Below are 288,358 nucleotides of genomic sequence, written 5' to 3'. Positions count from 1 at the left end.
GTACAGAACATAGACTGTAAAAAATCTGGACATAGTGTCCGTGACGTCACCCATAGGTTTCTGAAGAAAATTTTTGAAGCCCAAAGTGGGTGGAGCCGGCCGTCGATTTTGTGAGATTCGCCAACTCGCATCAAAACAACAGGTGTGAAATGAGATATGGGAAATTTTAACCTTCCTCAATCTCTTAATTTAGGGGTATTTTTTTACTTAAATTTGACAAGCAAATAAATTCTGTGGTCAAATCATGCTTTTTTAATTTGAGACTTTTAGCGAAGTCGAAGCCTTTGCTTTCTTTCAGAGACCTAGAGACAGTATTCATGCTAGTATTTTTTCACGTCTGGACTACTGTAACACTCTCAGAGGTGTAAAGTTCAGATTCAGAAAGTAAAAGTCCTCCTCAGTATATTGTTCCAATCACCTGGATTTGCTAATTAGCACAGTTTTCAGCCAGGAGATTGAACTAATTAGTGAAATCAGCTGTCTGAGTTCATGGGTGGAATAAACATATGGCAGGACTTTTACTTTCTGACCCCTGGACTTTACACCTCTGAACACTCTCTATACGGGAGTTAGCCAGAAAGCCCTTGCCCGTCTACAGTTCAAAATGCGGCTGCGAGATTGCTGACAGGCACTCGAAAGCGTGATCATATTAATCTCTCAAATGGCTGCCGGTCCATTTCTGGATCGAATTTAAACATTTATTGTTTGTCTTTAAGTCTTTGAACGGGTTGGCACCAAAATACCTGGAGACATTAGTGAACTGGCACTCCTCTGTGAGGCCCCTAAGATCCTCTGATCAGTTTCTCTTTGTGGTTCCCAGATCCAGATTAAAACTTAAGGGGGATCGTGCTTTTTCAGTTGCCGCCCCCAAACTTTGGAATTCATTGCCTTTTTGTGTTATCTGCTCAGATCATTTCCAGTTTTAAATCTTTGCTAAAAGCTCATTTATTAACTACGGCTTTCAATTACCTGGGTTATTAATTCTTAGGTGTGTGGTTGTTTTATATGTTGTTTCCTTGTCGTATGTTTGTTTTTATTATTATTATTATTTATTATTATTATTATTATTATTATTATTGATGTACAGCACTTTGGGCAACCTTGGTTGTATTGAAATGTGCTTTATAAAAATAAAATAATAATTTAAAAAAATGTGCAGGATACACCCATAAAAAGAGAGAGAGAGATAAAAAAAAAAACCCAAGGCAGCTGGGTCATTTACAAGATTTACTCTAAGTAAGGGGATTTCAAAGATTGACTATGTGTCCAATACACAGAATTCAGCTGGCAGTAATGTGTCCTCTTTGTTTGCGAGAGAGACTCTATGTACTGAGCAGTAGAAACACTTTTCCCCTGCCATTTTCCCCCTGCATGGTTTCTTCAACACTTTGTCGATATAATTATTCCATTTATTCGGTCCATTCTAGTCTGAGATCCCTCATCACATACTCTGAAAAAGAATCTCCTAGTAAGGACCTGAATTACAATGCAATTGATTTTAAAGACAAACTCACTTTGACATAATGGAGAAAATCTGTTTATCACCAGCTTGCAAAGGTTCATGACATATTCTGATGTGTGTGCAAATATAGAAACCATGCTAAATTGGGTAACACTTTATTTTGATGGTCCCCTTTGAACATTCTGTAAGTGACTATACATGACTATAAGTAACTTTGCAATTACATGTCAACTAACTCTCATTGGAGTATTAGTAGACTAATATCTGCCAACTCTTTATTGTAATGGTCCTCCAACAGACATTCTGTAGTCAATAAGTAACTTTGCAACTACATGTCAACTTATTTAACCCTAACCCTACCAGTCTACTAATACTCTAATGAGAGTTAGTAGACATGTAGGTGCAAAGTTACTTATAGTTAACAGAATGTGTTAAAGGGACCATCAAAATAAAGTGAAATCCTAAATGATCAGTTAAAACCATCAGGGCTCAATATGGTGATACAAAGTTATGCTTCTTTCCTACTCCAAAATGCCTCTGTAACCCAAAATTCTATCCATTATTCACTCTCAGAAAAAAAGGTACGAAAGCTGTCACTGGGGCTGTACCGTTTTAAAAGGTACATTTTTGTACCTAAAGGGTGCATATTGGTACCTTAATAGTACATATTAGTACCTAAAAGGGACAAATTAGTACCTAAAAGGAACAAATTAGTACCTAAAAGGAACAAAAGTGTACCTTTTGAAAAGGTACAGCCCCAGTGACAGCTTTCGTACCTTTTTTTAGTGTTCACCCTCATGTTGTTTCAAACCCAAAAAATTCTAGCTACTCTTCTCAGTATAATGAAAGTGATTGAGAATCTGTGCTGTCAGCGCCAAGCTCCATAACCTACTATAAAATCATCACAGAACTATTCTACATGTCATCTGAAGCCACATGATCGCTTTGTGTGATAAATAGATCAAATTTAAGTTACTCACTGGAAACTTTGTAATTGATTAATTTTTTGGTGAACCATTCCTTTAAGGATTCTGGCTGCCAAGATGAAGGTTGCAGGTTCAAAGCTTTGTAAGGCTGAGATTTGCAAAGATCCCAGCAGCGTGCCTCTGCTGCTTTGCATGCTTTGAATAAAAATATGTAAATAAAGAATTATTGTCTCAGCTATACAACTTGAGTGTATGGTCAATTTCTCTCTATTTTCTTTGTCTTATACATTTCTCCACAAAAGTTGATCAAGATAACGTAATGCAAGAGCAGCGTCAGTCTACTGTTATTCTTGGAAATAACGTGATTTCCTGAACAGTAGCCATCTGTTGAGTGGGAGGTGCTGCGGCGATTAAACAGCTTTAATGACTGAGCTGTAGAAAACACCTAGCTGCAATGCCACTCACTAACAACAGCTTTACGCAAGAACATCCGTTCCATCCCCATGACTGTCATTCACCCTCAGTGTCAGCTGAAGACCTTCCTCTGATGAAGAGCATGCCAAAGCATACTTATCTTTCAGCAGCGCTGTCAAAACACCGTTCTTATAGCCCACCAGACAACTCTGAGAGTAAGGAAGAAATAAAGTGAACTATAGTGGGAAGTGTTTTGCATTCTTTGAGTTGATGGGTATACAGATAATGGTTATACAATGAGCCGTTGATGTGAAATTTTGCCCATTTTGAGCTAGATAAAATCATTCAGGAGTGTGATCCCAGCAGGGAGGATTAAAGCACAGAGGTAGCGCTGAGGACAGATGATTTCTGCATGGGGGGTTTTGAGTCTTTGCAAAAAAAATCTTTTGTGTTTTGCAGTGATAATTTGCCAAGGGAATCAAAAAGTCAGATTTAGCATATAAATGATTTATGCAAATAAATTGTATTACAGTGAGTTAAAAATTAATGATGTAATTTGATCATATAAAAATAATTAATTATATAATATCAATTATATATGACTTTAGCTTAATAATTAATGATAAAATGATATATAACTTTATCATAATAACAATTATGCATAATGAATTATATATCAGTTTATCTTTTATTAAGTACAAATAAAATGCTTTAATTTTATAAGTCCTCTTATTTTGGGGTTAGTATGGGGGAACAAATACTATGGAAGTAAATGGGGCCCATCAACTGTTTGGTTACCGACGATATTCTTCAAAATATCTTCTTTTGTGTTCAGCAGAAGAAAGAGATCCATACAGGTTTGGAACAACTTGAGGGTGAGTAAATGACGACAGAATTTTCATTTTTTGGGTGAACTATCCCTTTAAGGAAGAAGAAGGAAAGAACAAAATTGAGGATGAAGGTAGAATAATAAAAAGGACTTTTACAGAGAGCAAAGAGTGAGCCATGCCAATAAAACATCCCAACACTGCCTCAATATAGCCTAAATACAGAAGCAGTGCATCTCCCAGCCTGATATTTTCATTGAAAGGCCCTTTTAAGCCTGTCTCATGTGAGGTGGAAAGTACAAGGAATCTGACAGAACACAATAAAAATAGTACCATTTTCTGTAGGTAAAGCAAATATATCTTCCCTTGTTATTCCCCAAACTGTTATAACATTGCTTTACGTCACTTCTCTGCTAGATTGCCACCCTCTATCAATGCATTTAAAATGCAATTAAAATGTCTGTTGTGATCTGATAAATGTCTTTATCTGACTCGGCAAGGATAAATCTTTAATGCGTACAGTGATGACAGTAATTTTATGTACACCCAAAAGAGAAAAGCATGCAAACTAATTTGTTAAAGCCTTCTAGAATGCATTGGTGAAGCCTTCTAGATAGACTGTAATTTTTGTATAATAAGAAGGTATCATTACAAATACTTTATCTTGGGTTTTTATATCCATAGACAAGTAATTTGATTTGCTAAAAATATATAATTGGTGTGACAATCTGTTTGACTCTTACCAAAAGAATGGTGCAGGTATGACGTCAGAACCCGGAAGTCTAATTCGCTGCTGGTTCCATCGAGATTTTCCGATGGTGTTTTATAATGTTTTTTTTTTTTTTATAATGTTTTCAATACTTTGAAGTTTTGTTCTACAACATACACTGCAGTGCACACACTCACACACCAAGTTGTCTTATCTAGTTACATATTAAAAATGTACATTTTCAAAAAGTGGACATAACTGCTTCAAAATTCGTGTTTTCGGTATGGGTGTGTGTACTTAGGTTGTAGAACAAAACGTCAAAGTATATAGTTTGCCACAGGCTTTACACATAAATCGAAAAACCCTAATATTAAACCCAAAGGAAAATCTCGAAGGAACCAATGGCGAATTAGTCTTCTGGGTTCTGATGTCATACCTGCACCACTCTTTTTTTGTAGTTCCGTTTGCAATATTGAACATCAAGAAACGATGACCCCTTTTTTTAGCTGTTGTAACATTATCAATAGTTTCCTCACCCTGAACTTAATTGCTGAGATGAAAAGTTCTATATTCATTAAAATTAATGTCAGTTCCAGTCAATTCAGTTCCAATCATTAAGATTTATAGCAGTCTATAGAAATTATTAACCATTAAATAGGCTACATAAAGTGTGTGCAAATGCAATTTACTTCCTGTCGCTTGTGCTTTAAAAACTGGTGTATGGTGTTCTTGTTCCAAAAAAAGTAGTAATTATGATAAAAATGAACTCAATTAGCCACTCACCTAAAACTACCCTTTGATGGTTACTCTTCAGGTAAAAACGTTCTCCCCAAGCCCTTGGGGCATCATAAATATGTTTGAAACTATAAATAATAATATTGTATGAATACATAATCATTTCTGTGTCATATTCCAGATTTAAATATCTTTTCTAAAACGCAACAGATGGTAATTTGCCTTACATCTATGTGTGTTGAATGCTATAAGCGGACATGCTGGCGGTTGAATAATTGCCCTTTGGACAGGATATTGTGTTTTACAGGAAATGAAAAACTCAGAACAAAAGATGAAAAATGTACCCCCAAAGATTACGTTTCAGCCCTCATATTTTTTAAAACAACGCCCACGTCCATTTCTAAAAGCAATAAGGATGACCCTTGTTCCCCATGCAAACCTTTCACAGACATGATGCGTTGCTGATTATTGGCCACATTTCCGCTCTGTAATGGAATATCGTCATATCTTTATGAAGTCCCTTTTAAGTTGGCTCCCTTTCTCCAGGTAGAAATTGGGCTTTGACGGAAACTAAATGTACGGGGAATAGGCTGGCTCTGTTGCTCCTCATTACCGCCAGAGCCTGGCTGTTCTAGCCCGACCGCAGCCCTGTGACTCATTTCTACAGTGAGTGAAAGCCACCTCTCCACTCTCCTTCATTAGCATGAAAGCTTTTCTGGCAGATCGCGCGCTCTGAAGAGATCCCTCGCAACGGCATCCATTTGTCCCTTTAGTGACGGCATTATTCGAACACCTCGGGAAGGTAGAGACGTCATTATTAATAATTGACTGCTCATGCAGTGCATTTTATTTTGATTTTGTGGAGTTAGTGTAAGCTGATCAAGAATGTTGCCTCGGTAGGAGAGTGCCACTTGTGCTTCGTATATTGCATTTTTTAATGCACACTGAATTTTCATAGCTAGAGCTCTGGTAATACCCTAGATCTATGTTGTGAGACTCTAATGAACGAATCATGTCTCACTCAGGCTCATATGGCAAGGTGTAAGAAAAAGGGTATATATCTAAGATGAAAGCTGACCATAAAACACTAAACAACTCATAAACTCGTAAACAATCAAAGCAATTTCAAGTCTCAAACGTAGGCCTATGTTTGACAGCAATAGGCTACATGCAGTAGCCTACAAAACAATAATATCTATTTAGACTGAGATAATCTTATTTAAATTTATTATTAACTGATTAACAAACACAACATACAGAATATTAAAGTCAAAGTAAAACCTTTTTTCTAACATTTTATATTAAAGTCCAACTGAAATCAAAATTGACCCTATTTACTTTGTTAGCGCATATTACTAGTCTTGTGGTGAAAAATTAATTTAGGAGTAAATTAGGAGTAAAACCCTGCCCTCTGTTCAATATTCCTTTTCACTGGGAAATACGTCACAACACTGGAGAAAAAGTCGTTTGCAACTTCCGGTTCACGTGGACTTTAAAATCATCATGAAATCAAAATTGACCCTATTTACTTTGTTGGCGCAAATTACTAGTCTTATGGTGAACAATGAATCTGTGCAAGTTAATACACAGGGAAAAAAAATAGTTTGGACATGTCTCTACCTACTATCACGATCTGTTGTGTTTTCTGTTTCATTTCAAGGACTTTTAGTTTGTCATTCATCATTTCCTGTGTTTGCAAACTCAAAATGTGACAATACTATTATTTCAGGTAGATTTTTGAAGGGCGTTGCTGAGTTTGAAATCGAACATCCCTACTTTAAAGTATGCGAAAAACAGTGCACCAAAAGAGTATGTCAAAATACATACTGTAGTATTCGAAAAACAGTATAGGCAGAAAGTCCCCAGATGACCTATTACATCTGGTCTGACCGAGATCCGGAAGTGCGCATTCGATGGACACTTTACCATCCCATGAGGCCACGAGAGAGGATTTATGAATGACAGTGAAGTGACGCAACTGACACTGGTAGGTCAATTGATAACAACATGGCGGATGTAGTACATCTATGACAATGATAATCTCTGGTGCAGATTATGTGCTTTATTTAATGTAAAAATAATTGAATGTGAGTCTGAATATAATTTTTCGTGAAAGCTACAGAGCCCCTAAAGGGACATGGTGGTGGAAGAAATATGGGATGGGAGGAAAAATATTTTTCAAAGCTTTTCCGTTCTCTCGCAAAACTTTTGCATTCCCCCAAAACACTTTGCGGTCTCTCCAGCGCTATCTCACGACCAATTCATACGTATTCGTACGACTGAGTACGAGGTGACTAATTCGTACGAATTCGTACAACCTGACTTGTCTAAACCCCAGTGATGGGTAGGGCGGGGTCACCAGGGGTAGGTGATTCGTACTAATTCATACGAATTGGGCAACATGTAAAATATGTACGATTTAGCAAAAATCGTACGAATTCGTATGAGTGAAGTCGTATCAATTAGCCACGTCGTAAAATACGTATGAATTGCCGTGAGATCGGGTTGGTCTCTCACAAAAATAAATATATATGCCTCCACTCGTGCTGATTGGGTTGATTATCTGAACATGCTCTTCCTGAACTTTGTTAATAAAGCATAATTTAGTTCATGTGTAATGCCCTCAGTTTCATTTGCTCATTGTCTGGATTACTCTCTTTTTTTTAAGTACGCTGCAAACCTCATCTCATCTTCATCCCCAGCCCAGCCGTGACACCTACATTTTTGCAAAACTCCAAAAATATACCTATACATACAACTCACTGCAGTTTGATAACTTGTGATAGCAGGGGTAGATTATCATTAGTGGGTGAAACATGCAAATCAAATATTTTTATTTCTTTCATTTCTCGAGGGACTAAAATAATAAGACACTTTTCTTCTAAAATATAAATATTTAAAAGTATAATTTTCCATTTTAGATGCTCATGTCTCAGCTATTGTACCTTGAAAAGGTGACTGATGTTTGACTAATACCGCTATGCACACTAAGAATTGTTGTTCATTTATTTTTAATAGCTTTTCCAATCATGCAAGCAACAATATTCATTAGAAGTTATTGCTGATGCAATTGGACATCATGTTGAAATTTATGTTTATTGTTGAAGTTTATGCTGAAGGTGATTTTACCATCTTAGATCTGTTTTTTTCTTTGCTGCTGTACAACCAACACTAATAACCGATCCATACATGGACAGTTAAAGGACCGCAAGATACTGGCTTCATCCAAAAGCGCATACTTCCCTAATATACAGTAGACGAAAAAAAAAAGTTTGTGACAAAAAAAGTATGTCCGAATTCACAAAAGAGTTGACAAAAAGTACCTGGATGACCTATTACTTCAGACACAACTGACACTGGTTGGTCAAAGGAGAATGACAAAATGGCAAATGTACAGTATTACGTCTGAATGACACACACATACTATATAGAACATACTTTTAGCAGTCACAAAGTAATTACTTATTCAAATATACTTATTTCTTACTTAACACTATACACAGTCGGCTTGAAACAGTTTCTCGAACAAGAAAAATCGTTGGGTGGGGCTTGGATTTGTCCATCGGAAACTGATTGGATCATTGTGGTTTGCTATTGCTGTGATGTCATTTGAGTGACAGGTTGTCCCGCCTTCGTGCCGAAAACACGTCATCAGAAAAGAGAAGTCGCTGATTTCAATACGTAATTCTTCACTTAGGCTTTTTTATTGCAGCTGTATGTGTCAAGTATGAATAAGTCTGCAGAGTTGCGTGCGAGTCTTTGTATCCCCATCTGTCAATGAACGTGCATGAATGAATGTGAGCGCGTGTTTTCTGAGGAAGGTGTTAAAAATAGGGAAACATTAATCACTGACAGAAGCAGAAACAGATCAGTTTGGATGGGCCGTGGCCGGGCGTCTCTGGCAGACCTCAGTGTCTGAGAGTGAGACTGACAGGTTTTAAATCAGGGCCTGTCAGTGGTTGTCACAGCAGATGGATTCGAGACAGATTTACCACCAGGGTGGACCAGGAGGCTGCAGGGAGGTCAGTAAGCACAGACCAAAAACGCTGAGTGGGACAGAGGGAGAAATCCCAAGGGTGAAATTCTTAAAAATTGCTTTTGAAAGATCTAATTTTTTTTCTCCCATTGGAAAGCATTTGGAGCAGACTCTTAAACAAACAAGAATCAATGAGCGTCCAAATCCCCTCTAACCAGCAAATGGATGTGTGATGCAGTTCTCGTCTTCAATAGGTCAAATAGCTGAATTTCCTCTCATAAACATGATCATACTACACTGTAAAATATAAGATTATTGGAGTATGTTTCATAAGAAAATATTATTTTAGTCTTTCGACTTCAAATTTTTACATTCAATTCAACGTTTGCCATTTCTTTGTAGTTTTTTTGTGAAATTTACATGCAATTTCTGAGTTAAAGTTGTTTAAGAGTAAATCCTACACCTACATTACCTAAAATCCTACAGCTGATTTTAAATTTTTCATTTTGTAAAATAAATAGGCTATTTATGGTGTTGACGCCTGAAGTATCGCAAAACTTTTTCCACTTTGAAAGGGAACATCTTTGGTTCCCTGAGAAGGGAAAAAATACATTTATTTTACAAAATGAAAAAATTAGTCAGCCAAAGTATTATTTGGTAACAAGCCATTCTATTGAGCTATTCTATTTTTAACGGGAATGAAAGTGAGGCTGTGAGGGATAGACATATACATCTCTTCAGTGGTGTGCACTGTTTTTAATGTGTTTTTGGATTGTGCTGGTGAAGAAACTGCAAAAATATCTTTCCAAGAGATTTCAGTAGACAAAAAAAAAAAAAAAAACACCAGACACATGAGCTGTGGGAAATTATAAGTGATCTAGGAGCTTCATACAGCTTTTTACAGCTGATGCCATTGAAAACACAGCAAGTCTATTCCTTCTCCAGCTTCCTGCTTTCAAACTCTCGAAACAAATTAATTAAAATATCAGCAGTAGAAACTGCTAAAGAGCTGCATATAAATAGAGGAAGATGAAGCTGCAAGTCAATTTTGATACCTTCAGACAGCACCTATCTATTTTTAATAATGCAATTAGATCTGGCTGGTACGCTCATTTCACTAAATTGGTCTCTGAGAACCAGAACACCCCAAGGGTGCTATTCTGGACTATTGACAGGCTTCTAAACGCCTCTCTTAGAAGTCATCCTGACACAATCCCAGGCTTTAAATGTGATAAGTTGGCAATGTTCCATAGAAAAGTATCAACTGTTAGGTTGGATATAAACAGAGCATTTGAAAATAGTACATTTGAGACTTTTATTACATCATTTACCATTGCAAGAATCTAATTTAGTTTTTAATGTTGTTTAGGAAAGTGATTTAGTTTGGTCGTTTGAACATAAGCTCCTCATCAGGTTCAAACCAAATACCAAATCTTGCCTTAAAGCTGTTTAGTGCAGTAATTGCCTTCATTGTATAAATGTTGCTTGATGTTGGTCAAGTCCAGGACAATTTTTTGATATTGGTAAGAATTTTTCATGTTTTTGAAAGAAGTCTGTTATTATGCTCACCAAGGCTGCATTCATTTGAAGAAAAATAGATAGTAATATTGTGAGATATTATTACAATTTAAGTAACTGTTTTCTATTTGAATATATTTTAAAATGTAATTAATTCCTGTGATGGCAAAGCTGGATTTTCAGCATCATTACTCCAGTCTTCAGTGTCACATGATCCTTCAGAAATCATTCTAATATACTGATTTAGTGCTCAAGAAACATCTTATTTTCAATGTCGAAAACAGTTGTGCTTATTCATATTTTTGTGGAAACCGTGATCAGAACAGCATTTATTTGAAATCATTTGTAAATTATACATTTATTTACTGTCACTTTTGATCAATTTAATGCATCCTTGAATAAAATGAATAAAAGTATAATTTCTTATATTAAAAATATAAATAAATAAATAAATAAATAAATAAATAACTGACCCCAAACTTTTGAACGGCAGTGTACGTATACTTTTTTTCAGACTTTTTATAATGTTAATTATTAGACTTAAACTTATATTGTTATTTATTGATTTTTTTTTCAAATCCCTTTTGGTGTTTTTATTGAAAGGTGCAATAGAAATTTGCATAGATTTATTGACGGAGCTGCATCAGATGAGAACTAATGAGAATGACAGCAGCGAGTGCTTTCCAAGCAATGTTGTCAATTTTACCTGATGAACAAACACATATGGAGCAAAATTGCATTGCTGAAATACTGAGAGTGGTGATTTCCATATAATTCATTCCAGATTACATTTAATTAGGCCTCTTCTGACATCCCTGGAACACGTCCCTGGAATACACACATACACCTTGTAAAGCCTCAAAGAAAGTAATTAGTCTATTTAGATGTTATATTATGACTTAATGTTACTATGTGCTGAGATTTTTTTTTTTTTTTTTTTTTTTACAATTAATGGTCTGCAGCAAACTGCAAAATATTTTTTTGATTCAGTATGTTTATACACACAACCTGATTTCACCAAGTGCAACATTCCAATCAATTAATCAGATTTTTTATATCAAGTTTATATCAAGATTAGGCTTACAACAAGGGTTAGTCTCACCTATCATTTCCCTCTAATTTTAGGGATAAGCTATGGGTAAGGTTAGGTTTAGGGGTAGGGATATGGTTATGATTACATTTTCAGACAGGAATGTTTTTCCAGGATCAACAAAATACGCTGACCCAGGAACGCTCTAACTCAGCAAAATCTTGACACAGTGGGACTATACGAGGAATGTTGTCCTGCGGTGTGACATCTAAAACTATTTTATAAATGTATATTTTATAATTATAAGGCAAGTGCCTTTCATATTAATAACTGATATGGGTTTTTAAAAAATTGCCTGCCTGACTGTAGGACTGTTTAAAATAAGCTAGTGCAAAAAGTCAACCCAAATAAAGCAATGTTGCAGAAAACACTATACAGAGCACCAGAGTAAAATAATGGCAAATCTGCCGGTTAGAAATGCAGAAAAATGTCTGTCTGACTGACAGATGGATGGGTGATAAGCTGTAGTCTATTGTCAGACTTTCCAAATTGCTTCACTCCCTGCTTTTTTAAAAATGAATCCAGTCTATACATTTAGTTTGTATACATTTGAATTATAATATTTTTAATGCTGTTGGCCTATTGGATGTTTATGATAAATGTCATGGAAGCTGCAGAATTGACTAGTTTGCATGGCTGACATTTACACACACACACACACAAAAAAAAACTAAAAGATTCAAAGTATCCACCAGGCACTTCCAACTATATAACCTGAAGCTTACTTACATATAGTGCAACTCATTAGTGCTTATTTAATAAGATGGTGGAATCAAAACATTCCATAAGGTTCTGTTCAAATCAGAGGTCAAATTATCACAGCATTTGTCGGAACACACTTTCTTATGTCCCTATGAGATAAACATCCAGCAGTTTGTTCGGTCTCATCTTAACACGCTTCGTTAGCTCAGGGTGTTTAATTAGAATATGTTCTCCAGTCACCCAGCTCTTTGTAGCGTATATCTCACCAAGCTTTCCAGCTGCACAGGTTATTAAAGGTCCTTTTTTTATAGCATACACTTCTAAAAGATCTATTTAGCAGTACTGTAACTGAGCATTAAGCTTCGTGGACTTGTGTATTGGTTTAAACAGCCTGAACTTGTCATGATTAGCGCTCAAGTACATGGGAAACTTTGAAAACAGATGTCCTTATGCATTAGTGAACTGAATATAAAAAATTAACACACACTATGAGACAAAGCCAGTGGGGTTATGTTCATTTAATTATTACTTTGATGTTCCTCTGCTGTGATTTCTCCTCTCAGCTGTGTCTATGTACAGTATGTCTTTGGTTTGTTGTTTAATTTTGTTTACACGAATCATATATACAGTATACATGGAGCTTGTCTTTAAAAATAACTCTTCGTGTTCACAATTGAAATCTTACGAAACCTTGATTTTGTAATACTGAAATTTTGATAAAACTGCCTAGTGTTTGTCAAATGTTATTTTTATTATACTATTATTATACTATTTATCAGATTTTGCTTTTACCTCTACTACTGCAACCTATAACCGTTATAATATTTTCTCTCCTTCTTGTCACTTTCCTCTGTGTTATTATTTATTTACAATTTATTTCATATATAATTCATAAATATTATTTGTTGTTGTAGCAGTGGATCTATTAAAGGGCATTTTATAGATCTATTTACTATAACATTACTCTTTCCATTTTTATTGCAACCAGTGATGTATTAAAAAAAGTGTTGAGCAACTAATGCTGACATAATTAGGTTCAGGACACTGGCTGCTCTGTGCTGACATGAAATTAATGTCCTTCATTTCCAGAACGGCCACAGTTTCCCTCCCACCAGATTCCCATGACTCCAATCCTAATGCATTCTTTTAATCGAATAATAACACACATTTATCATCATCAGCATTTGCAATTAGTTAAATCTTTATCAGTGGATTTATGGGCTCCTGATTTGAAAATGCATTGCAGTGTTGTTTCAGGATTATATATTATTGTATAATTTTTTTTAATTAGCAACATTTTTTTTTATATTTGTAGTTTAAATATATATATATATATATATCTCCTTCATCTGTCTTTCTATGTAACAGTCTGTCCATCTATCTGTCGATCTATCTATCTATCTGACTTTTTATCATCTGTCTATCCATCCATCCATCCATCCGTCTTTCCGTCCATCCCTCCATCTGTCTGTCTCTCTATATAACTGTCTGTCCATCTATCTTTCTATCAGTCTATAATACTGTCTCTGTCTGTCTGTCTGTCTATCTATCTATCTATCTATCTATCTATCTATCTATCTATCTATCTATCTATCTATCTATCTCTGACTTTATATCATCTATCTATCTATATTACTGTCTATCCATCCATCCATCCATCTGTCTGTCTTTCCGTCCGTCCCTCCATCTGTCTGTCTCTCTATATAACTGTCTGTCCATCTATCTTTCTATCAGTCTATATTACTGTCTCTGTCTGTCTTTCCGTCTGTCCCTACATCTGTCGGTCTCTCTAACTGTCTGTCCATCTATCTTTCTATCAGTCTATAATACTGTCTCTGTCTGTCTATCTGTCTATCTATCTATCTATCTATCTATCTATCTATCTATCTATCTATCTATCTATCTATCTATCTATCTATCTATCTATCTATCTATCTATCTATCACTGACTTTATATCATCTATCTATATTACTGTCTATCCATCCATCCATCCATCCATCTGTCTGTCTTTCCGTCCGTCCCTCCATCTGTCTGTCTCTCTATATAACTGTCTGTCCATCTATCTTTCTATCAGTCTATATTACTGTCTCTATCTTTCTGTCGTCCCTCCATCTATCGGTCTCTCTCTCTCTCTCTATCTCTCTATCTCTCTATCTCTCTATCTCTCTATCTATCTATCTATCTATCTATCTATCTATCTATCTATCTATCTATCTATCACACAGCAGCCAGGGCAAATTCAACAAGTTTTGCAACATCAATATGACATATTTCCCTTTATTATATAGATATACTTTTTTATTAGAAATATGACACATTCATTTTGTGCTCTGAAAACTGTACAATAACAAAGAAACCCCAGTGAAATTAAAAAAGGAAGTGTGGAAAGGCAGGGAGTTCATGGAGAATTCAGGCAAGTACGTATCATCTGGAGTGACAGTCAGTGATATCGAAATACACACTGTTACATGATGTTACAGAACACTCATATAGTCCAGTAACCCGATGAGAGTTGGGTGGGGGATCTCAGAATCGCAATGATATCTATAATAATGATAACAATAGTCCCCAAGCACAGTAAGAAAGATATTTATAGGCTAAAATTCATTTTGTAGAACTCTTCTGGAAATAATTACAATGCTGTACAACAGGACTCTGAGGAGTGAGTCTTGTGCTTGCTCTGTGTGCGAACACATCTAGCCAGAGAATAACACCCCTCTGCAGTTTCATATATAAGACTATTTATAATATATATTTATATATTCGTATTCATCTCCGTTTTCTCTTTCAAACTTGATTCTGCACATATTCTGAGACACAGGAGTTTGTTTCAGGTCTCTCAGCTCCAGTGATTCTGATGAAAACATCAAGCGAATGAAAACGTGAACCCACCAACTGGACTTCGACCTGCTTCCAAACTGAATCCCACGCCGATGTCACTTCGCCATTGACCGACTTCCGAAGGATCCGCAGGTGGATGCGGTGCATGGGACAGCACAGTGGCTAAGTTGTGGCTGTACTGGCTCAGGAGGGCGTTCGAGACAGATTAACAGTCATATGCAGATGGCTTTGGGCAATCACGTCACCTCTTGTGCCCCAAGCGTACGCATGTGTCACACTGATCAACAACGATGATGATAATACTAAGAATAGTCAAGAATTTGATTTTGAATGACGTGTAGCACACCTGATTCCTGTCGGGCAGTTGTAGCGCTACGTCTCTCTCTCTTTCATAACGCTCTCAAATGTGACATGAACACTAATATGTATCCAGAGGTGTAAGAAATTGAAGGCCACTCACTAAGGCTCATCTGCTCTTAGCCTGAATTCCAGCCCTTCCTTTTAGTCAGTCATTCCCAATGTTCCCATGGTAACATCCCGGGTCACTACTTAACTTGCCCAGTTCAGCCGTTCTTGGTAGCGCCAGCTCATTACCATAGCAACAGACTCAGACCTGGATTTTCTAAAGTGTTATGATTCGCTTTGACATTGAGGAAAAGGCCATTCCAGGATTACAAAAAAAAAAAAAAAAAAAAAAACACAAATAAAAATTGCACAGCCATGTTGCTTTCACTCTCTTTCAGTGTCTTTCTTGCATACTTTTTTTGCCTGCACTCTCGCTCAATTATCTTCCCCTCTCCTTATCCCTGTTTCCCTGCGAGTAGAGTTTGTTCTGTTTCTCTGTATGTTATGTTGGTCTTTCAGACCTCCGTCTGCAGGTCCATGATCTCTTGGCCCACCAGAGGGATGGTGGCACTGGCTTTCTCCCACTCCACCGCTTGCATCTCCAGGGGAGAGGCCTGTAGGGGCTCCAGCTCTTTACGCACCCATGATGGTGGGGAGTGGGTCTTCCTGATGCCCTCCCACACCCGCTTACTGGGGGTCTGCTGCTTGTCCTACATTATCAAACATAAAAAAAAAAAAAATTTGACATTTATGTGAAATGTCAAGAACTGTTTGGGCTATACTTCAGCGTTAAAAAACAAAAACACAAAACCAAAAATGGATTATATATTCAATGCAGGATATTAATATTATTGTTAGGGCAATTATTATTATTATTGTATTTAATATACATTTAGTTGAATACAGGAAATGAATATTGTTAGGACAAGTATTATTATTATTTTATTTAATATTTATTTAATGGAATACAGAAAATTAATATTATTGTTAGGACAATTATTATTATTGTATTTAATATACATTTAATTGCATACAGGCAATTAATAAATTATCAATATTATTTAATTTAATTAATATTACTTTAAGGGAAAACAAAATGAACATTATTATTTAGTAAAATGATTTAATATTATTTGTAATAAATTTTAATTCATTGTTATATATTATATTTAGGGATGTCAAATCTATTAATCGTGATTAATTGTATCTAACATAAAAGTTTATTAATATGTGTGTGTGTGTATATATATATATATATATATATATATATATATATATATATATATATATATATATATATATATACACAGTACAAACTTTTATGTTAGATGTGATTTATCAAATTTTGACAGCACTAATTATATTATATTATATTATATTAATTGTCAAGAAATTAATGTCATTTAACTTGAATTCTGCTAAATGCAAAGTACAATTTATCTTTCCTTTTGATTTTGGGAAGAAACTACTTATTTTTTCCACAAGATCCCATTAACGACAAATACATTGAGACACGTAAGACATTGAGTGATTAATGTAAATTCGTACACTAAGGTTGGTTTTATCGCTGCCTCCTGACGACACACTCCATCTCTTCCCAGGCTTCCCATCCACTGGGGGAGAATCTCTGTCCTTCTCTGCATGCTGCAGTTTCCTGTTTAAATCCTGGAACATGTCCTGGTGGCGCTTCCGTGTATGCATGATCTTCTGCAAGACAAAACCGGACTTAGAACCACTGCAGTGATGAATGAATCTGCACCACGCAAGACTGCTGTCATTTGTGGAAAGATTTACATTACACTGACCTCAAAGTCCAGCTCTGCATAGCGTGATTTTCGTCTCTAAAGGACAAATAAGAATAAAGGTTGTTATTGTGTGTCCTTCCAGAGTGGTCTTGGGGAAAAACAGCAAATGGGTCATTCTCAAAAAACAGTGATAAACATGTCCTTAGACATTTAAGTCATTAAAAAGATTTCAGATATTTAAAAACAAATACTTTATAAAAGACATCATTAACATCATAACAAAATATTACAATACATAAATGTATTGTATTTTTCTATTTTAAACATTAGTGCATGAAGCAAAACAATTTTTAAAAATAAAATACAATTAACATTTAAATTCAATTAATATAAAATCAATTTTAATATAATATAATGTAATATAATATATTTAAGTTTAAACAGAGCAAAAAAAAGCAAAAAAAAAGTTAATATAAAATGCTTAATCAAATTAACTTATTTAAATTAACATTTAATGCAACTAACATACAATTTTTTAATAATATAAATGATTAATTTAGTTATTAGTTAAGCTATTATTCTGATTTAAAAAAAAAAAAAAAAGTTTACAAAAAAATGAATATAGGAAAAACTGAACTTCAAATGTTCAACATTTTATAATATTTTGTACGTCAGAAAGTCAATACTGTTTGAGAATGACCCAAATGCAATAAGTAGGGGGGAAAAATGAGTGTAAAATTTTGGCACTTAGGGCAGACTTTGAGAAAGCATTGTGTCGCTTGTATATTGCATGTTTCCGCCGAGCTCCTGGCAAGAGTGTGCAGTAAACAGCTTGTGACCGAATGGCCTTTCTTTAGCCTGTCGGAGAGCGTCTGAGGGCAGTCTGACATTCTGCCTGTGCTGTGCGTGGCTGCAGCTGTGTGCCCGCAATGCATTCTGGGAGCATGTTTGGCCTGAGGTGAGGAGGAATCCATGCTTGTCATCTGCTCCCTTTTAAAGCATGAGCAAAATCTGACCTTTGCAGAGACTTTCTTTTCTAAGCGGGATAATTGCAAATGCAAAGAGGCATAATTTATGTAGCCTTCTTTCATTTCTTCCTTTTTAAAACGGCAGGTCTTTCATTCCATTAAGCGTTCCAATGCAGTTTTCATTGAAACCGAGTGCGTGTGCATTGGCTGATGTCAGTTGAAATGTAATTCTGAGCCACGTAATGACAGACACTCTCCACAAACATGCTTTTTTTCACTCCGCACATAAATTAGGACACTTGCTCCCTTGTGGCAGATATGATAAACATTGATGTGAATTCACAGCATCATAGGCAGATAGGTCTACAACACATTCCTCTGAACCAAAAACCAAAGTGTCCATCAGTTTTCAGTAATAATCACGGCTGAGAAAAGAAAGTGTATAAGATGAAGATGAAAAGATGTCTTGATTTAGGACCGCGAAAACAGCATCCACAGAGTTGTAAGACGCACGCAGATTTGTGCTGTTAGCCATCAAATGTTAATGTCACTGGGATTCTGAATCATTTAAGCTGTCAATCTTTCCATACAAACTGTGAAGAGTGTTTTCATTATTTAGACAAAATTAAGTCAAACATGCTCGTCTACAATGAGGAAACAGGTACAGGATATCTATCAGACCGTCTCTATGCAAAATAATCACATTTTTCTAGAAAATTTACCAGACTGAGTATGTGCAAAGTGTGCTTGAGAAAATATTGGTGGTCCAGTGTTTCTATAAAAAAAAAAACTTATAATACATAAATATAAAATATTACTACCAATCCTACTAATTCTAACTAACTAATCAGCTGCAGGGCTCATGAATATTAAGCATGTTGTCTGAAATCAAAACATGGACGTAATAGGTGAGAGCAAGCCAATGAGATTGCAGCTTGCGCATTAGTTCCGCCCACTACCAAAGGATCTGGCAGTGACTTCTGCTTCAGTCATTTCAAACAACCTCAGTCACTTTGACAAGAAAAAAACAAGAAAGAATCCCATTGACATGCAGCACGTCAATTCTACATGGTGTGTAAGACTCTCTTGCTTTCTCTCTCTTTGAGTGCATGTGAGAAAAAAAACATTCTTAGCAAAGCGACAGAGAGTAGGCGCCCATGCACTAGAGTTTACAGTTCATCACAATACGCTGCGCATACATTTATATTCATAACAATAGGAATAGTTTGCTGTAAAGATGGCAAGAAAAAAACTCAAACACTCAGTCAGAGTGTTAAGTGTAGGAGAGAGAACATATATCTGTGCTACATTTATAGTTTAATGTTGAACAACCCTTTTATTTGGTATACCACTTGTTACACAAGCACTGGCTGAGTGAGACCCTCTCTGGCTCAGCAGCGCTAATCATACCTGATCATATGTTAGACCAGCCTATAGTGAACACAACTCTGATCTTTGGTTTTAGAAGGTAGCCAATAAAGTATTTTCAAGTCAGAGGGCTCAAGTCCAAGTCAAGTCGCAAGTCATTGTTGTCAAAGTCTAAGTCGAGTCGCAAGTCTTCTTTGATTGTGTCAAGTTGAGTCGCAAGTCAAGTCCAAGTCATGCAACTCGAGTCCACATTTTTGAACGATACCCAACTCTATACGCGAGTGATTTCCTTGTAATGTAGAGGGTTGCATTGTTTGATCTCATGATTATCGTTGTTTCTTACCTCCAAAGAGCTCATAGACAGTGTGGAGATGGTCTCGCTCTTAGACATCATGCCGGAGTTCCCAGAGTCCCCTTGCTCACAACTGTTTATCATCTGGGATTCGCTGGAGATGTTCTGCACTGTCTGCCCCGGGGAGTCCCTCTCTGAGCAGGAAATGCTGACTCTGTCGGTGGGCAAGCTCTTTAGCCCGAAGCCTGGCACGGGATCGGTGCCAGCAGGGTTGGCCAGGTGGATGAGCCTGGTCTGGGGTAACTGTTCGATGCCGATGTTGTACTTGGTGGCTTGGTCCTCTTTGCCACCCTTCGAGGGCCTAAGGGTGTTGTTGTTGTTGGGCAAGAGCACGTAACCCTGGCCCGACCCTCCTCCTCCGCCGCCTTCAAGACCGCTGCTGTCTCCCGGAGCTCCGTCCAGCTGCTTGAAGAGCTCGCCGTCACAGATGTAAATAGATTTGGCTCCGGGTAGTTCGGTGCTGACCCCCGCAATGCCGCCTTTGTCGCGGCGCATGGTGAGTGTGTGGCTGGCGTAATCGGCAACGTTTTGCAGGTGGACCTTTGCCATGCTGGCAGGAAGGGTGTTGAAGTTGGAGCCTTTCTGTACCGTGATCTGCTGTGAAGCTACCTTCTCCTCACCTTGTTGGGAGGAACGCTTAAGGGTGCCTGCAAATCAGAGAGAAAAAGCCTTAGTAAGTGAAAAGGGATCATTCTGATTTGATAGCAGTGCTACATTTTACTGCCCTTTTAGCAGCTTAAATCATCATTTCTTCAAGTTAACAAGATTTTTTATTTGTTTTGGCAATGATGGTCATGAAGACCTTTGAGTTTCTGTAGGTATTTCACATATCATGAGTGTCACATGTGCTTAAGTATATGTGTAGTAGTTGAAACTACATCACGCATTCACAACAAGAAGATTCCATATTTCAGATTCCATTTGAATAATCACTGATGCTAGTCCATATTACATTTTACAGGCCTACTTTTGATTTATTAATTCAAAATTTGACAATCGCATACTTTCCTACTACATAGTAGGCGAAAAACAGTATGTGACAAAAGAAGTATGCCAAATTCACAGTTCTCATAAAAGAGTAGGTAAAAAGCACCCGGATGACCTACTACTTCTGTCAAGATTCTGAAGTGCACATACAATGGACACTTTACTATCCCATGAGGCCACGGGAGAGGATTTGTGAATGGAAGTGAAGCGACGCAGCTGATGCAGGTCGGTCACATGATAATGACAACATGGTGCATGTAATACGTCCGGATTACATTCATACTACACACATTCATACTATATAGAACGTACCTTTTTAGCAGTCACGGTTACTTATTTAAAGTGCCCCTATTATTGATTTTTGAAAATTACCTTTCATGTAGTGTGTAATGAAAACATCCTGCAAAGTTTTAAATCTGAAAGTGCACCACATATAAAGTTATTGTCTTTCAAATGTATGAGTCGACTCTGAGTTAATGAAATTAATCGTTTTTCAAACAAGCCTTTAGCTGTTCATTGTGACGTCAAGATGAAACATTAGCATATTGCCCGCCTACTTACTGTGCGCAGACTCCAGGGAAAACTTGAACCTCAAACACTGCAGCTGATTCCTGTGGATGCTGGACAGCATCATGTCGAGAAGACGCTGTGCTGTACAATGTGAAGGTAAAGCCAGTTTTTTTTTTCACTGCCCAAGGACGAGCATGTGAAGAATCAGTGGTTAAAATTCATCTTTACCACGATATCACAGCAGTATAATCCTAAACTTTTGCTGTGTTCCCTTTATTTTACTGACGACTGCTTCTCAAATCTTGGAGTTCAATGCAGGATTTGCAAACCGCTTGCTATTGAAAGATGGTGTTCAAAATACTTAGTTTTGAGTTTTATATTGTGTTGGTCTTCTGCTAACTGGCTAACTAACGTTATCACTGTCTTACTGAAATACTTCTGCTAATCAGTTGTGGGCCACTATTAACGTTACCTAAAACTGTGTCGTTCTCACGACTTTGAAGAAACGATTAAGCATGGAGCAAGATTTGTTTTACCAACATTTATGTTACATCAGTCATTCACGCTAGAGCTTGGCTAATGTATGTACTGTTATTGATACAGTTTCCCCATGTTCACCACAATAAATTAGAAAAATACTCGGTAAATAAATAAGTACAAGTAAAATAATCGAATTGTTGATGGACATGCACTTGTTAATGCTGATGGTGAGGAATTACAGTTGCGACATCTCTGTACCTCAAACTGAGTCGCGCATCACTGAGAACCGTCCTGCTCGAGTCGTCCTTGCGATGGAGGTGCGGGTTGAATAACTAGTTCTTCAAATGTTTCATCATCACACTCGCGGTCGGGTTGATATGGTAAAATCAACGTCATTGTTCGTTACTGTGTTTAGTTTACAGTGTAGGAAGCCTCAGGACCATTTTTTTACAGTCTATGCTCAGTACACACAGAGCTGACATTGTTATGGTAATGGGCGTTTTTGTTTTCGACAAACGCGCTGTACACGGTAGACCAATCACAGCAGACTGAGCTGCCTGGCCAATCAGAGCAAAGTAGCTCTTGGAAAGGAGGGATTTAGAGAGATTGATTCATCTGACAAGTCGTTTGAGAATCATTGAAAATGTGGTGATGTGCAAATGTATATTATGAAAAAATGAAAGAGTTTTTTTACCTTTGATGCATGTAAACCTGTTGTAGGAGACTCCAAAACAACATTAGGAAACTTTAAAATAGCATAATAGGGGCACTTTAAAAGAAGTACCTACTCAAGAGAGTATGCAATTTCGGATGCAGCCTATGCAAATTTTCAGGTAATCATTGGCTACCTTACAAAAGGTCTACGGAAAACAGGAGCAAGCAAAGTTACTACTGTTTGAACTTTGAGGGTCTTGTATGTATAATTTTTGGTTTGTATAATAATGTGGCCAAAACTTTAGCTTCAGCCAGTCATGTGAAAGGGTCTTTTGAGTAACCAAGTGAAGGGGGGCTGATGGAAGGCTTAATTTTTACTCATTCACACTTCAAAAAAGCAAAAAATATCACATCACACATCTCTATTTCTAGATGCTAGTTTGATGTGTCGTCTTGACAAATAATCAGAATCCCATTTCCGATAGATATCAGAGAAGAAAGCTGCTATCTGATAATGAAATGTCGGGAGGGACTTAATTAGGACAGGCCGGCAGATCTGAGGCACGGCAAGGGAACAGACAAGTCTATTTATCTGCATTTTGCTGCTTGCCAGCAATCAGATCGTGTTCTGAATCTCCTTGTAGAAAAAGCATTATGGGGCCTGTAAAATAGCACTTGTCTTGTATAAACAGCCGGCTGCACCTCTCAGATGGACATCACAGCAAATTTAAATGACCAGAGAGTGTGTTGAGGGACTCACCTGATCGGCAAGCAATGTCTACATCCTTTTCAAAGTCAGTCTGGAGAAAACAGAGAGAATGAGAGTTTTAATTCCCAATTTTATGTTTTATGTGTAAAGGAAATACAGAAATGTAGTCGCAAGTCACCATCAGCTGAGCATGGCCGTTCTGGAAAGATCCACCAGAGTCACCGTTTCCATCTTCTTGACGATCAACAACGCGACACTTTACTGCCTCTTGGACCTAATCGATTGTAAAAATCGTGTCTAAGTATTTTAATTTGCATCTAAAATTAGAAGTCTGCCTTTAAATTTGAAAACCGATTCAGGTATGGGACAAGGTTCACGCACCTCTCTGCGTAGGATGCAATGCACCATCACGATAACGAAGCCCTCGAGAGAGTCAAAGACAGCAAAAAGAATCTGAAACAAGGCTGAGCGGCGGTCGGTGATGGCCAGGACCGCCGACATCCAAGTGAGAGCCAGCAGTGGAAGCACAACACAGGAGCTCCACAGCGACGCCCTACAGGACAGGAGCAGAATTACAGTGAGTAAAGGTTTATATCACCATTGGCATACAAAAAAGACAAAGAGGGCAAAACTAAAGGATAAGTCACTCTTTTAGTTGATATTTAGAAATTTCTTAAAAAACTAATTAATACTTATAAAGCATATTATTGATTTCGTGGATATCTGATGAGTGTTTTAAAAGACGTGTCTGGTGTTGCAGTAAAAAGCATTAATATATGACTACACAGATCGATACAGTGCTCAATATGAGCTAGAGTTGCCCTTTTTGTTGATTATACTCTAAGCAATATCAATATTCTCAAAACATGGTTCAATCACAGTTCAAAACATATGTGAACAGGTGCAACAGGTAAAAATAAGCCAAAAGAAGCAATAAAAAGGAGCAATGGACGATGAAAAAGAGGAAGACAAATGAGAGGGTGATAGATGAAGGAATGTAGACACATCAGTGGTCTTTAGAGACAAACTCTCCCCTGATCATGGATTTGGAGGAAAGGGCCAGCATGCTCAGCAAGTCCTACTTCTCACTATTTTTACTATTTTATTCCTCCCTTTTATTTTACAAATGTATTCTTGATCTGTTTCAGTCTACTGCATTTGTATCTTTTAAACTCACCAACAAACACACTGCCAATCACACACACATCAAAGAATGCTCACACTCTCTTAAAAATAAAGGTTCTTTATTGGCATCGATGGTTCCTTGAAGAACCTTCAACGTCCATTGAACCTTTCAATTCCACAAAAGTTTCTTTATAGTGGAAAAAGGTTCTTTGGATTTTTAAAATGTTCTTCACACTTCAAAACACGGTTCTTTTCAGAACTTGTTCAGTGGCTACACTAGAACACTGGTGTGGGAAATAATCACAATTCATTCATTTCATTGATATACATTAAGGTTTTAATATATAGTTATATTATGAACAGAAAAGCAGATTCCATAAGGATGTACATAATCATCTTTATGAAGTACTTTTCCCTACAAAGCTTTCACCTGACATCCTTTTCACAAGCACTGCTAAACACAAACGTAGTCAACCCCGGGCATCTATACACATATATCAACACACGCATAATGCGGTAAAACATCATCGACCTTTCACCCTGGCAATTCACCGTATTGCAGGTTGCATCATTTTAACCTCTGTTATTGTTTCTTAGCTGCCGCCACATACAAAAACATCCTACAGATTCTCATGTACATTAACAAATGGCTGGTCAACTTGATCTCATATTATAGAGTAAAACACACAGCCAGCAGAAAGCTAATGACAGAAACCAGACCAACATGGCTCATTTCAGTCTCGCAGTCAAAAAAGCCATTCTTGGCATGGCTGCTATTATTAGCCCTTTAAAAAAAAAGTCCCATGGCAACCATTGCTTCCATCAAAATACCACAGAGTCCAACCAAAATACCATTCGGTTAGTGTTACTGCGAAAACTGATAACTTGGCCACCATTTAGACCAAAAAGAAATGAAAAAATATAATGACAGAAAGATGCAGAAAGATTCCTGTACTGTTTGAAGAATAGTGGTTGACCAGTTTGAGGTTTTCAATATCCTATATCTACAGTATATGCGATATAGGTTAATTTGTTCGAATTATAACAACTGAGATGTATATAAATATGCTGAAATGTGTTTAATTTGAGCTCATCTGTGAAATTTTTATGTTTTATCAGAATGTTTTTTGTGTTTTATTTCATTTTTTTGAATTAGCTTTTATTTAATAGTTTCAGTTAATAATTTTGTTGTGCTTTTGTCATTTATATTTTTTTATGTTTCTGTTTAGCTTTATTTTATATTATTTTATTTCAGTTTTAATTTAAGTAATTTTAGTACTTCAACATATTTATTTTATTTAGTTGCCAAGGCAACATTAATAAAGCTTTTTATTTCCAAAAACAATTTTTAAAACTTTTAGTTAACAATAACAACACTGAATATTACTCAAAATGTATTAAAATATCTGAAAGTGCCAACGCATATGTCAGCCGCCTAAGCAGGCATGGCAGATTTCTCAAAATGACCAAATACTGGCAAATTGACCAATTTTAAAGCTGGATGATATATTGATCTATCGCTTATTCAAAAATTGGTAAAGCATTATGCTAGCAACACCAAGGCGATAGGTTTGAACCCAGGGTTTTGAACATACTGAATGCACTGAAAATCGTTTTGGATGAAAGCGCCTGCCAAATGCATGAACTAATTTATTATAACTAAACCTATGCTACTTTGACAGAAATTATGGTTACCATGGTACCATCTTGAGCAAGGAACTGTCTGGTCAACTGCACACTACAAACACACTTGCACACTCACACACACATACACAACAAGGCTTCAAGATGGGCTCCTATTGCAATCTGCATGATTTAGCAGTGCAACAGCATAAAAGCTCCGTCTCTGTTTATCGCTTCTGACATAACAGCTAAGGAGCAATAGCAGGGTGAGGGAAATGAATGGGGGAGAAAACCAGAAAAGGAAATAAAGAGGGGTGAGGTAAGAAATATGCAGAAAAAAAAGAAAAATAGAACCGAAGGCAGAGCATCAAAGAGTTGGTAAATAATTAGCGGGACTAACATGGCGTTACTGGTAGCTGTGGTGGAAACGTCAGCCGACGAGATAACTCCGCACTTGGCACATTTGAGCGTCATATTGTACAGTGGCACTGTCATCTGACTGCAAAGTCAAATCAACACACTGAAATACACATGTACGCTGATATATAACCACACACACGCTCTCGCACACACACACAAACACAGAGACACATACACCTACATACATGTTGATACACAGACCTAGCGGACACAGAATCCCCTTCAAGCTCCCACTCAAGGCAGATCTCTGTCAAGGCTTTGGGAAGAGTGCAGGAATGATGGAAAAGATGCTGTCACGATAGTTTTATTTCTAAATAGGCCTGATTGAACATGTGGGACAAAGAGCTAGCAAGTAAAAAAACAAATCAACTCTATATGTCATGCATGTATGTATGGATTACCATCACTTTTTTCCACTGACAGTCTACGTAAAATATTTCATGATAGGATTTTGATTCTGTCATATCAATGACATCAAAATCTTCTTTTGCATTAGTATGCCATACGGAATTTGCTTGATTTAGGCTGCGAGCAGTTTATCCGTCCCACACTGCATCTGTCTTTGGTCGCTGGAGAGAGACATGGGAACTCGAAAAAGCTGGCTGAAAAACATACACACAAACATTCATGCGTGTTGACAGCCGGAGATCGTGCATTCACAGACGCGAGCTAAATCACGGTCATTTTAGGAGACACATTATAGTCATCCACAGCCATAACTGCCAATATCCTGCATGCACGAACTCTGCATTATATCTATGTGTGGCTTGTTTCTTTTATTATTATGAAATAAACTGCAGTATACATTATTTAAGTCTGCAATGCCACTGTTGAGACAGAGACTATTTACTTTTATCCTAAAATATGCTTCTCAAATGCATTTTAATATTTGCAGACAGCTTATGAAATGTGAGCATTGTCCAACATTAGCATTGTCCAACATTTTCCAAAAACACACTACTGTTAAAAATGTTGGGGTCGGTAAGATTTTTAAAAAATGTTTTTGAAAGAAATCTCTTATACTCACCAAGGATGCATTTATTTGATAAAAAATACAGTAAAAACAGTAATATTGTGAAATGTTATTACAATTTAAAATAACAGTTTTTTTTTTATTCAAATATATTTTAAATTGTAATTTATTCCTGTGATGGCAAAGGTGAATTTTCATCAGCCATTACAAGCCACATGAACATTTCTTATTACGTCACAATTGCGCAGCTCAATATTTTTGTGGAAACTGTAATTATTTTTTATTTTTTTTCAGGATTCTTTGATGAATGGAAAGTTCAAAAGAACCGAAATCAAAAAGAAATATTATGTAACAAAAAATGTCTTTACTGGTCAATTTTGATCAATTTAATGTTTCTTTGCTAATTAGAAGTATTTATTTATTTAAAAAAAAATCTTACTGACTCCAAACTTTTGAACGGTAATGCATGTAATAAAACTGTTAAAAATAGCCACCTCCAAAAAACTAAAATAAAGATAAAGCCAAGATAAAGCATGGCTGCCCAAACGTATAGGAAGTTGATTCTGCTACTGGCAGACATATAGATTAAACCCTGAATAATATAAGAAATTCAATTCCAAGCAAAAGGCCAATGCCACCAATAAAACCTCAATAGAGGCAGTGATATTAAAAAGCAATCAGCATTTTTTTTAATATAAGACATCTTTCTAGTCCTCATGGAGGAACTTCAAAGACCTAGCTCACATGATCCTATATCAAACATTACAACGACGTTCTCATTTTTTTTACCCTCCATTTTTGAAACAGTTCATCTTTTGTTTTGTCTTGCCACAGGTAGTAAATGAATGTGAAAGCTCTTGATGTGGACCACAGCAATTTATCAAAATGCCCTTTGTTATTCTAAAACTGAAGAAAATGACATAATTTACAGGTGTACAGAGACTACCCAAAATGCTGCGGCTGCACTACGCATGATTAACAGTTGTGCTTATTAGTTAGGCTAATGAAAAATGTTTTGTTTAAGAACAAGGGTGAGGGAGGGAGAGAAAAGTGATAAAAATCCTCCCTCTAAATGTGATTCACCCTTCCCATCTATCAGCACCAAACAACGGCAGCCAGCCTTGAGTTTATCTATTTCCGCAGAGAATGCAATGCGGCTAGAAAATACTCAAACAAACATGTTGATAAGAGTTTCGGAATTGCAAAAATATTTCCCATTATTACTTAGACACAAACAGAACTCTGACTTTCCAAAAAAAAATCCAATCCGATCCAAAATGTCCAAACAATGAAATCCACATACTTTCTCATACAAGCCTACATTTGCACACTCCCAAACACACACACACACACACACACACACAAACAAACTAATTTATGGATCCAAACTGAACCTACAGCTATTCTAAATCTAAATGTCTAATCTAAAGCACTTTTAATCTAACCAGCATGCTTCCATCAGAATTAATAAGAAAGGGTTGAGTCCTAAAAGATTGCATCAGGCAAATGTAAGCGCTAAATTGTGGGATAGGCTAAATTAGAGGATGGGCGGACCTGCATCTCAGCCAATCGGTGGCGGGTGGGCGGGGCAGAGAGGAGAGCCCTGAGTGTGAGCGAGGGGATGCTGTGGTAACTCTGATACAATGTCTCAAACAGCACAAAAACAAACACAATCAAGCAGAGAGATCATAGCAGAGGCAAACACAATGTAAATGAAATGAAATAATCATAATAACAATCTAAAAACACAAAGCAAAGAGAAGGAACAAGAGAAAGAAAACGCTCGGATGCAAAAATGATGCCAGTAAGGGCACGCGTCAGCCTGCAGGCAGTGGAGCACAGCCCAGAAAAGGAAACACAGACAGTCAATCATGAGTCATAGCATGAGTAATATTCATCTTCTCTGTAATAAATCGCAGGACACATTTCTGCTGTAAAGCCTGATTGGTAAAAGACATGTGAATCTTGGAAGATTAACAAATCCAGTGTGTAATTGATGGTCAATGGCACGGAGATGGACAGCGTAGGATTGAGAAACCCTTATAATGAGGTCTATAATAACAATTCTCAGTTCATACTTCAGCTTCAATGGCATTTAACTCGCACGACTGAAAACTTGTTCAAATCAATGGATATAAATTGAGAAATTCACTCAGCTTGAGTGCTATCGATCAGACGCATGAAGCTGACGCCTTATGTGAGATTTCCTTTGCCGGCTCCTTTGCGACTGCCCCTCAAATAAACATTTCACACACAGAAACATGACATTGAATCAAGATGCACAGCAACACCTAAAAATCAAGAGAAGCTGGAGAAATGATTAAGCGACACATGGCAAATCACCAACGGAAATGTAAAAGAAATGCAATGAGTGAGCAAAGGTGTCATCTTGCTTTTGACAGCACCTATAACCAGTCCATATCAATCTCTTCCCCTCTGAAGGACAAAAAATTTCAAAGCATAAACATTTCAAGTTTGTTTGCTAATTTATATGTAAAACAAGAAGAAAAAAACGATTTGGAAATGGGGTAAGAAAAACTCAATTCAACATATATTACAGAAAAAGATCATATAAGTAAATCTACTGATATTATGTGATATTATTTTAGCGGAAAACAAGACAAAATAATTTGATTTGATGATACATTTGGTAATATGTGTCCTGTTGGAGGAGGGAGAGATGTTATGAAAGGTCTGGCCAATGAATGTCTTTCCCAGAGCTGGTTAGAGGTCAGCCAATGAGATGAATGAATACTGTGAGGCATACCCGGCCCTCTCCTTGAGTTTCATATCAGTTATGCCATCTTTGGACACCAGTTTGTTAAAAACCAGAATCCCGATTACCATGTTAACCTGGTGAAGAGAGAGGAAAAAGGTGAACACATCACAAATACAGCCACACAACAGATACACGGTTCTAGTGACTTCTCCTGTGTGCTGGTTTTTATCTGGTTTAGGAGGATTCTGTAAAGCCTCCTTTACTTAATGGTTTTGTTGTATTTTAATAAGAAAATCTTTTAGAGTAATGTTTTAAAGTCCCCCTGTGGTAAAAATCAAGCTTTTAATGTTGAATATATGTCTATGTGGTGTTTTTAATATGCTTTAAGACAAACCATGTACAAATTCAGAAGTCAACACCATTGCGAAGTATTTTCTCTTTAAAACTGCAAAGACAGTCTCAAAAACGCCACAAACTACCTTGTAACCAATCACGTCAACGTGTGATCGACAACGAGTGGAGCTCTGAGCTGGTGTGAGTGAGTGGAGGCGGGGCTAATTTGCATATTCATAGAACCACGTATACTAAATGAGGCAAGTGTGTAGAGTTACATTCAAGCTATTTTAAGGCATGACGAATTTTTGTCATTTTGGTGATCAACGATTAGTTTTAAGGGATAAAATTCCTGACTACAGGGGGACTATAACGGTACTGTAAATTTGCCTTTAATTTATGACTATTGCACTGTATCTCATATACTAGTTGCTTACTGCTAACGTGTCCAGACAAACCTAATGAAGTCAAAAATATCAATAATAGTTCTGATAATACTAATATTTTAGCAGTCAATTTCCAATTTTATGATTTTGGATACCGATATTTCACACCACAGCAAATACTAATATGCTACTAAATTTACACCTTCATTTTTCAACTGGAATATTAATATACAATTTAAAAAATGTACAGAATCCTCTGAAACAAGGTTGAAAAATGCTTTGGTTCTACACAGAAAAACTGCACTAGAATGACGTTTCAAAAATTCCACACTCAACCATATCAGTGTCTGACTAAATAAAATCTGTTGTCCAATAAAAGAGATACTGCTGTAATCCATGTTAATATTGTGTAAGCCCAGATCAGGTTTAATTAATCTGCAGTGGCTATATGACCACACTAGCATACGCTGTTTAAACAGATCCACTAAAACACGTGTTTGCTAGATATTATGTTGTGGTGTTATGAGGGTAAAATCTGGATTGTCTGCATTCTCATTCACTTCCATTCTAAGTGCTTGTCACTAAAGCTGGAAATGAAGGACAGAAGATTTTTTGTGAATAAATCAAACAGAGAGAGAAATTGTACCAAGACGACAGCAGCGGCTGGTCCCACAAATGCATACAACAGTCCACCTTCCAGAGACAGCCAGCAACTAACACAAAACACAAAAGCAGAAAAGAAAGAGTAAGAACGAGAGAGATGGAAGAAATAAAAGGATAAAGAGACTAAAAGGAAAATAGTAATCAGTGATGTCATATGTTGTGGTTGTCATTACTTATCCTCCTTGTAGGATACAAGGCAGGGAAGGACTGGCCATAGGGAACACTAGGACTATCAGAAATATATGATTAATCATGATCACTTCATCATGATCATACTTACTAGTTAACAGTGCCATATCCCTTTGCCTTGGTGAATCCAACAGAAATTGCAACAACAAGAGCAGGTAAACCTATAATAAAGGAACAGAAATGAGTGGAGAGCTGTTGAGTACTTTCTATATATCATGTATCAAGATGTTACATTCAGTTAAATTTAATCTAAGATTTTAGATCAATTATAGCATGTAGTATCAAACAATGCTGCTAAAACAAACTGAAATGTTATATCAACTACCCAGTTGGGTCATTATTTGCCGATAAGACTCTCATTAATAGAGTTAAGCACTGACATTTCATGAAATCATTATCCAGAAGTTACAATATGTTCATGTTAATTTAAATAGAAATATTTGTAGTGGATGTGCTGCTTTTGACACTTTTCCTGTGGAATGCTGTGTTTTAATGTTTTAACTACAGCGATGCCGCTTTGAATTGTGTTCTAAACAGCAGCACTTACGTTCTGAGAAAATATTTTCGTGCAAATAATGAACAATGATGAGCACTTCGTCTAAGCAGATGGCTTAGCAACATAGACAGTTGGCCTATAATGAAAGACACTGAAGGACTCGCTCGGTGATCGAACGGTCCATTGGCCGGTTTGAATAAGTCCGATGACAGTAGGGTGTAAAACCTCTGCTGCACACAGGTGCTGTTGGTGTCGTGCACAGACAGACATAGCCTTATGAAAACCATTTTTGGGGAAAACCATTTATTTCCAATATTCTGAAAAATTTGAAGGATAGAATTTAAAGGAAAACTTCGGATATGAACGTTTTATTTTTTTAAATGTTTTGTCAGTGAGCTGAGTCAGACAATTATTTATACTGCAAAAAGATATGGCCTATCCGTTTCCATTAAAAATATATAAAACATCCTTAAATACATATTTAACTTAACATTTGCTTAAAGCAATTAAAAATAGCCAACTATTTGGCCAGTGGAAAATATTGAGAAAAACAAAATGTTTTTTTTTTTTTTTTTTTTTATACAATATTGTTTTATTTATTCTAAAACAAGGCAAGGCTACTGAATGATTTTTAATAATGTAATGTGACCTTATATGTAGTCCTTATTTCATATTTTCCTAATGTTTTGTGTTAAACATGGTATCACATGGATGGGAATATGCATGGAAATGATATGCAGATGACGTTATGCATAGTAATAGTGTTATGCGTTGTAAGCTCCATATATGGTTATTTCGGGGAGGAGACGGGATATGCACAATCTTCCGCTGACTGGGTTTTATAAAGGAAATTTTGTGCAGGTACTATGTTTTGTGCGTACACACACAGCACAAGGTTTCATACACAAGGCCCCTGGTCACTTCATACATTTTCTCTGATCAGATAGCTATCCAATCATGAAGAGACAAGGTGTAAATACCCTCTAAAACACTTGTGAGAGAGTAAAATCCGATCATTCAAACCACTTCTGGAGGTGGTTTGTTATGCATTACATATGAAACTGGACAAGTGTAAATGCATCTGGTTGTGTTAAAACCACATATGTAAATTTTCCTTCCCAAAATACCATTTACAGACATCCTACCGTGCAACATCTAATTTCTGGGAGATGGCACAATACAACCACCCCCCACCACCATAATATAAAAAATTATATTAAACCAATTGTATTCATTCGCGTAAGCTGCCTAATATGGGTTTGTTCACTCAATAGAATTCCTGTGCCAAAATTGAAAGGATGTAGTTGAGTGTGACTAAAAAAAGATGAACAAATCTGAACCAAGTGGTCACAGAAGACGCATTTGAAAAGTGTGATAATACCATGTGTAACGCTAACGAGTCTTGGCTGACTACTTGTGATCGGTTTTCATCGAAAACGCATCTTAATACCAGGTGGAAACATGCTTTCTGTCTTACTCGCTCGATTTCTGCGATATTGTATATAATTTGCGGGCACCAGGGAGCCGCTATCAGTATGCGGAAGACTCCCGGACCTTCTGGAAGAGGTGGGATGTCTGCATTTACTATTTCCCGAAATGGAAAAAAATTAAACATGTGAGAGTGTGTTATACCAGCTCCTGTTAACCAGATAAGACAGTACTACAGCATCACGCGTCGCCACAGATATGGCCCGCTGCTAATGAGTAGCTGAGTATCTTTACAGCAAACCGATGTGCAAACTGCAGCAAATGAAACTGAAAGTTCGGCGTCACATCATGAAGCTTGACACACAATCACCTTCTTTAAAAGTAGTGAGGTTAAATTATCTCACCAGTTAGTATCACTTTATCATCTATTGCAGCCTTTGATCTTGAAATTAGCTGATAATAAATCAAATGCAGCTCGTATCTGTTGCTTTCCTGACGTGAACTCCACTGAATATAGCGAAGATCAGATTTATATTCGTTTTGCAGAGACACATTTATGTGGCCAAGTGTAAATGGAACAGTTTTAACAAATCGGATAGCTATTCGATCAGTAAAAATGCGTGAAGTAACTAGTTGTAAATAGGCCCATAATAGGAAGTCAAAGAGATAAGCCTCACCCCAACCAAGGCAGAGGAAACGCTTGCGTATAATGCGGTTTCTAAGACGGCCAGTCACGGCCATGTAAGACTGCCATGCCTCCGTGAGAACCCAACAGAAAGAGGACAGGAAGAAGAAGTGCAGAAATGCAGCCACAAGAGTACAAACAACCTGAGAGCAAGAAAATAGAGACAGAAAGAGAGAGTCCATCCATCAAAGATAAGGTTATGGAAAAGGAAAATAGGAAGATTATGAAACATATTTTGTTGTAGATCAAGGATTTTTATCAATTTATTTGTGTTTGTTTGGCCTTACCTTGTTCCGTGTCTGGGTTTGTCCAATAAGTATGAGTGCGTTGGAGGAGATGATGGACAGACAAAAGTTGATGAGGATGACAGAACGTTCTGAGCGGATATACCTGAAGAAAAACACACAGAAACACTGAGCCAATACTCAGTGAATGACGCCTATTGCTCACAATCATTCACTCACAATGCTTTTAATAAATAGGCACATCAATGGAACCTGAACTGCTGTATAATAGCCAGTGGTGATGACCAAGATGTCAACTGCCTCTGTACAGACTACTGAAGCACAAGATGCTTTTTGGATTACTCTCAAATCAGGCTCCAGCCTTTGGAGTTCTTGCGGCTTTAATGACATAAAGCTAACAGAGCACATAACAAAGACTAAAACACTGTGAAATTAATTTAGACTTTTTAAAAACTTTTATTTCAAATCTAATTTGTCTGACAAAAATTAAGTTTTTTAAATGTAAAACAACAGTATTTTGGATGCCTCTATATATATACACTACAACGTGTTTTTTTATGTTTTTGAAAGAAGTCTCGTATGCTCACCATGGCTGCATTCATTTGATCAAAAATCAAATAAATGCAATATTCCTGAAATATTGGAAAATATTATAACAATTTAAAATAAAACTATTTTAATATTTTAAAATGTTATTTATACCTTTGATGGCAAAGCTGAATTTTCAGCATCATTACTCCAGTCTTGTGTCACATGATCCATCAGAAATCATTCTAATATGCTGATATGATGGTCAAGCAACTTTCTTATCATCAGTGTTGAAAACATTGAAATATTGATAACAAATGTTGGGCTGATTAATATTTTTGTGGAAACCGTGATATATTTCTTTCAAGATTCAGTAATGTTCAAAATAATAGCATTTATTAGATTTTTTTTTAACCATGTAAAAGTCTATTTATTGCCACTTTTGATCAATTTAATACATTCCTTCTAAATAAAAGTATTAATTTAAACATTTTTTACTGACCCCACATTCACTTAAATTGACTATTTACTTAAAATTAATTTAGAAATAATACAAAATGTGAAATGACCATGGACAAGGCTGTTGGTAGTTTTTGGAACTGAAAGTAAACTGCCTGACCACTTAGTTAATGTGCCAATTAAGCACAATCAAGCACACTAGTCACTAATAACCACAACTGAATCATAAATAACAACCTGACTTGTTTAGGATTACATCATGTCAAATAATTGATTTGAATCTCAAACTCCAAAGCATCGCAAATCTCTTTATTCAAAAATATGCCGCTGTCCATGGTGCTGAAGCCCCTGTGGCTTCCCATTAATGTCTATGAGTTTCTTTTACTGGTGAACAGCCAAATTGTGTTTTAGCAGTGGAAGATCTTGCTTACCTCCAAACGGACACATAGATGATGATGAGGAGAAGCAGGGTGAGGGACGACACCCCGCAGCCCACGATCAGAGTCACAGATGGAAGCTGGGACTTATCCATGTTCTGTCAACACAAGAAAATAGACTCAGTTAGTGCTCACAGATGCAAACGGTGCATCAGGCTAGCCGCCTGCCGTCCTCCATGCGATTCTGTGCTGAAGAGAGCTGGGGAGAGTGGGCTGCTGTCCGTGTGGCTCCGGCTAAGGAACAAGGTGAGATGAAGGTCACTCGGCAAAGGGCTGATACTGAGATATCCAGAGGGCACAGCAGAGAGCTACAGTATAGCAACCTATGACTGCCTTTAATGCCATAAAGACCTACGGAAAAGCTAAATGCTTGATGCTGTGAATTACTCATACACAGATTGTGAACCAAAAGCTTCAAATATAACACATTTGCAGGCTTGCGCAACCATTGTCTTGGTTGCCATGGTGATGTGTTGGAGAAACAGCGGCCACTGCAGTGGTGTACGCAGCATTAACTGTACCATAGGTGTGAGTAGTGCATGCCTGCGTGTTCGTGAATATCTGCATCCCTTGCTTAAGCATTAAGCCATTATAATGCATGGCTATAACTACTTGCATTTCAACATTTTAAATACATTTATGTGGTACTGTGGAGTTAAGGATGTCCACGGGGTGTGGACTTCTCACCTTAGCTCAAAAACACACAGACTTACACTTACACCCAAAGATAATTGGTTGCGTTTATAGCCTGTCTTGTCTCCAGGTTTAATGTGCGCACAGGGCCAAGTTAATTAAATCCCTCTGATTAATCTGCACTGCAGTGTGGTCCCCACTGACAATCAAGAAAGAAATGCATCCTCTGAGACTAAGTTTGTCTTCCCCTAGCCAATCAAACACCTGACTAAGCCTAAGCTGTGGAAGACAGGCTAGTACTCAGAGCAACCTCTATCGAACCAAGGGAATTATTTAGTCCATCAGTGCAGATGGAGACCCACAGCAAGTTGGGAATAGAAACTCTAGAGTATCAAGTCCCATCACTTCTGAAATGTTTGAAGGAGGCTTGGGAAATTAAAATGATAGCACATAGACTACATCATCTGCATACAATTTGTTCAGTTTTGTAATAATTTAGGCCATTTGTAGTTAGTATCTGCTGTCATAGGTATCAGGACAATAAGAGGACATTTGCCAACACTTAAAATAGAGACTGGCCAATATTGCTTCATTGATGACCAATACAGATTATTATTATGCAAGTGTCTCATAACCAATATTCAGAACCACAATTGTTTTGTTTCAGATTGAGATGCAATAATCACTAAATGATACAATGGAAACATAATATGCATTAGGGATAAACAAACAAACAAACAAACAAACCTTACTGACAATGAATGATAAAATGTATACCTTGAATGCAACGTTAGTTCCTTTGGATAAAAGCCCCAAATGCAAAAATGTAAATAAATAAATGTAATTGTTAAGTCGGAATATACTTGAAAATGAGTGGGTGTTATATAAAAAGCTATTCTAAACAATCCATAAGTTACTTTAATACTGCAGTTAAAATACGGTCATTGGTCTAACCATTTATTGGTATTTTAAACTTGCCAAACTGTATGCAAATGAATAAAAAGAACATAAAACTCGACTTGCAAAGGCAATACTAAATCTTGTACAAGGGATGAGCAAAAAGACAACGGCCTACCTCAGAAGAATGTACTAACATGAAATACCCCAACACAGCGTGTGGTTTCTTGTTCTTGCCATCTTCACTGACCCATATTCAAGAATGATGTATTCAGAGCTTCATCCAAGTACAACTGCAGTGTAACTGTGCATTTCTACAAGCTTTAGCTCATAAATATTCAGTCTGGGCAAAACCAACTCCCATATCAAACTGCTTCTAAAGCGCAAGACAATCTGACCCATGTACACAAGAGTCTGGCTCAAAGCTGGAAACATCTGTAGAAAGACTGGCGTGTGATTAAAATAGCTGCAGTGTACTATCTCCCTTTATTGTTTTTCGTCTCTTTCCACGAACACTGCAGCTGACTGTATATTCAGACTCAGAATGTGGGAGGGAAAGAGAGGAAGAGAAGTGTTTCTCTGGCTCTTTATCATTCTGAAGCTGTAGGACGCCAGTTGCCAGCGGAGGGGCCGTTGGATGGGCCATTTTGAGGTGGCAAGTGGAGCTGCAGGAATAATTAGCAGCAGAGCAGTGGGGGTCTGGAGCGAGAAGGCTAGAGAACGAGAGAGACAGACAGGGAGTGGAGCCAAGGGGAGGAGCGGTCCTCCTTTCTGCTGGCACACGGCAATACAAATGAAATCCCCTCAATATGCTTCCCATGAGGGCACGGAAAGAGCTAACTGCGACACTCCCTTAGTCCACGTCCATCTGACCAGGTAGAGCAGGACATGGAGCCATCATAAGGCGAGAGATTAGCATACCGCTATGGCTCTCTGGTTCACCGTAAACTGAAGAGACGTGCAAATCATGCTGTCTTCACACACACATCCATGAAAGCAAATAGCAGCACATAAATGCACACAGGAGCCCTCTAAAACACAGATACAAATGTGTATAATGCAAACTGGCTTCAAGATGGGGCAATATGTCAATATGGTCAAATACATATTTTGTTGACATATTTTCAGCATTCCTGTCTGAAAATTCTGTCCTAACCATATCCCTAAACCTAACCCTACCCTACTTATAACTTATCCCTAAAATCAGAGGGAAATGATAGGCGAATTACACTGATGGAGAAGCACCTAACTTTGGTTGTAAGCCTAAACTTGATATAAACTTTAAACTTGTTGCATCAAAAATTGGTTGGGAATGTTGAACAAAAATCGTTGATCCATGAACAGGTTGTACGTTCACCATATCAATATATTCCAAAGACATTGCTTGAATGTACAACCTTTGTTTAGCAAAAAATAAAAATGTTTATTGTCAATGACCAATCAGTATGTATATTGTTGCAAATAAAAATATAGTAACTTGTTTTTCCTCTGAAACGACTCATTTTTTGCTGACATCACTTAGGCCGAGAGGGCAGTAAGATGTTAACAAATAGCCAAATTCAGCTATTCAGGCATAATTGTAGCGAATTCTGACTTCTAAAGCCCATATTTCCAATTGATTTCCAAAGCAAAGCATCACACTATACATTTTTTTACCTTAAATGTCCCCTTTCACTTGGAAAACTTCACATTAAGCAAGTAAAATGTTTTTTTTTATGGACACCATATTGCAGCTTTATGCAAAATGGCCTGTATGTAATAGTGAGATCATAATTCTGTTTTGTTATGATGTCCTTTTTTTGCTTGGTTTCCCAAATCAAAACAGTGTCACAACAGTGACTTCTGTTCTTGAAGCAGTCAATCTGAAACATCTTGGCAGGGCAAATGAGAGAAGACGTGGCCATTGTTTTGGCCAGTAGGGTGTCAAGCTTCCTCTTCCTCTTTTTTTTTTCTTTCTGGGCTCTCTGGCTCATATCTGGGCCAAGCTGCACAAAGAGAGTGTTATAGCGTGTTCTATAGCTTTAAGAACTTCCACTGCCCATGCTGTTTCCAAGGCAACTGGTGAATAAACTGCTTCAGAGGCAGTTTCCAGTCTAATAATAACTAATCACACTGAATGAAAATTCCACACAAAGACACGACCCTTCCCTGCATTAAACCATACCAAATCCCATCATTTTATAGAAATATGGCATTTTAAAGGTAGACATATTTACACAAAGACAACCCTCTAAGGCCCAAATGAACCAATGGTGTGTATTTAAGATATATACATTTTTACACTCATTAAATGACAACAAAAACACTATGAACATTTAAATGTACCAAGTAAAATGTATTTGAGGTGTCCACACAGCACAGAATAAGAATACAAATATGTGTGTTGGAGTGTTTTAAACAAAATGTATTCCATTACAAATAACAGAGATTGTCTTCTTTAACATATGTAGTTAGAGAGCTATTTTGAACCATTATATTATTAATCACATGTATTTTCTCTGTACAAAGATTTAATGTATGCAAATCCAATATGAATGGCAGCATGGTTAATGCACTGCGTTCTGGCATTAAACAAACATAGCAAAACATCATTTTGTTATAAACATATGTGCATATACTCAGAACACATGAAAGATGGAAACATGTCTTAAAATGTTTGCATTAAATCTGCTGTATGGTTCTGTCATGTCGTGAAGAGGAGGAGAGGGGGGAGTGAGAGGGAGAGGGATCTGTTGATACATAATGACAATGCCGCCTATGACCAAAAAGCGGTACATTAAAACCACAAAATATCACACAAACGCACATTTTTACATTCTTCGGCATAAAAGGAAACAAAAGAAATGGCTAGACTTACCACATCGGGATTGAGGCGTGCTAAAATGGCGAAGGTGGAGAGTCTGTCACACAAGCATTTGGTTGTGCTGGAGTCGACGGGCACGGCTCTACAGCCTCGCGCAGACCAGGAGCCCAGCAACGACGAGCTGCGGAGCGGAGACACACAAGAGCGCGGAATGAGATCAAATCCCTGCGCGATAAAACAGCTATTTTCCCTAATCCAGTGCACACAGATCCCACCGGATGAGAGCCGGAGCGCGAGAAAAGACAGTGAAAAGACAGATGAATGGACGATGTGATGCAGCGCACACCTCTGCTTTCTGCATGGCCAGGTTAGCTGATGTAAAAACAGCTACAAAATGTAAAAAATTATTAAGTGCTGAAATAAAATTAAATAAAATAACAAATACTGTTTAAATTGCACATAATGTAATAATTTACCACTGTTGAATTGTATAATTATTATTATTATTATTATTCATTATTAGGCTATGCTAAAAAAGAAGGCACATTCTTAACCCGGGGTAAACATAATCCTGGGTTATCCTTCCTGTTTCAAACTGCACACATTTTATCCAGGGTTAGGCTAATCTTGGGTAGGTTATATTTCACACGATACAGTAAATATGGGGTTAACCTTCCTATCAGCTTATTTATGAAGATTTGTATTTTTGTATTTATTTTTTTATGTCAGCATACATTCGGTGGCCGGAACGAATTTATGAGACTAAACTTAATTTTCTGTGTTCCGCTCCGTCTCGCGCACATTTGAAAGTATATTATTTTGGTCGTGAGCGAGGAAAGATGCGTTTGGCGCGTGCGCTTATCTCGTGGACTTAGTTTTCAAGCGCTCAAGTCAGTCGAACATGTGCCGTTCTACACCGTCCGCGCGGTCACAAAGACTGCGTCCGAAAACTGATAAATGCTGCCGTCGGAGGACTCATTCATTCAAGGTCGGAAGGCATCAAGGCACGTCCGAATGCAATGTTAATTTCACTTCCTGTCTCCTGAGATACCTTCATCTGATCGATTTTCGAAGGCAGCATAGATGTATCCTTCACTGCCTTCGATATCCCACAATCCTGAGCTTTCCATTCTGTGACAGCTGAGCTAGAAAAATAAAGATGGCGTCTGAAAGTTTCGGCTGGTCGGTTTGTGTGTACATTTTTTATCAACGTTTTCCACTTATGTAATTTCTAGTGATAAATTATTACTGTAGTCATTAAATATTGTCTTAGTTTTCACCAAAGCTCGCTCTATTTTGCTGTAGATCATTAAACTGTTAGGCTCCCTCAGACGTCTGTTTCGCGAGATACCTTCGTGTGCAAACGCTGCCTGCAAAGTCATTGCTTGACAGGGCAGCGAGGCAACAAGTCAGCTGCCTAAGTTTTCAGATGCAGCCGAAAATTACGTCATACGGGGACGCGGTCGGCTGAAGTATACTTTGGCATCAAAGTTCAACAGCATTTTCACTCAGACGCTAAAACACGTAAAAAAAAAAAAAAAAAAAAAAAAAAAACGCTTTTCTGGCCACTGTACAAAAAGCATGAATATTTGATGAGGGAAGCAGTTGTCTGTTGGTGAACAATTCACCATTCTAGCACCGCATCTTTTCACACTATCGTTGACACTGGAATTTGGTGTAAGTGCCTACATTTAATAATAATAATAATAATAATAATAGGCCCATTGTTGTTGTTGTTGCACTGGTTCTAGAGCTTGCTGCATTGCAAAACACCAAATACCTCCAGTCCAAACTACACAGAATCACTTTGAAATGAAAGTTCCCAAAGGACAGTTTGGGGTAGCCTTTTCACACTGTGTTTAGCCTGCAGCAAGTCGATTTTACAAGTAGAGTAAAGAACAGTCTCTTTTACCTGTCAAAACTTTGCACGTTTATAAAGTATGGAGGAAAAGTGCAATGGAGCAGAGGATTGATATTACACTGGGACATTGAGACCTTGGCCAGAGGATAACTAGCCCCCCAACTGAGCCTGGTTTCTCCCAAGGTTTTTTTCTCTCCATTCTGTCACCTGATGAAGCATGGGTTGCTTGTCACTGACGCCTCTGGCTTGCTTAGTAGGGGACACTTAATATTCAACAATATTATTGGTCTGACTGTACTGACTGAGCTGGACGATGACATCATTTTTTGCAGAATTGCTTTATAGATGAAATCAACTAATTTAATAATTGATGATCTTTACAACTGAACTGAATCAACACTGTCCTGACTTCAGCCGAACAATTGCTAAAATGTATAATTTTTCTGTTATCACAGTTTGAAACAATCTGTATGATGTTTGAAACATATTGTATAAAGCCCTATAAATAAAGGTGACTTGACTTAACTGGAGCACAACAGGAGGAAAAAATAATTACTTTATTATCTATAATTTGATAATGTTAGATTAGCATACAATGTCCCACATGTTCATATACAGAATAATAAACAAACTAATAATTTACTGGTTAAATTTTACAATAAGGTTCCATTTGTTAACATTAGTTAACATGAACTGCAATGAAAACCATGATTTTTTTAATCACATTTTTTAATGTTAATTTCAACATTTACTAATACACTGTTAAAATCAAATGTTGTATCCGTTAATAATCTTAAATGGACTAAGCTAACATGAACTAAAAATGGACAGTTGTATTTTCTATGAACTAACGTTAACAAAGATGAATAAATACTGTATCAAATGTGTAACCCATTTACTCAGTGCAGACCCGGATGAATGTTCTTTTTAAATCACTATGTGATTGACTGGAACAGGAAACTATGAATAATATTAAAATATCACATAATATTATAATATATGGAGAGATTAAGACATACGCAACAAATAAATGTTGTCAAAAAAAGCTGACATTTCATAGGACCCAAAGGAACATCAATCCACATCTTTCTATTCTTTGCAAGAAATTGTGTCAGTTTTATGCTTGCCATTAAACTTGCATCAAAGCAGATGACAGTAAAAGCATAAATATCATAAATACAACTAAAGAAACCTTTATTGCGTTGTGGGTGGTGCCCAAAGCCACTAAATAATTAGCCACCTACACAAATTTGAATCTCGTAATCTTGACGAGGAACCCTCTTGACAGCATGATTCGGCGGTGTCTGATCTAATGCTCGAATAATTATAACAAAGACCTCATATTGACATCAATGAAAGTGATATGAAAGTCATATCAAAACATACCCACTCCATGCACAACTGATCCTAATAGCAAGCCATCAATCATGTAGCATCCTCTTCATGCAGCTGCAACGGGGAGTCAATATAGTCACGCACACACACAGGCGCTTTTCCACACAGACTCAAGGCTACCGGCACCATTCCAAACCCACTGTGCGGTAGATCTCTGCAGTCTGGGATACCCACAATGCACTGGGGCTAGAGGAGCGTTGAGGGCCAAACAGTACAGAGCTGGAAGCACAGTGTGTTGCAGCCCCAGGGGAGGGCTCAGTGTTAACATTAGCACATAAACCTGAAACTCAATATATTACCACTCACTGCACAGACACTGCGTGATACGATTAAGACTTTGTGTCGACCACACAAATATAAAGATAGCGCAGCACGGCTGTGTAATTGGATCACCGGGCTTGCAGTCCAGCTGTAGTGTGCATGTTTGCGGAGAACATGCCAAGTGCAAATGCATGAGAAAAGCAAGCTTGCATCATGTAAACAATTAATTATACAACAGTATATATACATTTTTTAAATATACGAATGCACGCAAAATGCCTCAAAGTCAACGGAATATTGCAGTATTAACTATAAATTATTTATCCGTGCTAATTTAAAATTCAAGTGTCCTCGTAAACTTTAATCAAAATAGCTTCTCCCTCTTGCAGCGACATCTCTTCTCTGATGACGTGTTTACTGGCGCAAGGGCGGAACAACCTGTCTCTCACATAAGACTGCATCGATAGCAAACCACAATAAACCAAGTCCTGCCCTACATTTGTTCTTGTTTGAGAAGCTGTTTCACTCGGATATATGTCACAATAGCGAAGAGAAGACTATCCGTTTCATGCCGACTTTAAAGATGACCTATTATGCTTTTTTACATTTTCAACTTTCTTTAGTGTGTGATGTTGCTGTTTAAGGCAAGACGCCCCAGGTGAATAGGGTAAAAAAAAAAAAAAACTAATATATATCAAACCTTCACTAGTTGATTGATTACATTGATAATTGCAACAAAAAAAAATTGCATTACAAGTTTTCTGAAACGTTATGTTTAAATATGTAAACGAGCCACTATCTAATTAAATATGCACTATTTTGCATACATTTCTAGAACAAAAAACTGAACATTGAATGAAGTCAGGTTCAAAACTCTTGTTTAATATTTTTGATATTTTAGAGTCAAAGTTTGGATATCTCCATGCATCACTCCACAAATCAGAAAATACTGTCAACAGCCAAAAATAAATAAATAATAATCACTTTTTTTTTAGGAATAAAATCAGGAAAATTATATATGTTCAAACCCTGTATAGATACAATAAGAATAAAACTAAAGGTTGTGTAAGTGCTACTGAAGTGGAGATTCCTGGCTCAATGTAAGAAAAACAAATTTTGAGAAAACAGCCTTTAAAGATATATATTGTAATTGAAATCTACAGACGCAAATAGATAAACTGCTCTAAAATATACAGTTAAAAGTGTATTTTGGATGTTTTCTTTCCACTAGTCTGAAAAAAACACTTTATGAAAAGCCAAAAAGCCCAACATTTTTGCCTGTAGTGTCGCATGATAAAGGTCTACAAAGTTACAAAACACAAAGTCCACTCCAAAGTATATAAGCGAGCACTGTTTCTGAACTCCATTAAACCTTGATTGTAGTCTTGAGCTTTCTTCCAGGAACGTACATGTCACAATATTTCTAATTTAAATAATTCCTGCCCAAGGCATTCAAGCATGAAAATCTGTTCTATTAGACCCCAAAAACAAAATCAAGAATTTGTAAAAGGGCATAATATGGCTATACTTTAAATAAATGTATGAATGAGAAGGATCATGTATGAACCAGCAAGAAAAATAAAAAATAAAATCCTGGCTTGTATTGCTATGGTGTGATTGAAGTGCGAGTCAACAGAAAGCCCACACTCTTTAAAGCTGTTAAGTAAAAGACAGTCGGTGACAAGGACGCCTCCTCGCATTCCAATTTCTCTCCCAAATATGAACTCATTAATCATAGCAGCTGTCCAAGATGGATTTTAATTTTGCACCGAACACACACCAGCCCCGACTCCTCTACCTCGCTCAATGCGGGCAGATTACATTTCACTGTCCTCTTCCTGTCTCTCACCCTCTCTCTCTTTCGCTCCCTTTATCTCACTCCTTCCTCTCTGTCACCCTTCTCCTTGTCTCTCCTTTTCGTCTTCTCATTTCTCTGCACTAATGTTTTTATTTTTTTTATTCTTTTGTTACAAGTGGTGCTTGGTACGCCTTTTGCTTTTGTAAGAAATTGGATTTATGATGTTTTTGTCAGCTGAAAGTTAAAACGGGCAAACAAATTTTTCCGTAGACTTACATACTGCATACACTGTACCATTTACAAGAATAACATAAATGCTGACTTTCTAATGTTTTTGAAAGAAGTCTCTTGTGCTCACCAAGGCTGCATTTATTTGGTAAATATACAGTAAATCACAGTAACTGTTTGTAATATATTGTAGAATGTAATTTATTCCTGTGATGGAAAAGATGAATTTTCAGCACACATTACTTTTTTCAGTGTCAGATGATCCTTCAGAAATTATGGATTAAACGACTTCAGATTCAACATTTATGTGATAAAAGTCGAGTCGACATTGACAAGTCGTGATGATGTCATTACTGAACAAATAAGCCTGAACCTTGAGCTGGGACTCGAACGCGGGTTGCCTTGTGCACAGCTATGGCATATGACACATTATCAGTTCTTTTGTCTTTTGGTCATTATATTTCTCACAGGTTTGTGCTTGTTCTAAATGAGATACTGATAAAGTAGCTCAGTAAATATTACATTTATATGAATGCATTAGTGAGAGAGCGACTGAATTTGACCCTTTTCACATTTCCAGGTTTCTTAGAAGCGGTAGCCGTCAAAGTAGAATAAAATTCTATAGACCTTATGTAGCCCCAGCCCTTTCCAACGCTGCTCTTGTTGTGTTCTGTCTTCCGGTTTGTATTTGAGTAAGATCTTACGGATTTATGAATGAACCGCTCATTTTAAAATCTTCCCAGTCCCCTGACATTTGTTATGACATTTGTTATGACTTTCATTAACTCTACAATAAATAAATCCACTTCACCAGCTAAATCTTCGACCGATGCCATGGAAATATGCATAGCTATGGCAAAAAAACGCAAAAAACAAAAGCGCGCTTGTTTCTCTAGCGGTGAATGAGAGACTACATTAAATATATTTTTTTGGTGTTCCAATTTGCTCAAATAGAAAAAGAAAAACTTCACAATAGTGTTTTTACAGGAGCTAGGAGCTTAATACAGCTTTTTACAGGGAATGCCATTGAAAACACGGCAAGTCTATTCCTCACAGCCTCGCTTTCATACTGTACCTGTCATGATGTTGCTCTGAATAAGGTCTATTGGGTGTAAATTATGTGCTATCGGAATTATCGTAAATACAAGTTTCCTAGTTAAAAATTTAGCATGAATGCCCTTTAAAATTGTATTTACCACTGGGAAGCTCGGGGATAATTTTTTATTACCCAAGTTTCTGAGTTGCCATAAACTTTAAACATGGTGGAGGGGAGAACAATTGCTGCTGTGACTGCTATTCTTTAATTTTTTCCACTAAAGCTACACCACCTTGTCTTGTTGTTAAATTAGTGCATATTTACATATCTGAATAACCATTTGAAGAGTATTGTATGTTTTATACATAGCAAAAATAGCCTGTATTTCCACAATCCACAAATTCCACAATCATCAGCAAGCTATCTAGATAGCCCTGTGATTGTTTATATGGTTGTCAATGAATGGGATGTTAAATATAATTTTGGCTTTGATACGATTTTTCCAATATATAGGCAAGAATAAACCTGGTGTCCTCCACGAATCCTGTTCAAAACATTTGAATGCGACAAGCTCGTAATCGTGACTTCAGAAGTGGGAAATAGGAAATTTACAATAGCACGTGAAGGCAGCATTAATTCTACCTGGCAGCGTCTCTCTTCTAATAGAGAAGCTGTGGGTTTTAGTTACTAAGAAATATATGCTAGAACTTTTCAGTTTCTAAGCAGTTTTATTGATAAATCACAGAACAGTGTTGACAATACATTTCTGCGCTCCTGAATGTTTCTGTGTGCGTGTGATCTGCACGTGATGTGCGAGCTACTGTCTGTGTGTATGTTACAATACAGCAGACCATTAGTTTAGAACTGCGTTTAATTAACTTACATTTACAATAAGCTGTTTAAAACGTGGTGGTAGATGGTATGATCAAACATAACTTGTGGATCACTAAAAGTTGGAAACGGAGCAAAAGATTTCATATCCCGTTGTGCCCTCTATAGACCTTATTCACAGCAGCGCCATCTTTGATTTTTAATGGGAATGAAAGCGAGGCTGTGAGGGATAGACATACATCTCTTTAGTGGGTTATGCTGTTATTTAAGGTGTTTTGGGATTGTTCTGCTGATGAAACACTGCAGAAATATCTTTCCTAAGAAATTAAAATACCCAAACAATATGAGCTGTGGAAAAATAGAAGTAATCTAGGAGCTTCATACAGCTTTTTACAGCGGATGCTACTGAAAACACGGTTAAAGCGTCATGGCAGAGCAAAGTCGACTAGTGTGCAACCCCTATCTGAAATCATTATAATATTCTGATTTGGAGCTCAAGAAACATTTCTAATTTTAACAATGTTGAAAATGGTTGTGCTGCTTAATATTTTTGTGGAAACCATGATGAAAAAATGTTCCCTTTAGGATTCTTTGATGAACAAAGTACAAAAAAAACAATTATTTGAATGTATCCTTGTATCATGTATCCTTATCCTTTAATCCTTGTATAATGTATCCTTTAATGTAAAAAAATGCACTGACCCCAAAGAACACCCTGAACTGCACAGCAACACACTAAAAACCACATGAAGCACCTTAGCAATGGCACAGCAATGATAACCCTAATAACCGCTAGCAGCATCAGTATTGCACTCACACTTTCTTCAGATACAATTTTTTTTTTTTATTCTATTGTTCTCTGTCTTTTTTTCCCCCTTGAGGCAACGGCAGAAAAAAAAACTTTTTATATCTGTAACATAACTATATGTATCTATCTAAATGCAAATGTTCCACCTACACTGCATTAAGTGCTATGGGCACAGACTAGTCTTTCACAGTTTTAAAAGACAAAAGAGAGCACAAGCAGATGGATGTGTAGGGGGTGAAAGTACAAGCATGACCAGGAGGCCCACAGTTCTTTGTTAAAGTACAAAATAATTCTGGTGCTTCTCTGTCTGTCTCTTTCAATAGAACCTTGCTTCAGAGACGCAGTCTACATTTTTTTTCTGGCTCTCTCTGCAGAGAAAGAAGAAATTATTTTCTGTTCATGTTTGCAAATGAAACTGAACTTATTCTCATGGTAATACATACTGATTCTTCTATTTCAACTCTGCACTGTGTATTTTGAATGTGACAATAATAATTCAGATGTAAATTCTGCAGCTGAAGCACTTAGAGCGACGCTGTCATGATTGACCTGTTATGTTTCTCGACACTGGTAAAGACGAACCAATCATGTTGGTGATAACAGGCTAAGCATTCATTTATTCAGATGACTGAGATGATTATTGAGATGACAGGATGGATTTGCATTTGAATGTCAGGTGCCAATCCTTTTACCTAATGATATAAGCCTTTATATATAGTGAATAAAACTTCCTGAGATCTGAATGCAGCTTATTGGAGGATTGTTTTTTTAAAAAAAGAACATATAATGAAAACATTTGATTAATTCTACATCTGCGTAACTGCTATTTCTTTAACACAGTCAGGAAATACATACTTTATAATAAAAATAAAGATAACACTTTATAATAATAATAAGGTTAAATTTGTTGAAGTAAAAATATGATATAATGAATAATACAATCATTTACAGCATTTATGAATGTAGGTTCATGCTAATTTCTACATATAAAATTACTACTGTTAACAAATTGAACCTTATTGTAAAGTGTTATCATTATTTTTTATAAGTATAAAGAAGTAATAATGAATAATACAATAATTTACAGAATTTATGAATCTATAGGTTAAGGTTAATTTCTACATATAATACACTTTTAACATGTAAAGTTGTATAAATAACCATACACTACAGTTTAAAAGTTTGGGGTCTGTTTTTTTTTCATGTTAAAATTTCTTTTTCTCAACAAGGCTGCATTTATTTGATCAAAAATACATGAAAACGGTAATATTCTGAAATATGAAAATAACTGTTTTCAGTTTTATATATTTTTTATATATTTAGGCTTGCTCGCTTCAGGTTGGTGGAGAGTTCCTGCCTCAAGTGGAGGAGTTCAAGTATCTAGGGGTCTTGTTCACGAGTGAGAGAAGGATGGAACGGGAGATTGACAGAACGGGTGCAGCTTCTGCAGTAAGGCGGTCGATGTACCGGTCTGTCGTGGTGAAGAAGGAGCCGAGCTGCAAGGCGAAGCTCTCGATTTACCGGTCGATCCACGTTCCAACTCTCACCTATGGTCATGAGCTGTGGGTCATGACCGAAAGGACAAGATCCCGGATACAGATGGCCGAAATGAGCTTTCTCCGGCGCTCCCTTAGAGATAGGGTGAGGAGCTCAGAGTAGAGCCGCTGCTCCTCCACATCGAGAGGGGCCAGCTGAGGTGGCTCGGGCATCTGTTCCGGATGCCTCCTGGACGCCTTCCCGGGGAGGGGGATTATGTCTCCCGGCTGGCCTGGGAACGCCTCTACATTCCCCCGGAAGAGCTGGAGGAAGTGTCTAGGGAGAGGGAAGTCTGGGTGTCTCTGCTTAAACTGCTGCCCCAGCGACCCGGCCGAGTGATAAAAAAGTGGCTAATTCGTACGAATTCGTACGACCTCACTCGTACGAATTTGTACGATTTGTCTAAACCCACGTGATGGGTAGGTTTAGGGGCGGGGTCAGGGGTAGGTCATTCGTATGAATTCATACGAATTGGCAATTCGTAAAATATGTACGATTTAGCAAAAATCGTACGAATTCGTACGAGTGAGGTCGTATGAATTCGTACGAATTAGCCACCTCGTAGAATTCGTACGAATTGCCGTGAGATCAGGCTGGATAAGCGGAAGAAGATGAGATATTTAGGCCTAGTATATACTTCAAAAAGTAATTTATTCCCGTGGTGGCAAAGCTGAATTTTCAGCATCATTACTCCAGTCTTCAGTGTTACATGATCCTTCAGAAATCATTCTAATATGATGATTTTGTGCTTTTATTATTTTCAATGCATTTTGTAGCATTTTACATGTATTTACTGTTAGCCTACTTTTGATCAATTTAATCCTTGATAAATAAAAGTATTAATTTCTTTCATAAAAATCTTACTGACCCCAAACTTTTGAATTGTACATTATGCTAACTAATATGAACAATAGTATATCTATAAATAAACACCATTCTATATTAATAGATGCTGTAAAAAAAATGTTGTTCCTTGGTTTATAATACCTAATGCACTAACAAACTGAACAGTTTTGTAATGTGTTTCCAAGTCAATAACACGAAAACACAAGTTGGTCTTAAATTATTATTTTTAACATGGCAGTTTGATATGACAACTCGATCTTTTATGATGTTGCTAATTCGTACATATTTTACAAGTTGCCAAATTCGTATAAATTCGTACGAATGACCTACCCCTGACCCCACCCCTAAACCATCACGTGGGTTTAGACAAATCGCACGAATTCGTACGAGTGAGGTCGTACGAATTCTTAAGAATTAGCCACCTTTTAATCACTCGTACGAAGTGAGATAGCTTTGGATATGACACTGTCTGTCTAACACTTTTTTGTGATATAAACAACACTAGCTGTATCATATATAAATAAGACAACAAAAATAGAAAAATAAAATGTCTACATCCACAAAAATTCCTTTTGTTAACATGCCAACAACATTATCTTTGCGACTTAATTCCGTTCTTTTACAAAGAGCATGTGACGTCACAGGCAGAGTTCATGTCTACAGCCAGACCCTTCTTGTCTCTTTCACTATGTCTCCTCTTTCTAACTGCTTTTCACCATAGCTTGCTTTGTGTCTCTCTTCTCTGCTTAAAATGGAAGTGTGATTTCCATAATTGCTGCTGATGTTTAAAGTACAGAAGGAGCGTTGTGTGCGACAATCATCCGGTGTCAAAGTGGAGTCAAAGCCGGGTCATCTCAAGATCAGTTATCTGCAGCGTTCAGAATGCCCTGTCACCAACGTGCCATCAACGTTTTAACATTCTTTAACAGCACGTTGTCTCTAACCCCTTATCAACACACCCCTCCTAAAGGGAAATACACCTACTGTGACTGAAGACTCCTTGCAAAAGCTCAGCAGACAGCAAAACAGAATTAAATCAATAACCGGGTTCTCACCTGTCATTCTCATCCCAGGAAATGCAGGTTTGGTTTGTGGTACCCTGTGGAGAGAGTAAGAGGACGAGAGAGAGAGAAGAATGTCACCTTGTGATTTTGCCTTGCAAATATATATTGGTGATTCTTCAATTAGAGGCACTTTTGACCACCTGAAATCTTAAAGCTTCTTCAAACCATTTTTCATTTAAAACAGATTTTACATGTCCTGCAATAAAGATCTGATCATTACCATCAGCTTTCAAGTGGACCTTTTGATGCTGTGTGTGATGCTAATGATATGTGATGGTAATCTTTTTTATTTTATTTTTTGGCAAAAAAGTTGGAGCCTTGGATTTGCTAAGTCAATTAAGTTAATTGTAAAAAGAAAAAGAAAAGCTTGGCAGAATGATAATGACAGCAGTATTGAGGAGAGTGATTTAAACCATTTTTATTTAAACATAAACACAAACCTGAATAAAAATGATTAAAACATAATTAAAAAATAATCGTCTTTTCCCAAAATAGTGGAATTCTGGTAAATGGCTAAACACTATTAACAATTTGGAATAAAATTAAATAAGCTAAAGCTATTATAATCTAACCTTTAAAACTAGAATAAATGTTTATAATAAAGCATTTTTAAAATCATCCTACAGTATGTGAGGGGAAAATTCCTCTATGTGAAGAATTACACAAAAAATCATATTAAAAATGAATTCATTTTAATGCGTCAGAGTGACAGTTTTCTAGTCTAGTCTAGTTTGAATATTATTGGAAGACTATCCCATTGGGTGCAACATATGGGTTTAACCCTTTAAGGTACGCACCATGAAAAAAGCAAAGGAAAAATTATTTCTTTGCATTTTTTATTCAATTATGATAACAATAACAACAATCAATATTTTTTTTTAAATTAGATCCTACAGTATTTTAGATACAGTGCTCTACCAAACGGTTGAGATGTCTGTTCATAGTAAAAGAACAACATTCAGAACAAGTCATATTAAGTGCAATTTCTTGACCAATAAAAAATCTGATGGTTGCTATTGATGGCTCCAAACACATCAAGAGTGTGTGTGTGTGTGTGTGTGTGTGTGTGTGTGTGTGTGTGTGTGTGTGTGTGTGTGTGTGTGTGTGTGCGTGCGTGCGTGCGTGCGTGCGTGCGTGTGTGTGTGTGTGCTGGTGCAAAAGTTCAACCAAGATTTGATTAGTACGGAGCCCCCCCAAGTCCCACTTTGTCAAAAAAAAATTATTATAACTATCTTGTGGCCTCAGGATAGTAACTCGTGGCCTCAAGATTTTGTTACTATCTTGAGACCACAAGTTACTATCTTGAGGCCACGAGTTGCTATCTTGTGGCCACAAGATAGTATCTTGAGGCCACAAGTTACTATCTTGAGGCCATGAGTTACTATCTTGAGGCCATGCCCACGAAATACTATCTTGAGGGCCACGAGTTACTATCTTGAGGCCACGAGTTACTATCTTGAGGCCACGAGTTGCTATCTTGAGGCCACGAGATAGTATCTTGAGGCCACGAGTTAGTATCTTGAGGCCACGAATTAGTATCTTGAAGCCACGAGTTAGTATCTTGAGGCCACGAGTTAGTATCTTGAGGCCACGAGTTAGTATCTTGAAGCCACGAGTTAGTATCTTGAGGCCACGAGTTAGTATCTTGAGGCCACGAGTTAGTATCTTGAGGCCACGAGTTGCTACCTTGAGCCCACGAGTTAGTATCTAGAGGCCACGAGTTAGTATCTTGAGGCCACGAGTTAGTATCTTGAGGCCACGAGTTAGTATCTTGAGGCCACGAGTTACTATCTTGAGGCCACGAGTTGCTATCTTGAGGCCACGAGTTACTATCTTGAGGCCACGAGTTGCTATCTTGAGGCCACGAGTTACTATCTTGAGGCCACGAGTTGCTATCTTGAGGCCACGAGTTACTATCTTGAGGCCACGAGTTACTATCTTGAGGCCACGAGTTAGTATCTTGAGGCCACGAGTTAGTATCTTGAGGCCACGAGTTACTATCTTGAGGCCACGAGTTACTATCTTGAGGCCACGAGTTGCTATCTTGAGGCCACGAGTTGCTATCTTGAGGCCACGAGTTAGTATCTTGAGGCCACGAGTTAGTATCTTGAGGCCACGAGTTAGTATCTTGAGGCCACGAGTTACTACCTTGAGCCCACGAGTTAGTATCTTGAGGCCACGAGTTAGTATCTTGAGGCCACGAGTTAGTATCTTGAGGCCACGAGTTACTATCTTGAGGCCACAAGATAGTATCTTGAGGCCACGAGTTACTACCTTGAGCCCACGAGTTACTATCTTGAGGCCACGAGTTACTATCTTGAGACTACGAGTTAGTATCTTGAGGCCACGAGTTACTACCTTGAGGCCACGAGTTACTACCTTGAGGCCACGAGTTACTACCTTGAGGCAACGAGTTGCTATCTTGAGGCCACGAGATAGTATCTCGAGGCCACGAATTAGTATCTCGAGGCCACAAATTACTATCTCGAGGCCACAAATTACTATCTCGAGGCCACGAGTTGCTATCTTGAGGCCACGAGTTGCTATCTTGAGGCCACGAGATAGTATCTCGAGGCCACGAATTAGTATCTCGAGGCCACAAATTACTATCTCGAGGCCACAAATTACTATCTCGAGGCCACGAGTTAGTATCTTGAGGCCACGAGTTACTATCTTGAGGCCACAAGATAGTATCTTGAGGCCACGAGTTACTACCTTGAGCCCACGAGTTACTATCTTGAGGCCACGAGTTACTATCTTGAGGCCACAAGTTGCTATCTTGAGGCCACGAGTTGCTATCTTGAGGCCACGAGATAGTATCTCGAGGCCACGAATTAGTATCTCGAGGCCACGAATTAGTATCTCGAGGCCACGAATTACTATCTCGAGGCCACAAATTACTATCTCGAGGCCACGAGTTGCTATCTTGAGGCCACGAGTTGCTATCTTGAGGCCACGAGTTGCTATCTTGAGGCCACGAGATAGTATTTCGAGGCCACGAATTAGTATCTCGAGGCCACAAATTACTATCTCGAGGCCACAAATTACTATCTCGAGGCCACGAGTTAGTATCTTGAGGCCACGAGTTACTATCTTGAGGCCACAAGATAGTATCTTGAGGCCACGAGTTACTACCTTGAGCCCACGAGTTACTATCTTGAGGCCACGAGTTACTATCTTGAGACTACGAGTTAGTATCTTGAGGCCACGAGTTACTACCTTGAGGCCACGAGTTACTACCTTGAGGCCACGAGTTACTACCTTGAGGCCACGAGTTACTACCTTGAGGCCACGAGTTACTACCTTGAGCCCACGAGTTACTACCTTGAGCCCACGGGTTACTATCTTGAGGCCACGAGATACTATCTTGAGGCCATGAGTTACTACCTTGAGCCCACAAGTTACTATCTTGAGGCCACGAGTTACTTTCTTGAGCCCACGAGATAGTATCTTGAGCCCATGAGATACTATCTTGAGATACTATATTGATCAAATATTTCTCATCAAATATGTAATTTAATAATATTAAATGTATCATTTTACCAACACTAACCCTTTTGTTCATTGTAAATAGCTAATTTTACCAACATTAGCTAATTTTACCAACATTAGCTAATTTTACCAACATTAGCTAGCTTCTCTACCCTAAAAGGACTACTCAACCGTTTGGTAGAGCATTTTTTGAAAAAATTATTTGACCCTTATAAGACTTATTTTTGTTTAATTAAGTTACATAATTCTGTTTAACATCTCCTCTGAAACTATAATATGTCAACAAAATAGTTTTACCTTTAAAAGTCCCGCCGATATGCGTCATCAAAGGATGAGTAAATTTTTGCTGTGTCACATGCTGTTTGAAGGAACAATAAAAAGGCATGCTGCTCACAGACACAGCGCCATCTAGTGGATTTTTTTAGCATTGCACAACTACACCAAACAATAGAGATGACTCATTCAGGTTGAGTTAAGCTTGATGCATTTTTCAATTAAATATAGTGACTTAAAGTGGGGTCTACCAAACGGTTGAGTAGTACCTTAAAGGGTTAAAGGCCAGGCTGACTTACATTGTAAAGGTGTGAGAACTCAATCTCTAGAGGAGTTGATAGAGTATTGGGAGTGGGTTTGATTGTCACAGAGATCATCTTGGAGTTCAGCACTGTGCTATTTCTGTGAAGAAAAAAAAAGGAGGATGAGAGAAAACATGAGGAGGACTGCAAAAAACAGTGGGGGAAGAAGAGTGGAGGTCATGGCCTTCAGAGAAGCTGCCACTTTCCCATGTGACACATGAGACTCTTCACTGTGCCCTGTTTCACTTCATAATGTTGTAAAATGCCATTCGCTAATAACAACATATACACATTTATCCATATACTACAGTCATACACGTTTTGATCCATACAAAATAACAAAAAGTGTTTGTGTCACAAGATATCTCTTTCAAAATCACATTTCAAGAAATGAGGACTCCAGTCAGTTTAGATTGAAAACGAAGTATAAAAACAAAAGGAACAAAAAGTACTAACCTTTCTGCTGAATTTGAAATGCATCAGCTATTCAGAAAGGCTATATAATATTACAAGTCAAAGTGTGTGTTTTTATGAAATTTTTATGAAAAGAGACACTTTGTGTAAAGTCCCTTCAAAGGAATAATAGTTCACCCAAAAATGAAAATTGTGCATTCTATAAAATATTCAAGAAAAACATATAGTAAAGAAAAAACATTATTTAAATATCTTCTTCTGTGTTCTGTAGAATACAGAAAGTCATTGAATGTTTGGAGCGACACAAGGGTGAGTAAGATGATGTAAATGATGCTACTGTAAATCATTTTTGAAAAATTCCGTTCACTTGGTGATAGGCATACAAGTATAGCTTCTATCTGCTTGAACTGTGGTAAAAATAAAAGCTCCAACAATGTTTGTCAAGATAAATAAAACATAAAATCTGACAACAATGGTATTAAAAATGTTGCTACTTTAGCTTAAATAATGCTATAACTAGAAAAATAAAAACAACTAATAACATGGTGCAGCTAAAGCATATGCAGCCTAGAGTAAACAAACAATATCAAAAAGGCAGTCTTACTTTGTGTGCTACCAATTTATGTAAAATTAGAGAATCCAGTTTGAAATGCACAAAGTCTCACCTCTGTAGAGAGAGAATACTGCCCAAGTTTCTGTACAGTACGATGCCAGCCACAAATGCTGATGCGTCGTCTTCATCTATAGCACAAACACATACAAATAACAGATATGTTAATTCAGGTTCTGTGAAATAAGCAGTCATAAAGCATAGGGATTTGGGAAATAAATGCTATTAAAGATGAGGTCATTGAGATACATCCTTGATTTGTGTGTTATCAAACCCATACTCCTCACCGTATGAGTTGGCCAACATGACTAAGCACTTAACATATGTGTGCACACACCTAAATCACACACATAATCTGCATTTTAAATCTCTATTTAAATTGGATGAATGGATGGATGGAAACTACTTGTATTCAGCAAGGGTGCATTTAATTGATTATAGTTAACAGTAAAGTCATTTATAATTGTACAAAAGATTTCTATTCCAAACAAGTGATGTTTTTTTTTTTAACTTTCTATTCATCAAAGGAAAAAAAATCAGATTTCTGAAGGATCTCGTGACACTGAATGGCTGCTGAAAATTCGTTGTTGAAATGTCATGTTTGAGAGTTTGTATTCATTTACTTTCAGAATGTTAATTAGTTCAGTCTTCCTCCTTGCCTGTTTGTCTCCTTGGTTACTGATTGAGTTCTGTTCAGGTGTGTCTTGTTCATCGGTCTCATTAGTTCCTCTGTTTTCTGTGTATTAAGCCCTGTGTTTAGTCCTGTCTAGTTGTCTGTTATTGTCATTACTAAGTTGGTTGTTCTGTTCAAGTCCCATGTGATTCCTGAATGTTTTGTAAAGATTTGAGTTTATTTCTAATTAAAGACCTAGATCCTGCCCGCCTTCCTTTTAGCTGCAACCAGCGCCTGTGACATGAAATCACATGGATACGATACATTTTAAAATATAATAGAAAATAATGAACAGTTGTTATGAATTGCAATAATATTTCACAATATTACTGTTTTTACGATCATATAAATGCAACATTGGTGAGCATAAGAGACTTCTTTCAACTTTTGAACAGCAATTTATATATAGCAAATCATGGTTGTATCGTAATGACAAGGTGATATTCCCTGTGCTAATGAAGAGACTGATGCAAGTTAAAAAGGCAAGTGTGAGGGTAAAGGGCAGCGGTCCAGCCTCTGTCACACTCACACTGCATCACTGTCAGAGAACAGCACACAATAGAATCTCCTGAAATAATGAACACACACACACACACACGCATGCGTACACATAAAGTCCATCTGGTCTGTAGCTACTGTACACTGCTCCAGCTCATGCCAAAACATGTGGCAGGCTGGCATGCGCTGTAGGGGGGAGAAAGAGAGAGAGTCTGTGGTGCCAGGCGGCAGACAGAGGCCACAGCTCCAGGACTGCAGCTGAGGTCCCATTGGCAAGAACACAGACTGATGGAGGGGGACAGGGGCTGGGGCATGACAGTTTTGAGCACCCTCAGGGTAATTGAGTTTTTGCTTGCCCACCCCTCTTCCCCTCCGACTAATATGCCAAAGCCACAATAATGGGAACAGATGAGACCCGAGGGGGCATTTACGTATAACAGAGAGTACTAGAGGAATGTACATTGTGTAAAAACTTCATATTAAGCTAGTGATTTTCATGTTTTATGGTAAGTCCCTACTGAAGAAAAATTATGTTGTATTTACTTTGAATTTATTTTCAGAAATTGCTAGTAAATTTCACAATAATTGCAAAACGGCAAATAACGCATACAATTAAACATGACATTTTGAAGTAGAAAGACTAAAATCTTATTTTATTTTCAAATGTATTTCAATAATATTTTACAACTTAGATTTTTTTTTACATAATATTTTACGTCCACACAAGAACTTAAATTAGAGAATTTAAAATAATAAACATGACATGACTTAAATCAACAACAACAATTAACCATTTAGATGAATTAGATTTACCTGAGTTACTGAGTAACACAATTTTTAATCACTTTAAGTGATGAAATGGAAGTAGCGCCAAATCTTTTCTTCCATATTGTGGTGTACATCTGAGTGTAACAGATTATAAAAAAAAAAAAGAGAAAACAAAGAAGTGAAAATATAGGGCGGGGACTTGGTTGGTTTGGTTGATGATTGGATGTTGATGTGGGCGTTGATGTTTTCACCGAAAGCTCCATTTATGATAATTTGATTAAACATTATGAGGTTGAAACATTTTTTAAAAATGAAACATGCACGGATAAGATATAAGATATATATAAGTTAGACAATAAGATATATAACATGCATTTAGAAAATATATAGGGTGAGTTTTCATTTCATGCAGACTTACAGTAAATAGTGTTTTTTTCATTAGGTGAACGAATCATACTCATATTTATTTTTATTCACTTAGTGTCTTTTTCTGCTTTGATGCCTTTAAAGACTGACTATAGAACCGATAGCAGTCAAGTGCAGGCTGTGAAGGCACATATTATTGGTTAGACCAACTAAATGAACACACCTCTTTACTGAATGAGTGAGTGCGACATCTTGTTTGACCAACTAAATAAGAGCAGATCCTGATGAAAGTGTTTCGTTCACTCTGTGAGAATGTGTTTCATTGGATTCAGTCCGTCAAATCCCTCTCTCATTCGCCTCATTCTAAAGCAACTTTAATATAAAAGCTCATCACAGCATGTCCAAAGCTTGATGACCTGTCAATCCACCGCTGGTGGCATGGCAACAGATCTCCCAATGGGAAGGGGAATTAAACCTAATTGTGCCTGATTGGCTCCTGCCGACTCCTGATTAAGTAGCGACTCCTCTATTAGTATACTCGCGGGGGGAAGGAGCTTCTTTAATGGCCTGTAAAGTCGGACATGGCAAGGATTGATCAGCCTACAGCAATATGCTCTCAAACAAAAGAATGGAAAAAACCCTCAAACAAACACAAAGATTTGTTAATGAACGCCATTTTGTACTGTTTTACAAGCAAAAACAGCAGAGAAGAGACATGAAATTATTCAGCAAGAAAAAAAGGGAATGGGAATGACGGTATAAAAAATGGAATTTACTGTATACTGTTAAATGTCACAGAATTTGGCAAATTTTGGATTAATAAATCAAAAGTAACAATGTTAAATTAATCAAATTGTGATGTGAACTACCATCTGCAATTATTAAACAGCAAAAAGGACTGCTGTAATCTGATTGGTGTGTCTCTGAGTGAATAAGCGGCATCTACCACATACTCAAACACACTCATGGTGTTTTCAGTGTCGGCCATCTTACTATATTATGAGGACACTCCACGTGAACTTTATCTCCAGAGCTGCTTTGGGATTTGAGACAAGCATTTCACCATTTCATTTGGAAAAATGAAATAAACTTGTGGCATGTCAAAACACAAAGATCTTTATGACAATCTGCCAAAATAAAAGTTGAACTAAAAAATAATGATAGAAATATATAACTATAATATAGTAAAGTGTACTTCTGAAAGTAATAATAACAATATTGATGTTCGATTATTATTATTATAAGGAATATCATAATCAAGAGATTTTTACATTCAAGTTTTAATTTAATTTAATTTAATTTTACTTTGCACTTTTATCTGACAATTTTTTATTATTATTATAAATTAATTGTTTTATTTTCAGTTGGTTACAATAAAAGAATGATAAATTGTTTTCCGATTAAAAACGCAAAGCACAGAATTTAATCAATTTCATAATGCACAAAATGCAGGTCCATATGAGCACCACAGCTCATTGTATCTGTAGCATACATACCACTAGACCACTGTATTTACAAGCATATGTGTGTGCAGTCGTGTAAGATTGTGTGTTTCATACCTGGATTTCCAGTGACCAGGATGTTTTTAGCCACTCTGACTCTGTCCTCAGTGTTGCGAGCCCAGTCCACCATCCCCCTCCATCCTTTCATTGGGAAAGTGATATCTGCATTTCCCACGACAGGCCTCTTCTGAATACTCAACACTAGAGGGAGAATCCAGAGGGAACTGTAAGATCCATGGCAACACCAATATCCTGACTCACTGCACAACGATCACATCTCAGCTAGAGAAAGTGTCATGCTGTCAGACGACTCCGCCATACAAACTCTCTCGGCTCAAACTCTTTCATTCTCTTATGATCTAAGCCTTCTTCTGCCAGTCATATTATCTGTACCATATCGCACTGGCCACATTCCAATCACAGAAAGAATTTGCAATACCCATTTAAAAACTCATTTATTTATTTATTTATTTTTGAAACTCAAAAAGAAAAAAATCTGAAATAAATGTTTCATAAAGCCATTTGTACTTTATGGTTGAACAATTGTTTATTATACATTGAAAGTTATTACATTCAATGTAATGGAACAATTAACATACAAATGGTTTTACGATTGATTTACTCAGATATTTGCTTTGCTTGTGTTTCATGACTTCTCAACTAACCAAACAACCAAGTAACCAACTAATTAATTCTCAGCCTCAGAAATTGTGTAAACAAGATACCGGGCTGATATAATGACATGTTGAACATGACATTTTTCCAAATTTTTATTGACAAAGACATATTTTGAATGAGATCGTCTTGCAGTGCAGGTTAAACTAGAACCTATGCTGGTTCTTAGCACCAAAAACTTCTTAGAAAACCATTTTAAAAATCATATTGACCCCAAACTTTTAAATTATATTCTATCTAGAACATATCCGCTAGACTTTAGCTCTGAAAAAAAACATCAAATAGTTTTGTGTGGAGTAAAGAAGAGACATTAATTGTTTTGTGAACTTGCCCTCCCACACTAGAACCAAGCCTCAATGGGTGTGTGCACTAACTGTTACTAACTATCCCTCATGATACAGTTCTATTTCCTGTCTGTTGATGAATGTGTGCTGTTATGTATAGATGTCTTTGTGCCTTAAAGCTATGTGTGGGACTGATAGGGCATTGCTGTAGGACAGGTGTTGGCACTATGGGAGAATCAGAGCTCATAGGCAGCTCAGTGATTCAGAGGTAAACAGAACCTAATACCGCCCCTCACACCTCCTTTTAAACTCTACCAGCTGCGGCCCACGACGTATGACCATGGCGGTTCATCTTCCCTCTGTTCTTGCGAACCTGGGGGCTGAGTAAACCAGAGTCTTCCTTGTGCAGGAGAGATGTGCGTGGTTTAGAGTGTGATTTGAAAGCTACAGAAATGTCTAGATCTACACATAGTTATTGTGTAGCACTGCTTTCAGATAAGTGTGAAACTGTTCAAGGAGTATGTCAGTAATAGAGTTGGGGGATGTCAATTGGTCATCTATTTCAGTACCATCAAAAGCCTATAATGACATTATACATTTGTATACTTTTAATTAGCCTCTTGCAAATCTCCAGTTCTTTCTTGGGTTTGTAGCTGTAACTTCTAGGCTGCCAGCACAAATATTCAACCCCTAAAGTACATGACCACCATCCTCTGACATTATTGCAGGGGTGTAAACCGAGGTAAATGTCAGCGGAAACTGACCCAGATTGTCGGTGACCTCATAAGTATCCTGGAAGTCCTTCATGCGGAGACTGATGACGTCCACAAAGTCCTCCACTAGACGAAAAAGCTCCTTAACATTGGGCCCCAGCTGTCAGAAAGGAGAGAAAACAGAGCTGAATGTTAAAACGTTTGTTAGCTCTTCTTTCACTGTGAGATTCTGTAAGTTCATTTGAAATATTTTTGAAAAAATTAATTATATATTTATCTAAAAATAACCATAATCATGCAGTTTTGCCACTCTACAAGCCTAATGATATCCTTCCTTCAGAATGTAAACTGAAGCTTGCGTTAAGACATAAATTGTAAACTAACTAATGATCTAACTAAACAGCAGGAGACAAACAGCTGAAAGAAAGATGTGCAGTGAAGAGAAGAGAATTAGCCAATTAATCACCTTTAGAACCAGCTGAAACTCACATAATTACTAAGTGAAAGAGAGTGAGACAATACCAACATTAGAAAGACTAAATGAGTGCATGATGATTGAGTTAGTGAAAAAATGAATGAATGAATGAATGAATGAATAAATGAATGAATGAATGAATGAATGACAGAGACATGGAGATAGAGAGGAAAGAGAGTGAAGGCTGACTCACCAGTTGTGCTTCCTCCCACCTGTCCCTGTTTTCCTCCATCAGTAAGTTACTCACTGACTGCACAAAATTCTGTGAACAAAACCACATGAAAGAAACATTCTGGGGCAATCTGGATCAAAATGGTCCTTTATTTGGAACTAAGCAAATAACGCTCCACTAACCCTCATGTCTGTATTACTGGGGCTGTAGTGGGGCTTCCTAAATATCTCCGTCATGTTTTTCAGTACATCTATGATAGCCAGAAGGTCTCCACTGTAGCTTGTTCCATCACTGGACGTCACCCTCAGCTTTGTCATGACTTCAGAGACCCCGTCGCCCACAAGCCCTCGTTGAGCCTTGGAAAGGTGATCTCTGGTCTGGAGAAGGAACAAAACCAACCTTAGCTTTGGAGACACTTCTGGTGTTATCCTAGCTAGGGTTTAGTTTGGAGATCACCAACCAGTGTTTGGATACTTCGGTAATCATTTGAGACACACTTCATGTAAGTCGGGTTCTCCCAGTATGCAATGCCGTTATCGTCCAACGAACATCGCCGAAGAATTAGTCCTGCATCACAGAAATGGTTTGTCATTACCATATCTTGAACAAGGATTGGTTAAAAACTGCATGCTACATGTTGTTTTGCTCGTTTCCTTGTTTCCAGCCTCTGGAGCTGTCCGTGGTCCTAAAAATGTCTGTCTACAACATTAAGGGACGGTTTAGAAAGTTATTCCATTATTTGTGTTTGCATGAGTCACGTCTTACCTACAGCATTCGGAGGGCAGCGGACAGCCGCCGTGTCCCCTGAAGGTGTTTTCTTCCACACCACGTTTGAGAAATTCTCCTCATCACAAATCTCATGCGGCTCTGCACAAAACCAATCAAGTCAGAAAAGACTAAATATCCCAATCAATCCAAACTTGAGGTCTTTCAAATGTGAACAAAACAAAACATAAGTTACAGCAATGGAACACCTTTCTAAAGGAACTTTAAGTCCATAAAGAGTGAAAAAACAGGGGTGCATGGGCGATATTTTAATGGTTATATTTTTTCTTGGAATAAGGTTGTTACAATGCCACCATTTTATATGGCATTAAAATGTCACAATTTTTGATTTTAATATCACAGCAAAAACCATTACTAGTCCAACCAATATAAGTAAAATGTTCTTCATTTTGTTGAAGACACATAAACCATAAGTAATGAAATAAGATCAATGAAATTAATTATATGCAAATAAATAGGACAAATAAACACAAAAGGCAAAAATATAAATGAATGTGCTTTTAGCTTTTCATGTAGGTCAAAAGCAAGAAATGCTACAGAAATGATATCAGATGTAAAATCAAATACTGCATAGTCTTCACTGTATGAAATGAACAGTGATCCTTATTAAATCTACAAAGGAAGAGCAGTGAGTAATTTTCTCTTATTTCACAGGACACAGACAGCAGCAAGTTAATTAGGCTTCTGTCACTTTAAGACCTAATGCACCAATGTATTATATTGACACACTTCTGAATTGCTTCCAACATTTTTTAACATTCAATTAAGACACCATTTTGACATAAATGTATGTGTATTTGACCGTTTCAGTGCAATAAATCACAAAAAAGAAGTAACAGCACAATAAGATGCCGAAGAGGTCCCAAGTTGGTATTTGCATGCTGTTCTGACAGAACCTGAAGCGTGCACACAGAAAACTGAATTGAGACCTCTTTCACATCAGTTCAAAATTTAAAGTGGCAAAATGTAAAAATACAAGAAAATTATAGACTTCTGTGACGCCACAAATCTGCAAAGCCACATGAGCATAACCATGATAGACGATGATTCAAAATGTATACTTTTGTTGTCAAATTTCTACCAGTTTATTGTGTATACCAGTATATTGCCCAATGAATTTTGGCTACAACCACTTGATCGTCTCACCTGGACACCTCTTCTCATTGCAACGTTTAACTTCCTCTTTGTCCCCTGGGCATTGCTCCCCTCCAAAAAAGGGCCCATGACACACCCTCTGTCTCTGCTGGCTTCCTCCACCACACGTTTTGGTACAACCAGCCCAAGAGCTCCAGAGTTGCCATTGGCCATCCACAGGACACTCTCTGAGGAAGCAGTCACGTGTCTGACGCCACTCGCCCTGACACTCTAGGCCCCCGTACGAGGGCCCGTTACATTCCCGAGTGCGCTTCATTGTTCCATTCGAACAGGACGAGGAACAGGAACTCCAGATGGACCACTCATTCCACACTCCATCCACTACAGAGGAAAAGACATGAACTCAGAAGAAGAAACTAAAGATTATTCTGAATATAGAGGATACAAAGCAACATTAGGTAGACAAAAGTGAGGGATTGAGAGTGGAATGTGATAAAGTGACATTATTGAAATATATATTGCGGGGAAAGGAAGAAGAGCTTTGGGTTGCCAAACTCTAGTTCAATCCGTAGTGATTTAAATCATCACTTATTCACCATCATTTGCTATGAACTTCACAATGGTTCCTTTCAATCTCCTTCTCCAACAGTGCCTCACATTAGGCTTTAATTGTGCTCCTTGATGGAAGTCGTCATTAAATCTGTATGAGGCAGTATGTATTCAAAGACCCAAAGATCACCTGGGCATACAGCAATGTTGCAGAATTTGGTCTGTTTCTCCGGACCCTCACAGGGATTTCCTCCGAACTGCGGTGGCTTGCAGGAGCGAGTGCGGTCCCTGTAGCCGCGGCCGCACGTTGAAGAACACAAGCTCCATGGAGACCACTCGTCCCATGCCCCGTGCACTGCAATCAGAGCGGCTAGGGTATGATTTATAGAGAGAAAAACGCACCTCGATAACACACACACACGCACTAGAGGAAAAATAAAGAGGGGTTCGCACTGACAACGATCTGCATTTATTTTAATTGATTTATTTTCAATGGGAGTTGAAGATTTCCCGATGTCATGAGTGACCGTTTGGGATGAGATAAAGTTGAGAAACGTATAATGAGAGGCGAAGTAATGGGTTGACTACCAATAGAAGTGAAGACATTGGAGCACATTGAGCAGTATGCATTGATCGTTGTAAATCTTGTTCATGATATGATGTATTGCTGCAATTTTACGAATATTTTCCACTCCTCTTTTTAGCAGCAAGAAATCTGATTCCCTATCCAAACAGAAGAACATAATTATTATTTTTTACATCACAATTTCACAATTTCGCAATACATCACATTTGTGATCAGATATTCAGAAGCTATAGCCATTTACGTAGCCAACCAATAATGTTACGAAAGGAATGCCTACTAGAAAAGACAAAATGGTTCACTTGTATTGCTATGTACTGGAGAAACTGCAACAAACAATATGGCGGCTCTAGTAGTCCCGACTATGTTAAAATGTGTTATTTAAATGTGAGTTTGAAAAACAGTTTTTTGCATGGACGAAGGCCTTGCAAATACGGCCATCAAGTGAACTTACTTTTGTTCCAAAGGGACTTTGCTACTAGCAACCAACAATACAGCACAAAACAGCAGTCAGTGTGAACAGAGAATTACAGGGGATGTAAAACACAAATATACATGGAACTCTTAAGGCCCATTCACACCAAGGACGATAGCTATAAAGATAACGATAAAGATTTAGTTCTATAAATCGTTCTCAATATTAAAGAATAGCAAAGTTCTCACCACAGCTATAACAATAACAGCACAGAGAAACAACATCGATGGAATCACTTTCAGCACGATTTTATCCAGCTGATGAACGATAATTTTTTTTACAGACAGCCAATCAGAATCCATCCTGCTGTAACGAGCTTGAGCATATAAAGAGGCAGACAAGCATAATAAGCAGAACGATATCGTCCGCTGGTGTGGACACTAATATAGTTATCTTTATAGTTATCGTTCTTGGTGTGAATGGGCCTTTAGTGTTTAAAGACTAATATAATTTTCAGTTACAAGTTCTGAATGTTAAAGAGAAAAACATTCATTTTATTCCTGCATAAAATGATTAGGACTTATTACAACATTATGCTTGGCTATACACGTGTTTTTAACTGAATAACATGTTCATATGTCCCTCTGAGATGCTGAAATGGTGGAATGAAAAGAGACTGAGAGAGACCACCCTACATGCAGTGGGAACTACAGGGATTTAGCTGATAATGCTGCACTTAAACCCATTACCATCTTACCACGGCTCTCCAGGATCCAAGGTTTAGAGGGGGATAGCCGTACATGGAAGCCCAGTAAGAGTTAGCCTCAGATGGGCAGCGACTGGAAGGTGAGTGGCAAAGCTAATGGACCTGAGTGGAGGGAGATGGGAGATGGGAGATGGGAGGTGGATAAGGACAATGGTGGGGGTGAGGAGAGGCCTGAGGTGGGCTGTGCTTACCTGGACACACAGCAGTGTTATTGCAGGGTCTCTGTTCGCGCAGCGGCCCGCTGCACTGCGTGCTGTACGACACGGAGACGCAGAAGCGTGTGCGGCTCTGCCAGCCCTCACCGCACGTGGCCGAACACACGCTCCACGCAGACCACTCCTCACCCGACGGAGGATCCACTGAGAGGGACGGGGGGAAGTGGGGGCGGGGATGGGATGGGGTAAGGTGCGGAGGAAAGGGTAGGAAAAGGGCCAAAACTAATTAACATGCGGGATTAGCCACCTTATCTAACAGGGGAGGCTTAAATAATTTCATTGCTGATTCCATATTCTCAGCATTTCATTTTATGCTTTTAGTTTTAGGATATGTAGGTCAGCCATCTATACAAAGATTTCACAAGGCTGTCCAATCGATCAGACTTTAATATCTGAGCAACTGGGAAAGCCAAGGAATCATGTGTAATCCCAAAGAAATGGGAAGATATTAAATGTCCAATTGGAAACACTTGGCTATCCTGACATTCCAATAGATAATATGGGCTGTCATGGCAATCCAACAGGAAGAGTTAGGCTATAATTACCATCCAGTGGAAATGGAGAATCAAGAATGTCCAATAGAATGATATTGAATGTCAAAACGAAAACTGATAAGGAGGAAAAGATTTAATCTAATTCTGACAACATTAGAGGCATTAAAATGTTTAGTTTCCATATAATACCCTGCATAGGCATACTAAACAATATGCATTTACAGTAGTTGTTACCATCTCCTTCCAAAAGTAAATAAAAAATGGTAAAACCATGCACAATTTCTGATTAATTAAGCTAAGTTTTTAGAAGCATTCATAGAGGAAAATGACATTCATTTTGAACAGTTACTCATATTGGTGGTAACTGTAAATATGATAATTTGATACATTTTTATAAGATAAACATGACAAATTCATGCAGTACTCACAAAGAAAAGACAAGGGATACAAGGGATTACATCATTATTATTAGCCCAATATTTATTTTATATTAAAGCATGCAAATCAAGCTTCACCACCCCCTTGTTCTTGGTTGTTTCATAATACGGGGTTACGACCCTTTCAAAACTCTTTTATCTTCCTTGTAAGCAATGGTGTCCATGATTCATGGATATCACGATGTTCTGCCATGAACCATGCCATAATACACATGACAAAGACAAACAAAACTTAAATCACAAGGACAGGAGCATAAAAAAAAACAAGGCCAAAGCCACATACGCATCCAGTCTACTCCCCTGTATGTGAACTAGTGAGTGAAACGGTTGCAAGTGTGTGTGTATGCGTGTGACCCCAAGCTGAAGTGGAGGCTGATGCCACCTGTCTTCTTACCTGTTTGGGAAGACTGCTGTCCACTGCGGGTCTTATCAGAGTCCTCTCGTTTACGGCTGTCCACCGAGCGCAGGGATTGGCTACGAGTGCCAAGTCTGCCTTTGCCTGCAGGATGGGGTGGGGTTAGCAACTACAGTCGACTTCTGATCGGGCAGTGCTGTGCGAACTGAACATCTAGACCAGCATCAGCCATGCTTGGGATTTTGTGTGAAGTTTAAGGTTACATATCTGAGAAGTGGACCTGTGTTTGGTTTGATACTCTCCATGCGAACATGAGACTGTGTGAGAGTTTGGACACTTCTGAGTTTGCGTGACCTTGAAACGTGAGCTTTGAACATCGAAAAGTGTGCTGAAAGAGGGCAAGATGGAGCGAGCAGTGGATGGCAGATGAAAAATAAGCAGACTATGCGGAACAGAGACAGACAATCGAGGTAAAGACATCTGCAGCCGATGGCCTTGACCATGGAGTGGGGTTTACTCATGGCCTCCATCCAAACTGAGTGAAAATCTACTCACTACAGTCACATTCATACTGACTTGGTCAGTGATGCCCTTACCAAGCATGGCCTCTTGCATTCCTTTGTATTTCACTGGACTTAAACCCTTGCCTTTAGAGGAAAACTGCCTGTAGCCTATGGGTCCAATGAAAAGCACACAAAAACGCTCATTCTATCATTGGTCTATCATTGTATCATCCTTATTGCTCTATCATTACATCACACAGGAAGCAGAAACATCTTTTTTTTTTTTAAGTGAAATGTGAGGAATGTAAAAAAATGAGGTGTCAGATAGTGATAGAGAGAGAAAGCAAGAGAAGAAGTAGATGTGCGAACGGTCACATGCATTTGTGTATGAGCGTAGAACTTACCAATGCACGACTGAGAGTTGCAGGGACGACCTTCTTCAAGAACACCTTCGCACTGGTACGCCTCCTCAGGAGGTGATTGACAGGTGCGTGTGCGCGTCTGGACTCCGCCCCCACATTCACTGCTGCACTCCGCCCAGTTGCCCCAAACACTCCAGCCACCTGTATTAAACCCACACACAGACACGAACAATCCGTGTGAGTGTAATTTCCAAGAAAAAGCCATTTCTTAATAAATTTCCATGACACAAATTAAATTTCCATCCCTGCTAAGCAATAATGTTCTGATTTCGTAATCCATTATGATGGCACTAAGATGTAGAAATGGACCCATAAATACCAGTAGGATATGAGTCCCTGTGTTCTGCTCCCTCATGAATGTTTAATAGCAGACATTGCTGCCTGTCTGATCCCGGAGGCCCCGACAAATATGTATTAATCTGCATGAATAGAACATGAAGCTGGACCATGTCCAACTGCAGACATTTTTAATTACTCACAAATCAATTGTACGGGGGAGGGTATGTAATTCTACTCTCAGTGCAGCTCTACCAGGAAAATGGGAACTGAAATGAAAGTGAAAAAGAATCAGATACAGCTCATATTTAAAATGTTCATCAGAAGATTTTGGCATCTATTACACGGGGACGGTCCATACAGACAATGTAAAGATCAGTTAATGGGGTCAATGGTATATGTCGAAGATAATAAAGTAAGAAATGTAGTTAAGAAAGAAAAACAAAACCTAGTTGAAAAAAGAAAAATAATAGTTTAAAATGCTAAAAATGTATTTAAACAAAGGGCCAAGTTCATTTTGGTTTCATATTTTTGAAAAACATTTAGAGCATTTTCAAAAACTCATAATAATAAATAATACAAAATATGTTTTAAGAATTTATAGCCTTGATAGAATTTATATTTATACTGTAGACTGTTTATTGAATTTATATTTTAATAAGATTTATAGCCTTTTAATGAGACATTTTTACTACAAGAAAAAAAAAAAAAAAAAAAAAAAACAGACAACATAGAACCTACACACATTTTTATTTCAACTCCAGACAATTTTAAGTATTATTGTCCGGCCTAGGAAAAATAGCATCTTCACCCTTTAGTCAAATATTATTAAAAATGTGTTCAAGATTTTGTAAGCATAGTTGTGCTTGAGTCAAATTGTGTGGACATAATTTTTGACCGGGCTAATGAAATAATGAACGCATGCAAAAACAAGAGAGAACCGGTGAGATTTTTAGTTTTTCTTGTTTTTTAAATAAAATTAAAAAAAATCTTTTTGTAAAATAAAACCTATGTAGGCTTTTTTTTTTTTTGCCAAATTATTTTGTACAATAAATACCTAGGTGTCTTGTTCTTGTTCTTATATATATATAAATAGTTTCCCTCATATTTTGATGGTTTATTCAAACTTGTAGGGTCAGTAAAATCAAATATCCCCTCCGGGCATAGCTTTTCGCCATTACTGTATGAATAAGTTAGGAAATGCATTTTAACATATCTTTTAATACCTTAATAAAGCAAGAAAAAAAAAAAAAAAACAGAGCCACATCACTGACCCTAAATATCAATCGACCCCTTCCTATACTGTTACACTTGAAACAACCCTCATGCAAAGCCCAAGTTAATACATTATGCTACATAAAGGCCAGATATAAAAATAATTTATGCCTTTTCTGCAGCGCTGATACAAATCTGCCGGCAAGCGTGTGCTGAAAAGCAGAATCAATATCTATTTGTTTGAGCAGGATGAGCGATTAATGGCAAATTGTTTACTTGGGGTGCTGAGATTGGCTTTGTCTGCAAAAAATCCATCATGTTGTGCGAGACACATTCACCTGATAAAACATAACGGATTCTAATCTTCAGTGCCACGGCCTTGAATTTAGCATCAAATGTCCTCCTTGCACAGCAAGTGACAATCGCATGCAAAATTAACCGGGACGGCTCTCAGCCCGCTGTCCTGATTAATCCCATCCACCAATCACGCTTCAAGTCAGATGGCTTCATCAACCAATCGCACGTGGCATAAACAGCATGCTTAACCAATCCCTTCTCCAGGGGAGACTGAAAATCAGTCTTAAATAAGCTTCTCAGCCTCTGTGCTGAATAACTTCAATCTTATTTTAAACACTGAAAATGGCTGGAATTAGTATGGTGAGAATATTCGTAAGGCAAGCACTCTTTAGAAAAGCAAATAAGTCAAAAAGTCCAGATAGGGGGGGAAAATACTCTATTTAGAGATAAGATTTTCTCTCTCTGTGAAAAACGATGGGAGACTGCGACCTTTTTTTGACTCAATAATCACTGGCTGAAGGAGAAAAAGGGGGGCATAATAATGTAGTGTTTTCTTTCTCTGTCCCCAAGGACATTTTATTATGCTTTCAATAATTTAGTGCGCTTCTCTTGTTCGGTGGTAGCTTCCTTACATCCAGACTCTTTGCAGCAAACGCTATATCATCTTTAAACGCTCATATTCGTCCTCTGCACGAATGTTTCTTTCTATTCATCAGCCCTTCCTCTCATTCTGTCTTTTCCCCTGTTTTTCAAATTGCAGCTGCAGCATGCACCTGTTTTTCAAAGGATGAGTGTGTGGATATACATCATTCTGCCCATTAGTAATATCATCTTGTTGGAAGGCTAAGAAAACCCCAAAGTGACCTTCACTTTCCCTCAATGGCCGGCAGAAGGTGTAATAACATCTCAAGTGACAGTGATTTGAAATCATCAATAAGATCTAACCATAATCTCACCCACCACAGGCCCTTGCATATCTGCTACAAGCCAAGATCGGTCAGTACATCTAAATTACACCCTACATTTGACTTCATGCATTGTTTTTGTTCATGCACAGATTGTGGATCAGTGATGGATAGCGAAACATGGGAAGTGCTGACACCCAGAGGATGCTACTCGTCATTGGCATCCACACCGGCAACAAAAGAGCATGCAAGCAAAAAAAAAAAAAAGTTGATTTAAAAAATAAAGAAATAAAGAATATTTTAAATTGACATTTGGTAAAAAAAAAAATTTAAAAAAAAAACCTTATCTGATCTCTTTTAAAAAAAGTTTCTTTAAACGTCTTTTCTTATTGATGTGGAAATTAAATGGATAAAATCTGATTTCTGAAAGACTTTCAGAAAGACTTCTGAAAGTGTTTGAGCGAAAAGAAATGAGCCATCCATCATCTCACACCTTTTTTTTCTTTTTTTCTCTGCCCGTGTCTATCTGTCCCTCTGATGGCTGAAGCTCACAGGTCTAATCCACTGTTCTGTGTGTGTGCATTTCTTCTGTCAGTATCCTGCTTAGAATAAATATTTGAACAGCTGTGCTTACACATCTCATTGATCAACCCCACTCCAGGGGCAGGAAACACAACTTAGGTTTGCACCCTTGCCGCTTCACATACAGTAATCTTTCCTCTCTTGCGCCGCAGTGCCCAAAATGGTCCACGCAAACCGATACACGCATTTAGTACAAATCAGTATTATATTATTATAGGCCCCAGGCCCTACAGAGGACAAGCGAATTGGAGAATGGATGGATGGATATTATTATATTAAAATAAGTAATATTATTAATAATGTTTTTTGAATATACATTTATGAGTAAATTGTACACGCTTATATTAAAACATACATTTTATAAGTAGCATATTTCGTGCTATTATTCATTAAACACTGCTTATTAATGAGCCAATGAGAGTGTGACTGACAACATCAAAGATAATAATAAATAATTATTATGAACAATTAATTATTCACTTAGAATAGCAGTGGATAAAGTTAGTGAACCAGCCTTATTACTTATTCAACGTGATAAACAAAATATACATTTATAAGGCTTTCATAATAATAAAGCAAGGGATTTGGGTGAGGGTTACAAATAAACGAAGAGGGGTATTTTATTCATCTTAACTTTAAGTGTCTTATCTTCCCAGCATGGCCTATTTGATCTTTATGTATTTCAAAGATGGAAAGTACAGTAGCTGCAAACTGAATATTTGGTAAAAACAGAGAAATAAGGTTCTGTCTTCATAATTATAGATAATCTACCCAGAACCACCATAAAGTTAATACAAAAATTCCATTCCAATTACAATATGATGTCTAGAAAAAAAGTAAGCAGTGATTGGACCATTGTTTCCAACCAATAAGATGCATCTTCCCAAAAAATATTGGAGTGCTGCAGCACACTACGCTAGTCTAATTGTTTTCTCAAATCTGGCAACCGTCCAGATGAGATTATATGTGGTGGATTGTCTATTAATCTCAATTAAAACACAATTATTGTTTTTATTTTTTAATAATATCATTTTTTTAATAACAAAAACGAGTGATATTTACTCAAAATTCACACAGACTGACACAAAGCATGTTTAACACAATTAAACAATTTGTTCTGTTGTTTCTTCTCTGGTGACATGTGATTAATCACGTTCTCTCATTGGCTCACTAATGAGCAATGGGCCTGGGTCTTTCTGGATCTCATAGGTTCATCCTGGTGACTGTGATACATGTTTAGTGATGATGATCACCACTTCTGCTCTGTCTTTCAATGTTCACACAATGACAACAGCAGTGACTTCTCATCAGTGGAGTGTATGCGTTACAGGATTACTGACTGTGTCAGGTGGGGAGCTCAGAGTCTACACTGTTTACTGATGAGCAAGTAGATAAACAGATCAAAAGTACGACAGAGGCATGAATAGGGGTTTGGTTGAATGTTCTTTGGTTGCAGGTGCGGGTCAGAGAAGTCGACGTTTCAATTCCGAAGATGGATGCCTCTCCTCAGCAGGAACAAAAGGGGAAAAATCTAGCTCGAATCAAAAACACCTTCACTAAAAGGATCAGATGGGCCTCCCACTTTTCACAGGCCCAGATGAGTGGAAAAATAACAGGCTTTTCTTATTTTCCCTTTGCACATCAATCTTCAGCAGAGAAACATCTGCTCATAAGAGCAAAAGGATGTGGGTGCACATGTGAACACACACACAAACATACACACAAACATGCCACCTTGCCCTCACTTAATTCCACGCACTTTCAGCTCTTGGATCAGTGACCGCCAAAATGGATCATCACACTGGGGCTGAACTACCCAGAACAGCATCTAACTCTCCAAAACTCAGTGACATTTACAGAGAAATAAATGTATCTTAAATAAGTTTATTTTATTTTCTAGTTTTAAATGTTAAGGAGAAAGAACGGATGTATAGGCTGCATATGAAATTGCTATCTTGATACTGATATATACTGTATATATTAAGGTTGATTAAAGTGTCTAAATGAGTACACATAGGGAAATGCAGTTTTTAAGACCAAAAACCATTAATAGACAAATAATGAATAATAGCATAATCAGCACCAGTCAACTGTGAGAAAGTTGTTTTGCTTAAAAACAACTACTTGAATGATTTACTTATGAATGTAATGAATTTCAGTGTGTATATCTTATAATTGCAGCAAGTTAGTTTAATTGATTTCTCAAAAAAAAAAAACAAACAAAAACTGTCAACTGCTGGTAGAAAAATGCAGGTGGACGTTCAATGATACTATTCCTAGCCAGATGTGATGATATGTGGAATGCAAAGTCTACTGATTCATCTTAATTAAAACACAATATATAACATTATGGTAAATGGATTTAAGGTGTTAATCTCAAATCATAAAAGGCTTATTCATGATTTTATAAAACTAAAAGCAACTTTCGTTTCTTTCTGTGTATGTGCAATTAAAATGTCTTGCTATACTAAAGCAGACCTTAAAACGTTTTTTGTTTTGTTTTTCAACCAATGAATTTCCATAAATAAAATAATATAAAATGAACACCTGAAGCTACTAACTTGATGCATTTCAGTGGGTCAGTGTCTAGCAAACTAGCCTTTGCACTCCAACAGCAGTTACACTAAAAGAAAGAGAGATAAAAGTGCATCCCAATTTTTCCCCATGTGCCCTCGTAATCTTTAATCAAAATAACCTTCCCTCCCACGTGCAGTGACATCTCTTCTCTGATTATGTTTCCGGCGCAAGAGAGGGAAAACCTGTCAATCACATGAGATTGATTATATCAAACCACAATTCAACGATCCAATCAATTCCTGATGGCCAAAACAAGTCCTGTCCTACATTTTCTATGACGTGTAACTCTTATATGTCATATAGGGAACGAAAAACAATTGCAACGTCCATTTAAAGGCACACTATGTAACTTTTCACCACTAGAGGTCGTTTATTCAAAACAAAGGCGTAGCTTGATGACACCTTGATTTTGCGGAATCATGGGAGTTGTTGTCTTCACTTCTACAGCTGGTGGAGAATACGATGGGACTCAGGGAGAAATCATATTCATGGATGACCGGTAATATTAAAGATTTATTAACGTTATGAAAGCCATTGGAGTGGAACGAGGCCGCTGGAGCGATTGCTAATGAGAGACAAGCACGACACAAAGCTCGAGAGCAGTGGAGATTTTATTATGCTATAGACTGCTTCCGCTTCTTCCGGTCTGGAAGACACTAACTGTGTTGAGCTGTATAACAATTATTAGTTTTCTGTCGATGAAGGTATCCAAACAGTTGCTCGCCTGTCTAATAAAACACATAATATATTAAAGAGTCTTTGGTGTTTCCATGGTTTCTACAAAAATCGACAGAAAATTGAGGGTAACGCGGGTATGATGTAATTGATAGGCAACGCAAGGACATGGTCCGTGTCCTGGTTAGAACTGCTTATTTCTCTGGATTTAAACATTCTTAGAAACGTGGGATAATGTAAGTACACAAATCAACTAAATATATAGTGGGTTTTGGATATTTTGATCCAAAAATCTTACATAGTGTGCCTTTAATGTTGACAATAAGAGAGAAGGAAAAAAGATGCATTAGATAGTAAACTTGATTACTTGTCTCACTCTGAGCTAATGTTCCTATGGAAACCACTTTGGTGGCACATGCATGTTCCAGAGCCTTAGGTGCATTAGGCATTACTACATGCCCATCTGTGGTGCCTCTCAAAAGTATATGGCTTTATCAGACAAATAACCCCTAATCCCCCTAATCAAACCATTCATCTCTCCTCTCTCAATCTCCCCTGCTCGCTTTCACTGGGTCAATCTCAGCATGTTAGAAGAGATTTTCTATCTTTTATAGATTCTATTTTGTATGGACTGCAGGTTAGATGTGACTCTAGAGATGTGAGAGGGGGTAATCATACAGATAGGTCGGGGAGCTCTTAACAGCACTGTTGTCTTTCGCTCTCCATCACAGACACACACATACTCCCACACACAAACACAACAGGTCTATCTGCAGGAGCATGTGTTCACTAATAAGCAGCTCCCTTGGATTTTTTAAAGCTCATCCAGGGCCAGACATCAATCTGAGATGAGTGTATATGTTTGCGTGAGTAATTTTAAGCATTTTGATATTGAACAATAAAAAAAATTTGTCCGGCGCTTGATTTTGTCCATCGGGAATTGATTAGATCATTGTGGTTGTCCCGCACTCGCGCCAGTAAACATGTCATCCGAGAAGAGGAGAGGTGTCAAGAAAGGATGGGAAGTTATTTTTGTTTAAGATTATGAGGGCACATGAACGTTTAAAAAAATTATTGTGCACAGATAAATTATTTCTAAAAAATACTGCAAAATTCCGTAAAAAAAAAATTCGCTTTTGATTTCATGATGACGTAATGTAAATGACATAATGCATATTCATTTCAGCATTGATAGCGTTGACACAGAAACACATTTGTGTCACATTCGTGTCACATCACGGGTTGCCATGTCATAATTACTGTTACAACATGGCGTGAGCGCAGCTTAAAGCTCGTTGTTTTTGTTCAGGAGGAACTGTCCGTTCTGGCGCTCGTTAATTGCCTGTCTACAACTCTGCATAGGCTTACGAAACACGCTGATGATGTCTGATGTCTGCTTGAGCAGGGTGCGCGGAGGTATGGAAATACATGTTGACATGCATGTAGGACATCGTATCATTGTATTGGGACAGAATGCAATGATTGGACGAATATTTTTTGGTCCTGAGACTTCCACAGAAGATATATATTTGTTTTAATATAATGGACTACTTCCATTATTATATTGTTTGCTATCAGGATATAAGAGAATTTCAACCAGTATAACAAATTGTTTATAAAAACGAAATTGTCTATCCTACATTTAACAAGGCGTCCTAAAAAGCAATTGTTGTATTACATTCCTATTGCTTGTTCATCACTGGATAAAAGCATCCAATAAATGCAAACATTTAAATGTAAAAATTTGGCACTGATATGCTAGATGCTAAAGTGGACTGAAATGGATTTCAAATTGGCAGCGAATCCGTGTCCGACTAGTTCAAGTTCAGTCAGCGGTTCTGTGTTCAACTTCACAAGCACTGAAGGAGTGAACGAACACGGCACTATCCAATCCGCGCAACGCGTTGCTTCCCTTTGAAGCGTATGCAACCAATCATTTTCGAGGATCACAAATTGAAGGGGACAATCATTTTTAGCAGCGTGGGCAGACAGAACGCTAGGCAAAAAGTGCCCATAGCGACGCCCATGCGTGTCCTCACCAAATCATGTTTGTCGCAATATCAAAAGAAATACATTTTATATTTTGTATAAAGAAAATGATGCTCATACAATTAAATTGCCATCTCTCACCCTCATGTAATTCCAAAACCGTATGGCATTCGTTCGTTAATTTGTGCTACTCGAAAGCAGAAATTCCGATGGCTGAGCTGAACTTAAAAGCGAATCATTATAGCACCGGTTATGGGAACCGGATCAAAAGATTCGACCCCAAAAGATCGACTCATTCAATAGATGAGGTAATGAAATAAAAAGTAGGCAATACTCTTTACAACCAAATGTGGGAAGAAATTCAGGAGGAGAAAGGAAAGAATTTGTAATTCCAGACTCTATAGGCCATAGGGTTAAATAATAATTACTGTGCATATTAAAACACCCGACAGGTTGGTGTAATTGGTGTTGAAAATGAAATAGAGAAATATTCAAATGAAAGATATCATTTTTTGAGGAATTAATGAAGAAAGGAGAAGTGTCAATAACTCTGAAGAGTAATTTAAATTACTGTAAAAAAAAAAAAAAAAAAAAAAAAGTATTCATCATTGATAGATAAGGATTTCTAAAGATACCTACAGTAATCTGTATACAATAATTTAGGATCGGAGCTTCACTAGAGCGGCCTGGATCATGAAATGTCTTGGACGGAGAGAGTATAGAGTCTCTGATTCAGTTCCCAGTAGGTGGCGTTAATGTACATATGCAACCCACCATTTAAACCAAAAAGAAGAAGAAGATCGGCTAGTTTATAAATAGCGAACCGGACCGGTACTTTTCTCAAGACAGACAAGAGCACTCCAAGAATTTCAAGCTGTTGAAACGCTTCGGAAGACTTGAAATTTAGCACAAGTCATATGGACTCTAACTACAAAGTCCTTTTTGAAGTTTGAAGTTTCAGTCCCTGTTCAATGCAGTTGTGTGAAAAGAAAATGAAATGATGTTGTCCACAAGAAAGTTATATGGGTCAAACGAACGTCTTGAGGGTGAGTATATACTGACAGCAGTTTTTTTTTTTTTTTTTTTTTTGTTGCATTTGTGACATTCATTTCTTGACTATTTTCTCTCAAATTTATTTTAGGCTTACCATAACGTACCTGGATATTTTACACAATACAGTAATTTTACCACAGATAAAGACAGTATTAGCCTATTACTTTGACAAATATGAGGATGTGTCATTGTAAACAGAGATTATATAGCTGAAACAACTTTAGTCATAAAGTAAACAATGAAAAACTGATATTCTCCTGAACAACAATGTAACAGCTTCTTGGAACAAACACCCTCAAAAAAATCCCCTGGTGAAAGTGTGCATTAAATAGCGATGAAACCCTACAGCAAGACATATGTCTGACAAATTTCTCCCCCCCCCATCCCCATCCCCATCCCCATCCCCATCCCCATCCCCATCCCCATCCCCTGTGAGTGTTTACAATGGACTAGTCACAGTCTCATAGCTAACATACATTCCTAAAACACATATAGGCTACACCCTAATGCACACCCAACCTGGAGCGTTTTTTATTATCAAGCATTGAGGCAGTAAAACTGCTTAATTAAAACATTAATATTTCATGAGCTCTGGAGAGTGGAGGGGCCATGAGCTAGCATTAGCAACGTTAAAAGAACGAGAGCGAGAGAGTGAGAAAGATACAGAGACAGACTATCCCTCCAGTAGAGATAAGCACTGTGCTTATCCCTCTCACAGCAGTGGGAGCAGTTTTGTAAGCTGCACGTCTAAAAACGATTGTGCCCCTGGTGGCCAAACATGCTCATAACACATATAAACCCACACGCAGTGACAGAGTGCTGCCCGCAGAACCGTTTTAAGCCATCCACAATGAAATGGCTCAGCATGGAACGGCTCACTAGTGTGCAGGACTGTGTGTGTGTGTGTGTGAGATAGAGAAAAGAAACATGACAATAGTGATAAGTTAAATCTTGTTATTGCGTCTGATGAAGAACTGACGACTATGGGGGCAGTGAATTTAAATTCCTTCGTTTAGCAACATTACAGCCAAGCTATTATCAGCTTTGCTCTCGATTCAAAGCACCTCGCTGAGAAATAACAAGTATGTGCTTTCATCTTGCTTAACCAAAGCTCTGAGACGTATCGGTTTTGAATAGCGAAAAAGTGCAAGTCATGAGGACAGGATTTTCTTCTCTCTGGTGTTGTCACCTCACACTTCTTTCTCACTCGACTCCTCTTCCATTCTGTCTCTCAAATCCAGCCCGTAATCTGTCACTGCTCTGAGCTGCGAGAGATGAATCTACTCATCTCCCATGATGCCTTGCCTATGCGCAATGGGTAACATTCACACAATAGACAGGCCTTTAGCATTTTAAGATGGGATGCACACTCTCTCCCTCTTGAGTCCCTCTATTTAACTCTCTACTTTCCCTCTTAGGAATCAGAGGGAGGTGGGCCACTTACACCTATGGGGGATGTAGAGGGGGCACATCTCCAAATTGGCCTCAGATAAAATCGACAGCCTGCCATTAAAGGGATGGTTCGGAGTAATTTCAACCTAGGGTCATTTGCACCATGACCTCGAGCCAAACACCCCCCCAGAAGCTTTTTTTCCCTTGGTCGAACATTATTAAAGTTAGAGCTTATTTAGAGATATCAGCCGAATGGCTTAGTGCAGGCGCTAATGGATCCAAGGTTGTATCTCGTAAATTACCCCACTAAAAATGCTCGGAATGGTACCAAACGTATACAGTAGCACAAATAGGTTCTGTACTCATAAAATGAGGCATTGGAAAGTTTGTAAGTACATCAGGAGTTTATTTAAATAACACTTGCCTGATGGCTTATGCTACCGCTAACCCGGACGTCGAGGTCACTTCCGAAGTGTTGACAACTTAGTGTTAACTAATAATTGTTGCAAACTGGTACTACCAACAAAATATTAGTCCATTCCTGGAACTGGGCGTTGTTATACTACATCCTTATACATCGCTTTCTGCCAGGACTTTTACTGGCGTTTCCCAAATCACGGAAATGACCTCGACGTCCGGTTTAGCGGTAGCATAAGCCATCAGGCAAGTGTTAACTCCTGATGTACTTACAAACTTTCCAATGCCTCATTTTATGAGTACAGAACCTATTTGTACCACTGTAGAAGTTTGGTACCATTCCGGGCATTATTAGTGGGGTAATTTACGAGATACAACCTTGGATCCATTAGCGCCTGCACTAAGCCATTTGGCTGATATCTCTAAATAAGCTCTAACTTTAATAATGTTCGACCAAGGGGAAAAAAAAAAACTTCTGGGGGGGTGTTTGGCTCGAGGTCATTGTGCAAAGGACCCTATAGGTTGAAATTACTCCGAACCATCCCTTTAAGAATAAGCTGGGGATAACCATGGAGCGATAAATCTTAGAGAGTAGCATCGTAATGATGCACAGCCTGTCTTTCAAAAGTCATCTTTCATTTGCCTTTCTATCCTGGCTCCATCCAGTGGGCCCAGCCGGACATTCCTGGCTAGCCTCCCAAGCTCACGATCAATTTATAAGATGTTCACTCTTTATCATGCCCTGCCCTCCGTCCATCTATTCATCTGCCTTGCTTGTCTTAGGGGCCATTCACACATGATAAGTTCTTGCTATGCATCATACAGTGTATTTGACTTATGATGTTATAATATCTAATTTATTTATTGAAATGCTGCAAAGCAGTGTGCTCACACTGAAAATACCAAACAGAAAAAGTGCACTAAATACCTGGATGATGCACTTAATTAACCAAAAAATGTGGAATGTTTGTCACTTCATGCACTCAGCTGTCGCAGTTTTACATAGTGGAGGGGCAGGGGCTATCAGACTCAGATGGTAAATGACAAAATAACCTTATAAAATTCATACACTACACGGTTAAGTACGTAGTGTATAAGTGCATATTGTGTAGTGTATCATTCGGGACACAACTAATGTTATCTAGCTGGGCAACATAAATGTGGATTTGTTGAAATTACTAAAATAATCTGTGATTATTATCAAGAATGTTGGTAAAAACACATTGGAATCATCAATAATGTGTTGAAAACTGCAAACTGTTTTGCATCATTTGCCTTTTTTTTTTAGCAAAAGTGTTGTTTATGAAGTGTTGTTTATGAATTTATGGAGTTACATTTAGGCTATAGCTGTCCAATTGTGTTAAACAAAACTTCATATTTAATGAAAATATACACTCGCCTAAAGGATTATAAGGAACACCTGTTCAATTTCTCAGTAATGCAATTATCTAATCAACCAATCACATGGCAGTTGCTTCAATGCATTTAGGGGTGTGGTCCTGGTCAAGACAATCTCCTGAACTCCAAACTGAATGTCAGAATGGGAAAGAAAGGTGATTTAAGCAATTTTGAGCGTGGCACGGTTGTTGGTGCCAGACGGGCCGGTCTGAGTATTTCACAATCTGCTCAGTTACTGGGATTTTCACGCACAACCATTTCTAGGGTTTACAAAGAATGGTGTGAAAAGGGAAAAACATCCAGTATGCGGCAGCAGTCCTGTGGGCGAAAATGCCTTGTTGATGCTAGAGGTCAGAGGAGAATGGGCCGACTGATTCAAGCTGATAGAAGAGCAACTTTGACTGAAATAACCACTCGTTACAACCGAGGTATGCAGCAAAGCATTTGTGAAGCCACAACACCCACAACCTTGAGGCGGATGGGCTACAACAGCAGAAGACCCCACCGGGTACCATTCATCTCCACTAAAAATAGGAAAAAGAGGCTACAATTTGCACAAGCTCACCAAAATTGGACAGTTGAAGACTGGAAAAATGTTGCCTGGTCTGATGAGTCTCGATTTCTGTTGAGACATTCAGATGGTAGAGTCAGAATTTGGCGTAAACAGAATGAGAACATGGATCCATCATGCCTTGTTACCACTGTGCAGGCTGGTGGTGGTGGTGTAATGGTGTGGGGGATGTTTTCTTGGCACACTTTAGGCCCCTTACTGCCAATTGGGCATCGTTTAAATGCCACGGCCTACCTGAGCATTGTTTCTGACCATGTCCATCCCTTTATGACCACCATGTACCCATCCTCTGATGGCTACTTCCAGCAGGATAATGCACCATGTTACAAAGCTCGAATCATTTCAAATTGGTTTCTTGAACATGACAATGAGTTCACTGTACAAAAATGGCCCCCACAGTCACCAGATCTCAACCCAATAGAGCATCTTTGGGATGTGGTGGAACGGGAGCTTCGTGGCTTGGATGTGCATCCCACAAATCTCCATCAACTGCAAGATGCTATCCTATCAATATGGGCCAACATTTCTAAAGAATGCTTTCAGCACCTTGTTGAATCAATGCCACGTAGAATTAAGGCAGCTCTGAAGGCAAAAGGGGGTCAAACACAGTATTATTATGGTGTTCCTAATAATCCTTTAGGTGAGTGTACATATTTCTACTAAATATATACACTACTGTTAATATATATATATTTCGGTTTGAATACATTTTAAAATGTAATGAACTCCTGTAATTGCAAAGTTGAATTTTCAGTAGCCATTACTTTCAACCTTCGGTGAGAAATCATTCTAATATGCTGATTTGGCTTTCTGATTATACTCAATGTTGAAAACAGTTATGCTGCTTAATTTTTTTGTGGAAACTGTGAATGTGATATTTTTTTCTGGATTCTTTGATAAATAGAAAGTTCAAAAGAACAGCATTTGTTTTTTGTAACATTATAAATGTATTTACTGATCAATTTAATGTGTCCTGGCTGATTAAAATAATTAAGTTTTTTTATAACAAATCTTACTGACCCCAAACTTTTGAACGGTATGAGTTAATGCCAAAATGGACATTACACCCAAAATACACTTAAATTAATCTCCATTTCTGTTTTTGAATGCAAGAACATATTCTCTGAGAACGGCTTTCTGTTCAATCACTTATCCATTACATGAATTTAGTGCTTTTTTTCAGACAGTTTTGGACACTGTGAGGTGTGGAGATCCGTCACCCCATTATGTTTTTTTTTTAACTAGCAGAAAAAAGGAAGGCATATAAGAAAAGAAGTCCACAGAAAGGTCATATGGTGCAATGGGGTGAGTGATCTTCCACTCCAATGGCTGTAGCCTCTCCTAGGGGTTGAGTTTCTGTGCCACATCTACTCTTGGAAAAGAGATCAAATCATAGCTTTGAACTCAGTAACCGGCCCTATTCCCTTCCTTACAATCAATCTCCAAGCGCATCATCACTGCTATCCCATGTCACTCCCAGAGCATGTAAGCTGCATCAACTGTCCCACGGGCCGATCCGATATCCCTATCTGAACCCTCACAGGATTACACATGGTGCCAAGAAGCCAAGGTCACCCAGCTAGGAGACATCAGCTGAAACCTAAAACTCCTATTTTCCCTCTTCTTTTTTTTTAAACCTCCATCAGTTCTCTCTGAACTCCTGTTTTTTCAGCTTTAATTGTTCTGTTGTTTTGCTACTAAATATGACAAGCTACCAACTGCACAGTGGTAGAACAACATTTTTAAATTCAATAACCATTGAACCACGCTAAATAATAACTAGACAAAAACTGTTTAGCTCACCACTTGTGTCAGTGTCAGCGGTTCCTTCTTTCACAACAGGGATGCAGTTCTCCAAGTATACCCCATCTCGGTAGCATCCATTGGTTTCTTTGTCTGGCGGGGGCTGGTCCCAACATTGGCATGGTGTCTGCATGATGCCACAGGGCCGGCTGGAGGTACTGTAGGTAAGGCAGTCCTCCAACCATTGGCACAGCATTTGACAGGCAGCCATGCTGGGGTTACGCTTCCCAACCACAAGATACTCCACTTTAAATTCCCCATCCCCATTCCTGGACCCAGCACCTACTCTGGGCAGCCCTTTCCGGATCTGCAGGAATTGTTTCCCAGCTTCCAGGAAGGCAACGTGGGTAGAAGCATCACACAGCTTCACCACCTCGTCGAAGCTCTCCATTCCGAGGAAGGTTCGTGTTGTCTCCAAGAAGGAGTCAAACTGGAAGGTCCGGTGTTGTCGAGGAATGCAGTCTCTGGTTGGTTTTGTGACCTTGATGAAGATGGTGTAGCGCCGTGGGTCGGGGTTCTGCAAGGTCCAAGAGCAGGGCGTGCTGGGATATACAGAGGACGAGAGGAAGAATCCAAAGAAGCGGCTCTGGACCAATGTGGAGCAGGTGTCAGACTCCGGACCAGAGGGAGCAGCGTTGAGCATGTCCAGCCGCAGCAGTTGGAGAAGAGGTAACAGCAGCACCAATGATGAACAGTTCCGTAAGAATTTTGATATCATGGCTGTAAACGAAAGAACGGTTTGCAGAAGATATCTGAACTCCTTTTTTCTGCGTCTTTTCTTGTGAATGTAGGATCAACAGCCTTGTTTTGTTGACAAGCCAATATTCTCAGATGATTGCAGGACTATCTGAACCGACAGCTCAGGATGAGAGGGAACTTTGGCTCATTGATCCAGTTTGCTGTCCATGATGCCATACGCCCTCAGAGAGATCTGCAGGATTAGAGAAGACAGAAAAAAGACTGTATGAGCCAGATGGAAAAACAACAGCAAGTATCCATTGACCTGAGTGAAAGTGTAAGAGTGAACATAATAACTTCAAAAGTGTGTAGACACCGACATGACTGACTTTGGTACTTAGGAATTACCACGCTGGGCTATATCGATCTAGAAGTGCCACACTTGTGCTTCACATTCAAAAAGAACTCGTTGTACCCTGCAAGCAGTCACTTTCTACAAAAACGTCATCCTCAATCTTGTATTTCATCAGTGAGCTCAATAATTTGTCCAATTATGGGGCAATCAATTACAAAAATATGAACACCTGCTGTCATTCATTATTTCCAGTGCATTTGCTTCATGCCAAAATGATCAATAGCCTCAGTCCTCAGCAAATCATTAGACTAAAAGCGGCTGGATCATCTCTCAGATGGGCCTGATTGGCTTTTCCCTGACAATTGAGTGTCTTGTGCAGTTTTACAGCACATAAAGACAAGAAATATGTGAGGTCACATGCAAGAGCAGTAGACAGACATCTTGGAGACTATTCTGATGTAATCGCAAAATTTCCATGTGCCATTAGTCACTTTACAAAGTGAGCGCCCCAGCATAGGCTCACCCCGAGAGCCATATACTATACAGGAAGATACCATGCAGATTTTATTCTAGGTTAATCATCCTTATCTAAAGGCATTAGCTTTGTTCCTCATATTCAGCATCATAAGAAATGAGACGAACCCAGACAGGGGAAAAAAAGTGCAAGAGTCATATGGGTTTTAAACACGCTAAACACGGGAGGATTCTGGAAATGGATGAAGACAAATGGGAAGCTTCACATTAAGTGATGTGATATTTATAATCATCATTACTCCTTTAATATGTGTAATGAATATGTTCAGCAAACATAGTACGTTCCTTCCTCTCAGCATTATTACTAAATATGGTAGTCCTATTGCCGTATATAGCGGAGTATTGTCTGAGATTAGGAGTTTCCACAAACATGCTGGATAAAGCTCTTATGAATGTGTGTGGGTGAGATCGATGTATGTGTCTATGAGAGTGTGCATTCTTTAGCAAATGAATGAAACCGAAAGATGCATGTCTGTGTGTATTACAATCACAGAACTGAATCCAGTTTTGTGAATGTGCAAGAGAGAGTATGTGTAATTAAGTGCTAATTTGTGCACCGTATTTTGTTTTAGTCATACAATTTGTCTTCGATGAAAATGTCCTTTCAGTCAGTAATTCATCATTCTTTATTCATTCATTTTAGTTCATTTTACTTTACCTGAAATGGCATATTAATTTGAGTGAGTTAAAAAAAAAAGCATTAGCAAAGCAGTTCAGTTAACTCTGTTCAGCTCTTGCAGTTCAAGCAGGGTAATCCCAAACATATCATGACTGGATTATTTGAATTAATGCGGTATACATTTTTCTTCTCTTTAAAACTTTGTTGGTGCATTGTTCTAGCCTGGCAAGCCAGACCTACATCAAGATGTTGGGTCTGGCAACTCACCATAGACACGGCTCAATCCGAGGGGCGGGATAAACGGCTGTCTTTCAAATTCCCTCTGCACGCAATAGGACAGCGCTTCAACCAACCAGAGCGTTTTCCCAACAGCGGAGCTAACGTTAGTTGATAGATTCAACTTTTGAATCTGGCCGGCAAAACTACGAACACATCTTCCTTTTTTAAGAATGACTTAAGTGCCATTCTTTGCTCTTTTCTCAAAGAAGAACTTAACTCCAAGTCCTCCAGAGTCGCGGCCAAAGCCGATATGAAAGACCGTTCTCCAGCAGCAGCTCTTCTTTGTTTTCAAGTAACAGTTAGCAGGGAACCGTTGCAACTCTGTCGTCATTATGTTAAGCCCGCCCCGCCTACTCTATACACGACGTGATTGGCCTGACCCAATTTAGGTTTTTCCAGCACGAAAGTCAATGGAGAGTTGCTAGACTACCCTGGCTGCAAAATACATTTTGCTGCCGCTAGGGTGTGTCTAGATTTCTAGGCTAGCATTGTTCTTATCTTACAGCAATGTTCCCCATAGAACTATTATGTATATTAAAACATACAATACTGCATGTTGACCTAAGGACAACCAATAATTAATGATATTCGTTCAAGTTTCACAAACCTGTTTCATGAAAGTTTTCACTGAAGCAATGTTAACTTGCTGTTCAGTAAATGAGTCAGATTCAGTAACCACTCTAGAGTTCATTGAATGATTTGTCAGACCAGTAACTTTGTGAATCATTTTGATGGATTCTTTAAAAGAACCAAGTCATTTGCTTGTGAACTGGTTCATATAAGCCATTTGTTTATAATTCAGACTGCATGAGATCTCAACATTTTCTTGACATTATTTTATGGTATATGTTTTTTTAATTTTTTTTATTTGTCATCAGTAACTTTGTTGATGAGATTAACAGTTTAAGATATGGGTGTCCAATCCTGCTCCTGGAGGGCCACTGTCTTGCAGAGTTCAGATCCAACCCCAATTAAACACCCCTGAACCAGCGAATCAAGGTTTAACTAGGCATACTAGAAACTTCCAGGCAATGTGGTGAGGCAGGTTGGAGCTAAATTCTCAAGAACAGTGGCCCTCCAGGACCTGCTATTATTTTTATTGTATTTTTGTAAAAAAAAAAAAACTAAACCCCCAAACCTTAACCTCTTTCACCACAGATTGTATTCTGGAGTCCCAGTGGCATGGCCTTGAGTGAAAAGCAGACCAAAATACTTTGATGTGGTTGACTGCACAGGTAGTTTCATTTTTTTATGGGCTGATAATATAAAAAAAGCTCCATTTGATCTCAGCATGACCTCAAACATAGCCTTACACACACACACACAATGGCACGTATCTGTTTGGTCAAAGATAAACTGTTCAGGATGCTCAGAGCAATAGTCTTTAAATGAAAAAGTGTGTGTTTTTTGAACAGAATAAACAGTGCTTTTTATGCCAGTAGTATCCGTAATGAAGCTGGAGGGTGTAATCATATAATCCATGGCTTAACTTAGCCTTGATGTTAACCAGGACATTCTCATGGCTGAACCACATGAAACACCTGTACTGATGCAGGGATGAGCACTCATCCATTCTCCTCTTCCCCAAGAAATGTTACTATCCCAGCATGTCCTGAACGAGGTCGGCAAGTGTTGCGCAGTGGCCAGCTCATTACAGGCATGTCTTGTTTATTGATCGGCAGCAGTGACACAACGAAAACTGCTATTCGGTTTATTTGAGCCAAGATTGTACGCACTATGTCACTCTGGGAGAAAAGGTGTAAAATGTACATTCTGGATACAAAAGAGCCAGGTGAGAAAAAACAGATGACTGACTGACTAGTTGTAGCTTCAAGGCCAATTCACACTGCACCTAACAGATGCAGACCAACGGCGGCACTCACCAGATTACAGTACGTCACTTCTCAGACATTCCAAGACCGACAAATGCAGATTCAGCATGTTCAAGCGGTGAAAACAAGCTCTGACAGACGCCAACAGACTCCGACTGGGTAAACATATTTCTCAATATCCACTTTTGTGTCCACAGAAAAAGGAAAGTCATACAGATTTGTGCCGAGATGAGGATGATCAAAAAAACACATTTTCATTTTTTGATAAACTCACCTGCATTGGCGTTCATAGTCAAAATCATTTCCAAATCTGTAAATCACGTGCATGTCAAGTAGGGGTGTGCAGTGGAGCCAATATCTGTATTTTTATCTCTAATTGTCCCAAAATTATTTATGTATACTATTCAGATACAGTAAATCCGGAAGTGGGCGTTATGGAAACATACTATTGGCAGCATTGGATTCTGAATATGGAAGTGGCTCATGTACTGCCACTGGCTTCTGGGAAGATGGGTAAAAAGGAGACCGCATAGAAAATATATGTATTTTCTCATAGCAGGATTATGCCATGTTGGGGCGTGCTTTCCACATTCATTAGGCAGAAAAGAAGCGTGATGTCTCCAACCTCTCGGAAAATGCAACCACCTTCATTCAATTAGACTTCTGCCCTGTTACACTGTTGCATGCCATTTCATTATTCTTTTCACTGTCTGTCATGGACAGCATGCCATCATAGTATATCATGGAAATTGTGCTTTAAGAATCGCTGTTAGTTTGTGTAAAAACATTGGGTAGAGGGGAAAGATGCAGGAGTTAGAGGACAAATTGACGGGAAAGAGAGTGACAGATAAAGCGAAAGATAGAGGGATAGAGAAGGAAGAGAAGACAGGCTGTCATGTCTCATGGGTACTCTCGTTCATCGGCGTCTCTTTCCGCGCTCCGCCCCTTATTTATTTTTTTCTTCCTCTCAAATTAAAGAGCAACAATGACACCCCAGCGAACAAGGTTATTTGAGCAAACAGAAGGCAACAAGTATTGCAGCCTCTTTCAAGACCAACCTCATTCTCCTCTATTTGCACTCCAACGTCTGTGACAACAAGCGCTAGGCCTCACGCGGTCGTGGAATTAAAGAGATAATTATCTGTCTCTGGTGATGAATGTGTTTACCGTGCTAAATGCCAGGCCTTCTTTCATCAACTTATAAACCGTTGCTTTTCCTATCAGACAAAGTACATGATGAGGAGGGATCTTGCATCAGAAAACAGTTAATGCCAGACGGAGGTTCTTTTGTTCTTAAAAAGTCCTTTTGAGTCCCTCTTACAGGGAGAGTTCACCCAAAAAGTGATCATTTACTCAACCTTGTTCCAAACCTGTATGATTTTTTTTTTTTCTGCAGAACACAAAAGAAGATATTTTGAAGAATGCTGGGGTTCAAGCAACATTAGACTTTATGTTGTGTATTCACTATTGTGTATTGTATATTCTGTTGTGTTCGAAAAAATGTCATACAGGTTTGAATTTAAAATAGTAAGTTAATTATTATTATTATTTTAGTGAATTGTATTTTGTTAATAGTTAAGTTGACTTGCTCACAGCAATGCCATGATATGTAAAAAAAAAAAAAAAGTGCAGATGTTAAAGTGAAGTTACATTTTCAAAACTTTAGTTTAGTTTAGTTTATTTAGTCATCTAGAATCATACAAACAAAATGAGATCCCCCGCGAACAGTAGGAATTTAGAAGCACATTTTGAGTTGTATGGACTATTTTTTGAGCTTGGCTTTGCAATTATTTTTCTTCTCTTTTTTCTTTTCTTTTCATTTTTATACTTCTTGTTTGGAAAAGAGCAGTTTATTCTCCCCCCAAAAAATCTGTTTTGTTCCACTGAAGAAAAAAAAATCATGGTTTCCAAATTACGTGAGGTTGAATATTTTTCTCTGAACTAGGCTATCACATGTTCAGTGCTTCTTGGGTTAACCATAAGCCAGGTAAACAGATTTAGCAGTATTCTTGCTCTGGAAAGGGGTGCGGAGCAGACTTATCTCTGCTGTCTCATGCTCTCTGTGAACTATAGGATCAGAGCTTGCCTGGGAGATTTACTGAACAAAGCTAAAATCATCTTTAAGTTTAAAATTAGGAGAGGGGTTAAGGATAGAGATCTGCACACCCTTAAAAACACACTATATTGTTTCTCTGCTATATTTTGTAAACTTTTGTCATGAATACAGAATGTTACAGCTCTTTTTCTTCTCCGTAATTTTTCGGTTACCCATTTATTTTAGATGTGATTCTTGTGGAAGGTATTCCTAACTCTTAACCTAAACCAACGGGTCAAGATCATACTGGGTAACATGATAAATTACAATAGTTTTTCACTTGGACAATACCTTCAAAATGCACACCTCTGCACATAATAATACTTTATGGATGCATATCAGTATATAAAATTACATATGGGTACTGCTCCAGTGACAAGCTGTACACCTAACCCACCACCGTATTGTATGCATTTATGTGTATTTATTTATTTATGTATTTATTTAAGGCTCTTAAAAGCATGAAATGAACAGTTTTTCCCGGCTCCTTGCCTTTATCACAGCTCAAGATCATTGCCAGCAGCCAATCAGTGTTGTCACTACAATTTCTTTCTGGCTCCAGAGTGATTAGTCACATGGCATTTACATCTCAGGTGCTTGACTCAAAAGATTCTGTGGTAGCATTGAATTCAAATGATGTACTTGATGAACCATTGCGAATGGGAATGCTAAGGCTAAGATGGCTTTCGCCAGGTATTATAGACCTATATGACCTAAACCAAACCTGTTGTTTCTTAACGCAAAACTCAGATGGATGTATCGGACAGAGGTTGCTCAGAGACAGACAGAGGTCGACATCATGATTTGAAGAGACAAAGAGAAGGACAAACTGGCAGGGGATGGAGAGAGTGTTAGAAGGACAAATGTTGAGGGGGAAAGAGATAAAACTGAACATCTGTTTGTGTGATGATCTAACAGGCTGCGTCTGCATGCTCTCTTTCCCCTGGCACGCCTGCTCCGGCACTGTTTGTTTTCTCTGTCATCTCTGCCACAGACTAGTGCTTACCTGACGCTAATTTCAATTAGGTGTCTAACTGTCTGAAAAAATGAATAAAGCTGAAGAGCCACATCAGAGACAACAACAGAGGCAGACTGTTGGAGACAGATAAAAAATAAACAAATGGACCAATGCATGCCTAGGAAACCAACATCAAGTATTTAGTAGCGTCTTATCAAGTGTGCACTGCACTTTAAAAAAAAAAAAAAAAAAAAAAAAAAAAAAAAGGTCCTTTACAATTGTTGCGGTTCAAATTGTATGATATGAGCCCTGTGGGATCTTGTGTAAAAGCCAAGGCATAGGCATTTTTTCAGACAATTTATCTTAAGCCCTATTCGACGGGATTAGTTTTACAAGGGTAGATGGAGTAATGTAATTTTACCACAGGACGTCTGTAATAATAATGGCCAATTCACACAGGATAGGAAATCTCAGTAAAACTAGCAGAAGTGGGAGGGGTAACTCGATTTACGCACCGCCGTCACCTTCCTGATATTATGTGCGCAAACACATATAACCTATATTTATGTAAATAAAACAGTTGGGTCCGGTCAACGATGTATTAATTATATAAATTCAGATTGGATTTTGTTGGTAATAGACACTTACCCAACGCTAAAAGAAGTTTTGTGCCTCTAACAAGTGCTTTCGACCTTCTTTTTGTTCTGAATGATATGTGGAAAACACTTGAGTTTTCAAGTGCCTCCATACTTGGAAAAACCACGGAAAACTACTTTTAATCAGGAAATGACGGAATATTTACGTACATATTTACAGAGGGTCTATTCGCACGGGATTAGTATTACCTGAGGTCATTTTTCTGGACCTTTTTACAGAAATTAAAGTCGGTGTAATCTTTACTGACAATTGTCCGTAATGATTACTGAGATGGCACAATAGTACTGGACTAAAATCACTGACAAGCTCTGGTAATAATTGCTTTACCCCACCTCTCCATGTTAAACTAATCCCATCCGAATAGGGTTTTAGGATGCTTTTAAGTTAGGCAACTCAAATCACACATCTATCGTTTTAATGATTGTAACTCAATCAGCTCCTTGAGTTCAGAACTGGACTGCAACTTTTGTGTACGTGTGTAAAGTGTTTCTGACCAATGGCTAAACAGGAGCAATTGTGTGGAAAGTCCCTATATGGAGATGTTTGGGGTATGTATTATGCTAATTACTTACTGTGGACTCCCTCATATAGAATAATCCAGATTCACCAACATCAGAATGAGGATAAGAACAAACCGAAGTGCATACGCCACTGTTGTGAATCTGAAGATTCTGCATGAGAATCAGTTCTGCATGCGTAAGACTTAGTGAATGAAACCCAGAATCTCTAATGAATCTATTTTAAGCTCTTTTCATTTCTGGCTAACACGCGTGTAATTGATGCCTCTTCATTACCTTCACCGATTGATTATATGTGAACCAACAGTTCATTAAATAAATATTTCCTCTTCTTATCCAGCTTCCACATCTGTGTGCGCTTTGTCCATCCGTCCAGAAGATAACCAGAGGCATCATCCCTTCACATGAAGGAAAGCAATTATCTTCTCCCGTACACAACACCCGAGCATGGGCTTGGGAAGGATGCGGCGCTGAATACTACCCTAATTGGGTTTCATGCCAGCAGAATTTACAACATCTGTAACTCAGATTATAGTGGTGCCAAACAAAGAAAATTACAAAAGTGGTTTTACAAACCCTTTTATGGGCTGTTAATGATAAACACATTCATTGTTGCAGTGGGTCATCACAAACATTTACAATCGGGCTCAGTTAGCTTAAAAGGGGTCCTTTATTTACGGAAGCAGGGTGACAAAATGAATCAAGCCTGGCTGGGAAAAACACTGGCCTCTGTGTGTGTGAGAGAGAGCGAGTGCATTTCATCGTGCAGACAGTGTTTGGGAGAGTTCGGGAGATGAAATGGCTAATCGCTCATAATTCATACATCTCACAGTGGGGCTGTTGCAGATGGCGTCGAGACTGTCCTCTTTTCTCTCCATCAGAATCAATCCCACAGATAATGAGTGCTTTGTGCCTGAACATAATCAGATACATATGAGAGGGAATTGTAGTGAACATCAAATCCAATCAAGCCATATCACGTCCACTGCAAATGAGCCAGACTGCGGATTTGGGTTTAAGAGCAGGGATAAAGGTTTCGTACTCTGAGGTCTTATGTTGCCAGACTGAACCCACTTGTTCAGGGACAACATCACATAGGTTTGATTTCATCATCTTCTCTCATGTTTCTTATTTTTTTTATCGTAATCTTTATTGTCATGTATATGTATTTATCATCCAGGTATATTTTTTATAAGATCCACCCTTTCTAAAATTCACCATTTCTTTCTCTTTCTTTCTTTCTTTCTTTCTTTCTTTCTTTCTTTCTTTCTTTCTTTCTTTCTTTCTGCTTGACATACCTCCATCCCACCATTAGTTAATCCAATCATCCATCCACCCATCATGAATCTGTCTGTCTAATCTATCATCATTTATCTATCCATCCTAGTGCATATCTGTAGGTTTGTCTATTTATCCTTCATCCATTCATTTATCTCTCTCATCCATCCATCCATCCATCCATATCTTTCTTTCTTTCTTGGTCCGTCCGTCCATCTTTCTCTTTCTTTCTTTCTTTCTTTCTTTCTTTCTTTCTTTCTTTCTTTCTTTCTTTCTTTCTTTCTTGGTCCATCCTTTTCTTTTCACTCTTACAGTTCCTTTCTTTCGTCCCTCTACAGCGGACCATTACGCAACAGCTCATGCGACAATGTTTAGACTTAGAGGAAGACCGCAAGGGCTGAGGTTGCCATTTGGAAAATAACCTAAAAAGACACGCTCTAGCTAATTAAAAATTAAAAGCATCCATTCGTTCAGTTTTATTGTACAAAGCTCTGATAGCACATGATGCAGAACTGAGGTCTTGACTCCAGCAGCTGAGAAACTAATGACCTCACATCATCCACAGGGTGACTTTGGGGCCAAACATTGCATGCTTCTTCTAATACACACAGACACAGTATGGCTCTATCAGCTCCATAACAGAACTAACAATCGCACTCTGTTAGCATGAGTCAGTTCTCACCCAATGACAAATGGCTATAGGGGACATCTGTGGCGGGACACGAAAGGGGGGATTAGTTTGCTAAGGACAACCCTAACCAGGAGTATTGCATCATGGTACTTTGACGCACAAAATAAGATAGTTAGGTTTTTATTTTTTATTTTTTTTATTTTGTTAATCCAGAATAACAAGTCCTAAATTTGAATGGCACTCTTTTAGGGAGAAAGGGAGAGCTGTCACACATAATCAGGCTTTAATGTTTCAGATAATAGCCTTTGTTATGCATTAGTCAGAGACCTTATTATCATTTCATATTTTTTCCAGGTTCCTTCACTTCGAACACTTGTAAATGATATAGAAGACGTCCTAAGAACATTGCTCCTTTACTGGTAAATTGTAACATATATGAGTTCAGTATGTACAAATTAGTATATTAGTAGGGGAAATTAAAGGAAAACATTTGCTAATTTTGTAATTTGGTATTGCACTAAATTGACAACCATATGCCAGAATGGTGCATCTATGTAATGTAAAATGTTAAATGTAATATTCTATGTCAAATTATTCATTTTGATGATTTCTTCAATGGTTTCATAAATGTATTCTTTTCATTATCTTTTGTAAAAAAAAAACAACAACAAAAAAAACAATTAATCTAAATGAAAATACTGTTAAAATCACCCATTAATTGGCAAAAATGTATTTAATATAATAAATACACTATTATTCAATACATTATGTAAAATCAATTAACCTCAATTTTCTGGTGTAAAATCAGAATAAAAGTAAACTCTAAATATTTATATGTATAATAATGTATAATATAATATCAATTATAATATATGTATGTGTGTAAGGAATATTGTGTATCTTTCACTCACCTTGACTTGATCTCACACTCAACCACACACCACCCATCTCATACTTTGTGTCTTTCTGTCTCTCTATCTTTCTCTGTCTATAGCCTACTGACCTCACGGCTGCTCTAGAGAAACAAGCGCACGAGTGTGTTTGTAGATACGTGGACTGAGGGTGCTCTGGGCGTACAATGCCCATCCAGTGATAGAGAGCCGTGGCAGACCTCGAGAGAGAGGGCGTTTGGGTGTGGGAGTGTGTGAGCGTGAGAGAGTGTGGGAGCTGAAGGGACCCATTGAGCCAGAGTCCCTCGCCTCTGCCTTCATTAACATGCAGATGGGAACAGCTGTCGACACTTTGCTGTGACGGCTGAAATATTTACGACTCGCTGTTTGCTGAAAGACTCTCGGACTGACTTGCCCACAAGTCCGTTCCTCTCTTTTTCTCCTCCTCGGCTGTTTCTCTTACTGTCTCCGAGTTATCTGGTCTTCTCTTCTCGCATCCGTTCTGAGCGCGGCACTCTCGTTTGGTTTGATAATGGAACAAGTGAGTGACAGCCTTTAATCCAGCCTCCTCTCTAATTATATTAGCTCCCCCCCCCCCCCCCAGTACATCTCCAGCTATCAAAATGTCACAGTCAGATTTACACAATGCTGGTCTATCAAACAAAGCTTATTTCACCCCACCACTTTAGAGAGAGAGAGAGATAGAGAGAGAGAGAGAGGAAATCCATATCTACTACAAATCAATGGCAGGAAATTTACGAGTTTACCTATAGGCTAACATTTCACTACACGGGCAGGAATAAATGAATACATAAACAAGGCGGATGGGTTTCGAGAAGCTAATGGCGGATATAGAGGCTGAGAGTGAGCTCTGTCGCGGGGGTCAATGGCACTGGCACGCAGATGTCTTGCAAACAAACAAAAAGTCAATGAGTGTGTTAACATTACGCTTAGTGGCTAATTACATTAAACGCTCGCTGGGTTGATCGCAGTGCCATCGAAGCAATAAAAGTTTAAAGAATTATCCCTGCTTTGTCTTTTCTCCTTTTCTCTTTTGCTATTTGTCTCCATTCTGCCCTGCACAGCCTGAGGGGCCTGCCACTGTTGCTCATCACGAAACTAAATAAAACACAACAGACCTTCAGGGCACAATTACCCAATGTCAACAATTAGCTCTCCACGCAGGCATTTCACAGAGGGGTCTCTGAAGGCACACGCGTGTGTCCATATGGAGCCCGAAGGAACTTGTGTGTATCCTTAACCTCACTTTAAAAAGTACTGAGGTAATGTGTTTTTGCAATTATTGTTTTTTTTTTTTTTGGGACATGTAGCATAAAATTGTATGTACCATCATTCAGTACCATGATATATTATCTTTAGCTGTGAGCGATTTCGAGCCTGTCCACCTTATTTTCTAAAACAAACAACAAATTTGTACTAATCTTTTAGTGAACATTGTTCAGGATTGTATGCATTGTACATACAGGTCATGTTCCATATATATATCCCCAATTCCACTGCCCTTGTATTACAATACAGCGTATATTCTGTGTGAATGACCCATAAAACTATTAGTTTACTGTTAATGTGTTTTATTTTTTGTTTTTTTGTAAATAACATCCAGCTAGAACCCGATTTGTATAGTATCTGTGTTTTGGAACTGGTTTCAGTTGGTTTCTAGCTGGTCCAAGCTGGTAATTTGTTGGTTCGAGCTGGTATAGGTGGTTGACCAGCTGTACTACCAGCTGGTGAAGACCTGGCTGGACTGGTAAAACATATTGAACCAGAAAAGAAAAAAAGAAAAAAAGAAAAAAAAAACATTCACCATGTTCCAAAAACCAGCTTGACCACCTTATGCTAGTATGACCTGGTTTCCCAGCAGGGTTGTGAGTGAGAAGCCAAGTTACGCAGACTCCACAGGGGGATATGGATGATTACACGCATTGACTGAACCGGTGGGACACTATTTCATGCCAGCAAAGACATACAGAGTAACCCAAACCTCTTTCTGAGGTAACCCCATCCCATCTGTCCTCAGTACAGTAATGATAACACTAAAAGACAGGGGGAGGGAATGAGAGCAACTGAGTCATGTCACTATCTGAGGGCTGACACAGGCTATCACTGTCAGCGCCTGAGAGATGACCTGCTTCATCCATCAAACTGTCCCGACCTGAGAGCGAGAGAAAGACGAAGACAGATTACAGCCTGTTTAATCTCTCTCGTTCACTCTCATTAGAAAAGATATATAGTCCTATTATAAGAATCTGTATGGACAATGTAGACAGATTGACATTTTCAAGACAGAGTGAAGTGGGGAATAAGTCCTTTAGAAGCAAGTCACACAAAAACTGTAGCTATAAAACAGGTACGTTTTAGCCAACCTTGAACACCACATTAATCTGAATTCTTCAAGAACGGTGCAATCACAGACTGGTACTCAATATGTGTTACTACGTGAACTGACGTGAATTTTTGCTTACATCTCTGCTAAATCTGTCAATTATGGTGAAAGTCAGTGTTTCAGACTGCTTTGGAACTGGTAATTTGTCTTTTTGAAACTATCCATTAAAAGAATCAACTCATAAGAATAATTTGTGAATCAGGACACACTGGTCACACTGTATATTTTTGATTCATTACAAAGAAAACAGTTCATAAGAGTCATTTGATTGTGAAATAGTGCTACGCTGGTCATGCTGTTTTGATTCATAAGAGTCATTTGTTATCAGCTTCAAATTCAATGCTAACGACAAACTCACATTCACAACTCAGGTCAAATATGAGTTTCTATGACTTTGCCAGTGTTAAAAATGTTAAAGGACAAGTTCGGTATTTTACACTTAAAGCCCTGTTTACAGATCGTATCTGATGAAATAGAACGGACACATGGATTTGGACACATGCTCCTGTCCCGAGAATTTTAGGTTTATTTCGCTTTCCCCCCACCCCCACAATGGTTGTCTAGGTGCACTGGAACATTCCTTCATAAAACACATTAAACTTTCGTTTACAAAGACGTGAAACTCACCGAGTGGTCAGGGGTGTTCACTGGTATGCTCACTCAAAAATCGCTGAAAAAGATGCATTCCAACAGGTTTTATCATAGTTTTTGTCCAACTCCATTGACTTGTATTGAAAGAGCTGTGTGAGGTACGGTATTACTCCGCCGCTTCTTCTTCTGCTTCTTCTGTGTATTCAGTGAAATGCCAGTGGTTTGCTTGCAATCGGCAAATGTGCATTGTCGCCACCAACTGGGCTGGAGTGTCTATTATTCAAGCTCTCAACGGAAGAATCTACGGGTGTGAGACGTTTGGAAAAATAGGTCCACAGTTTTACAACTAATGGTAAAACACCCGTTGGAATGCATCTTTTTCAGCGATTTTTGAGTGAGCATACCAGTGGACACCCCTGACCACTCGGTGAGTTTCACGTCTTTGTAAACGAAAGTTTAATGTGTTTTATGAAGGAATGTTCCAGTGCACCTAGACAACCATTGTGGGGGTGGGGGGAAAGCGAAATAAACCTAAAATTCTCGGGACAGGAGCATGTGTCCAAATCCATGTGTCCGTTCTATTTCATCAGATACGATCTGTAAACAGGGCTTTAAGTGTAAAATACCGAACTTGTCCTTTAAATTGTTTTTAATGTGGATTTTAGAAAAGACACATGACCCCTTCAAATCTGGACCTCACACACACCACATCATATGTGCAGTAAACAGAAGTACAGCTGCAGTTTGCCTGAGGAAATCCACATTTGTGCAGAGTTTGGAAATGAATGGGATGGAAAGTAAGAGTTTTCACTGCCACAGATAAACGTTCTACTTCACCAGAGTCTACAAAAAGGCTGACATGGCCAGATTGGACAGTCTGCACTTCCAGGAGCAGATGTTGTCACTTTTCTTCTGCTTATGTCATCCTTGTTTATCGAAGGCGGAAAAAATACAAAATACTTTAAACACAGGAAAAAAAAAGCAAGTCTAATTACTCGCAGATGTGTATTTTATTCAACAGACTGATTTGGTTACAGCATGTTAGGTAGAAAAAGAATCACAGATGAGGAACACTGGGGTTCATCTGTTCTTGTTGGCCTTTCAACATATCCCGGCAGACGTCGCTTCTCTCATTGCTTTTTATGACTGTGTAGACATAAAAAGCAACGAGAGAAGCGACGTCTGCCGCGATATGTTAAAAGACCACTATGAGCTCAGAACTGAAAGACGAACGACTACAGAACAGAAGAAAAATACGAACGCTGCACCCTCAGAACACTGACGCTCAGTGACTTAAAGTCACAACCATGTCTTCAGGTAACAAACAGTTACTATGATGGAGTCAGGTATATCACAATAGCAAACACGCAGTGCTGACAGCTATTCAAGCATTACAACGATGCCGAGAGTGACACACGGCGCAGTGGGGGAGTTAACACGGCTCCGGAGACGCAGGCCTTCTGAGATTTGAGGGGGCTTTACTCCGCGACAGAGATGCAAAGTCAGATACAGAGGATTATGCATGCACTTCACATCAAAGACAGCTTTGTTCTCACAAGAGAACATAGACAGGCGGAAAAAGAGCGACTATATTCATTCATTCGCTATTACAGACCGCTTTGATTGAAGTTTGTACACAAAATGGCCTTAAACCAATGTGGCACAAAGCCCCGAAAAGTCTTTAATAGAGATGTTTTGTACAAAATTGCATAGGCACTCAACGATTTTGAGCTATTCAGTCTTGCAAGCGTTGCTGTAGACAGGGACTCCCTTTGTGTAAACTGTTTTAGCATGAATAACACTCTATTTTATCAGAAAACAAATTACTAAAGAGTAAAGGGAAAAAAGAATTATAAAAAGTGAACCAAAGATAAAAGCAAGTCGCTTTGCCGCTTTTTGTCTTTTTTATAAATGTTCTTGGTCGATGCAAATGAAGGGTCAAACTAATATTTGAAATGAAATCACAGAGATGCAGAACGCTCACCATCTGTGATATGTATCATAGCTTCACTCTGTAGTTTTCTTTCTCTCTTTTCACCTTTGTATAACTGACTCATTTTATGTGTTTAAAGGCAGCATGAAATGGAAATTGCAATCTTTTCTTCTCTATTGTTGACATATGTGAGTGAAACGGATTCTCAAAATAGAAAAAATGTATGTAGACGGGCCTTGATAATGTCCAATACTTATATACATGCGAGATGTATATACTGTATATATATATATATATATATATATATATATATATATATATATATATATATATGTGTGTGTGTGTGTGTGTGTGTGTGTGTGTGTGTGTGTGTGTCTGTTTATTTATAGGGTGAATTCAGTTTGGTTGGGACACTTTTTCCAATACATATATATTTCCCCATAAAGTATTGTGACTCAAATGTATGAATATCATTGCCTTACATAACATAATATCACACCAAGTGTTTTTTATTTTTAAATAAAGGTTTCACAAGCATACTTTCCAAGCAAAATAATTCTGTAATTTTTGACGGTTTCAATTGTAAAACAAAAATGTAATTTTGTGATTAACTTGTGAACTTGAAGAGCTGATTTCATGCATACACTAAAAAACATCTTGAGACCTGTTGGTTAAAATTTTATTGCAAAAACGGCTTGGAAAAGAGAAGCTTAGGCCTGAGGAAAAAAAAAAAAAAAAAACTTGGTTTGATATCTTCTTATCTAACTTATTACTTTAATGTGCCCACTGTAAATATGAATGGAAGATCACTATCTGACTTTTTACTGAACATGCTCAGCGACATTGGAAGTCGGTTCAATTCAATTATGTATCAAATCAACAGAAAAACATATCTGAGTGTAGTCCTGCAAATGTCTGCCAGGCTAATATTCACTTCATAAATAGTGAGAAATAGTGCTGAAAGAACACATGCTACGTTCTCTTCACGTTAGCAGAACAGTGGCCTTATTTGATGCTTTTTTTAGAGGCGAGAAGAGAATTAATATTTACATTGTGTAGGGGTGGTTTGATTGTGGCATCCATATGGATGCCATTGAAACAATGAAACGCCTCTGTGCACATAGATTTGACATTTAAAAATATGAATACGCGCATATCCAAGAAAAAGCTTTCCGTCATCATGCTCTAGTCGTACTCTGCCATCTATAATTAGCTGACAAAGGTTTCATACAGCTCCGGTGTCCTCACACATTGTGTCATCTGCCATCCTTGCACTCTTGGAGTTTCACTGCATAATTTAGGTTAAAAAACACACATACAGAGAGCTGTGTGTATGTGTGTGAGGGAAGCGCTTTCAAACAAGGTGTTTCCCTCCCTGAAGCAATCACAGCTTTATTTTGAGATCAGATCTGTGAGAAAGGAGCAACACCATCCCAGCCTCTCTGACTCTGCACTCAGTCAAGACACAGAGGCTTCATGTTCTTCACCTTTACTTGGGGAATGACCGGTGAACCAATGAGTCAATGAGGATGCTGATTATGGTATCAAGAGTTGTTCCTAGATAGATCCTAGAGCAGATTACTGACAATCACAGGAGAGGATGATGACTTGGATTTGAAAAGATGAACTGGGTGATTTTTTTATTATTATTATTATATAAAAAAAAAAAAAAAAGGTTTGCCTTTTATAATATACACTTTTCAGAAATTAAAGAATAATGACTTTAAAATAATTGATGATTTAACAAGTGATACAAATAATAATAATAATATTAATTATTATTTTATTAGAAATATAGGGAAAAAATATTATTCAAAGAAATGTTAGACTGATTTTACAACAAGCGCACGGATAAAGTGAACGATATTTTATCTATCATTACAAAGCAATGGTGAGTCTGTGAGGCCATTGATTGGAAATGTGCACGGTGTGATTTCGAGTTCAAATTGGATGGCCGTGTTTCAGTTTCCATTTTGTCTCAGAAACTTGCCAACTTAAACTTTCTTGAACTTTGTTTTTAACCTTCTGAGCAAGATATACCTGTACAATAACATGCTTCTAGCACACAAAATGTATTTTCTGAACAATAAGGGTTTTCCCTTCTTTTTTTCTTTTTTCTTAATTTTATCCAATGAATATTTGCTACATAGAACAGTTACAGCTGTAGTTGTAACAGAACAGCTAACTGTTAATGGAACAGTTATACATCTAAACATTTTTAGATTTGACGCACTTTTGGTTTAAGCCTTGCCCACATCCGGATCTATCCAAATTAGATACAGCTCATTTTGTTATTGCAACATATACATAATGGTTTCACTGCACATCCATAGTACACTCACATTTACTCTTTTACTCTTAAGCGACCAAAGTTGCATCATGCGGCATCAAAACAAACACACACAGTGGCAAAGCCATCTGTGCAGCATTTGAAAACCAGCCATTAATACACTTTCATGGCAAGGACCTAAGATGGGATGTTGGATACCTCGCCTCCATATTCCAAGCCTGGTTTCCCTTTCTCTCAGCTCTCTGTCTAAGATTCATTAGACAGGAGCACAGGCTCTGATTAAGACCCTAATTAGAGAGTGAACGGCCAAATGCGCTGTGTTCCAGCCCTGATCATTGTGCTCAACGAGGATGGCTAGGGGCCACGGGCTCCTGCACAATCATCCCACTAATCGGTTAGCACCTTGCAAACATACCGACCTCATTCGCTCAACACCTGCCTCCCTCTCTACCAACTCCATCATAAGAGGACAAAAGAGTCAACAACCTATAGTTTAACGGAAGTATGCAGCATCACTGAGTCTTAATTGGACCATGGTGCGGCTACATTGACTGTAAGTTTATCCTGTAATGTGTCTCAATCCTATCCCCTATTTCTGTACACAATCATTTCCAGTCAAAAGATTGGAATATTTACAATTATTTAATGTTTTTGAAAGTCTCTTATTTTCACAAGGCTGCGTTTATTTGATGAAAAATACAATAAAAACAGTTGTATTGTGAAATATTATTACAATTTAAAATGCTTTCTATTTTAATATATTTAAAAATATAATGTGTTCCTGTGATGTCAAAGCTGAATTTTCAGTAAAATTTCTTCAGTCTTCAGTGTCACATGATCCTTCAGAATTCATTCTAATATGCTGATTTGGTGCTCAGTTGGTAATAATGGGTATTCGTTGATGAATAGACTGTTCAATGAACAGCATTCATTTATTTGAAATAGTTAATATTTTGTAACATTATAAATCTTTATCTCTTGATGGAAATAACATCACAACATTTATTTCCATCAAGTGGTGCATACATTTTTGGTCAAGATCTTGTATTGACAATGCAAGAGTCCAGCACTCTGTAAAGTCTACTCCAGCACATCCCAAAGACTTTCAATGAATTTAAGGTCTGGAGTCACAGGTGCCAATTCATGTGTGAAAATGATTTTTTCACAACCATTCTTTCACAGTTTGAGCTTGATGAATCTTGACATTGTCATCCTGGAATATGGCCATGATGTGTCTTCCTACATGGTTGTTTAAGAAATAAAAAGCTACACAATTCATCAATTAGAGTTAGAAGAACTGTTGCCAAACATATAACATGCTAGAAAGATAATAACCACTGCAATAATGATCCAATCATTTGTCTATTTTTACTTTTTAAATTTTAATTACCTTCTTGAAGCAGCAAAAACAATATTGATAATAAGAAATGTTTCTTGAGCACAATATCAGCATGATTACCTCTAAAGATTTTCTGAAGAGTAATGGATGCTGAAAATTCAGCTTTGACATCACATGATTTTTTTTTTAATATTTAAAAATATATTAAAATCGAAAACAGTTCTTTTAAATAATAATATTTCCCAATATTACTGTTTTGCTGTTTATGTGATCAAATAATTGCAGCCTTGGTGAGCATAAGAGACTTCTTTCAAAAACCATAAATAAATCTTTTGACCGATATTCAAAATATTTATTGTGGCTTATTGAGTGAGACATCAGGAGAGCATTTTTTCATTGTTGATTGACTATCATTAAACCGTGTACTGAATTCCCTTCCAAGTTTCTCTACTACGAAAAGCCTCAAACGCTATTTTCAGAACATGAGGTGTTGTGTAAACCAAGGGAGAGAGCGTGTGAAGTGTTTCTGTGTAGGTCAGGAACAGGAACCTGCCACAAACACACCAGTCGAGAGGCGAATCTGGTGCGACTCTCTTTTGAATCTTGTTCCTGTTTGCATTTGTGGTCTACGCACCTCATTTTGGATGAGGTGTGGTGATTTCCTGGTTATTTTTTGACTGTGCTAAACGAGATGTGCTCTGAGATTTCTGATTCATATTGGCTTGACAAGGAATGGAAGATAAGAAGAGAGGAAGTGAACGACAGAATAAGGATGTACAGGAGAAAAACAAAAGCAGGACATCTAGGTTAAAAGGCATGCATGGCTGCCCTCTGAAAAAGCCAATAGTGCCATCTTGCCCAATTTCACTCCAGCTCTTGATTCAGAACTATGGTGTCAGCCTGATCTATTTTTATTCTCAATGAATCATCCCTTCTCCTTTCCTCAGATGAAGAAAACACAACCGTCCAAATATCTGTGGCCACAGGGCAAGCGCTACGTTCTATGTTTGCCTCTTAAGCTCAAAACTCCCTGGAGACTCGTGGCAGACATTTATCTCAAAACAGGCAGTCAGGCAGAACTGATATGACTGTGCCATTTAGATTTAACACAAAGATTGTGACATGCATATTTCACCAAAATCATTCAGAATGATGACGTATTTTCTGTGATGATACTGAAAGAAATGCAAAAATAATGTTTTATTAATAATAATAATAATAATGCGAGCTCAAATCATATAGCGTATTGAAGAGAGCAATCAGGCATACAAAAAGCGACTGAAATCCCACAGACTTAAATGGGATCAGAGGCATCATATCTTCAGATAATAGTGTAATAAAAACTTGGAGGTGGGCTTTTTAACTCAAGCCATTCACTAACACACTATGCTTCCAAGCCACACCCTAACAACCAGCCAGAACACCCTAGCAACCGCATAGCAATTCGCACCAGCCAAACCAGAATATCACAGACACTCTTTTGACTTGGGCCAATGCACTGAGAGCCCTCGGGGTGCCATAGAGAGGCACACACCATTTTGGTAGAGAGTTTCACGACTGCAAATCTAGCTGTTATTATTATCATAATTTACCCTTGTTGCTATTATTGGTGATGCTGATGAAATATAACTATAGTATACTATGTTTAGTAGATATTTGAAAAGTTAGGTCGAGCACCATCATAACCTGTTGTTGTGGAGCTTGGCTGTGTGCTTCAGACGTCTGCTGCAGTCAGAGGCTCTTGTGAGTCTCAAAGTGCGCAGTGAGGCATCTCCTGCTCCGTGATCGCCGTTTATTCCCCTATTCCCACGGAGGGAATTGAGCGCTGGCACAGTCCCCCCTACTGTACAAACACGGAACTTCTACACACTCACTCACCATCAGTAACTCTCCGCCAAACACCAGCAAACCACATCTATTATTACCAAACGAGAAGTTTCTATACTGTCGGTGTGTAATAGCGCATGCAGCTTGCTTTCGACACTGTAAGCAGCATGTGGTAATACAGTTTAACAGAAAGAGAAAGAGGGAGAGTCCAAAAGAGAGCCAGTAGTGTTGTTATTGTTAATTAATGCTTTGCTGTTTCCTACTTTATATTATATATTGTAAAAAATATTTTAGTAAAATTACTGCCTTCCTTTTGTGTGTGTGTGTATATATATATATATATATATATATATATATATATATATATATATATATATATATATATATATATATATGTATGTATGTATGTATGTATGTATGTATGTATAATGTATATATAGGTAGGCCTATAGTGTGTGTGTGTGTGTGTGTGTGTGTGTGTGTGTGTGTGTGTGTGTGTGTGTGTGTGTGTGTGTGTAACAACATGCAAATAAGATAATCTGCAATCGAAAAATTGAGAGATAGAGAGAGGCAAAGAGAAAAAGAGAGTTTGCCTTTTTATTCTCATTGTTAAAGAGGGACATCATCACTTAACCGGACAAAACACGAGCTCTCAACATTTTCTTTCTCTCCATGTGCTGCTGAACACTGCACTGGCTCTACATCACAGGAGTTCATTTTTTAATATCAAGTGACACAGGTTCTGTAATAATATTTAAAGAAGACTATATGTCACATAAAATGCTCCAAAACGCGAAACTGTTTGCATTAAAATAACCGAATACAAGATCTCATCTCGTTGGAATTGCGAAATATAGGCAATGTGTTTATGCAATTATAATGTTAAATCGATCTAAAAATAAAATAAAATGTGACCAATACGATTAAAAAAACGAAAAAAGTTGTGAAAAAACAACTGTCTTATGTTGTAAAGATCTTAACTAGAGGGAAACTTTGTTCCTGGTTTATGTTGGAAACAGTTTTGCAAATAGCATTAAGTATTAGACTGTTTATCCATTTATGTTGTGTAGGGAAGCGAAGGAGACACGAGACGGGAAGGTGTATTCCCATTCCACAAGGGAGATACGAGCAGCAACTATTGCGCACAATAGAAAACCAATGTAAAATACATAGCCAGCACCTGCATAAATGCTTGTAGCGAAGCTAAAATTATCAAATGCTGTTTGTTCTGAAACCATGTTCTCACGTCAAAACTGTTTTGGACACTGGACTGGTCAACAACGCAGTTTGGTACCTTGGACAGCGAACGCTTTCTGACGAGAACCGCAAGCACAGCATAATCCTTTGCAAAATGAATTATACAGATTTGTCATGTCATTCTCTGATGTAGCACTTATAAATAGTAGACAAAGATGCAACTGAGTTGATGAGAATAACCCTATATCAATGCGTGCGTAAAAGGAGATATCACTATCACTCAATTATTGTTAACAATAATTGATACAAATGCATATATTATTATGTGTAAGCAAACGCATTTCATTCAATTGCCCTGTCATGTGGGTCTCTAATCACATTATAAATATCAGCAATCATAATGAGGGTTTACCTCCAAAAAAGTTGGCATGTCCCATCTGTTTGTCTGCACATAAAAAGCCTTCGAATATTCCTCCAACTTGTTCAAAATAAGTTCGGTGTATTCATTCTTTCAACGGGCAATATCTGCTTGAACAATGACACAAAAGGAGGTCTGTTTGCTCCAGTGGAAGAGAGGTGCTCATAGGACCGAATAAAGCAACAAGCATCCATAAATTCACAGCGGATCCTGTTAATGTGTGTTTCTGTTCTGTCACTTCTGATAATGTTACTCTTTTCCCCAAATGTTTATTATTTAATCCAGACCGCAAGTCGTTATGGTTCTCCCGTTTTCCGGATAAAAAGTCCTCAAGTGGTGTGTGAAGGCTCCAGGGAAGTGTGCGGTGAGTGTAGCCCAGGCTTGGGTCGGGTGTTCTCTCCTGTCGAGGCAGTGGGAGTCTTCCTCTCCTCGCCCGCTCTGTCCACACAAACTGGATTCAGTGTTTGAAGGCAGGGAGTTGGGCACTAAAGCATATATCCAGCAGCCCCCCCTTGTGGAGCAACAGCATTGCGTGGGTCACACAAGAATGAAGGAGACACAACGATGAGAAAGTGAAAATGAAGCGCACAGAGAGAAAGAAAGGGAGAGAGAGAGAGAGAGAGAGAGAGAGAGAGAGAGAGAGAGAGAGAGAGAGAGAGAGAGAGAGAGAGAGCGTGCACGGAGGCAGTTGTTTAACCCATTCAAAGCTGATTTAAAAAAATTATATTACAAAAAAATTATTAAAATTATATTTTAAACACATAAAGATTACTGTATAATTTCATACATGCTATATATATGTTAAATAAATTATATATATATATATAACTTAAGTATGTTTTCCATCACTTCTGTGAGACTTATTGTAAATAGTGGTCATACGGATTCTACCGCATACAAAAATGCATTTTTATGGATATTTATTACGTTGTACAGGGGAAATCGTGATACACAACAATATGCATAAACTTGAATGTAAATTGTGCTTTCACAGATATTTGACCCCTAACCACCGGAGGTGCGGTTGGAAAACGCGCTTCGGCTTCTCGCGGTTTCTCCAGCGTTTGGCTCGTGGGCGGCCACCTGCTCACCGCGCGCGCTCGAGCTGGAGACTCTGGGTTCTCCAGCTCGAGGGCGGGGAGTGGGAGGATTCTGATGCTTAAGCTGTTCCTCATGGAAGCGATCGGAGTCTGACAGAAGCGGGGAGAGCAATATTACGCAAAAAAACAACAACAACATGTCGTCATGGCACCAGGCTCAACTTTCCTGTGCGCAAAGGATGCAAATCTGGATCAGCTGCTGGGCTACCTGTGGGGAAGTGTGAACTCTTTGCAACAGAATGTGTAATGATGATATATGTATAGGGTATTTAAAAGAAAAAGAAAAAAACAATTAGCGCAAATAGCCTTAAATACTGTTCCGTACTGGTTCATACATCTACATTAGGGTGTCATACCTTCATGTTCCAATAACTCTTATTTATTAGAGCTTTGCCCTGTGGTGCTCAAACAGCACAGCTGAGAAAACTCTCTGATACGAGATGTGAAAAGAAGGGCTTGGAGGAACATAAGTAAAGGTTTCCTGTTCTTTTCTCATGTATTACAATACAATAAGAGTTTTTCTCCGCTTGGAGCATTTCTCCTTTTGTGTTTCACAGAAAAAAAGGTCACTTGGGTTTGGAATGGGGTTATTAAATATTGAAAGGATTTTCATTTTGGGGTAAATAATTCCTATAAGTGCCACCCTGGGGCATACATATCTCTATTTTGGGTTTTATTGATCTATATTTTAACTTTCAGTTAATGCTATCGTCTTTTCCACCGCCTGTTCAGATGTCAGGCACAAATGTGTCGCCTTTATGTTCAAATAACTTGTATTTATTTCAGTTTTGCCCTTGGCTTGGACATCACAGCAGGAAAAACCCTCTGATGTGAGATTGAAGGAGAAAAATGTGTTTCACGAGTAACGGTTTTCCAGTTATTTTCTCACATATCCGCATGAAATACAGAGATACACTGAGATGCATATGTTTGTAATGTCAACTTCAATCCCTTACCCCAACCCACACAAATCTATATACACTCTCAGCATCTGCATTTTAAGCCATTACAAGTTATGATTTATTCACCATATTATAAATTTGTCCAAACATTAAACCAAACATAACTGCAAATACTGTCATTACAGATGGGCTTCGGATTTGTTCTTTCACATGCATATTTGATTTATATGACAGAAAAACGAATGTCCACATGTATGATAGATGCCTGAAGTAGCTCAAAGTAAGCGGCGATGCTGATGTTATGTCTCAGCAATTAAACTATCCTCTCATCTCATCCTTCAGTTATTGGAGTTATTGTTTTGCTCTTTATTTAGTCTCAGTTATAAATGGAAGTGTACTGTGAAAAACGTACACTTCAAGCTTTCACCTTAGAAGTTCCTGTAAATGGATCTAATGTTAGATGAGAGTCAATGATGTGGTGTAAGTATTCTAATTATAATCTGGGGACTTCCAGAACAATCTATGGAACAGATGAAGTGTTATATTACTTCTAGTTGCCAGGTGTGGTTGAAGCAAAGGTCCTCCCTGTTGAAAATACCAGCTTAGATTATGCTGGTTAGTGCTGGTTTGATGTAGGCATAGCCGTGCATTTATCCATCTGGTCTATAATTCACACTTTAAGGCTTTTTCACGAGTTCACATCTACATATAATTAATACAATAAGTTTATGCGTATTTGGCGTGCTGTCCAGGGGGAGGGCTCCGAGCTCGGAGTTAGGCCCGAACCCAAAGTACTCCCCCCAGTTGGTAAGTGTAGATGGAACTGGAAGTGTAGATGGAATTGAAAGTGAGGAGATGGGGTGGAGGAGGGATGCTGACAAACTTTCAATGAACAGAGATATAGGTATGCTGTGAATTTATACTCTGTCATTGAGTTGATTACTGATTAATCTCCAGCTGTGCATAATTTGGTTAATTATCTGAACCTGCTCCTCCCGAACTTTGTTAAATAAAACCTCATTTAAAAAAAAAAAAAAAAAAAAAAAAATATATATATATATATATATATATATATATATATATTTTAAAAGTTTCAAACAAAGCTTTGATTTTTAGTTAAAGTCGACATGAAACGGAAGTTGTGTTGGTCTTTCTTCCCCAATTGTGACATATATCCGGGTAAAATGTTTCTTGAACAAGAAAAAAATGTAGGGGGAGATTGTCCATCGTGAATTGATTGGATGTTGTGGTTTGCTACTGTTACGATCTCTGAGTGACAGGTTGTCCCGCTCTCGCTCCAATAAACGTCATCAGGAAAGAGAAAAGATGTAATTTCAAGGGGGAGGGGAATTTTAATTCTTTGAGAATTCTTTGTTATAATTTACTCACCCTTATATCATTCCAAACCTGTAAGACTTACGTTCATCTTCGGCACACAAATTAAGATATTTTTGATCAAATCTGAGAGATTCCTGTCCCTCCTTTGACAGTCCACGCTACCACTTTGACCCTTCAAAAAGTTCAGAGATTGTAAAACTAATCTATATGAATTGTGTGGTTTAGTCCAAATTTTCTGAAGAGATTCGATCAACTTTATATGATGAACCGATTGAATTTAGGCTTTTATTCACACATAAACATTGATCAGAGCACATAAACAGAAGCTCAACTGAACAATCCTCATTGGTTCTTGGGGAAGCTCAAAAGTGCTGCGTAACACGAGAAGGAACCTCATTGGTTCTCGCATGTCAAGTGAATATGCTTGAGCTTCCGTTTACCACAACTGATCTGTGAGTTGAATGTTTATAGTGAATAAAAGCATAAATTAAATCTGTTCATCATATAAAGCAAGCGTGTCTCTTCAGAAAATTTGGACTAAACCGTTCAATTAATTTGGATTAGTTTTACAATCTCTTTATGAACTTTTTAAAGCGTCAAAGTGGTACAGTAGTTGCGTAGACTGTCAATGGAGGGACAGAAAGCTCTCAGATTTTTGACATTTTGTTTAGAAGATGAACGAAAGTCTTATGGGTTTGTAACGACATAAGGGTGAGCAAATGATGACAGAATTTTCATTTTTGGGTGAACTATCCCTTAAAGATTCCAAGGGAACATGAATTTAAAAAAATGAGCATGGATAAATATTTTATAATAAATACTGCAATATTCTATTAAAAAGTAAGAATTGTCAATTTTGATTTAATGGTGACTTTAAAATGGATGTTTATATTAATTTCTTTGAATATTAATTTGTTTTAATAATTCTTCTTTACATTACATTTGCAATTGCATCCAGTTTGCTTCCTCAATTCAAACTAAATTCCAATTTAAATGGCTTTGATGGACAACCCTGTTGGTGAAACACCAGCATGCTAAAAACACAACATATGCAAATTCATGAGAGATTATTACTATTTTATACAACTAAGTAAATGCTTTGAAAATATAGCTCAAACCTTTTGGCAGTAAGTTGGTGGTTGATTGTTTTTGGGAGGTCATTCTCACATTGAAAAGCAACAGTGTTTCACAGCTGCACTGGAGGCCAGAAAAGCTGTCTTGAGTCTTATTCCCGCCACAAAGGCGTAGCGTGTGAAAATTTTCTGCAGATTGAATACAAGTCAGACAGCAGGCAGTGTTTTGGTTGTGCTCAAGGGGGGCTAATGACGGATGCAGGCCAACCACAAACGAGTGAGCTGCAATAATCTATTGGAGAGATAACTAAGGCCTGGGTGAGGCAGGAATGTACAAAGGGCATAAGTTTTGAATTATTTCTTATCTATGTTAGTACAATCTAACTCGTCATTTTCACAGCCCCAGCTTGTTAGAAATCCTATTACAGACATTAAAGGCACGTCTGCTGGCATACTTGCGTAAAATTTCCTCAGCCATACCCTGAGGTTTTTCAGTCATTTAAAGTCAGATTCGGGCGCATGCAAACTGTGGCAAGATGTGGGGATAAACAAATACTATTTAAAATAAGTGCAACACAAAATACTGTCGGTTAAGCACAAGCTTCATGTAAACATGGCTCGGAATCTATGGAGCATACAAAAAGTGTTTTAATCATGCCTTATTTATGAAGTAAGTGACTTTGTTGGTTTGCTGACTTGTTTGTTTATTTGTCTTAGGTGTGTTTTTTTCACCGGTGTGGCTGCTGCAAAGATGGCGAGGCTTTGGTTCTATCTAAGCGTCTCGTCTTGCTGGAATACGGGGGAGGTTTGGACGTGTGAACGCACAGCACTGTGGGCCGTGATTCTGCTGAGAAAGGAAGAAGGAGAGGGGGATGAAAATATGTGTCAGTTTTAGAGTCTCAGATGAGTAATGCAACCATCTGCCTCTGCATGTGAGTGTTTGCATGCACAATCTCGGATATGGACCTTCAAACGCACAGAAACACACGTAAACACCTTGTTAGAGAAGTAGCTAAAGAAATAGTTAAACAAACAAACAAAAAATGTTCCACGAATCACTATCTTGAAGTAGCCTTGAAGCCACACAATATTTTTTTAATCAAAATTTCATTCATACTTACAAACACAGCCAGATCACTGAATCAGTTGAATTTGAGAACCAGATGAACAAATGATCCTTGTGATTTTTTTTTTGAACAAATGATCCTTGTGATTTTTTTTTTTTAATGAACCAGTTCACAAAGTGGACTGAACAACGTTGACTGAACTCACTGGTTTGTTCAAGATTCAACAATCACCTCACTGAATCATTGATTTGGTTAACACGTTGGATAGAATGATTCAGTTGAGTGATTTGTTCAATAATCAAAGGTCAAGTCACATAGACTCACTGAACCGGTTGGCTTGGTTCACAAACTGATGTGTTCAACCGAGAGGGCACGATGTAGGTGGGGGCCGTGATGATGGTTTTGTCCAAACCCTAAGAATTGCCAACTGCAGACCTGACTTGATGTAACAAGAAAAGGAAAACAATCTCTAAAAAAAAAACCCTTCTTCTGAGTCCAGCATGTTATGGAGGGGTCAGATGTAACTTGGCAGGGTTTAGCTCTGTTCCTGTGCTGAAATGTGCTGTGCTAGTCATTCAGCTGAATGCTCGCTCTGCTCTATTTGGTTCAGCATCCCCGACTGTTTTCCCTCCAAAGGAGAGCGAGAGAAGTGATTCTCCATGTTCGGATGAGTGTCAGACAGTTTGACCTCAGGGTAGAAAGGTCATGGTTGTGGAAACAGAGTAAGCATTTCATGTGCTATTGTGAAAGCCTAGAGGTCATTACAATCCTCCCTCTCTCAGTGAAAACCTGTATAATTTACACACACACACAGATATAAACAAACAGCCGGTCCATATGCTGTCACAGCTGAAAATAACAAACACTTTCACACCATGCATATGGACGCTTCTCTCAGGGTTAAACCCACCGGACTTCCTTTTTTTTTTTAGATGGATATTATTAATCTTGCTGATCTATTATTCCCAACACGCAAGAAAACTTCAAAAGCTAGCATATTTCACATGAAAGACAGCCCGCTATTTCAACAGACTCAACGAATCAGTTCCACATGAAACAATCTGATAGCTTTGAATATGAGAATAATCCAGATGAGATGAACTTGCAGACTTGAAACAGCAACCATATGGTGGCTCTAAATTCAGGAAGGAGACACATCCACCGTTCGGCTCTGATGGGAGGAATGGTGTTTGATGTGGTGTGTTAATAACTGTTTCCTCCCTTTGCTCACTTCTTCATATACTTTCATTCTTACTACACATCTCTAATCTTCTTCATTGACTTTTTCCTCATCTACCTAAAGCCTTTGATTCTGTAAAACCGCTGATTGATTTGCCTTGAAAAAAGAGGCACTGTTCAGTTTAACTAATTTACACTGCCGTTCAAAAGTTTTGGATCGGATTTATTTTATATTTATTTATTTAAGTATCTTCTGCTCACCAAGGCTGCATTTATTTGATAAAAAAAAAATATTGTGTAATATTGTAATATTGTGAAATATTATTACAATTTAAAACAGCTGTTTTCTATGTGAATATATAGTAAAGTGTAATTTATTCCTGTGATCAAAGTTGAATTTTCAGCTTCATTACTTCTTCAGTCTTCAGTGTCACATGATCCTTCAGAAATCATTCTAATATGATGATTTGATGCTCAAGAAACATTTTTCATTATTATCAATGTTGAAAACAGTTATTTACATTTTTAATTCAGGATTCTTTGATAAATAGAAAGTTCAAAAGTACAGCATTTATCTGAAATAGTAAGTTTTTGTAACATTAAACACTAGCATTGTTTAGGGTCAGTAAGAATTTTTATTTTATTTTTTGGGGGAAATAAATAAAATAAATCAATACTTTTATTCATCAAGGATGAATTAAATTGATCAAAAGTTAGAGTAAAAACATTTATAATGTTAAGATTCTATTTCAAATAAATGCTATTATTTTGAACTTTCTATTCATCAAAGAATCCTGATTTTATTTTTGAACTGTTTTCAACATTGATAATAATAATTAATGTTTTTTGTGCATCAAATCTGCATATTAGAATGATTTCTGAAGGATCATGTGACACTGAAGACTGGAGTAATGATGCTGAAAATTCAACTTTGATCACAGGAATAAATTACATTTTAAAATATATTAAAATAGAAAACAGTTATTTTAAATTGTTAAAATATTTCACAATATTACTGTTTTTTTTTGTATTTTTAATCAAATAAATGCAGCCTTGGTGAGCAGAAGAGACTTCTTTTTAAAACATTAAAAATTGTACCTTACCGATTCAAAACCTTTGAACAGTAGTGTATACACACACACACACACACACACACACACACACACACACAAACACACCGTATAATACCGGATAAAATACAAAAACAAAAATTTGGAAAGATTTTTTTTATTTATGTTTTTGAACATTAAAGGGTGCATTTATATATATACCATAAAACAGCTCAATAAATGTGAGAACAGGGAGACTCTTTTAAAAAATCTGTTCTGTCTCTCTTTAGCCCTTCAGGGGGGATTTTCTCACCCTGTTCTTTCTATTCTTGGTGTTCAGTGAGTGATGGATGCAGTGAGAGGCTGGTATGGAACCTTTCCACACCTTTAATTAACATCTTATCTTAAACAGGATCAGTCAGTTAAAGCTAATTCACAGGATTCTGCTATTTTGCTGCATGTGAGTGATTCCTTGAAGCTGTAGCACCTCTCACATTTCCACATCCACTTCCATCTTACAAACACATGAAAAAAGAAAACTTTTCATGCTTTTCTAAATTTGATCATTTAGAAACGTCTGTGTAAGGTTATTCGACTGTGACCTACGCTTTTGGTTTACGGCGCAAGAAATGTTATCTGATGAGAAGCTAGTCTGCAATTCACAAAGCTCTTAATGGAAATTGGTCTGTTCATTGAGAGAAATTGTGAAGATGATATCAGGTTCCTCCTACTTTAATGCGGTAGTCCAAGGGAAATTAAGTAGTTGTCCAGAAGCACAGTGGAAAAAAATGAAGATTAAGGCAGAGTGCTTTTGAAATATTAAAGGAATAACCTGCTGGGGAAAAAACACAGCATAAACCAGCCTGAATTCCATGTTGGTCCAGGCTGGTTTATGCTGGTTAGATATAGTGCTGGTCAAGCTGGTAGACCAACATTGTCATGCTGTTCTCAAGCAAAATTGAGCTAGCGTAGCTGGTCCATCAGCAACTAGCATCTCATACTTGTCCCAAAACATGCCTTATGCTGGTGACCAGCAATGTGGAATTTTTCAAAAGGGTAGTTCACCCAAAAATGTAAATTCCTCAAACTGCTTCATACCCATTTGACTTCTGTGAAACACAAGAGGAGAGGTTTTGAAGAATGTTCACACTACAATAAAAAATGGATGTGGATCAGGTATTGTCAAGTTAAAAATGGCTCCATATTATCATTTTATTCAATTTGTGCCATATATTCAAAGTCTTCTGAAGCCATATGCTAATCTCTATATGAGCAACATATTTTAATTGTTATTAAAATAATAGCATAATGATTTCTGAAAGATCATGTGACTCTGAAGACTAGAGTAATGATGCTGAAAATTCAGCTTAGCCATCACAGGAATGAATTGCATAAATAATAATAAAAAAGTTAAAATAGAACAAATTTATTTAAAATAATATTTAGCAAATTTTTTTTTTTTTTTGGGGGGGGGGGGGGGGGTTTACTCAGTGAGCATGAGACACTTCTTTCAAAAACACAAATCTTACCAACCCCAAACTTTGGAACGGTCAGGTTAACTGGGTTCATGAGTGAGGAAAACAAATGCATTGCAAGTCACTCCTGACGAGGACAACTTAAAGTCAGAGGTTATGAGCAGTTGCACACAGCAGGATGAGGAAGAAGACAAGGAAGCAATGTTGTCTCATGGCAGCAGGTGGGAAAAAAATCTCCAGGAGGGTTTCTTACAACAACTGTGGCAGAATAAATCAGTTTTTAAAGGCACAGATCATTACAGAGAAGAACTGCTTGTAATGTTCTGTTTCATCATCTTCTCTGCCACTCTCTCCAGTGAATCCAGTGTGAGAACATTAAGACATTTATTTTTCTTTATCTTAGTTCAGGTATACAGTGTGGTATTGCAACACCTCCACATTCCACATTATCTCATAGAACAATCATTGTAGCAGGTGTCCAAAAGAGATCCTCTGTTTAAAATTTGTGTGGTTTTACTGTCACCATGAAATCAAAATCCATGTGCTTTCATAATCTTTAATCAAAATAACATGATCACATGAGATCGCAGCAATAGCAAACTACAACGATCCAATCAGTTCCTGATGGACAAAATCAAGTCCCGCCCTACGTTTTTTTCTTTTTTTGAGGAGCTGTTTTACTTTGATATACATCAAAATATGTGTTTGTACAGTATATATATATATATATATATATATATATATATATATATATATATATATATATATATATATATACAAATTAAAAATAAAAACTTAGTGCTGGGCAACCATTAATCGCGATTAAATGCATCTAAAATAAAAGTTTGTGTTTACATAATATATGTGTATAATATACATATATTATGTAAACACAAACTTTTATTTTAGATGCGATTAATCGCGATTAATCGTTGCCCAGCACTAATATATATATATATATATATATATAATATATTAATTGTTTAAAAATAATATTCATTTTAAAGTTAATATCCTGATCTCAGTTTTATATCTCACGGTAAAATTGGGCGTTGTTGTATAATTAACAGATAGTGTAATTTTGTCGATCTCAACTGAAATTGATTTGAATCAGCTGAGGTTTAACCATCTGTCTACAAACAACAGCTTTTGAAATAAATTTGACATGATTAAAACTGTAATGCTTTTAATGTCATTATACTGGTCTGTGATGCAAGATAAATACCACACACACGCACACACACACGCACGCACGCACGCACACACACACACACACACACACAGCTTTCTGCTTCTGATGACAAGTGGAGCCAGTTTGCGATGTCATCCATTCAGGCAAGGTGAAGCCGCCTGGGGAGAATTGGACTGCACATTGCATAATTCACCACAAGATGCTCAAAACTGATAAAAGATTAATGTTTATAGAGTCTTTGTGGAGGCAAACAAAAAGGAGTGACGTCAAAAGAACAGTGTACTCTTAGATTTGGAACACAGATAAACTAGTATGAAAAGACTCAGAAGACAATGTTAGTGCTCAAAGGTTGCTCTTTCAAAGATGAACAAAAGTATGTTAAGAGAAATAAAAATATAAACATATGAGATCATTGTTATCATAATCATACCGTAATTATGACATTTGCATATACTCCATATAATTTGGTCTTGAAAGAATTGAATGGGAAATGTTTACGTTTGTGATCTGAGAAGTAGGGCCAAAGAAAAATGAAAGATCTTCTTTGAGATGTTTTCTTTTTACAGTACTACAAAATTTGAGAGGAGGATCATGGCTTTAGAAACACAGCAAGCAGTCAATAAAAAAAACAAAACAAGAAAAAACAGAAATGCATCAATATCTTTTTAGTAGCATTCTTGCTTCTAGAACCAAAGCTGTTTTATGAGAAATAGACAGTGTATAATCCTAATAGCCAATCGAAACCTCTGCAGTGAGTCCCATTCATAGACGCATATGATTCAGCGTTGTGTCCCTGGGCATCATCAAACCAATCAGGCAACTCAGCAGACCATGTTTATAAGCTACCAATCAGACACGCCTCACCAGCAGCTCTACCCCCTCAGTCACCGTGATTTTGCCAAGTAAGTCATGTTCCTGGATCAACACCTTTTTCCTGGAATAACATTCCTGTACAAAAACAGTCCTAACCATATTCCACCCCTAAACCTAACCCTACCCATAACTTATCCCAAAAATCAGAGGGAAATGATTGGTGAATAAGTATGGTGTAGAAGCCCCTAACCCTTGTTATAAGCTTAAACTTGACATTAACTGTAAACCTGTCCTTCAAATCTGATTGGTTAATTGGAATGTTCTACTTGGTGAAATCACTTTCTGTCATGACAAATCTCGGATAGATTGGCATGTTAATGGATATGGCAATGCTAATGTATTTTGGTCATGGCGGAATAGATCTGCTAAGCTGCTGCTGATTATTGCTGCTGCTGCTGCTGCTGCTGCTGCTGCAGAGAAAGTACAGATACTTTCTATTGCCAATATATTCACAGACATGCTGCTGCTACACATATAGCATACATAAAATAAGCACTGTAGTAGATATATACAGGTGGAGCTGGGGAAGGTGGAGGGTTTCTGAAAGTGCGCTGCAGACTGCTAACAGCAAACAATACCAAGCATTTGAATGCTGAGCAGCAAGCTCATTGGCTGTTGATGCCACAGCAACCAATTAGCTGTGCTATGAAGATAATGATGTGATTGCTAAGTGAGAGACAGAGAGATATCAGGGAAAATGAAGAGACTGAACATGAACATGGAAGGGAAGTTGCAGTTCAAGAGAGAACTTTTAATTACTTTGCACTGCCTCAGCCTAAGGATTTAAAACATATTTATGTGATGGACATATAGGCAACAAAAATAGCGTTGCCTGTGGTTCCAATCTAGAGGTATTTAATAAAATAATAAACTCAGATAATCCAACACAGTATAACAGCATATCTACACACAAACAATAGTCAACAATGAACAGAGGAAACCAAGGAACTTAAGTATACAACGATAATGAACTAAAAGAATAACAGGTGTGATGATCAAATGAAATGTCATGGTAACTGATAAGAGCAGGAACAAAGGAACTTAAACAAAGGAAACAGATGATAAGCAAGCTCAAAGTCCATGAATAAGAAACTAAACAAACAAATGACTAAATATATGTGACACATACACTGTGATCGGGGTAGTGAGATTCTGAAATGACTCATTTAAGTCAGTTTGTTTTACTGAATCAAAAACATATTGCCACTGTAGTCTAATTCCTGAAGGAATCACTATTGTGAGTCTGTTCTTTTTAGTGAATCAAACACATATCTAAACTAACTTTGAGATTTGAACCTGTGTAGTAACTGAATCACTGAAAATCATGCCCATTAATGTACACTGAAATGTATTTCTTATAAAAAATCTCATCAGCATCTTCTGAGTTTCGTCTGTTAGTTGGCCAGTATTACTAATTACTACCCATACAGAAAAAAATATATATATTGAAATATATTTTAAAGTGTCAAAAATATATGTGGCATATATTCCAAATACATTGAAATATATTTGCACTGTTGTTCACTTATATTTATCATTTTGAAATATATTCTGAAATATAGCAAAAATATGATGTTAAGTGTGAAATATTTACATTTATAACATGTAATGTAAAATATATGACAAAATATATGGTCATAAAATGTTTAGCTTGCTAAAGAAAGGTCGAAAATGTATTTTGATCATAGTAATTCCTTTACCTTTTCCCCTATACACAACAGTAGGCTACCATATTTCACTACTGTATTATGACACACAGCTAATAAATACTTAACTTACATTTAAATGACTGCAATGTAAAATGACAGATAGTTGCTTTCCTAGGACTATTAGGCCATATTAGGTGGCACGTACCTAACACTAAGTGCAATTATTAGATTTATTGTTGTTTTATTGACATATTTCCTGAAGTCATTTAAATATTGAATATATGCACAATATTTATGATGCAAGTATAACAGTGACACTCCAACAGTGAAGTACACTTAAACAATAGATAGAACTCAGTGTCTAACACTGCATACACACACTATTAAATAACTGTATTCAATTCTGTAAAAATAGGGGAAAAAACTCTGCATTCTGTGTGTTATTTCCTACATAAAATTGTCATTTTAGGCCAATAAAGTCAGTAAAGGGGCAGCTGTGGCCTACTGGTTAGGGCTTCGTGCTTGTAACTGAAGGGTTGCCGGTTTGATCCCCGACCAGTAGGAAACATGTGGGTGGGGGAAGTGGTAGAGCACTGCTCTCCCGTGCCCACATCCATGGCTGAAGTGGTCTATCTAAAAAAATAAACTGAAAATGTGTTGTTTGGTTGTGAAAATGTTAACTTTTTACATTTCAAATGAAACAATTTGCAAAAGTTAAAACATATATAAACATATATGTAAACATATATGCAAATATATTTACATATATTTAACTAAAATATATTTATTGGGCCAATTTCAAATATTTGCGTATATTCCAAAAATATATTTTGAAAATATATTTCAAATATATTTCTTTTGTGTATGGGTATCCCTAACCATGTGACTAACCGACTTTAAAATATCCTTACAATACTTGTAAAGTTCTGCTTTAGCTACTGTATGTTTTTGGGATAAAGTTGGTTGCATATTGATATGTTTACTTGTTCTCATTGCCTTGCTTGTTTTTTTTTCCCACTAATGTTCTAATGTGTCTTAATAATTGCTGTGCTCATCAACACTCTGATTCAAGTCAAGTGAGGCGTGCATTAATTTAGCAACTTATTACATTATAATCTGTCCAAAGGAAACACATTATTGGCAGACATGGAACACTCTGCACACAAGAACTAACAGAATTATTATTGAATAACTACTATTCAAATTTTTATTGGACACTTTATGTGTAGGGCTGCCAATGTGTAATTTCAGCCTTTTAGTTCACTTTACTTCCTCTGCCAGTGTATGTGTGTGTGTGTTTGTGTGTGTGTGTGGGACTGATTAGATGGGTGGTTTTTTTTTGCTGTGTTTAGTGATAATAATTACAAAGGCCCATCCAGATTGATCAGGTCCACAGAGCATCTGAGCAGGCCGCCCATAGGGACGCATGGTGGTGAATGGGCACACTCTGCAATGTGAAAAAAAAAAAAAAAACCTGGACAGGATTCCCAGAGCCTCTTCATAAACCCAAGGACCGACAGGAAATCCATTTCTGTCGCATGCAATTATAGCCATGCTGATTCAGTGAAAAAAAGCTCCTTTTTTTATTTATCATCAAGGCCATGGAAGAGCTGAGGTGGTCCGTACCCTGACAGCAAGGTTCACGGGGCAATCCAATTGTTTCTCACTGAAGCACACCAACACGGTGACACATTCACACTACTGCGCTCACATGTGTACACAGAACCTACATACGCAATCTCCACACTGTCACAAGGAAGACATAAATACAAGCAGTTTCTAGACAATGATGCACACACACACACACAATCTGGTCAAGGATGCATATTAAACTGAATTCAATTATAATGAAGGACTTAAAATCTTGTGTATCTCATTGGCATACAAGACACTTCCAATTATATTGATATTGACCAATTATATTATGGTAAATTGCCTGTCTAAAGCTATTTAATCAAGTGGGAAATATCTCAAATAGGCCTACATTTATTTCAATTATTTCCACAGGAAACAATGCGTTTCAGTGACTCTTTCTGCAGATTCCGTCATTACACCAGTAGGAGACGACAGGTGACTGTCTTTATGAGAGAGTGAGTCATTGAATCACTCATTCAACCGATTCTTTCAAACACAATGATAAATTGCGGTCATTGAGACATTCACTCAACCAAAAATGCTTATTCATTGAGGAACAAGTGAGGCACACTATAAAGAAAGTCAACTGATTCATTCAAACACACTGATTCAATGAAGTAAATAAATGTGTTCGACTTGAAGTGGCGTTGCACAGCGGCGTTTTATTTTATGATGATGATGATAAATTTGAAGATTTATTTTGTGTGTGAATCCCCTGGCTGTGATTAGTCAGACAAATATATAGTTCCAAATACAGTAGTTTTGATAACATCACAGTATTTACACTTACAGGGGAATGATTATAAATAATAATAACTTAATAAATATTATTTTATATAACTTTGTGGCTGAGAATAAAACTTGTTTTGTGTGTGTCCCTTGGCTGTAATTAGACAGACATATAGTTCCAAATATAGTAGATTTGATAGCGTCACAGTGTTTACACTTTTCAGAGGAATCAACAAATTCCTTTATAAAGTTGGCATAATAGTTCTCTCTGCATATTAAACTAGAATGGGAAAAGCGTCGTAGCACCGTCAAACAGGTTTTAACCATAGCGGACAAACTGAAGACAGATTATACTCTATTGTCCAGTTAAGACTATTTATAGTTAAGCTCATGTTAAATTATCTCACCAATAGTAACACACACTGTCTAGGCTGAATCATGAAGTCATCTTCTATAACTCAAGACTGTACCCCCGGCCGGGCGGATTCCATGCCGAGGAGGAAGCAGAAAACAGCCCAGCTGACATACATTTTCCCCAGTCCCTTTGCCAACCCCCCTCCCAGTTAGTCACACACCACCACGCCAACACTGCCTCTGGCACACAGGAGCTGGAGCAGTACCAAATGATTATATACGCTTATTTTCATACAAACACACACACATCATCCCTCTCTCACGTACGTCTGTAGACAGTCAGGAAGACTGTCGCATTTAATGGATTTGTCATAAATGGATTCCACGTTGTGCACACAATAGTCTCACTTGCTGACCATGTTTTATGCGCACGGCCTCTTGTTACCGATTGCACCTGGTTTGCCAGAACAGAAGAAGGAAAAAAATCCACACAGCCTAATTAATGTACCGTGTCAGTAAAGCCTCTTTGCTTGTAGCCTGAAATCTTTCACTGCTTAATACAGGATAATTATGCTGGATTCTCCCTCTCTAATAAAGAAGAATGCTTTGAAAGCACTGGCAGGCTGAGCATCAGCCCCTCTGATGAGAGAATAAGAGATATCTGTGTAATTATTCACTTCTCTTTGTGCAAATGGCAAGATTACAGTGCGATCAGACTAATGCAACTGAACCAGTACAGACATATACATGAGTACAATACGCAAAAGATTCTCTAAAAATACACACACCTGTGTAGACACACACACCGGGGTAGTAAAATGCTAAAGTTAGTCTATAAATGAATCACCATCACTAAGTGTCTGACAACACTTTCATTTTTTTTTTTTTTTTTTTTTTATCTACAAGTTGGAATGTTTAGGGTAGAATAGTTGGTAACACTTTATTTCAATGGTCCACTTTAGACATTCTACTAACTATAAGTAACTTTGCAACTACATGTCAACTAACTCTCATTAAATTATTACTGTCTACTTAATATCTGCAATCATTTTAATGGTCCCCAAAAAGACATTCTACTGACATTCTACACAGACAAGGCTTAAGCCCCAGACTAAAATGCATGTTTGAGCTGTTTTAATTATAGGCAACTTGCACTGACATATCTTAAAATAGCCTGTGCCATTGTTTTGTCTCAAGATGCACACCAGTAATATTTTTTCCAAGGCATGTTTATAAAAAGCTACTTAAATGTCCTGGTTGAACTAATCCTGGCTTAGTCTAAGCCCTGTCTGTGAAACCGGACCAGAATGTCTAAACTGGACCATTGAAATAAAGTGTAACCAAATAGTTTACAAGAGTACAAGTTTAAACATGAAACTGTAAAAGTGGAATGAGTAGATGAGTTTACCTGTTAAAAACTTTGACGTTTAATGTACCAACAACCTCTTAGAGTGGGTTTTTACTGATGCAGTTTATGCTGTAGAATAAAATGGGAACATGAGCTTGTGTTAACCACAGACATTATTTTAGGCATTTAATCAAAAACCAATTAACTTTGCGATTGATGATGGAACCAGAAGTTCAAAAAGGATTTCCCCTCAGAGTGAGAAATGGAAAAACTGGAATGGACTCAGAGCGACCAAAAAATGGTTCTTCCATGACATTGCATGGAAATTTGGAGTGTTTAATAGCAGTTTATGAACTGCAAATTATATACAGTAGGCCCCATAAGCAACATGAATCTCATTCTGTTCATTGTCTTCAAATAACCATGGAATCGCGTGTGACTGTTTTACTAAGTGAAAGTGTCACTTCCCTGGATTTTCTCAGCACCAAACTCTCCAAACCCCGACAGGTCTATCCCCACTCCTGCTAGGTGAGAAGGAGATGACAGAGAAGCAGAAATTGAAGTTTCTCAGCAAGTGGTAGCCCACGCAGACACGCTTTGACACTTGTCTGGAGGCTAAATATAAATGCTTGTTAGCTGAGCATCATATATCGATCCTTTGCGCTCCTGGCACCTGTCAGGGTGTTTTCTTTCTTCACATGGTTGACATGTCACCCTTTGCCCAGTCACTCTTATTCTTATATATTGTGTTTACTGTATGGTCCTTCCACAGCCTCTGCTGAGGCGCTGATATAGATGTTGTCAGCTCAGTCATCTGATCATATGCTGAACGATTCAATAATACAGAGCCTGATACAGTATGTGTGGCAAGGCATCAGCATTTCTAAACGGATATGACAGACGTCTGTAAAAGGATGTCTTCACAGTCTAAGGTGTGATACACAGGTCAGCATGTCTGGCTGCTGATATTTTCATGCTTAGCTACTTTGAAACTGCTAAGCAACAAGATAATTATCGTTTAACAGTAATCAAGCTAGTAATCTTATCGACACTCTTTGGGCCCTATTTTAACGATCTGAAACGCGAAAGGCAAGTAACTTTGTGGGCGGATCTCGCCAAATTTAAAATGGGTTGGTCTGAAGTAGCTACATTACTCATGGGTGTGGTTTGGGCGTAACATGGAATAAACCAATCAGAGCATCATCTCACATTCCCTTTAAAAGCAGGCGTGTTTATTCCATGGCGGATTGCTATTATAACGGCGGATTTGACAGGCATATGCCAGGAGCGGTTCACAGCCGAGGAGACCGAGGTTCTCATCAGGGCCGTAAAAGACAGAGAAGTGACATTGTATGGGGATGGGAGAAACCCACCCAAATTAGCTTCGGTTAAACAGGCGTATAATAATTTTGGTAAATGTGTAAGCTAGATTTATCCCTATTTTTTCACATCTTCATGGACACCACAATGTTTTCCCTCATGTGGAATATTTTTCCTTGTAATTATGTATGGTTTGCAAAAATGGCAACTGCTGCGTCTGTGTGTAAATGAGAGAAGCAAAGAGAAGCAAAGCACATTATGGCCAAGCATGCGCCCTTAAAATAGCATCTGAACGCGCCACTGACTTTAGACTAGGTTTTCCCTGGTCTGTGTCGGAATTGTTTTCTGGAACTGCAAAATAGCACCAGGGAACGTTTGCGCATAACACACCTCCTCTTTTCGCTGAACCGCCCCCGGGAGCGCAAGTTCATTCCCTAATTTACCGACGTGCGTCTGTGGAGGGAAAAGTCTGCTTTGTGTCGGGTGCAAAATAGGAATGATACATGCGTCGGTGTACAAAGTCAATTGCGCTGGGTGCAAGATTGGGCCCTTTAGCTTAATTCAATCATCTAGTGACTCCATAAACTGGAAATAAATTTTCTTAAATACTTTGTGGTAAATAACTCATTTAAATAAAATAGATAAAGTTAAAAAAACTTTAGCAAAGCTCACACTTCTACATACATCTAACTTCATGCAATACAGTACATCTAACAACTACCCTTTGATAAAAACAATATACGCTAATATACAGTAAATAGACTTTATACCTTTACACATCCCTAAGATCCAAATCACCGACATAAACTGTTCTGAATACCAAAAAAACTAATGAAACATCAACAATCCAAAGGAAAAAATGCAGTCCCAACTGAAATTGATTTTACACAATGAAATCTATTTTTTCAAGAATTGTTGTATTAGACTGTTTAATTAGTTAAGCAAACAGCTAAATTATTTTTAGTTATTGAAGCCAATTAAATTAATATTTTTAATAATTCTTAAATATATTTTAATGAAAAATGTGGTACAAACAATGACAAAGTTAGACCAGAAACCACTAATAAAACACTACTTTATATTTAATAATTTAAATGATGTATACGATAATTTTTATAATATTTGTATTAGTAATCTTTCTATGTACATTTTTATTCACAATTTAAACTTTCTACACTTTGTTATGTTGAATGTGGTATAGTATATTCTTATATACTAATACAACTATAAAACAAAAACATAATAATATTTAATCCATCCATTCTCCATACTGCTTATTCTCTCTCTCTCTCTCTCTCTCTCTCTCTCTCTCTCTCTCTCTCTCTCTCTCTCTCTCTATTCCATATTCTAAGGGGACATTCCATAGACATAATGATTTTTATACTGTACAATCTGTATATTCTATTCCCTTTAAACTAACCTTACCCCTAAACCTACCCATCACAGAAATTTTACATTTTCAAAAAACATCACTTAGTATGATTTATAAGCTGTTTTCCTCAAGGAAAAAAAAAAAAAAAAAAAAAGGGGGGGGGGATAATGGGACAAGGAATTCTGATATCTTTTCTTCACCTTTGTTATTCATATTCTTCACCTGCATTAGCCAACACCTACATTAACCAACATATCCTTTAAAAATATGAATGTGTGTTGTAGCCACATCCTGTAAAACTGGAAACGCAGAGCATAACAGGGCGGAGAGATTTCCAATATGGCCCCGCTCCTCTGAAGGTCCCCTTCAGCCTGTAGCTCGCCACATGAGATCAAAGCAGCAAATCGATACGCAAAACACAGGAATACCGGCAAGACGAATGGGCTTTGAATGGGGAAGTGAAGAGGGAAATGGATTTTTAAGTTGGCCTGGAAAGCATTTGCAAGTGGCATTTAAAACAGAGGGGGACTATAAGGGAGAGGTCGCTCGGGCAGTAAAGAACCTCTCCGCCAAAGTACTGCATGTCCATTATGATCACATTCATTACACAAGCTTAAGCACCAACACATGCCCTGGCTTGTTGATTCCTAACTAAAGAGAGTAATTGTAGAACTGTGCAGTCTGTGCTTAATGTCAAGTGTCAAGCTTTTATTGAAAGTAATAAATAAGCTTGATAATTGAACCTGCACTGATGGGACTACAAGGTTGTAACTAAATCACAGTGCCAATTTCCTTATAACAAATTAGCCTCAACCTTGAGAGGGTTTGGTGTTAAAAAATGAGTCCTTTAAACTTCCAGAACAGACCTGAAGAATCTTAAAGACATATACGCTAATGAGAGCAATGCCTTCACTCACAGTTCTTTAAAATGATTGAAGTGAGCTGGAATCTAGTGGCATATAGATTTATTCTCCACTCAGGGACAAACGTTTGGTTTCATTAGAGCAGGACCCTTCACTTCAATACTGATGCTACTGATAAAAGTTGTATTGATGCTTTCCCTCGCTCATTAGCCCTCAAGGATAGAATGCTAATAGTGTGCTATCCTGTTGTTACTTTTTCATTGGTTGGTGAGAAAATTAAGTTTCTAGTTATTTCTTCAACTATGGGCCCTGTGGACTTGAAAGTAAACTCTTGTAAAATACTTTTCACAGTCATAATAGTTTATTTACGTTGCGCACTAACAATGTCCAACTTTTTCATTGGTTGGTGAGAAAATTAAGTTTCTAGTTATTTCTTCAACTATGGGCCCTGTGGACTTTAAGAAAGTAAACTCTTTTAAAATACTTTTCACAGTCGTAATAGTTTATTTATGTTGCGCACTAACAATGTCCAACATATACCACAGCGTTTATTTTTATTTATTTTATGGCGTTTAAATTTGTTTTGTTTTTTTCATTTAGATAAAATGGTTGACACCTTATCCTACTAAGGTTTTGTTTTGATATTTTCACTTTTCAGGTGGATCAGTATACCAGATTGCATTGCTAGATGTGTATGTGGATCGTTTTTTCTTTTCATATTTTAGCCAGCTTTAAATGCTTTGCCAGGAATGTGATGGACACGTAGTAAAGCACCATAATAACAAGGTGCGAATATGAGAGAGATTGAAGATGGACAGCGGGACAGCCATCACGTCCAAGTGGACATCCGAGCATGCAGTCCCGGGCCATTATTCCAAACTTCAAATTCATCCAGAGGTAATTTAACATTTCATTGTAGCTTTGAGCGCTCACGCAGAGCGAGGTCTGAATGTAGTCGATGCCGAAAAGCTGAAAATTACAAACTGTGTGTGAGTGCCAATACCCAGCCAGCGTTCCCAATGAATAAAGTCTTTTGGATTACACCAAGCTCCTGCTGTTCACATTTGCAATTCCAACTCAAATCTCTCTCCGTGCCCTTGTTTTGAAATAAACATGCTTGTAGCCGGATGAGCGCGAGTGTGTATGTGGAACGTTAAAATGCTATGGGCGCTTCTTAAGTGATATACGCACCCCTAATTTCAAAACGCAAGCGTTGGAGTCGAAAGAGCTCAGAGTGCTGACTCGGATGCAAATGTTGTTTTGGCATAAGTGGGAAAAGATGGCCTTCTTCGTAAAAAAGTGTTTTAGTAACATTCCATAAATGTGCTGAGCGTCTTCTCATAGTCTGGTCTGCATATCTGCTGAGGAGGTTTGGGGAAATGTGCCCCCGTAAGAGGTTTTCTATGCATCTGTGTCTTGGTGAGAAATGATAATGGGATATGTGGCATGTTAGCAGTTTCAGTGCAGCATCAATAGGAATAAACGCTCTGGCAAAGCGCCTCACTCTTATTATCAGACCTCTCAAAGAGCACGCGGGGTTCATTAAGTTTTCATTTTCATTCACTTAACGGAAGTTGGAAGCTAAGAACAATATTATTAAATCTTAACCATGACAAAGTCTGCCGTTTAAGAGTGAAGTCAAAAAGAAAAACAATCCACGCACACTCCTCCACACAACTCCTCCACCTCGCGTGGAATCAGAAAGTATTTTTACCGCCACCTCGAACTGCCTCGTGTCACCTCATTCATCTCTCCGCAAAATTCCCTCTTAGCCCCTTGCTGGACCTAATCCATTATCTTTCACCCACAGAAACAATATCCCAGACTGCCAAGCGGCAGACATGCTTCTCTCCGCAGGATGTGAGTGGAAGACGGGGACCTCAGCATTAACCTTTCAGCCGGCTCCTCACAGAAACGCTTAAGTCCACAATTCATGTAAATCACCGCACCACTGTTGGCAGCTCACAGAATAGACTGGTGCCGATTTCATTTCAGTCCTTTTAATTAATGTCATCTAATTCCTTCACCCCCCATTTCTTAATTGTGTCAGCATTCTTTGAAGAAAATCACAATGTGTAATAGCAGCCAGTGGGAGCGCTTGAACTGGTTGCTTATTGAAACTTTAAACCCAATAAGGAGACATTGTCCATAGGGTGCAGTTAAAGTGAGCGTGCTGCCAGAGGTGACTGGATCATAAAAGCTGCTTTAAAAACTATCTTAACAATGTTTAAGATGTTATAACACTGGAACAAAATCTCCCCGAGTCTCGCGGCTAAAACTTATTAAGGTTACCTTTATCTTTGTTTTCATCTCTCTGTGCAGACATAGCCTACAATTGTTTCTGATTTCCTGAGTTTTATCTAAACATCATTTCAGTGAAATGTATAGGCTATAGAGTGCTGCAGGGATCATTTTTCCATAGGCTTTTGGATTAAAAGCTAAAGGTAGGCTATAAACAAACTTCTCCAGGGCAGGGTCCCATCAACATCACCATAACTAAGCTTCCGACAACTCTTTCAGTTTTTATCTAAAAATCCTTTTCCCAGAAAGTTTGAGTTAGAAAATTCTACTTGATCAAACTGATCTGATTACTCTCTAGAACCCCAATGCCTGGATTCACAGATATGGTTTAGATTAAGCCAGGATTAGGCCTTAGTTCAATTAGGACATTAATCTTTTATAAATTTGCCTTATAAACAAACATTACTGGTGTGCATCTTGAGACAAAACAATGGCACTGACATATTATAAGAAATGTCCGTGCAAGTTGCTTTCAATTTAAAACAGCTCAAACATGCATTTTAGTCTGGGACTAGGCTTAACCCTTGACTGTGAAACAGTGGGTAAGTGTGTGAAATGGGTTTAGGGGGTATTCTTATATTTCAACATGCCTAGTATTGGTTTTTGTAAAAATGTGGTGCTGGCTTGTGCTGTATAATGCAAGGAAATTAAGTTTTCTGCAACTTTTAATCAATTGGCTCACAAAAACTGATTCACTCTTTCGAAGAGCTCAATTTGGCATGCATAACATACCTTTTACAAACCAATTTCAAGTGTTTTATTGAAAGTGTAATCTATTAAATACAATTAAAAATCATCTAATACCATTAAACAAGAAGTGTCTGTATAATTTGTGTTATTTTATTAAATCGTAGGGCTTGTTGTGTTTTTTTTTTTGTTTTTTTTTAATGGAGAGCTTGGTTAATCAGGCCAATGTGAGACTTCAATGCAACACTTCCTTTTTATATAATTATTTTACAAATATGCCTTTTTTTTTCTTTTCTTTTTTTTTTTTACAAATGTATAAAACTGATCCCAGATCAGATAAAAACCATATAGACACTGGTTCATGTGTTCACAGAGATGACCCTGGAAATCAAAGGTCCTTCTTGCTCTGTTCTGTACAGACCTCGAACCCGGGGCTCTAACAAGGAGGCTAAAAACTGATGTTTCTAGTATCACTCGTTAGAGCGCCTCTTGACATCAGGGAAGTGAGGTTTTACTCGCACAGCAACTGCTAGGCCTCCGTTACACTCACCCCCCTAAACCACACTCCCATCCGGGTCACGGCACCAATGTAACCCCTCACCCAGAACCTACTCGCCCCGCTCTCTGCGGGCCTCGAACCCTGGTCTCTGGCATTGTGGGAGTCGGGCATTTTATTTCTTACCTTGAATTATTCTCCCATAAGAACAGCATACATAAAGCTCTCTTTTTTTTATAATTTGGGCTTAAGTGAGTGTGTGGGTTGCATTATATCCTGCCAGACTTCTTGGCAGATTTACAGGTCAAAACCCAGGTACCCGTTGTCAGGGGTGAGTGATAATCGCTTCTGGTTTGTTCCGCTCATTTTTCAGAGCAAACTATGCATCATTACATTTCATTACCTGCACTTTATTATGTATTATTATCAGGGCCAGATAACTGTGCATGGGTAATAAAATGAAACCAGCTGCACAACCCACTCCCACCTGAGAGACCACATCTCTGTTACAAATTAAATCTCTGTTTAGTCTGGGATGGCAGAGAAGCACACTTGGCACTGTATTTGTGAAATGAAATATAATTTCTATATTATCCTTATGGAAGCTAGTGTCAGGGCACATGAGCTTGTAAGGCTAAAATTGTTGGCACACTTTTGCAGGAGAATATATTAAATATTGTAAGTGAGTGGGTTTACTGTATGTTCATGTTCAGATAGAAATAAGCCAGCTGGGTGTGTATGTTGTACTCCATGGGGACCAGCCAGGTTTGAGTCCTGAAACGGTAGATTGGTCTGATGAGTGGTAATATGAGCTCTCATTCATCAAGATAATGGAGGGTTTGGCGCATACTTGTAAATGGCTCACCAACATGTGCATACAAAAGTGCTAATTTTTACTTAAAAAATATTTACACAGTCCTCCCTAGCCAGATTTGACACAGAAGTGAGGTTTACAGATTTAGCAAGGTGCTAAGGGCTCCACACAATAGAAAGAGAAAATTACTGATAAGAAAGGCTATTTTTAAGTGTTAAAATATTATTCACATTTATCGTATTCACAAACACCCTGCTAGCACAGTGGAAATTAAACCCTGCATGTTAATGCTACTTAGCACTTATTTATTGCATGTCACAATGCATCCCTTTCCATTTCTGCCTTATTAGTCTTTTGATACCTAATGATTTTGTCAAAGGACATTGACTAAGGGCTGTTTTGCTTTTTGGTTGTGGACAGGGCTGTGTGAGTTATTCATAAATGAATGGTCAAGCAGGAGTTCGAGTCACTATTGATTGTAGAAACACAAATTATAGTTTGAGAGGGGTTTGCATTTTGTGGGAAATGTAAAATTCACCTGGGGAAAAACAAACAGGAATTCAGACATACAGCAGTTAAATGCAAAAGATTTCGCAGGGCAACCAAACTTAGCTTAAATAAAACAGACGTGACAAATGTAATATTGATATTTCCTCCATATATTTCTTTATATGTCGTATTCAAATTAAAAAACTGTTATCAGCTACACACAGGCACTTCACAGGTCTTCTGCTTTTCATCAAAATAAATGTTCGAGATTTTAACCAGACTGCCTTGCAGGTCATTTATATAAATAATGAAATGCTACAATTTTATACAAAATTACTAATACTAATATATTTAAAATATATTTGTATAATATGTAATATATTTAAATAATATATAATAATAATGATAGATAAAATAATACATTTTATAATAATAAAAATATTTATATATTGCTATAATTTATAATTTATGTAAATAGCTGAATACAAGCTGAGTGCAATGTCAAGGCAAAAAAAAAAAAAAAAAAAAAAAATTGTTTTCTTTCTTTTTTCTTCAGGTCAACTAAGCTGTGTTTGGCTCTTCTTTTAAATAAGTCAGATGTGAGTAGAATTTGCAGTCAATTTGGCATAATTTTGCATAGTCACTTTGACCCAGAAACACATTCTCTGAGTTTATGTACTAAAGCAAAAAGGAAAGTCTCAGCCAACATTTAAATGATCTTGGCAAACGGATTGGAGTAGAAACACAATAATTATATAATTAGAAAGCTTTTTACCTTGAAGCAAAATGTTTTTCTGGGTCAAAATGACACAAAATATTGAAGCATGTAAATGCATATGCCTATATAAAGAAGTTCACACTTTTGCTGTATATTTGATGCATTTGTGAATTATTTGTAAATATAATGACCATTAACTGTTAGTAATTAGTTGCTGTGATGTGTTAATTATACCATTCTCACTGCTGAAAAACCTCACTTCTCTGAGAGAGAACAGGTCAAGAGGTGATTCTCTTATTGCAGCAGGAGGTGAGAATGAATGGGCCAGGATCTCTGAGCCCCCAGAGTGGTGACACTGAGTAGGCCTGGCAGACTGCTCCTCTGTCAGCAGATGGGCGGCATCTATAATTCAGTCTGGGGACTGTTGCATGCTGGTTCATTTCATGTTCTATCACCACAGCTCTCCCACAGTCGGTGTAAGGAAACACAAGGGCCACATCTACCGCCTTAGAAGTGACCTTGGAATCTGTATCACACATGTGCACCTGTCAGACAGAAAAACCAAATGAGAAACAGTAGATAGCTGTAGAGCAGTGGTTTGTGGTAGGCATCAGAAAAAAACAAACAAAAAAAAAATTATATATATATATATATATATATATATATATATATATATATATATATATATATATATATATACAGTGCAATGCAAAAGTGAATACACCCATGCTAAAGTTGACTAAAAAGAGGAATACAAAATCATATTTTGGAAATTGAACGTAATGCCTTAATTAAAAAAATTAGGAAAAATCCAACCTTTAAGGACACCAATTTTCTTTGTGAATGAATAATGTATTGTAAATAAATAAATGTTCTTCCTTAAAATACATGGTGCATAAGTTAGTACACCCCTATGTTAAATTCCCATAGAGGCAGGCAGATTTTTATTTTTAAGTATTTAAAAAAAAAAAAAAAATTAGGATACTATGCATCCTGATAAAGTTCCCTTGGCCTTTGGAATTAAAATAGCCCCACATCATCACATAGCCTTCACCATACCTAGAGATTGGCATGGTTTTATTTCAGTTAGCCTATTTGATTTGCATTGAGAGATGATCTTATGGAAAGTACCCCATGCCAATCTCTAGGTATGGTGAAGGCTATGTGATGATGTGGGGCTATTTTAATTCCAAAGGCCAAGGGAACTTTATCAGGATGCATAGTATCCTAAAAAAAGTAAAAAAAAAAAATACTTAAAAATAAAAATCTGCCTGCCTCTATGGGAATTTAACATAGGGGTGTACTAACTTATGCACCATGTATTTTAAGGAAGAACATTTATTTATTTACGATACATTATTCATTCACAAAGAAAATCGGTGTCCTTAAAGGTTGGATTTTTCCTAATTTTTTAAATTAAGGCATTACGTTCAATTTCCTCTTCCTCTTTTTAGTCAACTTTAGCATGGGTGTATTCACTTATGCATTGCACTGTATATATATATATATATATATATATATATATATATATATATATATATATATATATATATATATATATATACATATATATATATATACATATATATATATATGTTTCAGTTCCCTCTCTGGCATAGGAAACAACACTTAAACATTTATCTTACTTTTTAAAAACTATATAAATTAAATTATTTATCAATAATAATAATATTACTGTCTTTTTAAAGATTTATATATATATATATATATATATATATATATATATATATATATATATATATATATATATATATACTATGATTAATAATATTGTAGCAAGCATATTTGTGTAGCTTTATTTGTACCTGCTAATTATCGTTATACATGTATAATAGTTAAAATCACTGTTAAAGTGATTAATATAAATTATAATACAGTATGTATATATATATATATATATATATATATATATATATATATATATATATATATATATATATATATATATATATATATATATATATATATATATATATATATATATACATATATATATATATATATATATATATATCATTAATTTCTTGGTCACACTTTAGATTAGGGTCCAATTTTACTATTAATTAACTATTAACTACCACTTTTGCCTCAAACTCCTAATTTTTGCTTATTAACAGTTAGTAAGGTAGTTGTTAAGTTTAGGCATTGGGTAGAATTAAGGGATGTAGAATATGGTCACGCAGAATAAGGCATTAATATGTGCTATATAAAAAATAATAAACAGCCAATATCTTAGTAAAATGCATGCTAATAAGCAACTAGTTAATAGTGAAAATTGGACCCTAAACTGAAGTGTTACCAATTTCTTTTACAGACATTTTTTCAAATCCCCATGTAAACACTGCAGGTGTCATGACGGTCACTGGACCTTTAATGTACAGAGCTGAGTGGTCATAAAAAACAGCTCTCTTACAGATTATTATGTCCATTTCCTTTCCATTTGGATATGACCGAAAGTAATGAAGAGTTGTTTACTATGCCTTTAGTCTGTCCATTTCCACCATTTTCTACTGATTTATTTATTTGGGTGCAAACATATTTTTTGACTTCAGCTAATGACAGTGAAGTAGAGGAGTTGCCTCTTCCTTGGCTGTATTACATGAATTACTGCCGGTTCCATTCTGTTGATGATGATTTCTCAGTGTCGCATTTGGCCGGTGGTCTTGGCACTGTCCTAGATCCGGGCTTGAGGTTGACATGCATTGCATATGCAGACGGTGTGAGAGTGTGAAGGTCAAGGGGTGGCGAGAGTGACATCCTGTTTCACTTAATTCAGTTTCTCTGTGTACAGCCCCACTCGGAGGCTTTTTAACAATTCCATCCACTTTCTAGGAGAAACATGCGTGTGTAGCAGGAGGGAATAAGAGGACAGTGGGCTGTCTTACTCCTTTATACTCCTTTATGTCTGTATACTCCTTTAACCCAGAGGCGTTTGCTGACCCACCAACCCCCCACACATTCATACACAGACACGTGCTAATGTAATATTAACAGCCCGACCCAGAAAGGTCATTTTCTCAGTTCAGCCTTTTCTGTATTTGTATTAAAATGTATTTTAATAATTTAGATTCTACTATGCAAAGTGAAAAAAAAAAATATATATAGATTTTTTAATTATTTAAATGCATTTCAAAATTCCCATAATTGTGAACAAAATATTTTTTTATTTAATTTATTTTTTATTATATAATTATTTAAAATAATTATAACAATTCCTCAAGTTTTTATTAATATATGCATTTGCTGTCACATTTTTTGGGGAAATTTGTATAAGTGATTAAATCTAAATCACAAATGACACTTTTAATGCATTCTTAAGATTAAACTACATATCCCATAATCCCTGGTTTTCATTCAGGTCACATGATTATAAGCAAGGAGCAGATGGTACAGAGTCATGTGATGTTGTTAGCTGGGGTTGAATCTGAGAGGTTCTCCTGCATCTGATTTGAGTGCTAAGGCTAAGTGCTCTCTCAAGAAAAAAAAAAGGTAAAGTATGACAATTAGCTTTGTTCAGTTTATGCTCTGGTTAAATGGATTGTTCTTTTTTGCTGAGATTGTGTCAGGCGGATGTCATTGTTTAAGGATGGAGAGGAGGTGAGAGGAAGGGGGAGGGTAGGCCTGAAAGGATGCTCTGTCGTTATCGTGTCATTCAGAAAGAACAGTGTGTTTTGGGATAATTGCATGTGATGTAATAAATATAAACATATAGTGTCCCATCTGTTATGTGGGCTGAAGACTGTATTTATGAATTTCTGTGTTAGTCCTCTGTTTTCTGGTTTATCATGGCTGCATAATGGGCTGGATTTTTTTTGGAGAGCTGTTGTGTGTGTGTGTGTGTGTGTGTGTGTGTGTGTGTGTGTGTGTGTGTGTGTGTGTGTGTGTGTCTTGTCTTCTTTTGATGGCCAGTCAAATTTGGTTGAATCATTTGTTGACTGTTCAACTGACCATTCCGTTAAGTAGATCTTGCATAATAACCCATTGTTTTCCTTTTGGGTATCTTTTGTTTTGCAGTGTTGGTCAAGTGAACTGAGCTTTGTTTGAACATGCACATGATGCTAAAATATGTCTATACATTATTTTACACAATTACAGGGTTGTGTGTCTTTCAGAAATTAATTGAGCATGCCTTTTAAATTTATTTACTGAAATTTAAATTTATAAACTTAATTACTGACTTTAAATCAAATTTGAATTGAAGTGGCAAACAAAAAGTGCAATTTGAGTGTAAGGAAGTTCAAAGTTTTACATTTAATATGTAATGTCTATCCAGAAAAGCCACATTTTTAAAGACAGACTTTGAATTGTGGCTTGATAAAGCTGCAATGTTTGTTTGAAGGTTTAAAGTTTTTACAAACCTGTTTTTTTTTTTTTGTTTTTTTTTAAATGTTGATCTTGTCTTTTCTCATTCACTCTATTATTGCTCATACTATATCATAATGTTCTCTCTGCTGAGGCAAATGGGAAACTGATCTGTTAAGAAGTTGTAATTATTATAATATGTTTTCTGCCTTTAACATAATAGGTTTTTATTTCTATAATTACATAATAGTTTATAATACGATTAAATTACAGCCCTCGATTTTATCACATTATTTATTTATTGCACACACTGATAAAAAGTTTCATAGCAATTTCCAACATTTTGGGAGATATATGTTGCTTGCCCACATGGCTAATGCTATCTACCAAAATCTGCCTATCACCAAATTATTTGGGGTGATTTTATTATCATAATTGTCAAAAAGCTTATATGTCACGACATGGTTGAAAAGGATGAAAAGCAGGATCTATGTGCAGCAGTCTAATTTAGGAACTAAATATAAATAACAAAAACTCAGGTTACTTAGAACTTCTCCAAAACCACAGACAGAACAACCACTAACATCTAAAAATGGATAAAGCCTAGGGAAACTATTCGAAATCAGCCCCATACCCCCATTCACTATTCCCTACATTACTCCTCTAGTTCACTTGAAGGAGTAAATGAAAATGAGTGAGCGAATCGGACACTGAGTGCGCCGGAAGGGCAGCCATTTTTGCATAGTTTGTGCTTTCTGTTTAATAATCATTTGAAACCAGCAGCTCCAGTAGGAAGATGAAAAGATTTATCTTGAGTTCTTTCATGGAAACTAGCATGTATAAACCTTTATTTAATAATCAATCAAAAATGAATTTATACCTGTATGATATTACGCTGTACACAGATTTGATCAGCGGTTTGGAAAATTATTGGATGGATAATTCAGCTCCGGGCGCCTACTTCTGGCAAGAGGCGGGAATTCATTTGGCACAACCCTCACAGTGCATTATGAGTATTTTCTAACCGTTGGATGTACATCAATTGGTCATTTGTTATTGCGGTGCATTATGGGATTGATTGAGTGCACTCTATAACGTCCACTATGGTTTCGGACACCACTACAAATGGCTGTCCGCTCATATGGTGTCCTATTTAAGGGTATAGGGGGCGATTTCGGATTCAGCCTGGGACTCAACAAGGTAATTAACAAGACACAGGTGAGACACATGAGGGCAAATCAAAAACCATGGCAACAGATGAGCATGAACAAAGAAAACGCAGGAAACTGAACTTGCATAAATGAACTTAAGTAATGGCTTTCAAGCAATTTTTTCAACTTAAATGAAAACAAATCTGAGTTTATTATTTTCGGCCCCAAGGAAAACTGTGTTTTTGATTTTGATCTTGGCTTTCTCACCCCATATAACACAAAGTGTGCCAGGAATCTGGGCTTCCTATTTGACTCCAGTTTAAAGTTTGACAAACAGTTTTCAGCTGTTGTCAAGTCATGCTTTTACCAACTTCGCCGCCTTAGTAAAGTCAAGCCCATTTTATCAAGGAGTAATTTGGAAACAGCTATTCATGCATTTGTTACATCTAGGCTTGATTACTGTAATTCTCTGTATTATGGCATTTGTCAGGCTTCCATCTCTTGTCTGCAGTTGGTTCAAAACGCAGCCGCTAGAGTACTTGAAGAGAAGCGAAAGTACGACCACATAACACCTATTTTAATGTCTCTGCACTGGCTTCCGGTAAAGTATAGGATTGAGTTTAAAATTGTAATGTTTGTCTACAAAACCCTGAATAATTTGGCACCTCAATACTTAACGGATCTTTTGATTCCGTACACTCCATCTAGAAACCTGAGATCCTGTGACCTTGGCCTTCTCACAGTTCCTAAAGTAAAACTTAAAAAATGTGGTGATTGAGCTTTTGCCGCTGCTGGGCCGAAGCTGTGGAACAGCCTTCCTCCTTCTATTAGACATGCCCCATCTATCTGTACTTTTAAATCTCATCTTAAGACTTATTCACCTTGGCTTTTAACACTCTATAGTTTGTCTTCCTGGATTTCTCTTTTATTCTATTGAGTGCTTTTTGGCTTGTCTGGTGCTTATGTATATATGTTATTTTTGAACAAACTCAGGGTTACAGGAAACTTTTTGAGTTGAAAAATCAATCCAATCAGGCTTTATTGGTACCATGACGCTGATCATCAACTCTCTCTGTCAACTCAGGCTTTAATCCTGAGTTCATGGAGAGCGTGCACAAGCAAGTGTGACATCAGTAGCAAACAGCCAATCACGTGTGTTAAAACATGCAAAACTGAGATTCGCTTCTCTTGAGAGAGTCGGCGCAGTTCAAATCTCTCTTCTGCTGAAGATTAAGATTTTTAAAGAAAATTAAGTATATAAATGCTTTTACACAGCAAGAAGAACATATTTTGCTATATCAGTGCAAGTAAAAGTTGTGAAGTTATATAGTTAGGTATGTAGTTGGTAATAGATTTGAATATGTAAGTTCACATGTAGTCCATTTTAAAGCTTTATCTATTTATTCTAAAACATATTTAGATTACATATTTTCTGTACATATTTATATACATTTAAACTAAATGCGTAATAATAATTGTTAAACTAAAATTGCTTATGTGTAATGGATTATAGCAAGCGAAACTGGGGAAGTGACTTTATTTCGTCAGACATGTCACTTTGCTCACAGCTGATTGGTCCAAATTCAGTTTGAGATTTCTTACCCAGAACAACATGCAGGTAAGCCTTGGAGCGCAAGTTATTATGGCGATGAACACAGCAAATAGCCAAGCCAAACTTTTATGGTGCATAAAACACAGGGTTGGCGCAAACTAAACTGAAACATAGGCCTACCTGGCTAGCCACCTAAACCGGGGCTTCATAGACCTTCGAAACCTCACAAGCTGGCTTTGATCTAATGGTCATAAGCTAATTAAATGTAGGGCTGGGTTTCGATTCAAATTTCAAGAATCGATTCGATTCCGATTCTCAAGATCTTGAATCGATTATCATTATTCGATTCGATTCGATTCGATCCGATCTGATCCGATCTTCGAGATTTAGATAATGGTTTTTGAAAAAAACATTTTTTTCCAGCTGTTAGGCCTACCTGAATTACAGGACTGTAGTTATGCAACATATTGATACTATTATTATAGACATTCAACTGCAAATTAATGGAGTATTGGTGGTTGTAAAGAACAATCCCCCTTCCAGAGTGTTGATACAACTGCTTTCACAAACTTGCACTGGTGTAGACGACCGAGGACGCAGAGGTATATCAGCAGCAGTAGACCGATTATTTAGACGCAAACCTGATGTATTATTAAAAATGACATTAAGAATTTTCCAAAAAGCTGCTATACAGTTCAGATGCAAATGCAACTTTATTTTTTATTTTAATGATCAACATTTAGAACACATTTGTTCTAAGCCAGTGCAAATGTAAACAGATTGTTGGTTACTGGCTTCACAGTAAACAGACAACGAGATGCGCGGATGGGCTATTATTTCAACCGCATCACAAAATTCATCCGTCCGCACCAACGTTTTTGACCAATTTTCAAAACAGCACCCGCCCGCCATCCGCTTAATGTATGCATATATTTTTTATTTGATTGGTTAACCGCCCGCCACCCATCCGGATTTAATTAAAATATAATTTTTCGTCACGTCATCCGCCCGATCCACGGTTTATCCGCGGAGTCCGCGGCTGTAACAGCCAACCGCGCATCTCACAGAATGTAAATAAAATTTGAACTTACAAAACCTTTAGAAAACCTTTGCTTTTGTCAAGCTCGTTCTCTGCACTGCTTCTGAACCCGAAATGGTGCCAGATCGCAGCTTTGAGCGTTTCTGGGGTTTTCAAATCAACCGCTTGCATAACGTTACTGACGTTGTTTTAATGTCCTTCCACCTCGCGCACATGCGTGAATTCAATGACGCGGCAAGTTAAAGTTCACGGGGAAAATCGATCCTCTGAGTTACGGATCGATCTTTAGAAATTAATATGAAAATCGATTCAGAATCGGTGAATCGATTTTTTCAACACAGCCCTAATTAAATGTATTTTCAAATGCAATTCTAATCAGTTCACACATACTGTATGAAACAGTTTGTAAAAAATGTAGTTTTATTTCATTCGGACAAGGAAATGAAGTGGCCGAGTAGCTGTGCAGGGTTGCAAAACTCAGACCTCTTGTTTTCTGTTGCTGTATATGTTTGTTTACAATTATACTAAATGAGAAATGATGCAAGTCCAGACAGAACCAATCCGGATCTAGAGCGTGGTCTGCTAATTGCTGACCTCTGTGCTGACGCTTCAGTAAATGTTAGTGTTTAAGCTTTTATATGGTACCTCATATGGGAGTATCTTTTGGATGTACAGTATAGTGATTAAAAACCATGCCATGAGAGGTTTGATGAGATGTATACCCCCCCCCCCCCCCCCCCCTTACTGATCGCTCCTACACCCCTTCTGATAAGACTAATTGCAAAATAAGTCAGTTTACCTCGGCATAGATCACATTTGTTCAAGTAGGATGGATATCGCACAATCACATTAATTAAAGCTAGTCTTTTTGGTTCAAGTGAAAGATAAAACTCTACAGAAGAGCAGCACATTCTGGGAAATGAAATTAATTCGTATCCCCGTCACGTTGCTCTCTTTCTCCACTTCACCTTATCAAGCAAAACTGCTCTGGTCTTGCTGTCAGGCCAAGACAGTTCACAAAGTCCTACATGGGTTTTAAAGCAAACCTTTAGGCCCCTTTTAGTTCCCGAAGCTGCCAGACATCTCTCTCTGACTTAAATTTTAAGAAACTGATGAGATAGCAAGAACCCATGTTCCCTACACCAGTGTGATTAAAATGCAATTACAACATCATGGTCCATATCTCAGGACCACTTTCATGATTACACATGCTTTTGATTAGGTTGAGAAAGCAAGTTGACACAATGGCATCATAATTAAGAAGGCAATTGTCACATCTCGAAAAATGGTGCATCATTGGACATAATTTCCCTGCCAATCTAAAGATTATGTTGTGCTTGCGACTCGGGTGAGATTGGGTTGTAATTACTTGATTGCATAAGTAAGTAACTCGAAATCTGCGTAATTGGACTGCATAGCAGCCGGTTGGGAAAGAACCAGGCCGTGATTTAATGTGTACCCCTGCAGACAAGAGGTTTCACCCAACAAGATAACAAGCCCTGTGCTTTGGAGATGTGTGAGTAATGAGTGGACAAGGGTTAGGTCTAATTAAACTAATAATTATTGTAATAAAAAGTGTTTAAAGATAATGTATGAGACACATGCGGAACTGGTCTGCTTTAAAGCAGGGTCATTTTAGCTTTAACATTTTTCACTTGTGTAGCCAGATAATTCAATGAATATAAAAACTACGGTATATCTTTTACATTTATTGTATATCTCCCTGTACTCTCAAACTTATATTTATTTATGTATATATACACTACTAATCAAAAGTTTGAGCTCGGTAAATTTATGTTTTTGAAAGAAGTTTCTTATGCTCACCAAAGCTGCATTTATTTGATTAAAAAAACAGTAAAAAACAGTAATATTGTGAAATATACATATATTTTTTTTACAATATATAGCAACTGTTTTTTTATTATTTATTTCAATATATTTTAAAATTTGATTTCTTCTTTTGATGGCAAAGCTGAGTTTTCAGCATCATTACTCCAGTCTTCATTCTAATATATGATTTGGTTCTCAATAAACATTTCATTGTTGAAAACAATGCTTCTTAATATTTTTGTGGGAACTGTGATACTTTCAAAAGAACAGCATTAATCTGAAATATACAATTTTGGAATATTATAAATGTCTTTACAGTCACATTTGATAAATTTATAATATCCTTGCCGAAAAAAAGAATTACATAAGATTTTACTGACCCCAAACACTTGTACATAGTCAACATTTGAAGTGGATCAAAAGTTATACATTAATTTTGAACAATACCCGTTCTTGTCTTAGGACAACTTTGATGAACTTTTTTGATCCAGTTCAAATGTTGATGAGTTTGGGGTCAGTAAGATTTTATTTTTTTATTTTTTATATATAAAAGTAGTTTGAGTGTGTAAGGAGATCGGCTTGATAATGACATTGGGTGGTCACTTCTGAGCACTTTTTATCCTGATTTTTTTGCAAAGACTCTCTGATTGGTGGATCTTTTTCTCTAAGATTCAGTGTATTTCTTACCTGGATTTTGGTTATTGAAGTTTGAATTTACATTGGCAAATGGCTTCAACAGAAGCATATATCATTAGTTACTAATCATATAGCTCATGGCAGGTTTGTCTTTTAAAGCTTTGTACAGAATCATGTGAAATTTATTTCTATTTGGAGAAAATGAATCAGGTATTTCCTTCTGCAAACCAACTGAAATGTTGCATATGTTTTATTGGATATTTGTTCATTCTAGATACTACAGGTTTCAGTAGATGAAATGTCATTTGAACCTTTCTTGTGATGTTGTTCTAAGTCAGTTTTAAGCTACATCCATATGTGGTTTGAAATCCTATTTCTCCTACAGTTCTGCCGCTGCCTCAGAAGGCGCAGTAGTCCAGAGCGGCGGCTACACATTGTCATGTTGTAAAAAAAAAAAAAAAGACAACATCTCTTTTGCAAACCCCTCCATGTTGCGGTTGTGGTTGTTGTTGTGGTTGTTGTTGTTTTTGGTGTATGCTTACCAACACTGTTGTCATAGAAACCAATGCAGATATTCCTAAAAATGAAAGAGCTGCATGCACACACAAATCGGCTCTGAACAGTTGCGATACACAATGTGGACATCAATAATTTTAGATCAGATTCCAATCGGATACACAAATAATCGGATTTGGACTGGCAGTGCGAACGTAGCCTTACAGACACAATGCTAGTTGCATTCATCTTGGCCTGTTATGCCTCAGCTCAGATATCCAGCGATTTGATAGTCGTCGGCTCCATTTTTGTCACCTCATGTGATTAGAGGAACCCATTGATTGTATCATATTAGTTGAGTAATTGATTGTAACTGGTTATTAACCTCTAAGAACTTTATGTCCAGTGTGCCATTGAATGAGGACAGACCTTAATCACTCACAAATGGCAGCCATTAATGAGATTAGTTCCTGGTTCTGCTCTGTAACTTTATTTGTTCCAGGAGGCATTGACAAGGGCATCCAGATGCTGAAGTTTACTTTTCTGTGAATTGATTTCACTCCCCCCCCCCCCTTCCCCTTTATGTTTAACCACATTCTTTCTCACCTTAATAAATAGGCTCTTACTGAATGTAAACTACAATTGACTTTTTAAATACAGCGAGATATCACTTTCACAATCCAGGATTTTGAGCTTGCATGTGAAGCCAGATCAGATATGATCTCAAAGAGACATTTTCTGGCTTTGATTATAGATGAAATTGCAGGAGATCTGAGATTCAATACCTGCACAGCCAATCTGTTGTATAGATAAGGCTACTGCACACTGTTTCACTGTTTATGTGGTATACATCACTGGTTATTACTTTCATAAAGCGATTCCAGAGGACGACTTTGTTATCTGGTAATGCTTGAAGTGTAGCATAATATGACAAGAGCCATAGCCCCAAATAGTTTCTGCACATTATCAGATGGTGCATTGAAATAACACACACTTTGACAGGGTATGGAAAATGGGCAAATAATGTGACTCATCGATGGCAGATTTTACCATCTGCCACATTACTTCACAGAGAATAACCAACACATGCATGCTTTAAACAACATCTCATAGCATGTACTAATGAACACCTGTATTTTTTTTTTTTTCCAAATCAAACTTTTTGAGTCATTGTGGCTTTTTTAGGTTCATCTGTCAGTGCAGACAACACTAACAAAAAAATGCTATTGAATTACTATGGCTGATGTTAAAGTAAATGCAACATTCAATAAGATGGCATGCATATCTAATTACTATTTTGGGGAACACTTGTGACATTGTTACATGTTACTACTAAACTAAATAATCTCTCTTTAATGTAACAAATAATGTATTTCAAGTAGGGCATGCCTGAAAGTGATGATAACTTCCAAATATTTTAGTCAGTCAGATGTTCTTTCAGTAACCAAACTGAGTTCATTCAGTAAAGTATTCGTCAGACTGGTTCAAACTGGCACCTTGTGAGTCTTTTTTAATTATTAATTAGAGATCCATTTGTTTATTAATTGAATTACACACTGTTGTGGATGTGTTTCTGATTTGCTAAAAAGAACTATCTCATAAGAGTCATTTAAGAATCTGATTTCACTGGTTGTGTTTCAGATTCTTTAAAAAGAACCGGCTCATGAGTCATTTTCTTTGTGAATTGTACTACACTAGTTGCGGCGTATTTGTTTTTGTGTGCAATTCATGAGGACAGCTCAGTAGAACAGCATGCTCATTTATTTACATTGTGGTCTTTGTATCCATTCATTTCAAATTGCGACTCCAAAGTGCAGGAAACACAGCGTGAATGATAATGCACATATAATTTCTCACTTGATTGACATGAATTTGTTTTTTGTTTTTTTTCACATCTGACTTATTTTGGGGACAATATCAGAGAAGTGTTTAAAAAGTATTGTGACAATTTTATCTGATAGATTCGATTTTGTATTCATTATATCTATTCTTTGCAACCCTGCACATTACCATGTAAAACCCTCACTGTACCTCTGTGACAAGTTCAAAGAAAGACTTATGAAAGACCTCTTTTTTTTTTCTACTATGATGACATTGTCGGACCCTGCCAAGGAGACGTCCTGTGTGTCCTTCCTTATCCCATTTGGGCCATAAGTATGTTGGATTGTGGGAAACCCATCACCAGGATGTACTGTAGCTGTAGGGGGAAACATATGTGGTGTGAGGAGAGAACCAGAAGGTTGGAACTTGGAGGTCCAGTGTACCATCTGTCTCACTCCCCTTCATGAGCCAGGGAGCCCTCGGAGCTCATAGTGAGATCATCTCTCCCAAAGTCCAACCCTAAAACAGCTTGTAATCCCATAGGGATGGTCATAACCATGTCCAGCAGTGGCATACAGCACTGGCAGCCAAAACAGCCTTAGGTCCAGTGTAAATGTCTACATACATCACATGCCATCATCTCTTTAAATGGCAGGATTGCCGCTATTATGAAAAAAACAAAGATGACTTGCGCCAGAAGCTCATTTTAGACCCAAATTGCTATGTTCTTATGAATGGCATGCTTACACAGTGCAGAAATCTTTAAGTATGCCAATGCATGGCCTCAAGTTTTACCTTAACATATGCGCTTCCACAAATAGAAACAAGCTAGCATTACTAATTTGTTTTATTCTGAGCTGACATTGAGTAAACACTTTTTTTTTTTTTTTTTTGACAATTTATACAGTGAAGTACTATGTAGTATTATTTTACATTTGATTATTCAATTGCTGTACCTGGATATTGTTAGACTTACCTGAAAAAAACATAAAGCACCGTTTATTTAATATGTATCTTTGTTTTATTGTATTTATCTATGCTAGTAATTTGTTTATTATTTTCTATGCAGATTCACTCCCCTACAAAACCACTCCAATAATTCTAGAATGATTCATTCTTCTCAAATAGAGCTATTCGTCTGGTGAAACTGTGACAATGACTGGTTATTTATGCAAGAGTAGGCAAATTTCATTTCGAATTCATTTGAATTTTATTTGTATAACTTTTTACCATAGACATTGTTCCAAAACAACTTTACAGAAAATAGGACAAATAAAAAAACTACCTTTTGCATAAAAAATTATTTGTATTTAAAGTCCTTTTACATTACGTTGATCAGTGTTATGCACGTTAGTAGGTACATTTTATTAATATAACGGTTCATTTGTATCACTTAACTTGTTTTGCATTTTAAATACACTTTTGAGGAGTGTCAGTCTCTCTTTCCTCCTCTGCCAATGGTTGCGTAGCCTGCTGTGTTGGAATATGCCAAATAATCTTGCATTTTTCACCCAGCTCTGCATCATTGTTTGTGCTTCAGGCTAACATTTGTCCAGACACCCAGACTCGCCATTCAATCTCTCTCCCCTCCATCTCTCTTTATAGCTCTTTTCCTAGCTCTTTTGATGTGGTGACTTGTCCTCGTACACAGTGGTACACATGTTGACTTGCTGAGACTGTTTTACGTTTCATTCCCACATTCTGAAATTGAATTGAAATGAGTAAGACTGTGTTTAGCCCCTAAGCGTCACATCAGTGGACTCCTACCACATCTCCTCTGATTGACCTCACCATGCGCTACTGCCCAAAATAAAGCTGTAAATGTAGCGTGCAATGTTGTTGTTGTTTCAGTCCGTGCAATTGCAAACTTTCTTTAGCTTCATCATTTTTTTGTATACCTTTTTGTGTGCGCGCAATATTTATGGAAGCCTATTTCTGTATCAGATTAAACAAATGTAAAACTAATTGTGGCTATTTCTTTTAATTCTTGTAATAAGACTTAATATAATAATAATTAATAAATAATAAATAATTTCAACTTATATCACAGTATTACTTTATATGTCATAATTTAGTTTTTACAATTGTGAATTTTGCATCTCATAATTCTGACTGTCAATTTCTACTTTTTATCTCATAATGACTATTTCTACTTTGTTATATAATTCACTTTAACTTATAATTTTATTTATTTAATTTTAAGAATTTAAATCATAATGATGACTGTCCATTTCTACTTGTTTATTTTATAACTATGCCTTACTATGTGATAATTTCGACTTTGTCACATAATTGATTTTAACTCATAATATTTCTCTCAAAACAAACGTTTTATCTAATAATTTTGACAGATTCTCATTATTTTGACTTTTTATATCATAATAATGACTTTTTTTGTCAATTTCTACTTTTTAATCTCACAACTATGACTTGTATCTCATAATTTCGACTTTGTCATATAATTGACTATTTCACATAGTTTTTTTATCTCAGTTACTTTAATAATTTTGACAGATTCTAATTGACTATCTCATAGTTTTTATCTCAAAAATTACTTTTTATCTAATAATTTTGACAGATTCTCATTATTTTGACTTATATCATAACTAAAACTTAGTATGTCAGAATTTTGTCTTTTTATAGTTTTGACATTCTCATAATTTCAACTTTGTGTATCATAGTTATGACTTTTTATGTAAATTTCTACTTTTTATCTGATAACTTATGGCTTATAAGATAATGTTATGACATAAAGCTTTATGACATAAAGCTATGTCATAATTTCGACTTGATTTACGACATGGCTATAAATGTGCCTTTTTAAACTGATCTCACATTACCTATTTTTAAAAAAAAGTGGAAACATGCTTCTTAAGGTGCATCTGTATGAGCCAGTGACAATTTTCATGAGCATTTATTGTTTTTTTAATAGATGGATATAAAGCTGGATGAAGTGTGCGTGGACCCATTAAAAGCATTAACTCAGCATACACAAATATGTGCCCGTTTATCTGCTGAGTGAAGCAAAACACCTAAAAGGAAAGATTGTAAAGATATAATTTGCAGCTAAGTGCATCTGCATAACAAAGTTCTGTAGCTGCATCATTTACCCTGCTGTGCCATTATAAATCTAGAAATGGTCATGAACCATTTTCATGCGTTTACAAATTTCACATTATGTGTGCAGAGTTTTCCCTATGGTTTTGAGATTGTAGTAGAATCAATTAATCTTCATAGCATATCATAAAATCATGTATAAAAGCAGCTACAAATAATAATATAAATAATAATAATTCAAAATACAAAAGCCTCACCGACTTTGCCGTTTTGATACAAAGGGTTTTGTGGGTAATTTAGGCAGTGGCCATATGCAAATGGACTGTTGCTTGTGGGCTGCACTCAGATGAGGGCAAATTGGTCTATCTCGAATTTGAAAACTTTCCAGCAGGGATGGTTTTGTGTGTTTTCCATTCACAGTGGAAAAACTGCAGAAAGGGCCTTCGGATCCCAGGTGACTCATTTTAAATAAATTATGTGGCAGAATATGTTGATAAAGCCAAATGACACATAAACAGCAGAGCCAGCCTTGCCTTAACTCATCCAAATGCACCGAGAGGTTTATTGAAAAAAAAACAAAAAACAAAAAACAAATTGTGTGGCCAGTCATCTTTGAGCTCTCTAACAAATGAAATCATTAAGGTCTCTGTGCTCCACTCCCTTTCTCACTCTCCTCCTAAATTCTCCTCTCGCCATGTGGACAGACTGTTTTAAAGTGTTATTGATACTTACCTGGCCCAGCTGTCTTCATATCTTATAAATGTGACAGTATCATCAAAAACAAGCCAGCTCACATTTTTCTAAATAGACCAGCTGGTCTTATACAGAACAAGCTGGAAAAAAAAGAAAAAGAAAGAAAAAAGAACACATCATCAAGAACACTCTGTCTGCTCAACCACTTCTGGATTTTTAGGTGCTGTAGTCCACAGACACAGATTTTTATTATATGTACGCTGTCCAAAACAGTAGGTCTCAATCACTAATAATTGCGCATAAGTTTTCTTATCTGCAGTGAATCCAATACAACATTTCCAACGGCTCCAATTTACCCTCATTCTGATGTTGATGGATCCAGATTACTTTAAATGAGAGAGAACATGGCCACAGGTGATAATTATCATGAGACACGCCCAAACTATCTCCATATACGTGCTTTCCGGACAACCTATATATAGCCATTTGTCACTCTCTGCACACATATCATTATACTCTCCAAAGATGCTGTCTCTTCTGAAAGCATGCACTGAGTAAAGCAAGTGTGCCATTCACAAAACCGGTTGAAACACAATAAACATTTTCTATGAATATGCAAATTAGCCCCACCTCCACTCGCTCACACCAGCTCAGAGATCCACTCGTTGTCAATCACATGTTGACGTGATTGGTTACAAGGTAGTTTGTGATGTCAGAAACGCCAGCGGATTCAAACTGCGTTTTTGAGACTGTCTTTGGTTCACTGCAGAAAATACTCAGTAATGGTGTTGACTTCTGAATTTTCACATGTTTTGTCTTAAAGCATATTGAAAGCACCACATAGACATATAAACAACACTAAAAGCTTGATTTTCACCACAGGGTGACTTTAACAAATACAACTTTTGATTTTAATGATATTAGTTCATTTTAATATTAAAGGGATAGTTCACTTTGAAATAAAATTTTGGTATGTTTTAGCTTACCTCAAGGGCATCCAAGATGTAGGTGTCTTTTTTCCGCAGTAGTTTCAATTTTGATATTTTTAGGTCAAACCGTTCTTGTCTGTCAGTCATATCATGCAGGTCTATGGATACTGTCTCAAAGAGCATGCACAAAGTCCAAATTAAAACAATTCCCCATCGTCCAAATTAAACAATTCCCCATCGTAAGTACACATTGATGGCCTAAGACACGAAACGAGCGGTTTGTGTGAAAAAACGAACAGTATTTATATCGTTTTTAGCTCTTATAACACAGCCACATCCAAGTGATCTGAGGGCTCGGGCGGGTATAGATATATACACTAGATGTCGCCTTGGCTACGGTTTCGTTCCAATGAACTGCAGTAGCGAAGGCGACATCTAGTGTATCTATACCTGCCCGCGGGCGGGTATAGATACACTAGATGTCGCTTGGCTACGGTTTCGTTCCAATGAACTGCAGTAGCCAAGGCGACATCTAGTGTATATATCTATACCCGCCCGAGCCCTCAGATCATTTGGACGCGGCTGTGTTAAGAGCTAAAAACGATATAAATACTGTACGTTTTTTCACACAAACCGCTCGTTTCGTGTCTTAGGCCATCAATGTGTACTTACGATGGGGAATTGTTTAATTTGGACGATGGGGAATTGTTTTAATTTGGACTTTGTGCATGCTCTTTGAGACAGTATCCATAGACCTGCATGAAATGACTGACAGACAAGAACGGTTTGACCTAAAAATATCAAAATTGAAACTACTGCGGAAAAAAAGACACCTACATCTTGGATGCCCTTGAGGTAAGCTAAAACATACCAAAATTTTATTTCAAAGTGAACTATCCCTTTAACATTAACTAAGATTAATAAATGCTGTAGAAGTAGTAGAAGTTCATTCTTAGTTCATGTTAACTGAAGTAATTAACTAACTTTGCAATTAAAATAAAAAAATAGTGTGATGAACATTTTTAACATTCACAGTGCTGTAGAATTTCCCAAAAGGCTTTCATTTTTGTTAATTGCTTAGTGTAAAATAAAAGACAAGTCCAAATTATTTTAGTAAGTTAGCTGACAGCATGTCACAAATAATGTTCGTTTACAAATATATACTCTTTTACAATATTAGAAGTATATGCTTGTACAGTAAACGGAATATGAGATCAAATGCAGACACATTATTGTCATTTTAGAGAGTCTCATAAGTGCTTTTGCCTTATGTGCCAAACAATACTGCTCTAAAGATAAGCACCTCTGGCATAAAAGAAGCAGACACAGGCTAATAATTTTCCCATTGTACTATTTTCAAAGCCATGTTTTTCCCAGACCTCTTGTTAACGGCCGATTACTTGGAAAATTGTGTTGAGCTATCCGTGGATATCTCAAAAGAATCCGGTTAGGGAATTCTCAGCAAGCTACGAGCGTGAGATAGAGGGAGAGATTACGTTTAGCTCGCATCCTCCCCCTCATCATTAACAAGCTTGTTAAAAGGCCAGTTTTAATGATGGAATTCCAAACTTGTTTGTTCGCCAGTTCCTTTTGGTGGCTGATTTGGAGACAAATCATGAATGAAAACATGACCCGGTGTGCTCTGTGAATAATTGTGAAACGGTGAGTCATCAGCTTAGCCACTGCTTCCTTATTTTATCTAAAGGGGACTTGTTAAGACTTTGAAGATTGTATAAAAGCGCTCACTAGTGAAGCAACCCTGACATCTCTCTACTTCCTTTTTGGCTGAATGTCTAAATGACGCTGGTGTGTGGTAAATGTGTGAATGCTGTGAAGTGGCCTATAGGGGTGTGGTGTAAAAAGGGTGAATCACTCGCACTAGCTCACCGACCTGACTTAGGCCGCATCCTGGTATACCTTCATCGATAATGACCATTTGCTCTGATGGAGGTTATTTTTGGTCGAAAACTTGGCAGTTTGTCTCAATAATAAGTTATCCTTACAGGGTAATTGTACTGTCTAAATTTGGGTGGGTGAGTGCATGTGTCCTTCACTCTAGTTCTATGTCAACACCATTTGAGCAAAGACTTTTTGAAGGGGCAGCTTTAGAGATTGAAGCTTTTAAAATGTAACTGTCCCACTGTTTACAAGGCCTACAAGAATACAGAGAGACAACAAGCAGTGGGACTAAATTTCGTGCACCATGTTGCCTAAATGTGAAATTCCAAACTAAAGGTTAATAACTTCCCTTCATGTTAGAGTGATCATTTCATACCAAAAATTACAATTCGGTTATCCTATTCACCCTCATGTTACTTTTTTTCTAGTGAAAAAACAGATGTTTTACAGTGTCCAGGCTGTACTTTCCATACAGGAAATATGAGGTAAAAAAAAAAAAAAATAGAGTAAGCACAGATGGAAGCATTACGGCTGATAAGATCCAAAAATGAGGGGAAGATGGTGAAAGATGTCACTAAATTGAATCTAAACACATTATTGTATGGCTATGCTCTTATTTATTTATTTATTTATTCATCTAAACATTTTTAAGATTTATTCCTGAACAGTTTTGAGGTAAAGTGATCATGTTTTGTCACTGAATAATCTTATGGTAGCACTTTATTTTACAGTCATGTACATACTATGTACTACTTATAGTAATAACTGGGTAATAACTACTAACCCTGAAGCTACCCCTAAACCTAACCTTAACCCATATAGTTACCTTATATTACCCAGTACTTTCTTAGGTAAGTACACTGTAAGTACACATGAGTGCAACCATCTTAGATATTGTTTTTATTCATTTTTGTTTGTTTGTTAATAGGGGACACAGTAATTAATTTACATATGTAGAGTAAAGCAAGAGTAAAACATTAATTTTTTTAAACGGGACCCCTTCAAAATGGCCCCCGTGGCATAATGTTGGTGTTTTTATTATTTAATACATTTGTCGTCTGATGGACCTGTCTCTGGTCTCCATTTAGGCTTAGCTTTTTTTTTTTTTTTTTTTTGGTAATATGATGGAGAGCCTAGATCACCTAGGGCCGCATCAGATCTGCTTTAACCTAGCAGCATTTATAAGCATTTAGCATGATAAAACATTAATATTAGATCATGTTGAATGGTTAGAATAAGCAATTATGTTAATGATTTAAAATTTTTTTGCTGGGGTTTCCTTATTTTTCCTGCGTCAAACAAATGACACCCTCATGCGCTTTGACGCACATTCATGGCACCATGTCAAGCTGCTGTTCCCTTTGCTGCATTGTTATATTTAACAATAGGCGATGAGCAGGCCCACACAAAATATGTGCCCACAGAAATCTGCAGAAAATCACAGAACAGGAGCAGTCGCCATTCACAAAGACATCCCTTACACCTTATTTTTTATTAAATATTCTGGCTTATTAGTTGTCTTTCAATTTTAATTCATAGTGTTGTTATTATGACATCTCTTCAATTAAATTATGGGCAGCTAAATAAGTACATATATTCATAGGCCTGTATGTAAATCAAATGTACCTTTCAGATTAATGGGATTTTGCTTTATCTCAATGGTTATTCATTTGTTCAAATAATAATAATAATGAAAAAATGTTGATTTAGTAATTTATATGAATTGCACTTAAGACATATGCCTATATATTTATATTAATAAGCCCATAGGGGGCCATCTTAAGCCCAAATCATTTTAATTTTATGACAAACTAAAGTTGTAAATGTTTTTATTTATTTCTTTTAATAACACATTGGATGCATCATCATCTGAATAGGTTACAATTTAAAAGTAAATGCACATTGTTGTAAATCTTCCCCCAGCTTCCTCTACTCTTAATGCTGGTTTATATTGCCCCAACAAACACCAACATTTTAAATATTGAAGATGGATGTTGGATTTAGAATATGGGACAAACATAATTTCCACACTGATCTAGCAATCCCACCAAATCTCCTGTTTATTGGTGTTTGTTTTGGGCAGTGTGCCATTTAATTCCATTTTAACCATATCTAAATCCATTTCAAGGAGTTCTGCAGTTTTTCTCAATGTCCATAAAATGTTGATGAGGAAGTCATGTCATACATACACAAGGATGCTTTGGAATCAAAACAGAGTTGGATGAAGATTTTATCATCTAATGTTCACACAGCAACAGAATGTGGTTGTTCAGTCCTCTTTTACATTGTTAAACATTGTTAAATTGAGTGTTTACTTGAATTCCCATTACATGCTGTTGGGGTAACAGCACAACTGTTTTCAACATTAATAATAATAATAAGAAATGTTTCTTGAGCACCAAATCAGCATATTAGACTGATTTCTGAAGGATCGTGTGACACTGAGGACTGGAGTAATGATGCTGAAAATTCAGCTTTGACATCATAAGAGTAAATTACAATTTAAAATATAATAATATTTCACAACATTACCTTTTTTTTTTTTACTGTATTTTTTTTATCAAATAAATGCAGCCTTGGTGAGCATAAAAGACTTAAAAAAAAAAAAAAAAAAAATTCTTTCAAAAAAATCGTACCCTGAAACCCTGAAACTGTAGATTATGTTAATGTACATTTAAAACATTTCACAGTGTTAGGCCATGTTTTGTGTATATATATATATATATATATATAGATATATATAGAGATATATAGATATATAGATATATAGATATATCAAACGCGTAACGCAAGTAACTTTGTGGGCCGATCTCGGGTGCTGTTGCTATTATACCGGCGGGATAAATGACTATTGCGCCCGACGTAAATCTAAAATGGGTTGGTTAGAAGTAGCTTCATTACTCATAGGTGTGGTTTGGGCGTAACGTGAAATAAACAAATCAGAGCATCATCTCACATTCCCTTTAAGAGCAGGCGCGCTTGTTCCATGGCAGATTGCTATTATAACGGCGGATTTGCCAGGCGCGCGCCAGGAGCGGTTCACAGCCGAGGAGACTGACGTTCTCGTCAGGGCCGTAAAAGACAGAGAAGAGACATTGTATGGGGATGGGAGAAACCCACCCAAATTAGCTTCGGTTAAATAGGCGTATAATAATTTGTGTAAATGTGTAAGCTAGATTTACGTCAATTTTTTCACATCTTCATGGACACCACAATGATTTCCCTCATGTGGAATATTTTTCCTTGTAATTATGTATGGTTTGCAAAAATGGCAACTGCTGCGTTTGTGTAGATGAGAGAAGCAAATTGTATGCGCGTTGTGCACACGCTACATTATGGCCAAGCATGCGCCCTTAAAATACCATATGAACGCGCCACTGAAAACGCACCACTGACTTTAGACTAGGTTTTTCCTGGTCTGTGACGGAATTGTTTTCTGAAACTGCAAAATAGCACCAGGGAACGTTTGCGCCGGAACACGCCTCCTCTTTTCGCAGAACCGCCCCCCCGGGAGCGCAAGTTCATTCCCTAATTTACCGACGTGCGTCTGTGGAGGGAAAAGTCCGCTTTGCGTCGGGTGCAAAATAGGAATGATACATGCGTCGGTGTACAAAGTCAATTGTGCTGGGTGCAAGATAGGGCCCATGCACTGTAAACATCATTGCTACATTGATAACATTTTAGGGAAGTTGTGTTTTCTATGATATTTTAAAGCAGTCGCCAATGTGCCACACCACTAGTATTATGAAAAAGTAGCTTGTTGCTTGTTTCCTGAAAAGCAAAGCTATTTTTACAACAGCTGGGCTTACATGTACTACTGAAAAATGTAGCAGTCAAACCTGTTAGAAAATGCGGTCAATCCAAAACACTGGCAGTATAGCCATATAGAGTGTTTGGCCAGATTGAGAGTGACTGGTCTGACATCCTTAATGCCTGTAAATCACGCCGTAAATATATGGATTACAGGCTTTGAGACTGTGCACCGCTGGTGTTTACGGACTCTATGAATGATATGGTACACACACACTCGCATAAAACCCTCAGGTTGGCACACTGTTGCTGTGTGTGTGTGAGTGTGAAATAAGCAGGCCATGTGACAGCAATGTCCTGAGTGTTCCGCTTTGTGACTGTGCTCTCGTGCTGTGCTAAGCCTCTCCATGGTGATAATGGAGACGGGCGGGTAGCGGAGTGAGGGGACAAATTCAGAATGAGAGGAAGTGATGAAGCATTCTGTCGGCCCCCTGTCGGCCCACAATCCTGCACGGCCTCTGATGGCTGTATTTATTGCCGGCCCACTTCCACCGCCCCCCTGATAACACGCATTGACAAACTCACTCTCCCACACTTGCTCACCACACACACGAAAAGAGACAGAAGACACCTCAATGGCAGCTGTGGGATGACACATATGCCCCCTCCTTCCTTTCTTTCCCTGCTTCTTGCTTTCTGTTTCTCACCTCAAATCACCTCTCAAGGTCTGAATACAGTGTGAGCTCCTCTTCCCTTTTGCAGATGCTTTTTTTTTGTTTGTTTCAATAAGTTGTTTTAAAGGGTAACTCTCGCTAAAATTGAACCTAGGCTCTTTTTGTTAAACTGCCCGAGTCAAACTTTCATGTAAAAGCATAATTAGAATGGAAACGCCACTTTTAAGATTGACCGTATTTTCGCTTTTGAATGGGAGTGCATGGGACACTTCTATGATAGCATAAAAATCGCTTTTTGTTTGCATTCAGAGATCGACTACTTTTGACTGACAAAATTCCAGCCACCGGAAACACTAACTGACAAAGTGAGTCATACAAAACCTTTCTTTTTAGTAAACTTTGTGTACACAAACAATGTAGTCAATGCTCAAGTTCATGTGTAGAGCCTCTGGTGATACTTCAAGCACAGTTTCATGATGTGTCGAGCCTTAGTGTTTTAAAAATAGTGATTTTGATGCTATCATAGAAGAAGTGCCTCATGCACTCCCATTCAAAAGGTATTTTGACCTAAAACGAAAATACGGTCAATCTTAAAAGTGCCGTTTCCATTCTAATTATGCTTTTACACGGAAGTTTGATTCAGGTAGATTAACAAAAAGAGCCTAGGTTCAATTTTGGCGAGAGTTACCCTTTAAGAATAATATTTTTTTATATATTCTTATATTATATTATTTGTATGTTCATTTAATAATTAAGTGCATTTATTTGATAATGACCTACAATCAATGAGTTCTATAAAACCTGAAGAAAGATCACATTTCATTGGCAGATGCTCAGCTGGCACAGTATGTGTTTTTAAATTGTAACCATTGCTCAAGGCCGCTCATTTCTGCAGGCAGATTTTTTAACCCAATCACTCAAGCTGTAAATGCCTTTAAAAAAAACATGATGTTTATTATTATTATTATTATAGTGTAAGTCATTATTACTGTTATATATTAATAGCAATAATAGTAATAATAATAAATCATATATAGTAATAGCATAGTAATAATAATTTATTACATACTTTTATTTTTTTATTTTTTTTACATAGAATATAAAATACTAACATTAACATATACAATTTATTATTGTTATTATTTACATATATAATAATATTAATAATATGAATACATTATTCATACTAATAAATGTATTATAATACTTATTATTATCATTATTATTGGATATTTTAGGGAACTAATTACATTTTTGTGTGCATTCTGTTCAATACACATCAAATTATGACCAGTCCAAAGTGTTAAAATATTCAATTTAGTTCATTAATTTAGCTGTCTATTCATTTACTTAAATGTGTTTAACTAGCACTAGGAGCTCTCTCTCTCTCTCTCTCTCTCTCTCTCTCTCTCTCTCTCTCTCTCTCTCTCTCTCTCTCTCTCTCTCTCTCTCTCTCTCTCTCTCTCTCTCTCTCTCTCTCTCTCTCTCTCTCTCTCTCTCTCTCGCTTAGCTGTCTCTCTCAGTTTCTGTCTTTGGAATTTACACACGTTTCCTGGAAAATACAGAGCAACTGTTTTGCAGTAAAGGTTTTTAACCATACATAAGGGTGATGTTTGATCCATAATTGACCTCAAATATATCTTTTGTTCAAAAACAAAGAATCAAATTATTGAGGGTCACTTGTACCGCATTCTAGCTCTAAGTTCTTTCTTTTCTTTCTTGCTTTAATGGGCCTCCTCTAAGCTGACATGCTATTTATCATTATCACTAATTGTATATCCTTAGTTATATTAAATGTATTACACATTGTACAGGTTTTATATTTTTTGTGGAATAACTGTTGAAAAAAAAAAAATCACAAGATTAATCCATTTTGCTAAATGTAAAAATAATTTAAACAAAAATCTTTACTATCGAGTATGTAACTTTATCTACATAATGACTTCATTGCAAGGTTTCATTACTAATAGTATTTGCCATATATTTATCGCATCCTGAAACACCGCCCAAGTACATTTTATAAAGACAGTTGGCCATGTCCTTCTGCCCCTTCCTGTCTAGTCACATGATTAGAAGAGGAACAGACAGCTGTCTAATTGTGAGTGACAGACTGATCTGAGACCTGAGACCCGAGTTAATCAACCGCTGTGTTTCATATATGAGTGACCTGTCAGTCAAATCTCTGCCCGGTCCATCCAGTCATGATGTGAGTCTTTGTGACATCAGACAAAGGGTGGAAAGGTTAACAGAACTAAGCTCTTGTTTTACTCAGATACCATGAACAACTTCTCTTAACATCTTGTTTTTGCCAATTTGATCACAAGCTGATCTTTAAGATACAGTAATTACAGGTTTTGTTATTCAAAAGCATAGTTAGTTGAAAACATGTCTTATTTGATGTGAAATAATCATGTTTCCAAGTTGAATTAAAGGGATAGTTCACCCAAAAATGAAAAAGTCATCATTTACTCGCCCTCAAGTTGTTTCAAAGCTACTTCCATAGTATGGGGGAAAAAAACAAAACAAAAACACAATCATGTTTGGTCCATCAACTGTTTGGTTCCTGGCATTCTTCAAACTATCTTCTTTTGTGTTCAGAAGAAAGAAATTCATACAGGTTTGGGTGAACTATCCATTTAAATGGGAAATAACCAACAACCGCAGCATTGCAATTTGACTTCATTTCTGTGAACTGTGCAAGCTAGCACAGAAGAGTTTTTTTTTTTTTTAATTAAAGAATGTAGTCAAATATAGTCAAAACAAAAATAGTCAAAGTAAACATCTCCCCGGCCCGGATCTGAGTGAGCATGAGCAAATCATTGTCTGGGCTCGAAATCAAGAAGCACAGAAATGTTTTATTGCTGCCAAAAGTAATTAATCTTCCCGCTCTATGGAAATTAATCGGATTATTTGGCCACGTGGCCCGGCAAATTTCATCTTCCATCTCATTCCTCCCGCAGGCTTGGCCACCTCGCCCACTTTCACTCTCTGCTTCAGAAACAACACAATCTTTTCAGCTGAGACATCTGTCATTATCTCCACAGGTCCTCACACATTCTTCGGCACTTTTATAGTTTTGCATGCAAATCTAGCTTGAATCTTCAGAAATGCCTAATAATAAATGTCTAATTATTCAATTATTCAATAATTCAAACTAGCGCACAACCTCAACGTCATCGTTCTCAGCCACTCCCTCTGTTTGCTGATTGGACCGGTAAAAATTTGCTCGGAGAAAACTCACGAATATACCGCAAACCCAGACGGAGTACTTAAGCAAAACGAAAATTGAGTGGAAGTACGTAGGAGGGCGGAGCCAGGCTATAAAAGGCGTAGTTCACCCCAAAATGAAAACTGTCATTTACTCACCCTCATGTCACTACAAACTGTATAATTACAAAGTTCTGTCATGAAACCCTAGACGGCTAATAGGTCCTGTTACGAGTTTAAGATGTAAACGGGATGATTGCGTAACACTTACGTGAGATACTGTTGCCATGTGTGCTAGTAGCAGAAACAACCAGGAATACCAGAGTTACGTTCAAAACGTTTAATTTGAAAAGGTATGAATGACGTTACAAAACATGAAAAATGATAAAATGTAAAAGGAAAACGTAAAGTAAGAAAACAAGAGTGTCGCCAAATCAATGAAATAATCAAAACATAATTCCCACAACTATTTTACCCAAACCTCTAAAACTACCTACCAAAAGAAAAATGCAGAAACAAAACCCGAAATCTTCAGCGTATACGTCACCTTAAATAAACTACGCTGACTAAATAAAAAACAATAAATACAATGCGTGGCGATCACTCTCCTACTAAATAACAGAAAACGATTCTAACTACCGTGGTCTTTAAAGATGGAACACGCACACGCACTACGAACTTCTAGTGTTCTAACTCTAAACAGTGCATTCCATCGGCAGCAATACTGACAAACCCCCAAAGGAATGTTAATCTCTGAACCCTTGCGAAAGCAAAAACAAAAACATAATCATAAACAATCATAAATGTGATCATGATCATGGTTTCAACAAACAACTCAAGGCATGGGAAGTTGGCGCTGATCTTCCTCGCTCTTGGTCACTGGGCCTTTTAAACCAGCAGAACGTCTGTGGATTGGTGGAACGTCATTTCTGATTTTAACGTCGTGACGTCACATCTCTTATGGGCAACCAATGATCACCATCTAGGGATAACGAATAGAAACACGAACACAAAAGAAAGAGAAAAATACACAAACACACGTGGAACGTAACAGGTCCTTTAACTCAACCTGCTCATAATCACATTGTTATCTATAGGGCACAGTTGATTGGTTCCTGCTGTATCAGTAGCCAATGAGCTCGCTGCTCAACCTTCAAATACGTGGGTAGAAATTGCCTTAGCAGTGCAGCGCACTTTCAGAAACTCTCCACCTTCCCCAGCTCCACCTGTATAGATCTACTACGGGTAATTCATGTTTGCTATATTGTAGAGCAGCAGCATGTTTTACTTGCTCACAGCAGCGTGTCATTTATGGATTGGCAGTAAGTTATTACCTGAACATTTTTAATAGCATACAATTCTGCTACAGTATGACATTATTATTCTTAATATTAATAACAAACATATTATTATTATTATTATTATTACTATTATTTGGCATTTTAGCAAACTTACACCAAGTCCATAGGTGTGCAATCTATTAAAATATATTATTTAATTGCTTTATTTGGCTGTCTATTCATTTGTTTAAAGGAGAAGTTCACTTTTAAAATGAAAATTCTGTCATCATATACTCACCCTCATGTTGTTTCAAAGCTGTATGAATTTCTTTCTTATGCTGAACAGAAAGGAAGATATTTAGAAGAATATCAGTAACCAGACAGTTTTTGGGTCCCAATGACTTCCATAGTAGGAAAAAAATATACTATGGAAGTCATTGGGACCCAAAAACTGTCTGGTTACTGATATTCTTCTAAATATCTTCCTTTCTGTTCAGCATAAGAAAGAAATTCATACAGCTTTGAAACAACATGAGGGTGAGTATATGATGACAGAATTTTCATTTTAAAAGTGAACTTCTCCTTTAACTAGCGCTCCAAAAATTGTCACTTTTAGTTTATCCTTCTATGACGTGGGTGAATAGTGACGGAATTATCCTTTTAATTCCACCTCTTGTTAAACACGCAAGAACTGTTGAAATGTCATATCTGTATTTGTCATGCATGATTCAGATGATGACATTTGATGCTGTACTGTATGTGACATAATGGTACTGTAAACAATGTCATTAAGCAGGTTTGTTATCTCACTGTACACACTGTTCTGAGGGTGAGGGGGTCGACAGACATTTTCCCAATGCATTCTTTAACCTTTTTAACCATGTTACACACCCCTCGCAAAGTTATTACGGATGCTAACGGACAATGCAGATGACTAAGCCGTTCGCGAGGACTGATTCATGTTGAGTAGTGTAACTGTGTCACAAGCGGTTTAATTCATGCTCACACTTACACACACACAGGAAGTACATGTCACTGTGGGGTGAAGTCGTGCCACAGATGCCCCATATCAGTTCACACCTTCAGCACTGTCACAGACACACAGTCCCAGTGCATGGATGAAGTAGCACATGAGCCCTTGTTAATTGCGCACTAGGCCTCATGAGTTTGACGGGTCAGAGTTACGAACGACCAAAACGCATAAAGTTTTACGTTTTTAGTTGAAAACCGTGTCGTGTAAACAGTCCCTAACTTAGTTCAAGTAACTGTCAGACATGTGGGTTTCATTTTATTGCATGTTTTTGACCTGAATTCCTTATATTATTTCGTGAATACATCTGCCCCCTGAGAGTTCTGAAAATGTTTTTATTTTATTTACAACAACAACAATTATTATTGTCAATTTTAGCCAACTCTCACCATTTTTGTTTGCAATATGCATTAAACGGTGGCCATTTCATGGGTGTGCTGCCAAAAAGGGTTAAAATATTTCGCTTAGTTGATTTGTTTATGATTTAACTGATTCTTTCTCTTTCTATTATAGTGGTTATACCAATATTCATTCTTGTTTCTTTGTTTGCCTGTGCAGATTAGTTCCATTTGACTGCTCGAGAAATTATCGGAGGACCCAGAATGTCGTACGGATCCATTGACGCAGGCTCTTTTGGAAGCAGAAATCCATTTGGTGGGCCCACAAGGCAGGGATACCAGCCAGTAGGTAAAGACACATATTTTTTCATGCTCACAGGCAGGGGTTCTCACTATCTATCATCAGGCATTGTTGAAAAAAATATTATAAATCATACGACGGAGACAAAGATTTTGGTCCCTCCTCATTTACTAAAGCACGGCATTATGCGTTTATTCCTTCTGCATAAATCATCATGGGATTAATAAGCCATATGGCTAATTTAGTGAAGTTCTGCCTCGTCGGAGTTCTGATGTGTTTAGTAACGAGTAATATGTATGTATGTTGACAATTAAACCTCGTCTTCGATAGTTATAGTACAATGTCATGGTAACAGAAGAGCTTGTTAGATCTTTCAACAAAAAATAGCTACAGGTGAAGATACTGCATCCCAAAAATAAATATGGAAATTAAATATGGATAACACTTCTTTTGTGGGCAGAGTAAAAAGCAAAGAAGCAAAAAAAGAACCTTCCTTCCTTCCTTCCTTCCTTCCTTCCTTCCTTCCTTCCTTCCTTCCTTCCTTCCTTCCTTCCTTCCTTCCTTCCTTCCTTCCTTCCTTCCTTCCTTCCTTCCTTCCTTCCTTCCTTCCTAATTTCTTTCTTTCTTTCTTTCTTTCTTTCTTTCTTTGCATCTTTCTACCTTCCCTCCATTTCTTCCCTTCCATTTTGCTTACCGGTACATTCCTTCATTTCCACCATAATTTCTTCCTTCCTATTTCAACTTTCCTTTTCTTGTGCTCCTTTCTCACTTCCTCCCTTCTTTGCTTTCTTGCTTCTTTCTTCCATTAATTCCTCCCTCTCACACTTACTTTTCCTCAATTTTTTTAATCCTTCCTTCCTTCCTTCCTTCCTTCCTTCCTTCAACCTCAAGCCTTAATGTGATCGAAAATGCCTGATTTTAATATATAAACAAGACCTTGACTTACTTACAAATGGTGTCTAGAACGTGATTAATATCGGAGCAGCAAAACCAAATACATATTGGGTGACTTTGTTTTTAGGTCACTCTGTAGTCACATAATCTGGGTTGACCTTGACCTCTTTTGACACAATTCAGCCATAGGCATAAAACTAAACATAACAAGCAAGGAAGGAAAACTAAATATAATGTATAAAGTGTTGTTTGCTTTTAATCACACTTTCCTTAAACACTGTGACTAGCTAGCAAGCTAAGTCATTTACTCAATCTCGTCATTCTAAATATTAAAGATTAATTTTCACAATAACTAAACGCATAAATATGAAAGTGTACTTTCCTTAACTAGCAAGCTAAGCTAACTTAATTATGATAGATTGATGGATGGATTGGTTGATAGTTAGGTGGATGGGTGGGTGGATGGATGGATGGATTTAAGTATGTAATCTAAGAAACCCTAACCTAACCAATGCTACTTAAAAAAAACAAGAAAAACAGTTGCACACATTGTCTTCCTGCGGTTGTGGTGTAATGCAGATAGTGCCATGCATGACGGCCCGCGTCATATGTGTGAATTTAAAAGACATATTCAGTTCACATGAATTCATTTGCATGAATAAAAGAATGTGTTGGTAAGAAAGTGATCATCTGAAATGTCAGTCTAACAGCATGTGCCTTTTGTTGGCTGTTTTCGTTAGTAGTTTATGTTTTTATCAGAGCCATGCTGGATGGAAGGGGTTGCAGCAAATGTAAGAGAACACCTTAAAATGGAAGACGACTTTTTTCCTCACACAAAGAACCTCTCACAATCAAAACATGCAAAAGCAAATAGCTTCCTCTTTCACGCAGCATGAGCGGAGTAAATCACACATTCTGAGATCTCTCTCTCTCTGTGTGTGTCTGAGCATTCGGCTGCTGCCAGTCCCACAGGACAACAGCGAGAGAGAGAGAGAGAGAGAGAGAGAGAGAGAGAGCGAGGTTAGAAGAGACAAGGCTTTGATCACTGGCAGACCTGCGTTCAGGAGTCTGTCAGCTCTCTGTGTTTGTGCGCTCCAGCATCAGGCTGGCTGAAGAGTGGCTCAGGCGATGATCAAAGCCAGGGTTAAGTCTCTAATGGAGTTGTCAGTCGAGCTAATCTTTCCCCACCTCTCCCCTGCCAAACCTTTTAACTCCCTTCCAGCAGCATATGCATTTCTCCGCCGTTCTCTCGTTCTCTCTCTCTCTCTGTCACTCCATTTACCGCTGTTGTTCTCCTTCTTCCTCCTGTTCTTCTTTACTCTGTTTTAGCTAATCATTGCCAACACTCTCTCCTGTTTTTCTCTTTTCGTCTGGTGCTTGTTTGCAAGATCTTTCTTCTGTTTTTCATTAATTTCCTCTTTTCTTCTTTCTTTCCTTGCTGGCATCTTTGTTTATTTTCTTTCTTGCTTGTATGCTTCATTCGTACTTACATTCTTTCTTTCTGTCATCACTTCTTACCTTCCCACATCATATAATAATAGTAATAATTCCTTACATTTATATAGCGCTTTTCTCTGCACTCAAAGCGCTTTACATAGAAGGGGGAATCTCCTCAACCACCACCAATGTGCAGCATCCACCTGGATGATGCGACGGCAGCCATATTGCGCCAGTACGCCCACCACACACCAGCTTACTGGTGGAGAGGAGACAGTGATGAAGCCAATCAGTATATGGGGATGATTAGGAGGCCATGATGGACAGAGGCCAAGGGGCAAATTTGGCCAGGATGCCGGGGTTACACCCCTATATCTTCCTTCCTCTGTTCTTTGTCCCTTCCTTCCTTCCTTCCTTCCTTTTCTTGCTTGTTTGCTTCCTTCCTTTTTTCTTCCTTCCTCCCTTCTTTAATTCTACTGTCACTCTCTCCCTCTTTCTTTTATTGCTTGTTTACTTCCTTTTGTCTGTTTTTCTCCAATCATTCTATCAATCCTTCTTTCCTGCTTGGAACTTTCCTTTTCTTGCTTCTTCCTTCCTTGCTTCTTTCAACCATCACTTCCTTCCTTCCTTCCTTCCTTCCTTCCTTCCTTCCTTCCTTCCTTCCTTCCTTCCTTCCTTCCTTCCTTCCTTCAACATCACTCCCTCCCATACTTTCCTTTCTTTCTTTCTTTCTTTCTTTCTTTCTTTCTTTCTTTCTTTCTTTCTTTCTTTCTTTCTTTCTTTCTTTCTTTCTTTCTCCCTTCTTTGCTTTCTTGCTTCTTTCTTCCATTAATTCCTCCCTCTCACACTTACTTTTTTATCTTGCACGTCCGTCCGTCCGTCCGTCCTTCCTTCCTTCCTTCCTTCCTTCCTTCCTTCCTTCCTTCCTTCCTTCCTTCCTTCCTTCCTTCCTTCCTTCCTTCCTTCCTTCCTTCCTTCCTTCAACATCACTCCCTCCCATACTTTCCTTTCTTTCTTTCTTTCTTTCTTTCTTTCTTTCTTTCTTTCTTTCTTTCTTTCTTTCTTTCTTTCTTTCTTTCTTTCTCCCTTCTTTGCTTTCTTGCTTCTTTCTTCCATTAATTCCTCCCTCTCACACTTACTTTTTTATCTTGCACATCCGTCCGTCCTTCCTTCCTTCCTTCCTTCCTTCCTTCCTTCCTTCCTTCCTTCCTTCCTTCCTTCCTTCCTTCCTTCCTTCCTTTCTTGTGTAATTTCTTCCTTTCCTTTGTTTTTTGCATCATTCTACATCACACTGTCATTCTGCCTTCCCTCTATTTCTTTCCTTCTTTTTTGCTTGCATTTTTTTTTCTACCACCAATTCTTTCTTTCTTCCTTCCTGATTTTAACCTTCCTTTTCTTTTGTTCCTTTCTCACTTCCATCCTTTTTGCTTTCTTGCTTCTTTCTTCAATTAATTCCTCCCTCCCGCACTTTCTTTTCCTCCTTCCTTTTTACTTTTTATCTTGCATTTTCTTTCTTTCTTTCTTTCTTTCTTTCTTTCTTTCTTTCTTTCTTTCTTTCTTTCTTTCTTTCTTTCTTTCTTTCTTTCTTTCTTTCTTTCTTTCTTTCTTTCTTTTCATTTTCCTTCCTTCCTTCAATCTAAATCCCTGCCCGCAAGTATGTCACAGCACAGTCTGGTCATATCTGGGGCCGTCATGTTCCTCACAATGTGGTTTCTCAGTATTGGTTAACTGCACTGTTGTCTCACTCCCCTCTCTCAGCATAGAAAAAGAAAAGCTCTTGTCATGAGGCGACTGTCTGAGCAGAGCCCAGCACATGTGGTTAGCCCTTGTCTGGATGAAGCTTCAGCTTCTGCTGTGTTCATTAGGGAGGTTTGCGGGGGTGGGTCTGTCTGTGTGGAGAGACTAATGAATGGACACTGAAACACCAGCAGGGACCACACAGCCGTCATGAGCGGCCAAACCTGGGGCGTGCTCCACGTCCGTGCTTCATTGATCCAAACAGAAGGAATAAATGAGCTCAGGTGTCATGCCTCATTCAGAGAGAGAAAGTGGAACAAACAGCATGGAACCACACACACATGCAGCTACAAAACATAGGCCTGATTGTCTGTGCTGGTCCATGTGGGGTCTGTGTGTGTTTGTAAGCCATCTCTGCCTGTTTGCCATTGTAATTCTGATACATAGAAGTCAAATTACTGCTCTTTTGTCTGATTTTGTGAATTGCAACCCTCTCAGACTTCCACTAGTGCAATTTTGTGTAAACCAGTATTATTGTCTATAACCATATTGCATGTTACCGAGACCAAATGTGAAAGACAAATGACTACGGAATAAAGGTTCTTTCGCTCACAGAAGTAATCAAGCATTCCATGATTACCTAGAAAGGCCATGTCGTGCGTCAATGTCTTGATTGCATTCTAATTGGTGGGCTTGGGGAGGTGGGGGTCTTTTAGTACATTTCAGTATGGATTGTGAGATTACATCAGTGTAATGAGAGAAAATTTCATAACGTTTAGCGACAAGTTAAGTGCTGGGAAAGACTGGAAATGTCAAACATTGTGTGTTAAATACCCATTAACGTAGCTGTCCAAGCTGAATAACCCATACATCATTGGGTACAATGTGGGTTTTATCTGGACCAAAAAAGGTCTAAAATACCTGGAAAGAGCATTCCCATTTATTTTAATGGTACTGTAGTTTCATTGTACATAGTACACAGATACTTGATTAGCAGTCAATATATGGTGCATAATAGTGACATTAAGGCATCGACCTAAACTAATTTTGATATTTTCTTATCTGCATCCCTTTCTCTTAGAGGGGGTTGATTTAAACGAATGAAGTATCCAAGCATGTTCTATGTGAGGATACAGCTCCAGAACTCAATAACCTCCTTTGTGTGCTGTTCTGATTGAAACTTCTTAGTACTCAGAGTTATCTCATGAAGAACCAAGCTTTAAATTTGGGTCTGGCTTTTCTGAGAGAACCACAAAGTTCTCTTCACAGATTAGAGGAGTTGCTTGCCCCAAAATCCCCAGAGCTAAAGATTCTATATGTGTAGAGTGCACGCGTGTTAGTGTATTTGCAGAAGAAAACTCAAAGGAGGGTGCAAAGCACTGCCAGATCCTCCCAATGCATTAACTGGAGCTGCACATGCTGTGCACGCAACCTAAAACACACAGTGACTTCTGGTGTTGACGACAGTGAATAAACATGCCTGCAATAAGCAATGCACTTCAGGCTGGGTTTCTAAGTATATTTTAAAAAGCAATCATCTAAACTGAGCATACTGTATTTAGCAGTACTAAAACATTCTGTGATGTGCTTGGAGCCTTTTTGCACAGAATTTTCTTTTCTTAATCATTCTTTTTGTCTTGTTCTCCATCCTTAAAACAACATACTTTTTTTTTTTGAGTAGCAAGATATTAAGACTTATTTTCAGAAAATATACAATATGTAGATTTTTTTTTCTTGCCCCATTGGTAAAGTGTTCTCGTTTAAAAGGGTCTAAGCAAGAAAAATAAACACAACTCAAGATACACTACCATTCAAATGTTTGGGGTCAGTAATTTTTTTTTTTTTTTTTGGGAAAGAAATACAATTTTTATTCAGACACATGAAATTGCTCAAGACTTCTATTGTTATAGAATATCTCTATTTCAAATAAATAAATGCTGTTCTTTCGAACTTTCTATTCATCAGAGTATCCTGAAAACAAATATCAAGGAATCCAAAAAAAAAACAAAAAAAACAGCCCAGCTATTTTTAACTTTGTTAATAATAATAAAAAAATCTTGAGCACCAAATCAGCATATTAGAATGATTTCTGAAGGATCATGTGACTGAAGACTGGAGTAATGATGCTGGAAATTCAGCTTTGCATCACAGGAATAAATTACATTCTAAAATAAGATAAAATAGAAAATAGTTATTTTAAATTGTAATATCTTTCAATATTATGTATTTTAATAACAAAAATGCGGGTAATGCTCTACGAGTCCTTATAGAGAAATTAAACCACTCAATGCTGCGATTGGCCATTAATAATGGCACCATGGTGTCACGGTGCATAGACCATGGTGTCAACACCTCAATGCATAGACAGATAAAAACGGATCAATTATGATTTTAGCATTTTTTGACTAAAACTATTGTGTCAGTGCTTCAACCGCTCATACATGCATTGCTTTCGTTAGCTGAGTCATTGTGCGACAGGCCTGGATCATGCACTGCGGGGATAAGGACCCGTCTCACACTGTATCACACATATCGTCTGACAGCCATCTCTGGCCTGTAAACCCCTCTCTCCCTCGGCTCATCTCAGCTTTTTTTCACCCTCTACAATACATGGGGATTACTTTCTGTGTTTGAGTTTGGGTTTTTCCGATAGGGTGTGTGTGTGTGTGTGTGTGAGAGAGAGAGAGAGAGAGAGAGCCACATACTGACCTCATGCATAACAAGGAGAAAGCTTTTGATTAAGTCATTTCCTGATTTGAGAGTATAATTGAACACCCTGCAGAATCTGCATTTACAGCCTCGACGAACAATTCAGAAAGGGCAGAAGTTAATTTGTCCTTTGTCCCAGATATTTCAGATCAATTTTCTCACCCCGGACTTGAGAAAAGTGCTTTGTGGCTTTGTTTTGCAGCACTTTAATGCATTTTGTGTCTGTTTATTTCCAGTGGCTCCTACACTCAGACCGTAAAAATGTACTGAACTCTTCTGCATTCCATCTAACTTGACATACTGTGCATGTTCCCCTTTGATTTTGACTCAACTTCCCCACTTTTCTATTATATTTTAATGTAAAAAGATAGGAAAATGGACATTTATTTGTTGAGCCAGCCTTGTAGAATAGGCTGTGTACGTGTGTGTGTGTGTGTGTGTGTGTGTGTGTGCGTGTGTGCGTGTGCGCGTGTGCGTGTGTGTGTGTGCGCGTGCGCGTGTGCGTGTGTGTGTGTGTATTCGTCTTCAAAGCTGATTCATGAAGGATCTAACAAGTATATGATTTAGTAAAAGTATTGAAACATCTAGATATTATAGATAAGTAGATTTCCATTTCCACAAGGATTTATCAGCAGCAAAAGTTTCAATCTTAACTTGCCTCAGGTTTTAGGATTTAATTCTGTTTCAAATCAAATGTCGCTTTAGAGCCGCTTTTCCGTTTTCATGACACTCTGTGTGTCTAGTTTTTTGTTGAGTGTGCACTATTTATTATACAAAATACAAACCCGATTCCAAAAAAGTTGGGACACTGTACAAATTGTGAATAAAAACAGAATGCAATGATGTGGATGTTTCAAATTTCAATATTTTATTCAGAATACAACATAGATGACATATCAAATGTTTAAACTGAGAAAATGTAGCATTTTAAGGGAAAAATAAGTTGATTTTAAATTTCATGGCATCAACACATCTCAAAAAAGTTGGGACAAGGCCATGTTTACCACTGTGTGGCATCCCCTCTTCTTTTTATAACAGTCTGCAAACGTCTGGGGACTGAGGAGACAAGTTGCTCAAGTTTAGGAATAGGAATGTTGCCCCATTCTTGTCTAATACAGGCTTCTAGTTGCTCAACTGTCTTAGGTCTTCTTTGTCGCATATTCCTCTTTATGATGCACCAAATGTTTTCTATGGGTGAAAGTTCTGGACTGCAGGCTGGCCATTTCAGTACCCGGATCCTTCTTCTACGCAGCCATGATATTGTAATTGATGCAGTATGTGGTCTGGCATTGTCATGTTGGAAAATGCAAGGTCTTCCCTGAAAGAGAAGACGTCTGGATGGGAGCATATGTTGTTCTAGAACTTGGATATACCATTCAGCATTGATAGTGCCTTTCCAGATGTGTAAGCTGCCCATGCCACACGCACTCATGCAACCCCATACCATCAGAGATGCAGGCTTCTGAACTGAGCGCTGATAACAACTTGGGTTGTCCTTGTCCTCTTTAGTCCGGATGACATGGCGTCCCAGTTTTCCAAAAAGAACTTCAAATTTTGATTCGTCTGACCACAGAACAGTTTTCCACTTTGCCACAGTCCATTTTTAATGAGCCTTGGCCCAGAGAAAACGCCTGCGCTTCTGGATCCTGTTTAGATATGGCTTCTTTTTTGACCTATAGTGTTTTAGCCGGCAACGGCGAATGGCACGGTGGATTGTGTTCACCGACAATCTTTTCTGGAAGTATTCCTGAGCCCATGTTGTGATTTCCATTACAGTAGCATTCCTGTGATGCAGTGCCGTCTTAAGGGCCCGAAGATCACGGGCATCCAGTATGGTTTTCCGGCCTTGACTCTTACGCACAGAGATTGTTCCAGATTCTCTGAATCTTTGGATGATATTATGCACAGTAGATGATGATAACTTCAAACTCTTTGCAATTTTTCTCTGAGAAACTCCTTTCTGATATTGCTCCACTATTTTTCGCTGCAGCATTGGGGGAATTGGTGATCCTCTGCCCATCTTGACTTCTGAGAGTCACTGCCACTCTGAGAGTCTCTTTTTATACCCAATCATGTTGCCAATTGACCCAATAAGTTGCAAATTGGTCCTCCAGCTGTTCCTTATATGTACAGTTAACTTTTCCGGCCTCTTATTGCTACCTGTCCCAACTTTTTTTGGAATGTGTAGCTCTCATGAAATCCAAAATGAGCCAATATTTGGCATGACATTTCAAAATGTCTCACTTTCAACATTTGATATGTTATCTATAGTCTATTGTGAATAAAATATAAGTTTATGAGATTTGTAAATTATTCCATTCCTTTTTTACTCACAATTTGTACAGTGTCCCAACTTTTTTGGAATCGGGTTTGTAATTTATTATACCAAATAATCATATTACAATGACCCAGTCAATGGTTACATTTTGAATGCTGTACATTTTAACTATGTAAGTTCAAAGGAGTTTCTCAAGCTTATAGTTCATAATAGTTCATAGTACTATACATTTTATTTATAAAAGAATACATTTTATTTTTATTAAAATCCAAAATACACCTTATGGTTAATATATTATATATTAATTAATTAATTGATTATTGACTAATCGATTATAAAATAAAGATTTGTTTAGATATTTTTATTTATAAAAATACATTTAATATCTTCATTTACCACCACGTAGAAATGAATTGATTGCTTTGTTAAAAGAACGAAAGTGATTACCATTCTGTATACATGAAAATATTTTTTCTTATATTTCAATTCTGAGATGTTCCGGCATTATATGGGACCACTAATGTTCTTTGACTGTGGCACAGACACAAAACAAATAACAAATAGACAAATAGCCTCATGGGCGACAGGAAAAATGTCAGAGATTCCCAACACAATAATCCTGTGTGTGATGGGAATTTAGGTCTCATAAAGTGTTGAGAGGGATCATGTTGGGTCTTCACACATACTCACAGGAAGTAGTGCCCTTGTGTTTCCCCCTCTTAGCCCATGGAGGTATAGTGCTCAATGCAGAGTGGAATGAATATGGAACATCCATCTATCACGATGATGGAGGAGAGAGTATGAGAAGTGTGCACATAGCTGGAGGCCAGTGGAGATAACAGTAAGGGCACAAAAGGTTGTTTCCCTGAAAAATGATCCACTGAGAACAGCTTATCACCTTTGTAGTGCACACACACACATAAACACAAGCACATCTGGCTGGAAGCAGTCAGATAGATAATGTCATATGCTTTTCGCTGTCATGTAAAATTCACACCTACAGTAAAATATTTTTATTTTTAATCTGCTCCTGCTAAACTATTAGTCACATGTGCAATGTCAAGAAGTCCCCATTTTGTGATTATTAACACAATTCATCACGTTTCAGCTATATTTCAGCACATATCTATTGATACTGCCTATACAGTTCAGCTTACAGTCAGTCCTATACTGGTGCTTTGGTTTACTTTGGTGAAACAATCTTAATAGACTGAATAGACAATTTTATTTTTAAACTTTTATTTTTCATATATATATATATATATATATATATATATATATATATATATATATATATATATATATATATATATATATATATATATATACACAGTGCTATGCATACGTTTAGACACCCATGCTAAAGTTGACTAAAAAGAGGAATAAAAAATCATCTTTTGGAAATTGAACTTAATGCCTTAATTTAAAAAATTAGGAAAAATCCAACCTTTAAGGACACCAATTTTCTTTGTGAATGAATAATGTATCGTAAATAAATAAATGTTCTTCCTTAAAATACAGGGTGCATAAGTTGTTAAATTCCCATAGAGGCAGGCAGATTTTTATTTTTAAGTATTTTTTTTTTCTTTTTTTTTTTAGGATACTATGCATCCTGATAAAGTTCCCTCGGCCTTTGGAATTAAAATAGCCCCACATCATCACATAGCCTTCACCATACCTAGAGATTGGCATGGGGTACTTTCCATAAGATCATCTCTCAATGCAAAACAAACCAGCTATTAGGCTAACTGAAATAAAACCATGCCAATCTCTAGGTATGGTGAAGGCTATGTGATGATGTGGGGCTATTTTAATTCCAAAGGCCAAGGGAACTTTATCAGGATGCATAGTATCCTAAAAAATAAATAAAAATAAATACTTAAAAATAAAAATCTGCCTGCCTCTATGGAAATTTAACATAGGGGTGTCCAAACTTATGCACCCTGTATTTTAAGGAAGAACATTTATTTATTTACGATACATTATTCATTCACAAAGAAAATTGGTGTCCTTAAAGGCTGGATTTTTCCTAATTTTTTTAATTAAGGCATTAAGTTCAGTTTCCAAAAGATGATTTTTTATTCCTCTTTTTAGTCAACTTTAGTATGGGTGTCTAAACTTATGCATAGCACTGTATATATATATATATATATATATATATATATATATATATATATATATATATACACACACACATATATACCTTTTTACCTGCTTCCTGTACCAAATCCAAACCCTCTCTTAGAGTAGAATATGCATCTGGAAAAGATTGACTGTGATTTTCCCCTCTCAAGTGCAAGTGCATTAGGGCACAGATGAAGAGTTGTGAAAAACAGCACGTCAATTACTGTCATTTGGAGGGCAGAGGAAGACAAAAGCAGAGAGACGACACATTTATGTGTATGTGTGCGGGGCCTGTGGGTTGTACTTTGATACAGAGGTTGTGCAGTTGATTTTGATTAAGAGCTCTTGATGATTACCTTTTCCTACCAGGGTGTGCATGATACGTGCATTTGATGAAGAAAATGGCTGTGCCCACACTCCCATTTGGCTGGATCACGACTCAGTCTGTTTAAGCAAAGCTGCTGTCCAAAAACATGGTGTGTTTTTGATTCTGCTTTGTTTGGCTTCTCTTAGCAGAAATATGGAGGCCCTCATGAGTATGGGGTGCCAACTAAGTAAAGAAAAAACATCATCATGAGGAGGCATTTTGTAATAGTGATTTTTTATTTTTTTTTATTTTTACCGCAGGTAAGGGTTTAATAATAAAAAAAAACAAAAAAAAAAACAATGTAAAAGCATTACTTTTCTTAGGTTTTTGGGTGTTTCTTAATCCTACTTAACCACTTTATCAGTACACATTATCGGTAATAATAATTGAAATTTATTATTGTTTCTTTTGTTTTTTTTGTTGTTGTTTTTGTACAGTTTTGTACAGTGCTCATCCAAGCAGATTTCAGAGTCTGAACTATTTGTTTTATTATGATTAATTTTATTATGATTAATCAGAAAAAAAAATTGTCTGGAATTCTATTTTAGCATAAACAATCACACACATCAACATTAAACGCTGTGTTTACTAACCCTAATCTTCTTTCTCCTACAGCTACACAAGTCAGCCCCTCAGAGCTTCAAGACGTGTTCCAGGAAACCTCCTCTAACATCTTTCAGATCAATGCAAACGGTGAGTTTAAAAAGCCTCCAAATATTCTGACCTTGATTTTAAACCATAAAGGATGGCATGAGGTGAAAGTAACAAAATGAAATACACATGGAAGTTTCTGTCTGTTCTTTTCAGTGGTAACACTAGAGAAGAATCTTCAATCGTTGGGAACATCCAGAGATACAGCAGAGCTACGGCAGAGTTTGTAAGTCTACACACACACACTCACACACTCACAAACACACAGTTGCACTTACACCATGGCGGGTTTCTATTTACATGGTGGAATTTGCAAGCGGAAAGACAGAACGCTTCTCTAGCGAGGAAACGGATCTACTCGTGCGCGAGGTTAAAGCGCGCAAGCAGACCATTTACGGGACAAGCCGGATTCAACCATATCTTTATGTACACAATATTAATCTTTTACATTGTTATCCTTTTATTTTTAATATTTAGCTAGTTTGTGTGCTGCTGCACGTCCCTGTGTGTGTAATAAGCAGAGTGTATGCGCTTTGTGGACCCACCTATAGGCACATATTACTAATGTGCCCTTTAAATAACAAAACAATACTACAATAATACTGACTTTAGACCAGGTTTTTGTTGGTCAATGGCGCAGTCTATTTCAGTTGCCTCAAAATACCAATGCACCTGAACACACCTCGTTTTCAGACCAGCAGACCATGGGCGAACAGATGGGCGCAAATGCATTTGCTATTTACTGTAAACAACGTGGCACAAGACGTGAGAAAGATAACTGCATCGGGCTGAAACTGTCGCGCCTGGCGCCACATTGTACCGAGTGTTTGATAGGGCCCACACACACGTTGTGGTTTCATGTTTTATGCGGACTTTAGACATAAGGATTTTTATACTATACAAACTGTATATTCAATCCCCTTACCCTAGCCGTACCCCTAAACATACTCATCACAGAAAACTTTCTGCATTTTTACATTTTCAAAAAACATCACTTAGTATGGTTTTCCTCATGGGGACCAAAAAATGTCCCCACAAAAACAAGGATTCCCGATATTGACATCTTTGCGGAGACATTTTGAGATCTCTCCCTATGGAGGATCTCTTTACCACTCTACAGATAAAGCGTTGCCGGAAAATTCGTTTCGCGTACCTACCCCGAAGTGACAAAATAAAATAAAAGTCTGTACCAAATTTATAAGGAAAGACCAGTACTTTGTTTAGGCTTGGTCTGTAGGGAATTCCAAACCTGCGCACATATATTCAAACGCACATAACTATAGAACCAATTCTTAATGCGCATGTGAACGCCATCAGCGTTTATCACAAGTTCGCGTTTAAAGTCTGTGTAGAGAGAATGGTGTCGTCTTAGCGGCCCCTAATTTAATAACAAATGATCGTTGCGACGGAAGCGAATCAATCAAAACTAAATTTAGCTGGGAAATAACTTTATTAAAGAACCACTATAAAGCCAAAACAATCTCTGTTACCCTAAATTATACGTTTGTCTCTGTAAAGCTGCTTTGAAACAATCTACGTTGTTAAAAGCACTATATAAATGAAGATGACTTGACTGACTTGACATTTTGGAGACACACACACGCAAACCTATGCATGCAAGCTAAAGGTAATTTGACCTTTTTCATATATCGATATCGATATATATATACTCCCAGGACCTTTTATCGCCGCAGAGAAAAGCAGATTTGTGCTCCATTATGATGTCATGATATTCTCTCACAGGCCTTCAGTGGATTTAATAGCTTCCCTTTTGCTGACTCTCTATAGAGCACTTTGAAACAGAGTAACATCTTGAGTGCTCACTCTCACTGTTTCATCACCTTCCGCCCAGCATGTATTGTTTACTCATCTGACTGTTGTAGTCAGGATGCCACAATTACTAAATTATTTTCCGATGACAAAGTAGTTGGTCTGGAATTGCTGTTGTTTGAAATGCATTACACAATCTGTGTCCAGTGGCGGCTCATCAATTATATCAGCCATTTTTTTGTTAATGAAAGCATTGCAAACCTAATACTGTTTTGGGTGTGTGTGATTGTTTCCTTCCCCCCTCCCTTGAAGAATCACCATCCCTAAGGTGCAACATGACATCTTTTGTTAGCTATAAAGCCTTTGGGCAGATTGGCTGCCTAAAACTAAATGAGATAAGTAGCAATGTCTTTCTACTGCTACACCCTCTGCTGTTCTTGTGGAGTGACTGCACATTATACAATAAAGAATTATGAGCTAAAATTACATCACAAAGGCATAACAGTGCAACATTTCCCTTGTGTACTGCTGCAGTCTTGTCCTGTGTGGAATTGAACGAAGTGTAGGTTTATTGCAGACAGCCAGTCTCAAGCATACCTGAGTCATTAGCCAATGTGAAAAGTGTAGTGTGCAAGATATTTTTTTTTTATCCACTTCATTAGCGTCTGCATGTATATTCAACAAAGTTGCACCTGCTTCTCTCGCTTTTTCTTTGCATCACATTTTCAGTCTTTCTTAGGACTCTTCATTAGGGATGGGCATTCCCATTCAATTGCAGTTCCTTTATGATTCTGTTAATGATTATTTTAGTAATTTAAGAACAATTGAACCAAACTATATACTATTATTTGGTGAGAGTGAGATATTTTAATTACAAAATGAATGACCTTTTAGTAGGACAAAATTCTGTTATTGTGTACACCTTTGACTAAATGTTGGTGTAGGAACATCCACCTGAAATTACAATGTTTTAAAGGATAGTTCACCCAGAAATGTTGTTTCAAACTGGTATAAATTACTTTCTTCTATGGAACAGAAAACTTCTATGGAACAATGCAACAAAGTTGTGCTGGTCACTCTTTTCCATGCAATTACAAAGAACGGGGGTCAAAAAAAAATAAAAAAAATAAAAAGAATAATAAAACAATAAAGGTAGTTTCTATTAGCCATTCCCTAGTCTCAGCCTCAGACATCAAGCCCACAGACCATTGGCTAAACATCTGATACTTATGGCACACAAAATTGGAAACTCTTCAGGAGTTTTGAAATAGTCATCTGATTGGCCGAATTCTACAAGATTTTCAGGAGACGTGCGTGTCATGTTATTTAACGGTCCGCCTGGAAATAAAGATGGCGTGACGGCGACGCCAAACCCCCTTATGGAAGAAGCAAGCTGTTGTGTTTACAACCGTGACAACGAGCGCTTATCAAGATCAACTAAACGCTGGATTTTCAAAAGTATGTGAAGTATTAAAAATTCACAGCATAGACTCTTTAGAATACGTCAAGGAATTTTACACACTGTTATTGTAGGGCAGGGTTCCTCAAACTCAGTCCTGGAGGGCCGCTGTCCTGCAGAGTTTAGCTCCAACCCTGATCAAACACACCTGAGCAAGCTATTCAATGTCTTCAGGATCACTAGAAACTCACAGCTAGGTGTGTTTGGTCAGGGTTGGAGCTAAACTGTGCAGGACAGTGGCCCTCCAGGACCGAGTTTGAAGAACCCTGTTGTAGGGGCATCGACATTACATTTTCACGCCCCTAAACATGAGGTGGGAAAAAATCAAATGTGATTGGCTTTACATGTCAGTCAAACTGCCTCTGGGCGGTCCTTGGCCAATGAAAGCTGCTATGAAGTCCAGACCTTCTGCCATCAGTCTGAAGGTCTGGCTATGTGAGACTAGTCATATCCTATATTCCAAGTTTTCTGAAGCCATTTGATACAAAGTGATCATTATTCACTGTAAATCTTGGCTTCTGTTCTACTGTATTTGGCATGTTCATGAGGGATCATGAGTGATGTTTTGTTTTTGTTTTGTTTTTGTTAATTTTTTTGTTAGATCTTTCCAATAAATCCAGTTCACAATTCATGGAAAAGAGTGACCTGTCAAATTTTTAAAGTCCTTTTTTATGTTCAACAGAAATCTGGGTTAGATGAGAAAATGATGGCAGAATTTGGTAACACTTTATTAACAGTGTCCTTGTTATATGTTACATGTACTTACCATAGTAATTATGCATAATTACATGCAACTAACCCTCAACCAATCCCTAATCCTACCCTAACCCTATAGTAAGTACGTGTTGTTAATTAATATTACTCAGTACTTACACACACACACACACACACACACACATATCTATCTATCTATCTATCTATCTATCTATCTATCTATCTATCTATCTATCTATCTATCTATCTATCTATCTATCTATCTATCTATCTATCTATCTATCTATCTATCTATCTATCTATCTATCTATCTATCTATCTATCTATCTATCTATCTATCTCTATATATATATATATATATATATATATATATATATATATATATATACACTGTAACAATGACACCTTAAAATCCAGAATTTTCATTTAACACACTCAACATTTGAGTCAACACTCAACTCAACAGATAACACAATAACACATCTCTGATTTAATCAGTGATTGATTCTAACTGATAACAAGAGTTTCAGACTGATTTGTGTCTTTTTGAGTGATTCATTCAAAAATGGAAGCACATGACTATCGACATATTAAATACCATAATCGTTGTAGCCCACATTTATTTATTTTTTTATTTTTTTGCTGTTTCTTATTTGACCTTGAATGTGCTTCCTTTCATGCCAGGCTTAATCCTGCTGCTCCAAACAGGGCACTTGACAGCAACCCCTTCTCCCTCTCTCTCTCTATTGCTCGCTCTCTGACTCTGCCCATTTTCTTACTCTTTCTGCCCTTTGCTGCACCCCAGCCATGATTTTATTACATCCAGTTTCCACGGAAACCTTGCAGTTTCAGGGTCATACCTCCCAGATGGCGATATGTCGCCCAAAGGCCCTGGCAGACTGCCCCCCACCCCCTCCTGCCCTAAACTTCCTCACACACAGACACGCGCACAAACATTTGCAAGCTCTATAATGTCACAGGCAAGCCAAGATACAGACTTCCAGTGCACTAAAAATGCACTGACTTCAGAGACTGGCAATATAAGAGACAGATGAGGCACATGGCTACTGTTTTGTGTGTATTTCATTGCATGACTGAATCTATATAAATGTTTCTTATTAACCTGTAGAAATGGAACAATATCTTAAAATCTCTTGAGTAAACAGCATGCAATCTACTGTTCAAAAGTTTGGACTCAGTAAGAATAATACTTAAGTTATAATTATTTAGCAAGGATGAATTCAAATGATTTACCTATTTGAGGTAAATGATTGAGGTAAAGGTAAAAGATCTATTAAGATTCTATATAGATTCTAAGATTCTATTTCAGGTAAACGTTGTTAAATCTTTTTGAACTTTCTATTCATCAAAGAATCCTGATTCCCACAATATTGAGCAGCACAACTGTTTTCAACATGACTAAAAATAATAAATGTTTCTTGAGCAGCAAATCAGCATAGAATGATTTCTGAAGGATCATGTGACACTGAAGACTGGAGTAATGATGCTGAAAATTTAGGTTTGTCATCACAGGATTAAATTGCATTTTAAATATATTAAAATAGAAAACAATTGTTTTAAATTGTAAAAAAAAAAAAAATCACAATTGATTGATTAAATGCGGCCTTGGTGCTGATAAAAAGTAAATCATCATAAAGCATTTTGTAATAAAAAGAGAATAATTGATTATTAAAACAATTGCTACTGTAGTTGCAGCCCTACTCTCAAGTGTTACAACTCATAAGTGTTTGCACACGTTCGATGCGTCTCATTCCAGTGAAAAATCACTTGGCTAATTAAATTTGACCCATCTTTGTAATCGTAGAAACACACGCAGCAAAACTAAGTGGATTAATCGTTCACACCCTCTGTTTGTCATTGTGCTCGTTAGAGCATTACACATTCCGCTCTTTTGCATACGGGGCTTCTGAGAGACACTCTTTGTCTTTAGAGTGGAGGACACTGCACTGTCCGTCCTCTTCTATGCTGAGGATTCTGTAGACAGAAGGTGAGCCTTATGCTGAGAAGCATGTGAGGACCAAAACTACATTCAAGTAGATGGTGGTACTGAAAAACTCCCTTAAACCGCCTTGAATGTTGACCCAAATATAAAACGCGTGGCATTATTTACTCTCTTTACTTATTTTCTTTTGTAGACCAAAAAAAGAGATGTTACGTGTATGGAATGCCAGACCTGACATATTAATAAATAAATAAATAAATACATAATTGAATATATGAAGAAATGTAAAAATAAAATAAATAACAAAGGAGTATTTATACTTTTATTTTCTTATTTATCTATAATTGTATTTATTTCCACTTTTATTTATTTTCACATTTATGTATATATGTATTTACGTCTACATTTATTTATTTCTACATTTATTTATTTCCACATTTATTTATTTCCACATTTATTTATTTTCAGATTTATTTATTTCCACGTTTATTTATTTCCACATTTATTTAAAAATAAATGTAAAATAAAATGTATTTATTTTTTTATTATATATTTCCACATTTATGTAAAAATAAAATAAATAACAAAGGAGTATTTATACTTTTATTTTCTTATTTATCTATAATTGTATTTATTTCCACTTTTATTTATTTTCACATTTATGTATATATGTATTTACGTCTACATTTATTTATTTCTACATTTATTTATTTCCACATTTATTTATTTTCAGATTTATTTATTTCCACGTTTATTTATTTCCACATTTGTTTACATAAATGTGAAAATAAATAAAAGTGGAAATAAATAAATGCATAAATAAATAAATGAAAAAAATAAATAAGTGTGTGAAAAAATACAATTATAGATCAATAAGATTACTATTTATACATAACATTTATTTATTTATGTATTTATTTATTTATTTTTTGTAAATGTATTTATGTGTTTATTTATGTATTTTTGTTTTTTTACATTTCTTCGTATTTTTATTTATTTATGTATTTATTTATTAATTAATATGTCAGGCCTGGCATTCCATATACGTGTACATACCACACTTTATAAAATTCTGGGTTGTTTCAACCCATGTTTGGTTTCAAATATTGGATTTAAAAATGTAAAATATTTTAACCAACGGTTGGGTTTGTACATATTTGACCCAAAAATGGGTTGAAACAACCCAGCAATTTTTAGAGAGCATGTTTTATTAATTTATATGCAAACATGAACACAATTTCACAAGAACTAGCAGATGAGAGACTTTTCAGTGAGTAACAACTTAAATTGTGTTTTTTTTCTCTCACACAAAGCTATCGTATGACTTCAGAAAAATTGGCTGTAAGAATTTGTGGGTGCCTTTTGTAGTTTCTGGAGCTTGACAGTCTCTAGTCACAATTCACATACTTTCATTGTATGGAAAAGGGCAGTACCATTCAAAAACTTATTTTGTTTTCAAAGGAAGAAAGAAAGTTTTAGATATAGGTTTGAAAAACCATGAGGGTAAGGAAATGATGACCAAAGTTTTCATTTTCTGGGTGAACTATTCTTTTTTTAAAGTTTTTAAAAAACACAACATGAATAATCGAGGGTATTGTTTTTCCTTGTCCCATATCAGCTACCATAGTTTAGCACACATGGCAAATCAGATATTATATTCAGTATAATACAACACAACATTTTGGTGAATTGGTGGCTAATTATGAATTTGTCTCATTTGTTCATTTTTCGGATGATCTGCTTACGCACTGGAGACAAGTATAGGGGTGGAAATTCATGCTTTCTTTTTTCCTAATAATAGTACAAATTTATATGAAAATGCCTCCTTGAAAAATAATCGGGGTTTCCCTTGAAATCAGGTTTGTATATCATACAGTATCTGTGATTACCTTTCTTGTATACAGGCAATCATATGTATTGTAATACTTATGTAGAAAACATACCCAGTATCAGATACGACACTAATATTATGATTCAGAAATGCAATCTTGGCGGAAGACCAAGCTCGTGTATTATTAATCGTCTGATCTCCTAACCAAATGCAAAGTTAACTATGCATTATCAGAGCAATCAGAAAATGAACAGATGATTAAAAGCGACTTCTCCATCACCTAAAGCTTTCAAAGCAAAACAAGTGCAATTTACTTGCAAACTCCTCTAGTTAATTTCACTTCTATTAAAAACCCCACTTAATCAATGTAGTGTGAAATATATTATTCATAAAACCAACATGCCAAATATGCTTAATGAAAAATGCATCATAAAGACCATTAGCTAAATTAAGCCTCTTCTGAAACCTGTTGTGAATGTTCTGTCCCCGCACACAAATAACTAATCACGAGTTTCAGTAGCCCTTTTTGTGAGTATCATTTTTTTGAGCCATTGTGAGATATGTAGTCTTTGTCATTTTGATTATGTTTGGCATCATTGCACAAACTTTGCCTTACCTGAAAATGTCAGGATGGTGTCCGTCAACATGACTGATCCGGTATGCGTCATTACCCCAGGTCGGGATCGGTGCTTAATGGCACGTTACGATGGGATAATTGTTTTCTGCTCATTAGCCTTACATCTTCTCTGCTCAGTGGGCAAGTCAACCTGTGGACACTCAGTTCTTTCTCAAAGAGTGCAAGATGAGTACACCGGAATATTTATCAATGCTCCAGTTCTGAAGTGGAGACCTTTAGTTTTAAGCTGTTGGGGTGACAACATATAATTAGTTATGTTTATTTTTGTTTGCCGTGCTGTTAAGTGGTGAAACCAAAATCTTTTAATGAGAATGGAGAGAAAGAAGCCACAATACAAACACATTTAGATAAACATTGCACTGACTTGTTAAAACTAATACCACAGCTGCTAATAGCAGGTGAATTGAGAACATTTACCAGCCTATAATGATCTAGGCTGCGTTTCCCGAAACCTTCTTGACGCTACGTCGTTCTTATGTTACACCTTAAGCTGGACCCTATTGATAATACGTGTTTCCCGAAACGTTCTTAGTTAAGTATACCTTCTGTAAGTCATACGTTCGGAAGGTTGGTCTGGACCACTCTTAGCTTTACCTTTACCTGTTGCAGGTCTATACGAATATAATTCTGAAGTTTTAATACACCCAGACAGTGTTCAATTAGGCTAATTCAAGTGTTTTCATGCAAAGAATAACATTGTCATTACACTGATTGTTGTTAGATTTTTAATTATATTATTAAATATATTATATTATTAATTTAATTAAAGAGCGCTTTTAAAGGCCAGTGAAAGCATAGGTTACTGTCAGTTAAGTCCTATTTGGACGCTAATTGTTTCTCATGGGCTGTATTTTAAAAATTTACAGGGGTAAGTCTGTGATTTTAGTGCCGTCCGAATCCATAAAATCAGTGTTTTTTCTCACCCAACCCGTGTAAAAATCCCTGGCCAAATTAGTACTGTACCTACTGTTTTTTGACAAACAGGTTGTGTGGTAATTTAATTGCCGTCTGAATCCACATCTCTGAGTTTACAAGAAGAGATTCAAAATTCACTGTTTTAATCCTTTTTGATCACTGCCGAGCACCGTACGTAAGATGTACACTTTTATTACTGAAATGCTGGAAAGTATTTACAAGAACAATGTTTCATCGCAGCTCCACCTCAGCAAACAAAAATGGGAAAGAGAAGAAAGCACTTAAATTTTTTAAATGCTATCATGGCAGCAATATATGATACAATTTTAAAATATGTAGGCTAGGCTATTATAGGCTATTATATCCCATGAGTCCTAATAAATGCAATTTCAACTATTTCTGAAGTGCTTCTCTTATAAAGAACACCGCTTTCTCACATAATGCAGTGAAACAGCCCCTGCACGAGAGAATAATTGATTCTCGAGCCATCGATATCAACCAATTCAGCACCATTGCCACGGACAGCACCGGGTAACGTCGCACGCAAGAAGGTATCTTAAGCAGCTTTCTAAGGTATGGTTCGGGGAACACGCCTAGTAATGGTATACCTTTAGTTAAGTTATACCTTAAGAGTCTTCGTAGCACGCTAAGAGACAACGTTATCGGGAAACGCAGCCCTATACTACTGATCTATAGTGATCTATACTGATTGTAATTTTAATGGTAAACAACTAAAAATGCTTTGGTAAACCTGATAATCAATTCAATCAATTCCCTTACTATATATGGTGAGAAACTAGGAACAATTAATGTAATTTTACAACAAAATAACTGTTAAATGTACAGTTTTTGAGTTATCTTATAATTTACAGTGAAAAAACATAAAATTACATTACCAGAATTCCATGTGTGACACTTCATATTTGATGGTTTTTCATATAAATATTTGTTTTTTATTTGTTTTGTTTTTCCAGTTATGTGCATTAGTGTTGTATGCTAAATCTGCATTTTTTTATGTTGTGTTAACACAGCATAAACCATCTCATGACCAATTCGTACAAGTGAGTACGAGTTGGCTAATTTGTCTAAACCCCAGTGATGGGCAGGTTTAGGGGCGGGGTCAGGGGTGGGTCATTCGTACGAATTCATACGAATTGGGCAACTCGTAAAATATGTACGATTTGGCAAAAATCTTACAAATTTGTATGAATTAGCCACCTCATAAAATTCGTACGAATGACCGAATGACAAATTAGCCAACTCGTACTCACTTGTGTGTATATATATATATATATATATATATATATACACATACACACATACATACTGTAAATACAGTGTTTTGGATTTGTGTGTATGATACAGTGCACCTTCTATATATTTAGAATTACCTCAGCTTGTGGAAATGCAAGTGATAAACTTTTGATTCTTCATGTGGCTTTCTCTTTAACATCTGTGTTTTGTGAAGTTTAAAAAAAAAGTTTTACTTGGGTGTATTCACATTATATCTGTTGAATGTACAGTTAATTTTTTCTGTAAAGTAATTTAGTTAAACTTAAAGTTCTACCATATGTTAAAGTTCTGGCGACCTGCCTTTTTTGTAAATTCTGCCAATTTATTTATTTACTTTTTCATCCTGCATGTAATTAAGGCCATCGGAATATAGTGTGCTGATTTTTTGTGTATGTGTAGTCTAAATTTTGCTTCTTTTCTCGCATTTAGTGTTTGCCGAGTGTTTTTACCCAGACTTTTTAATGCGTGAATACATACTTTCACAGTAATCACAGGAAATAATGCAGCACACACTTGAAAGCAGATTGTTGATTGCAGAATGAACGCTGGTTTTCATGACAACAGCAAAGTTTAAGAACGATGCAGTGCAAGAAGAAGGGTAGACCTTAGAGTACACTTGCTTATATACAGTACTGGATGACAACACTTTATTCCCAAAAGAAGGGATGTAAAATATAGGATATTCACAGGTGTGTGGTTATACTGCATCTGTTAGAGATTATAGGTGCTATGTTTCTATCCCTAGACTTGTTAAACTCACAAAAAGAGAGCTGGGTTTATAGAAGGCAAAAAATAGAACAGTGTTTATTAGATTATGAATGCTTTCATGGTGCAGTATGATTCATATAAAGCATAGCATAATGAAGGACATGGTTCACTTAAACTCAGGCTATATGACCCGGACCAACCTTTTTACTAACAGAGTAGTCATCATAAATGTGCTCTCATAATTTTTCACAGCAGCGTTCACAGTGCCCATGTATCACAAAGTAATGTGCATGAGCATTGAGCAATAATGATGTTCTCTTTTAAACATATTTTAAATATATATATATATACAGTATATATATATATATATATATATATATATATATATATATATATTATATGTATGTATGTAGTTTGTGTATATTTATAATTTTTTTATATTATTTTTTGCATGTCTCACTCTATACGAGCAAACAACATTGTGCCTCTCCACCCAAATTTTTGGACAGATAATTTCTATTAATTATGAGAAGCTTTTATAGAAACAAGACTATACGAATAAATACTGTATGGCTGAGAAACAAGCTAAGCAGGGAGGAAGTGATGTGAGAAAAGCAATGAAACACCTTACAAAAGAAAAACATTGTGTTCCTGACACAGCTGACTAAAACTAAATAAAAACTAAATACCCATTAGACTTCACACAGCACGACCTCAGTACATCACACATCTGAGGGAGAGAAGAAGCTTTTGAGTCACTTTCACAAGTCTCTCTGTGATATATTCTGATTTGACCTCCAGGTATCCAGTCAGGATTTGAAATTAGATATCTGTCAAGGTAGAGTGGAACTATGAAGTTTTATACTTTGTGTTTATCAAGTTGTGTGAGGTATCCCAGAACTGAACAGAGGAGACCAGGGCTAGATGTCACACTTTTTACTCCAGTGAATATTTCTCAGGGTAGGATTTTTAAATGTAGGCTTACCTTGCACCTTACACACCTTAGAAAAAGATACAGTTTATTAAAGGGTAACTCTCGCCAAAATGCAACCTAGGGTCTTTTTGATAATCTACTCGAGGCAAACTTCCGTTTAAAAGCATAATTAGAATGGAAATGCAACTTTTAAGTTTGACCGTATTTTCGTTTTAGGTTAAATGCCTTGTGAATGGGAGTGAATGGGGCACTTTTATGATAGCATAAAAAATCGCCATTTTTAAAACACTAAGAAGGTCTGACACAACATGAAATTTTGCTCGAAGTATCACCAGGGGCTCGAGCAAAGAAAGATCTTTCAACAACTCAATGTGTTTCCGTCCGCCGCACTGATATAGAATGACATTATATAGATCAGTGGTCCGCCGGCATTTTGTCAGTCAAAAATAGTCGATCTCCGTAACAGGGAGGAGAGTAAAGATGGAAAGCTCCTAAAGCTTAGTTCAATATAAATTCATGGATAATTAGTTGTTTTCTCGTTTGTGAAATTCAATATTGACCTTGTATTTGAAAAAGGATCCTCATATAATAAACAATACTAAAATTCAGAGTCAGTTCATTCGCATTCGGAAATCGACTATTTTTGACTGTCAAAATGCCGGCGGACACAGCTAACATTACAGTGAACTGTTCAAAATCTTTCTTTTTAGTAAACTGTGTACACAAACAATGAGATGAGCATGTAAAGTAAAGGCGCGTTCACACCAAGGACGATAATATAACGATAAAGATATAGTTCTAAAATCATTCTCCATATTAAAGAATAGCAGCGTTCACACCACAACTATAACGATAAAGATATGAGGAACGATATCTTTGGGACCCCTTGCTGATAACCAGCTATCGAAGGATAAAAAACTGACAGCCAATCAGAATCCACTCGAATTTAAAGGGCTCGCACATTTAAAATGACAGACGACATTGTGGAGAAGTTAATCGCCGAGGCAAAGAAAAATCCACCACTGTATGACAAGTCAAGCCCCTTTTCAAGAAAATGGATATGGAAAACAATCGTTCATACCCTCTGAATAAATGGTGATAAGTATTACCTCAGATATCCAGTGCTCGTTTTGACAACATTGTCTTGCTTCCTTTGAAGTTGCGGTGAAAAAGAGTATTGTTTTCATTCCACTATATTGACTACGTCAGCTAAATTCACTGTTAGATTTTTAGATCGATTACACTAGTTTCACTCAAAACATAGCATGCAGAGGACATCTGCTGGTTAAAGCTGTGTAAATGCAATAAGAACAGCAAAAACATGTTCAATGACATACAAACTTTGAAACCGCAGCGCGCGAGCTTACGAAGACCAGAGCTTCTAGCATCAGTCGCTAGTGCGCCTCTTGAGACCGGGCCAGTGAGATTTACTCGCACAGTTTTTACTAGCTGGCCTCGGTTACACTAGCAAAGTTAGTCAGTAGAATGTCTGTTGGGGGACCATCAAAATAAATCAATAGCATATATTAAGCAGACAGTCTACTAATACTCTAATGAGAGTTAGTTGACATAGTTGCTTAGTTAGTAGAATGTCTAAAAAGGAATATCGAAATAAAATGTTACCAGAATGTTTTACACACATTTGACAACTTGCCCCAACAGACATTTACCTCTCAAGCTTAAACACAAACGTGTGTGTGGACTTTGCCAGAAGTGGACATCTGAAATTTTTCTTCTATTTCATTATACCATCATTCAAATGTTTGACTGATTCTGCATCTATTTGACCTCGGACTTCTCCTGTTGCATCTTTTCACTGATTCAGTCGATGAGCTTCATTTAGCAAGTAGCAACCCACCTGAGCTGTAGGAGTGACTCAGTCTATATGTTCAGATTGAAGATGGCCATAGCCAGTCAAAGCAGAGGAAGATTCATATTCTTCTCCGCCAACTCAACAGACACGAAACATGGTAAATGCGGACCATGACTAAACAGTGTTTGGGGAAATAAACTGCTGGGTTTTTGAATATGTGGGATGAGTAATAACATAACTTTTCCACTGCTGCGTGTCGACCCTTGAGATTGTGTAGGCCATATTGCGTTTCACATGCTACCGTTGAGAGAACACAGGAAGCTGTAATTGAGGGCGTATTGAAGGTGTTCAGTGGATCACAGTGTGCAATATAATGAGGTTGAGTCATGGACATTTCAAAGGGCTTTATTTGTACTGCTGTGACTAAACCAAGGCATTATTTTTGAGCTATAAAACGATTTATAGCTGCTACATTTTTTATTGACAGCAAAAAATGTCTCTGACCACAGGTTTATTTCCTGTTTTTTTTGTTGTTTTTTTTAGTTTTTTGTCTTCACAGGACTTTCTTCCCTCCTTCAATCGCTATCAAACAGAGCAAAGTCAATCTTATGCATCTGTCCTTATCCTTCTGGTCTTTTTCTCTAATCTTTTTTGGTGATTTCTGACTCTGCTTCCTTCAGATCTTTCAGTCAACTGAATTTCTGTGATTTATGTTCAGTTATCTCGGGCACCAGGTTAACTACCGCCAATGTGGCATTGGCAATGGCATAACACGTATGCAAATTATGACACGCCGACCTTTTGTCTGTGTATCAGACGGTGTTGTGTTGGTGCATGTGATACCTGTGATTTTTCAAACTGTCGCTTTCTTAAAGGGGGGGTGAAATGCTATTTCATGCATACTGAGTTTTTTACACTGGTAAAGAGTTGGATTCCCATGCTAAACATGGACAAAGTTTCAAAAACTAAGTTGTACGTTTGAAGGAGTATTTTTGTTCCAAAAATACTCCTTCCGGTTTGTCACAAGTTTCGGAAAGTTTTTTTCGAGTATGGCTCTGTCTTACGTAAGATAGGGCGGAATTTCCTTATATGGGTCCTAAGGGCACTTCTCCGGTAAGATCGCGGCCGCGCGTGCACTCATAGACCAGAGCAAGAGAGTGAAAGCAGTTCGCCATCAAAGCGCCCTGCCCGGCTTTTGGGAAGTCAATGTCACCAAAGAAGTGTGTTTTTGGTTGCCAGGGCAAGACAACCCTGCACAGATTCCCAAAGAACCCAGCGTTAAGGAACCCGTGGATGGAGTTTGTTTTCCTGAGCATAAACGGAGTTGTGTAACTGTTAGACTGTTTGTTCCCTGCATTTCGACGATGATTGTTTTATAAACAAAGCCCATATCGACGGATTTGCAGATCGTCTAATGCTTAAGGATCGAGCAGTCACAATGATAAAGGTTCGCGGTCGTGCGTTGGAACCGGACGGTGAGTAAAACTGTTTGTTGAACAAATGTCTCTGTGTGTTGTCACTAGCTTGGCGCGTTAGCACAGCTAAGCTTCGCCCACACGGCCCGCCCCCAGCCGCTCGTTTTTTTCCGGAAAGACTCGGTACAGTCTATCTTTCTGTTAAAAATTTAATAAAACAAAAGACTTTTTGGAGATATGAAGGATGCAATATTACTCTATAGGTACTCAAGATTAACAGGAGATTGAGTGAAAATGAGCATTTCACCCCCCCTTTAAAGGTATTGTTCATCCCAAAATGAAAAATCTGTCATTAATGGCCATGTTGTTCCAGACCTGTATGGCTTCCTGATGACTTATCATTTTTCATGCTTTTCTTCCTCAATACAGTTGCAATGAACAGGGACTGAAGCTGATCAGTTAGCAGTTAACACTAACAGCCCACCTTTAGGTAAAGATTATATGTGGAAAAATCACTTACATTTTGGTATATTTACTTGGAATTAATTAAATGTATACAAAAGAAAAACATATATACACATACATACACACATATATACTGTATATAGTTCTTTAATCTTTTTGTAAGTCTTTAAGTGCTTGTTAATGGAAGAGTGGTGGGAGAAAATAGCACAAAAGACAAGACAAATTAAAATAATATTGAGTCTAAGTAAAGAAATGGAATGTAAATAAATAAAATATAATTAGAATGAATGAAATATGAATATTATATTTTTTAAAAAGTTTGGCATGTCCCACACAAAGTTATCATATTGTGGTTTTATGCTTCCCATTCATTGTAATTTCATAGAAAATAAAGGTATGCATAGTATTCAGAATTTCCCCTTTTGTGGTCCACAGAAAGTTATACAGGTTTGGAACAATTTGAGGGTGAATGTTGATTTTTCATTTTTGAGTGAACTATTCTTTTAATACTCAAACTGTCTGCCGAGTGATGAGCTGTCTGCTGCAGATTTATCCACTATTAATTCACCACTAATGACCCACTGATACATCCAACAAGGCACTATCATCTGTGTCATAAAACCCAACACCAACCTATTTAGCAATGCCATGGGTTCTCAGATTAAAATTACTGGAGGAGAAAAATAAATGTTTTTAGATTTCAGTCATCGTAGTACTTTTCTGGGCAGTTTTTAAACATAAAACCCTATGGTCTAAACCCTAACCCTAGCCAGTAATATTGAGTCCATGTTTTCAGAACTGTAGAGGAGTGAGTCATTGCTCATGTTCAGCCTTGAAAAGGACTGATCATGTAAAAAAAAAAAAAAAAAAGTACCCAAAGTCAAGCTTTTTGGTTGAACTGCTCAGCCATGTTCCTCTATTCTCTGGCGTGTGATTAGAACGTTCACTGCGGACCTCTTCCTTTTTTGTTCACACAGCACGAGTGCTGCTGCCTCTATTGTTACAGGTGCTTTTCCGCTCTACTGGTCTCGTTTCTCTCTCGTGGACTGAGAACGACAGTGACATGCCCCAACCCATAACAAATGCACGGGAGATGTTTCTGCCTGACGCCTCTCTCCTCGTTTCCTTCCTCGGTTTTTTAAATCAATATTTGAGTGGGAGGTGAGCCCGCATTCTCCGCCACATATCTCTAGAGAGCAGGAGGTGCTCTGGCCGGTGGTCTTGGTTTGGGTTTTAAAGGAAGGGATCAGGCGGAGCAGGGCACAGACACTAAATCAATGGCCTTATCCAAACCCCTCGCTCCGCATGAGGAGAAAACAGAATTTCTATCAGGAGATTATATTTGTTCACGAGTTTCTGACCCGTTGGCCCCTTTTCCCCCTCTATCTTCCATCCAGCTCAGAAGTGGAAATAACGTATAGCCAGGCTCAAGTTTTCAATGTCTTTAATTATCTCACTGTTGCCTGCTTTCCAGTCTCTTTCGGACCAAACTTCCTCCTTTTTCACCCCGATTCCAGAGATGGATTATGACGTTGACACACGCAGGACATGAATGTCTCAGGGGCCCTTCACAGAGGATGCATTCTAGCATTAAAAAACGGCTAGACAGAGCGTAACAGAAGTGAACCGAAGGCGTGTTTATGGGCGCATGAAATCCTATACAGTGTTTATCCCACCCCCAGATTGCTTTGATTGGTCAATGGTTTAAAATGGACATTGATTCAATGTGCATCATGTGAAATCTTTTTAACTTGCCAAAGCATCTTAAAAACTTGGCATTGCTCTGTTATTTGAATAAAACAATACATGTTTTAAACGTAAGTAAGTGTAGCAGTGTTGGGCAAAATTCAGAACTGAAGAATTGTCTCCCCTTTAATTCATGAATGTGAATATGAATTGAACTGGCCATATCCCACAGGAAGTAGAATTTGATTTTGGAATGTAATGACAAAAAGAAGAACCAATTGTCAATTCAGAGAAATTCAACAGAGGTAATGCATTCTGGGAAGTCAGTCTGTCTGTCTGTCTACCCTATAAACCTTAAAACCTCAAGGCTTCTTAAACTTGAAAAATTTCAAAGAAGGCTTTGTCAACCCAAAACTTGTTTTGTCATTTTATTGTCTAGTTAAGAATTACAGACATATATGATCATTTTGTTTTGAATTTTCAATTTATTTGAATTATATTTATGTTCAAATTTGAATTGCATTTCTGCATCCTGTTTGCTACGTCAATTCAAATTCAGTAGCTTACTGGGTCGTCAACCAGTACATTGTGTACACTAATCCGGGGACTGGCACGGACAGTAAGGACCAACAACCTTTCAGCCGTAAGCAAATTATAAATGTTTGCTAGCTTATGTTCATTACCTGTGTAGCGATGTATGCATATGCTGACATATAATTCAATAATTGAATTAATAATAAATGGTTTGTGTTTTTTTTTTTTTTTTTAAACAACCTTGTGTGATTTAGTGTTCATACTTTAGAACTTCCATTAAGGAAATATAGTGACCATCGATGCTCCCTGGATTTCACTAGCATTGTGGGACTTTTTAGGGAGCGAACGTTTCAGTGCACTTGATGGATTTTGCTATTGAGAGGACCCTTAAAATGGCTGAATCCCTCATCAGTGCCCTGACAACTGAACTAGGGAGCAAATCGAGACACACCTAGAGTAATTCTGAATTAAATTCTGAATGGCTCACAACCCTGAAGTCTAGTAAATATGAACTGTTTCTTTAACCCTTCAGGGCCCCCTGTTGGTCTGGAGCTCTGGGCAAATGTTAGACAAGCCTGTGCATTGGTCCAGTCTTTCACATACTGTTTCCTTTTCTTCCCTTTTATTTGTGCAGTCATAAATATCGCCCTCTAAAAACCCAATTTATACAGTCTTGATTTCCATCTGCTCTATTAATGCATTCAGTACAGCAAACCTCTCGTTGTGCTGTGCTACCTTTTCTCCGTTTGATTTGCTGTCTCTGTACACAACGTTTAATCCTTTGATTCTCCTCCGGGGCGGCAGATTGACTCCTGTCTGGAGCCTAAAGCCTTCCTGACATCATCTGAGCTCTGCAGTCATGACACACAGTCCCTCACTGCACAATGCTGTTCCTCTGTCACACAGTCATTAATATTGATTTACTTAATTGGTTGAGCCTTATCCATCCAATAGGGCTGTAAAACTAGCCCAGCCTGGAGAGCATTGCACCTTGGGATAGTTGATGAATCATTTTGAATCGTCTTCTGCGGTTTGTAAAGCATGATTACCTGTCTCTTCACCCCTCTCGCTCTCTCTCTGTCCCCTTCTCCCTTTCTTTCAGACATTCCACACAGCAGCAAACCAATAAAGTCATAACGAGCACAAGCCAGCTTGTTAAACAACTCACTGACATCATCAGCGGATCTTCACGGGTAAATGTCATGCTTCTTTGACTTTTATAAATCTCTCATTTATTTTTCGTTACTGGAACAATATTTCTTATATAATGTATATCCAGTGATAATGGTTTCATCTGAACATGGTAGAGAGACATTCCACTGGCATGTGCAATGACAAACAATAATGTTATAAAATGGTAATTTCATTTCATTTAAACTTGGTGTTGTCAAACTGACCAAGTGTTCATTTAAAAAATGATGCCATTTTGTTTTCCTGCAGCAAGACAGGCTCCGTCTGACGAGACTCAAAACAGAGCTATCGGATTCTGTGCAGCGATATGGAGACCTGCAGAAGGTACACATGAAATATTGGTTTTCCTTTATTTGTCCACAAAATAACATATGCGATTAGGACTGTGAGAGCTTCTACAACCGATGTCAGCCTTGGGGAATATTTGTAGCATTTCATTTTTTACTGTTTCCATCATATGAGAAACATTATATGTGCCAAATATGATCATAATATAACATTTAGTAGTTATAATTGCCCCCATTATATTAATTGTGACATTTGTCTTAAGTCTTTTCAAGTTGTTTTTTTCTAAAATATATTTATTGACTGACAAGTAAGGAGTAAATACAAACTAGATGTTCATTACATATTTTAAATTAGAGTAGTCACAAAATTATTTCTATGGCATCTAACTAGATACTTTCTAACTTCGTTTTCCCCATAGCAGTCAAGATAAAATTGATTATTGATTATTGATTGATTATTATAGCTTCCAGCGACAGTGGGCATCTGTGAAATATTATTTAGCATTTAACGGCATTATAATTTTAGACAAAAATACCATACCCAAAAATAGGTTTTATATATAATTTTTTTTCCCCTCTCACAAAGTTAAACAATTTCTTTCTTTTCCCCAGGGAGAGAGATAACTCTGTTATTATTCTGAATAAGTGTCTTTACTTTAGCTTGTTTGTAATCAAATACATTTTGTGTTACAATAGTTCCCAGCTGCTGTCACATGTCTGCCACTATTTGCATATTAATGTAATTTTTTTCTTTTCTCTGACAGAAAATTGCAGATCGTTCGAGGGCCTTGCTTCCTTCTGCACAAAAGGACAGGAAACAGGTGAGGGGGCTTTAATATCTCAGAGTCCAGAGAGAGTCCACTTCTTCCTCTTTGTTCTTTCATGAGCTCTTCGACATCCCTGTGACAGTAAGATAAAGAGTGAGACTGCGTGTGTGATTGCATGTGGATGAGGAGCTCTTTGATGCCCCTTTTCTCACCGCTTCATTTTCTAGCAGGTCATATATTAACTGTCAGAATTTCCTGACACATACAAACCTCAGCCCTCATTTTAAGTTTGTTTGGAACCACTATGTGGTTTGTGGTACAGAACGTGCAGCCCTGTCGATCAAGAGGTGGTCAAAGATCTGGCCTGGAAGCACTATAGATGCATACCTCCTTTATGTCATTTAGCAAGACATTTAAAGTCATAATTCACATAAAATTCTGACAGCTCAACAGTGTTCGCATTCACTTTTATCTTATGAAAAATAGTGGCTGTACATTATCTGATTTTTTTTCATGTTCCACTCAAGAAATACATATTTGTAGCAACATGGGGGAGAGTACATGATGATAGAATTGTCTTTTTTTAGGTGAACTATTCCTTTAACCCCAGTTTTTCTCAGGTGATATCTTAAATTTGGTTCCACTGTGAGAACAAAAAGAAAAGTAACAAGATGTCTAAAAGAAACAAGATGCCTTGAGAATGACCACATATGACAGTTCAAGTGATGTTCACTCTCATTGGAAGCGTTTCATTTGATGAAACGCACTAAAGCTGACATCTTCATTGCCACACTTTTTCCAGATCCCATCAAACTTAAATTTTCAGTTCATCTGAGGTGGCTCAAGGATATACTGATGATTGAAAGTGTTGACTGAATGGTAGGAATTGCGTTCAATATTACCTGCAGTACAACAGCAGCTCAGATTGGCTCAGCTGGTATACACACTCCTGTCTTACAGTCTCAAGTCTGTTCAAATCTGCTCCTATTCTATTCCCTCCCCTCCTGTTGTTCTCTAGAGATGTTGCTTTTATGTGAGACTCCTGTCACCTGTAGCTATGTCTCTGATCTTCCTGTCTTCTTCCACAATCCCCCCTGGAAACACCCGACCAGAGCAATCAAACAGGATGTGTAGTTCCAATATGAACGGCAAGAACACATTCAAAACAAACAACATTCGGAGTTGTTAGTCAAGAGTAAGATGTTATTAAGCAGTTTTTTGATCGCCAGGTTCCACCAGAGTTCAAACGAGAACGGGGTTTGTTTTCAGCACTGCCAATCTGTACTATGATTCATGAACATGACTCACTATTATGAATGTAAAAATCACAGCAGTGTATGTTTTTATATATCATTTAAACATTTCATTTATACATATAAATCACCATGAGTCACTAGTACTCATGATAATGTTTATGTTTCTCAATCTCAAGTGTAATTTGTAATTGACTCACATGCCATTATGTTGAATAATAAGAATCGCAATGCACTGGTTGTTATGGGAGTCTGTTTCTGCCTTATAGATTTATTTATTAATTATGAATTTATTTGTCATTTCTATCTCACAGTGTGACTTTAAATCTTGCAATTGAAATTATTATTCCTCAGATTCATATGAAATTTGTCACTTTGTATTTTGCAATTGGAACTATTTCTTAAATGTTATTATATTTCTCACTTAATTTTATTTATTTTCTCTGTTTTTTTTTTGTAATGGTGACTTCATATATTGCAGTTGTGACTTTTATATCTGTTGTTAAACTTGATCTCACAATTACCTGAGGAAGAAACAGGCTTACATAGATTGAGTACTTGGGACAAAACAGAAAAGTTGGATGTATGAAGCAATTATTTTGCATTTATCTGCTGTTAAAATTGGTTCAGGGTTACTTATTTGGGTAATTTATTCATTGTGGTTGCTTGCAACCTCTTGCTTTTTCTATTTTCATACTTTCATTGCATCCATCAGTATGGTCAGCATACAAAAATAATGGAAAAGTCTTTAACATCATCCCGTTTTTATGCTATGATTTAGACCTGAATGTGGTGATGCGAGGCTATAGAGTTCCCAGCTCTTTATATACAGTTGTAATCTAAATTATTCAACCCCCATTGCAAATCAGGTTTATTAACAAAATGTATAGACTTTCAGCTGTTTGCAATGAACAAATAAAACAAAAGTAAATAAAAACAAAAAAAAACAAAAATTAGGTTTCCCCTAATTCAACTGAAAATGCAACTTTTATTGACTTCTGCAGTCTCAAAATTATTCAACCCTTTCATGGCAAGCATCTTTAGTACTTAGTAGAACACTATTTGCTGTTCTGACCTGCTGCAAATGAGATTTACAACCAGACACGAGCTTCTGGCAGCGATTCTGGGGAATCTTAGCCCATTCCTCATGAGCGATGGCCTCCAGTTCAGTAATATTCTTGGGTTTGCGTGCTGCAACCGCCTTCTTCAAATCCCACCAGAGATTTTCTATGGGGTTCAAGTAAGGTGACTAAGGTGACTGAAGAATCTTCCAGGACTTCTTCTGCAACCAAGCCTTGGTGGAATTTGAGGTATATTTAGGATCATTGTCCTGTTGGAAGGCCCTTCCTCACTGACTGCATGATGTTTTCTCCTAGGATTTCCTGATACTTCAATGAATCCATCTTGCCTTCCACACATTGTAGGTTTCCAGTGCCAGAGGATGCAAAGCAGCCCCAGAGCATCACCGAGCCACCACCATACTTAACTATAGACAGAGTGTTCTTTTCAGCATATGCCTCATTCTTCTTCCTCCAGACATACCACTGATCCATAGGGCCAAAAAGTTCCAAAAATGTTTCATCGCTCCACAGAACAGACTCCCAAAACTTCAGTGGCTTATTTATATGATTTTGAGCACTTTTCTTGTGCTTTTGTGTTAGTAGTGGTGTACGTCTTGGAGTTCTGACTAGTGTTTAGTATGCACCTTACTGTGCAAGCTGAAACCTCAGTGCTCGACGCCGTTGCCACCAAGTCTTGCTGCTGGTCTTTTGCAGTCACTCGATGTCTTTTCTGAACCTGCCTTCTCAGAAATCTGGTTGCAGCCGCTGATAGCTTCCTTTTTCTGCTCCGTCCAGGTAGTTTATCCACTGTTCCTCTAACTTTGAACTTGCGAACTATGCTTCCAACGGTGTCTCTATGAACATGTAGTGCCTTCGCTATCTTTTTGTATCCTATTCCTTATTTGTGAAGGGCGATGATACCTTCTCTTAACTTTTTGGACCATTCTTTTGACACGTCTTTCTAACATGCGGTCAAACGTGACACTCAACAAACCTAGCCAGTTCAGATATTTCATGTGCTGTTGTGATGGATTCTGTTTAGGGGGTTAAACAATTTTGAGACTGCAGAAGTCATTAAATGTTTGTTTAATTTGGGGAAACCACTTGAAACATTTGTTGTGTTGAGCTATTTCAATTACTTTTGTTTGATTTGTTAATTGCAAACAGCTGAAAGTCTGTAAATTTTGCCAATAAACCTGATTTGCAATGGGGGTTGAATAATTTTGATTACAACTGTAGCTGCAAATCCTATGCTAGGAATCAGAGAAAAAAGTAAGTATCTTTCCCGCTTGTTTAAACTTTTAGTCTTCTGACAAAGGAAACAATCGTTAGAAATAACCTGAGATCTTTTTTAAAACCGTTGGGGGTCAAGATTATTAATTTTTTTATTGATTGGCGGAAAAAATGCCTTCACTGATGTAAATATTTTGGTCTTTGCCTTAATCTAACCATCTTTCAGTCTCAAGCATTTAAAGGACTTACACTGAGTGCTGACTTCTATTTGAACAAATTTAAAAAAAAAATTGTAAAAAAAAAAAAAATAATGCATCAAAGCCACTGTGAAACGAGTAAGTCTTCAAATCAGAAGTACTTTACATAATAGCACATATCCTCCAGAGAATTTAGATTAGTGAGACATTTCCGAGTAAACGCCTTAAACTGGGAATATCCCGTCTTGAATGAGTCATGCTGATCCTTTAACTTAATGTGATTTGGATCCATTGCCTTTATAGGAGACTCCTCTCTCTCCATCATAGGGAATCATGTGGGAACTGTCTTGTATATTTTGAAGAAATTCAAAGCAAATTTGATTGTACTTTATCTAGTCTAAATTTCAAATTAGACAAGTATTTGTATTACATTTAGAACTGAATAAACTTTAGACTTAATTTCAAGGCAAAATATGCATCTGAGGTACAGATACAGTTAAGAGGATAATTTATGCTTTACATCTTGTCAATAGATGAGAAAAACCTCCCAACTACAAGCCACTCTATGACCTAATAGACAATGATATCCTTAGTGAGTGGGTCGACAACAATCTCGCAAAACAGATGATGTTCTCAGGGTGGCATTGTGCTGGACCGAGATGTATCGGATGTGCTAATTCTGAGAGGGAAGAATACAATGAGTCATCCAACACATTGCAAAAAATAATAGCACGCCTCGGGCCTTTATCGATGTCATGCATATGCAAGTCGAGAAATTAGCAGATCAATGTGGCCCTCTCTAAGTGACCAACTCCCACCTCTTCAACCTTCAGGCTGACAGAGAGTTCAACCTAAATGACTAACAAAGGCGGCAGGCTGTTCCTTTGCGATTCTTCTGCTGCAATATGAGGTGGCGAGTCATTATCATTGTATTATATTATACATAGCCGTGAAATGTCAGTGCTTTGCTATTATATAAGATGTTTACAAATGATCTCAAGAAAAGTTGTGTCATTATAGAAGTTTAACCAAAGTCAGGTCTGATGTCTGAGAACATCCGCAATGCTCTGATCCTCTGATGATGTAAGCAGGGGCATTTACAGGGTCAGTAAATATTCAGGGCTCCACACATGTATATAGACTCATCCTTTGATTAAATACTACTATAGTACACTTTTAAGGGTACGTTTTCACAAGAAAAGTGTCCTAAAAACAGAAAAGTTTTTCCTTTGCTTTTATCGCGTACAGATGACAACGTTGTCAAAACGATCCCTGTACAAATGGATTTGCAAAATGACTATAAACGCTGTATATGCTGCCAGGCCCAGTAGTTGACGATGTAACTTTGTAAAGAAACACTAATGCGCATGTGTATATATACACAGCATGACGTTGATTATAAAATTTAAGGCAGCAACTTTTTTACAGTTTATATAGTTGCTGGATTTCGATGTCACTTTGTGAGGTGTTCGAATGTCACAAACTTGTGAGGTTTGTTGCATTTGCAAGAATCACAATATCCTGGCTTGTGTCTTAAACTTTGCAAACAAATTGCTCAAGAACAACTTGCCTGTAAAATATCCTGTGCTTATAATGTGAAGATGGAGGGAAGCTTTGACCATAAAGTCAACAAAAGACTGTGCTGTAGGCTTCTAAAACATTCAGCTCTGGAAGACCACTGCTATGCTGATTTTGAGTATTGTATGTATTAAAAAGTAAAAATAAATAAATGTTATCTCTTATTTTGTGTGTGTGGAATGGATAGAGCCTACAGACTCCATTGAGTGAACTGGTTGAAGAGGGGCCGTTGTTCGGAGCGGAGGAGGGCGTTGAGGGTGATGCCCAAGCATTCCTGTCAGAGATCAGTGAGGAAGACGTGGAGATCCTGAGGCAAAGAGAAGAAGCACTGCTGCAGATCGAGGTACAGTAAGAACTCAATAGCCCTTTAATATTGAGCATTTATTTTCTTATTTGGAGAAAGTTTGATGTACACTACCATTTAAAAGTTTGGGTAAATACAATTTAAAAAGAAGTCTCTTATTCTCACCAAAGATGCATTTATTTGATAAATATAAATATTTTATTATATTTTAAAATGTATTCTTGTGATGGAAAAGCTGAATCTTTAGTGTCACATGATCATAAAGAAATCCTTCTACTGCAATATGCTAATTTGGTTCATTTATTATTTATTTATCATTTATTATTAACATTATTATTATCAATGTTGGAAACAGTATTTGTGAAAACTATTTGATCAATTGAATGTGTCCTTGCAGAGTTAAAGCATTAATTTCTTAAATATATATATATATATATATATATATATATATATATATATATATATATATATATATATATATATATATATATATATATATATATATATATATATATATATATATATATGGGTCAATATGATTCTTTCTTTTTAATAGTTACGAAAGCAATTTCATATGGTTCCGTCTATGAAGTATTCTTAACAGGGTTGTACCAAAATTTTGAGGAAGGATCAGTGTATATTTTTAGAACTCCTGAAAAATTATTTTTGTTATCCGTCTATACGGAACAATCGTTCCATGTCCTGCATTGTCCTTTTATTCAAGACTTTAGACACACTTAAAAAAAAAAAAAAAAACATGATCATTGGATAGAACAGTGCTGCATCAATTACATTTCCATACAAACAGATCCATCAGGCCCATATTCTTTCTGAACTCAATATCATCTTTAGCAACTGTCCTTTTACTAAAGCTTTCAGGGCAATTTTCCATAATAGTTCGGTTTATTTTGCTGTCTAGTCGCGCACACAAGCAGAAGGCTTTTCATACACCATTGAAAAACAGCATCACGTTGCTCTATTGAAGTATGTCTTGTCTGTAGCAAAACAGCTGTTTTCTTCCAGATGTGCATTCGCACAGATGTGAACCAGCAATGATGGGGTCATTCTGTTGTTCTTTGACATCCGTTTGGTCCAATTTTAAAGCCATTTGTTTTAGACGTGCACCGTGTCCTGGTTGTCTTTGATGCGGGGTGTTCAAAGACAAAAATTTAAATGAAATAAATGTCAGCTCGTCGTGTTTATTGACAAGGCTAGACGGAAAGCGAGTCACGCAGATGGCGCTTCGAAACAAATGTCTCTTTCTTGTTTGGATAGCAGGAGTTGAGAAACGAGAGAGGCCATGCACGTCCTAATGACCAATGACAACCTTGAGAAAGTATTTATGAAGACACATGGCTGTTCTCTCTTGAAGACCTGTCTGGAGTTCATAGACACTCGCTCGCTAACGCAACTACCGCATCTGGCTAACAGACAAGCATCAAACAATCCCACATCCCGCAACCCTCTTAATAAATTCCCATTCATCACACGGACAAGACCTGAAAGGCTCAAACAAAACCGACAGGTTATTTTAGTCATGGATAAATTGGACGAGGGTTTATTTTTTTTCTTCAGATGATCAGAAGGGTGATGAGGACGAGGCTGTGCTCCGAGAGCTCTGTCGCGGGTTCTAGAGATGTCTCTGGCCCTGGGCTCAGCCGAGCTGATCATATCTGACAATGTGCTTTTCCTGTCTAGCATCTTCCCTGCCTTCCCAACCCCCCCCCAAACCTCAAACCCCAAACCGCGCCGCCTCCTCACGCAACTCTGCTCAAGTGAATCACCAGCATTTGCAGCCCTTGCTGAGCCCTACTCTCTCTCTCTCTTTCTTTTCATCCATATCTCTCTCTCTCTCCCCCGTTCACTGTTAGATGCGTTCCCGAGGGAAATGGAGAAGATGGAATGTCTGTTATCCGTGTAAAGTACAATCAGTTCCCCCCTTATTCTCTCTCTTGCTCTCTCTTTCTCTCCAAAAGCTGATATGTCCTCCTGAGTAGTTCACATTTACTCTGGTGGCATGTGCGTTCAGGCGAACCCTTCTCCGGAGAACCGTGCAAAGGGACATGCACGCACACACAAGCCGGATAGAGGACGGGGGGGTTATTCCGCATGCTGTTATGGATTCTTGGAGTCTTGATTTTCTATGAGGCGACCCACAAGGGTAATGAACTGTTCCTCTGGGATGACTAATTCGATTTGCATTCACCCTATATTACAGTGAAAGGAGGAACACATTTGAAGGGAGGAGCCAGGCTCCGCCCTCCACCACTTATGACATCAACCCCAGACGCAAGTCTCTGACACTTTGGCACCGGTCATCATTTCATCAAAATGAATTCGTTAAAAAAATAGAAAGCATAGGGCATGACAAAGGACAACTTTCAAGGGGAATCTGAATGCAACACCTGGCCCATCCAACAGAAAAAATACACACACGTGTCTCCCCTGCAAATTTGTCCAGTGCATCCCTTTTGCCCTTCAATGAGAAATGGAAGTTTCTGACAGTAGTGGAGCCACGGTAAACGGCGCTAATGGCAGACAAGCACTGCTGTGTAGATCCTGCATGTCACTGCCTGTGAATCTCTACGCTATACAACTCTTAACTCTAGGTTAAAAATGTCTATTTATAATATTGCATACATTTTACTGGAGTAAGAAGAGAGAAAAAAGACTCAGAAAAGACCTTTATAATCTCGTATTTTGTCCCCAAAATTTCAAGGGGTTTTCAATGGGACTTTAGACAGATTTAGTGTTTAGTTTATTGTTGGCAACAGTATTATTTTACTATGTACATATATACTATTATAGTATTTATTAATTTATTTTCATTTTAATTAATTTATGCCATTTTTTTATTAGTTCTTTTTAGCTTTAATTATTATTTAGCTTTAATTTATTTTTAATTAAGTTTTAATTTAATCATTTTAGTTCTTCAACTTATTTTATTTCAGTTAGTTGTAATAGTTTTCATTTTAAGTTTTTTTTTATTGAGGTTTTTCATCTAATAATATTTTTATTTTAGTTTATTTCAGCTGTATTGCAATGAATGCAAATTAGTTTTTAATATAGATTTTATTTAAGTTAAAGGGGGGGTGAAATGCTCATTTTCACTCAATCTCCTGTTAATCTTGAGTACCTATAGAGTAATATTGCATCCTTCATATCTCCAAAAAGTCTTTTGTTTTATTATATTTATTAAAGAAAGATAGGGTGTACCGAGTCTTTCCGGAAAAAACCGAGCGGCTGGGGGCGGGCCGTGTGGGCGAAGCTTAGCTGTGCTAACGCGCCGAGCTAGTGACAACACACAGAGACATTATTTGTTCAACAGTTACTCACCGTCCGGTTCCAACGCACGACCGCGAACCTTTATCATTGCGACTGCTCGATCCTTAAGCATTAGACGATCTGCAAATCCGTCGATCTGGGCTTTGTTTATAAAACAATCATCGTCGAAATGCAGGGAATAAACAGTCTACACAACTCCGTTTATGCTCAGGAAAACAAACTCCATCCACGGGTTCCTTAACGCTGGGTTCTTTGGGAATCTGTGCAGGGTTGTCTTGCTCTGGCAACCAAAAACACACTTCTTTGGTGACATTGACTTCCCAAAAGCCGTGCAGGGCGCTTTGATAGTGAACTGCTTTCACTCTCTTGCTCTGGTCTAAGAGTGCGCGCGCGGCCGCGATCTTACCGGAGAAGTGCCCTTAGGACCCATATAAGGAAATTCCGTTACATCTGACGTCACACATACCCATACTCGAAAAAAACTTTCCGAAACTTGTGACAAACCGGAAGGAGTATTTTTGGAACAAAAATACTCCTTCAAACGTACAACTTAGTTTTTGAAACTTTGTCCATGTTTAGCATGGGAATCCAACTCTTTACCAGTGTAAAAAACTCAGTATGCATGAAATAGCATTTCACCCCCCCTTTAATAACAACACTGAAATGAATGACAATTATAACACAGTTGTCAAGCAATCTCTCATGTTGGAGATTGAGAGATTGGCTCATTCATTTTTATTGATAATGTACAGAATTACTGGTTAGACTGTTTTGTTGTTAACTGAAGTGTTACATAATGTGAAGCTGATTTGGTACTGATCATCATTCATTTCCAGACTCATTCAATTATGAATAGTATTTGCTTTAAAATAAATAAATAATAATAAAATAATGTAAAAAATAGAGAACCTTTTATTTGTGAAGTATTTATTTAACTGGTTTATCAAAAATGCATTACTATGCATATTTTTAAGTTACAATTTACAATAAGATCCCATTAGTTAACATTAGTTAATGCATTAACTAACATTAGCAAATGGAACCTGGAACCATTCCTTATTGCCACAATACATTATATCTATGTGTTTTGTGAATGTCTGGGCATTTAACTGTATGTACAGTACTATGAGCACATAGTCATGATGTTATCATGTGTTGCTGCACTTTGTTCTTGTACTGTACATGTATGTTGTTTTGACCGTGACCAGTCAAAGAACATTGCATGTTTATCTATTTTGATACATGGAGGCTGAGACATTGCTATTCTTATAACAAAACAGCCTGACCCTTGAGAGAACATTGACTCTGTGGGGGTGCTCTCTCTCTCTCTCTCTCTCTCTCTCTCTCTCTCTCTCTCTCTCTCTCTCTCTCTCTCTCTCTCTCTCTCTCTCTCTCTCTCTCTCTCTCTCTCTCTCTCTCTCTCTCTCTCTCTCTCTCTCTCTCTCTCTCTCTCTCCCTCCTACACATTTTCACACATCTTCTCTTCTCAATTAAATCATATAGGCATATGAGGAATCTAAGTATTTATTATTCCGAACCGGTAACAGCAAGAAACATCAAGCAATCAGTCTTATTCCCAAACAAATGACTCTATGAGTCTTTTCTTTTCATTCAATCAAAAAAAAATAAATAAAAAAAAATCAGTAAGAGCCATTACTGAATTAATCGAACTCACTTACTGAACCGCAAGTCATTAATTTCATCATGTCCGACTGCTGTAACAACACTCTATACATAATGCAAATAGTCTAACCTGTCTAAAACATGGGAAATGTTTTGCAAACCATCTGTAAAGCATGACAATTTCGCAAGTTACTTCTAAACAACAGCTAATACTTGCTCATAATGTGCTATTTGGAGCTCTGGTTTTATTTACATTGATAAATCTTTCTCAATTTTTACTTATAAAACAGTGTTTTATGTTTGAATATTTTGTTAATGTATGCTTGGTGAACTAAAATGTTATTTGAATGCCATCTTACTCTGAGTGCTCTGAGTCATTTGGACTAAAATGAATGAAAGATGACAAAATGAAAGTAAATGTAAAATATTTTTTTTCTCCAAGACAGCCTTTACAGTCGTCACACACTCTTAGTTTTGCTCTTACGACCAAACTAAGAGGCTCTTTCTGGTCTTACATTGCTGTATTGATTTTCTTTTTCTGAAAGTATTTTCTATCCTTTTTTAAACATTAATATCTGTCTTGCTTTCTTAGTGTTTGTTATTGTCTTTATTGTGCATTCCTGTGATATGACTGATTTCTTCTTTTGTCACAATCAATAGCAAGTGCTGTTGAGCAACTCGTATTCTAGTCTTCATCTTGAACATGACATACACAACATTTCCCCTTCTATTTATTTTTTTCTCTCTTTCCTGTGGATAAGATGCAGACACGCATGCTTTGTGCCCTAAGACTGTGTGCTTTGAGTTTTGAGGTCCTTGGGCTGTGACGGAAAGGAAACATTTGATTTTACATTATAAACCGTTTATTCAGCAAGGGCAAAAAAGAGACGTTTCACGCTTAAGCCCTCAGCAGGCTGCGCACGGAAATGTCATCATTTTTTGGGGGGCTGTAAGCGTGCGCGTAAATCTGCTTAACAGTTTTTCTGCTGTGGCACTGACACCGCGTCCTGTTGCCCGTTGCCTTTGGGCCGAGGGGTGGGGTGATGTGGAGAGAATCTCATATCAGCATTAAACACATTTATCTAGGAGAGTGAGAAAAATAGAAAGAGAGAGAAAAAAGAGAGGCAGGGGAGAAGGGTGGTGGCAGGGATTCTGGGAGGAAGATGGAAGGGAGCATTAGGAATGAAAAAGCAAAGTGTTCAACAGTTCAGGATGGCACCAGTACATTAGAGCAGGGGTTTTCAACCTTTACAGACCCAGATAGCCACCAACAATCTTTCTGCCAACCCAGTGACCTCCAGTAGAAATAGTACACCATGCATCAAAATTGACATTTTTTTTTTTTTTTTTTTACAGAATGTTGCAATGCATGTTATAAATGATTTATACATGCACATCATTTTTATAAATTCATATGCCCTCGTAATCTTTTACGTCCCCCTGTAGTCAAACATTTTGATAAAACTCACATTTGATCACCAAAATGACATTTAAACGTTTTTCCTTGAAAAAATTCATCGTGCCTTAAAAAAGCTTGAATGTAACTCTAGACCCTTGCCTCATTTAGTATACGCGGTTCTATGAATGTGCAAATTAGCCCCGCCTCCACTCGCTCACACCAGCTCAGAGATCCACTCGTTGACGATCACACGTTGACGGGATTGTTTACAGGGCAGTTTGTGACATCAGAAACAACAGCGATTTCAAACCGCGTTTTTGAGACTGTCTTTGCTTCACTGCAGTTTTAAAGAGAAAATACTCAGCAATGGTTTTGACTTCTGAATTTGCACATGGTTTGTCTTAAAGCATATTAAAAACACCACATAGACATAAACAACATTAAAAGCTTGATTTTCACCACAGGGGAACTTTAATCAAAAACGTTAACCTCCCACCCCCCTCGAACTGACGTGTTCTCTTCATGACGTATCTCGGCGAAGGGTGGGATTAAATATCATCCTCAAGTGACTGCAAGCTGGCTTTCAGATCTTGCCTCCATTTAGTTACCAACACCCAATTTCCTATGATCCAATCAGGACAAAATCAAGCTCCGCCCTACATTGTTTTCTCATTCCAGAAGCCGTTTCACTCAGATATACGTTACAATTGGGAAGAAAAGACTATACTTCGACACCCCATTGACAACCTGATTTACTTTTGGAAGCTGATGTATTCCATATGAATCAAGATATTCAAGGTCACACTTTACTTTACTCGTTTGGAATTGTTTGAAATAGTTTGAAATGATTATACTATTATTATTATCATTATTGTATACCTTTTAGTGGTAATTTATTGATTAATTTAGTATTAATTTAGAACACTGTGGTTTTTAAGGTGCTTTATAAATCAATTTTACAGAAGTAGTAGTAGTAGTACCCTTTAGTGGTATGTATGTGTGTATGTATTTACTTCCAGGTTGAAAACGCTGACATTGAAGCAAAAAAACACTTTGTAGAATAATATGGGTAGTTTTTTTTCCAGTTTGTGGTTGATATCCTTCTCTGCTGAGCCCAAATCATTTTAAACTAAGGCTAACATTGATTGTTTTCACAGACAGCTGGATTTTTAGGGGCCTTCTGTCGGAGCATTGTCATTTAAGACCACTTTCCGTTGCTCACCTGCATAAACTTCTCCTGTTCCTTGAATCCTTTGAGCTGCAGCAATCAAGCAATAAATAAGCTGTCCATTTGAATGCACTGAGGCTGTTAGACTGGCAAAGATCAAAGCCTTCTGTGTTAGCACAGCAAATACAGCACAGAGCCGAGCACCTCCCCTCTCTAAAACAAAACCTACACGCCGAGCATAATTAGCCAACGTCTCCCCAGGCACAGCTTAGCTGGCGTACTCTTCTCCACCACTGTCAGAGCAGCGGTGACGGCCATCAGTACAGCTATCGCAAACACAATATGCTCTTTAATTTTCTTCTTGTTTGCAAAAATCAGCCATTCTGTGCACAGCCCCTTGACATCATTCTTGGGATTGCTTTATCATACGGTTTCTTGGTGAAAGCAGCCTTACGTAAGTCTAATTATGCCCATCAGGACGACGCAGGCCACTCAAGAAAACTCAAGAACATTTAAATGAAGAAAGAAGAGGTGCGCAGACTATCACTTAAAGCAATAGTTCACCCAGAAATGAAAATTCCATCATTATTTATTTACCCTCATTTCATTCCAAACCTGTATGTTTTTTTGTTTGTTTTTGTTTTGTTTTTTGGAACAATTATTACGCAGCTTTTCAGATACAACGACAAGGAGCTCTCAAACTCTGAAAGAGTCAAATACCATAAAAGCACCATAAAACAACTGTAGTACATACAGGAATATTTAAGTTGTTATTCTATTTTATGTTCCACACAATAAAAGCAAAGCCATGGAACAACACACACTAGAGTAATGTAAATAATGACTGAACTTTACTTTTTGGGTGAACTTTCACTTATGAAGAAGTCTAGCTGTAAGTGTTTTGGTTATTGAAATGGCCATATTTTGATAACTTTTTCCATATTATATAATATGTCTCTGTGCTTAGAGCATGTACTATGCTTTAAAGGGCAGAAGTTACACTATTCACTCAACACCCGTATTTCAAAACTCCAGTGAAGTGTGTAGTGTTACTTAAGAGTGGAATTTAGGGCACATGGGTCTCTGGATGTTTTTGTGAGAGCAGCACAACCTGACACTGAGCACAAGCTTGGGAATCTGATACTGAGTTTGACTGACATTTCAATCTGTCTGTGGCTGGTGTGGAGTATAGTTATGCAGTTAGTACCTCTGTTTTTTGATCAGAAGCTGATGAAAGACTAGCCCGTTTATGCAGCCGCCTTGGATTGCTGAAAAACGTCAGTGACATGGTTTATCCATCCTGGCTTTCTGAATATTGGGGTCTTTAAAGGTTCAGATAGATAGTAGTTCAGATGGTATAGTAGTAGTTCTGATGGATTGCTAGATAAATATTATATCAGCTAATTAAATATATGGTTGTGGACAATATAGGCACCAAAATTACATCCTGAAATGCCTAAAATGTTGTCACATACTGTATTCTGTTGATACTGAATACTGAACTTTGTTCATCAAAGAATCCTCGGAAAAAAAAAAAATCAGCTGATAATAATAATAAGAAAAGTTTCTTGAGCACTAAATCAGCATATTAGAATGATTTCTGAAGGATCATGTGACACTGAAGACTGGAGTAATGATGCTGAAAATTCAGCTTTGCCATCAAAGGAATAAATTACATATAAATTACGGTATACTGTATAAATTACTGTTTATTTGAAAACACACACACACACACACACACACACACACACACACACACACACACACACACACACACACATTAGTGCTGGGCAACGATTAATCGCATCCAAAATAAAAGTTTGTGTTTGCATAATATATATTTGTGTACTGTGTATAATTATTTTCTATAAATACACACACATGCATGTATATATTTAAGATAAATGTGTTATATAAAATAGTTATATTTATATATATAATATAAATTATGTATATATATATATATATATATATATATATATATATATATATATATATATATATATATAATGTATATTACATACATACACACGTTTAACTACACACACATATTTATTGATTTATTTATTTGGTATGCAGACCATTTTTCTTTTCAACAATTTACTCTACAACAGCCCAAAAAAACACAAACATGACAGTAAATGTTGATGCAGCCGTTGTGGCATTCACACAGGGTTGGTCTCAGAGTTTGACTGAGAGATAGACTGGCATTTTGGAAAGGTAGAACAGCTGTAGGCTCCGTTTGGGTGACGGGGCTTCTGAGGAGATGTGCAGCAGGGGTGGACGGATGGATGACTAGAGTAATGACAAGTGCTTCAAGCAAATGATGACTAACACATTTGCAGCATATGTATTTCATATAGCATTTAAAAAGTGCATTGATGTGGCATTGAAGTAAGCAGTGCACTTGAGATAGCCATTCAACACTGCAGAGCCTTTAATGAAATGCCACAAAGGAGTCAGGATGTCAAACAGTATTGCTTAGAATTAAGTTATTTAGTTTGAATGATAGCTACATTTATTTGAATTACCACACCAGTGCTCTGCTGTGTGAAGAAATGTTCTCTTCTCCAGCTCTCTTCTGTTAAAGTTATGGTAAAAAGTAGTAATTCATTGTAAAAATAGTGACATTTCTCTCTGTAGGAGGTCTTTCTGCAGAATTTGGTAGTACCGTAAGGCTCCTTTACAAATTTGTGTTTTTATTTACAACACGTTTTGCAGCGTTGTGCATTATAGCCAATCACATTTCACATTGAGAGCGTGAAAATAATGGCCAATCAAAGTCGTAGAGCAGTTTTTGCATGTGTCCTTCTTAAAGCAATATTTATTTAGTTGTAAAATATTTGATGATATTTAAGGAATGCATTATTATTTATTTATTTATTATTATTATTATTGTTATTAGCATTAACAATTCACTTTTTTTTTTCTTTTTTTTTTTGCTGTGGTATCAAAACTGATAAACCCCCACCCAAAAATTCTGCCATATATATTGGTGACTTAGCTGTATTTTACTTTAGATCAAATATTTGAACAGTATTTATGTAAATCATATGTACATTTTTATACTTCCATTGTTTTCTCTCTTGACAACAATTTTTATTCTTTATTCTTTTATTCTTTTTTTACTGAAAATAAAAAACATTATCACATCTTTTCTCACATTTGTTTTATGATAATGAATTTTCAGTCTAGCAGATATTGGGTACGCAGGCCTTGAAAGATTGGGTACGCAGGCCTTGAAAGTGTTTACGCAGACATATCTTTTCAACCCTCAAGTTCGTTTTGTGTCATTTTTGTGTTGATTAAACTCCACTTATGACAGCATCATAGACTGGTCAGTTATCTTTGTGAGGTAGAATGCTGAAAAAATAGAACCTCCACTGTGAAGAATTGTCTGTCTTACAGGGCATGCTGTCTTTTTATGTCTTGTTGTAGATATGACAGTACCTGTGATGATTTATGATACAGCCATAATCTGATATTCCAGTGCGTCACCTCATTTGTGTTTCACCCACGCATTAGCTCCTCACACAGGCCAGAGCAACTTTTATCCTGTACCAAAACTTAATGATATTCTCACCTCACCATTTTCACCAAGGTTTATCATTCCCAGCACATTTGCATTGTACTTGATGGGCAGTAAATCTTGAAATTAACTGGGGTAAAATTGAAAAAGAGGGTGTTTTCTGTATGATAAGCTGCTTTCCGACCGGAGGAACCTTTTCACAGTTCCTAGAACTATTGGCTAATGTACCCGGATGTCGGCGTGTTCGCACCGCAGGAACTAAGAACGATTTTAGTTCTAGGAACTCCATTTGGAGGAACTAATTTAGGTCCTACTTCCGAGTAGGGTCTAAACCAGCTCTATAGGAACTATCCGTGACGTTAGTTTACGGTGATTGACCGAACGCACGCGGAACACCAGCACCCGCCATTTTTAAAACAGCTAGAATGTAAACACACAGATTATAGCCTATATATTTACTCCAGAAACTAACTATACAAACATGGAAAACAGTGATAGATGGGTCTCTAAACCTTTATGCTGAAGAGAAAATCCAACGCAACTTTGAGGGGACCAAGCCAAACATGATTATGTTTATCTGCCCAGCTAGCAACACTGGACATCAACCACACGGCATAGGCTAATAACCTTTTTTTCATATACTGTCTACTTTTTTATAACAGTTCTATCTAATAACATATTAAACAGTACTGTTAGACAGATCGCTAACTAATAAACACAGAGAATGCGAGCATTGTTTGCTCTGGCGTTCTCAGCGCCGCCAAAATAAAGGTCCGTCGCGCCGTCAAAATAAAAGTCACCGTGCTTGCGTCACTCCCTTACCCCTCCTACCAGTTCCTATGGCCAATTGGCCAGTGTGAACGCAAACAGCAAAACCGAGTTTGGGGGAGAGTAGTTCATAGAACTGTTTAGAAGTGGACAGTTCCTAGAACTAAGTTCCTGTAACTACTTGGTCGGAAAGCGGCTATAGTATCAGTCTCTTGCATCTTTCTTGAGGAATTTTGGCTCACTCTTTTTTACAATGTTGCTTCAGTTCATAGAGGTTTGCGGGCATTTGTTTATGCACAGCTCATCCTGCCACAGCATTTCAATCAGGTTGAGGTCTGGACTTTGACTGGGCCAGTGCAACACCTTGATTCTTTCCTTTCTCAGCCATTCTGTAGTAGATTTGCTGGTGTGCTTGGGATCATTGTCCCATTCCATGACCCAATATCGGCCAAGCTTTAGCGTCTGACAGATGGCCTCACATTTGACTCTATAATACTTTGGTATTCAGAGGAGTTTGTGGTGGACTCAATGACTGAAAGGTGGCCAGGTCCTGTGGCTGCAAAACAAGCCAAAAATCATCAACCATTCATCAGCGTGATGAACAGTTGGTATGAGGTGTTTATGCTGATATGCTGTGTTTAGTTTGCTTTAGTAGGCTAACTTGGCACTGTGCATTATGGCCAAACATCTCCACTTTGGTCTCATCTGTCCAAAGGACATTGTTCCAGAAGTCTTGAGGTTTGTTCAGATGCAACTTTGCAAGCCTATGCCGTGCCACCATGTTCTTTTTAGAGAGAAGAAGCTTTCTTCTGGCAACCCTTCCAAACATGCCACACTTGTCCTGTCTTTTTCTAATTGCACTGCCATAAACTTTACAAGCCTCAATTAACATTTTAAAATGTTAATTGAGGCTTGTAGAGTCCGAGGTGTAGGTATTGGGTGTTTTGCGATTTTCTCTGAGCATTGCACTGTCTGACCTTAGGGTGAACTTTGCTGAGACATCCATTAATGGTTTTGAATGTTTTCAACTTGTGAAGATTCCCAGATTGATGGGTAGCAACAATTGCTTCTAAATGATCATTGCTGATGACTTTCCTCCTTGGCATTGGGTTAACACACACCTGAATGCTCCAGACCAGAAAACTGCCACAACGTCTGCTTTATAGAGGTGATCACTGATCACACTTGCTGATGATCAATTAATCAAAGGCATTTGATTAGCAGCACCTGATTGCTACTTACACTCTTAATTCCTAAGGAAGCAGTAAGGATGACTCACCCATAGCTTTTCCATTTGGGCCTAGTTTATGTTAAATAAATAATGATAATATGATGCCATGTGTTGTTCATCTGAGGTTGTGTTTACCAAATTTTAAGACCTGCCAAGGACCAGGTGATTTTTATGTCCTGACACATAAAACCCTAGAATTCAATAGTGTGACCTTTATTTTTCGCATGACTGTATGTGTGTATATACATATACACATATATTGAATATATATTATGTTCCATATATTTGTATTTTTTTCACTACTGGTGCTGTCACTTATTTCTGATGGTCAGAGCTCTCAGAGCTGATTGTCTAGCAGTGTGAGCGGACACTGCTTTTTCGCAAGCTATTATGAAGCTATCAACCACCAACTGACTGTTCTAGGTTTCCTTTTCTCATTCTATCACTGCAGTTCACGCTATACTTTCTAACCCACTCTTGGAGTTACACATGCCCAGCTGGCAGCTTCTAAATATGGAGATTTCAGGTTGTTAGCCCCAGGGAAGCTTTGATACATGCTGCGTTTAGTTCAGGACTTGAAATCAGAAACACAGAGGGTAGTTATATCACATTATCTTCACCCAGCGCAAAACGTCAGCATCATCCAGGGCACAATTCAGCTCTTATAAATGCATAAAAACACTGCATTGTTGCTTGACCATAGCTCCTTTTACTGTGATATTTACTGCAATGAGGTTATCACCTTTATATAAGGGAATTTGATTTCACCTCAAGCTATTTTATTTCATGTGTTCCTTTTTCAAATATGCTGGTTGTGGTCCATTCTTATTTCCTGTGAAGGGGTACATCTTTTAGGGAGTACGCATTGCAAGTAATTCAAAGCTAAATGAATGAATGGATGGATGGTTAAATGGTTTGCCAGTGGGATGAGAAATAAGTTCAATATATATTGTTAGGTAAATTTAGCTTGTTATTATTTAATAAATATTTATATATTATTATAAAATGATGCATATGTCTGAGAAGTTACTGCGGGATTGACCCATTGTCAGGAGTGCAATAACAGTGTTTATTCATTTAGCCCGGCTTCCAGAGAATAAATATGCACTTGTTTGTAATAAATGAATGTACTATCCTTTAAAAAACATCCTTAGCAAATTTTCCTCAAAAGTGAAGCGCTAAATCATAAATGATTTAAAGTGGCCATGGTTAATATTTTCTTATTGCCTATACTTCACTTTTGACTGTTCTTGTATAAGACTGCTCATGTGTAACTTCTTTCCATTATGTTATTTGCACATCGTGGACAAGACAAAACAAGATCAAGACCTTGGACACACCGTTACTCTCAAACGCAAACGGGAACTCAAGACACACACATACATTTGAACATTTGAACATCTGACCTCTCTTACGCGCAGGGCATCCTGGATGTTATTGCTTAATTGTGTGTGTGTGTGTGTGTGTGTGTGTGTGTGTGTGTGTGTGTGTGTGTATGTGTGTGTGTGTTACTATTAGGCTTGTGAGGAGAATCATAGGGACATTTAATGCCTTCAGGTCCTAAAAAACAACAACATTTTGAGCCTGTGCCCAGTCATTTTGTTGGGGCCTCTTTTTTTTTTTTTAGATCATCACCTTTTATCAATGACGCTGCCAGGACTGCACAGTGTACAGAAACTCGGACCAAAGCCAATATATTCTTTATTAAGAGACATTTATTTTGTTTAGAGCTGCCTCATTGTGTTAGCTTTAGCAATAATAGTGTGCTTTCAATTAAAGGAGACATTTAGCAGATGTGTTTATCCAGAAAGACTAAAAATACACTTATTACAGGACAATCCCCCTGGAGCAACCTGGGGTTAAGTACCTTGCCTTTCAATTACCAGCCCTGAGCTTCAACCACTGCAACTCAATATTGTATTTTAAAGGTAATGTGTGTCATTTTGTTTCACTGTTGAAATACTTTCTCCTTACTTTTTCCCTACTTTATCCGAGCTTAATATGCAGATAACAAGTAGGCCGTTTTTTGGTTAATCTCCCAAAAAGTGGAAAGGTGTAAACCCCATAATTATTTGGCACTGTTCCGTGTTATTTTAGTATTATTTATATACTTCTATAGTATTTGTTAACATTTTTGAATTTGCTTTTATTTTTATATTTTTAGTTTACATTTTACTTTTAGTTTGAATAATTTTTTCTTTTGTCATTTGTTATTCATGTCATTTCGATATATTTTTTTGTTTTGTTGTTTTAGTCATTTTAGTACTTAACTTAATATGATTTATTTTAGTTTGTTGCCTTGTCAATATTTCTAATATTTGATTTTTTACATTTAAGTTTTTCATCTAATTTATGTATTTTATTTTATTTCAGCTTTATTTCACTCACCGAAAACTTTTTTTTTTTTTTTTTTTTAGCTTCAGATTGATACTGTTCATGAAACCTGACCGAAAACAACAGTTATTTGATTGGCTGGTGATTTTTTTGGGGACTGCAAAAGCAGTAATATTTGTGCATCTTTTACCAGTAACACAAGAGGGCTCTCTTTTGACTTGAGAGATAAAATATGTCATATTGGACTTTATAAGATTATTTCACACATCTTGTCCATCCATCACCTGTCAGCAATTTTTAAAGTGGACACAAACCACAAATAATCTCTCAATTCACTGAGAAACCTCAGCTGCCCTGCGGTAAAATCAGTCCATCACTACAGCTCTTCACATATCTTTCTCTCTGAGCTTTCCTCAGTGTTTTCTTGTCTTAGATAGGCCTTCTGATGGCTTGCTGTCACTCTCACATTCGCACTTGTCCGTCTGTGCTCCTGCAAAACTTCCTGGCATGTTGCATTCATGGAAGTGTCAGTCATCTTCTGTTTGGGAGTGTGTTTTTTCCAAGACATCTATAGTCTTATCAGTCCACACATTTAATTGTGTGGCTGCTGCGGTTCCTGTCAGCGGCTCTCGCTGAAGTGTGTGTGCGTTTGCGGTGCAACGCAGACCTGTGTGTCAGATGCAGCAGATGTCTGACATTTTGTATCTAATGAAACAAAGGAAGACCCTTTGAGTCCTATCAGACTCCTGTTGCCGCTCTCTCTCTCTCTGTCCCTTTATCTCTGTCTCTATCTTTCGTTTTCTAAATAAAAACAGGATGAGGTTTGACATGAGCAAGTTAATCGCAGCACAAGGGAAAAGAGCATCGATGTGATCCACATGACCCTTGGACTGTCTTTTGCTGTTCAACATTAAGATGGCTAGGTTTTGGAAATTAAATTCAAGCACAATTCCTGTTTGTCAGAAAATTATTGAAATTTCTGTCATTAATAATGAATTTAAAAAGATGGAACATTTTTATATTATAGATTTTGACTATATTTATAGTGTAAATAAATAAACAAATACATACATACATACATACATACATACATACATCTCAATAGTGACAATAATATTTTTACAATACCATTCAAAGCATTGAGGTCAGTAACATTTAGTAAAAACAGTAAAACTTAAGAAATTAATACTTTTATTCAGCACAAATTGATCAAAAGTGACAAAGACATTTACAGTATATCGTTAAAAAATATATCACGGTTTCCACAAAAATATTAAGTAGCTTATCTGTTTTCAGTATTGTTAATAATAACACTATAACTATATTGTTTCTTGAGCTTCAATTCGGCATCACAGGGATAAATTACATACAAATATATATGTATATGTTTTTACTGTATTTTTGATAATAGATGCAGCCTTGGTGAGCAAATTGTTTTGAAAGGCTGTGTATATTATAAAAATACGTATCTTGTTTTTTGTAAAAACATATCTAAACACCTTCAATATATACCTTGGCTAGTTAAACCAAAAAAAAAAAAAAAAAAAAAATTGTTATTTAACACTCATTTAACTTAAAATTACTTAAGATATTTTAGAAATATACAACAACATTGTAGCGAATCTTATTTCATTCTAAGAATTTCTATTTTTGTTAATAAATTCAACAATTTTTTTTTTTCTTTACCATCAACCTGCCAGTGACTACAGATGAAAACTAGCCTGTATGGCTAAATCTGGCACATTTACATGATGGACTTGAGTGCTCATGTTAATTAATGTCCATATTCCCTTTTAAAACAAAGAATAAAGAAATCACATTTTTTTCTTTTTCTTTTTCTTTTTTTCTTTTCATTTTCTTTTTTATGTTTATGCTTAAAGCAAGAAAACAAATGCCAGTGTGGAAAGAAAAATAAACTTCCTACTGGTTACTGAAAATGGTGTTTACCCCTTAGGTCAACCAGGGACATAAGCCACAAAATAAGTTGTCATAGTTTCGGGACTCTTTAGATCTATCCTCCCGATTGATCTGGGCCAGGAAGAAACAGCTGTGAAACTTCCAACTGCTTAGTTGACTCATGTTACCCAAAGCACTGAACCGCATCTTGACCACTTGACTGCTCAAAGTGGCACTGGCGGTCTGTGGAGCTGCCTCCTCTGCACACAGTCTCAGGGGACAGGGCCACTGTCTGGGGTCTTCATGAAAGAGTAACATGAAGAATAACTGTGGGTTCTGGGTCATATGGGAGCTCTGGAATGCTGTGTGCTTATTATAACCCTTATAAATGATGTAAACTAGCACACCACAGCCCCCAGGACTACCCAGACTCCCCCTGGGCAGAAGGACACAGAGTGCTCTCAAAATCAATATGTCACTGTCTCGCTCTTTTATATATAAAGGAACTCAAACATACTCGTGTTTACTTAGTCGAATTGATAGAAGCCATAGATTTATTTATTTATGTTGGTGAGTCCCATCCATCCATCCATCCATCCATCCATCCATCCATCCATCCATCCATCCATCCATCCATCCATCCATCCATCCATCCATCCATCCATCCATCCATCCATCCATCCATCCATCCATCCATCCATCCATCCATCCATCCATCCATCCATCCATCCATCCATCCTTTTATTCAGAGAGGATGCATTAAATTGACCAAAAGTGACAGTAAAGACTTTAACATTGTTACAAAATATTAATAAAAAAGTATATTTAAAAAAAAAAAGATGGATGAATGGATTCTTCTGTCTGGAAGTTTTAGAACTGTAAAGTTTGTTTAGGTCATTTGAGTAATTTCTTCATATTTCATCAGACTTTTTTCTCCTCCCCAGACTTTATTCAGTGTGTTGAATTGTGTTTGCCCATATGACTTTGTGCTTTGATTTAAACTGGATTCAGTGCCTGTTAGCTACAAGCCCAATTCTCAAAGTGGATGCAGCTCCGTGGAGTGGTGTTTACTATTCTGTACATTACAGTAAATTAACTTATGATTGCTCTAACTTGATGTGCATCTTGCTGTTTTTTTATTTGCCATCCTTTAAGTTCCTCCCTTCTAATCATATGTAATGACACTCTACGTCCTGTTGTTACTACATGCTAAATTTAAATTGCACTAACACCTTGGTGGGTAAAATAAATATGTTGCTCTGTAATGGTGTTGACGACCAGTGAGAGAAAAATGTGTGATTTGCTAGGGGCCATTTTGGCTCCGGCCAAACGGTTTGTGCCAAGAGCCAGGATGGCTGCCAGTTTCTCAAACAATTGCAGACACCTGTGATGAATGGCTCAATGGTTTCAGCTATACTGACCCAGCTGCACTTGCATGGGGATTGTGTATGGAGACAAAAAGGCCTGTGAGCAGGAGATAGACTCAGGGTTTAGAAAACCCCATGTTGCCTCAGGCCTGTGTAGAAGGATTTTGACATGAAACAGCAATAGTGGAAGAGGTTTGGTTTTAATTGTTTTATTTTCCATGTTGTATGTTTTTAAAAAGTTATGTCTGAGTAGTTTATGATAGTTTTGCCACAATGGCACACCTTAATTCATCAATATTTCTTCATATCAGTTTTGATTAATCTATTGAATAAATTTGAATGTTTTGAAATATTGATGTTAGAATCTACTAATTTCAAAGATTAAGGCCTGTTCACACCAAGAATGATAACTATAAAGATACAAATAATGATAACTATATAACTGTCCACACCAGAGGAAGATATCGTTCTGTTTATCACTCTGGCCGACCAAAGTGCTGTACACAAAAATTAGTAACACAAAAAATAATAAACAGTTTAAAACAGAACAATCATTGTAAGCTAAAAGTAACAAAAAATAAATACGTTTTGAGACATGACTTGAACTCAGACAGAGAGGAAGTCGATCTAATATAAAGTGGGAGCTTGTTCCACAGTGTGGGGCCAGCCACTTCAAATGCTCGGTCTCCCCTTGATTTTAGCCGGGATCTAGGTATCTGAAGAAGTTTCGTTTCAGATCTAAGACTTCTAGTGGGAGAATAAAAATGGAGTAAGTCAGATAGATAAGAAGGTGCTAAATCATTTAAAGATGTATACACCAGTATTAAAATTGTATATTCAATTCTAAAATTTATCGGTAGCCAATGAAGGGATCTCAAAAGGGGGGTGGCATGGTAAAATTTCCTCTTTCCCTTCAGGAATCTCACCGCAGCGTTTTGAACAATCTGTAAGCGTGCCATTTGGGACTTTGATACACCAAAATAAAGGGAGTTGCAATAGTCCTGGCGCGAGGTAATAAGAGCATGGATTGCAGTCTCCAACGAGCGCTTAGGGAGATAAGATTTGATTTTCGCTATAGAGCAAAAAAAAAGCTAGATCTAATGTCAGCACTAATTTGCTTATTGAATTTGAGGGAACTATCTAACATCCGTAGGCCTACCTGGGGAGAGATAGATAGATCTAGAGATCCAAGGTCCTTATGTTTTTGCCTGGTTTCTGACGGGTTAAAAACAATAACTTCTGTTTTGTCTGAGTTCAAAAATAGACAATTCTTGGTAAGCCAAGGTTTTACCTCCTCAAGACACGCTGTCAGACTGTCTAGAGCACTCTTATTTTTCCTAGACAAAGGCATATAAATCTGCATGTCATCAGCATAACAGTGAAATGAGACATTGTGTTTCCTAAAAATAGAACCCAGAGGAAGAAGATATAGAGAAAATAAGACAGGAGCTAAGACAGAACCCTGAGGCACACCGCAAGATACATTTTGGAGGGAAGAGGAGAAACGTCCCATTTTTACAGAAAAACGTCTATTAGTTCAAAAAGATTTGAACCAGCTTAAGACCTGGCCCCCTAGGCCAACGTAAGACTCCAGCCGAGAAACGAGAATCGTATGGTCAACAGTATCAAAAGCAGAAGACAAATCTAAAATGACTAAAATGACGGAATCTCCCGAATCTGTACCCAGATAAATGTCATTGAGAACTCTTGTAAGAGCGGTTTCTGTGCTATGCAGAGATTTAAACCCTGATTGAAACTTTTCAAAAATATGATTGTCATTTAAGAAGGTCTGAAGCTGTAAAAATACCATTTTTTCGAATACCTTGGAAATGAACGGCTCAATGGATATAGAAAAAAAGTTTGATAAAATAAAGGCATCAAGTGACGGTTCCTTTAGTACAGTGTAATTAAGGCAATTTTCAAACTCGAGGGTATAGCTCCTTCAAGCAAGGATTTATTATATAACGACACCAACCCAGGGCCGACAGTATCAAATAATTGTCTCAGATAACGAGGAAGTAAAGTGTCATACGTACAAAAGGAAGGTTTAAGTTTAAACATTACTTCCTTTACAGAATGTACAGAGACAGGATTGAAAGAGGTCCAGAGAGTAGATGAACTCATGTCTGTCGGTATTTCCTGATCGGAGACTTGAAATTGGGCTCTTTTTAAATTAGAAACTTTATTGCCAAAGTAGCTAGCAAAATCCTCACAGAGTGCCAAAGACGGGCAGCGAAGAGAGTTTATAGGGGGATTTAAAAGTTAATGACCGAAAAAAGTGCTTTTGGGGTGTGGTGATGTTTCTCAATCAATTTAGTAAAATAGGAAGCCTTAGCTTTCTTAACTGCATTCTGATATACCAATAGGAGTCCCTTAAGATCTCGTACGAGACCTGTAAATTGTCTTTTTTCCACTTCCTTTCTGCTTTCCTGCACGTCTGTCTCAAGGAGTGTATACTATGATCAACCCATGGCTCCGATTTGGATTTAGATTTTGTCTTGAAAGACTTAAAGTATCTTCCCAAACAGTATTTAAAAGGGAAAAATGATGCTCCACATTATCGTTACAGTTGTGGTGTGGACACTACAATTCTTTTAAATTTAGAACGATTTTTAGAGCTATATCTTTATTGTTATCGTTTTAGTTATCTATTATCAAATTATCTATTACATTTATTAAAATTTTATTTTCAATTTGTATTTTCAGTTTAATTTAGTTTTCATAAAGTTTTAGTTTTTAGTTTTTTTTAGTGTTCTAGTTTCAGTTTATTTACTTTTAGTATAAGGGCTACCCAAGTTCATGTGCTAACTGGTATCATTTGAATTTATTTTATATTAGTTTGTTTGGGAGTCATGGGAATGTATTTTAGTTTAATTTTTGTTTTTATTTTAAACTATGTTTTTATTTACAGTACGTTACATTTGAAAAATGATGGAAAGTCTTAAGCATCAGCTACTGTGTGTGATAATGTGTAATTGATGTCCATTAAGTCCTCTTTTCTTTTGTATCGCTCTGTTGTATTTGTTGTTGTTTAATTTATTACAAACTAACACATGAACCATGACATGCATGAAAGACCTCTTTAGAGCACTATGATGTTTGCTTGACTCACCTCTGAGCTGCAACATTTGTTTTGCTTTTGCAGAGAGACATGCTGGACGTTAATCAGATTATGAAGGACTTGGCCAGCATGGTGCATGAACAAGGAGACACCATAGGTGAGATCTTATATGTGTGTGTGTGTGTGTGTGTGTGTGTGTGTGTGTGTGTGTGTGTGTGTGTGTGTGTGTGTGTGTGTGTGTGTGTGTGTGTGTGTGTGTGTGTGTGTGTGTGTGTGTGTGTGTGTGTTTGTGACTCTTTGTTTCCAGTTAAGAGTCTATTGACTCATCCTTGTTTGTCTGGCCTTTTATTGATAATCACTCCTCCCCCCCATATCCACCCCATAATCCCCTGCTGTGCTGATCTGAAGTTTCAGGGGAGAAAACAAGACATCACCTTCACTAGCTCAATACATGACAGACAGACAGAGAGTTAGTCTCTGCAACGCAGGGCCTCAAGAGGAGACTAAGATCAGAGAAGATCCTCAAAGATTCAGTTTATAGATAACCGGCAGAGAAAGACAGGGGAAGCATGATTCAGGAACTGAATGTGTTTTCACATAGTTCATTTTAAAAGAACCAAACCCAGTTCACTTAAAGTGAACCAGAAAGGGAACCAGCCGAAAGTGAACTCAGTGCTTTTGGTGTTCACAATATTGTGGACTCAAAAGAGAACCTGGTTCTTTTTTTGGTCTTCTTCAGCATTGAAGTGATCTCAGACCCTTTGCTGTTTACACGACAACCTCAAAAGAACTCGGATCCCAGCTTTCTGTGCATTTTGCATGTGTACACTTCCACCTTCGACAACATCTGTCAGACAAGCACAAGCGCTTGCACCCAAAATTGCATCCAGGTTGTCGTAGAAGGGACAGGAATCCTTCATTTCAGCTGACTCCCCACTAAGTATTATTTTCATTTTTTACGCGGCATTATAACACGGTTCTGTTATAGCCTCTTTTAGGGGTGGGCAATATGGCAGGAAAATCACGATTCATGATTTTATCACAACTCTTTTCATGTTGTTTTTACCATTTTGCAAGTGACAGAGCAGTAACAAACAAACTAATTTCCTTATTTTAAAAATGTACAGTAGCCTTACAAGGTAACAACATTAAACAGACAGACCATGTAGGCCATAGTGGGCGAAGATAAAAATATTTATTTAATCTTTGTTATTAAAAATAAGAACAAAGATGCACATTACAAATACACAACATAATAAACAAATTAAATAAACAGTGCTTTATTTTTTTCAGCCACAGTGTAGGCCTATTGAATAATATGTAAAAAATAAAACACATTGACTAAAGTACATAGACTTCACTGTATAAATTATACATTGATTCTTATTTAAGCTACATAACTTTGGCCGAATAGGCACAAGCATAGAGCAATATCGCAATGCTGCGAGTGTGATATTGCTTTAATTTTTTTTTAAATTTAAAAAACATTTTTTTTTATTGGTTTAGGGTGGTTGCTAGAGAGCTCTTAGTGGTTGCTAGGGTGCTGTAACTGGTTGCTAGGGTGTGGCTATGAAGATTTTAGGCCATTACTTATTGGTTGCTTGATAATATAAATCCTCTGAGGGAGAGAGAGAGAGGGAGAGACGCAGGGGTGTCAGGCCCTTTGGAGTCTGTGTGTGTGAAAATGGCAGTTGGGATTTAATTTTTTCAGAATTCCCCAATGTTAAGTCAATGGGACTTTTTTGGCCGCTTTTTCGTCCGCTGTGCGAACATCGTACACCCGATCGCTTAGAAAAGTCATAGCACACCTCTCCTCAATGAGCCGGTCGATTTGACACCATACTCAGGGGTCTGTAACAAACGGTGCGGGGCGAGTTACGCGCAACCCTAGTTTTCGAGGAAAACAGAACTGTGCAATTGCAAATGTGAACTAGAATGTACATTTCCTGAAGAAAATGTGAAGTGGTGCTTGCAGTGGCAAAACTCGCCACTCGGTAAGGTGCTAGGGTGTTGTACATGATTGCATACGAGCCAACAACCATATCTGTACGATGTTGTGGAGCTGAAATATGGCTTCTATATGTTGCAATATGGTTGCTAGGTGGCTCTAAATGGTTGCTAGGATGTGAATACACAGTTACCATGGTGATATTTACACACTGTTTTACAACTGAAACTAATGAGCCAACCCCCATCTCTATACAATATTCTGATGCAGAGATGTAGGTCTTGTAAAATGGTTGCTAGGGTACTCTGTTTGGTTGCTATGGAGTTGCTTGGCAGCTGCTAATGATGAAACTGCAAAGGCTTCTTGTCAGTATGAATGATATAAACCAACTCCCATCTCTATACGATGTTCTGATGCAGAGATATACGTTTTGCTAAACGGTTGCTAGGGTACTCTGTTTGGTTGCTAGGGAGTAGCTTGTCAGCTGCCAATCATGAAACTCCAAAGGCTTCTTGTCACTATGAATGATATAAACCAACTCCCATGCCTCTGCGACATTCAGAATGGAAGATATCCCTCTTTGGATTTTGGTTGCTAGGGTACTCTGTTTGGTTGCTATGGAGTTACTTGGCAGCTGCCAATGATGAAATTCCAAAGGCTTCTTGTCAGTATGAATGATATAAACCAACTCCCATGCCTCTGTGACATTCAGAATGGAAGATATCCCTCTTTGGATTTTGGTTGCTAGGGTACTCTGTTTGGTTGCTAGGGAGTGGCTTGTCAGCTGCCAATCATGAAACTCCAAAGGCTGCTTGTCAGTATGAATGATATAAACCAACTCCCATGCCTCTGCGACATTCAGAATGGAAGATATCCCTCTTTGGATTTTGGTTGCTAGGGTACTCTGTTTGGTTGCTAGGGAGTGGCTTGTCAGCTGCCAATCATGAAACTCCAAAGACTTCTTGTCAGTATGAATGATATAAACCAACTCCCATGTCTCTGTAACATTCAGAATGGAAGATATGCCTCTTTGGATTTTGGTTGCTAGGGTACTCTGTTTGGTTGCTATGGAGTTACTTGGCAGCTACCAATGATGAAACTTCAAAGGCTTCTTGTCAGTATGAATGATATAAACCAACTCCCATGCCTCTGTGACATTCAGAATGGAAGATATCCCTCTTTGGATTTTGGTTGCTAAGGTGCTCGACAATGGTTGCTAGGGAGGGGCTTGGAAGTATTGAGGTGATTCATGATTGGCTGTTTGCTGCCCCGAGTCAAATGAGACCACCCCCATGTTTCTATGACAATTCAGTCTGGAGATATCTCTTTGAACTCTTTCAATGGAAGTCTATGGAACTTGTTGCTAAGGGGCTCTAAATGGTTGCTAGGGCGTGGCTTGATAGCTTCACAATGATCCTGAGAGACTGATTGGTCGTCTGAGTAAAATGAGCCCTCCTCCTTGTCTCTATGACACTGTGATCCAGAGCTACGTTCAATACAAAGTCCCTATGCAATTTACCATAGTAGGAAAAGCATGTGTGTTTCACGGGACGTTCCTTCCCCATAGTAAGTCAATGGGGCAACTTTGGGCATCTCCTGCCCCCCAGGGGTGCAACTTTTACCCCGTTGTGAGGTATGTTCTTACAGAGCCTGTCAGCCTCTTCAAATGTGGCAAATCACACGTTTCTGCGAAATCCTCGCTCAGAGCTACGTGTGGTCAAAGTTCGTCGCAATGTTAAGTCAATGGGACTTTTTTGGGCGCTTTTTCGCCCCTGGGGTGAACACCGCACCCCCGATCGCTTATAAAAGTCATAGCACACCTCTCCTCAATGAGCCGGTCAATTTGACACCTCATTCATGGGTCTGAGACAAACGGTGCGGGGCGAGTTACGCGCCAAACTTTTGTCCAGAACAATAAGAAGAAGAAGAAGAATAATAAGTATGAGCAATAACAATAGTGATGCCTTGCTTTCAGCAAGCACCACTAATAAAAAATGGTGGCCATCTTGAAAATGGTTGCCATCTTGAATTTTTGAGTGGCACATACCTTTTTCCAAAAGAGTGTTCCTTGAAGAGTATTTCTGCCTAATTTTATGCTCAAATCACCATTTGAACAATTGAAATAATTAATATTCGACAGGAATGGTGGCCATCTTTAAAAATGGCGACCATCTTGAATTTTTGAGGGACAAGCATCTTTTTCCATTAACATGTCCTTTAGAGAGCATTTGTATCAAATTTTATGCTTGGATCACTGTTTGAATAATTTATATAATAAGCATTGAATAGCAATGGCGGCCATCTTGAAAAATGGCCGCCATATTGAATTTTTGAGTGGCCAATGCCTTTTTCAAAAATAGTGGCCCTTAGAGAGTATCTGTGCCAAATTTCATGCTTTTATACCAAAGTGAACGATTTTTTTACTAATCTGCTGCACTAACGGAAGTTTTACAGTGAAGAGCAGTGAGTGATTTTCTCTTTTGTTGTTTTATTAACATTAAGGGCTAGTGGCAGATTTAGCAAATCTCATAATGCATATCCATTGTCATACTTCACATTATGCTGTTATGCTTAAATTCACTTGTAGCATTTAAAACAATAGATTAAAAAAATGTGTGTTTTGTATTTGGAAAATAGCGTTAATATATAAATATAAAAATTGTATAAAAAAATGTATTACAAAATAGCGTTAATATAAACCATAATATTAAAATGATTATCAATTTATCTGTATCAGCCAAATATCAGTGGATCTTTAATGGGAAATGTTACTGTAAGTGAAAAAAGCCTTTTCTGTGCTGATGTATATAACCATATGACTGGAAAGAAAGTCATACAGTATTCAAACACCCATGCAATCTCATTCCTAAATGACACTGATTCTGTCTATTAAACCTTTGACACAATCACAGTGAAACAGCGTTGGCGCTGCCGCTGATCCAGAGAGAGCAGTTGTCATGTATAGGTTTGAAACAGCTTCACAAACAGTCTTTTCAACCACACAGTATCATTATTTATGCCTTACAATAATTCAAATGATCACAGCAGTACTGGAATAAAAGTTTATAATTTGTATATAAACACTGATGTCTATGCTAGCGATCAAACTAGAGTAAATCACCCTTTAAAAAGGTAACTTGACACTTCAAATATAGATTGTATCAGTTAAATCATTACACCAGTAGGTGGCGACAAGTGACTGTTTGTCATTGAATCATTCATTCAAAAGACGCTAATTCATCCAGTAATGATTGAATCATTAATTCAAACCAATTTTTTACAAAAAATAATTCAAATAAATTAATTGTTTTTTCAAAAGAATGCAGCAATTTACATTTTTGTAACTTAAATGTCCTTTAAATATTTTTCTAATTTTGTTGTGCGTTCCACTCATTCCTGTTCTCCCCTATATATCGTTGATCACAGATTGCTGTGCGTGAGCACACATTGGTATTTCATTCACTTCAGTTTATAAAAGTCATGTGTTTGAGAACATCAAATGTAAAAGATTTTATAGAGTTGATTATGAAATAGGTACATAAGATCAGAGACCCTTAGCCATGGCTTCTCTGTTGGATAATGCCCATTGCTGTTCTAATTGGTGCCCATCCAGTCCTGTGTCCTTTCATCTGGCTGTTTTAATTAATCCTGGGTGTTCTGTACATTCAACAGGCCAGATGAGAAAAGACACTATGATTCCTTCAGGAGATGTTAAGGATGTGTTTTGCATAGTCATTCTTATTTAACACTCTCACGGTCACAATACAACAGCAGCTCATGGGAAAAGGAGAGAAAATGGAATAACACAATAAGGAGTTCACAAGAGAAAAGGCATATTGACACTTTCCTCGTCCCCAACATCTTCCTCACACGGGCACTTAACATTTACACAGGGAAATGATGTCAGACATGCTGAAGGTTATCACAAGTTATGACTAGCAAAATAGCTAGATTCTAGTGGGACGCACAGTATACAATAAACCACCCCCATTAATGTCGTTCTGCCCTTTAGAAGGACACTTGAGGATGTAGGTGGACTATATTTTGTTTTCCTCTGTGCTACTTTGGGGCTTCTCATTACGCTACATGCATTATTATTTACTATATTTTGTCATTTTCTGTTTTTCTTGTCCTGCAAACTTTGTTTAAAAGATTATGCATTTGTTCTGTTCCAAAACCTTGCCTATATGGGCAACATTCTTGGATATCTTAAACGGACAGTATGGAATTTTTCGCCACTAGGGGTCGCTAACCTCTTTACAATAACAAAGGCGTAGTTTGATGATGCAACATTTGCTAAGAACTATGGATCTTGTCATCAACGTCAAGCCGACCGATCTAATAATGTTTATGGATGACTGAATACATCGATGCTTTTATCATGATTGTGATATGAAGCAGTTTGGGATTGCTAAGAGACAGCTATCAGCTCCACACGCGACGCGAGTTCCGCGGATATAAAAGGAATATGGACATTTCATTCTACTGAACTACACATGCAGAATTACAACTCAAAGGTCAGTTTATTAGACAAATTAAACTTGTGAGGTAACGCAACGCTGTTTCACTTGGTCTAACATTACACTATCACACTAAACTGCATTTAAATGTGTTGAAATGTATGTGTTAGTTTGTATGAGACTAGCAGTAAGCTAGATCAACATTAGAATAACATACATATCATATTCTAACATTTTATCATTGTTGAACTATATAACATTGATTAGTTTTATGTAAATGTGCTCACCTGTTTAATAAAGTAGAAGCGGTCGAAGTCTCGGACCTGGAGCTCTCGTTTATATACTGTCTATGGGAGCTCTAGGCATCTCGAAAACACCGCGCTGATATTTATTCTCGTTTTAGTTCTCATTTTTTATCCAAAGTCTGCTTGCCATGGTCCATAATGTTTGAACGAAACAACAACAGCGTGCAGATAGACATTGCGAACTACACAGTCCACGTCTGTCGCCTTGGTTACTATCAGAGGGCTCTGGTTCATAGCTCTGGTTGCTATGGCAGTACGAGCGGAAACCAGGGACAACGCGGATATGACACCATTGACAGCGACAAAACGGAAATAAAGAAACGGGACGTGTCTTCGAATTAAATTACAAATTTCTCCTGGTTTGAAAGTTGTTGGAAACAGTCGGGATAATGTAAGTACACAACAAAAAAATATATATAACATAGATATAGTGATTTTTGAATGAAGTAAACACATTTAAATATATTTGGTGAATTGGACAAAATTAAGTTGTGACAAAATGTTAAATTGTGTTAGAATGTAGTAAAGTAAAGTTTTACAAAATAAAAATACTCAAAGTAAAGATACTTGAAAAATGCTTTGTTACTGTATTAAAATATATATATATATATTTAAAAAAAAAAAAAAAATCAGCTAGTTGCCAAAGTTTAGTTTTTTGTTTGAAGTTCTAAATAACTAAAACTAAACAAACTAAAACTTGAAAAAGTGACAAAAACGTGCAACAAAAAAAAAAAAAAAAAAAAAAATGGAATTCAAAATATTAACAAAGACTATAGTGTACGAATGATACTAAAATAACACTAATTATGAGTTTCCATTTTGGTTGCTTGTGTAGACGGTTTACATTGAGGCAGATCAATAGGTTTTGAAACAGATTTAATGTCAGTGGATTATATATTGAAAGTTTTCATGGAAGTAAAGCCATTCAGCTCCCTCATACTCTTTTTCTTTCTCTTTTTTTAACACTGAGTTCATGGCAACGTTTGAATTAGGGGGTTTAGGACATGTGTGCAATTCCAACTGTCATCTTTCACATCCCAAAGATTTTATTTTTCCTTTAAAGCCACAGCTTAAGGATGAAAAGCGGTTGTAATATGTTCCTGGAACTATGCCCTGCAAAAACACTCTCTTAATCATGTTTTTGATGGTTATGAGATTGTATACACTTATATGCACACACACAAACATTTCATGGATGCATGTTTAAAAAAAGAAATTATAAAGCCATTGCATCCAGACGTGAGGTTTACAGGCCTTCCTCAGATCTGTGCATGAAGTAAGGCCAGAACAAAAGCCTGCATGACACATTTCAGTTATGCTAAGTGTCCATTAGAGTTAAAAGAGCCTGAAATAGAAATGGCTAAATTGCTCTTTATGTACCCAGGGTGTTTCTTAGGAGGTGGATGTGAATAAAGTCTCTGTAGATGGCCGTTGTTGAAGGAGGAGGGGGAGATGGACAGATGAGGCAAGTAAACAGGTGCAGGAAGTTTGGATTGGTGCTTTTAGCACAGCTTTATTGAAAGGTGGGCTTCTGTGACAAAGCCAGAACGACGTCGTGACATACCTGAATGAACCAGTCATGCTGTGATAGTTGCTGTGCTGAGCTATTGTGCAGTGACAAATGCTCACTCACAAACAGGACTATGCTATAAAAATAAAATAAAAATTACGATATATTTACTATTTTAAATTTGTATATTTATTATATATTTAGTATATTTTTATAGGCTGCTTTTTAAATATAGTTATTTAAAATGAGCTAATATCAACAGTTCTTGAAAAGTTTGTCACAACTTAATTTCATTGCATGCAATCATGTTTAATTTGTGAAGTTTTTTTTAATTAACATTGGGATTACATGTATAATGTTTTTTTTCTCTCTCTAAAATGTAATACAAGACTAAATTAAAATATAATCATTTATTTATGCCTTGTTGTATACCATGAAACAACTCAGTTGCCAGTGTTCTATGAATATGCAATTTAAGTGTATTAAAATTCGTCAAAGACTTTAGATATACAAAGACGGTGCACTCATATTACTACGAATGGGAGAAAGTGCAACCCGCAATATGACTGAGTAGGTCCCGCCTTCTACATAAAAGAGCCAATCGACAATTGGTAAAGGTATTATGTAGCAAGCAAGCAAGCAAACTTTATTTATAAAGCACTTTACAACGACCGGAGTAGCCCAAAGTGCTGTACAAAACAAACCATAACACTACACAGCTAATGCACTATAAAATACATAGTGAAGTAAGTTAAAATTAAAACATATAAAACAAACAATAACATACAAAATGTCAACTCCCGGTGTTAAAGGCCAAGGAAAATAGATGAGTTTTTAAAAGAGATTTAAAATGAGTAAGTGAAGTGGCCTGTTTTACCGGCTGAGGCAGGTCATTCCACAATTTTGGAGCTGCCACAGCAAAGGCGCGATCCCCTCTGAGTTTACGTTTTGTTTTGGGCACGTGAAGGAGCAGTTTATCGGCTGACCTAAGAGAGCGAATGGGTGTGTGAAGATGTATTAACTCAGAAATATAAGACGGGGCAAGACCATTTAATGATTTGAAAACAAATAAAAGAACTTTAAAATTAATCCTGTACTGTACAGGCAGCCAGTGAAGCGACGCCAAGACGGGTGTAATGTGCTCATATTTACGTACTCCTGTCAAGAGACGTGCTGCAGCGTTTTGCACCATTTGAAGACGAGCTAAAGAAGACCCACTAACCCCCACGAGAAGTGAGTTACAGTAATCCAGCCTGCTAGTAATAAAGGCATGGATTACTGTCTCAAATTGTCGTCTTTCTAAAAAAGGCTTCACTTTGGCCAATTGCCTCAACTGGAAGAAGCCTGTTTTTACCACTGCTCTGATCTGGCTGTCAAAGTTAAGATGAGCATCAATTTTAACCCCTAGGTTAGTGATGACTGGTTTAACATATTGGGCCAAGGCACCCAGCTCAATAGAACTAGTCCCATTTGTACCACCAAAAATCATCACTTCCGTTTTATTTGTATTAAAACTTAAAAAATTAATAGCCATCCAGGCTTTAACATCGTCTAGGCACTCTATTAGCGAACTGACAGTGTCATTCTTTTTAATCGGCATGTATATCTGACTATCATCAGCATAGCAGTGAAAAGATATACCATGTTTCCTAATTACTGAGCCTAGCGGTAGCAAATACAATGAAAATAGAAGAGGACCCAGAACTGACCCCTGAGGGACCCCACAAGAGAGAGGTGCAGAAGAGGACTCAGAGTTCCCACAGCTGACACAGAGAGTTCGACCTTCCAGATATGATCTGAACCATTCAAGCGCTATACCTTTTATGCCCACACAATGCTCCAATCGAGAAATCAAAATTTCATGGTCCACAGTATCAAATGCAGCCGTTAGGTCAAGAAGCACAAGAACAACATAATTTCCAGAATCTGTGGCTAAATAAATATCATTAAAAACTTTTAAAAGAGCGGATTCGGTGCTGTGTAAAGATTTGAAGCCGGACTGGAATACCTCAAGGGTATTGTTATCTTTCAAAAAAGCCATTATTTGATTGCAGACTATCTTTTCAAGGATTTTCGAAATAAAAGGCAGTTTTGAAATAGGCCTAAAATTAGCAAGATCTGTAGGATCAAGACCAGGTTTTTTAAGTAGAGGTTGCACTACAGCGTGTTTAAAAATTTTAGGGACCACACCTGAGGACAGACTGCTATTAGCAACTGCAAGAACAGACGGTCCTATAGTAGAAAAAACCTCCTTAAAGAATCGAGGAGGAATAGCATCTTGTGGTGAACCTGAGGGCTTCAAATTTCCAACAATCTCCTGTAACATACACAAAGTCACAGGTTCAAACTTATCAAATGTCGCAGAGCAGATAACAGAGACTGAGGGGTCACAGGCAGAAGGTGAAATTAGAGCTCTAATAGAAGTGATTTTATCATTAAAAAAGCGTAAAAAATTTTCACAGGCAGCCGAAGACTCATCAACACAAACAGTTTGTGGAACATTAATAACTGAGTCAATAGTTTTAAATAGAACGCGAGGCTTATTACTGTTCAAAAAGATGATCTCAGAGATATACATTCTTTTAGCATCCTTCACAATCGACTGATAGTGACGCCAGCATTCCCGTAGCATTTGAAATGACACTTGCAGTCTATCCTTTTTCCATTTACGCTCAACTTGACGGCACCTGCGTCTAGCAGCACGCACCGTGTCATTTCGCCATGGTTCAAATTTAGTTTTCGGTTGCCTGACTTTTAATGGAGCCACAGTATCTATAACAGATTGACAGGTGGAGTGTAACCATGAGCAAAGCTCGTCTGAATCACACATATGCTGTGGTATACAATAATTCTGATTAAAAACAGAAGAAAATTTAACAGCAGTAGTAGAGTTAATAATGCGGCAGGGCCGAGCAACAGTACAGGGTTTGTTTGTACTATAGTCCAAGGCAAACTCAAATAGTATAGGCATATGATCAGAGAACACTGCGTCACCGATCTCTAGATTGTAAACAGGCAACCCAAAAGATAAAATAAGATCAAGTGTATGTCCACGTTCATGCGTGGGGCCAGACACAAACTGCGTGAGATTAAAAGAGTCAATAAGAGACAAAAAATCCCTTGCCATTGGGGCGTCAGTACAACACACATGGACATTAAAATCCCCAATAATGAGGACGCGGTCATATTCCGGCATTATTTCAGCCAGAAAAATAGAAAACTCATTTATAAAGTCCTTATTGTATTTTGGAGGCCGATAGACCACTGCACATAATACAGTATAAGAACGACCCAGCTCAAATAAACAGAGTTCAAAACTGCTAAAAGGTGTTGATAAAAATCTCTGTTTACATTTATAAGTGTTTTTATAAATTAAAAAAATTTGTTATAAATTTGTTTTTATAAATTTTTATAAATTTTATTATGTAGTAATATATGTGGTCCCATTCTATGTCAATAGCATAGCAGTGCATACGACACAGCTCACACAAGTCACTTTCAAACCAAGCAGCTTTCTGTTGGTCAACTTCAGTTGAATTCAGTTGACCAACTTAAACATGAATGAAATCTGCATGGGGAACTTTTTCCTCCTCACGTGAAATTTAAAATGACCTGATTTTGCCTATAAAATTTAGCAGAAATGTGACCGCACCATTAAAGTAGGATGACTTTGGCACATATGTTCTGATATGATGCATATGTCCAGAGTGCAGACATATTCTAAATCATGTTGCTGTTTCATCTAGTTAGTTACTATTTTGAATAAATGTTAATTCATGCATATGTTACTGACATGCTTACATTTCCTCAAGTGTACTTGTATTGCCACATCTGTCTTGCTGCATCTGTTTATTTAATGCTTAAGCATTGCTTAAGATGGTCTGTGTACATAGTGCGCCTATTCATTCCGTAAAGAGGTGATTTGATTCTGCTGCTATACGAATGCTTAATTGTGTTCCAACCTAATTGGATGTTTGTTTTACGGATCAGCTTTGTGCCTCTCTAATTGGTTGATTCTTTAATTATTTATAGCCTAATGTTTTCAGGAGTATTCAATGTGCGCACTTGTGTGTGTTTAGTAGTGACCAACTGAGGAGTCTCTAGATAAGAGCTCGTCAAGCCTGTTCATTTAGAGTCATTGTAAAATGTGTCCCTGTAATTCTTAAATGAATTGAGGACGATGGAAATTAAAAAGCAACGGTTGTTGTATTATGTTTTCAGAGCATGTTTGCCCATGTTTGGCAGTCGATAAGGTTGTATTACACAGAGTAGGACTCTGCATATAAAAAATGAATTAACAGCTCTTCCTGTGAATCAACTAGTTTAAAGCACAAACAGTACAGGCCTTTTTGGATCCCAGTGCTACACACTTCATCTCTACAGTCGTTTTTTTTTTATGTTTTTTTTTTTATTAGATTTGGTTTAGTTGGTGAATTAAACATTTAAGATCTGTTCCAAAATCTAGCTTACTTAGCAAAATGTTAGCTTGGCAACATTTCAGGCTTTATACTGATGTGAGGCAAGCTCAAAACACTCTCTGGAAATGGCAAGTACTTTTTATTTACTACTGAGAAAAATGTATTTTTGAAACAAAATAAATATCTAGTCCAAAATTGATTGATTGTATTGTATTTTTGTAGGGTATCAAGCCATTATCTTAGTGTTATGGTAACGTCAGTGACAAGTAAAATCCCATTCATTACTGTACTCTGTCTACATTTTAACAATAATGCATAAATCTTTAAAGACAAACATTATGATGATGTAGAATCCAAAAGTGTGTGTGATTTCAACTTAATTTTACCATTCATCGTTTCTGATTCAAATGATGTCATTTCCAATGCATAATGTGAAGTTATTAATTCACTCATAACATAATGTAGGTACCTAATTTTGTACATTTGTCTGATTTTTTTTTTTTTTTTTTTTTTTCTTGAAATCATTTTTGACATTTTTCCTCTCAGAGCTGTTTGAATTTGTTCATGGCTTAACACTCTTTATTGTGGAATATTTTTAAATCTCTGTGGACAACATGAATGGAAAGTATACTGTACTTCTGCAACCAAGGCAGTTGAAAAAAAATGGGCGGTCACTGTTGAGCTCTATTGAAATCAACTGAGCGCAAGTCGAGTCTCTTGTGTGTTTCGTGTATGGATCCATTTGTGCCACGTACACAAGTGACAGTTTATGGAGTTGCTATATGAAAAGCATTTCCAATCATTCACTTACAAAGTTCCATTTCAATTGGGACGTCGCTATTGAAGATAAGTGCTTGTGTAGACTGTAAACAGTGAGGCAGCTCTATAAGTTCTGGAACTGAATTGCTCAATAACTTTGATAAAATTACATTTAGAATGTCTTTTTGACACGAGTGACGCTAATAAGAGGTTAGTTGCCCTGCAGGGTATCTTTAGCAGACATGGCTGATGATTCACCAAGCACAGAGCCCTCTTTTCAGTTTCGCTATTGAAATATTGATTGATAAGTCTCCGTATGATGTGTCATCTCCCTTCAGTGTTTCTAAATGAGCCATTTCTCATTTCCACCCAGATTCTGTGTGCATATATTGGTTTTAGATGACATGTCAGTAATCTCAGATGGAGACAGAAGAAGGGTTACATTGGTCACCGGAGAAGGTACTGAGCACTTCCCGAATAACGTGCAGCCCACACATACTTACAGATAGTGCTTTGTGTAAACTTTAGTTTGTTCGTTTCAGTCTGCTGTACTCTAAACCTTATTCTTGCTATTTTTCACATTTGTGACTCAATCTTGTTGTTCAGGAGAGCGGGCTTATGACAAGAACATAAACTTAAAAAACAAGAACTAAATGGGAAACTACGCTGTCCAGCAAAGCCACCCCCCACCCCACCCCCACACACAAAAAAAAAACAAAAAAACAAAGGCAAATGGTTAAAGGAGAACTCCGGTCAATTTTAACATTGAGCTCATTTTTTTGTACATTTGGAGTGCTGTCAATACAGAGAACAACGACAAAAATCGGTGTTGCCTACACCGTGTTATCCTCTTTTTAAAATTTGCACCCTGTTGACTTCAATGGGGCAAGTTTTAAACCTGCTTTTAGCCTCTTAACATCCTTGATGTGTCATTACAAGTGCACAGGTCATGTGAGTGATTCCTTCGGAGTGAACGCGGGTCAATCTGACTGCAGTAGATGTGAAAGATATGAATAAAAATGATATTTATTTAGCCAGCGCTCATACCTGTATTTACATCCTGTTTTCGGTCAAAGTCCATAGTAATCGATTGTCGAGTTCACGCGCATTGGTTTAGTACCTATGATCATGCGCGTGAACTCGACAATCGATTACTATGGACTTTGACCGAAAACAGGATGAAAATTTCATTCTCCCTCCCAACCATTCTTTCACAGTTTGAGCCTGATGAATCTTGGCTTTGTCATCCTGGAATATGGCAATGATGTGTCTTCCAACATGGTTGTTTAAGAAATGAAAAGTTACACTCTCCATCAATTAGGGTTAGAAGAACTGTTGCCAAACATTTAACATGCATACATGCAATCACTGCAATAATGATCCAATCTCTTAAGCATTTTCCTATTCAAATCCAATCAGCAACTTTATTTTTTGGCTGGTCAGTGTTGTGGTACAACAGCTTCTACGGGTTTAATTATATCATGGAGCGACTGCTCTCCACCCAGCTCATTTAAAACAGGCAATTTACCTCTTACTAGAAATAGAAGAAACAAAAAAACAAAACATGGGGTTGAAATGAATGTCAGGAAGGTGGGATAAAAGATTACAAGTTGATAGCATGTTAGAGCTCTTATTAATCCATTTAAAAAAGGCCGCCTAATGGAAAGACAAAAAAAAAAAAAAAATTCTTTCCATGCAAACCCCCCTTCACCTCCTTTTCCACATCTCACAGCGACGGCTCAGACCAGCACCAAATCAAATCAGAGAAAGATAAACAAAACTTCATTAGTTCCTCCAGCTAGGCGGAGGTGAGGTCTACAGTGTTCCCCTCAGCTGAGCCTGCCCTGCTTTAACCCCGCTGTAACTCCCCCGCTTCTGCTTTCGTTCTGCTCTCCTGTGTGGTGAACCGCACATTTGTTTTTAATTGGGAAGGGAATTGACTTTGCATTTGAATCAATGTTCTCACTTGCTCATATACGTACATGCGCATTGAAACAAGACGACTCATTTGGATTATTCAAAGTTAATAATTGGCTGACTTTCCTATGAATCAAGGAAGCAAGGACATAACCGAGTCTTTGTGTGTTTCCAGCTGATTTCTAAGCACAGTTCTCTTGCGGAAAATGTCTTTTTGTGATGCGTTTCTTAAGTAGAATATTAGCTAATCTTGCCTTGGTACTATAAGACATGCAACAACTATTTGTGTATGCTTCAAATGGTCACACTACTGATAATCATTAAAGTACTTTCACAGATTTTTAGAATAACACTCTCATTTCACAGACCAGTAAGGCAGTAAATGCTTCCCAAAACAATGCAGAATTGAATCTTAATAATTCATATGGCACAACTGCATCCTGCAAGGCTAATCCCTGTGATGAGGAGCACCTAAAAATTAACATTCTCATCTGACACCAAAATATTTTCTGTTTTCAGTTGTAATTTAATGTGATGCCCTTTTTTATTATTATTCTCAATATGAATGTAGGCAAGGTTATACAGTGAATAATGACATTTTTGGGCGGTTTCATCTAAATGCAAAGTTATTGTATGGCTTCAGAACTACTTTTTTGATTGTTTTTAAATAATGTTAAAAACATTTCTTTTTTTTTTTTAAATAAAATAATAATTAATTTATATATTAGTATTTCATTTTATAATTCCATCTAATAAATGAAATGTTGCTTGTTTGGCTGTCCCTGGTTTCTGTAAATTATGCTGTTGTTGTATGGCATCTCTAGTTTTGTGTTCAACAGAAAAACAAATAATAGCATGCTGGTTTGGAACAATATGAGGGTGAGTAAATAATGACAGAAGTTTCTTTTTTTTTGGCTGAACTCTTCCTTTCAACATGGCCTTTTGTGATGATGGTGTATTGAGACCACAAAATGTAATGCAGCTTTAGTTTTTGGCAGCGTTAACATTGGGCACTTTGCTCTCTAATCCATTTCTCCCTGGGAAAGAGAGCATGAATGAGAGAGTGGGTATGTTAATAAAGGTGCTCTGGTACAACACATGCTTGGACATTCTTTTTTTGTGTATGTGTATGAGTGAGTCACACATTCTCTTATGAATTTTAAGGTTTTGCACATAGGCTGAAAATCATTTGGAAATAGTCTGAATAACCTGGTCACATTGTAACATTGTATACCTCAAAAGACATGACGACAACAACAATAGTAGGCTAATGCTTGTTTTCTCTTCACAGACAGCATTGAAGACTACATTCAGACCACTTCATCACACGTGGACTCAGCCAATCAGGAGCTTGCAAAAGCCAGTCATTATCAGGTATGTTATTGACTTCTTGGAAAGCTACTGCATTATGTCACACAAAAAGCAGTTTGGTACAGTGTGTAAAAGGAGTCTTTCGATAACTATGAACACAATTATTGTTACAGGTTTGTTTATTAGATTCAGCTGACATCACACAGTGAGATTTTCAACATGCTGTACCAATTACCTGACGGGTAGACCATAAACCTATTTGAAAATTTGTCATTGATTGTTCACTTGCTCAGTTTAAGTATTAAGTGTTGTGTTTGTTGAAACAGAATGGCTGTGTATTACACCTTTGTCTATCCTGGTGCCATGCATAATTAACTCATTTAATGGATGTTTTTATTCAAATTGACTTCATTTGCATTCAAAGAATTTATTTTATCAGCCATCAGTTTATGCATTCCCTTGAAACCAAAATCAATGTTTTGGCTATATAATCTTGAACATGGTGGTTGCAAACACTTAGATGAAATGATAAATTAATCATTTGCAATGATACATACATTATTAAACGTACAAAGCACGTAGCTTTTTGTGTTGCCACTTTTTATTGCTCATTGAACAATTGTAAATAATTGTTAAACTTGATTTTGTTACCTATGAGATACAAAATGGATTTTTATACTAAATAAATTACCCATTTCAACAATCTACTCGATCACAACAACAGGTTACATATGATGTCCCCTGGCTATCTTTAATAATATATTGACAAAATTGTCATTGTATAATGAAAAATCTCCACTTGCATGCTTCCAAACATTTGAACGGGATGTGGTATGTGTTCATTTTCTTTTGGATATTTTGGTAACACTTTATTTTGATGGTCCCTTTTAAACATTCTGTTAACTATAAGTAACTTTGCAACTACAACTAACTCTCATTAGAGTATTAGTAGACTGTCTGCGTAATTTCTGCAAACACTTTATTGTGATTCTCCTCTAACAGACACTATACTGACTATAAGTAACTTTTCAACTGCATGTCAACTTATTCTAACCCTAACCTTACCAGTCTACTAATACTCTACTAATACTCTAATGAGAGTTAATAGACATGTACAGTAGGTGCAATGTTACTTCTAGACAACCGAATGTGTTAAAGGGACCATCAAAATAAAGTGAAACCGAATTTTTTTCTAGGTTTCTCCACCTCATTGACTCCCCCAGTCGGCCTTATAGAAATCATTTCACCTCATCATCATTTACTTCATATCTCTGTTGTCATACTGAGACACTTTCAACCGTTGTTGTCCGCTTAGAGCATATGTGCACCTTTTTCTACTGTACTTTGACAACCCCAAACTTACACTTTGACCTTTGTTTTCTTATATTCCTGTCTGAATAGAGCAGTTGGTGTTGGTTGTGGCCTTTTCGCATCGTTCTTCTCTGGGGTTCACAATAAAAACACTGGCTAATAATGGGTGGTCATGCACGTGTGCTCTCACACGTTCATGCGTTTGTGTTTCTACTGTACGTTCACCGGTTCCCATATATGTGAGTTTGTGTGTCAAATCAAATGAAGGTCCCAAAGAGGTGCTTTAGCATTCCTCTCTTGGCCGTAGTTTTCTCGCCTCTTCCTTCCTCCACTTACAAGAGCGCAAGGGAGTAAATGAGTGAGTAGCAACAGCTTTTGGATTAATTGTCATTTCATTATCTCAAGGAGAGCTCAGCCGTGACCACACTCACGCAGAGCAATTTAGCACTTCGTCGGTCCCGCTGCCGCCCACCCCGAGGGGAGGAGGGAAGCGCTCCTGGCTTAGGGCGCTACCCCATTTCCTTCCGAACATCTCCCATAAACCCACAGTGTTGAACATTGCGCACGCAAGTCAATTAAAAATAGCAAGTAATTTTCTTTCTGTGGCCCAAAATGTCAGTTAACCGAACGCAGGAAATAAATTGAATCTATAATCCATCAAGCCAAAAGCAGTTCCTCTCCGCTCTTGGAAGGTCTGTAAATGACAAGAATGATGTTGTATCAGCCCCATCAGAGTTCAATGGACCACGATGGAACATGATTGTTCATTACCATGCTGCTGCTCCAAACTCTAAACTCAAATGAACAGACAGTGAACAGAGTTCACACCATAATACAGACTCCAGACTTCAATTACCATTATTCATTTTCTCACTCTCTCCATTACAAGGCCATTTTGTGATGTGGAAAAGTGCTTTACTGGGTGCTTAGTTAAGTTAACCTTAACCTTAGTTAAGTTTATTCAATTCAGTTCTAAGGTCAGGAAGTATTTACTTTTAAAATTAGTATGTCCATTTTCCCGATTTACTGCTTTATACAGTAATGGCATAACTTTTATAATTAACATAGATTTTAGACTCACTATTTGTAGTTATTTTCTCCATTTTTGCTCCTCAACGCAAATATTGAACATAGCCACAGCAGAAAACAAAAGATTCAATGACTCACTCATAAACAGTCAATTGAATTATTATTATTATACTGTAACCATTCACTATTTATACAGCATATATATCATTCACTATACTCTGTACATACCCATATTGTGAGTCATTGATTCACTCATTAAACCAATTCAGGAACGAAACAATTGACTGTATTTATGAGTGAGTCTTTGAAATCATTCAAAGTTTTGGTTTTTGGTAAAAGAAAAAAAAAATATTGGTAAAGTTTTTGAAATAACACTCTTAAGGTCACCAAAGCTGCATTTATTTAATATTTTTTAAAATTTACACTAAATTACACTTTTTTCTTTTTTTATGCAATTTATTGAATTTATTTATTTGAAGAAGAAGAAGACAAGGTTGGGAGTCACTGCCCTTGCTGAGATAAGACATAAAAAATGAGCATGGTAATCTAGTAAAAAAACAATAACATAACCACTATTGCGCAACAAATTTGTTCACATTTTTTCACAGATTATTGCTTACACATAGCTCATATCTGGTGTGTACTAGAATTTTTTTTGTGTGTGTGGGTCGTGTTAGGCTCTATTTATGTCAGTTGGATGATCTCGTGGCCTGCAGAGTGTGACAGTGAGCGTGGTGTTGGATTATTATTTGCTATCTGGTTGTACATAAGCCGCATGTTGTCCCGATTGCACTGAATCCATGCAGACCAGACGGCTTATGTGTGTGCCCAGAGCAGATTCACTGCTTCAGCATACCCTCGGTAACCCTTCCTCCCACACACACGAAACATAAGGGAGCCAAAGCGTGATCTAAGGGGGCAGAATGAAATTCAATTTATTAGTATCACTATTACTGTTGCGAATGCTTTGGGTTAGGGACTTGATGATACCTCATATCATGCAGTTTGTGCTGTTACTTTACTGAGCAATCAGACTTTTGATTTTCCTCTGGTAGATGATAAAATGGGCAAAAAATAAAATGTAATTTATTTATAGTAAAGGATGGATCCGAGTTATATCTGGGGACCATTATCTGTTGCCTTTGGCTGGTTGGGGTTGACAGTTAGGCCTGGTTTCACAGACAGGGCTTAGATTAAGCCAGGATTAGGCCTTAGTTCAATTAGGACATTTAAGTAGCTTTTATAAACGTGCCTTAGAAATTACTGGTGTGCATCTTGAGACAAAACAATGGCACTGACATATCTTAAAATATATCAGTGCCATTGTTTTGTCTCAAGATGCACACCAGTAATTTCTAGGGCACGTTTATAAAAGTTGTTTTCAGTTAAAACAGCGCAAACATGCATTTTAGTCTGGGACTAGGCAGGGGCACGGGAAGTGGGGGTGCTGTTTTCACAGGATTGTAAAGGTAACACAAATATTTGTTCATTTACATTTATTCATTTTAAGCATTTAGTAATTTATTTGTAATAAACACTTTAAGTGGGCTATTTAAAAAGTGTTAGCACTATTTATAGCCTATGTTAAATGATGTTTTTTAAAACATACGCGCAGAGTGTGACATCATATTGTGTGTGCGCGTAGAAAGAATTCGCTCAAATAAAAAGAAACCAAAAATAATAATTGTCTGCAGTCGCTCTACTCCTGAGCGCAGGTCCACTGTCAGTGTTGTGTAAGGTAGGCACTAGCAGCTTTTTTGTGTTCATTTCTATTTCCTGTCGCTGAGCAGGCTCTTTTATTGTATATGACAGTGTAAACAGCCCAAAACCCTTTTATTTAAAGGCTTAATTTATGTCCCGTAGACCGGTTCGTTGCATTACGATTGAAAGCAGTGTCAATAATGTCAAAAATGTGATGTGCAGTCAAGTTCGTGTGTGTGTATGCTGTTTAAATGAGTGTTCTCACCGATACGCTTGTTGTGATTCGCGGAGTTTTGACGAGTTTTATAGACTTGATGTAGTTTCTTATTCAAAACTGAATCAACATTGAACTGACTCGAGCTGAATAATGACGCTATTGTTGAGCTTTACAAAGTTGAGCTTTACAAAGTTATTGAACTGAACTGACTTCAACAGAATAATGAATTGTTTGCATCAAATCTGTTATTTTCCTGTTTATTACATAGAAGCTGCTTTGAAACAATCTCTATTGTAAATAAAGATGACTTGACTTGATTTGACCATTATGCCCTCTTTTGACCTGGCAGAAACAACCAAAACCAGCCTAACACCTCTTAGTAACCACATAGCAACACTTAGCAACCACCCTAGTAACTTATTAAAAATTACTTAGAACAACTTAGCATCTGTATACTGTAGCAAAGCCCTGCCAACATTTGTTGCATGGAAAAGCATCACCCACATCTTCTCCTGAAGATGTAAAATTTTGTTACATCCAATATTTGCTTTACGCTGGTGCATCTTCCACTCTCGTTGTCAAAATGTGGTGTATGACTAAAAATAGGCTTATATTATAACGAGAAAACATCTTTGTGGTTTACTCGTTCTGTACAAGTGAATTGCTCTTTTTTGTTGAAAGTTTGTCAGGTTTGTGTAATGAATGCAGAAAGCAGCTGATCAGTGCTATGTCATGCTGTGATCAGGCACAGCAATGCAAATCAATCATGCTGTGTAATTTAGGTAACGGTGATGAATGGAGTTTAGATGGTTGTGATGACTGCCACAAAGGCCTGTATGTAATATTGGAGCTGAAGTGTAATGAATATGTATGTGAATGAGGGGATGCTGTAGAGAGTTTAGCATAGGAACATTATTCTCCATGAGTTGGAATGTGGCAATGTTGGGATGCAATAGCCTAGCTTACTTATAAAAATACGCTACAGCGATTGAAACAGATGGTGAGACTGTGGCACTTACAGTATAGGGATGTACTGATGCAGACATTAACTGATACTGAAAGCCCATACTATTATATTGTATTATATTATATTCCCTTTAAGAATGTAAATAGATTTGTTTATATAGTCATAATGATTCCTAATGACTTAAGTGCTACCTTTTTCAAAATAATCAGCACCAAACTTTTCAATAACTGTCCCTCTTAACAGGGTTTCTCAAACTCGGTCCTGGAGGGCCACTGTCCTGCACAGTTTAGCTCCAACCCTGATGAAACACACCTAGCTGTGAGTTTCTAGTGATCCTGAAGACATTGATTAGCTTGCTCAGGTGTGTTTGATCAGGGTTGGAGCTAAACTCTGCAGGACAGCGGCCCTCCAGGACCGAGTTTGAGAAACCCTGCTCTTAACAATTCATATAAAGCAGCTGCTGCATTTTCTACAATTACGAAAACTGTAATTCAAACATTTGGCAATCTAGAGATGTCCAAATAAAAATAATTTGCTTGTCATCTCAGACTTCTGTAGGTGTCAGGATCAAGGTACAACATTAAAACCCTCCTTATAACTCTTTCTTCCACTGAGTTTTCATGTACTTGTGTACAGCAGCCTAAGGCAAAGAACGACGTGCTTTTTTATTCATTTTGCCGAAGGCTGAACTGCAAAGTGGGGACCTCAAGTTCCTGTTTATTTGCTGTGTCTTTTAAACATCATAATCAGGAAGACTTGGATTCTGAATTTTTATGTAAATTACACGTAAGCCGATTACAAGCCAGGCAGTGGCAGCGCAAACATTATTTATTTTATGGACCTTCAATTTTCTGAGCAGATGAGATAAAGGCAGAATAATATAATGACGGTAATCATCATGCTGCGTTATTATATTACAAAGATGTTTCTCATGTCACACAAGGCAAATGACTCTCTGCCCCCTCTTTCTCTCTCTTAAAACCAATGTCATTCACATTATGAGTTGGTCCAGCAGAAACAGTATGTTGCACTTCCCCTCATATAAATGTGTTTTACAAGTGGAAAATTGGTTTTCATATGTTACATCTGATGTAAAACCATATAAATTTAGGGGAAAAAATGCCCAAGAATTAAATGACCCTCCGACTTCATCCTCAGGTGGAAAATAGTTCTACTAGTGGCCTAAATATAGTTCTGATAAAACCCATTACAATTAAAACTATAGTATACCCTACCGTAAAAATTTACTCTTGTCATTCCCAGGAATAAAAATATATTTTATATTTATATATTCATTGTTTTGAGGGGGGCTCAAAAACATTAGAATGCTTCACTGAATTCATTTTCAATATTTAAGAGATTGTTTCAGTGAAGCATATTAATGTTTTTGAGCCCCCACAATGAATTGATCATAAGTGACTGTAAAGACTTTTTTTTTTTTGACCTTTTTATTCATCAAAGAGTACTGAAAGGAAAAATATCATGGTTTCCTCAAAAATATTAAGCAGCACAACTGCTTTCAACATTGATAATAATGATAATAATAAGAAATGTTTCCTGAGCACCAAATCAGCATATTACAATGAATTCTGAAGGATCATGTGACACTGAAGACTAGAGAAAAGATGCTGAAAATGTATTTTCAATTGTAATAATTTCACAATATTGCTGTCAGAATTGATGAGCATGAGACTTTTTTCAAAAACAGTAGTGACATCAGTGCATTTTTGCACAAAGTGAAAATATTTAAGAACTACATCAAAGCTTCTAATGAAATTACCAGCACATATTCATACAGTAGTTTAATCATTTATAGGACTACCCTAAAAAACTTTTTCTATATCAAGGTGCTTTAGTTTTAGTGCCTCTACAGCAGCTTGACTAAATTGGGCACTTGGAGTGGGAGAAAATTCATTTCCCTTTTCCTTTTCTCTCCTCTCGCCGGCACTTCACTCCATCAGCTTCCCTTTCATCCTTAAGTCATTTTCCCTTTCTCTTTCTCACTCTGTGAATGTGTGCACTCTCCATCTCCACCTCGCCTCCCCACCGCAGCATCAGGAAAAAAAATCCAAGCTCCAAAATGGAGCAACAGTTGTATTGTCACCTAAAGCTTTTTTTGTTCCCTTTTTACCTGATTTATTTTCCTGTTTTCTCTGAATAACAGAGCAGGCCTAGGATAACACAGAGTGAAAATCAGCGCCAAGAGACTGTATGCTGAGTGATAGAGCGAACGAGGGAGAGAGAGAGAGTGAAAGTTTATAAGGCGCGGTTTTGGAGAAATGTAAGAAAGAAGCGAGGGAATCTATGGTGACCAGCTGCAAGAGAGGAGATAGCAGAGAGAGGCTTTTAATTCCCAATCCCTACAGAGCCTTTGAAAATTACCAATCTTCTTATCACAGACGCAGGGCTGCTTATGCAAATTGTTGTGGAGTGGAACGTTTAAACGGAAAATTACTCGACAGCAGTTTTTTTTTTTCTTCTTCTTCCCTCCCCCCCTCCCTCCCTCCCTCCCCCCCTCCCCCCTCCCCCCTCCCCCCCACATGCACACTTCCACATAGAAAGCCTGTTTCCAGTCTCAGATAAGAAGATGAATTGCTCTTCGCGCTTTGAAGCACGTCAGGATTTAAAGACTCCAGCCTAGCTGTGGTCTACAACTGGTGCTCTTTCTGGCTTTGTCAATAAAAAAAAAAAAAAGGAAGGTATTTCAAAACAACACAGAATCTGCGCTCAGTCCGCGTAATCGGAAAACAACATTTATTGAAACGCACTCAGCAAGCAAATTCTATTCACTGTTGTTTGTTTTTCCCACACTTGTTGGTTGCATTGGCTCTGAACTGGATCTCAGACATGACAAAGCAATTGATAGATTCCTGTCTTAGACGTTGAAAGTCCAAATGACACTTTTAGCTGTTTTCCAAAATTCTTTTGAAAACAGAGTAGGGCTTCCTCCCGCCGCGGCGTCTTATCAGAGCTGAAGAGCATCAGAGAGCCAGATGGGTTTTGCGAACGCTGTTCAGTCAGAACTCGAGCGCGGTGGAGAATGCGGCTCTCTCATGCTTGTCCAACCGCTCTTGACTTTAGGCCACAATTCAATTCTGTCTTTGAGAAATCATTTTCAAAGCATGTCTCTGTATTGAGGAGAGCGCCTATAGAGGTCAATTGATGGCAGCGCCTTCATTTTGTATTGGGGTATTGCGTCGGTGACGAGAAACTGTTTGGAAAATGATTGTGTAATTTTGTTCTTTTATTCCATGCAGGTCCTTTTGTACCTAGACTGGCCAGTTGTATTGGATAATGACTGTTGATTTATTGATTTTAACAGTGGTGTGCGACTGAGAAATAATTTATTTTATGGATTTTTTTTTGTGTGCAAATCTATGTGATATTACGGAGTCTTTCTTTCTGTTGTTATTAGTCTATTAAGAGTAGCTGGATGGTATCTGAATGCATTTTCAGTTACTGTGTCCATCCTCACAAGACTCTATATTTTAACTAGTGTTTTCTATATCTTGAGAGTACGCTGGAAAAAAAAATGTTGCATTGTTTCACGTTACGCCAAGTACCGGCATGAAATTTTGACGTAGACAAACTTTAGAAACAGTCTAGTTTGTTTTTGTTTATGTCATATTTGCATAATTTACTCACCCTCGTGTTGTTTTAAACTTGTGTGCCTTTATTTCTTCTGTGGAGCACAATATAGCAGAACACTGACACAGCATTATGCTGTAATGAAAGTGAATGGTGACCAGGGGCTTTCAAGCTTCACAACTCAATGAATGTGAATATTTGCATATTCAAGAGTAGAAATAAGAATTGAGAGCTACAGCAACAGGAAATATGTTTAAGCAATGCATGCATGGCTTCAGAAGACCTGGAATATAATGCATGTTGTTGAATGGAATACTTTTATAGTGCTATAGACCTTATGTAGCTCCGCCCCTTTTCAGCGCTGCGCTTGTTGTCTTTTGTCTTCCGGTTTGTATTTCCACAGCGATCTTAAGTATTCATGAATGAACTGCCCATTTTAAAATCTTCCCGGTATACTGACATATGTTAAGACATCTGCTTTAAACATTACAATGCTCGTGATAACTTTCGTTAACTCTACAATAAGTAAATCCACTTCACCAGCTAATTACTCTTCGACAGCAATGCCATAGAAATATACAGAGCTACCGCTAAAACAGAAGTTCAAAGACAATATTCTAAAGATGCCTGCGCACTTGTTTCTCTGGCGCATAAGGTCTATAGTGCTTTATAGAGCATGTAAGAGCATGGTCACCATTCACATTGTATGGAAAACATCCTGCCAAACAATTTTTGTGTTAAACCGGGCAAGTTTAAAGGTTTATAATGACATGAAAATGAGTAAATTATGACTAATTAAATTTTTGGGTGAACTGTCATTAATCAAACAGTAACATCTCAAACCTTTTTCTTCTTTTCTTCTGTCTTCCACAGAGGCAGCTAAGGAGGAGGAAGTGTTATCTGCTAATCGCTGGAGTGCTGCTTCTTACTTTGCTTATCATCATTATTGCAGTTTCAGCCAGAAAATGAGAGCAAGACCACTGGTAAGCAATGTCTGTTGTGGCCAGTCTGTAATATAAACAACAACATTAAAAAAAGAAAGTGAGAGAGGATACAATAGGGACAGCACAAATATATGTGTGTGTGTATAAAATATAATACATGTAATCAAAGTCCACTGAAGGCAAACAGAGTTGAACCCATGTACAGTGTTTATTAAATCACAACATGAACAGATACAGAGTAAACAAATACTTGGCTTGACTTGATCCATGAACTAAACTTGACCATGAAACAAAACTCACCATCAGCAGTTACAGGAAACAAACAAAGCTAGACAAGAGAAAATGGTAACATGAGGGCTACATATACACAAAGACTAATGACTACATGAATGACTAAACAAACACAGTGAACCAATCAAAACGTGACACACAAAACAAGGAACAAATCAGAACATGACACGTTCAGCAAAAGGGGCACATGACAGTATCACATTATGGGATAAAGTAATCACATGACAAACAGGAACATGACTATGAGAATTATAGAAATCGAAGACATGAAAACAAACTAAACAAATCAGACGTGACTATAGCATAGTATTTATTATATTAGCATATATTATATTATAAGTAGCAATTTAAGAAAAAAACTTGCTTCCTCATTTCAGTAACTAATAACACAGTCAATCAAAGTAACTTTACCTGCTGTATGTATACCCAAAATACAGAACAGATCATTCTAAACAATTCATTTTGACTGTAGCAGGTCATTTAGAAATCTGTTGTCATCACTGAATACTAGTCAAATATCCAATGCCTCCAACTGCCCCTTGTTTAAAACTTTTAAAGACGATCATCTCCATGAAAAAAAAAAAAAAAAAGGTTTCAAAACAATCTTGCTTGCTTAATTGTTTCTTGACATGTGTGTAACCTGAACCGGCGGATCAGGATACTATTTTTCACTGCGAAAAGCCAATGCGTGAAATCGCTTCAGACTAATATTTCACCCATGGGCAGCCTCTCTGAGGGGACTGGGATTTTATCAGTTAGATGGATTACCTCCTCATTCATCTCTGAAAGGCCAACTGACAATTACACTCTTCTGTTATTCATTTATCCTCACAATCTACTTTTATTCGTTCATTGACTCATTCATTAGTTCATTGGTTTTTCTCATTCATCTATCTGTGTGAGGAGGAAGAGTGTTGGAAACTGGGTGAGGACTGACTCCATTTCCATGATATGTTTATCTGTGTGTTCGATCTCTCGCGGCCTCCCTCGGGGAGACGAGGCTGAGTGACAGCCTGGACTCCCTCTCGTATCGATCCGTACCCTCTCCGCTCTCCCGCTTTTCCTCTGGCAACACGCACACACCTCCTTTTATGTGGTGTGTGTGAAACTGAAAGTAGATAGCATCTTTAATTAAGTAGCTCTTAACTCGCATTTGTGAAATAGAGTGAAACACTGAGCATAAGTTGTTTGAACTTTAGTGCTAAGATCTCATCTTTTACCAAGCGCTTGAGCAAATAAGAACAGTTGAGAGATTTTGTCACTAAAAACATCACTCAACTCAAGCATGCTTGGCCATATGCACTGTTTGCAAATGGAGAACTCTTAAGTACTAATTGATGTATTGATGTATATTGATGTAATTTCAGTATTCCAACACTCCTGTCGTTTTGACCTACAACTCATTTATGCTGTTATTATCTCTTTTATAATTTAAATAAAATCTTTTTTAGAAGAAACTGTAAGTGGTGCTTTTGCTGTCATGTTATGTGGTTGCTAGGGTGTGTGTTTTAGGTTGCTGGGTGGTTGACGACTGGCTCAATTCAGAAGAGTACCCACAATATTGATTTCTGTATGGCTTGGGTCCCATTTTTGAATAAGAATAGGGAAGTTCACACCACTACTGTGATGATAATGACACAAAGGACCAATATTTCAGAATGATTTTTTTTTTCAGCTTATGAATAAATAAAAATTCTGCCTGAAAGAGCTTAAGCATATAAGATAGATAGATAGATGGATGGATGGATGTGTGGATGGATGGATAGATAGATTCGAATGAGCGTCTGCAACCGTACTGTTATCACTGTAAAGCTGCTTTGAAACATTCTGTTTTGTATAAAGGGCTATATAAATCAAGGTGACTTAGTATAAATATCTATATCAATAGACTTCAGCAACTGATTCTGCTAAACTAAAACAATACAAGAAGACAAAGTTATTAGCTAATATGTAAAAATAAAATATAGTAAAAGTAAAAATATTAAAAAGTAACTGATTAAAAACTGTAATACTGAGTTAATGCATATAAAAACCCAAAACATTCTCACCTGTGAAAGGTTATCCCATTTCTTTGGGAATTTAAATCTTTGCGGTTTCCCAACCAGAATCTGCGAAAGATTGATTGTTACGGTGAATGATGACACACTGTCTGTTCCAAGATGGTGGGCTCGCCGTCTGAGCAGTCAAATGTGGAATCTATGTATAAATTGAAATGGTCTATGGAGTTTGACAAGGAAGGCATTTCAATAAATAACCTTGTGCTAATCTTGAACAACCTAAACGTCACCTAGTAAAAACAACTTGATCATACCTAGATTTGAAATTACAAAAAAGGATTTATATCTTATGAAGTTTTCCTTATGAAATTTTTATGGTTTCACCCTAAGCTGCACTGTTTGGTATAGTGTCATAAAGACTATGCGCTCAGGAGAACTTGCCAGCTTGTGCTAGGAACCGGCTCCAAAAGCTGCATATATTGAGAATTAACAGCTCTGAATCTATGTAAATACGGGCCATTCGGTTCTGCTGAGACTTTTTTTTTCATGCACTGCACAGTTTGTGATTATCTCTTTCTACATTTTCTACATTTTATTATCCCTGGTTGCCAAACACTAAAAAGATACACCTTAGACCCCCCCCCCTTTTTTTCAGAACTTTTTATTTACTTTTATTTAGGCCTACTTATCAAACTTTTCTCTTATTTATGTTTTTTTTTTTTGCTTTATTTATTTGTTCATTGTAATTTCTTTATTTAAATGATCTGGTGTGTTTTTTAGTTAGTTGGCTAACTTCTAGTTGGTCAGACTAGTTCTTAAGACAGTTCCCTTTCGAAAGGGAACAGAGGTTACAGTGTAGCCTAGACGTTTATGTAACTGGCTCATGATCAAAGGTTCACAGGAGGTGAGATAAATGTTAATGCCAGGTGTAAATATGATTTTGTGATCTGATTACCCAAAACTTGCGTTAATACCAGGTGTTGATATGGCCTTAGATGGTTAGAATAAGTTAGAAGTGACAAATCTGAGGGGTTGATAGTGAGAACCTGAATAAAAAGGAGCACAGGATGTTGGAAACAGACATGGTGGCAGAGGGAAGAGCGCAGTGCATAATATATCAGTTTAATGATTCAGCAATGACAGAAATAACCAGAGAGCTGCTTTGCCTCTCAAATCAATAGCCCTGCACTTTATGGTGCTCTAAATAATGCAATAACTGCTCCTTGACACTTATTCCTGCGAGTTGTGTTGCCAGTGCTGCCCTCACATCTTGTTTACAGACTCATTTGGGTGAAAGGGATCTTTTAATATGCATGTCAGCGCCATGAACTAACTACAGCCATCCCGTCAACTCTGAGCTGTTGAAATTGAGAGCAATTTGAGAGCGGCCCCAACTCATTTAGTCACCAATTGCTTAAAATGAACCCTCAACAGCAGACAACAGACTATTACTGCGTTTTAATGTTGTGACCGTTATGCATTATCTTTAGAAGCATTTATATCCCCATCTGTCAGCCGGTTTGACAAGGGACGTGAGAATCTTTGAGCATTTTCTGACCCCATGGTGTCTGGACCCCTGAAGAGCATCACCTCTTATCTCATGTCAGCAAATGTCTAGATAGAATGTGATTTTTGAACGTGAAATTTCGATTTTGTTTAGTGAATTGGCACATTTGTTGTTATGCTGGTGGCTGAGTGAAGAAATGTGGTTTTCATGTTTTTCAAATGTACCTATTTTATGTTGCTTTCTGAAAAAAAAGCTATTAGTTTATTTTAGTCTGTGAAGCATTTCTTATAGATATTCTAGAGCTGTTCATTCATCATGCCATAATTTGTGGTATGATGGTTATCCAATTCACATGAAGCCACATATTTGGTAGCCGAAGTCCTAATCTACCGTTAAAAAGTTTTTGTCTGCAAGGATGCATTAAATTAGTCAAAGGACTACTACTTTGTTACAAGAAAAAAAAAAAACATTTCAAATAAATACTATTCTTTTAAAATTTGTATTTATCAAAGAAAAAATACTGAGCAGCACAATTTGATGATAATAATAGTTTACGTTACTTACTTAAACACCAAATTAGCCTATTAGAATATTCAAATGATTTCTGAGGGATCATGTGACACTGAAGACTAATGATGCATCACAGAAATAAATATGCACATTTGAGTAAATTTAAACTTACATTTTTAAACGAAATGCTTAAACTTCATACTTGTCATGTTCACTGCATGTAATTTATGCTGTCAGACAAAGCGTGGATGTAATGACACAGTAATTAAGTATAGCGTATATCATACAGGTATAAATACTTTTTTATTGATTATTAAATTGTTTAATTAAGGTTCATAGTTTCCATGACAGGTTTCAAAACCAATATTTTCACTACTGGAGCTGCCAGTTTGCTAAGTTTTAAATGATTATTAAACAGCAAGCACAAACTATGCACAAGCGGCAGCCCTTCAAATTCACTCACTTGTTTTCATTCACTCCTTCAAGTAAACTATATTATGGACTAATGTAGGGAATAGTAAATGAGGGTATGGGTGTGATTTTGAACACATATCCCTTATTTTACTGATAAACCACTTTAAAAAAAAAAAGTCTCTTTGAGTTTTCCTCATGGAGATTTCAATGTAGGTTTTTCAAAGGGATTGTCTATATTTGTGGGCACATTTGGCACAGCAAAGTATAGCAAAATCTGACTAGACTCGAAATAAAACAGAAGATCAATCCCATTGTGTTGCTTACAGTTTTATTGCTAGTAGCCTATATTTCGCTCTAGATTAAATGTCAGAACACTATTGCAAGATATATATTTGCCGCCTTTAAATTGGCTTCCTTGTATTTATATAAATAACAACAGTCTGTACATTGTAATATCAGCTTATGGCACATTTGGAGGTCTTATATGATGATTTCGGTCACATCATGTCTTTATTTACAGGGTTTTGTGAATGTGTAAGTACGAAAGAACATGTAAATATACATTCTACATTACAAATATGACTTGTCTTTTTAAGATTGTACACTTATAGACAATTCTCTTTTTTTAGGTAAAAGTCTAGGTTTGGCCGTGCTGTTGTATAAATATTTTTTTGTGACACACTCGCAAAACACTCAACACTGTGTAAAAAGGAACCTGAATTGAATTATGAATTGGCCTCGGATACCTCTATTCGTACACAACAAAGCATCAAGCTCTTCACTGACTTGTTTTGAATTTCTAGGAAATGTGTTGCCAGATCTCCTGAAGAGAATTAATATCTGTGAAGAGATTGCTTCTCGGAAGTACAGTACATTGCTGCCATAGAAACAGAGCATTTAGTTTATGATGCAGATTAATTGCAGACAAAATAAGCACCAAATATATGCACAGTGTAAACCAAGAATTCAAAGCTTTTAAAAAAGCTGATATTTTTCCCAAGAGCTTTTTATTATACAACATTTTTTTATAATACAAAAATGACTCCCGTTCTATTACCAAGGCTCTTTCATTCATCTCTGTATTAACCATTTTTTTTGCTTGTTTGTGTTTTTGGAATATTCACACATGCAGCCCACATAAAAACAACAGCCTGTGTCCAACCTCACGTCGTCTGCCTCTTTTTGAATCTGGCAGAAAGGGCGCAAAGCCAGCACACTTCCCCGTTTCTCCCCGGCACAGAACTGCACGGCCAGGCCAAGTCTCTGTTTGACCCTTATCATGTCTGAGACTGACCGCTGAGTGCAGGATTAGTGGGCAGACCTGCACCTGTGTGGGCAGACACCGTACCCTCCACTGAAGCAGCAGCGTGGGCTGCAGTCAAACCGTGCTGCCAGGCACTGTCACAGAAAGAAGGGACATAACAGACCCAACCCACCCACCACAGGCATGCTGGGAAGGGCAGGGGGAGGAGGGCAGAATTTACCTCTGCTTATCCTTAGAAGCCTTTAATGTCTCTCTTCCATCACTGCTGCTCCTGGCTTAGTGTGTTGCCTTTGCAATTGTTGACTGTTTCAGAGGAAGAAGGTATTATAGGAGGTAGTGGTGAAGCTTTCCAAGAGGGTCATTTATTATATGTATATGCCAAATGCGTGTGGATTTCAGCAGTGGTGTGTAAAGCAGATACTTGCCACTTTGGCGGGTTGAATTGTATATATATATACATTTTTCAATAGTCTTTTGAAAAGGCATCTGAAATAATAAACTGTGTGCAATGTAGTGTTGTCAAAAATGTCGATTTTTCGATACATGTCAATACATGGACTATCGATAACGCTTCCAAGTCCAATACTCATTTTCCGCTGAATGATACCAGCTGCGCTTTCTCGCTCTCTCTCATCTCTCCGACAGCGAGTTGACACACAAAACTTCCTCCCCTCATTTGCTCCGGATGAATACGGTTGGTGTTACAGGGCTTGAATTTTGGCATGGGGTTGCGCGTATTGCGCATAATTGTATTTATTCCAACAGATTTTGTTGGAATGAGTGCACACCCAAAGTGTGTGCACATAAAGCCACCTCTCAGTTCTAAATTGAGTTCTTTTCCACTGCTTATTGCGCTTAAACAGTCAAATACACACAATATAATGTCAAAAAAGCCGGTCTTGGTGAGTATTCACCGTCAGTTATGTTTTAAGTGAACGTAAACAGTTGATATTAAGAAAGAACATGCATGTGTAACAGTATAATGGATCCGTGTGTCAGGTCTTAAAGTGACAGCAGCCTAATATACCTGCTTCCAAATTATGAGATAATGTTAAAAATATCTATATGGCAGTTTTCCCCCATGGTGTCGATGTCAAAATTGTGGCCAGTGAAAATGCTGAGTGGCTAGTATAACTACTAGGAAAACCACTAGCCACAGGGTGGTGAGCAACAAAGTTAATTTCAAGGCCTGGAAATATATATGTTAAGTTTTTCAGATCCCTCTGAACCATTATAGTGGAAAACATCATTCAGTGTGTAGCTAGTTTAACCTCAAAATTGCCTATGGTTTCACTTCTTGTTCAGTATTTTATTTTTTTATCTGTCATTGAACAAGTTGCTCTCAGCTAGTTTTTGGTAATGTTATATTTTTCCCCTTCTTGGTTAGTTTTTTTTCCTTCTTCTTTCTTCATTGTATTTTAGGAGAGTTTAGGATACATATATATGTATGTATGTATGTATGTATATATGTATGTATATGTGTATGTGTGTGTGTATGTATGTGTGTATGTATGTGTGTATGTGTGTATGTATGTGTGTATGTATACATGTAGAATATATATATATATATATATATATATATATATATATATATATATATATAATTAACACAAACTTTTATTTTGGATGCGATTAATCGCGATTAATCGTTTGACAGCCCTAATATATATATATATATATATATATATATATATATATATATATATATATATATATATATATATATATATATATATATATTAGGGCTGTCAAACGATTAATCGCGATTAATCGCATCCAAAATAAAAGTTTGTGTTTACATAATATATGTGTGTGTATGGAGTATAATTATTTTCTATATATAAATACACACACATGCATATTTATTTAAGAAAAATGTGTTATTTATATATAAAATATTTATATATAATATAAATGATATATAATATAAATATATATGCACAGTATATATACATGCAAATATTTCTTAAATATATACATGCATGTGTGTGTATTTATATAGAAAATAATTGTACACCGTACACACACATATATTATGTAAACACAAACTTTTATTTTGGATGCGATTAATCGCGATTAATCGTTTGACAGCCCTAATATATATATATATTTAATGTAAAATATATATATATATATATTTTTTTTTTTTTTTTTAAGGAGAGTTTGAATTTTTTTTTTTTTAATAATAACATTGAAGTGTACCAGCACAAGTCATGCTACACACATCCAACTCTAGTTTGAGTTTTTAGGATCAACCGAGGCATCGAAGCTTATGTGCAGATTGTCATTCTCTCTGAACTGCTAGCGGGACTGAAGCAGAATTTCAAGCACCTTTTTTCGCTGATAAATATTAAAGAATTAATGCTCAGGAAACATTTTTATATTTAGCTGCTAAAGCTGATTTAGCCTCAGTGAAACAGAGCAGACAGGTTCCTGCAGAAAGAGGCTTATTCAAATGAAAAAGCTAAGTTGACAACACTGAGCTGGTATTCACCGTGATGAGACACTGCAAAGATGAAAAGAAAGAAATCCGAGAGAGGCACAGAGAGAGCGAGAGAATATTTAAGGGTGCCTAGAGTACTAAACATCAGAGTCTCTAACAGTGAACATCTGACTTAACATATTTCCATACATGTTGTCATGTCATCAATCATATTATTTACACTGTTCATTAATGCATTTAATATTAGTTATTAGAGTATTAGTTATAACATATAATATAGTAATAAATGCATTAGAGACGTTTATAAGAAGATAATGCTTTATTATTACTACTGTCAAATGAAAAAAAAAAACTTGAAACTGACACGCAAGATTGAGAATTGCACTTTGCAAATTAGCACAAGGTTTTTGCAATGTTGCAGAATTGCTTTAATAAATGAATGCATGCAAGTACATGATGCTATTATTTTATTTTAGTCATGTTATTTTAGTATCATTGAAATACTATTATATTTTGTATTGATATTTTTAAATAGATTTTATATTTTATATTTATATTATACCAATTAAAGTTTTAGTAATTTTGTTGCGTATTTTTAACATTTAACAGTATGTGCATTTGCGTGTACTTACAGTGTACTTACCTAAGAAAGTACTGGGTAATATTAGGTAACTATGGGTTAAGTTACAGTAGGTTTAGGGGTAGATTCATTGTTAGTACCTAGTTATTACCCAGTTATTGCAATTATTATAAGGCATTGTAACAGTATAATTATATATTTATGTAATATTAATGAACTACATATACTTACTATAGGGTTAGGGTAGGATTAGGGTTTGGTTGAGGGTTAGTTGCATGTAATTATGCATAATTTACTGTTATTACAAGGACACTGTAAAATAATTGCAATAACTGGGTAATAACTAGGTACTAACAATGAATCTACCTATAAACCTACTGTAACTTAACCCATTGTAGTTACCTAATATTACCCAGTACTTTCTTAGGTAAGTACAATGGGTTAAGTTACAGTAGGTTTAGGGGTATATTCATTGTTAGTACCTAGTTATTGCAATTATTATAAGGCATTGTAACAGTATAATTATATATTTATGTAATATTAATGAACTACATATACTTACTATAGGGTTAGGGTAGGATTAGGGTTTGGTTGAGGGTTAGTTGCATGTAATTATACATAATTTACTGTTATTACAAGGACACTGTAAAATAATTGCAATAACTGGGTAATAACTAGGTACTAACAATGAATCTACCCCTAAACCTACTGTAACTTAACCCATTGTAGTTACCTAATATTACCCAGTACTTTCTTAGGTAAGTACAATGGGTTAAGTTACAGTAGGTTTAGGGGTAGATTCATTGTTAGTACCTAGTTATTACCCAGTTATTGCAATTATTATAAGGCATTGTAACAGTATAATTATATATTTATGTAATATTAATGAACTACATATACTTACTATAGGGTTAGGGCAGGATTAGGGTTTGGTTGAGGGTTAGATGCATGTAATTATGCATAATTTACTGTTATTACAAGGACACTGTAAAATAAAGTGTTGCCATAAAGTACATTTTTTGTTGTTGTTTATTTTGTCCAAAGCAACCTACTACACTTGCTGAAGGAAGGTACCATCAGAACAGCTTGGGGTTAAATGTTTTCCTCGAGGGTAGAATGGCAATAGAGAACTCAGCAAATCGATTAGCCTGCAGTCGGTTGCAACAAACTCCTTAAATTAAGAAAACCCATAGTGATAATTTCACCTACAGTTTTAAAATAAGATTTTCTTAGCTTAAGGGGTTCATTGCAACCGGCCCCTGATCTTTGACCGCCCCACAACCACCAGCACATTCATTAGTGAAGGTCATTTTCTACTTGCTATAGCCAGTCGCAGTCGTCAGAAATGAAAGACTGCTTGTGCATCTGCACTTGGAGTTAGCATAGCGCACTAGTCCTAGTATATTTAATCCACGTCCATGAACAAGTGTGACAATAAGCCCTCTGTATGGACTAAAATCCTCTTAGGCAAAGCTTTGTGGGTAAACTTGCCTGATGCAAATTCTAAACCCCATTAGCTTTGAGGAACTACTCAGCTGCATTGAGATTAATGGCAGAACGACTACTGGATTTAATAGGGTTATTTCACTGCTTCCGGCCAAGAATAAACAACAAACTTAATGCAAGACATTACTCACTTTCTCCACTGACTGATAGAAGTTTCTGAGTTCACTTGTGACTGAGGTTTGTTGTCGCTTTGTTTGGTTAAATTTGCTCTACTTATACCTTTTGTCGCCTCTCTTACTTTAGAATCAGCAAGAGATCGGTGAGTGAAAATTTGACAGTTATTTTCCAGAAAAAAAAGTTTATGAAAAAAACCTGTTATGTAAAGTATATTTAAAATGTTTTTATATCGATTTCTCTGGCATGAGTGGAAAAAAAGCAAGAGGGGAAACAATAGTAAGAAAAGGTTTAACAAACTGTGTTTCCTACCTGCAAAAAACGCTTGTTTCTCTGCACTGAAGTGATTTTGTGAAATTAGGGGATATGGATTTGCAGCCGCTATTAGGATAAATGCTGAGTGAGAAATGTTATGTGCAATTTTCCATTACAGGGTGAAAAATGAAAATCCTTATTTATCTATTTTTTAGTGCTGTCAGCTCACTCTGAACTTTACTCATGGGGATTACCGACAAACTCTCCGAGTGAGAGACAGGCGCTGAAGCTCCCATGTGAGAAACAGATGTGCGGCGGAGGTATTATAAGTTTGCAGAGTCCCAAACCTAAATGTTAGTAGCTTATAGAAGGAAACAGAGAGATAGAGGACATCTCCCTGAAATGGAGGATGACAGAAATCACACGTGTCTCATATTTGTGGGGTTTTTGGATATGCTTTTCTAGGTGTCACAATGAGACAGCCCCCTTCTAGCTTCAGCTGCTGGCTGGTGTCTCCAGGAAGAGCTGAGATTACCTAAAGCTGATTGGTCACCCTAATGTGCTAGACACCACATTAAAAAGACTTAAAATGCCATTATAGCCAAATGATCAGCACGGAGTCATCGAATACATGCCGCTGGGGGGACTGCAAGCAGGGAACGATTTTAAAAGAATATAGTGTTGTCAGTCCATTGAAAATATAACTAAGATGCCTCCTTTAGAACAATGTACATTACAATTTTAATATAATAAATTAACCCAATCTTCATACTGTACAATTTAAACTGTTTAACTGTCTATTTTAATATATTTTAAAATGTAATTTATTTCTGTGATGGCAAAACTGAATTTTCAGCATCATTACTCCAGTCTTCAGTGTCATGATCCTTCAGAAATCATTCTAATATGCTGATTTGCTGCTCAATTATAATCAATTGTTATTGGTGCTTAAACATTAATTATGGTTTCTATTATGGTTCTTATTAGTCTCACATCATACTTCAAAAATCATTCTAATATGCCGATTTTGGTGCTCAAGAAACATAATTATCAATGTTGAAAGCAGTTTTTGGTGCTTAATATTTTTTGTGGATACTGTGATACACTACCATTCAAAAGTTGAAATAAACACTTTTATTCACAGAGGACACAATAAAGTGACTGTAAACACTTTTAAAATGTTAAGGATGGGTGGGGGGGGGGTCACTAAATATTTTTCAATTGGTCAAGTGGGCAGGTTGACAGAAGGATGGTTGACTGACTCTCAGATAGCTTGTCTATTCACTGTTGGAGGTGTAAAAGCTTATGCACTTAGTGAGTAGACTGTTGTGTCCAAAAGTGTGTTTCATTGTATGCGGGCAGCTGGACTAGAACGTGAAGTTCCAAACAGCTCTCTGCCTTCAACTCATACAGAGCACTCGCTCTGCGTCTGTGGAGGTGCTGAGGTACCATTTAATTCCCTCTCTGACAATCAATACTTTGGCTGTGAAGAGTGCTTGGCTTTGATTGATATGTGCTATCGGGAGAAGGCATCTGGACGCGGACTGGAAATGGGGCGAGACGGATGCTTTTGGAGTGCAGGGGCCCATCTGTCCACATTGATTTGCCCAGAATAGCGTTTGACTACTAAATCTTAGTACTCTTGGATTGGGGAGAAAAGAGCAGAAAACCCTTCTTATCCAGGTCTGGAGTTTAATCTGTCATATGAAGGTTTTGAGGTTTTGACATTCCCAACAGCTGTTTTCATCTGTTGCTTGAATTTCTTTTAAAACATGATCATGTTGTAGCCGCAGACTTGTGGTTAGTGCATATGTTCTGATACGTTCAGCTGTCGTTTTCACGCTGATAACACATTTGGGAATGGCATGCAACATTTCCTGATATCCTTCCACATCTTTTTTTAATGTCATTTATATTGTAGCTTTTAGCCACTTGAGTCTTCTCTCAAACAACTTCTTGAAATGCATTCTGGGATGCTTTTTAAACAGTATAGAAGTTGGTGGTATTGGTGGAAGTTTAGAAGGTATTTTCCAAATGTAGTTTTAATTATCATTTGCTCCACTGAAGCACTGAAGTTGCAATGTGCTGAAACGTTTGCTTGCTCGTGTTTACCTGTAATTCATATGCACTTTGCACTTTTTGTACGATGCAACTCAAAATATTTTTTTTTTTTTTTGCCAGACTTCTTCAGTCTGTAATGGATTTTTAAATCATGCAAATATAAAGCCAATATATTTTGTCCCCAGCCTGGCATAATTTTGATATATAAAAATGTGTCATAAGCAAATACTTAGCTTAGCAAGATTCTTCTTAAATAACATTTAAGTACACACTTATTCGAAATAACCACATCAGCAAATGTTGAGCCAATTTTATCACTTCTTAATCACTTTTGAGATTTCATAACCTCATGACTAAGTATTTATATAAGAACTCCTGTAATATTCTGATTTTAGTGCAGTGCTGCCTACATCTTAGAACTAAAATGTAAAGGCGTCACTTTCAACCATGCTTCAATATCTGACGCTCAAAGCACCCTTTAGCGTCCATATGAGACGCATAACCCTACCACATACCTAAACCTACCCAACCGAAGCGTCACATATTGACGCTAAAGGGTGCTTTGAGCGTCAGATATTGAAGCATGGTTGAAAGTGACAAAAAGTGACGCCTTAGGTATGAGAATGTGTTGGTATTTCCGAATTAAAGGCACAATATGTAAGGTTTTTGGATTAAAATATACAAAAGGTTTTTTTTTTTTTTTTTGTAGAAACCATGGAAACACCAAAGATGCTTTAATTTATTTTGTGTTATGTGACTGGTGAGCAACTGTTTGGATACATTCATCGACATTGTTTTTTTTTTTTTTTTTTTTGTAGAAACCATGGAAACACCAAAGATGCTTTAATTTATTTTGTGTTATGTGACTGGTGAGCAACTGTTTGGATACATTCATCGACAGAAAACTAATCATTGTTACACAGCTCAACACATTTAGTCTTTTTGTTTAAATCTTGTTTTCTTGATTTAACACAAGTACCAAATTTACCATGCCTAATATTGATCTAGCTCACTGCGGTGTGCAACAAGTGTCTCATATAGTAGCCGCCGAGCGAACGCAATAATAAGTGTTATGACTGTATTCTTAAATGTCTGTCTAGTTTGAACTTGCCGTGCTAGCAACTGCTCTCTCTGCAGAAGCTTTGCGTTTAAAGAGCTAATCAAATATTTAGACTCAGATCAATATTTTGTGTCTAATTATTTACTTAAGTGGCAAGTAGCCTTGTAATAAGCGGGATAATGTACATCCAGCCGGTTGTTATCTCAGAATAAACCCCCTTCAGGCTGATGCCTGAAGACCCCTCCTCTTCACGTCCTCATCACCCCATCAGGGGTTTATTCTGAGATAACAACCGGCTGGATGTACATTATCCCTAACTTAACCTGTTCTATTACACCGAATAAACAAAATGGTTAATTTTTAGAATAGCATCATATGACACCTTTGAGTATTTTCTCTAATTCATTTCAAAATATATTTCTTATGCAACATTTCAAAATGACGGTGCTCAAATGACCTCAAATTCAATCTTTACTCATTGCACGCGATGACCTCATGGAATAGGACAGTTTTGCAGTGCATAGCGACAGACAGGCCCGTTTACCCGGAGCTTTGGCCCCATATACCCTAGTCTTCAGCTATTGCTCTGTTTTGCCATTTTTATGTGCTTATGTTTAGAAGATTCCTCATCACTTCAACTCTGTCTCGTAAGCCTGCGAGTTGCTTCAGATGCTCTCTAGCTCCCCTCTCATGTTATTTTCTCTCAGAGTATGATGCTGGTATAATGGGTATAGTGGCACAGTTGGCACAGAGGAAGAGTGAGACTTGTGAGCTTGGTGGCAGGGGGAGATCCTCCCCGCGGTGGCTGTGAAGCAGTCTTTGATGTGGACGTACCCAGCAGAGCGAGCTTCTTGGCCAGAGAGACAGCCTGGGTGGAGGTTGCTCTCTGATCTCTGTCACTTCAAAGCAGGTGTTCTTTCTTTCTCAGTTCTCCATCCTTTCATCCCTTTACTCCTTCACCATTCCCCTCACTTACTGGCTTGTTCACTCCCCCTCTGTCTCTCATCGTCTCAGCCAAGATTCCCACACAGTGGCGACAATGACATCAGGACTGATGGACGTTTCTGAGACCTTTTTGTGAGACGTTCACATAATGCTCATCTGTCATTTCTCTCTCTGCCTCGCCTTGTTATTTTTTTCCTGATTCACACACACATTAAAATCCTTCTCCTCCTCTCTTTGGCAGAATCATCAGTTGACATTTATTTTGTTGTTCTCAATATTACTGGAATTCATACGAGATGCTTAGTCACACGTATCTGGCTGTTTTTAAAACAACATATCAAATCACCAAATGTGGCAGTAACAAAACACAAACAGTTATGTGGAATTAAATTAAATGAAATAAGAAATATCACACAAAGCAAGAGTGCTGTTTTACTGAATATCAGCTGTAACTTTTTTTTAAATAAATAAATGTTTGTTTATTTTTCTTATCCCTGTGACAATTCTTTTTTCCTCTTAAATCATAAAATAGATTAGAATTAGAAATTAGAAAAATCCAGCAGAGGTACTACTTTTATACTTTATCTTTATTTAACTATTTATTTAACATTATTTTATGTTTAGATATTTTCACTGGAAAGCAAGACAATACTGATTAAGAAAGGTTTTTATAGCTATCATAAAAGTTGAAAACTTACGTTTGATGTTGGATAACAAGCATGTGATACTACCCAACATCCAGTGACAGGGAATAATGCCTCCATAACTCTCATTTACTTAAAGGTTTCTTGTTTGCACTCTGAATATAGATAATTTAGAATGAAAGTGATGAGCTATGGCCTTTTATGGATTGCCTAGTTGGATGATTAATGAACCACTTCTGTTCCAAACTTAGGCTTGCACTTAATTAAAACTTTAGGTCTGACCACTAATCATAATTTACATCCCCAAACCTCAGGACAAATTAATAATAAAATGTGCAATTTGCTTCCACACCAGTTAATGTTTTAACTGGCTAGAGATATCATGCCGGGGGTGAAGCAGTTTGCCAGTGCATCCACCGGTTTTTGTCCTTCATTCTGTCCTTCATAATGGTGTTGACCTGCTTTGTGACATTCAACCTTTTTCTGTTATTCTTTCAGAGATCTCTGTTTCCACTCCAATTTCCCGGCAAAACAAGAGTCTGTACGTAGTCCACCTGCGCTCACTTCCTCTCCTCTTATTTATATCTGTATTTCTGTCGGATTGTGTGTGTTTTTGTTTTTTTTTCTGTGTATGCCTGTATGGAAATGTGTGTGTGTGTGAGTGTTCATTAAAAGAGTCTATTTTTAATTACTTTTAATCAGAGCTTTGTACTGTAATGTGCATTTAATTGCTCCTTACCTCTTCAAAGTGGACTCGAATCAAAGAACAAAATCCAAATAGAGTAAATGTTGCTGTGGGCTTCTATGCCAACATTAAAATCTCTTTTCTGTCATTTATCGCTGATTCTTGAGTACTGAGACAAAACTGGCTGTGCTTTTGCTCACCTATAATTCAATTTGGGAAAAAAAATTATAATACGTGAAATATGTAATAGAAATTGACAAATCTGTCATTCATTTCAATGAATCAATGAACTGATACTACATAAATAGTATCAGTTCAGATAATTTTGAACTGTTTTTCAGCTCTATTCTATTATCATCCTTTTAAGGTTTTGTGTGTGTGTGTGTAACAAAAATATATAAGCACAATAATTGAAATGGTACATTTGTGTTAAAATCATTAATTGCAAGGTACAAATGTTGATTTTATTTGTCAAAATGTTGTTTTGTCCTGTCTCAAGAATCAGTTTTATGCTAGTTCTCATATCAGCTCATGTTGATCTTTTGCTACACTGTGCTCAAAATACATGTGTATATTTATTTTTCTAGGGCGCAAATATGTAATCTGTGGGGAAAAAAAACTGTAATTGTGACATTCTTTTTATGAACCTTCTTTATAAGGCAATTTGTTTGTTAGAAAGACATAATTGGTGTACATTTCTCTTTTAAGATTGTAACCTGCTGTATGTGTTGACCAAAAACTGGTATTATAAACTGACATTTGAATGCAGCAGGTAGCCTGCCGTTATGGAACACCTGTTGAGAGAGAACAGAGTTATTGTTTTCATTTGCATAACCATAAATTCATAGGCTGTCTTTCCAAAATGAATAATATTTAAAATGTTCAGTGTCGTGTTGTATTGCACTGCTCATATTTAGGTTGAGGGTTAGGGTTAGGCTAACCCTAACCCGTATGTTGTTTATTTGCCGGCTTTGATTAAACAGTACAATTTAAAAACAATCTCTCCATTTATTTCGCTGTCTGTCTTTCGCATGCACACGTAAAGCTCATAAAACTTCAATAGATTCTGATGGCAAGAGAACTGACATACAAATAATGGAAATAATAGGTTTGTACTGGATCAGTCATTCACCTGCTAATCAATATGAGACAGGAACTTCATGGCACACTGTTCATTCAGAGACAGCAACATGCTCACTATGCTTCCCTCAGAGTGATTATCCTCACGTCGGATGATCTCTGTTGTGAGCAGAGAAAGTCAACGTGCAATTTGAATGGGTAGTTATAGCTTTTTCTGTCATAGCAATTTCGTCTGGTACATCGGTGATGGCTGCAGCAGAATGTTAATGCTTAGCTGCTGTGTTTATGAATTACTGCAGAAGCTGTTTAAGCGTATACGTTGATAAATGTTAAGTACATGAGAAGGGTTAGCCTTCATTCGAGCATTCAGCTTCTTTTTTGTTCTTACAAGTTAACTTAGGGAATATTTAGGATATACTGTATAGGAAGGGGTCAAAGTTTGACAAGTTAGCTTGTAGATGTTATATACACAATTTGGCTGATAATCTTTCTAAATTGGTCACCATTCAAAAGATGGCAGATTTCAAATTGCATACATTTAGCTGAGCAGCTGCCATTAAGATGAGTGGGAATCCACACAGTTCTAAATTAGAGGCCTTTTCAGATTAGTTATAACTAGGGCTGTCAAACGATTAATCGCGATTAATCGCATCCAAAATAAAAGTTTGTGTTTACATGTGTGTGTATGGAGTAAAATTATTTTCTATATATAAATACACACACATGCATATATATTTAAGAAAAATGTGTTATATATAAAATATTTATATATAATATAAATTATATATATAATATAAATATATATACACAGTATATACATGCAAATATTTCTTAAATATATACATGCATGTGTGTGTATTTATATATAGAAAAGAATTATACACCGTACACACACATATATTTATATTTATTCACATATATTTACATATATTATGTAAAAACAAACTTTTATTTTGGATGCGATTAATCGCGATTAATCGTTTGACAGCCCTAGTTATAACTAACATTTACTACTGCTAAGTTAGAAAGAAACGTTATCACTGAGAGTCTGAGACCCTAATTTGTAAGATATTTGTAAAGTTTGGATGATAGCCATGCATATAGCTCAATGTTGCTATAATGTTTCTTGTTTGCTAAGGGGCTGTTTACACGACACCGTTTTTAACTAAAAACGTAAAACTTTTTATGCGTTTTGGCCGTTCGTTTACACGACAACGGTGTTTTGGGTGGCTGAAAACGCAAACTTTTGAAAACGGGTTTCAAAGTGGAAGTTTTTGAAAACGGTCTCCGTGTAAACAATAAAAACGTGAATCTGTGAAAACGATGACGTCATGCACATGCGTATTACATGTTCAGTCTATAATGTTTCATCGCCATCTAATGGCGGAATACAGCGTTTTTAGTCGTGATCCCTGAGAATGAGGATCATTTTGACAATGGAGTCGTCTGTATACACGGAAAACTCAAAGTAAAAACTTCTCAGTTTTAAGCATATTGTTGTCATGTAAACATACCCAAAATCTGTGCATGAATGTAACAATTTAAAGTTACCAAAAATGTGTACGAAAACTGTAACATAAAAAAAAAATTATGTATTGCAGTGATATATGAGATGTTGCAGCTTTAGATCTTTAGTCTTTATTTTCTGTCACCATGCTAATCCAAAAGGTGCAAATAACTTAGAGAGAAAGGTTTTAAATATATGAATGTGTCACACGTGGCAGTGGTGAAAGAAGCACACAATGATAGAAATACAATTACAACAGTCTTTAATATAACAATTTTGAGATAACCAGAGGAGAATTGGATAACACAGCCACTAGCATAAACAACGCAAAACAGGACCAAGGACTGAACAAAAGAGAGAAAATATATATCAAACTAAACGAGGGAACTAATGAGATAATTAACAAACAGCAGGTGAACAAAATGAAACTGACACAGAGGAAACTAGGTCAACATAGAATGACCAAAACAAACACACTGAACAGAACATAATCCTAACAGAGTGTTAATTAATCATTATGGGAACCAGGTACACTACCGTTCAAAAGGTTGGGGAGACCAAAAAAATGTACCAACCAGGTTGATACATTTATTTATTTATTTTTGGTCTCACTTTAGATTAGGGTTCAATTCTCACTATTAATTAACTACTAGGACTTTTGCCTCAATAAACTCCTAATTGTTTCTTATTAAAATTTAGTAAGGTAGTTGTTAAATTTAGGTATTGGGTAGGAAGGATTAAGGGATGTAGAATATGTTCATGCAGAATAATGCATTAATATGAGCTTTATAAGGACTAATAAACTGCCACTATCCTAGTAATATACATGCTAATAAGCAACTAGTTAATAGTGAGAATTGGACCCTAAACTAAAATGTTTAAAAAAAAAAATGTGTTTTTTATATAAGTATATTATGCTTACCTAGGCTGCATTTGTTTATTACAGTAAAGTGTGAAAATGTATTATACTTTTAAAATGTAATTTATTGCTGTGACAGCAAAGCTAAATTTTCTGCATTATTACTACAGGATTTTCAGCATTATTACTATAGTCTTCAGTTACATGATCTAAAATGCCGATTTTGATGCTGGAAAACCTGCTTTTTTAGGATTATTTGATGACAGGAAAGTTCAAAAGAACAGCATTTGTCAGAAATAGAAATCTTTTGTTACATTACACTTGTCTTCACTTTTGATCAGTTTAATGTGTCCTTGCTGAATAAAAGTATTATTATTATTATTATTATTAAATCTTACTGACCCCAAACTTTTGAACAGTAGTGTATGTATACAATAAACAAATAAATAAATAAATCATTTTGTAATATTGAATGTTTGGTCACCAGAGATATTCAACAAACCATGTCTTTGTCTTCTCTTTAAGGAGACTAATTTTTATTTTGTCCCTCGTGTGCAAAAATCCCTTGGGACAAGCTAGTAGAAATATAGATGCTAACACGCTATTCTTCCTGAATCCATCTTTGTTTAGGTGGTAAAATGTTGGCTAACTGGCAGCAACAGTACATCATCAGCTTCTCTTGGCTATCCCATTTGCAACTCTGTTAGCAGGGGATAAATCTATGAGTTATTGCTCCTCTAGGACTCATGAATCAGGGAGCCCTCTGTAGTGAGAATTAAAGTCCTTCTAATGGGCCGAGCTTCTGCAACATATTGCTGTGTTTGCGATCACAATAGCTACCAAGACTTGAATACATTTTGCAAAACAAGTCACTGGAGGAAGCACAAATATTAGAAAATAATCTACCATGGGCAATTTGATAACAATGTCAATTGAAAACATTTGGCAGGAACAATGCTGGGGGGGAAAACACTTTTGTTTTTTTTTAAGTTGGTCTCCAAGTTGGTCTCCCAGACTAATATAACCAAGCAGAATCCCAATGAATCCATACACATGATTATCTCAAACGGTCACATTTATCTTTCCAAAGTGTGCATTTAATAGTTACAGCTGCATAAAAGGACATTTAGTAAACATGTCAATGGAAAACATTTGTCACAGCCCTGCACTTCCATTAAAGCTTCCATCATGATGGCAGTCATTTACACACACATAAATGCAGACAGTGTGGTCAATAACGCAACACTGTCTCCACTGCTTAGGCAATGGGCAAATTTGCTCTTGACAGATACAGGATGGAATAAGAAAGAGAACGGAGGTGTGTTTGTTATCGATGATTTCTAAAATGCCTCTAGCTGGCATTGATCGCACAAAAGAACTGTCCGCGTGCAGTCAGAGAGAGTGTTTACGCATTGGGTGGTGCAGTTTAGCATCAAGGCTTTGACAGGTTGCCTCTTATCACTGACATATGGATAAATGTTTTCCACCACTTCATAAATTCTCTCTGACCAGCCTGCTCACTCACTGCTGCTTTTTAAAGAGCAGCAAAATGTCAGGAATCCCAATCCATAAGCATGAATATGGGCATGATGTACATATTGATTTGGAGTGCATGTTGGTCATTTCTATTTTAGGTGTGACACTGATTGATTTTGCTCTTCTGCATGTCTGGGCCGGTTCACACAGAACAGGTTTTTGCTGTTAAAAATGCAAGATGCAGGTCAGTGAAATTAAAAAAGTGCAAGGTCTTAAAAGATGAACTTTTTAACTTGAGCGTCTCGATTTTAGAATGCAGTGTCATGCGCGAGAAATGAAAAATGTCCAACTACTGTAGCAATAATAACAATAAAAAAAGTAGTGCAGTGGAATGGAAAAACACGCTTCAGGATAGACTTGATGTTCTTACTCACAAAAGATGCCTGCTTTCATTGAATCACCATTAAAAGGCTTTGAAAATACAAAGCCACATCAAACGTCCACATAGTTTGGGCACTATGTACCATGTGGAGGACAAATGCATTCTGCCAATTACCCAAAATCGTACTTGGCCAACTGAAAGAGGCATACCTGAGAAGCTTTTCATAGACAGTTGAAGAAACGGCAAACATATTATTTGATAACTCTGAAAATAAGTCTTTCAGGGAAGAGGTGTTTTCATAATCACATCTTGAGGATGTCATCAGAAAAGCAAGTATTATGCATGTTGGACAACTAGCAATCGAGAGTACATAGTGTATCATTATGTTAACATGGGATGACATCTTTGGCATCACACTGAAATATCTCTGTCAAAATTAAATGCAATCTGTCACTTCAGTCATTTTATTTATTTATTTACTTATTTATTTTTATGAAATGGAGTAACCTACCTTTCTTTGTCTGTGTACCCCCTGTGTGAAGTATGAATAGAATCCTGATTGTATTTGCGAGTAATAGACTATGGCCGATAACATTTTTATAAATTTTAACAATGCATGAACGTGAACAAATGTGTGTTAAAGGCACACTATGCAAGATTTGTACCTTAATATAACAGCTTCAAAATCATTTAGATGGTAAACGAACTCATAGTTGGGCGAATCATCCCGATAGCAAAGCGAGGCAAAACCAGCAATGCAGGTTTGAGAGGTGGCGCCCCAACAAATCTCGCGAGAATCACGACTTGCTTTACGGCACAACGTCACATACATCAACAACATTAAATACAAGTACTCCACAGCGACTCTAGGGGTCGCTGTTTGAGAAAAACGGAAACTGCATAGTGTGTCTTTAACAGTTGAGAAAGTAAACGCATGTGTACTAGAGGATGGATACCCGACCCGAGCCCGACGGGCCGGGCCGGGTTCGGACAGATATTTAGAAATTATGTTCGGGTTCGGGTCGGGCTCGGTCACATCAGCGCGATAAAGCATTGAACATTTTAAATTTAAAACAGCTGATTATGTAGGTAACGTTAGCCAATGTGCCTGATGCTTTTACTTGATGCAAACGTTCGTTTTTGTGATTAAAATGCATGTAAAATTTTACCATAACATCTGTCTTCCTGTGTGCGCAAATTTCAAATTTGTTTATGTAGCCGTGACAACCAAACATGTGCATGCGCGCCTATGTTAAGTGCGCTTGTTTCTCCGTGCGCGCTGATGCACTCATCCTGTTGACATTTCCGAATGCCTTCCTACAGTTGCTTAATAAAAGCGGGCTTTCCACACAAACAAACGTACATGTGTCATTAGTATGAGAAAAAAATGGGATTTTAACTGTCGGTCTCGGGTCGGGCTCGGACATAAATATCTTTATGCCTGTCGGGCTCGGGTCGGGTTCGGTTACTGCTCTGTTGGACGCGGGCCGGGCTCGGACAGAAAAATTCGGCCCGATCCGCACTCTAATGTGTACAGTGTCAGTATATCAGATTTGTGCATTCGTGAAAAGCACTGTTTATTTATTTCATTTGTATCTTTGTTATATTGTATTTATTTGTGCTTTTGCTTGTGGATCGATTATTTGTTCTTATTTTATCATTGACTGTTTACGTGTCTTTAAAGGGGTGGTATAATGCCCCTTTTTACAAGATGTAAAATAAGTCTCTGATGTCCCCAGAGTGTGTACAGTATGTGAAATTTTAGCTCAAAATACCCCACAGATAATTTTTATAGCATGTTAAAATTGTCCCTTTTTGAGGGTGAGAAAAAACGTGTCGTTTTGTGTGTGCCCCTTTAAATGCAAATGAGCTGCTGCTCCTGGCAAAGAGGGCGGAGCTTCAAGTGTTTTCTCCAGTGTTGTGAGGTATTTCCCAGTGAAAAGGAATATTGAACAGAGGGCAGGGTTTTACTCTAGCGCTCCTCCTCTCCATCTCTGCTCATAACAGACTAATGGTTTGAGGGGAGTGGTTAAGCGTTTCCCAACCCAAGCCGTCAAACCTACATCATCAGAGAAGGAACGCCATTCCAGACCGGAAGTAACTTTTCAGACTTTGATTAAAGATTACGACGGCAAACAATTTTTTTCTGTGTATTAACTTACACGGATTAATTTTTCACCACAAGACTAGTAATATGCGCTAACAAAGTAAATAGGGTCAATTCTGATTTCAGTTGGACTTTAAGTCACCGGCCATTGGCAGATGTGGCAAAAAGTTAGTTTCCCCACTCGTATTTGCGACTTTGTGATGGTGTCCATGTGCGTTCAACTCATAAATGCGATGGATGGATGGATGGATGGATGGATGGATGGATGGATGGATGGATGGATGGATGGATGGATGGATGGATGGATGGATGGATGGATGGAAGTAATGAAGGAAGGAATCTGACATGTTTCTTTGCTGAAATGGTGCCAGCCAGGGTTGAGTTAAACTGGTCTTTACAACAGAGCGAATCATGGCACATTAACCGCGCAACTTTAACTTGACGCAACCTCCTTCATGTTTTATAGCATTATGAAGAAGTTGATTTAAACTCTACACGACCCCTAACACAAATCCTCAGACAAATGTCAGCTTAGGCAAGATAATACTTGGTGAGGCATGTTTGTTGTCAGGTGAAGCTGTTCCAGTTCCCAATTCTAAAGGGGCCGGTCAGTAAAGAGGAGGGCAGGCAGTATACAGGCCTCTCATGCATAATGTATCTCTCTGTGCATGTTCTGAAAAAGAAAACTGTCAGGCCCAGTTATACCCGGCTGAAAGAAGATTGCACCCACGTCCCCCTAGGCATATGCTTCTTTCGGGCCCGTGCATTAACACGTCTGTTTTGATCTTTTGGCCTCATCTGCAGGCACTAGCCACTTGTCTCACACCTAAAGAACACAGTGTTTAATAATCTACAATGACTTTTTAGGCTGAGTCTAGTTCAGTAAAGTAGAAATCAAGACTTTTGTTCTTGAAATTAAGAAAACCCCAATGAGTTGGATGTGAGAAAATAAATCAAATAGCTCGAATAAGTGTTACACACATCTGTGCACAATCACAACAATGCAGGCAACTTCAGAGTGTAACCACATTTTATTTAAGTGGTTAAAATGTTCTGTGTTAGAGGCAATAACAGCATGTCTGCTCCATAAGATCCATGCTATTTCATAGCAGACCTTCCAAAAGATCCTTGTATATGATAAGGGTAACTGATTTTATATGGTGTCTTGCTGGTTCAAGTTGAAGTTGGTTTAAGTTTACAGCTTTTAGGTCAGTGCCGCTTTATCACGGAAAATATTTTTGTTGATTTATATATCCATTTATTTTTGCCTGTATTCTGCATTGTTGTTGCACATTCTTGTCACCGAGATGATGCTCTTTAGTTAGCATTTTTGTCAAATTTGTCAGAATCACTTGTGACAGTTTTAAAAGAATCAAACAGAATTACAGTAGAAACTAAACGTTAATGTTTTGGATCAAATACTATATATTTTTTAGCTAAACTAATTCAAGTTACATTATATTATGGAGATCCTAAGGTGATGAAAAATTGTAATTCTTTGTATTCTCTCACAAACATTTCACTACTGAGAAACTCTCAGATTTCTTGGAAATATAAAAATACATTGCTAAATTTAAAAATTATTTCCTTTGTGGTTGGGCCAGTGAAAATGTTGCCAGTGAAAGATTATTATGGGGCATCAGGGGGGAAAAAACTTGCTGTTTAGCTCTGGGCTGGTTGACCACCTTAGCTAATCTAGTAAAACCCTCTTGACCACCATGCTTTAGATTTTTCTAGAGTATATGTACCATTTCAGCCCCTTCATTTTCATTTGTATCAAAATACGGGCCCTCGCTCAAACTCACAATGCTTTTATGTTGTACACAAACAATTTGATAATATGGAGCATGTCAATCAATTCCCCTTTTCCTATTTACGTTTATTTTGAACATCCTTCGGTGTGGCGCAAGTTGAAAAAGGGAAGAGAAGAATGCACCGCTCTCACCCTGGAATTTGCAAACATTAAAATGACATTCTGTCAGTGTTTGGCGCGGGCAGAGATGCCAAGAGAGACAGGCTGAAGACTAGGCTGTCACTGTATGCAGTCAAGCGCTTATTCATGAAATGGAATTACTTTCTGACAATAGCCAGGCATACTTCTGAAGCTTCCTGCTTTTGCTGGACTTTAAATCTCTTATTTGGCAGTCAGCCTCTTTTTCTCATTGGTCTCGACCATTCTAGTTACTGAGTTTGTATGATTGCGAAGAGCATTTCATGTGTGATCTTTTTCAAAAAGGAAACACTGGACAGGAAATTATTGACAGGGTGAGCACTGATGTTGCTATGGATGTCGCTATATGTGCATTTGATGTCATTATTCTTGTGCTTAACTGTTGTCATTAAACCTTTGAAACATCTGAAATGTTATTTTAGTAGTTATTTAATAAATGAACAATAAATATGTGGCACGCCCGGATTTTGCAACGTTACACGCGTTCCTGGGTCAACATATTTTGTTGAATCTGGAACAACATTCCAGTCCAAAACTCTAATCCTAACCATATCCCTAACCTACCCATAACTTATCCCTAAAATCAGGGAGAAAAGATGAAAAACACTGATGTAGAAGCACCTAACAATGGGTTGTAAGCCTAATTTTGACAAACTGTAAACTTGTTCCTCAAAACTTATTGATTGATTGGAATGTTGTTCCAGGATCAACAGAGATGAAAGAGAAATCAGGTTCTTCAAATCTGTGTACTATGTGTATCAGTTTATTGCACGTTTTTTTTTTCAATGAGAAAAAAAGCTAATTATATCATCGCATTATTTCACTGTTCTTCTTGTCGCATTTAAAAAAAAAAAATTAACATTAGTTTGACATTTCTAACATATTAGATATTAATTGGGAAAAAAACAAGTGACAATTGTTCCCTTTCCTTTTTCCAAACCAGAGCCATTGACTGTCATAGACATTAACTCGAAGAGATAATTTACTAAGAATATTTAAACAATGAAACGCTACACTTGCTTCGCAGAGACTGACACTCTTTTGGCTGAATGTGAATGTCATTGTGAGGACTGTACAATAGGGCAAATTATAAAACAAGCTAAATTCATGAAAGAAAATTAAGAACTGCATATTTTGGGAGGATTCTGTGCTACACTGTAAAAAAAAGTTACAACAAATGTTTTTACATTGCTTTAACTCATCAGAAATAAGTTAAGCAATTTTCTACTTTTGTATGTTATGTTAGACAAGATTTAACTCATTTTTAAGTCTGAATACTGTTTCAAACCTGTATGACTTTCCTACCTCTTTTATTTGTCCATACATTGAAAGTCCAGTGTATGTGGGGTCCAGTTTTGGTTTGGTCCCCATTGACATTGTATGGACAACATGTTTCTAATAAATATCTTATTTTGTGTTCCACATCAGAAAGAAAGTGAAAGTCATGTAGTTTTGGAACGACATGAGTAAATAAAAGGTAAATAATTGCTGAAATTTTTTTTCTCTTTTGGTGCTACAATAACTGAACTGAGATGACCTCACATATAGACACTCGCTAGTGGTGTATTCATTACGGTACTTAACAAGACAACATGAATAGGGCTCATCTCTGAAAACATCCCTCTTTGTAAAAGAAAGAGATATAAAGGCTTTTTGCAGTGTGTTGCTTTGAAAAATGATCAAAGAAATAAAACTGAGCTGGAGACAGATGTAGAACCAAACATCAATTTGTGTCTGATAACGTCCAATTCTTAAGAGGTCAGAAGTTGGCCCCTTTTAGCTTCTGAGCCAAGACTAACGAAGACAGTGCCAGTATTAGCAAACACTTTCCAGCAGGCACGAAATGAGAGTTCAGTTATCATGATCCTTGGCCCTCATTAAGCAATTAAAAGTCAGACGTTGACAGAGATACTACTTATTAGAGTCTGTTCACCGTATATGACTAGAATTACAATCCGTCTCCAATCAGTGCCTACTTACAAGGCAGGGATGTTTCTTTCAGGCATAACTAGAAGGGCTGGTTTTTTGATCATCTTCCATTTGTAGCTGTCTCTTCAAATGTCCGTCATTCTATTGGATCAGACTGAGAACCCAGTGTGATCACGTTAGTAATCATAGCTATTAGTACATAAAGCGTGATTTTGGCACACATTTTATTGCGATTTTATGTTTGTAAGCTGAGAATATACATGTTAAATGCTGTCAATACAGTCATATTATATGTTTCAGTGTATATACTAAAAACTATTGAAAAACTAGCATTGGGGAAAATGTGTCACACTCACATTAGTTTTTTGCAGGTAGAAACCAGAACTTATGCTCCGATCAATAACCCAGGTGGATGTGTGTACCATAAACAGTGCTAAATGTTTACAGCCTGGTGTGTGTGCGTGTGTGTTGTCTATCCACTGTTGAATGCGACAGCACGTTTTTTGTTGATCAGTGCACTTCATTGCTGTTAGCTGATGGTCCCAGGCTGACCACTCAATTATAAGCTCGTTCTCTTGTGACTCCCGCACACGGTCCTCATCAAAGCTGGCTATTACCTGGCCTAATTACCAGCCAGCCAGGCATAAGTCAACATCCGCTGGGAATAACCGAGACTGTCCTGCGAGACAGAGTGACCCTCGCACCCCTGAAAAATATTGCCATCTATTTTAATAGAGCTTTACATCAATTCAGCCAGCACACACACACGCAGGCTCGCTGAAGACTAATGCCATAAACCATTACCATAAAGCACCTAATGTAGTCTAGAGATAAGATGCTATAATTTCTTTGAATACCCACAGCCTCCTTGCAGAAACTGGATATACAGGCTTTGCCAACCCAACAGAAATTAGCAATTTAAAGGTTCTGGAATTTAATACACACAAACAATCACATATATAACTCTCTCTCACACACACACTTTTTTCTCTGTCAAAGGTTTAATGTCGGTAAGATTTTTAGCATGTTTCTGAAATAAATCTATTATGCTCATCAAGGCTGATTTTTTTAATTTTATTTTTTTTTATCAAAAATGCAATAAAAACATGATTATTGTGAAATATCATTACAATTTAAATATTTTATTCATGTGATGCAAAGCTGAATTTTAAGCATCATTCCTCCAGTCTTCAGTGTCACATGATCCTTCAGAAATCGTTCTAATATGCTGATTTAAGAAACTTTGATTATTATTATCAATGTTGAAAACAATTGTGCTGCTTAATTTTGTTTTGTGGAAACCATGACTTTTTTTTCAGGATTCTTTTATGAATAGGAACAGCATTTATTTTAAATAAATGTTGTAACAATGTAAAAGTGTTACTGTCACTTTTGATTATCGTGTCCTTGCTGAATAATAGCATTGATTTATGTTTAAAAAAAATGTCTTAATCTGAATAATTATGTAAATAATAAAATAAAATCCATATTTTCAATGTGGTCTCACACTTTTGAACCCCACTATATTTTATTTATATTAGATAAATAAAACACTTGACACATAAAAAAGGTATGTCATTACAATCTAACATTATAACGCTAATTGAAATATTTACCCACGCACTAAACACAAAATAAATCACTTTATCTTTTTATAACTCTAGGGAAATAAATTCCTATACACTTAGTCTTGACTTAATTAAACAGAGTCATTAATTAAATGTAGAGCTTTAAAATCCATTGTTTAAAAATGTGTTTTGAAATAATAGCATCAGGCAACTGCAGCATAAAGATACATTCATGTTTGATTTTCAGCAGCTCTTTATGAGCACCTAATTCATATATAAATAGTTGTAATGAAAAATAACTATTTCTAAGTCAAATAACGTTTTATGTGAAACAATGGCAAAGCAAGAAACAACCTATAGCTGCCTTTTGACATTATTGAAAATTCTGCAGTGTTAAAATAAACATTGAGCTTTTCTATCTCTCTCTCTCTCTCTCTCTCTCTCTCTCTCTCTCTCTCTCTCTCTCTCTCTCTCTCTCTCTCTCTCTCTCTCTCTCTCTGCGCACGCGTGTGTGCGTGTGTGCGTGTGTGTGTGTGTGTGTGTGTGTGTGTGTGTGTGTGTGTGTGTGTGTGTGTGTGTGTGCGTGTGTGTGTGCGTGTGTGCGTGTGTGCGTGTGTGTGCCACTCTAAATGAGTAAAATTGTTTCATCTAGATGAGTTACATTACAAAGACCAAGACAGCTGCTGCAGAGGATCTGACCAATTCATTATTCGTGTGTTATTCAATTACAAAACAAAGACAGTGTCTCTGCATTCTCATCATAACAAATTACCTCCAAACAAATAATTAGTGCTGGGAATAAATCTCTTGTCATATTCCATTACGACAACATGCCAGGATTGTGCTCGGAAATACCAAGAGTTCTCCTCAGTTTGTCCACTGTGTGTGTGTGTGTGTGTGTGTGTGTGTGTGTGTGTGTGTGTGTGTGTGTGTGTGTGTGTGTGTGTGAGAGAGAGAGAGAGAGAGAGAGAGAGAGAGAGCATGCCAGGCTGCTTGCGTTTTCACTAGATGTTTCTCACGATTCAACCTGCAGATTTGACCTTCCTGAACTTTTGTACATGTCAGTTTTGCTCTTGACTGTTCAATAAAATGCTACTATTAAGCACAGGTGCTCCATGTGAAGACGGAGCACTTTGGCAGTTCCCTTAAACTTTTCTTAAGCGCTTAGCTCACTGAACCTTGGGAATGAAAATCAAGCGACATTCTCTTGACTTGACTGGGTTTCTAAAGCCTTATTTGAAAATAAGGCTTAAATCAATAGACTAAAATATAATAGGCACTATTTTTGGAGCGTTGGACAAAAATTCAGAACACATAATCCTATTATGGAGACAAAAGGTTAAGTGTTTAAAATTCTGGACCAAACTGTGGACATCCACAATGAGCGGAGACAAAGTCTGAGCGTCCTTGCATGTACGAATTAAAAGCCTCATTGGATTCATGATATGTGGAGATTATGTGTAAACTTTAATCACATTCCACCCTCTTATTAGGCAAAGTCCTATCAGATCATTTGTCGTATATGTTCCTGTAGGGTGAGGGGTGATCATTTCCATACAAATGAGCAGGCAGATTGTTTCTCTCTCTCTAATTACCCTGCAACACCGACCTTATTTCCAATCTAGAGGCCCGGTTTATTAAAACAGTCTGTTATACAAGTGCACATAATTAACAACAAAAAAATTAGGCTTTTTAAAAGTGAAAGCACCATATGAACAATTAATGTTCTAATCAACCCTTTTGAAACACGGTACTTAGTTCATTCGGAATAGCCCTTCTGTTTGCATAATGAACACACATGAAATGGAGGCGATACAAAGTCAGTTAGACAACAAAGAATAAACTAATGAAGATCGTGCAGAACTCAGAAAGAGCAGGATTCACACGGCCTACTTTATAGATCAAGAGTAGAAAGTATAAAATGCTTGTTGAATATTAATGTCATTATAGGTTTTGTGAGATGTTACTGTCAAAATGTTTTTTTAATTTAGTTTTTGAAATTTCTTCCACTTATAGAGGTTCATTCCATATCATAATTTCAGCACTGCGACCCAGGTGAACACGATTTCACCAAGTATAACATGTTACTGGATCACCATCTTTGTTGATCCTGGAACAACATTCTAATCAACCAATCAGATTTGAGGGACAAGTGTACAGTTTATGTCAAGTATAGGCTTACAACCCGGGTTAGGTGCTTCTACATCAGTGTTATTCATCTTTTTTCCCCTCTGATTTTTAGAGAAAAGTTATGGGTAGGGATAAGGTTATGACAACATTTTCAGACAGAAATGTTGTTCCAGGATCAACTACTGTAAGTATTTTGACCCTGGAACATTACGCGGGGAAATCATGGTGATTTCAGATGTTAAAAGTGCCTTTGATTACATTATGTCTAGATATGACTTTCTCCATAATTGAATCGTCATTTGTTGAATAACTGCTGCCTTATTAACAGAAAATGTAAATTGTTTAGTTAATTCATCCCTTAACTTTATTTATATTGAAACTGTGACAGTTTCAACGTATCTTTAAACATAGTAACAAAACAAGCTTATCACAGAGAGATTATGAAACAGCTAAACTCACTTATTATTATGATTACCAAAGGACTGATGGGTTTATAATGAACCAAGAAGCAAACATGCAAATCCTAATACTTCAGAGTGAGCATATGATAACACTAAAAGCTCCACTACATTAGTTACCACCCTAATTACTATTGATTCACAATCCTTGGCTTTATAATTTAGATGAAACCCAATACAACTCACATAATCAATGTTGTCATTCGTCCTTTTGAGGACATAAACATCATTTTTAATTTGTTAAAATTCCCTCATATGAATCTATGCCCTGAGGACAGATTTGATTTATATTGAATGTACTTGATGTTTCAGGTTTGTTCAAAAGAAACTATAGAATTAATGTGTTAGTCAAGCGTATAATTTGGAGTTAGGACCATTGTAGGACTAAGGCTGCATTTGAGATTGGCCAATTTTAAATTCCATTGCATTGCCTCAGGTTTGTAAAAGCAGTGTGCACTAAATTAAAATGTCTTTTGAGCTTCAGAGCTGACACAAATACAGATACTGGTCTAAATACTGGGGTCCAAAAATCTGCTACTATTATGTGTTTTCTTTTGCAGTTTCTTAGTGTTTGCCCCCATTTGCTCTAATGACAGCAGCACTCCAGATGCATTAGCTCCACAATTTTATGTAAAACCTGCGATGATGTTCTCTAGCATGATTTAAGCAATGATCCAAAGAGCATCTTCTGCTTCAATGAAAACAAGAACATCTTACTGCCTGTACTAGGAGCTCATATGGTCAATGTCACAATGTCTAGAAAGTGGCCAAAAGTATGAAGGTAAATCAGTAGCAAAACTCGAGAGCACGTAGATGTGAATTTGAGAACTTGTACAATAAATATTCGTACTTGTACATGAACATTTACACTCACAGCTCCAATGTGAAAACCTGTAAAATAAAAATCTGAAGTTGAATGTTGAAATTTGCACTCGCAGACAATAGTCACAAACCTGTATTCTGAATCTGAAGCTGCAGACAAGTAGACACAAATGTGTAAAATGCCATTCACAGAAATACAACGACAGACACAAACTTGTAATATATATTTTGCGTTTAATCTTACATTCACATTCGCGGTACAACCTCAATTAGGCACTTGCAACTTCTCAAATCTGTCACTGCAATTTCAAATTTCGCGCCTTGACTTTTGCTACTCTTTTCGCGATATATCAGGTGCAAAACTAACTTGTGCACTTGAAACTCAGAGGCGGTGAGAGAGAAAGGGGGGCGGGAGGAGGGGGGGTCAAAGGAGCCGTTTTATTGGTTGGCACCTAGCCAATGAAATGGGACTTCGATGATGTCACGAAACCCACGTGCACTGAAACGCTATTAGACTGATATTAAAAGAAATAAACAATATTATCAAACTCAGTAAACACAATGCTAATAATGCATACTACAGAAAAGCAGATGAGCACAGAATATGACGAAAGAAAGCAAATGTGTGTTTAGTGCAAATAAACTTGCTGCCTGTGTTTTATTAATAATGCAACGAATTATGTGTTTTTTGTTATTGGTTTTTTTTTTATATATATAACTGTTGATCCATTAAGCCTCATTAAGCGTTTTCTATGGGAAGAAAACGTACAATTGTTGCGTTCATATTCTGTGCTCAATTGCTTTTCTGTGTGCTTTGTTTGTATGGTGTTTCCTGAGTTTGGTCTTTTAATACCACTGTCTCAATTAAACGCGTTGTGTTCATATTCTGTGCTCATCTGTTTTTCTGTAGTATGCATTATTAGCATGGTGTTTACTGAGTTTGATAATATTGTTTATTTCTTTTAATATCAGTCTAATAGTTTCAGTGCACGCGGGTTTCATGACATCATCGAAGTCCCATTTCATTGGCTAGGTGCCAACCAATAAAACGGCTCCTTTGACCCCCCCCCCCCCTCCTCCCGCCCCCCTTTCTCTCTCACCGCCTCTGAGTTTCAAGTGCACAAGTTAGTTTTGCACCTGATATATCGCGAAAAGAGTAGCAAAAGTCAAGGCGCGAAATTTGAAATTGCAGTGACAGATTTGAGAAGTTGCAAGTGCCTAATTGAGGTTGTACCGCGAATGTGAATGTAAGATTAAACGCAAAATATATATTACAAGTTTGTGTCTGTCGTTGTATTTCTGTGAATGGCATTTTACACATTTGTGTCTACTTGTCTGCAGCTTCAGATTCAGAATACAGGTTTGTGACTATTGTCTGCGAGTGCAAATTTCAACATTCAACTTCAGATTTTTATTTTACAGGTTTTCACATTTGAGCTGTGAGTGTAAATGTTCATGTACAAGTACGAATATTTATTGTACAAGTTCTCAAATTCACATCTACGTGCTCTCGAGTTTTGCTACTGATTTACCTTCATACTAAAAGTGTTGTCCGGCCTGGAAAGACATCTTCACTCTTTACTAAAATATTATAAAAAATAAAAATAAAATAAAAAGTTAAAAATGTTGTAAGCATATTGCGTAGTTGTGCTTGGAGTCAGTTGTTTTATTTGTGATAACGCAATGAAATATGCCAAACTGTGCAGACATAATTTTCCTTGCATAGTAATAAAATCTTTAGCTAAAGTTTGCCTTTTTGCCATTGATCTATAGTGTTTTTCCCTCATATTTATTAAATAGTATTAAAAAATATATAAAATATTTGCATAAAATTGTATGCTTTAATGTACTGTGTGTGTTATTAATTTTATGTCATAATTTATTTGTTTTAGTCACTGATGATGCACAAAACTAAGAATATGATCACTGAAATGTATCGTAGATCAGTGGAAGTAGTGCACATTATCATAGCAAATAGTATACTGCAGTTTAAAGTAATATGTGTACATTTGTAAGTCTCTTTGGATAAAAGCATCTGCTAAATGAATAATTGTAAATGTAATGTAAATGTGAAGTGGCCAAGTGAAGTTTCTGCTAAAGTGTACAAGGTTATTATGTCATGACTGTTTGCTGAGGAAGACTGGGAAGATGACACAGAGATTAAAAGAACCATTAATCTCACTTTGCATTCTAATTAGAATAAATGTCTTAATTATTTTCCATTTACAGATTCAGAAATATAATTTCAATTACCAGTGAGGGTCAAATATTTGGTTCAAAAGAAACGTTCAGTGAAAAACAACTTTAATTTCAGTCTGTTCCACAGACAAAGCATACGTCTTGAAACATAGTGCACAAGTCATAAGGACCAATTTTATGCATGCTTTTATGGTGATATTCTTTTATTATTTTTTTCACTTAGATATTTGAGTGGTCATAACTCTGCGATGCAGCCGCCTAGGAACGTCAAACTCGGGAAGAATAAAGGACTCGAGGGGCTCATTCGAACACCCCCAGTCGCGAGTAGATAACCCCCCCAAGCGGTTGAGCCCTCCAAATTTACACCTTTGAATAGAGCCGGTCGTGTTCAGACTGGCCCGTGGAGGCCTATTATCGACGTGAGTTTCAAGCATTTTCACAGAGGCGTTCACAAGATATTAGCAGAAAAGTGAAATTCATCCAAGGGGGCTGACCCACTCCGCCAAGGTGGTGGAGACGCACTCTCCCTGGCTTAGCCGTGAGCCTCAGAGAGGGTGGAAGTCATACCAAATATGGGATTTTGGACATTTTATCGAGTCAGAATGTACTTGGATATTTGAGCGGTCATAACTCACTGTCACCATCGCTGCCAACATATAGGAACATCAACCTATAGGAACATCAAACTCATGTCTCAGGGGGCCCATTCGAATGCCACCAGTCATTTTGGAGCTTAATTGGCCCAGTCTCCATTCACTTTCATTATAGTAAAAAGAACAGCTAGGACATTCTTTAAAAAATGTCTCCTTTTGTGAGTAAATGATGACAGAATTTTCATTTGTGTGTGTACTATCCCTTTAACATTTCTTGTTTTTAAGTCTTTGGATGCACATCTTGTCTTTCGGCAGGGCTCCTGTATCTCGGCTAGAGGTAAAAGTAAGGGGAAGAAAATAAAATAAGATCTAAGAAGATCAATAAATGTTTCATCAGATTTAAAGGATGGCATTACACTGAGCTTTATGGTAGCTCCGACGCAGTTTCAGGGTGGTCGAGTCCTTGGGAATTTAAAAAAAAAACTTTATAGCGCTGTAAACATGCTACCATTCTCTTTTCCATTTCGTCCACATAAAGTGCAGACAGATCAGTAAATCTGCAATGCGTGGAGGCTATGGTTACTACTTTCTATCTCTCTCTCTCTCTCTCCTCCACTATTGCTCCTCATCCACTCCGTTGTCCTTCACACCATTATTCTAATAGGGCCGATTTATCCTCTGATGTTTGAGATGCCGTACAATTGCCGTAAAGTAAACATGATGCTCGCACATTATCTCAGCGCTGTGTTTATATTGCTTCTGATCTGGTCCATGATAAGAGAGCACAGCTTGTCAAAGTGCACAAAAACAAAACAAACGATCCCTTGCCCTTACATGCTGCAGGGTGATATTTTAACAAATATCTACAAAGAGATGGCTGCATTTGTGTTTGCTGAAAATATTAGATACATGATAGTCAGCAGTTGAATTCTCTATTTCATTAGGTTCTGATTTATTTAACTCTTTTAACAACTGTTATTATCACACAGCAGCTTTTCAGAGATAGAAGAATCTCTCTGAAATTACAGAAATCTTGGGAGGATTTTTGGGAAGCATTTATGACAAATATTGAAATTTGTCCCAGAGTCCATTAAATCTTCATTTATATTAAAAAAGAATATAAAAATGCTGTTTAACATATACCATTTAATATTTTTTTAAAGAACTCTCTTATGTTAATAAAAAATACAATGAAACAGTAATATTATTAAATAACTGTCAAATTGATTAACTGTCCAATCGATTAATCACGATTAATCGCATCTAACATAAGTTTTTGTTTGCATAATATATATATATATATATATATATATATATATATATATATATATATATATATATATATATATATATATATATATATATATATATAGTATATTATACTGTATGTCTTTGTCTTTGGGTGCATATATATACTTACAGTTGTCTTTCAGCTGTTTGCAATGAACAATCAAACAAAAGTAATTGAAATAGCTCAACACAACAGATGTTACAAGTGGTTTCCCCAAATTCTACTGAAAATGCAACATTTAATGACTTCTGCATTCTCAAAATTATTCAACCCCCTGAACAGAATCCCTCACAACACCACAAATCTGCAAAACAGGTGTTGTCTTAAGCACACCTGATGCAACAAATCAAGGGCTTCATTAGTTGCACCAGGTGTGCTTGAGCTAGAATACATGAAATATCTGAACTGGCTAGGTTTGTTGAGTGTCACTTTTGACCGCATGTTAGAAAGTCAAAACAATGGGCCAAAAAGTATATAATCGCCCTTCACAAACAAGGAACAGGATACAAAAAGATAGCGAATGCACTAAATGTTCCTAAAGACACCGATGGAAGAATACCTTGACGTGGCAGAAAAAGCAAGCTTATTAACAGCTTTAACCAGATTTCTGAGAAGGCAGGTTCAGAAAAAACCTTGAGTAACTGCAAAAGACCAGCAGCAAGACTTGGTGGCAATGGGCACTGAGGTTTCAGTTTGCACAGTAAGGCAAATACTAAATGCATGTGGTTTCAATGCCAGAACACCTAGACGTACACCACTACTGACCCATAAGCACAAGAAAAGTCGGTTTCAATTTACTCAAAATCATATAAATAATGTAATGAAAGTTTTGGGATTCTGTTCTGTGGAGCAATGAAACAAAACTTTTTGGCCCATGGATCAGCGGTATGTGTGGAGGAAGAAGAAGAATGAAGCATATGCTGAAAAGAACACTCTACCTGGCTAGAGTGGTGGCTCGGTGATGATCTGGGGCTGCTTTGCATCCTCTGGCACTGGAAACCTGCAACGTATCGAAGGCAAGATGGATTCATTGAAGCGTATCAGGAAATCCTAGGAGAAAACGTCATGCCGTCAGTGCAGAAGCTGAAGCTTGGGTATCATTGGACCTTCCAACAG

General features: G+C 37.2%; 2 protein-coding genes across 15 annotated transcripts; one reads left to right on the top strand and one right to left on the bottom strand.

Annotated features, from left to right (window-relative positions):
* Positions 1-14,662: 14,662 nt before the first annotated feature.
* adgrb1a (adhesion G protein-coupled receptor B1a) lies at positions 14,663-108,885 on the bottom strand. Of its 14 annotated transcripts, none has more exons than XM_079894711.1 (32): positions 108,330-108,885; positions 85,013-85,943; positions 69,845-70,003; positions 69,534-69,608; positions 68,977-69,081; positions 67,628-67,795; positions 65,863-66,042; positions 65,175-65,504; positions 64,008-64,109; positions 63,703-63,809; positions 63,425-63,619; positions 63,264-63,332; positions 62,647-62,755; positions 60,981-61,124; positions 57,172-57,247; positions 56,090-56,192; positions 52,017-52,060; positions 40,416-40,542; positions 36,023-36,126; positions 34,647-34,749; positions 34,352-34,502; positions 31,842-31,911; positions 31,545-31,611; positions 30,228-30,313; positions 26,468-26,566; positions 23,701-23,872; positions 23,498-23,593; positions 23,371-23,410; positions 19,971-20,626; positions 17,352-17,387; positions 17,095-17,253; positions 14,663-16,256 (listed from the first exon to the last, which is right to left on the bottom strand). In XM_079894711.1, the coding sequence occupies exons 2-32, from the start codon at positions 85,728-85,730 to the stop codon at positions 16,062-16,064; spliced, it is 4,845 nt and encodes a 1,614-aa protein (XP_079750837.1). In that variant the 5' UTR covers positions 85,731-85,943; positions 108,330-108,885; the 3' UTR covers positions 14,663-16,061. The 14 variants fall into 14 exon arrangements, with proteins under 14 accessions (XP_079750837.1, XP_079750843.1, XP_079750844.1 ...); XM_079894717.1 differs by having other exon boundaries at positions 65,863-66,027; XM_079894718.1 differs by lacking the exon at positions 17,352-17,387.
* A 28,899-nt stretch (positions 108,886-137,784) lies between these two features.
* Positions 137,785-267,889, top strand: tsnare1 (T-SNARE Domain Containing 1). Its single transcript, XM_079893878.1, has 12 exons — positions 137,785-137,866; positions 164,282-164,411; positions 176,525-176,602; positions 176,717-176,786; positions 195,800-195,890; positions 196,138-196,212; positions 196,940-196,996; positions 202,452-202,607; positions 224,314-224,386; positions 240,838-240,920; positions 250,544-250,653; positions 266,704-267,889. The coding sequence occupies exons 2-11, from the start codon at positions 164,327-164,329 to the stop codon at positions 250,637-250,639; spliced, it is 864 nt and encodes a 287-aa protein (XP_079750004.1). The 5' UTR covers positions 137,785-137,866; positions 164,282-164,326; the 3' UTR covers positions 250,640-250,653; positions 266,704-267,889.
* Positions 267,890-288,358: the final 20,469 nt, after the last annotated feature.

Source organism: Squalius cephalus, assembly GCF_949319135.1.
Source record: "Squalius cephalus genome assembly, chromosome: 15".
NCBI lineage: Eukaryota > Metazoa > Chordata > Actinopteri > Cypriniformes > Leuciscidae > Squalius > Squalius cephalus.
The sequence above is the reverse complement of the archived record's forward strand: the minus strand, read 5'-3'. Positions and strand labels throughout refer to the sequence as shown.

Excerpts from the sequence above, each read along its gene's own strand:
- adgrb1a (XM_079894711.1), bottom strand. The coding sequence starts at position 85,730 with ATGATATCAAAATTCTTACGGAACTGTTCATCATTGGTGCTGCTGTTA. Across the intron at positions 63,620-63,702 it reads ACCGAAGTATCCAAACACTG|ACCAGAGATCACCTTTCCAA; the intron begins GTTGGTGATCTC and ends TTCCTTCTCCAG. Across the intron at positions 61,125-62,646 it reads TGAGGTCACCGACAATCTGG|TGTTGAGTATTCAGAAGAGG; the intron begins GTCAGTTTCCGC and ends TTCTCCCTCTAG.
- tsnare1 (XM_079893878.1), top strand. The coding sequence starts at position 164,327 with ATGTCGTACGGATCCATTGACGCAGGCTCTTTTGGAAGCAGAAATCCA. Across the intron at positions 176,603-176,716 it reads CTTTCAGATCAATGCAAACG|TGGTAACACTAGAGAAGAAT; the intron begins GTGAGTTTAAAA and ends TGTTCTTTTCAG. Across the intron at positions 196,213-196,939 it reads GATATGGAGACCTGCAGAAG|AAAATTGCAGATCGTTCGAG; the intron begins GTACACATGAAA and ends TTTCTCTGACAG.